Consider the following 288,358-nt stretch of genomic DNA (forward strand, 5'->3'; position numbering starts at 1 on the left):
GGCCATAAAGATTGTGATCAGTAGGCATGGGGACATTCATCATAAGTTTCAGGGTAATTTTCTAAAACAGAGAATTGGGTGGGACAGGGGCCATTCCGAGCTCCAGCTGCAGGGGGATGATCTGTCGTTCAGCAATAGGTAGGTCATGGAAAGGTGACCCAGGGATGATGCTGAGCCCTGTTTCATTGCTAAACAATGACGTGAAGCTGTGATTACTGTAGCAGAGATTTGATATGGAACTATGAGTTTTTAATAAAAATTGGTTGGTCATTTCCCTTGGAAAATCAGTGGAATTTGTGATTATGCTGTGTAGCCTGTTATTTATTGGCAACAGATAAAAAGGCAAGGGCCTAGGGCAAGAGAATTCCTATGACTTCGAAACTACTCTGGGATCCCTCCCAATTACTGAACCAACGGGCAACAGAAGCACCAAAGAACCAAAATGTCAACATCAAATTAAAACCTGCTAGGCCACCAGTACCTCCTGTGCTCCAGGGTGTGCGGAGTGAGTTCCCTTCTGATAATATCAGAAGAAATCATCCCTGTTAGAGGCAGGAAAAAGTAAAGGCCAGTTTCTATGAGAATCAGAGTGTTTCCTTGGTGTGAAATCTTGCTAAAGACACAATATTATTTATAGCAGCAAGTCATGAAAAAACCTGATACAGGTTGACATTCATGACCTTGTCAACACTGATGGGAACTTGTGTGGAAACCAACATTTGTCCTCTTTGAAGTCTGATGTTTTGAGCGGACTCTACCTCTTTGCTAGGGCCCTGACACTGATTTATTCTGATCTCTACCCTTTAAGATTTTCTTAGCAATTTGGCTGTTGTACAAGTGCTGCCGGGGGCATGTACTACTGTTTCTCACAAATATGGTAGAGTACTTGGCTTTACAGTTTCTGACACAGAAGGAAACAGTGCCAACTGAAGAGAAGCCTAGTACTTGTTGAAGTATAAACATACTTTAAGGGAATATGTTTTCTCCATCTACCTGATCTTACTGAATCATTCTGCCTCAGATGGATTCCACTTGTGAGACTTGGTCAGTCCCCAGACAGGAAGGGAGAAGCGGTTGTGTGTGAGCTTGAAGTCTAATTAGAGCAAAGATATCATTGGCTTTGGCACATTTCTCTGGACACTTTCTTGGGGATCAAAATAGAGTTACCCCCATCTAACCTCTAGAATAGTTGTTTAAATAATTGTTGCACACATTCACATTTTATTTTTTTAATCTAGAAGTTGAAGGCACTTTGTAACAGCCTTGTGTGTCTACCTTCTGCTACTGGTCTAAATTTTGCTATATTGATTCCTAAATTTACATAATTGGGATCATAGCTAAAGCTCCAACTTTAAAGATAGCTTTGTTCACTAGAGCATGAGAAGTGCAAGGCTTTTCTTTTAAATCAGGACTTTAAATCTCTGGTAACGTGACCTATAGCACATGTATGGCAACATTCCCACTGTACAAGGTCTGCAAGGCTCATTCTTAGGACATCACAGTTAATTTATGCATTCTAAATATTTTCTTCAAATGCCTATAAAAGCGTGATTGTGGTGTTTTTTCCATTTCTCTGAACTTGGAGAATTGGGTGAACTCATTAACATTTCATGTGGATTATTGCCCTCTACTGAGGCTTGGTGTCAGTGTCCCTGAATTTTAAAAAGGCTGGTGGTGGTGGTGGTGGTGGTGGTGGTGGTAGTGGGACCCATCTTGCTCTGATCCCTGTGAAGCTATAGAGATTAAAAACATTTTTGCTTTTTTGATACTCACAGATGTTTTTTTTTTTTTTTTTTTTTTTTTTTTTTTTTTTTTTTTAAAGTTGAGGAGTTTATTAGGGAAATGTGAGAGGCAAAGACACCCCAAGTGACAGAAAGAAAATTCTGAAAATGTCCCTTCAAGCCAAGTGGGGGCCTGGCCTTGACCTCCCCAAAAGGACAAAAAACTGGTGGGTTAGCAACCACATTCTCTGGCAGCCACCTTGCCAGGGCATGTGTGTCTCCGAGCCCCCAACAAAGGTGTTGAGGAGACAGAGACTGTGTGTAGATTCAATGCAGAGGCTAGGAGAGCTATGAGGAAAGTCTGAGAGAGAAAGAGAGGGGTGGGGAGGACCTTCACGAAGAGTCCCAGGCTTTTGGCTCTGAGTGCCTCAAACACATTGACAAGTAGTTCTACAAAATGTTACTGAAAAGGTAAAATGCCTAATGTTTTCAAGAGTTCCCCTGGAACTTCTCCCCACATGCCACATCACACTGCCAGATGTACATGGCAGAGCCCAAAGGCCACATTGTTGAAGAAAGAAAAACAAGAATAAGCCCCTTTGCTCTTTAAGAAGAGAGGAAGGAGCTGAAGGCTGCTGGGGCCTTTCCCACGTAGGCCTGTGTTCTGTAAAGCAACTTCCCAGCAGCAGCCTGGCACAGTTCTAGGTGAGGGTCTCACCTTTTGTCACCCGTGCTTCAATGTACTCTATTCTCCGTTCAAGAGCTGTCAATTTCTCATTTAATGTTGCGAGTCTTGAGCGACAAGACATACCGAAGGAGTTGAGAAAGTCCGCGATTTTCTTGATGCTGCTGGTGATGACCTCAATGTACTCCCGGTTCGCCCAGTCCTGGTGAATCTCCCGCTGCACTGGATCCTCTTGTCCCGCCATGGCTGCCGCTTAATGAAGCCTCACAGATGTTTTTAATTCAAATGACTATTTGCATTTAAGAGACAAACCTAAATGTCCTGTATGTATGGTACCTAAGGCAAACTCAGATGTGAAGCATCTGAACTTGGAACACTGTATATAAGAGTCATCATTACCTTATTTTCTCCCTAGACTGATGACTTAAGAAACTGACAAATTATTTACTACTTTAGAAAATACTATATTTCATTTGGATGGATAATCGTAATTCACCATTAAGAGAAAAACAGTAGACACGTGAAGCATGCTGGGACCTCAGAACACCAGCTGGCACGAAACAGGAGGAAGCTGGGATTGAGTTGAGAGAGAAATGGAAGTGTGCAGGTGGGAAGGCCATGCAACACAATGCTCTGGGCCTAGGGCCTACAGGGCTACCAATGTGAGCTTGTCAGGCAATTAGTGAATCAGGTACGTACACGTGTAGAAGAATGCTTCCGTGGGCTCCCATATGTGCTCTATTTAGTAGGTAAATCTAGAAGCAGGAGAATGTGGTGTATGCCAGTCCAGTGGTTCCTAGCAGGACCCCTGCAAGGGTATAAGAAACAGGATCCAGAGTCTATGACTAAATTAGGGCAACGAGGCAGGGAATCAGGATGAGAAATATTTTAGAAAGAGCCTGTGATTTGGAGCCAGACTGAAATGGTTATCCTGGCATTTCTTCTTCCTAGCTGTGTGACTTTAGCAAGTTACTTAACCTCTCTGAGTCTCAGTTTTCATAACTGTAAAATGGAATAATAATTACCACTTCATAGGCTGTCGTAAGGCTTGGAAATACTGTATGCAAAATACCCAGCAGAGTAGTAGGCCCATACTGTGGCATCTATACTTTAATTGATTGAGATATCAGTCCTAGTGAAGGACAAGAGCTCCAAACAGGTGAGCTCAGTCTTAAGGACTCGGAGTCCTTGGGCAGATTGAAGTCAGGTAGGAAATGCTATGACCTGGCTATGTGTAATTCCATCTCTAGCAAACTGTAGACCTTGTATAAAGTCTGGAGGCCCTGGGGCTGCGGGTAAGGAATGGCTCAGAATGGGCTGCAGCCAGCCCCTATAGAGGTCAGAGGACAAAAAGGGCAAGCAGAGAAGGCAGAAAATGTCAGTGTTTTCTGCTGGTAAAACTTATCCGTGACCTGGTGGAGTGGTCTTTGGTTTCTTCTCTAAAGAGACCAGATCTTTTGGTCTGGGAGAATACTTAGTACTCAAGAATTGTGTGTGTGTGTGTGTGTGTGTGTGAGTGTGTGTGTGTGTTGCAATTTTGCTGTTGTGGGAGGGAGACCATTGGCAATAAGAATGGTTATTTGTCGAATCCTTTCACTAACCTATATTATTGTATGCTATACTTACAGCAAGTGTAAATATTGTCATTGTTGCTTGATATATGAGGCAAATAAGGTATAGATAGAATGATCAAGTAAGAGACTTGTCCATATCATAGTTGAGACTAGAATCCAGGTAGCATTTCTTCTGGACCTGAGCTTTTCCCATTGTATAGATTTAAAAATTAAATATACTGAAGGGATTTTTACTGCTGGTAGTAGGACATATTTTCCTGTGACTTGTGGGATTTTTTTTAGCCATATAGTAACAACAATATCTGGGTAGCTTTTTTCTTTTTCTTTGTTATTTTATTTTTCATTTTTTATGGGTAACTTTTAACTGTATCTCTATGTAGATTATACATGGAGTAAAATTTATGGGACATTTTATGGCAGAATTTCAATTCCCAGTCCCAGGGAAACCTTGTCTGACAGTGTACATGTTGAGGCCACCAAGAGCTGAGTAGAGAACAGGATGGTTTTGGATTTGTCAGTAGCCAGCTTCGTGGCTTTCAGCAAGTCTCCCAGACTTAAAAATCCAGGAGACTGTTGTTCCATCCTTAGTGTCTTAAGTGATCCTTGAAAGTTTCTTTCAACTCTAAGTAATAATAGTGCTGTGCTCCAAGCACAGCGTTTACGGACAGTATCATTTGTAGGTATAATCACCTTCCTTTGAAAGAAGAGGAGGGCACTGAGGCTCAAAGAGGTGAAGAAGCGTGCCAAGGCAACATCGGCCATCTATAGAAGAGTTGTTTTTAGTGCAGGATTGGGGTCCTCAAAGTCCTTGTTTGTTCCGCTGTGCACAGTCATCAATCCGTTGGTTTCCCTCCCCTTTATTGATGAGAAATCAGAGAACTGTCAGGGGAACGGCCTGTAGAGTGGGGGGACTCACCTCAGCCACATACTCTATTGGGGAACAGAAGAGAATGTCTCCACTTTGATTTCTATTTATCGCATACTTTAAAATTTTCTATTTTTGAGCATATTTTATGATGTACATAAATAGTATAATAGTACGTGTGTATGATTCATAAATAAATTATTTTACATATATCATATAGAAAGAGTTGTGGGAGCTGCACTAAACTTTTTTTGTTTCCTGAAAGGAAAAATATTTGGAGAGCCTGGATTTCAACCAATTTTAATTTTTGACAAATAAAAAATAATTGTGAAAGTAAATAGGCCATAAAAATATTGTATTAAAAAAAACAGTTGTAAATGTTTTTATTAGGATTATTTGCTATTTTGGATTAATTATACTTTTAAATTATCTGAGACCACTGTTCTCCTGCATCAAAGCCGGTACTGGAAAAGTGATTCAAGAAGAGATGTCTGCTTCATGTGGGTTTGACTTTCGTAATCCTGCTTTTGCTGGTACACTGGTGGTAATAATAGCTGCTATCATATATTTATCTGCCAGATGCCGTGCTATGCATTTTACATTGCGTCTCACTTAATCCTCACAACGGCTCTGCACAGCAGTGTTAATAACTCCATTTTATTGACAAAGGAATTGAAATTGCCCAAGATTACCCAGCTAGAATTTGGGCTTTGAGCTTTCTGACTCTTAAATTCACTACTTTTTTGATTGGTAATGGTGTTAAACATGTCAAACGTATGTGCTAAAATATTAATTTCTTAAAAATCAAGGTTTTTTTCTCTCTTCTTTAAAGACATTAAAATGGATGCCACAATGCACATTTCATCTAAATCTTATCACAAAACTTCTAACGTGCTCATATAAGAGATTGTTCTAAAAAATTTTGTATGCCATACCTTTTTCCTCCTCTTTAGAGATAAAATTAAATGCTTGTAAGTTTCTCTAATTAGTGTATTTTATGTACAATTATATCACCCTCAAGACTTTAAAATGATTGAATGTTAAATTTTTATAAGTAACTTACCAGAAATTGGTGATTTTGCTATTTGATATAGAAAAATTAAGGGTATAAATTATACTAATTAGTTTTGCTACATTAATTCAATTTGTCCCATTAGTTTCTACTAGAAATTGAATACATTACTTTGTCAAATGAAAGATAAATTGCTTTTTAATGTTAGGTAAAAAATGCAAACAAATTGGATACCAAAATAAATCTATTAGTTATGTGTGAAACAAGAGTTACTAATTTAATCTAGCTTTATAAAATACAATTCATTTTTAGTGAACAAGTCATAGATTTAAATAATATTTTTAACTGAAAACAGATGAAGGGAAATTTTAGAAAATGATTAACCACACAGAAAAGAAATTTTAGTGAAAAAAAAAAAGGATTAAATTTGGCCACTGGGTGTCAATCTTGATCCATATTCACAAGTAGTTTCGGAAAGAACTCTTAAATGACTTCAGCTTTTCTTCATAATTCTCTCTCCAGAGAGTTAGGGGAGCAATTTTATTTAATAGCTAAAACAATAACACATTTTCTCTTTTGAAGTCTTTGTGATTTGTCTTTCACCACCATGAAGATTTTAATTTTGAGAAAGTCAGAGGAGAAAAAAATACTAAAAACAGCAGCAACTTTAACAAAAATAAACTGACATTTGTACTTTTAAAATCTTCTTGGGCTAAGCTTGACTAGCTGTGGAAGACATCATTGGGGGAATTTATTTCTGCATAGTACTCTGACTATGTAAAATTTCAAAGTCCCGTAGTTCAAATATTGGTCTGGAAAATATAGCTCTTTTAGTAAAATGGTGTGTTTTATTTTATGATTACCTTTTCAAACCAGGAAAAAGGTAAAACTACAAAATGTGTAAGTGTAAGGGCACATCTCAGCCCCAGTATCCCCTTATCTTTGCCTCTTTCTATGCATAGATACGCTATGCATACACAAGCATTTATATAGATGTATCTCCTCCCTTTTGCAATACACAAATGGCACGGTATATATGCCATTCTAAAACTTTCTTCTTTTTATATTTAGTAATGTATCTTGGTAGTTACTTCATATCAGTCAATATAGATCTGCCTCATTCTGGACTGAGACCATCCTTCTTAAAAGATCATAAATACTGCTCTGATGTTCTCATCTCTTAGGACTTTTAAAAGTGGTACCAAGGCAAGAATTTAGTCAGACATGCCAATCCAGATTAGAGGAAAAGGAACTCAGAAGATGGACGTCCTCATCTCTGATGGTCTGCAAGTCTTTGATGCCCCTTCTCCTCCTCCTTTCTTCCAAACCCTTCCAACAATTCTGAACATAACTCTAAGTTCTGTTTATCTTACATTCCCTGATAAGTCTCTTTAGAAGTTGGTGGTCCACTTAAGCCAAGCTACAGTCATATTACGGCCCCTAAGATACAGCATAGCATTATAAGGGCCCAAAAGAAAACATACCATAAAATCAGGCAAAGCTGGATATCTGCAAATAACAACGAAACAAAACAAAACCCCTCTCATTTGGGTTAAACAATACTGCTTGGTTTCATTCCTTTTTTGAGCCACTGAACTGGATTGAGCATATTTTCATTTTTTTCTAATTTAGCAGTTTGACTGAAATCTGTCATCCTATAAATAGGGCTGCACCAAATGAGTCTCTATAATTATTGTGGGTTGCTATGACCCCAAGTTTACCCTTCCATTATGTTGGACTGACATTGAGACCATTCTGGACCAAATGCCAGTAATCTTTCTAAAACCAATGCAATCAGCATGTGTTGAGATATAGCTTCAACAGGTAGCCAATGATTCCTAACTTTCTGGAGTTAATATATTCTGCTGTTGGGTTTCTACATCCTCCTCCATTGTAAGCACTGTGGGAGGCTACACCTAGGTTTTGAGCACTTTCGAGTATTGCTTCAGACCCCTTGGGATCATTAGAGATATGGGAGGATTAAGTGCTGGGGGATACCTGTTTTCAAGCTGTGTTCTCTTTGTCAGCACAGTATTTAGAGCCCTTGGTTAGTAAATGGCCCTTTGAAAAGCCTCTGGGCTTTAAAACAGGTCCCTCTGGAGTGACTCTGCAGTATTGCTTTCTAAGAGTTAGGAGACATGATCAGTGCTTGAGTCCACAGAGGAATGTTAGGTGTTTTATGCCCTGTTAGGATGTGCAGAAGCTGCCTTTGATTTGCAGCTGAAGTCCCTATTGGCCTTAGAAGCTTCAATAACACCTTGACTGGGAATGACTGTAAGTCTGGCAGGTGGCTCTGTAGGTCTTCCAGAGCAGTATTTTAATGTACCTTTAGAACCTTGTTTTTGTTTAACTTTTCAGAGCCTTGAAAGCATTAATGCAGCTTCTGAAAGGGTCCAGCCCAAAGGACGAGGGCCGGAGCTGCCAGAATCACAAAAAAGTGTGGCTCTGTTTCCTTGCCTTTCAGGCCTCTGCTACCAGTGATCCAGAAGAATGAGTTCCCTTCTTGGAACTGTTCTGGAGACTTTGGCCTCTAGTTTCTACTTTTGCCTCTGGCTGGTAACTGCTCCCCAATCCCGGGTCAGATTGGCCTTTCTGAAAGGCAAATATGGGATTTAGTGCCATTTTTTTGTTTGCCCTGAGGCTGGATGCTAACAGTTTCTTCATCAGTGACATAAACATGGTAATAATGGTATGACCTGGGGAAATAAATAGGATGATGTCTGTAAAGGGCTTGGCACAATGTTATCCAATTGTAAGAACTCACGAAATAGTGAGTGACCACTAATATTAGAAGAGAAGGTTGCTTTCGTGGTTACTGGGGGAGTAGAGTGATTTTAGTTGTTCCTTGTCCAAAAGAGGACATGCCCTACTTAACATTCTGTAACTAGAAATTCACTCCTTCAAATCAAAATGTCTTGATAAGTGTAAACACTTCTGTGAGAGAGAACGTTCAGGCAAGACATGATTTACATATTAATGAGAATAAACTAATCTTAACAACAGATTTTGATAAGGAGCAATGAGGACCCTGAACACTTTGGGGAAGAAAAAGAGTTCCACTGGGCAAAGGAACGGCAAAGATTAACTTCCTTTACTTTGGAATTCTATATAGAGCTCTTCTGTTTCCTTGAATTATGTGTCCCTTTGGAAAGAAATGTCACCTAATGACCCATATGTATTTAGTCCCACGGTTCTCTCTCTCCCTTATTAGTCACTTGTTAATTCCTTTGCTTCAGTTAGAGCAAGACTGGAAACTGTGTGAGGGCAGGAACCCCAGATATGGTCTTATTACCACATGTATAATGCCACAATGCTGTAATAAATATTTGTATTTGAGCACAGCTAAGTAGGCACAATACTTTATGAATCTTTCTCCCTCTTGTTATATATTATTATAAATTATATATATAATTGAATATATTTAACTGAGTATATATGAATATATATTTGTATATATAATTATATATATATATACTTGAAAGTGTTGTATAGTTAAAAGCATATACCATTAATATTTGCATTCTGAAGATTATATTTATTCAGAAGAGATCTTGTACTGTTGCTAATTAAATGTACTTATTTTAGAAAGAGGAATTTAATGGCCAAAATGGAGAAGTTACTCCCTCTAGATCACAATGAAATATGGTGGTGCAGGGACTAAATATGGTGATGCAGAGGTCTTTTGTTCCAAAATAGTATTTACTATTGTCAATGTAAGACACATCTAAACCTGTAGGAATTTTTATAAGAATTTATTTAAGCCAAATTGATGACATATGCCCCAAAACACGATCTCAAATGCTCTGGAGAACAGCAGTTCTGCAGCTTCTTTTATGCATTTGAAATTGAGGAGGGAATGTAAGGAAGATTACATAGAAGTGGGAGAAAGCAAGGCAGGGATTGGATTACAGGGTAGTTAACCAGATTATTTGCTCTCTTGAGGGTTAATACCCCCTTCATGGGTAACTACTGGCATTTCAAGGGTGTGTTAACCTAGATGTACAAGAACAAAAGACAGGGCTGGTTTAAAACCTTTCACTAAAGAAGATATAGGCCTGGGGCATGACTACCCACCTGCCCAGTTGGGAATTTATGGTCAGATCACCCTGTGAGGTTACTTTCCATAGAACCCCCTTTTTTGTCCACACTATGCAGAACTCAGTATAGCCAAGTAGTCAAGCAATGAATGCCTGGGACAGCTAGGCTTGTTCAATACATATCTTCAGATTTTATCTGGAGCCCAATACTCAAAAAGACACAATTCAATTGCATTAAATTATATTTCCTAAAATGAATCTGTGTGGTTAGAAGTCAGATTAATGGTTACTCTTTGGGGGAAAGCGTGTCATGACTGGAAAGGGTCATGAAGGGAGCTTCTGGAATGTTGGTAATGTCCTGTCTCTTCACCTAGTGCTGGCTACATGGATTACTTTGTAAAAATTAAAAAGTCATCCAACTGTATACTTACTGATTTGTGTATGTATTTTACTCTTTAATTTAAAAAGTTTACTTAGAAGGATATAGACTGGCTAGGTGCCATCTATACGTAAGACCTTGATGGCATGTGGGTATGTTTTACCCACATGAAAGTAAGAATTGAAAGGAATAATGGTAAGGCAGAGGTTCACATTTTAGAAAGGGCATGTTTAATCCTCCACTTTGTCCTTTTATTCTTTCTTGGAAATCAATTTTCTCCAAAATAAGCATATTTATTAATATTTAAGAAATATTATAGGTAAAAATCTACCCCATGGGCATCTTTTGCCCAAATTGCATGGAAAAACGCGTTAATAGGTTTAAAAAAATTTATTTTTATTAGTTTCAGGTGTACAAAACAATGTACCCCTCACAAAGTGATAACCCCCCAATCTACTTCCCCTCTGACATCGTTTATAGCTGTTACAATACCATTGACTGTATTCCCTATGCTGTACTTTACATCCCGTGAATATAGTATACCCTGTTTTCCCGAATATAAGACCTAGCCGGACAATCAGCTCTAATGCTTCTTTTGGAGCAAAAATTAATATAAGACTGGTATTATATTATATTATATTATATTACATAAGACCCGGTCTTATTTTACTATAAGACCTTATTTTACTATAAGACTTATTTTACTATAAGACTATAAGACTTATAGTAAAATAAGACCGGGTCTTATATTAATTTTTGCTCCAAAAGACGCATTAGAGCTGATTGTCTGGCTAGGTCTTATTTTCGGGGAAACATGGTATATGTATAATTATAGTCGACATCCAGTGTTATTCTACTTCACCTTCAGGTGTATAGCGCAGTGGTCAGGCGTCTACACAGTCTATGAAGTGATCCCTCCGATAAGTCCAGTGCCCATCTGGCGCCCTACGTAATCTTTGCAACATTATTGATTATATTCCCCGTACTGTATTTCATATCCCCTTGACTATATTGTGGCTGCCAATTTGTACTTTCTAATCCCTTCACCTTCTCCCCCATCCCCACCCCGCTCCCATCTAACAACCATCAGTTTTTTTCTGGTTATCATTATGAGCCTAGGGTTAGAAATGCTTCGGTCACTGTATAACCTTTTCCATGCCCTTATTAGATCTTTCCACCCCAGGCCTTAAAGGGGCTGATAATTCCTCCTCAGGACCTTGCAAGGTCATTGCATGTGGGTGGAGGAGGGGTGGAGGTGCCGGACACACAGCCATGAGTTGAGCAGAGCTATTTCAGATGTTCAGCATGTTTCTACACTTCTCCTCACAGTGTGAAAAGCAGATACAGGGCAGATCCAAACAAATATTTCTTGAAATGAATGTTAGCACAGAAGGGAGTGGGAATTAATAGGTTTTTATCAAGAAAAAGGAAGAGGAGGCGGCTGAATGCTGTTGATGTAGAACTAAGGCCTGCCACCTATTTCTCATTCTTTGATCTTTTGCCATGATTTCCACCTTTACAAGTTTTAGTATTTGTGCTGCTGAAGCGAGCACATACCTTTACAAGTTTTAATTAAGGCGTTGCCATGGAAATTATGGCATTCTTATAGGCCTACCAGAGTTAGTGCAGTTCTTGTATTTTTATAGATTTTTAAAAATCTAAATCAGTTATAGAAAACCTGGGCCATTTGATATTTAGAATAACTATCAGCTTTCTAGAAATATAGTGGTAGTTGTCTCAAGGTTTTGTATTCCCATTCATTAATTACTTTTTTTTAATGAAAACTCACCATATGAAGCTGCTTTTTTTCTTTGCATCCAGAGTTGTTCAATAATTCTTTTGAAGTGTAGTGGAAATTCTTTCAATTTCACTTTCCCTTTTTTGGTTGAAATAAGGAAAACATTAATTTAAAAATATACACATCATTTTAGCAATGAAAAATGCTGTCTGGACATAGTCTGAAGCATTCAGAAATGGCAAGACCCTTGACAACGTTTTAATTTAGTTGATATAATCATTCACTGTCTTTGACTCCCTATTTTTTTTCTGTTTTATTGAGGTACTATAGACAAATAAAAGTGTAAGACATGTAAACTGTATAATATGATGATTTGATATACGTATACATTGTGAAAAGATCCCCCACATCGAGTTAGTTAATACATCCGTCATCTCACATGTTTACTTTTGTGTTTTTTTTTTGGTGAGAACATTTAAGTTCTATTTTCTTAGCAAAATTCAGTTATACAATACAGTGTTATCAACTATTGTCACCATATTATATATTAGATTATTATATCCTGAAACCTTATTGGTCATATAACTGAAAGTTTGTACCTTTTCCTCAACCTCTCCCTATTTCCCCCACCCCACCCCAGCCCTTGGCAACCACTTTTCTACTCTGTTTCTATGAATTCGACTTTTTATGAGAGGAGAAAACTAAAAGAAGCGGACAAATGAGAATACTATAGTCATTAATGTGAATGGCTGGTAGAAATGAAAAGAGACCCAAGTATTGGCTCAGTACTTATTTTGAGTACTTATTTTGGGATTAAATATTGTTTTCCATTGAGTGAAATTGGGAAACTTCTTTAAAAAATGTGCGCTTAGAAGCACTTCCATTGAAAATATTCCGGTGCTACTACTCCCGTCTGCAAGCACATTCCAGTCCTATCTCTAGTTCAGAGATCTGAGAGTCAGAGTTGAGAGATTTTTAGAAAATAGGAATTTTTTTCCTTTTGCTGTAATTCAACCTGAGGGCTTTTCATTTAAGTTGTCATTCCTGGAGGAAAGCAAAAACCTACCTCCAAGCTTGATAATGCTTCCTTGGCTTGCTGCAGATAAGAGAACTTTTGCGATAAAGGATTGAGTTGACTTCTTTTTAGCTTAAAATTATTCCAGTGAATTTGTTGTCAATAGAAATATGCAGAAATTTCACATAATATTTATATTTTCGGTAATTAGTATACAACATTTTATATGTTTACCATTGTTGACAAGGAATAAAATCTTATTAAATATCACCAAAAGTTATTTCCATGGTATATGTATAAGTGAGACTCTGATTAATTAATGAGCTGACTGTTTTTCCTACCACAGACTTATGAGCATTACTCCTTTCTCTTATTGTGTTGTTTAAAAAGTCATTTACTTGTATCTAATGAAGTTAAAAGATAAAAATATTGGAGGAGTCTCCCTTCTCTCGCCAAACTGTGGCCCACATAGTTTAGCCTGCTCAGTGTTGTCCCATGTAGTGTCCTTCTAAAAACAAGCATGTAAATTTATTTTCAGCATTTGAAAATTGGGTGTTTCTCACAAGAATCCAAATTTCTGGCTTCTGTTACAAAATTAGGGACTGGTAATACCAAGGTTAACTTCTTTCAGGACAATAATTGGCTGAAGCTGAGCTGTAGCTAAGTTACATACTTTATTTTTTTTATTTTATTTTTTCCCTTTCTTCCGCCTCCCCTCCCACTCCGGTTCAAGCCATTGTTTCTCAGTCTAGTTGTGTAGGACACAGCTCCCTGGCCTATGCTGGTATTATGAGCCTTGCGGGGAGGTGGGGGAAGGGGGAAGTCCACTCCCCAGCTACTGAGGCAGTCAGTCGCTGCTAGGCAGCTCTCGGCAGCCCAGCTCCAGGGAGAGCTGTTGTTCACAACCTTAGCTGTAGAGGGCGCAGCTCACTGGCGCATGTGGGAATCGAACTGGCGACCTGGGCCCTGTAGGCCTCTGAGTTTGAGACTCTTGTTTGAGGAAGGAATTGGGTTGGATTTGATAAGATTTTAGCAAAAAATTTTTTTGGTGCTATTATCCAGAAGACTAGAATAACCCTAGAACTTCATAGTCAAGAGTCTAGACTTTGATTCAGACAGATAAGTGCTCCAATCTCTGCCCTGCCATTGCCTAGGTCTTGGAATTTGGGACAAATTGCTTAAATGTTCTTAAGATGTTTTCTCTTGTGTAAGTGGAGATAACATCCCCCTCATCGGGTTGTTTTGAGAAGTAGTAGAGAGTAATTATTCCCAGTACAAAAAGTTTTGCTAATCAAGAAGTCCCCTAATTATTTTTATTTATTTACTTTTTTTTTAATTTTAGTATCCTTAGTATATAATCTTATATTGGTTATATTAGTTGCAGGTGTACAATATAGTGATTCAACGTTTTTATACCTTACAATGTGATCACCTCATTAATTCTAGTAATCTTGTCACCATGCAACCTTATCACTGCATTATTGACTATATTCCCTTCCCCTTTTCACGCACCCCCACCCTCTCTCTTCTGGTAACCCTCCCTTTGATCTCTGTTTTGATTTGTTTTTAGAGTCCACATATAAGTGAAATCATATGGTATTTGCCTGTTTGCCTTTCTCTACCTGACTTATTTTACTTAGCATAATACCCTCTAGAATCAATCATGTTGTCACAAATGGCAAGATTTCATTCCTTTTTATTGCAGCATAATATTCCATTGTGTGTGTGTGTGTGTGTGTGTGTGTGTGCAGAAAAGGGTTAAATCAATTTCCCTGGACTGGAAAAATAGACTTGTCCTAGAAAATCCTTTCATAGTTATATATTTTACAAATGAAATTCATAACAAAGCCAATAGAAATCTTAAATTATTGACTGAAAATTCAACTACCTTCAAACCCTTCCTTTAGTTATCTTGTCTGCACAGGTCTATAACGTTATTAATATTGTTCAAACAATAGCATCCCTAAGGTCAGGGTTCTTCATCTGGCTGCACATTAGAATCACCTGGGAAATTTTAAAAATTAGCAATGCCCCGGCCCTACTCCCAGAGACTTTGATTTAATTGGGCTGAGGTGCAGCCTAGACATCAATTTGAGCTTCTGTCCTATGGCATTATGCTACTAGCACTTGGTGCTGGTGTGAAGAGGGACGATAACTCAAAAGAGCAGAGCCTGGCCATAGGTCTGTCTCTATTATACTAATGTATTCCTGACATTCATACCGTGTTTCCCCGAAAATAAGACCTAGCCGGACTATCAGCTCTAATGCATCTTTTGGAGCAAAAATTAATATAAGACCCCGTCTTAATATAAGACCAGGTATAATGTAATATAATATAATACCCAGTCATATAATATAATATAATATAATATAATATAATATAATATAATATAATATAATATAATATAATAATATAATACTGGGTCTTATATTAATTTTTGCTCCAAAAGACGCATTAGAGCTGATGGTCTGGCTAGGTCTTATTTTTGGGGAAACATGCTCTTGCTGGCTGCAGTGGACTGAGACTTAATTTATTTAAGTACAAAGGAGAGAGAAATGATGTTGGGGCAAATGGTTAGTCAACACTCCAGCAAGAGAAGGGAGGTCCATGCTAAACATGTCTAAACATGTCTATGACAGTGTGAGAAGCATTTCGAGTGTACTTTATACTTTACACAGTAGATCTCATTTGGTCATACCAAAAACCCCTGAGGTGGATATAATTATTATTATTCCTACTTTATAGGTGAGTAAGACAATCTATAATAGTTGTGAATTTTTCCATAACAACTTATCACATTGTTTTGATATTTGAAATTAAATTGAATATATTTCTGAATTCCTGATTGCCAAGATCAATAAACAATTCAATACAAACAACTCACCTGTCCTTGGCTTGCACCAGAAGCCTGGCTTTATGGACATGATGAGGAGGGCTGGGTTTTTTTTTTTTTTTTTTAAAGATGTTATTGGGGAAGGGGAATAGGACTTTATTGGGGAACAGTGTGTACACTTCCAGGCCTTTCTTCCAAGTCAAGTTGTTGTCCTTTCAATCTTAGTTATGGAGGGTGCCGTTCAGCTTCAAGTTGTTGTCCTTTCAGTCTTAGTTGTGGAGGGCACAGCTCAGCTCCCGGTCCAGTTGCCGTTTCTAGTTGCCGGGGGCACAGCCCACCATCCCTTGCGTAATTCGAGGAGTTGAACCAACAACTTTGTGGTTGAGAGCCCACTGGCCCATGTGGGAATCGAACTGGCAGCCTTTGGAGTTAGAAGCATGGACCTCCAACTGCCTGAGCCACCGGGCCAGCCCGAAGAGGGCTGGGTTTTTGAACTATAGCAGTCCTCATGATCAAGCCACTCCGCCCCCATTTGATGTCCCTGTTATGCCCCGATCCTTCATTGTTTGGCTCCAGATAGACCACAGAGAACTCCTTCACGGAGGTCATCTCACATTTCTGCAGGCTTGGCCATGGAGAGCCCCACTGCTGTTCCCAAGGCTGGTGAGCTCCACAGGCGTCTGTGTGCCCAGCCCTTCCTCAACATTCTGGGCACTGCAAGAAAGCTAGTGGAGGCTTCCCTGCCTCACAGAATCCCATCCCGCTCCTCTCTCAGTCTTGCAGGGATCCAATAAAACTTGGGAGTCCAGGTGAACCCTCCTTTTTTTGGAGGCATAGAAGCCTTAATATCATTTTCTTGCCTGGGCAGAGCCTTCTGCAAAAAAAGCTTAGGAAGCACACAAAACACTGTTATCTCTCCAGGAGCAAAGGAATGCAAAACTCAGAACACAAAGACCTGAATGTATTTGTTGAACGAGAAAAGGGAAAATAGCATTCTGTTTATTTTTGGTGATCAATTCACAGCAGCCCAAAAGAAACAAATTAATGATTCATAAGGTACTCTGGTGCTGTACTAGGAAGATTTCAAAGCAAGTGAGACTGCGTCTGGGAGCTTCTCTTTTCATCAGAATTAATCCATTGACCCAAATAGATCTTGATACTTCTTAAGTCCAAAAATAAAATCACATCTTCACTGAAGAGGCTTGAAATTAAACACCATATCAGATCTTTGATAAGTAAAGAAAACAATTTCAATCTTTAGTGAAGCCACTTTGAAACAGCTGACTTTTTCTGGATAATTCTTTAATAACATCCCCCTCACCCTATCCCCTTTCTTTTTAGATTTGTTTCTATGACACTTCTTGAGTACTAAAAGTTAGTGGCCTCTGTCATTGATTCCTATTCTAATAGTCACATACTTAGTTCTTGAGCCAGAGGAATATCTTTAGTCAACAGAGGCTTACAGATTTGGGGGAACCCTTGGAAGATCTAAGGGCGCCTATCGTGCACTCTCAGCTGTGGAAACCTCAGCTGTAAACATAATATGTTTTAGATGGTCTTTAACTTGATTTGACTATCAGAAATAGATAGATACCTCTAATCATAGAGCTCTAGCCTGTTCCTCCTTGAAAAGGAAAAGGGCAGGTCTTTGCTGAGGCTGAAGTTATTACACCTCATAAAGGACTATAGTGGGGTCTGATGAGTGGTGGTAAGAAAAGAAGGTGAACAGAAACAGAAGTTTATACTATATGATGGAAAATGTGGTGTCATTAATAGAATGGACTCTGGGAAAGCCTGAAGACTCCCTGACAGGAAGAGGAGAGTGGGTATCTTGGTTTTCTGGAGGACTTAAATATTAGAGCCATCAATAAGAATAACTGATACTTACTGAATACTGTTCCTCACAAAAACTGTATGGGATAAACACTAGTATTAGCCCCATTTTTTCAGATAAGGAGACTGAGTCACCAGGAGTTTACAAGCCAACGCCGTGTTGCCAAGGTTATATAGCTGGGGGAGTAGCGCTGGGATTTAAGCAATGTAGCTTTAATTGTGACAGAGCCTGTGTAGGCTCAATGTCATTATTACTGGGAGGATCTGGAGGAAAATTGCTGAAAATACTGTCTTTCTATACGACCAGCAAGGCTCGCCTGTGAAGCGCTGCTGGCCCCAGTGTTGGTGCCGGCCGCCTAGCCAAGCTTGCCCATGAAGCCCCTTATACTTTGAATGTGTACAAAAAGGCAGCAAGAGCTAAACATTTCCTTTTTTAACCTCCCCCATGGTTTATCAAGTAAAACAATTACCTTCACCATCTCAGGGTCCAAGGGTTGGAACTTTGCTGTTTCCTAAGAGATGACTGTCTGGGAAGGTTCTTAACTAAGAAAACACCTTGGAAAAAAAAAAAAAAAACACCTTGGCAAAGGGGTAAAAAATTGACTAGTTAGTGCCCCTCAGTGCAGGAGGCTCAGGACCTTTGGATTACTGACACAGTTCATCTACTCTGGCAAGTTGTAGGATTTCTGGAGACTGGCACATTTTTATTAACTGCCTTTTAAGCCACCAGACATGCGGGTGTAGACTTGACATATAAAAATACAGTTATAAAATGCTAGGGCATTTCTGAGTAGAGTGACACATCCACGAACACAACCATACAAGTTCATGTCCATTTTATTCAAATCACCACTAGTGTGGCTATTGACCAATCCTATTTCTCAGACTATCCCATTTCTTAATGCACTTTGCTCTCATCGGTTTTGCAATGCACTGAATTCCCGATGAGAGTGTAGAGAATTAAAGTGCTATTATATTTCACATTGGATGTTTGTGATTATTAATAATTGATAGCGTGTAATAAAGAGGGGACAACCACTGGGGTATTCATGTTCTTGGCTCCTAATAATTCCTTTTTATTGTAAAGTTGGGGTGTATCCCCAAAGCCCTTTCCAGCTTATACTTTTTCTTCCCCTTTCTTTGTGCAAACTCTTCCCATTATTTACATTCTTCTTTTCTGAATTGTCACTTATCGAAACCCTTGCAATCCTTCAAGGACCAGTTTGAAAGCTGCTTCCTTCATGATGCCTTCTCTGATTGCCCTGCCCTCCTTGCAATCTCCTGCACTCAGCACTGGGCGGGTGTCCGTCACAGGGTAGTTAGCCCATGCTGCTTGCACTTACTGTTATATCCATGTGCATTTCACTTCGCCGTCTAGATCAGGGGTTCACAAACTTTTTCTGTAAGTGGCCAGATAGTAACTATTTTAGGCTGTGTGCTCTATATGGTCTCTGTCATAGTACTCAGCTCTGCTGTTGTAGCGTGAAGGCAGCCATAGTCAGTAAGTCAGTACATACATGAACTGGTAGAGCTGTGTTCTAACAAAACTTGATTTGTGGTCACTGAAATTTGAATTTCACATAATGTTCACATGTCATGAAATACTATTCCATTTTTCAGTTTTTTCAACTATTTTAAATTGTAAGAAGTATCCTTAGCTTGTAGGCTGTACAAAAATAGGCAGCTGGTGCATTTGGCCTACAGTTTGCCACTCTCTAGTCAAGATTTTTAGTCCTGGGAAGGCAAGAAGCAGGCTAGACAACTTGGTGTCTATCTCATACAATACCTGCCACAAAAGCTTTCAGTAGTCCAGTCAATGTTATTTGTGGAATTAATGTGGAATAAAAAGAAGACATAGTTGCATGATTGAAAAAAATCAGAAAACGTGAATGGTTTATGACCATTACATTTATTCTCATAATTCTTTTAGCTATAAGGAAGTTTGGAGAAACAAAAAAAGTGATGGATTTGGTTGTACAACGTTACATAAGCAAAGTCAACCCATTGCAATACTTTTGCCATGAAAAATCCTAATGGATAATGTAGCAATCCCTTTATCTGGAGGTTTACAAACAAACAAACAGACAGACAAACAAAACCTCCTGAGTTCATTTGGAGTATAAGTGATTTTAATTACACATTTACTTTTGAAAAGCGCGTGTGTAGGGTTTGTATCAGTGTGCAGAAAAAGAGCAAGAAGTTGTGAAACTCCTAAGGAGTACAAAAACATGAGAAGGTCTGAAGAAACTTTCCAGTCTATGTTGATCACTTTTCAGTTTATGATGACCACCGGCTAGATTTTGTACAAGAAGAAATAGGGTAAAGCTGGCTCTCTATTGTTGTCTTCCACTTCTTTTTCTCTTATTGTTTGAATTTTTTTGATTGCGATAAAATATACTTAACATCAAATTTACCATTTAAATAATTTTTAAGTGTAAAATTCAGTGGCATTAAGTACAAACAATGTTGCATTACCATCGCAGAATTTTTCATCATCCCCAACAGAAACTCTGTATCCATAAGCAATAACTCCTCATTCCTTTCGCCCCAAAGTCCCTAGTAAGCACCACCCTATTTCTGTCTCTATGAATTTGACTACTGTAGGTACCTCATATAGGTAGAATCATATAGCATTTGTCCTTTTTGTCTGATTTATTTCACTAAGCATAGTGTTTTCAAGGCTCGTCCATGTTTTAGCATGTGTCAAAACTACATTCCTTTTTACAATGGAATGTAATATTGCATTGCATGTATATACCATATTTTGTTTATCCATTCATCTGTTGATGGACCCTCAGGTTATTTCTACCTTTTGTTATTGTGAATAATATTGAAGGAAACACTGGCATACCAACATTTGAGTCCCTGTTTTTAAATTTTTTGATTATGTACCCTGGAGTGGAATTACTGGGACATATCATAATTCTGTTTAACATTCTGAGAAAACACCGAGCAGTTTTCCACAGTGGCTGCATGATTTTATAGTCCCTCCATCAGTGTACTAAAATTTCAATTTCTCCACATTGTTATTTTCTTTTTTAGTTTGTTTAATTTACTATGATCATCCTAATGTGTGTGAAGTGGTATCTCATTGTGGTTTTGATTTGCATTCCCCTAATGACTAATGACATTAAGCATCTTTTCATGTGTTTCTTGGATATTTGCATATCTTCTTCGGAAGAGCTGCCTAGTCAAGCTCTTTGCCTATTTTAAACTAAGTTGTTAGTCTTTTTGTTGTTGAGTGTTTGTGCAGGGTGTGTGTGTGTGTGTGTGTGTGTGTGCACACACACACACATACAGAGGGTGCCAAAAAATGTATACACATTTAAAAAAAGGAAAACTATTAAAATTGTAGTATTCAATATATACCAATAACAAAAGAGAAATACAGGTCACATTTGACTTCTGCAATTACAAGAGGTGCTCAAAGTAGTTACCATCAGCATCCAGACACTTCTGATTATGGCAAACTACTGCTTGAGCATAGATAACATCTCTTAAAATGTGTATACCTTTTTTTGGCACCCCTGGTGTATATATATATACACACACACAAACTCACACACAGAGAAAAGTTGTTATATATATCTATATCTATATAGGGAATAATATCAATATTATTCCTCCAATATATATATAGGGATATATATATCCCTAGATACTAAACCTTTATCAGATATATGATTTGCAACTATTTTCTCCCATTCCGTGGGTTATCTGTTCACTCTGTGGATTGTGTTCTTTGATGCACAAAAGTTTTTCAATTTTGATGAAGTCCAGTTGATCTATTTTTTCTTTTGTTGCTTGTTCTTTAGTATCATAGTTTAGAAACCATTGCCAAATCCAGGGCCATTTGCCCCTGTTTTCTTCTCAGAGTTTTACAGTTTTATTTAAATCTTTGATCCATTTAGAGTTAATTTTTGTTTATGGTGTGAGATAGGGTTCCAACTTCATTCTGTTGCATGTAGATATACTGTTCTCCTAGCAACATTTTTTGACAAGACTGTTCTTTCCCCAGTAAATGGTTATGGCACCCTTGTCAAAAACCAATTGACCATAGATGTATGAGTTTATTTCTGGACTCTCAATTGATTTTTGTGGATCTGTATGTATCTACTTATGCCAGTAACACACCGTTTGATTCCTGTAGCTTGGTAATAAGTTTGGAAATCAGGAAGTTTGAGTTGCTTAACTTTGTTCTTTTTCAAGATTGTTAAGCCTATTTGCAATTCCATATGAATTTTAGGATTGACTTTTCTATTTCTGCAAAAAATGCCACTGGGAATTTGATAAGATTACATGGAATTTGAGGATCATTTTGGGGAGAATTGCCATCTTAACAATATTAAGTCAAATCCATAAACATCCATAAACATAGGATGTTTGTTTTTCCATTTATTCTTGTCTAATTTGTTTCAGCAATGTTTTGTAGTTTTCAATATACAAGTCTTTTGTCCCCTTGGTTAAATATATTCACATCTATATATTATTGTAAGTAGAGTTTTTCTTCTTATTTTCCTTTGTGGATTGTTTATTGCCAGTGTATAGAAATACAAGTGATTTTCTGTGTGCTAATTTTTTGTCCTGCAACTTTGCTGAATTCATTTATTAGCTCTAACAGTGTATGTGTGTGTGTGTGTGTGTGTGTGTGTGTGTGTGTGTATTCTTTAGGATTTTCTACATACAAGATCGCGTTATCTTTAAGCAGAGATAATTTTACTTCTTTCTAATCTGGAAGCTTCTTACTTCTTTTTCTCGTCTAATTGTTCTAGTTAGAACTTCCAGTACTGTGTAGAGTAGAAATGGTGAAAGTGCATATCCTTGTCTTGTTCCTGATCTTAGGGGAAAATCTTTCTTTTCTTTTTCTTTTTTAACCACTGAGTATAATATTAGCTGTGGTCTTTATCATATCTCTATTCCAAGTATAGTGAGTGTTTTTTTCTTGTTGTTGTTATCATGAAAAGTTGTTATATTTTGTCAAATGCTTTTTCTGCAACAAGTGAAATGATCATATGGTTTTTATTCTTTATTTTATTAATGTGATATATTACATTAGTTGATTTTTGTATGTTAAGCCACCCTGCATTCCAAAGATAAATCCTACTTGGTCATGGTGTATAATCCTTTTAATATGTTGTTAAATTCAGTTTGCTAGTATTTTGTTGAGGATTTTTACATCTATATTCATAAAGAATATTAATCTGTAATTTTCTTTCCTTGTAGTGTCTTTGTCTAGTTTTGATATCAGGGTAATGTTGGCTTCATAGAATGAGTTATGGAATATTTCTCCTATTCGATTTTCTTGGAAGAGTTTGGGAATGATTGGTGTTAATTCTTTAAATGTTTGGTAGAATTTGCAAGTGAGATCATCTGGTTCTGGGCTTTTCTTTATTGGGAGGTTTTGCATTAGTGATTCAATTTCTTTATTTATCATATGTCTATTCAGATTGTCTCTTTTTCCTTAGTCAATTTTGGTAGTTTATATGCTTTAGGAATTTGTCCATTTTATTCATTACATTTTGTTTTTTCTGGGTTTAGGCAAATCTACCAAATTTAGCTAGAAGTTAAAATGACCATGATATATAAAATCCCTGCTTTGGGAATCTTAAATTTGTCCAATAATGTTTTAATATCCCTTGAATAAGTAGATAGGTAGGTAAATTTTGTCTAAGTAATATGATTAGTGCATAAATATTTAAGATATTTCTATATTACCCTTTTTCAAAGCTACCAGTTTCTAAGACCCTTAACTTTTTAGGGTCTGTTAAATATCTAGTAACTACTTTTATCAATGAAAGAATTTTTATGAGGGAATTGATAATGTTGGTCTCCAAAAACATACCTAAAACAAGAACTTGGATATAAATAATACATGGTAAGATGATCTTGGGTAAACAAAAATACCTATCACATAAGGTTTTTCAGAACTATAGTATACTAAATAAAGGATTGATATTATATTCCTTTTTCCTCATTGGAATATTCAGCTTATAGATCATTTTATTCTCCAACCTTTATTTTTCCCTCCCAAAGGAGAGTTAGATGAACCTTCCTTTGTGCTTCCATAACATTCTGTGAACACATTGGTTATACTATTTATCAGGCTGTATGTATTGCTTAACTGGACCATAAATTCCTCAAAAAAGAGACCAAAGTTTTATTCATCTAGCTAATCTCAGTGCCTGACACATAGGTATTTGGTAAATCTGTACAAGCCAAATTGAGAGCATTACAACTTTAACCATCTGAGAAGTCCTTCATGGCTTGCCTTCAGGATTTATTTATATAGTCTGTGAAAAACTATGTTCCTGTGCCTTATAAAAGTTTTGTCAAGTTTTTTTTCTTAAAGAAATAAATTATACTATAAGAAGAATATATGAAATGCACACGTAGGTAGAAGGCGGGACAACACCTGAGCAAACTTATTAAAAACCTCACATTCTTTACTTATTCTGACATCACCAATGCAAACAGTCTTTGCTTTCCCACTTCGGATGTTTGAAGGGTCACAAGCCAGATCATGCTGGTGAGGGCCCTTGCTGATTATCATTTGCTATTGCTCTCAATTATGAAGTCAGGACACGAGGGCCTGCCACGTATTAGTCAGGGAAAAGGAATTCCAATGTCAAGATCAGTTGTAGCCTGCTGAGAACTAGATTGAGAACCCATATTTTCATCATTCACAGTTTTACATTTACTATTTCTGAAGACTAGTGCCAATCTGTTAGCCAATGAGAAAAATAATTAATAATCTCACCCCTTTCCTCCACTAAGGTGCCCTATTTTTCATCCTAAGATGGATTCAAATGAAGGGTCTTGTGGTTTACAGAAAATGACAAAAAATTGGCAAACTGAGGATATTATCTCAAGAAAAAAATGTCAACCCTATGGGTCTTTTAAGAGAAGATCTTGGGTGTCATAAAATGCCAAACCGGGGACTTTGGGGGAAGAGCTTATTTCAGCGTCCTTAAAGTCTTATTATTTCAACTTCCTAGCAAAGTCAATTTCAGCTGCATTTTCTGTTATGGTGCAAAACTCAAACCAAAAACCAAAAAGAAAGAAAGAAACAAAGAAACAAACAAAAACAGTAAGAATGTAGTAAGAACCCTAGTTTACTAGTCAGTATATCTGAATTTGGGTTCTGGCTGTGTCACTTGCTTGTTGGTGACTTTAGGAACATGTTCAAAGTATGTTCAAACATGTAAATAATTTTTATAATAGTTAATTTGAGCTCAACTGATGACATATGCTGGGGACCAAGATCTCGAATGCTCCAGAGAAATACAGTTTGTAGTTGTTTTTTTTTTTTTTTTATGAGTATATGCTCTCAAGTGTGGTCAATGATTGATTGATTGATCGATTGATTTGGTGGGTCAGAATTCTGGAAGCAGTTCATTTAAAAAAATTTTATTTTGTATTTTTATTACTACTTTTAAATATATATATTTTATTTTTTCAATTACAGTTGACATACAATATGATATTAGTTTCAGGTGTACAACAGAGTGATTAGACATTTATAAAACTCATGAAGTGATTACCCTGATAAATCTAGTACCCATCTGACACCATACATAGTTATTTCAATATTATTGACTATATTCCCTATGCTATATTTTACACCCCCATGGCTGTTCTGCAACTACTAATTTGTACTTATTAATCCCTTCCTCTTTTCCACCCACTCCCTAACTCCCCTTCCCTCTGGCAACCATCATCAGTTTGTTCTTTGTATCTATGAGTTTGTTTCTGTTGTGTATGTTGGTTTATCTTGTTTTTTAGATTCCACATATAATTGAAATCATGTAGTATTTGTATTTGTGCAGTATTTGTCTTTCTCTGATTTCTTTCACTTAGCATAATACCCTCTAGATCCATCCATGTTGTAGATGGTGAGATTTCATTCTTTTTTATTCCATTGTATATATGTACCATTTTTTATGCATTCTTCTATTGATGGACACTTAATTTGCTTCTATATCTTTGCTATTGTAAATAATGCTGCAATGAACATATGGATGCTATGTATTTTGAATTAGTGTTTTGGGTTTCTTCAGATAAATATCCAGAAGTAGAATTACTGGGTCCTTCTTTACCTCTTGCTATAGCCTTTGTTTTAAAGTCCATTTTCTCTGGTGTAAGTATTGCTATCCCAGATTTTTTATTTTTGTTTCTATTTTCATGAAATATCTTTTTCCATCCCTTTACTTTCAGTCTCTGTGTGTCTTTTGATCTGAAATGAGTCTCTTGAAGGCAGCATATGAAAGGCTCTTGTTTTCTTATCCATTTAGTCACCCTATGTTTTTTAATCCATTTATATTTAAAGTAATTGTTGATATGCAGTATGTCAATTTTTTTGTTGTATGTCATGTTGGTATGTAGTTATTGCCATTTTATTATTCATATTTTTCATCTTTTTTTTTTCTTCTTAAAGAAGTCATTTCTTGTAATACTGTTTTGGTGGTGACAAACTCCTCTAGCTTTTTCTTGCCTGGGAAGCTCTTTATTTGTCCTGCAATTCTAAATGATAGCTTTACTAGGTACGGTAATCTTGGTTGTAAGTTCTTACTTTTCATCACTTTGAATATTTTGTGCCAATCTCTTCACGCCTGCACAGTGTCTGTTGAGAAATTAGCAGGCAGTCTTATGGGTGCTCCCTTGTAGGTAACTCTCTGCTTTTCTCTTGCTACTTTTAAGATTCTCTCTTTGTCTTTAACCTTTAGCATTTTAATAATGATGTGTCTTGGTGTGGGCCTCTTTGGGTTCATCTTGTTTGGGACTCTCTGCTCTTCCTGAGTTCGTATATCTATTTCCTTTGCCAGGTTAGGGAAGTTTTCAGTAATTATTTCTTCAAACAGGCTTTCAATTCCTTGCTCTCTCTCTTCTCCTTCTGGTACCCATATGATGTGAATGTTGATGTTGTCCCAGAGGCCTCTTAAGCTATCCTCATTTTTTTGGATTCTTTTTACTTTTCATTGTTCTGAATGGGTGTTTTCTCTTACCTTATCTTCTAAATCACTGATTAGATCCTCCGCTTCATCTAATGTACTGTTGATTCACTCTAATATATTCTTCATTTCAGTTATTTTAGTCTTTATTTCTGACTGGTTCTTTTTTATGTTTTCTGTCTTCATTTTTATGTTTCCTGTCTCTTTGTTGAAGTCTCCCTGAGATCATTGAGCATCCTTATAACCAGTGTTTTGAACTCTGCATCTGGTAGATTGCTTATCTCCATTTTATTTAATTCTTTTTTTGGAGCTTTGTTCTGTTCTTTTATTTGGGAAATGTTTCTTTGTCTCCTCATTTTCGCTGCCTTCCTGTGTTTGTTTCTATGTATTAGGTAGAGCTGCTATATCTCCCAGTCTTGATAGAGTGGCCTTCCATAGTAGGTGTCCTGTGGGGCCCAATAGCACAATCTCCTGGTCACCTGAGCAGGGTGCTCCTTGTGTGTCCCTTATGTGGATTGTGTGTACCCTCCTGTTGTAGATGAGCCTTGGTTGCTCTTTTCATGTCAGTGGTAGGGATTGACCCTCAGGCTCATTTGTTGTGAGGACTGGCTGTAATGACAGTGGAGGAGCTTTTTGTGTGTGGGCTGACCCTATGGAACAAGATTCACTTTAGCAGAGCTCTGGTGCTTGCTGAGTCTGCCCTTTGGGTATGTCATTTGTGGAGGTGGTTGGGTGGTACTCTGGTGTGGTCTGAAACTGGCCACTGGGTGTGTTGGTTTTCGGCCCCTTGGGAGGGGTTCTTGTGGAGGCCAAGGTCAGCGGCTGCCTTTGCCCTGCCCAGGGCCATTTGGTATGAACTACAAAGTGATCTGCAGATGGTTGCCCCTTGTGCTGGGTTTAGAGGTGCCTGGGAGAGGCAAAACTGTGAAGTGAGGCTGGCTACTGCTAGTGGTAGGCTTGACGCTGCTTAGCAAGTAGTACAGGGCATAGAGAGGCCAGATGCTGCTTGTTTGGGTTTTGTGAACCTTTAAGAGAGTTTAGGAAAGTCCTCAGTATGAGCCAAGATGGGCCATTTATATGGAAAAGCCAGTGTGAGTGGCTTGGGTGGGTCTACTGTTTGGGTGGGTCGGGTCCTTAGGGAATAACTAGAGTGGGCCCACAGTATTAGCTAGGTTGATGGAGACTCGGATATAACACCAACTGTGAGTGTAGGCTGAGTGGTGGGAGGGCTCAATAAAGGAACAATGTCTTCTGCCAGCCCTTCTATCTGAGAGAAAGCTGCCCATCCAGCCCTTGCCCTGAAGCAAGACAATTCAGTTGCTCCCTGTATGCCCTTGATGCCTTTTAAGCTGCTGCCCCCGCACTGGAGCTCAGAGCAAATGAGTCCTTCAGCAAGTACATGTGTGTGTGGGCCCTTTAAGAGGAGTACCTGGAACTCCAGTCACCCACTGTCTCACTCAGTCATAGTCTCCATTGGTTTTCACAGCTAGAGTTATGAGTATTTCTCTTCTTGGCACTTGCCTTAGGGCTGGGGAGCCTGGTGTGGGGCTGAGACCCCTCGCTCCTCAGTGGTCCCTCCACAGCTGAGATAGCCTTCTCAGTTTTAATCACCACACGTTTGTGTAGGACCAGTCCGTTCCACGTCTCTATGTCTCAAAATGGTTTCTTTTGTATATCCTTATAGGACTTCTGTTTAGCTACACTACAGGCAGTTCTCAATGATGGTTGTTCTGTAGTTTAGTTATAATTTTGACGTGGTCATGGGAGGGAGCAAATACAGCATTTACCTACTCTGCCATCTTGACCCTGGGTTGGTTGAGGTTGGTTATAATCAGGTCTCCCTTCAAAAGGAGGGGTCTAAAAGGAACTATTTTAATGGTGCATTAGCCTAGATGCACAGAAACAATGAACAGGACTTTGCTTAAGGCAAAGATAAGCCTTTTACTATGGAAGTTATATGCCTGAGATATGACTACCCACCATGACATTCCCAGTTAGGAATTTATGATCAGATCACCCTGAGGTTACTTTCCAAAGAACCACTTTTGCGTTCACATTTCTTAAGCTATGAAGGGTAAGATAGGCAAGCAAATAAATTTCAAAAACTGTCCTATGGTCAAAAAATTAACTTAATTGTTTTTTTTCTCTTTTCATAAAGATAACATTGTTCATTGTAGATAATTTAAACAATATAGAAAAGCTAAAAGAACCATCCCAAATTCCACCACTTGGCACTAAATACTCTTACTGCTTTAGTGATTGTTCTTTCAAGTAGAGTTCATTCTTGGACTTGATTTTATGCATCTCTTCTTCTTTCACTCTCTTTCTATACACACACACACACACACACACACACACACACACAAATGCAGCTTGACAAGCAGCACAAATAATGCATGTTCGTCTGCAAACTGATGTATTGAACATTTTTATGAATATAAAAATAATGTTTAATGTTTTAATAAACTAATCCTTTAAATTTCTAGTAACTGAAGTGACATGGCAGTTGAGTTAGAGTCAATTTACATACAGAGGATTTTATGAAAGGCAAATAAAGTTGTTTTTAAATTTCAATTTGTAAGGTCCTAGTTCTAATACTCTTTCTCGTCTGTTATAACTGAGACAATTATTTAATCATTAGTTGAAGATACTATACAAACAAGAAGGGAAAATAGAGAAAAGCCTTCCCATGACTGATTAGTGAAGACACAAACTCAGACGGAAACCAGCCAACTCAGACGGAAACCAGTGGCAAAGACACTAAGGTACAGAAAATACTCTTTATCTGCCTACTGGAAGGGCTATGCTGGAAGAAAAGAATTTGCACATCTCTCTTCTAGCACCTCCAGTTTTCTAATGTGAGAAATAGTAAGGCCTTTGTCTGTAAAGAGTCACATAAGTAGTAAGTCAGTTTTAAAGAATGAACTTCGGAGTTACTTTGTTAAACAGTTTTCTGTCAACAATTACCATGGTCAATAAAGTCAGATGGCAGCAAGATTGATGTACCGCTGCTAATCACCCTCCCAAACACTGTTAATGACAGGTTGTATTTTTATTTGTATCCTAATTAGAAAAAAAAATTTCTATTTAGTCTAATTTGCCTTTCAGGTTGAGGTATTTCTGGACTTAAATATTATTTTTATAATATGTTGACAGAATGTACAAATTTTGAAGCATATTGGTACAATTTTATTTATACTGTTTATAATATATCATCCAAATATTGTCTCACAGTATGTTCAAATATAGTATGTTATTCTTTTTGTGACATATTTATTACTAAAGAAGTTCTTGTAACAGTAAGGTGCCCTGAAATCATTAGGCAGAACATGTTATGCTTTCAGCTGGAAAATTAGAAGTTTGGAAAACTTGTATCTGTGACTGGGAGCTTGATAGTTTAACAATACTTAAAGACTTTCTTTGGATGAGTTTTGTGGTGATGTTAGCCAAAGTGATTAAAAAAAATTCTTTAATGAAATATACCAGCTTTTAGAAAAACTTCAGAAGCGTGTACTGATATTTTCCAAGTGACCAGTGCATAATGTCACAAAATCTGTTCAAAGTGAAGGATAGAACAATGGATTTCAATATAACTGAGGATGAAAAACCATTGATATGGTTTCAGATTCCATATTGTAAATAACCTTTTAGAAACTATAACTTGTCGAGTTTTGGCATAGTATCAGAGAATAGTCAATTATTTTTCAATTATATGAAAAAAATTTAAAATATATACACTTCTTTTTTTTTAATTAAAGTTTATCGGGGTGACAATTGTTAGTAAAGTTACATAGATTTCAGGTGTACAATTCTGTATTATGTCATATATAAATCACATTTTGTGTTCACCACCCAGAGTCAGTTCTCCTTCCATCACCATATATTTGACCCCATTTACCCTCATCTACCACCCCCACCCCCTTACCCTCTGGTAACCACTAAACTATTGTCTGTGTCTATGAGTTTTTGTTTCTCATTTGTTTGTTTTGTTCTTTTGTTGTTTTTGGTTCATATACCACATGTCAGTGAAATCATATGGTTCTGTGATTTTTCTGTCTGACTTATTTTGCTTAGCATTATAATCTCCATAAGATCCATCCACGTGTCACAAATGGTCCTATATCATCTTTTCTTACTGTCGAATAGTATTCCATTGTGCATATATACCACAACTTCTTTATCCATTCATCTATCGAAGGACATTTTGGTTGTTTCCATGTCTTGGCCACTGTAAATAAAGCTGCAATGAACATTGGAACACACGTGTCTTTATGTATAAATGTTTTCAGATTTTTTGGGTAGATACCCAGGAGAGGGATTGCTGGGTCGTACGGTAATTCTATTCATATTTTTTTGAGGAGCCTCCACATTGCCTTCCATAGCGGCTGCACCAGTCTGCATTCCCACCCACAGTGTATGAGGGTTCCTTTTTCTCCACAGTCTCTCCAACAGTTGTTACTATTTGTCTTATTGATGATAGCCATTCTAACTGGGGTGAGGTGATATCTCATTATGGTTTTTATTTGCATTTCTCTGATGATTAGTTATGTTGAGCATTTTTTCATATGTCTATTTGCCATTTGTATGTCCTCTTTGGAGAAATGTCTCTTGAGGTCCTCTGCCCATTTTTCAATTGGGTTATTTGTTTTTTTGCTGTTGAGTTGCATGAGTTCCTTGTATATTTTGGATATTAGCCCCTTATTGGAGGCACTGTTTGCAAAAATCTTCTCCCATTCAGTTGGTTGCCTTTTTATTTTGTCGATGGTTTCTTTTGCTGTGCAGAAGCTTTTAAGTTTCATATAGTCCCATTCATTTATTTTAGCTTTTACTTCCCTTGCCTTTGGAGTCAAATTCATACAATGCTCTTTGAACGCAAGGTCCATAAGTTTAGTACCTATGTTTCCTTCTGTGCAGTTTATTGTTTCAGGTCTTATGCTTAAGTCTTTGATCCATTTTGAATTAATTTTGGTACATGGTGACAGAGAGCAGTCCAGTTTCATTCTTTTGCACGTGGCTTTCCAATTCTGCCAGCACCATTTATTGAAGAGGCTGTCTTTTCTCCATTGTATGTTTTTTGCTTCTTTGTCAAAAATTGTCTGTCCATATTTATGTGGTTTTATTTCTGGGTTCTCAATTCTATTCCATTGGTCTATGTGTCTGTTTTTCTGCCAATACCATGCTGTTTTGATTATTGTTGCCCTGTAGTACAAGCTAAAGTCAGGGAGTGTGATACCTCCAGTATTGTTCTTTTTTCTTAAGATTGCTTTGGCTATTCGGGGTCTTTTGTGGTTCCAAACAAATCTGATGATATTTTGTTCTGTTTCTTTAAAAAATGTTATTGGGATTTTGATCGGGATTGCATTAAATCTGTATATTGCTTTGGGTAATATAGCCATTTTAACTATGTTGATTCTTCCAATCCATGAGCACAGAATATCTTTCCATTTCTTTGTGTCTTCTTCAATTTCTTTTAAAAATGTCTGATAGTTTTCAGCATATAGGTCTCTCACATGCTTGGTTAAGTTTATTCCTAAGTATTTTATTCTTTTTGCTGCAATTGCAAAAGGAATTGTTTTGTTTTGTTATTTCTTTTTCTGAGATTTCATTGTTAGTATATAGGAATGCAAGGGACTTTTATACGTTGATTTTGTAGCCGGCAATTTGACTGTATTCGTTGATTGTTTCTAATAGCTTTTTGGTGGAGTCTTTAGGGTTTTCTATATATAGCATCATGTCATCTGCAAAGAGTGACAATAAAAAATTTAAAATACAAAACAACTGTTTATAGGCATTGGAGAGCAACAAGACATCTAGTTCTTGAGAGACCAAAATCCAAGAAAAGAAAGGGAAAACAATGAGGTAAGCCCGAAATTCTCTGCTACTTTTCTCCTTACGGCATTTCCAACTTGTAAACTGCATTGAACTAAGTAAGATGTCTCATATGAAGTGGATGTAAAGATCAATCAGAGCTTTTGGTAGTATCATGGTGCTGGTGAGATTAACACTGGAGTTCAGGCCTCCAAGGAGGAAGAGTGGTCCTGGAAAACATGGAGTGTTTTCCATCAAGATACACGAAGGGCGACACCCTAGTAACAGGAATATACAAGATGAGCCTGGAACATCTTTTAGTGCCAGAAAGTAAGGAAGTGTTCAAAACTAAAAACAAAATCCCCATAATGATAGGTGTATGGCAAAGGGACATAGAAGCCAACTGAAAGTGCTCCCGAAGACCAAAGCTAGAACTAGAGGAATAAAATGAATGATATTGAATTATAACCCAAACTATAAAGTAAATATCCATAATTCCATATTGATAGAAATAGATTATTGAATAAATAAATAAATAGGAGTGAATAGATGAATCTATTCAGGCAGAAGAGTTCCCTCACTTCATCCTCAGGGAGTACAAAACATCCTACTCCTTAAGTGTGGGCTGTGCCTAATAACTTCCTTGTAAAGAGCAAAGAATGAAAAGGGGGAAAAGGAGTGATTACTGTGGAGAAACCTGACAACACAGGTGATCAAGATGAACAACATGATAAGTCATGTTGATAGTACTTACTCTTGATATAATGTGAGGAGAATGGTCCTTTACCTCTGTAGTGTTGCTCCCAAAAGCCATAACCCCAGTCTAATTATGAGAAAAACATCAGACAAATCTCAATTGAGGGGCATTATACAAAATACCTAACCAGTACTCCTGAAAACTGTTAAAGTCACCACAAACAAAAACGTCTGAGAAACTGTCACAACCAAGGAGACTCGATGACTATATATCATGTGTATTCTGGAAGGGATCCGGGAACAGAAAGAGGACATTCGGTAAAACTAAGGAAATCTGAAAAAAAGTATGGACTTTAGTTCACAATAATGTATCAATATGGCTAATTAATTGTTGCCAATCTAGCATACTAATGTAAGTGGTTAATAATATGATAAAATGTGTGTGGGATATATGGGAGCTCTCCGTACTTTGAAATTTTTATGTAAATCTATTTTACAGTTAAAAAGTTTATTTAAAAAGATTTCAAAGAGAACAGTTTGTTGGAAGAGATATGAGTGTAATCAAAGAATTTATACTATGTGGCAAGAATCCGAATGACGGTAAGTGTTTGGTGGGGAGGAATTAGAAAAGAAAGAGGCCTCTGGGAAAGGTGGAGAGGATTTTACCACAAAAGAGAAAACATTTGACCTGAGGCTTGAGGGAAAAATAGCAGTTGGTCAACCAGAGAGAAGAGGGGAAAGAAGTACTCTTCTTGCTTAGTTTTCATTTGCTGAAACATCACTGAAGCATGCGAACTGATATGCAGCTTCTCCATTTTGAAATGTTTCTTGGCATACCCCATCTTCTTCTCTTGACTGAACTCTGATCTATGGAATTATAGTCCTTTGTCCACTGGATTGTCCAGTTATTAGGAAGATGAAATTAGCAGAAGTGGTTTTTAAACAAACTTTATTATTCCGTTCTTGATCTAACGGTCTAAAATCCAGTGTAAAGATTTTGTTGTCACAAACCATTTGATTGCGCTATATCAGGGTTTGCTGACCTTAAACTAGTGAAATTTGATGGCAGATAATTCTTTGTGGTGGGGGGTTGTCTTGTTCATTGTAGGATATTTACTAGCATCCCTGTTCTCTACCTAATGAGATGAACGTAGAACCCACCAGTTGCAACAACCAAAAAGGTCTCCAAATATTGCCAAATGTCCCCATGGAACATTAGAGAAATACTGATCCTTTAAAAACTCAGATTGCCAAGTTAATGGTAGGCCCTAAAAGCAAGTCCTACTGAGAAGTTAAAACTCTGAAATACCCTGAAGATGCTTCCCATAGCATATGAGATCTCAAGATCGCTTCAGAAGAAGCTGCATCTTGTAAGGTCTGATTTGGGTGAAATGCCAGTAACCAAATGCAGACTTTATGCGGTTTTATTTCATTAATCAATTAATTAATTAATCAATCAATTCACTGAACATTTATCGAGGGCCTGCCATGTATCAGGTTGTGTGCTAGGTTCTGGGGATTTGGTGGTGAACAGGACAGACTCAGCTCTTTTGATAGGGAGCTGGTTAAATGCTGGTGCAGGCCCCTCAGCCTTTGGACATTGAAGACTAGATTTACATGTAATGGTGATACTGAGATAGTGGTCTTAGTAGCTGATTTCACCTGAAGGATCATATATGGATTCTAACTTTATATAGGCTTTTTCTTCACTCATATTCTACTCCTCACATTTCTACAACCTTCAGCCCTTTCACAATTCCTGAAATAAGAGATGGACCGTGGGACTGATGGAATTGTATTGATCTTGCTCTCAAGAGCCATTATCAAGGCAGATGTTTTCACTACCTTTGCCTGTAGAAATTGCTGCTAAAAGAGAGGAATTTAAAAGCTGTGAGGCTAACCACTCTGACCCCTTCCTCACAACACACTGGGAAGTAACCCTGCACAGGTTCTTGGCTCCGGTGCTTGTGGTACTGACTTGATCGGAACGTTTGTGCCTCCCTTAGGCCCACCTGATTCTCAGGGCTTCCTGCAATCATGTCTTTACGTCCTAAAATTTTTTAGGAAAGTCCCAATTTTATTGAACTTTTTAAAAAATCAATGAAACTTGTGAGATTCCCTGTTGTTTCTTTAAACCTCTGCCAAGACTTTTCATGTGACTACATTTGTACGTGAGGAGGATTCTGTTGTCACATTATTCTCCATTTTTGGTTTGGACAACATGGCTGCTGCACTGGTTGTCCCTTTAGGTCTTGCTGGGGATTTTTTGGCCTGGGTTATGCACCAGGAATAGACAGCTGACTTCTGGCTCAGGACCTGGTGCCGAGACTGGCAAGTCAAAAGTTGTAAAAATAGGGGTGGGGGTGAGGGAGCGGGTGGGTCATAAATATAATGTTCTTCCCTTGTGAATTACTGTTATTATTACATCAGAAGCATACTGAGGCTGTCTGGGAGTGAGCTACCTTGATGTCTTTTGGCACTTTTTTGATAGTTTCAGTCTGGCTCTGTTTTGCAAGGGGCAGAGATCCACTCAAGCTTGCTCAAGCAAGGAGGATTACTATTAGGATATGCTAGGTTAGGAACTAGACCTAGAGCCTGGTCAGGAATTTAGGCAGCTCTATGAACTCAGTTTATCTCTCCTCTAATCTCATCCTCAAAGCTGGGCAAATAGTATGTGGAAGGAAGTGGAAGCCAGTATGGCCGGACTGTCATTTAATGTTCAAAAGATGGCCAGCGACCATAAGCAAGAGCTCGTAGACCATGCTAAAATGTTTGAATTTTATTCCAGGAATAATGGGAAAACTATTGGAGTGTTGTGACCAAGTGATTGATATGGTCAGCATGACTGCCCCCAAATTATTCTGGCTATAGAGGGAGAAGCTTTGCGGGGGCCATGGGAAAACAAGTGTGACCAGAGCTGGGCTGAGGGAAATAAAGAGAGCAATGAGGGAATATAGCAGGGCCCCCTGCTGGCCAGATTTCAGAGGAGCCCATCCAGCTAAACAAAACATTGCGGAACTGCTACCTAGTTCATAGCAGCTGTGAGTAAGAATGCTGATGAAGATCAGGTCAAAGATAGGCTGAAGCAGTTGAGATGTCACTTTACATAGGAGTTGCTAGTTGATGACTGAACTGCCTGATTTAGAAAGCAGGGTTTTCAATGAGATCGCGTTCCTACACATCAAATACAATGTGAGAATACACAACCTACTGGCCTACATGAAACACCTGAAAGGCCAGAATGAGGAAACCCTGGAGAGCTTGAAAGAAGCTGAAGACTTAATCCAAGAACATTCCAACCATTCGGATGGAGAAGGCTGGTTACCTGGGGGCAACTACCGTGTTTCCCCAAAAATCAGACCAGGTCTTATATTAATTTTTGCTCCAAAAGACGCATTAAGGCGTATGTTCAGGGGATGTCATCCTGAAATATCGTGCTAGGGCTTATTTTCCAGGTAGGTCTTATTTTCGGGGAAACACGGTATCCCTGGCTGTATTGCTATCTTGGAAGACTGGCAGAAGTCCAGATTTACCTGGACACGGTGGAGAACATTTGCAAGAAGTTTGCAGTCCCTCCTGCTAGAGAATGGAGTGTTCTGACGTGGACTGTGAGGAAGGATGGGCCCTGCTGAAATGTGGAGGGAAGAATTATGAATGGGCCAGGGCCTGCTTGGAAAATGTTCTGGAAGTGGACCCCGCGTACCCTGAATTCAGCCCTGGGTATGCAATCACCACCTATCACCTGGACAGCTTTAACAAAGCATCACAGATTAGTGAGACATTGTCTCGCACCCCCTAGGCATCCAGTGAAATCTGAAAGATGCACATATTAAGACTCTCCTCTCCTTGAAGCTTCTAGATGTAGGACAAGAAGCTGAAGGGCAAAAGTACATTGAAGAAGCACTGAACAACATGTCCTTGCAGACCTACGTCTTTCGATACGCAGCCAAGGTTTACCAAAGAAAAGGCTCTTTGAATAAAGCTCTTCAGCTCTTAAAAATGGCCTTGCAGGCAACACCCTCCTCTGCCTTCCTGCATCACCAGATACGGCTTTGCTTTAGAACACAAGTTTTTCAAATAAAGAAAGCTACAAATTGGCAATCTAAAGGACAGGATAGAGAAAAATGACAGAATGACAAGATTAGCCATATCTCATTTTGAATTTGCTCTGGAAAAAAAGCCCACATTTGACCTTGCTTACATAAGCCTGGCAGATATGTACATAGAAACAGGCAATTGCAGAAAATGTGAAGACGCTTATCAAAAAGTGTTATGCATGAAATCTCTTGAAGAAAAATTGTAAGAGCTATATTTCTACTATGGCCAATTTTAGGAATTTCAAAGGAAATAGGAAGTTGATGCAATTATCCATTATTTAAAAGCAGTAAAAATAGAAAAGGCATCACTTTTAAAGGATAAAAGTATAATTTCTTTAGAGAAATTGGCTTTAAAGAAACTTTGAAGAAATACTTTTTATATAGAAAGCTTGAACATCTTTGGGTTCGTATACAAATTGGATAAAGTCCTGCAGCATTATGAGTGGGCCCTGAGGCTGGCTGCTGACTGAGTGCTCGGTGGGACATGTTCCTTAGGCCCTGAAATATGGACCACTGTCATATTTCATTTGTTTTTAGGTTAACAGGTACTAACCATCTTTTCTGCTTGCTGCTTTCAGAAACATATTATGTAATAATGTAATTTTGAACAATTACTCAAATCTGATAAAACATTAGTGAAATAAAAAAATGTATCTGTAGGTGTGAGAAAGAGGGAAAGAGAGAGAAACCATTTCTCTGTGAATGCTATAGAGTAGAAATAACTGTTTGTTAAGTAGACTTGTAACAAATAAAACATTACAATTACATTAAAAGAAAAAAAAAAAGAAGACGTTCTTTCTAAGTCAGTATGGGGAGTTTACAGAAAGCTTCCTGGAAGAAGAGGAGATATTTTAGATGAGACTGGAAAATTAACCAGAGGAAGGGGAGGAATGGGAAGGAAAGAGTGTTCTAGACAGAGGGAATAATAGGAGCAAAGAAAGGAACAATCCATTGTGGAACTTACGAGTTAATGCAAAATTTCTCAAACTTAAAAAAAAAAATCATTTTATTTTAATTTAATTTCAAGCTCACGGAAAAGTTGCAAGAATAGTGCAAAAAACTCCCACATACTCTTGCCCATTTCCTTTCTCTCTTCCTAAAACACACACACACACACACACACACACACACACTTTTTTTTCTGAATTATTTGAGAGTAAGTTGCAAAATCATGAACCCCTAAGTACTTCACGGTATATTTCCTAAAACAAGGACATTCTCTTTTATAACCAGTATCAGACAATTTTAACGTGTATGATACTATTATCCAATCAGTCCATGTTGAAATGCCACTGACTTTCTCAATAATACCTTTAGAATTACTTATTCCCCAGTCCAAGTCCAACCCAATACCATGTGTTGCATTTAATTGTCTTATCTGTGAAAAGTTTCTGAGCCTTCCTTTGTCTTTCATGACCTGGTCATTTTTAGATGAATACAGGTTGGTTATTTAAAGAATGATCCTCAGTTTATGTTTGTCTAATGCATTCTCATGATTAGATTCAGGTTATACATTTTTGTCAGTAATACCATGGGGTATATGTTGTGTTTACCACATTCCTGAAATCTTGATGCCCTAACACCTGCCCTGCATGCTTATGCTGGACACACCTTGTTTTGGGCAAGCTGACAGTATGCCTTGTCACCTTGCCTTGACCTCCTGCCTCCCCTGTTGTCTCCCTTGGGAGTGCTTTTCAAATACTAACTAGCCAGTCCTAACCCTGCTTACCCTGCCTACCTGCTCCTTCCCTTGGAAACCACAGTAGAGGTGCTTGCCCATAGTTCCCCCCACCCCTACTGTCCCTCTCAGAGTGAAGACTTTGGTGGTTCCCTGGGTGGCCCCCAAAGGTATGATCTATATTCCCTCTCCTAGGATCTGTGAGTATAAGAAACTATCTTTTCATTGGCAGTCCTCTCCTGATCTGTTGACCTTACCATACCTAAATAATAATAAAACCTATTAAAACATGTCAGTTTTAAAACATGTCAGTTTCTCCACTTAAAATTACTGTTTACTTTTTTAAAATAAGTAATTTGTGGAGAGATACTTCAAAATATTTTCGACTGAGATGTATAATAAGAAACATATTTTACATGGTGCTACACTGTATATATATCTGAAAAAAGAGTTTAGTAAAACAATACATAGCCTTTCTATATGAAGGTTATTTTAGTTCCTATTCTGTTTTATTTCGTTTGAAAATTATTCTGTCTGACCTACTAAATTGATTTCAGAACCCTCTAATGGGTAATGACTTTAGTGTGAAAGCACTCATCTGTTGGAAATAGCACTTTGTATTGTCTGCTTGCAAAATGGAAAATAGATGGCTAGATGGGCCGGGGCAACATGGGCAAGCAGGCCTTTATAAGGCTCTTGCCATAATTCAGATGAGAGGTTTGTGGCTACTGGCGGTGAGGTTGAGAGAAGTGGGTGGGTTGGAGAAAGAGAAGTAGATCGAGGAACTTGAGTTAACAGAATTTCATGATTGATTGCATGTGGGGGTGGGGAAAAGAGGGCGGAGTCAAGAATGACTGGTTAAAGCCTTGGCCTCTGGGGCAGATGATGGTGCCTCTTACTGAGATAAGGAACACTGAAGGTTTTGAATTCAGGCTCCATCATGTTGAATTTGTGGTTTTAGGAACATTGGATTGGAGCCGTTCAGTGGGCAGTTGGCTCTCTGGCGCTCAGGAGGTCAATCTGGGTTGAATTAATAGCAACCTGAAGTTGGATTTTACTCAAGGAGATTTTACAACTTCTTGCCCTTTGCAAAAATCAGAAATTGGTTCAGGACAGGGAAAAAAAATGCTCACAATATTTCCAGTAATTTGGTGTTGAGACGCATCAGTAAAATAATACAGACAAGTCAAAAGTATACCAAGGAAGTTAATTGACATGAATTTACTAGGATAAATTTCATTTTTCTCACTTTCATCACCTCTTTTGGTTAACCACTCTGTAAAGTCTCATGTAAATATATGTATACAGCAATGTAGAAAAGAAAGATACTACACTTTTGCATGATATAGAAACAATGCTGACTTGAATCACAAATGCAATAACCTGGGCTTTCCCAGAGCCTGGTGCTTAGATTTAACCCTCCAAATCTAGCACTCTCCGGTCTAGATGCCGGAGATAAACACGTACATAGTGCGGGCTGCAAAAGCTGCACGAGTTTGGGTTGCATTGAGAAAGTTATGTTTTTTTTTTTTTTTTTTTTTTTTTTTTAGCGGAAGAGGGTATGAACGTGAGTTTACATACACAGTGTTGGAAATGATGGACCGTGCTGTTAGTCGTCCCTTATCCCCAATCTTTATCTGCTCTCCTCCCTCCCGTTCTCCCTCCATTTCCCCCCACCCCCCCTTCTCCGGCGTTATTCTGGGATTACCGGCGGGGTCGGCCTGTACACAAACGCAGCTGGCTCCTACGATCAGCCTGAGCCCTGCTGTGCAACCACGTCAGGAATTCCAGTAAGTTGGCAACACAGGAGCACAAAGACAACAATGAGGAAGAAAACCCTTTAGTGCAGAAAGGAATGTTTGGAGCCTCGGCTGCTCTAGTGAAAGGACACACACGCGTGCGCACACATACACTCACTTTCACCCTCTCGCGCCCACGCGTGTACTAGGAGCGACCCTCCTCCCGCGCATGCAGTCCCCCAGCCTGCCCGCGGGCCCCGGCGCGCGCCTCCCCAGCGCCCTCGGCTGTTCTTTGCAACGCGCGGGTGCGGGGACGCTCATTGACTACGCAGCGGCCCCGGCGGGCGTCGGATTGGCCTGACCTCCGCGCGGTCTCGTACCATCGCCCCGGCCGCCCGGAACCGGCATAAATCAGCCAAGACTAAAGCTCAGCTTCTTGCCCCCTCGCAGCTTCCCTCCTCCCACCGGGCTCATCCTCCTCATTTGCCGGCTCCCACCAACCCCTCAGGTCCCCAATCCTGCCTCATCCCCCGCGCGGCAGTAAGGCAAATAGCGTTCCGGTGACTGGCCAGAGCAGAGAACTCTGGATTTCCACATTCAGAAATCTCGAAAAGAAACCCACGAAATCTCTCCCGCCCTTTCTCACACCCTACTCCTTAAGGCTTAGTTTTCTCTTTCTGCGTCTATTTCTCCCTCTCTTTTTGTCTCAAAAGTAATACCTGTCACCCCCCACCCCCACTTCCGCAAAGTTTCATAAACCTCTAAGACCCACGGAGGGTACGCGATCCCGACTGCTGAGGATCAGCAGAGCCCCAGACGATCCGTGCTCTGGAGAGGAGGGGGTGGCATTAACTGGCAGGTTCTCGCCCCTGGGGAGGGCGAGGCGGAGGGACCCTGCGCCGGGGCTTCGCGGAAAGGGCTGCCGCCTGCATGGTTACCGCCTCTGGAAGACAGGGCTCCTGAGTCTGGACCCGGACTCGGAGCCTGGGGCCCCAATGCAAAGTTCGTCCTGGAACAGGGGCAGGAGATTTTGGGGGCGACCTCAGGTCTGGAAGCATCCCTTCCTCACACAGGGCTCCCAGGGCCAGGGAGTAGGTTGTGCACCAACCCCCCCTTTCTTTCTGTCAGCTCTGGTGTCACGGACCGGCTGAGGACGACGCTCTGGCGGGGAGTGTAAGGGTCACTTGCAGTGCTCTTGGGGGCTGGTCCCGGGTCAGCCAGACTTACCGCTGCACCAAAGAAGGGAGCGGCGGAGTTCTCTGAACCCCTTAACGTTTCTTCCTCGTTTAAAGGGGCACCCGCACGATCGAGAAGACGTTCATTCTTTGCAATTTTACTTCGAAATGAACAGAATTGTAAGAAGTGCGATCTGGCCGTGACACCTGCAGATATGGTGCTTAAGAAAAGCTAAACAAGGATCCAACCTCCTCCCCAACATGGAGTCAACCCCCTCCACAACGTAAAACCACAGGGCACTCCATCTCCGCGCCTCAACTCTCGGGGTGTCGGGGGGAGCCTAGGGATTGCAGACTGGAGAATGATCACAAATCTCTCCAGCAGGCTCTTAACTCCTTCCCTTTCCTCCTTCCTTCGCTTCCTTCTCTTATTTTTCTCCCTTTTAAAAGACTGTGTCGGTGGCACATTTCCCCGTGGACTGCCTACCCGACTTCTGTGCGGAGGCAAATCCTGCGGAGAGGCTAGGGCAGCTGCGTGTGTGCATCAGTGTACGTGTTCGCATGTGAGTGTGTGACTGTGAGGCGTGTGAGCGCGTCTGAATGAAGAGTATGTAGCTGTGAAGTCTGCGTGCACGTGTGTCAGTTTTTGAGTGTGGAGTGCGCGCACACGTGTGTGTGACAGAGGAGTGTATGTACGCGCGTGTGTGAACTGCGTGTGTCCGTTTGCGTGACAGTGAGAAGTGTGTGCGATTGTGTGAAGCTATGTATGAGTGAGTACGTGTGGAGTGTGCACGTGTGAGCGCGCGTTCGAGTCCCCACTCCTCTCAGCGGCAAAATGCAGGGGGCGGGCCGGGCGGCAGGGGGCCTTCCCCGCTGGATTCCCGCATGCTAGTTCCGGGGCGGTCGGGTCTAAAGGGCTTTATGCACTGTCTGGAGGGTGGGGACTGGCGCGGGTAGAAAAACGGGACGCCTCGGGCGGGCCAGCTTCCTGCTAGTAGGAGCCCGCCGAGGCGCGGGGCTAACTGAGCGCTCGCGAGCTGACGCGCTGCTGCTGCTGCTGCTCCTGCTGCTGCTGCTGTGTGCGGCGCGCGCCCACCTCCCAGGGAAGGAACGGCGAGGCCGGAGCCCTCGGCCGTCGGCGGGATGGAGCGCAGGGTGGTGGCAGTGGCGTGCACGCTGCTGCTGGCTTTCGCTGCCTGCCTGGCGCCGGCCAGTGGCCAAGGTAAGCTCCTTCCCGGCTGAGCTCCGCGCGGAGCGCGGGACTTCACCAGCGGTGACAGGGTCGAGTCCGCAGGCGGGCCGAGCAGAGCGAGGCCGGGCCTGGGCCAGGGCGGGCGGCGGCGCCGGAGCGGCTCCCCCGGGGGCGCTCAGGTTGCCCAGTGAGAGGCAAGCAGGAGCGCCCCTCCTTTGCCCGCCCGGGAACTGAGCAGCCGCAAACTTGAGAAAGCAGCCCCGCCGGTTTTGGTGACAGCGCACCCCACGGGGACCCCGTCTTTGTTACCACGCGAGTTTGTACCGACCCTTCTGGAAAGCACTTTGCGGTTGGAACCCTGAGAATGAAGGTCTCCCCTATGAGTGCGCAGCCTGTGCTCCCCCCTGCCCCTGTTTATGCTCTCCAGGGTTGAGCGGTCCTCCGCGCTGCTCCTTGCTCAGTTTTCCACCTGCAGCGCCCCGCGGGGGAGATCCCTTTGCTCGCCCAGGCTGCGGGCTAAAGCACCCCCGCCTCTTTCCACCAGCGAAACTTGGTCCCGCGGTGACCCCCAAGAGACCGCATCTTGATACAGATCACTTGCGAGCCAAGATAAGGCTGGGAAGTGGGATTGGCTGAGAGAGCGGCTGATATACTCTAGCATTTTCTTGAAAGGTTTTCCTTTCCATCCGGGTGGTGGGGGCTTTTGTGTTGATGAATGGGGCGCGTCTGCGCGGCCAGAGTTTTGAGCGCTCGAATGGAGAAAGTTTCTGGTATGAAACACTTCGAACTTCTCTCAGGTTGTTGGAGAGTTTACGTTTTTACAGAAACAGAGGCAGAGAAAGAGGGAGGAAGAAGTGGAGAGAATAAAAACTGTAAGGGGGAAGAGGACAGAATACAGCAAGTAGAGAGGGTAAGGAAGAAAAGGAGGGGAGAGAGAGCTTGAGGACCGAGAGCGCAGCGGGGAGGGAGGGAGAGGGAGAAGGAGAGCGAGGGAGGGAACGGGAGGGGGAGAGAGAGTGAGAGGAGCAGGGGGGGGAGGAGGAGGAGGAGGAAGAGGAAGGAGAGAAGGAGGGAGAGAGAGAGGGAGAGGGAGAGGGAGAGGGAGAGGGAGAAGGAGAGAGAGAAAGAGAGAAAGAGAAAGAGAGAGAAAGAAAGGAAGAAACACTAGGGATGAATGGGAAGTGTGAAGAGGAGGAGGCAGGGGAACCCGCGAGGTCTCTCCCCGGCTTTGCGTTGCTAGGTAGCAGCCGGGAGCCGCGTGTGACCCACCACCAGACAGACAGAGAACGCTACTGCCTCCACGGGGACTAATCTGTCTGTGGGGATGGGAGAGTACTACCCTCCCTCCTGTTCCTTACGTCGGACAACTTAATTGCCCTACAATAAAACGAAACCCCTATTGTTGTAGGATTAGTCAAAGCAATACATTGATTTTCCTGGATCACATATTGGGGTTGACGGGTGAGGACTGTAGAAACCCCCATTTATGGCGGAGAGAGGGGAGGGCTTGTGCATGGGCCGCGGCATGTATTCAAATGGTTAATCTGCTTTCTTTCCTCAATTCTTAGCGTAAGCTCCTTAGAGGGAATCAACTAAGTAATTATACAGCAACTCCTAGCAGTACCCATTTCAGACTTCCTGGGAAGAAGTTTGGAAACGCCAACAAATCCCACTGGTCTTGTAAAAATCTTTGGAAAGGGAGGAGAAGCAGGGGGAGCTGTTAATAATTCTTACTTTGAACACCTTTTCTCAGTGTTGGTTACACAGAAAGAGGATTTATTATTATTGTGGAGGGTTTGCCTCAGCGTTTAGGGTTATATATATCTCATGTCCTAAATATAGGGATAGGATTTACTATATGTTCCTGTTATTGCCTGGCAAAAGGAAATCTTATCCGGATTCATCTGGGATACATCTGGGTTGTCCCCATACAACTAAAACAGATGTTCTCTCCCCTAGATTGGTGGTTTAGCCGCCAAATAACCTATACTTACTCTTCTTGGTAGTTTAAATCCATCCGTCTTTTATTCTATAATAATAATAATATATAACATAATAATATGTATAGTAATAGTAACATATACACTTATATGTGTGGCAGGTCTTGTTCTAAGTATTATACTTATTGACTCATCTAATCTTCCTAAGACTCCTTTAAAGTAGGTACTTTTACTCTCTCTATTTTATAGAGGGGAAATGGAGGCACAGAGCAATTAAGTAACTTGCCCAAGGTCACACTGCTAGGAAATGGCAGAGCTGTGAGGCAATCCAAGAAATTCTGACTCCGGAGGCTATAATTTAACTACTAAAGTATGTGGCTCTCTCTGTTTTTCTGTTTCTTTTGTTTTGTATGAAAAATATTATGCTCCTTAAGTTACTACCCATGTGTGAGGTTATTAAAGAAGCTGAGGGGCATTTTGCAAGTCTTTGCCACATGAGGTAAAATCCACCTGCTGCTCCCTAACTGTAGACATTTTTTTTTCAGAAATTCTTTTCACATTTCTATGACCTAAACCCAAGTATCGTCACTCCCAGTCTTCCTTCTTTACCATTTTTACGTACTTGTTCTCTGAATGTCCTCAGCCTGGAAGGTTAAGATTTTTAGATTCTTGTTTTTGATTCTGACTTATCTGATAAAGAAAAGTAGGATGACTTTGTAAATGCCCTTATTTTAGCACCACATTTTAGGTAAGATCTTATTGCAAACTTTGTATCATTAGAAAAGAACTCTGAGTGCTTTATGCTTTGTCTTTTTAAATAATCATAGCACATCTGTAGATAAAAATTATTTGCATTTTCCTCATATTTTGTATAACGCCTTTTTAAGAAAAGTTTTGCAAAGCCTGAACCCAGCAATGGCTTTGCCACTTTCTAGCTGTGTGATTTTGGGGAAGTCATTTCACTTTGCATTGATCAGGTTGCTTCTCTGCAAAATTGATATGATAATAAGATAATTGATTCTGTGGTGTTTTTATCAACATACAGAGATAAAAGTGCTTAACATGGTGTAAGGCATATAGACAATGATCATAAACTAACAAATATTTATTTATTCTATTGAACAACACTTAAAGTAACATTCTTTTGCTCACTATTCATATTTCCAGTTTCCAAATGCACATAGGAAAGTCTTTAAGCATTTTTCACTAATATTTCATTTGAGGAATTCCCAAATCCAAGGATGTGATTTGAAGTTTTTTGAGAAAATGGTATTGATCTTTAACAAAGTTATATCCTTTCATCTAATAAAAGGTTGGTTATGCCCTTTATAGTAAATATCAGCTTTTATGACAATTCCAGCTTCCAGCGAAGTTTATGTTTAAAAGAATGTGAGACCGATAACAAACATGCAACATTTTGGTTTTATCACATCTCTGATACCTCACTGCTGCTTTTATTTCACAGCAATTGGCTTCTCTTTCTCTGCTTGAAGTTCTTCCTTGCCTGTCTTTATAGGGTTTCTATAAAGGCTTAAACTCCCTTCAATCATGTGGCTGTCCTGTTTTAATAGAAACTTACACTTTTATAGCTGGAGGAAACCTTACATATCAACTGGTCTAATTGCATTATTTTATAGGGAAGCAACTAAACCCCAGAGGGAAGGGAGGGGACTGAAGGGAGTGAAAGGGAATGTGAGTTAAGTGTCTTGCCTAAGGGCTTATGGTTTTCACTAGAGCTAAAATCAACCCAAGCCTCCTTATTTTCCACTTAACCATGTTTGTATACCTGTCCCTTGAATGTCCCCAGCCTGGCTGGTGAGGAATTTTCTAGAGTCCTTTTCTGTTGATCCTGACTTATCAGATGAGGCAAAATATGTTGAAAATATAATCTTGGTGAAGCTTAAAAAGTTGGATGGGTCACCTATCCCAGGCCTAAGAGGAATCATATGATAGAGTAATGCGACCGTTCACCATATGCTAACTTGGTCTAGAACTTATGTCATTACAGTGCTCCAACTCCCAAAGACCATACCCTCAGGTCCATTTGTCAAAATCTTGGCCCATCAAAGCAAATTCCTGAAGATCTCTGGGTTTCATAGTGTAGGCTGCTACGTGACTAGGTTTTTAATCTTATTCAAGGTAATTATTAGGTCATGGTGAATCAGTGTCCATGTTCTCTAAGCAGGCATTCTAAAAACATTGTCCACTTTTAAATAATGTTTAATTACATTTTTAAATCAGTTTTAATAATGATATCGGGAGCCTAGGTCTGTTTCCTGTGTGACTCGAAGCACAGTGGTACCTCAGTTTTCGAATGTCTCTGTTGACGAACATTTCGGTTTACGAATGCCATGAATTTTATGGATCTATCATTAGATAGTAAAATTCATGCTAAATTTGCAGTTTTAGGGGTTGATTTTAAAGGTCTGGATGGATTAATCCATTTTGCATTACTTTCTATGGGGAAAACATGCCACGGTTTTTGAACATTTCAGAACGCGAATGGTCTTCCAGAACGGATTATGTTCAAAAACTGAGGTACCGCTGTATTGGCTTTGGGGTTTCTGTTAAGTTCTGGTAGTTAGAACAAGGTATGTAGAAAGTCGAGGGTGCTTACAAAAGTTGGTTGAATTCAAAGGAAAGGGATTCTCACAGTTGACTGTATGATATAGAACAACTGAAAAGGTACTAATTTTGAAGCCCTGTTCTACCATGGTGGAAATGAGTCTGATGGAGCCTTTGTTAGCATAATTCAAATGGTTATATCATACACTATTAACTTTGTGATCTTAAGGAGTTTTTAAACATTGTCAGCATTGTGGTGTTCCACAAAAGCATTTATGAAGTGTTTCCAGTGTGTCAGTGAGTCGGTAGTACCAATACTACAGAGGTTAAGGAGGACGAGAAATGAAAAGAGGGGTCTAGGTTACAGTTATATTAGACAGCAACTTTGCATTTAAGCTTCTTAGGTAATCATTTACTAGTTTCTAATAACCCTGGTCAGGATCTTACCAACATTAGAAAGATTTGACATGTTTCAGCCTCAGTTTTGGGCTGCTTCTTTAAAATGATCAAATTGGTAGTTGTTTTGAAATGTTAGAGACATTTTGATGCTTCATGTGTTCCCTAGGGGTCTGGGCAAATGTTTCCTAAGCAATTTTTCAATAATCTCAGCATTGTGAGATGAAGTGGGAAGAGTGAGATTTTGGGGTTAGAAGACCTCAGTTTCAATCCCAAGTCTGCCATTTACTACCTGGGAAATTCAGTACAACGTACTCAATTGTTCTGGATCAGTTTTCTTATATGCAAAGTGGGCACATTAGGTAGTTATGCTGATTAAGTGAGACAGTGAGTGTGAAAAGTTTTTCAAACTGTGAAGTCGCCTATGTATTTCTATCCATCATTATTACCCTCGTCAAGCATTTAACTTTTATATTTATTCCATTTTTTATTTTTAATAAGTAGTCCTTTGAATGATATACTTGTGCATGTTGACATAAAGTTGCTACAACAACTTTACATATTAGTCTGGTCTCTTATGTTTGTAAATGTCAGAAACCTAAGTTAAACTGCTTTGAAGCCGAAAAAGAAGTTTGTTGAAGTATGTAATTAAAAAGATACAGCTATTGGGTTGAACCTTATGGGATTACTGTGTTTCTAGGTTATAAATAATGAAATATTGGCGATTTCATTTGGCTCAACCTATTATAAAATGGGGGCTCAGCCTATGTCATGCTGATCTGGTTTCTCTCTCAATCTCCTGGCTCTGAGATGACTGTTCTCAAACTTGTTCTCCTCTGGTGTCATAAGATGGCTGTTTGTGACTCCTGGAGCCATATCCTTTCATGTCATGTCCACCAGTTAAGAGCAAGAGTGTTTGTTTTAATTGTTCTCAGCAGAAGTCTCAGGTGCATCTTAGGGGCTCTGCTTAGGTCAGATGCTCATTTGAGAACCAATCAGTCTATCCAGGGGCATGAAGTATGCCCATGACTTAGGCTTGGGTCACATGCATGGTCCTTGAAGTCATGGACTAAGGATGGACCCCAGAGGGAAACTGAGGTAAAACTACCAGGAGGATGGTGACTAGATGTTGGTGTACAAAAACAACAGGTTACACCTTATTAGATAAAACCAAATGATGTTATATTTTCATTTTATATATGAAGACAGAGTTGAAAAGGCTGTAGAAATTTCTCAAGAGCAGGCAGTCCTGGGATAGATAACTCAATGAATTGAAGGAGGGAAAGTATTGGGAACATTAGAACAAAAGACATGGGACTCTGTGTTCATGTGATCAGCTTGCAGCTTTAAGTTTAGAAGGAGAACAGGAGAAAGAAGGAATTCGAGAAGGTTTATTTGTAGCCTAAAGAATTCTTATTTGGAGAAGGCCTTTGTGATGGACAGGAACGTTCTGGAAAATGAGCTGAAAGACTAGAGTACAGGAGCTCTTGAGTTCATTGGATGATATCATTTTCCAGTGAATCTTAGGCCCATGCTCCTTTCCTAACTTGCTCTGCTCCCTTGTTTATATTCCTAATACTTCTTATTTGGAGAAGGCCTTTGTGATGGACAGGAACGTTCTGGAAAATGAGCTGAAAGATTAGAGTACAGGAGCTCTTGAGTTCATTGGATGATATCATTTTCCAGTGAATCTTAGGCCCATGCTCCTTTCCTAACTTGCTCTGCTCCCTTGTTTATATTCCTAATACTGTGCCCCTTTTCCAGACACTAGACCTCAGCTATGAGAATGGGGTAGAGAGAAAGAAGAGAGAAGACTGGTTTGGAGACATGTTAAGATGCTTCTATGGAGACAGAATACATGTTGGTGCAAATCCAAGAGTCTGTAGCATTTACCCTAGGGACTTCTTCCATATACTCGTATAGTATAACGGGTATCTTTCACACATCCCTGGATTAAATCAGAAATACTAAATATATGCATTCTATGCTGATTGTTTTTTTGCTTGTCTTTAAGTCTTACTTCTAATAGCATATACTGAGAAATTAGAAACATTATCATTCTAAAAGTAAGATGGTTAACTTTCATATTCGGATATTTCTGACTTAGGGCAGTGCCAAAGCAAGGAAATATAAGTCTCTTAGAAAAAAATGACAGGTTAGACAATGTGAAGTTTCTTGTTGAAATCCCTATGCTTTTGGTCATTAACCCTCAGGTCATGCCTGACCCCCAAGGTTATTGGAAACAGTGAGAAATGAATGCAAGGAGGAAATGTAATTACCATTCTGTTCATTGAAAAGTTAAGCCACTGTTACCATGGATACAATGGCTTGTTTATTGTCCAGATCTTGAGATCCAAGTTTGTAAGCAATACCAGAGGTCTCTTTTAAGTTTATGTACTATCAGCCAATAGTACATGAAGATTCTTAGTAACTTTGAAAATAAGCTTTACTCACTGATCTACTGAGTCACACTAACAACTTAATCTACTTTTGAGGGTTCAGCAGGTATTGAGGAAATCTGAAAAAGGGGAAGAAGACAGTAGCTATAGTTCTGAATTCTGTTATGTTAGACTTTCTTGGATTCCCATACGAAAACATCCTGTCTGATAGTGTTAGAGATTGGTTTTGTCACTTTGGGCCCAAGTTTTTGGAACAAGGAGAAACTTCCGAGTAAAGGCTAAAAAATAAAAAAAATCATTTATTTCATGGGGAAATCCTCAGATAAAGTTAACTTTAGGTTAAATTTAATTTCAACTTTTATTTGAAATATGTCAATCTTACTTACATTTTACTCTTACTGAAAAGGAGGAGAAAATCCTGCATGTACTTCCACGCTGGTTTAATTTTGATCTTGGGAAGGGTGTGGAGGATCAAGAAATAGAAAACCCATTGCAAACTGGCTTAAACAATAAAGGGTATTTATTGGCTCTTGTAAGTAAAAACTTCTGAGGCAGAGAGGAGTTCAGGTGAGGTGCAGTCAGGGCTCCAGTTCTCTTTCTTTGTGTTTTTCTTGACTCTACTCCCCTCTAGGTTTCAGCTTGGTTTTCAGTCTGGCTTCCTATATTGTTATATTATAGCTGCCAGGGCAAATGGGGCTACATGTTGTCTTGATCGAGGGGCAATTCAACTTTGAGAAGATTTCAGTTATATTCTCAAAACATGCTGTCATTGCAACTTACAGTATGTTATAATTGCTAAGGGCCCGAGATAGTAGAAGTTAGTTAACTCCCCAACCTTGGCATATCATCAAAATCACCTAGGGAGCTTTAAAAGGTATATAGATTCTTAGGCCAGAACCTACACTTATAAATCAGGAGTATAGGAATCTGTTTTTTCTGAGTTTCCAGGTGATTCTGAGGGTCAGACAGCTTGGGAACTACTGATCTAGGTAACCTCTTTTATTTTTATTTTTGTAAACTGAAACTCAGAGAGGAACTAACGCCATGGCAAATTATTTCCAGTGGCAGTGAAGTAGACACTGTTAAATCTATTATTTCTTTTGGATGGGGAAATTGCAAGGTAGTTACAGTGACAAGGAAAACTATTCTTTCACATCTGAAGGTGATAGGAAGTACTGCCCCCATCACTGGACATCTTTCCTGGCCAACGTGACAATCTCTCCCTTTAGCCATTGTTTGTGTCTTAATTGTATTCTTTGTTCTTTCCCTGGGCACTCTTAAAGCCCTTCCTCCCATCTAAGAACCTTAGATTCTTTGAGTTGAACACTGTTGGTCTTCTAATCTTTTCTAACCCAAGTCACGGATTCATCTCAGAGCATCCCTGACAGAGCCCACTGGCATCTAAAGCTGCTCTCTGTCTGCTTTAAGCCACCTCTATTCCACGGTTGGAATGGAGTATTGGGAAACCTTATAGGATTTTCTTTATATCCTAAACCCAACTCTTTGTTGACCCCACTGGGACTTATAGTCTATTGATCCTACCATCTCTTCACTGTCCTTCGAATCCCTCATTTATTTACTTCCTCAGCAATATTTTGTGGCCCATCCTTAACATTACTTCCTTGACTATGTCCTCAGCAGCCTAGACCTTTATCTTGCTCTGTTGTGCTCTGCAAAACCGTAGTCCTGGTTGAATCTAATTCTCCACATCTACATTGCTGTCGCTGAATGTGACAGGAGAAAAACACAAGACTATGCTGACTCGTCGCACTTTAAATTCATCTCAACTTTAAGACCTGCTGCCTTGCTAGGCCACTCACTTTCCTACTTCCTTGCATCCTCTCTTTCTTTAAACCTCCATTACCAGCTGTTCAAATGATGTTGCTTCTTGTAAATCTGAAAACAGAAGCAATCAGAAGAGAACTCTACAAATGCCCATAACTCAGCCATCATCACCTGTACTTCAACCTACAGCAATTGTCACCTGTCTTATAAAATCCTCTTTGCCCCACATTCTCTTCTGGTTGTCACCCTATTTTCTCTGTTCGTCTTTGTAGCAAAATTCCTTGGTATATTTGTCTATATCCACTGTGATTTCTCTGCTCGAATTTGCCTCAAATTCATGCCATGTAGGCTACCTTCCTTCTGACAGATATTTGTCTTGCCAAGATCACTGATGAATTCCATGTTGTTAACTGCAACCATCCATTCTCAGCTCTGGACTTATTTAACTGTTCAGCAGTGCCTTCCTCCCTGAAATACCTATTTTGGCTTCCTAGAAACCACATTCTCCTGGTTTCCTGCCTTCCTTGCTGGCTTCTCTTTAGTATTTCCCTGGCATTTCATGCTTGTTCCTGTTCATTTCCCTGACTACTTTTCATCTCTATCGTCTTCTTCTCTATCTACTACTTCTTTGGTAGCCTCATCTTGTCTTATGGCTTTAAATACCGTCTGTATGCTGACAACTTCCAAATTTATGAATCTAATCCAGACCACTACCCTAAACTTCAGAACCATATATCCAACTGCTTATTTGACATATCCACCTGACTGTCCAATAGTCATCTCAGACTTATGTCCAAAACTGAGCTCCTGATCTTCACTAATGCCCCAAACCTGCTTTCCACATAAACTTCCACACATAGTATATGGCTGCTCCATCCTTGTTCAGACTCCAAACCTTGGACTCTGCTTTGACACCTCTTTTTCTTTTATACCTCACATCCAAATCCATCAGAAAATCCCATTATTTCAATCTTTAAAATATATCTAGAGTCCAATCACTTTTCACCATCTTCACTTGTTGTGCACTGATTCAAGTCACCTCTTACCTGGAATATTGCAATAGCTTCCTTACTGAGCATCCTGCTTCCTTCGGTTTCCCTTCTGTCTATGCTCGACACCTTTTTAGAACATCAGTCAGATCATGTCACTCCTCTGCTCAAAAACTCAGTTGGTTTCCGTCACATACAAGTTGGGTTGTCCAGAAATAGATACTGAGCTGGAGTTTGAAGTGCAAGGTGTTAATTAAGATTAATGTTCGTGAAGGAAAGAGAGAACACAGAGATGGGCAGAAGAAGGTGAACTATGACAAGGCCTCAGTCAATCTAAGGGGGGTCTCTGGGGCAAGAATTGACTATGCATGTTCTGTGTCAGGCCGAAATGGCCTTCCTTAGTTACTAGATGTGGTCTGTCCTTGGAGGGGCATGATCTTGAGAAGGTGCCTTTCTATAGCTGAGGTGGACCCCAAATGAGCTGACTGCATGCAGAGAGTCTTTGAAGGGGACTCTGCGTGGGTCCACTATCGCTTTCCATCTCATAAAGAGTCAGAGTCCAAGTCCTTACAATGGTCCATAGGACCCTAACCAACTGGCCTCCATATTACCTCTCTGACCTTATCTCCTCCCTTCCCCCACTCTCAGGGCTCTAGCGCAGTAATAGCTTTGCTTTTCCCCAAGGTGGTGAGCACCTTTGAGGCCTTTGTACTTGCTTGCTCTCAGATTGTGCATTACTCGCTCCTTGCCTCTTACAGCTCATAGGTCACCTTCTCAGTGTGGCCTTCTCTGATTCTTTCCCGATTGCCTTTTCTCCATTGTACTTTGTTTATTTATTTACTTTTGTCTTTCCCTCCTTAAGATGTAAATTCCACCAGGGCTAGGGATTTTAATCTTTTTTTATTCATTGCTTTATCCCCGGATAGATGCTGCATGAGGGATGGTAAAGCTAAGAAAGGGCATTTCAGCCCATTACCCTGTCCCTGGTGTTGCCCCAAGCTCCTGGAGGCCCCAGCAAGACCTGATGGAGAAAAAAGAAAAGTGCTGTCGCTATGAAAACAAGTGGCTTAGCAACGCTGTTTCTCTCCATCTGACTCTCCCCTTTCCTCCGCCATGCTGCCCCCAACTGCTGCCGATTCCCAGCATGTTTGACAGTAGCTGATTCTGCATGAGTCTTTCTTACTTGCATCCCAGATCCTTCATTATCCTGTGAGAATCCCCCGTACATACAGAAGTGGGCATTTTGCTATTTTTAGGACAGATTTGATACAATAGATTTTACAAAGAGATAAGCCAAAGTTTTAGACCGTTATGTTAGTGGACTGTCGTTCTGTGTTTAAACAGAACACACACACACACACACACACACACACACACACACACACACACACAACTGTCTGAGACCACAGCACAGTGAAAACAGCCTTGGTCAGATAAAAGGCCCTCTTTGAAGAGGGTAGTGGTTCCCCTACTCAAGAAGGTGGCTTGGACTGTGGTGAAAAGAACATTGCACATCTAGTCAGGACGTTCATGGATCTTGTTCCTGACGAATGAAGGAAAAATGGGCCCAACCAAAGCGAGCCCCAAACTGCTGAAAAATGCCCATGGCTGTTTGTCCCCTGGGCACAATCTTTCTCATTTCAGACCCCATTCTTTTGAGGACTCCATTTCAACCATGACCAAATAGGTTAGAGGCAGAGGAATGACTCAGTTACATTCATGTATGGGTAGAGATGTGGGAGATAATTATGGCCAAATGTTTTGGAGTGCTTTCTATGTGCTTAACACTGTCCTAAGTGTTTTACAAGTATTAGTTTACCTGCTTCTTCATTAACAGTCCAAATTTTATGGATAAAAGACCAAGCAAAAACAGGTGAGATAATTTGCGCAAAGCCATCCAGTTACTAAGTGGTGGAACCAAGATTTGAACCTAGAGTCCTTCTTCTTCCATGTTATTACTGTGGATAAGTAAGAGCAATTGGAAGATAGTGCCTCTATGCGATCAAACAAAGCCTCATTTAATGAGGCTCATATTATGAGAAGGTGACCTCGTTTTAGAGGTTAACACCTTTGCAACCCAACTCTTAGACATTTTTGTGCTACTTTTGGCAGTTATTCATTCATTCAATACATGTTTATCTAGACCTTATCATGTTCCAGACATGATGTAACTAGGTACAACAAAGGATAGAGAGATTCCTGCGATATAGGCCTGTCCAAAACAGCTTACTTTTGAGAAGAGTACATTTCTACTTTAACCTAGTTTTGTCTACATACTCTTTAGGTACCGACCCATCCCTGTCTGCTGCCTTTCTCATATACTAGCATTCCATTATCTGGCAATGTCCTTGTCTCTATAATTACATGTCTTTTAGTTCAAAAGACGCTTACCCATGCATAGAGTTCTATTCCAATTTTCCATTAGGGATGACAGTGATTTTTAAAGGTTGTTGTTGTTTAATACTGATGGAAAAATTTCTATCAAGTTCTGTTATTCAAAGTTCTAGCAGAAAGTGATCAATAACCATTTGAGGAATGAGTCTCTTTACATCTGAGAAGGCGGCTCTTACAGAGATTGGGAAGGCCTTTGTCTGTGGACTGGATGTGCTGAAAGGTCTCTTGAGTCCACAGCATCTCTTAGCCCAGCCAAAGATGTGTGCTCTGTCACCATTACAGCCAGTTCTTTAGAATAAGACCATGTTTCCCCTTGAAACTCTGGTTAAAGTACAAAAATATTTATCCCTGTAAGGTAAAGTAGTTAGTTGAGACAGTAAAGCACAGTAAATGTTTGCCACAGCAGTTTCAGAGAAAATGAGACCCAATGCAGTTATATTTTGGTGGGAGATGAAAGAAGGGAAGAAGGTGAGAGGTAGTCTTGAAAGGGAGCCAACTAACGCTTTTTCGTTGTTTTGCCTCAGTCAGCTTTTCTGGGGCAAAATGTATCATTGCATGTGTTTTTTCTTAGGATGGCTCTATGGAGAGTTTCTGCTGTGAATCTATCAAATGGACCTCAAAGACAGAACTTACCTTCTAGCCTGGCTTTCCTCCCTCTAGTTAGCTCAGTTGAAATAGGATTGTTAGAACAAAAGGAGTGGTTGACCCTAAAACAATAAAGATGCAAGATTCTATCAATCATTCCTTGGGGATTCATCAGTGCCAGTAAGACTGAGAGGAGGGTCTTGGATTTAATATACCTGGAAGTTACAATTTTTCTAGACCATAATGATGACTATTGATGGGAAATCATACCTTTTTTCTAGTTAGTATGCAACAAAAAATAATTTGCAAATGAATAAAGTAAAATACACACATTTCCCAAGTAAATTGCGAAATAGTTAATTTTTATGTACCGAACTCTGAATTGTTTTTTGTCCAGTTCACTCTGACGTAAAAATTTACTTCTTCCCCAATATTTGGTGCAGTGAGGTGTGGAAAGAATTTGCTAAGTAATCATTGGAAACTGAGATTCTAGTGAAAAACAAAATGCGTGGTTTAAAAATTGAACGTACTAACTGGAAGACAGCAAGTTAGATGCTTCTTGCTGTAAATAATTAACCCCCACAGCTCAGACAGGAGAAAACATGGGTCTTGAGCTAAGCAGGACTTGAGCTAAGAAGAACGCGTATTGTATTTAACACTTTCATTTCCCTGTAAGGGAAATCAAAGAGGTCTTTAATAGTTGTGCTGACTGTGAAATGTGCAACAAAATCCCACTGTAATCCAGATTTATTTTTCAAGTATTTTGCTGTGATTGAAGGACTGAGAAAGTGAAGGGAAGAATGGTGTTTTATTAAGGCCCTAGCACTCTTTCCCTTTGGGAGGCCTAAGCATGATTTGTCACAGTGACCTGGGACTTTGCTTCCCTCCACATCTTTCTTGCGGTGGGTACATTAGTAGATCAAACACAACTGGCTCTGTTTTTTCTGCAGAGAAGCGGTGGATCTACTCATTGAGAACTGGATTGACAGAAGACGCATAGCATGTATTCTTTCTGATTCTCTGTAACAGTGCTGGTTTTCTTAGGGACCACCCCCCACCTTTATTAGGTGGGGAGCAAAGGGTTGGCCTTAATTTTTCTCAGTCAAGAAGGGAATAAAATTTTGCAATTCTCATAGGGGTGGGCTTTGAGTATTAGCATGAATGAAGTGCTTTATTTTATTTTAAAGATTAATATAGACTAAATTTGACTTTATGTATGTGTATAGTTCTATACATTTTAATACCTGTATATATTTGTGTAACTACCACCACAGTCAGGATTAGAACAGTTCAATCACCTCCCCCAAGTTCCCTTAGGCTATTCCTTTGTAGACACATCCTACAAACAGTAGGTTTTAAATTCTTTTTTTGAAAACTCACTTTCCCATATGAAAGTCTCAATTTCCTTTCTTTTGTTCATTTTTATTCAAGACGTGTTCCTAGCTCATTTTTGAAGTAATTCAAAGTGACATGGACAGCTTGCAAGGCTGTGTTTTTTTTCCTTTATTATAATGGAGGAAAAAACTGGAAAGATGGCAACTCTTTCAGTATAACTATATAAGAAAAAAGTTTCCTTGCACTTGTCTTTTAGCTAGATTGGAATCTGCAAAGAAAACATACTCAAGAAATCTCCCTTGGAGCAGAGGACAGAGGTTTATTTTTTAATTTAACGATTTACCCCTTGACACCTGGGAAATGATTAGTTGATGTTTTCAAAGAAGATTAAGTCAATGTGGTTACTTAACTGGTAATCAGGTGACTTAAATCAATTAACTCCTTGTTAACAATTTCCATCAATTTTGTAAATAAATGACTAAATCAGTAAATTCTACTCTTAAGATTAAAGGTTATTTCCTGATTTATTTTATTGATGACAAATTAGAGATTTTCTTCTCATCTCCTTCCCTCCCTGCCAGCTTTGCTCTTACAAATGAGAACTCTTAAGCTAGTTATAGGTTTAGAGAAACACACCAGGGTGACTTTTAATATATAGTTTTAAGGAAAAGAAGGCTGAAGGACACCTTTGCTCTTTCATCTCAGCACAATTTGAAAGAATGATTTAGGGAAATGAAACTTACTAAGTAAGTGTATACATAATATTAAAAGAGAATGGGGGTAGCAAGTAATGAAACTCACTCTAGGATAAGCTTTTACTATTAAGTTTTCAAATGTTTTATGTTTCTAAGTTAAAACCGAATGAAGATATAATAAAATGAAACAGAACTTGGCTTTTATCTAGAAGTGAACTTGAATGGATACTTTGGGTGCTCCATTTAGAGGGAATTTATAAAAAATGTTGGGGTATATTGATTGCATTAGTCTGTAAAGCTTGATTGCAGCTTTAAAATACCATAAAAATATACAACTAATGTGTTGTTACTTTTTAGAATCCTTATAATTGAAAATTTTCTTGCTGCTTATATGATTTTATTATGTCTTGGTCTCCAATGAAGCGTGTAAGCAAGAACATTACAAAATTATCTCCCTTCACCTCAAATCTGCCATTGCGTTTTCTGAAAGGCATTGAACACTTGGGGGTCTGCACTGCAGGAAGGATGATATGAGTTTGTTTAGGATTGCTTCAAGAAGGAACATTTGGCATTTTGAATAACTTTTGAAGAGTTAGTACGTATTTACAGACATTCTATGCTAAAATCATTCACATTTTATAGAGAGAAAATTCTTAGTTTCCTTGAAGGTGTAGAAGGTAGGCTGAACTGTGGGAATGAGCCTGCAATGTAAATTTAAGGCTAATTAAATGTAATTCAATCTAATTAATTGTAAATTTATTTTGCAAATCTAATTAAATGTAAATTAATTGTAAATATAATTAAGTGTAAATTTAAATCTCTGGCTGCCAAGCAAAACTGCGGGTCCTTCCTGCTATTGTAGAAACTCTGGCCATGCTCCTTCATCTGCCCAAGGATCCTCATTCTCAGGGATCTACCCTGGACGTAGTTAACCTGTGGCTGAACCCTTTCTGGTGCTAGACACTGCCTGGTGTTGGAGCTTGGAGATTTAGCTGCATCACTTCCCAGATGTGTACCCTTGGGCCACTTGACCTCTCTGAGCTTGTTTCCTGGACTATGCAATGGGCGTTAGTAATTTCTACCCCAGAGGTTCCTGGGAATATTTAAAGGACATTTAAAGAACTTGTAAAGTCCTGGCACTTGGTGAGCATTCAGTAAACATTTGGCCCCATAGGGAACCTGGTGCTAAATCATTCATAGTTGACCCGCTTTGGGTTAGGTCAGTGTATCAGAGCAGCCACCATGCTGTGGTCTTTTGAAATAAAGGAACCACTTGTCAAATCCTCTATCCATAGAAATTGCAGGGGAAAACCCAGCTATTTTAAGGAGATGAAACTATCAGACAGGGGGCATTGGGAGACAGGGCTTGTCATCTGCTTTTATACTCTCAGAATATTTGGTCCTTCCCCTGTCAGGTCCTGAAAGCGCAGATCCAAAGTGTCGTGTTACAGAGAATGGCAACCTTCTCCATGGAGCCAGTGTTTCCATTTCCTGTGTCCTGTACATGCTTCCTGTAAGCTTGGTCCTGGGCAGAGTTGACTGATGATGTCTCTATGACTCTGAGAATAAAAATGATGGGGAAGCAGGGGTCTAAGTAGAACTCAGTGTGCTCTCTGGTCAAGGAGAAGCATTTCCAGAAGAAAGAGTATATTTGAAGATGAACACTTGGCTTTGTGGGAAGTTTCAAGCAGAACATGTAAGAATCACAGTCAATGATGTTTTTTTTTTAAGGAGGGCGTAGCTCATAGTGGCCCATACGGGGATTGAACCGGCCACCTTGGTGTTGTTAGCACCATGCTCTAACCAACTGAGCTAACCGGCCACCCCGTGTTTCTTTTCTTTTACAGCAGTTTCTTATTGTTCCATGAAACTAGAGAAATGTCAGTGAGAAGTTCAACAGGTGAGAAAGCTATAAAGCTAGTCTTGGTGAATAATTACAGTGACTTTGATCATGAATATGTTTATTCCACAAACATTTACTGAGAGCCTGTGGTACCCAGAACTGGAGACTCAGAGATGAGTAAGACATGTAAATAAACAATTATGCTACAAGGTGAGAGGTGTTATAGTAGAGGTTTGGGAACGCAGGAACGGGAGTTATGAAGTCGTGTAGGCCTGAGCAAGCCAAGGGAGAGTGCACAGATTCAGCATTTGCACCTAGTGTCGAGGGACGTGTGTCAGCAGGAGATGGAGTTGGGAACGTGGTTAGGCTGCGGAGGACTTTGTACGTCAAGGTAACGTTGATGACTTTGAAGAAATATAAGCTGGGAAGTGCAATGATCATATTTCCATTTTCTAAAGATAATGCTTGTTACAATGAGGAAAAGCAGATCAGCCAGATATGTTAAAGAATTACTGTAATTATCTGAATGACAGATGATGAAGGTTGAACTGAACTTCCTAGTTGGTACAGCTTCCTTAGGTAGCTGGAAATGTGGAGGGGCTTTTTTTGTTGTTGTCGTCACGATGCCTGAATGTTACTGCGAGCATTTAGAGGGCAGAGGACAGGGACGCTAAAGCAGCTGCGATATACTGGACAGTTCCACACTGCAAGGAACTGGCCAATCCCAAATGCCAATAGTTTCTCTGTGAGGCCCCATCTGGGTTGATAGGGAGTAAACAAAGATGCGGGAAGGAATAATACTGGTAATAAGAGCTGACATTTCCTGAAACTTACTGCATGCCTCAGGTACAGCCACCGTAACTATTGTTTAGTGCTTGTGACAGTCCAGGGAGAGAAATACCATTACTATTCCCATTTTACAAATGATTAAACCTGAGGCAAGGTAGGTTTGTCTCTGAATCTTGCATGCTTAACTCTAATGCTCTGTTATTTCCACATACTTACTCTCTTGATTCTGTAACTTTTATTGAACACATCCTCCATTTAATAAAACAAATTGATCCATTATAAGAGGAAAAAGAGAAATACATTTGCATTGTGTACTATGAGTTTATCAAATTGCAGAATATACCTCTTGGAAACATTTCTTCCAGTCAAGTTAGAATATTGGTAAAGTATCTCCTCCAAGTGTTTTTTAAAATACGGAAAATGTTCGAGACATTTGTTTAAAATGAGAATGGCTTTATGGATTGAGAGAAACTCTTCTTTTGTGATAAAACAATTGATGCTCCATGAATGTCTGGTGAATTGAATTGACTCCATGGAGGCACTTAGTGGTTTTAGACGGTGCCACGATCTTGCAGATTTGTTTTTTACTTCATATAAAAGATAATCTGCCTCAAGCAGGATCTTTGTAATTTGTAGGCGTGTGTCAGTAACACTGGATGAAGAATGTGGCTCTTTCTTGGACATGCCTTACACTTTCTTGCCTCTGTGCCAGTTCTAGTTTGTTCCTCTGCCAGGCATGGCCTCCCTTCAGACCCACATATTGTAGCATAAATGCACCTTCATCCACAGGCCCTTTCTTGATCTCCACTGAATGTTATCTGAACCTCTCACAGCACTTATCATCATACCATGAATTATAATTATTTATGTATGTATTTTATCTCTTCCTCTAGAAAAGGACCACTCACGCTAAGAGTTATACCCGCCTCCTCTGGTATCCTGTGCCTGGCACAGAGCCATGCATAAGCTAGAACTGAAGAAATCTTTGTTTCATGGAAAGTTAAAAGAACGACATATTAATAAGTTGTAGTAAAGCAACTTCGTCACCTAGGGGAGGTGATATGCAGGCTTTACTCCAAACTGCTGTTGCAGAACAAGATAAACATATGTTTCTCTCTTATATAACCAGCAGTAGAAGGCTGGTTTGGCATTTCCATGGTGTAATCGGGGAACCAGGAACCTATCTTCCTGCTCCACAATTCTCTGCTGGTGGCTTCCATCCCTACCTTTGCCTCCTTGTCCAAAATAACTGTTATAGCCATAACCATCTCTGTTCCAGGCTAGGGAGTGAGAATAGAGAAGGAAAAAGAAGGGTGTCCCTTCTCTCTTTAAAAAAGACTTTCTGGGAGTCCAATGCAACACTGCTTCTTGCATTTCATGTTATTGATCAAGACTTAGTCTTATGACAACACTTAGCGGAAGTCTGAGAAATGTAGCCTTTTAGCTGAACACATTGTTCTTCTGAGTGAAAATGGGATTCAGTGTCTGAAGAGGAAGGGGGAATGAATATTGAGGTAGGCTGCTGTGGTCCTGACCATAGATGACACTGGGCATTTGTGCAGCTTTGAGGACCACTTTTTGGGAGAAATATAGACAATTTGAACTGCATTTGTGGGAGAGAAACAAGGATGATGAGAGAACTGCACACCATGTTATGGGAGGAATGATGGAAAAACCAGGGCTGTTTCTTTTGGAGAAGATTCTGGGGAACAATAGCTGGCTTTCTCTTCAAATATTCTATCCTATGGAAGAAGATAAAGCCTATTATTAATGATTCTAAAAGATAGGAAGTTGTAGACATACAGCATGCACCAAAAGAATGTTGGAATTAGACGTTAAGGTCTCTTTTAACCGCATATAGTACAGACCTTATATAGTAGAGATGTGTACCATATATATGCATGTGTGAGTCTCTTATTTTGAGGTTAGAAATACTGCTTATTCTCTGGGTTCGTTACCTCAGAACCACCTTTTCTTAATGGTTGCTATAGTGGCGATTCTGTTAGCAGTTTACATTCTGAAAAACTCAGGACTTTTCCTTTTGTGAAATATAGCCTCTGTTTCCTTCATGATTAGCCTTTTTCAAAAGGTCATTGAGTCAGAAACAATTTCCACACTTAGAGTGAAGTGAGGAGAATTCGTAGATTGTAGATACTAAGATCAAACTTGAGTAATTCCATGTTGTCTAACTCAGTAATTCAATCAATATTGTCACTATCAACTTTTTTGGACTAAGATCGGTGTCTAGGCAACTGGTTAATATTATTTAGTTAAACATTTTGATTACTATTGTTATTATTATATATTTTATTACTATTATTATATTATTACTAAACATTTTAAACACTCCTGAAATGTAATTATTGAAAATGTCTGAAAAATAGGTACTATTAATCAGAGAAATAAACTAGGAAAGAATTAACTTATTATACCAAGGAGTGATGTATTTTTGAAAGTGCGAGAAAACTTGCCTATCTTTGTGAATTGAGTTCTATTTTTCTAGTTCAGTTTTATTTGGAATATATATGTATGTATGTGTGTGTGTGTGTGTGCGCGTGCGCGCTTCTCTTGTGAACTTGGGATATAAGAAATAATTTATTTAAGGAGAGAGTATAATTTAAAATAGTGGTAATGTAATAAAATAATATGAAATTTCTGTGTTGAATCAGCTGTTTTGGGAATCAACTATCATTTTTTTTAACCTTTTTTATTTTATTTTATTGGGGAATATTGGGGAACTGTGTTTTTCCAGGACCCATCAGCTCCAAGTCAAGTTGTGGTCTTCAATCTAGTTGTGGAGGGCATAGCTCACTGGCCAATGTGGGAATGGAACTGGCAACCTTGGTGTTATGAGCACTGCGCTCTAACCACTGAGCCAACTGGCCGACCTCAACTGTCATTTTAATTAGGGTAATTTAAAAAGATTCTCATACTGCGTTGCAGATTATGAATATAGAAGTGCTAGAGTATAAGCAAAAATATATGAAACGAAAAAAACTGACAAATTCAAAGGGAGACAATATATATAGTGTTTAAAGTATCAGAAAACACTTGGCTAAAAATAGTGACAGTAGCTCACCTTTGTTGAACATTTACTATGTGCCAGGTCCATAGTCCTTTTTCTATCTTCATATTAACCTTATGAGTTGGAGCCCTTATTATTCTCATTTTTAGATGAGGAAACGGAAGCATGGAAATTAAATTACATGCCTGCCATGGTGTTAGTAAGAGGTAGGTAGAGTTGGGGTTTCAGCCCAGGCTGTCTGACTCTAAGGACTTACCTCTGGAGAGTTACTGGGCTTCTAAGCAGCCTGCCCTTCCTCCCTCCCCTTCCTCCCCGAATCCCCTCCCCCAATTTGAGAGTAGTGTATCAAGCATATAGCCTCCTGGTCATTGAGACTCTGTGGAAAAGCTGTTGACTTTTAGACATGCTGGGCTGAATGGAAGAAGGGAAATACAGACTCTTTGACGTAATGTGCATTCCCAAAGTGCACCTTCAGGAATGCATGTCAAGGCCATTCCTGGATCCGCAAGCTTTCTAACCGTGGCCGTGTGTGTGTGTGTGTGTGTGTGTGTACATGCATGAATACACATGTGCATTGGATGGAATTGGTGAATCTTGTGTTTCCAGTGGAAGGAATTCTTTGAGTTACAAATAGTAGAGTAAGGGGTTTCATTTTACAAAAGAACCAAAACTAGTGTTTCAATAAATCATGTTCATTTGTTACTTGATTCTCTAGGTCTTTGAAGTCATTACTTTGGCAATATTTCCTTGGGGCCTTTTCCTTTAGCCCAGATTAATCTAAGACATTGATCTAGAGATGTCACCAAATCCTCCTGGAAAGGCTTCAACTGGCCTGTGCTTGTGTGGAAAAATGCTATCTCCCTGCTGACAGGTTTCTGGTATCAGCAAAGATGGCCCTAGTACACATCCCACAACCAACGTGGTTTGATATCAGGAGCCCTGATAAGATACTCTATCTGCCTAAAATCTGCCCCATCAGGCTGGTGAGGAAGATATTCGTGCATTAGAGAATGTCTAAAATGCCACAATTAGAAAATTCATTCCTTTGAGGGCTTCCTATTTTCTGCTGAAAGTGCAAATACCCATGGAAGTGTTTTAAAAATCACTTAAATGTTGCTGTAAGTTCTTTTGGGAGCAGGTTTTGGGGGTCATTCATTGTCTAATTTAGGACAGGTTGAGAGTCATGAAAACTCTAGCCACAGTATGGGGATCAAAGGGAGAGAGAAGAAAAGGATTTTTAGACAAGGGTGGGGGGAATGAAGCCGAGGTAGAACCATTTAACTAGATAAGGCCCTAATCGCCTCATTCCTGGGCTATCAGAAGAGCCTTTTAAGTTTAAGTTGCTTTTCCCTCTTTGTAACTTTTTAGCCATGAAACAGTGAAGTGTTGAGTGGTCTTAGTAAACAGTGAACATAACCCTTCTCAGGGAAGAACTGGCCTCACTTAGTTTCTGGCAGGAAATGAAATGGTTGTGTTCGTTTGCTTTAGAAGAGCCAAATTGCTGTGGGCTTGTTCTCTTTCCAGTAGTGTCCCGACAGCTGTTATTCTGCCTCCTTAAGGGCACGCAGACAAATGGTGTGCCAGAGCTTCAGTATATGTTTGTTGGATTGTACTGAGTGTGGAGCATCTGCTCTGTGAGCTGGAGAATACTTAGGAGGGTGGTAAGGTCTCTCTCTTTCCTCACCAGGGACGCCCAGGGCTGGGGTCATGCCAGTGGGATATTTTATTTCTCCTTTTGGATATCTAGGTTTACATAAATCCATTCTCATTCAAGCAGAAAGAAGGTAATAACTTAAGATGATAAAGTTTTCCTTTGAATGTATTAGAAAGGCATGATCACAAATGATTGTATTTGAAGAATATGTTTGCACTTGTAGCGTTTTTCTCTAAGAGGAAGTTTAGAGAACTAGGATAATGAGTATCTTACCACTTTTAGGGAGAACTTGAAATTTCATTCTTTTGAACCTAGGGCCTGGAGAATTTCTGAACTTTCTAAATGGAAAGCTTTTTAGCTTAGTTTCAGTTGGTTAAAATCCTGGATTTCTTTATGTCCCCAGTTCTATGCCATATGTTGAGGCCTGAGTTGAGAGGTCAACAGGAATCCTTTTGTGACTATAAAAAGGTAACCATGTCCAAGTTTAATGTGCAGTGTAATGATTTAAGGTCTACTCTGGGAAAACCTTTGTATTTATCATTATTTTTGGGTCTTGAAATTATTCATTTACAGTATTCCACATAAAAACTCCAGAGGATCACCTGGGATATAGAGTGATGTAAAATAGACAAAAATATAAAAATACTTACTGTAGGAAAATAGAAAGATGAATGAAGAAGAAAAAGGAAACCAGTGGCAAGCTTGATTTTGGCTCTAGCTGGACCTTTGTTTCCTGGAATCAGTCTTGATTTTGAGTCTTGCCCTTGACCCCAGACTGGGCCAGTAGATACTTTGTTCGTCCTCCATCCATCCTTGTTTTCAATGCTGAGCCTCCTATGAGCAAGGAGGCTCCTACAGGCAAGATTTTGGAAGTTTTGTCAGTTAGATATTAATGGAATAAACAGGTCTTATTTGGTAAAGGCGTCAATCCCTGAGTATTTTATTTCCTAGACTGTTAGAATGTTAGAGTTGGGGGAGGGGTGGGAGTGCCCAGGAGGACATTTCCCCTTCATGGAGGGGCTGCTGAATTCAGGCAATTGTGCCAATGGTTTACAGAGATCTCTTTAATCCTCACCAGAACCTGATTTTGTAGGTCAGAAATTTTGCAGTTCAGGCCACTGCTTATGGGAGACTCTAAATCCAAGTTCACTCAAGCTAAGTCAGTTAAGCAACAAATATTTGTTGAATAAAGGTTCAATGGTAAATAAGAGAAGCAGTTCCTGCCCTCATGGAACTTCGAGTTTAGACTCATCTGGGGACAGTCAGTGCTGTTGCAGGGGTTGGAACCGATGTATCTCTTGGCTCTTAGTCTAGTCTAGTATTTTCTCCATTAACATTTTATTTTAGCCCTTATTGAAAAGTCTGAATTTCTTACTGAATGTAGTTAAGATTTTATTCAATTATTACAATGCCATTGTCTAATTCAGGACTGTCAAGAGACAGCCAATTTCCAGAATTGAGACGGCCACTGAAAACTCTATTTTTGACCAAATCCTTAATGTCAGTTTATTTTCTTGTGATTGCCATTTTAAAAAGTGTAACACTAGCAAAACTTCAGTAAGCAATGATTTTAATTATTTGTGTGTCAGTAGATATTTTATTGTATGTACTTTCTAGTATAGTTTATTCCCAAAACAATTACCGTTTTCCAGTATTAAAATTCTAAGTTTCTATTTTAATGCATGGTTAAAAATGTATGTTAATAATAGTGACATTAGGTTTTTACTGCCATTACTTATGATAGTTAAAATACGGATTAGGCAATGTGTTAGGAAATACACTCTACCTTTCTTCTTTTTGCTTCTGACAATCATTGCAGTTGAACTGGTAATTCCATTTAAGCTACTTTTAATATTGGGACATTATAATTTCACCATATGTAGTCAGAAGCCCAAACACCATTTCAGTACACATGGGTACCAGTTGGTAATAATATAATGTTGTTGATTCTGTATCAACAAACTATTGAGTTGTTTCAAGTCATCACAGTCACATTATAACATGACGTGATGACATTTATAGAGCCTGGAAGTGATTTGGAGACCTATAAATGCTGTTTGCACCTAGGCAGAATAAACTGGGGCCATAGAACTTCTGATGTAACCAATAACCTGCAGGAGAGGCATGTTCTGAAGTTCTTTTTTGCTCAGTCTGTTAAAATCAGACTGATTTTAGTAGAGGATGCACAAGAGATTTAGTGTCATTCTACTATGAAAGTCTTTGCAAATATAACAGATTCTGTTTTATAGATTTTCAAGTTAACAAAATCAGCTTTACCTTTGATTCCATATAGGGAAACTAAAACCATGATTATATTATGTTATCAAACTGTGTATAATACAAATTACAAATTTTGATTTGTAGAATCAGATGTTCTCTTGCAGTCGTTTTTGGGTGGGGCAGGGTGTAGAGTACTCTTCACTTCAGAGTAATGGTGGATATAAATGTAATGTTTTACAATATGGGGTGGGGAGTCCCCTCCTTTACTGAATTAGCAGAGAATGACCCGAACATATGAATAGGCTCCCAAGGATTTGGGGTTGACTTCTGAGAGTCTTTATGGCCTCTCATGGAGGTCAACCTGCACAATGACTGTTGAAATGCTGAATTGTTAATTAAATTGGAAGAAACAGTGACTCTAAACAGCAGTGTCCCTTATAAAAGTCCGCAAATCATCAGGAGCTCCAGACTTTATCTTTTGGAAATCATCTTGACTTCACCCATATATTCTAATGCATCACACATTGTTTATTTACTGAGAGTCATCTGGACTGTGCCAGGCACTGGGATTACAGAAGTGTTTATTCCTGCCCTTAGGAGCTTAGGGTTTGGAATAATGTTCTGTTCATCGTAGAATCATAATAAATTACTGCCACCTTGCTATCATCCTTGTTTTGGCCCTTCATCTCATCTACTTCTTCCATTCATTGTGTATCATATATCAGATCATAGTAGGAGAATTCTGAGTTTCTACATATAAAATCCTTCCCGAGATATAACCCGTCACTAGAAGGGGAAAGCAAAAATACAAAAACACTGTGTAAAACATCAGCAAAACCAGTTTTTTAAAAAAGGAATGACATACTATATTGTTATTAAAAATGTTGACTTCAGTTTACCAGATGATTATCAATACTTGCCCAAGAACAGGCTTTTAAACGTATTGGTGGAAATCTTTCCACATTCTTGCTGCACAGTATTTCTTAAGAGTTTAAAACAATTTTTTGTTGACAGAGACCATACATGCCCCTAAGCTAAATATTCAAGGTTGAGTCATGCATGTGTGTGCACCTCAGCTCATCTAACAAGTGAACGATTGGTAAAGGTCAGTGCTTGTGTAAATAATGTAATGAGTCCTGCCATAGGCATGAGCATTCTTAATCCGAGTTGTCATCAGACTTGCTTACTGATGTAGAAGCATTGCTTGCTTCTGAGTAAATTATATATATGTATATATACACATATACACAAATGTTATATTTATATTGTATATACTATAGTACCTATTATGTATAACATAGGTAAAAAATACCCAATCTATACTTTCTGAAAACGTACACATTTATAATGAGATCCTATAACGTCATCCTAGCATGACATTTGTGACCTATATGCCCACTTTACAATTGCATACTGATCCCATATGGATTTGGGAGATGACTAAATAAAAGTAACTTACCATTTTGTAGCAAATTGAGGTTAGGGTGCAAGATGCTAGGTCTCATTAAATTTAGCGTCTGGACACTGATTGTTAAACCTTGACATCTCTTCTCACCTCCCCCTCTTTCGTCGTCTCTCTTTTTCCCTTTCTTCCTCTCTATCTCTTCCTCTTCTCTCCCTGCTCAAGTCTTTAGAGCTTGGTGTAACTATTGTGATAGTCAAGAATTAAGTAACATGGCAAAAGAGAGAAGGAATGCAGCAAGCTGTTTGTGGGATTCCGTCAAGAAGTAGTTATAAATGATGTAGCCAACGATTATAAAGAATCACCAAATCTACCAGCTGGGATTCATTTTCTTCTTTTGCTGCTATTGTCATAGTTTCCAGTGTTAAGCCATTGCTCATTTGATACCCTGATCATAACTACTTGTTAAGATGACCAAAATAGCAGGGATGCTTGCAGCTTTAACACATCTGTATTAATTTGATTTATGGTTCAACACTGGGGTCTAATTAATCAGAATCACCCTGGTTTGATGCTGCCTATAAAGTCTGTGCTTGGATTGAGAGTGCGTCTGTCACACCATTTATAAGCCTTAAGCAGGAAAGTTGCCTGCCCAGACACGTGGATAGTTGCTTATTTCTCACAAATCTCTCTTTTCTTTTTTAGTGTTTGATTCCATTGAACCATTTTCCAATAATTTATATGGCTAATTAAGAAGCCATAGAGGAAAACTTTGGGATATTGGGGCTGGAAATCAGCCCTTTAAAGGGGCATGATTTATAGTTTTTGTACAAGGTGTGTTAAATCGTTAAGTGCTGAAGGGCATTTACTCTTAAGTCGTTTGATTCATTGGGTCCTTATTTACTGAGCAGGCAGACTATCCGAAGTTTTCTTCTGTTTAGATAGTGTTCTTTTCAACACCCTAAGGGTAGCTGTTTGGCCGTTTAAGAAGTAAATAACCAGTTAGTGCCTTCGGGGGAGTAGGGATGAAGGTTTTGGGCTTTGTTTTATTCCACATGGAAGAGTTCATCTATAGGAACTTCATCAAACTCAGCTGATAGAGAAAGCCCTGCGTGAATTATTCGGGGAAGTACTACTCAGAAGACTAATACAAATACATTTCAGTGTTTTGGTACTGGCTGGCAGGAAGTTTTCATTGCTGAGTGTTCTTGGTAAAAACTTGGAGATTTTTTTGAATGTTTTATGCACTTAAATGATTGTCAGTTTACATATATAGTGAGTGTATGTGGCGGGGGTGGGGAGAGGGCATTTGAAGAACTTATTTTGTTCTGGTAATTATACAGTTGGGAAAAGGTTTCCCTATAAAGCAGGTGTGTTTAGGACTTTGTGTTTCATAGCAACAACCCTTTACATTATTGAAGAACTGCTTGAGGATTTTAGATCTTCAGCTTATGTTTTGTCTGGTGTGACTCCCCCCACCTCCCCCCGCACCCCCCAGTGGGGAAGCCTGTGGGTGCACGGTGGAGCATTCCAGGGTGAAGCAGGCCTCCCTGGAACTTAGATTCTTTATCACACTCCCAGGGGAGTTCATTTCACGTTGCTGGTACTAGCAGCTGCAGCCTGATATTGCCCAATCCCAGGCCCTCTTATTAATGGGAGGGAGTGGATTGCTGTTTAAGAAATTTTATTATCTTTAGAAGGGAAGAATTTATTATAGGGGTTTTCTTAGATGATCTCTTTCATGTGGGTTAAGACGTTTTGAGCTCTGAAGGTCCAAGCTGCTTAGAGGTTCTAAGTTGTTCTCAACTGGGAGTGGTACCACCACTCTCAAGGGGTGTTTGGACCTGTATGGGGGTGTTTGTTGTCACAGTGACAGGGGGATGGGCACTACTGGTATTCTTCATGTCAGGGCCTGCTTTGCCAAGGGCAACGGAGGAATTGTTTCACCCTAAATGCCAATCACATCCTCTTGAGAACCCCAGAGAAGTGTGATTTTATATATAATGTTCCGCAATGTTGATTGACGCTGGTTGTGGGGTAGGATGTACTCAATGAAAAAGAAGTAGCATGTGAGAGACTAAAGAGAAGGGAAGAAAGGCAGGTAGGTAGTGAGTGTTTACATGAAAGGGAGAAGAATAGCTCGAGTAGAAAAGGTGGAAACTTAATTTCCCAATTCTCAGAAGCGAGAGGCTATTTTCATAGTGCATCACATTATTCTGCTGGCTTTTGACCACTGAAAAGATACCTTAAAAATGATTAAGCAATCATTTAAGCAATTTTTGAGATCAACTGGCTGTCTTGGGTTGACTGAATTCTGTAGGTTGGATGCTCAGACACATTCAGCTTGGAGAGGAGAGTGGAGAAAGGACACTAGGATAATTTCGGTGGCACCTATAGAAGCTGTTGGCCATTTACCATGCGAGTGAAACTGCTTTGGGTCAGGCCTGGTGAAACTGGAGGGGCTGCGAGGTGAGGCCCATCTCTGCTGGCAGCCTGTTGGCAAACCCCTCACAAGCCTGCTCACTGAGCTCATGCTCCAGGCCACGTTCCGGGGAATGAGATGGAGCCTCATGCCCTTCTCATGACCAGCGTCTCTGTCCTAGTTCAGGCTGGCATCTACCCACAGCAGCCTTTAGTTTTAACACAGTTACTGACTAGTGATCTCTAAGTTTGCTCACTCTCAGCCCACTTAATCGTGTCATTCTTTTGCTTGGTATTCAAGGCCTTTTATTATCCATCTCCCCAACCTTGGTGGCCACTGCGCTACAAGAGGTTCCCTGCGCTTTGCCCATGGAGACTGCTCATTAGGCCTTCACCCATGGGAGGTTTGTCTCTAGTTGTTTGGGCCCTGCGCAATGCCCGGTCCCTCCTGCTCACGCACACAGGCCCAGTGCAGTCTTGTTCTCCGTCAGAAGGCTTGCAGTGAGGCTAGTTGGTTCTTACTTATCCCTGCTGCTTATTTGGAACCAAATCATCTACTGCCATACGGCACAGCTTTGGAGTCAGACTACATAATGTGAATCCCTGATCCTCTGTTCACTAGCTGTGAGATTTCGTTGAGCCTGTTTCCTCATCTATGAACTTGGGCTATCACTATTGTCTCATAGGTTTGTTGTGAGGACTAGTGAGCTAATCTATGGAAAACACTTAAAATACTTGTGGCACATAGTAAATTCTGGGTAAATGAAAGCTATCGTTTGTTTTGTGGGAAGTGGAATGGAAAAGAGCATAGACTCTGGAATCAGACAGGTCCTGGGTCTGAATCAGATCCTGGTTTTCTACCTCTGTTATCCTGGGGGAAGTTTATTAATATACCTGAGGTTCAATTTCCCCTTCTATGAAATAAGTAGAAGTCCCACTTTATAACATTTCTAAGAGGATCCAATGGATGTGTATAAAGCTTTTCATATGGTCCAATACATAGCAGTTTCTCAATATACAGCAGCTATTTTTGCATGTCTATTTAATTTATAATGTATAAATAAATCTGTAAGTTCTATAACAAGGAACATTTAGCTTTCTTTGTTTCTTCCACAAACCCTAGAACAATGTTTTGCACACAGTAGGTGTGACTTTTTTGTGACTTTAGTGAATCTGACATCGTATTCTTTTGGCCCTTTTGATTTTTTAATTGCACTTAAATGATGTGTGTACATGATCACTCACCAACTGGCTTTGTAGTTTTTGCCCAAAGTCTTTGACTTCTTGAAATGTTCTCTTACTATTGTTTTGCTCTATCAAACCACCTGGGTTCTGAAACAGTAATTTAGAAAAAGCAGTCAACTGAGGGGTTTGTAAACTGGGCTAAAAAGAAAAAAATAAAAAGAATTCTGGCCACCTATTTGGTGATCTAGCTGTGTTATAAAACCAGGCAGATAACATATTGCGCAGAAAGAGAGTAGTAGGTTCGTTTGCTGTGTGTGTCTTGTTTCAGTTCACTCAGTTGTGTCCTTGCCTGTTCCACCAGTTGACATTATGCAGAGCAGGGTCTTCCCCACAATCTGTTACCCTTGGCTGTCAGGGCTGCAGTGTAAAGTTTTGGAAATAAGTCAGCGATTGAATCTTCAAAAGGGGACTGGTCCTGCTTGTGTGGATAAGGTGTGAGAATTGCAGTGAATCATCACCCAACTTATAAACATTGGAAGTATGTATATCAATACAAAGGGAATAAAAATAAAGGACAGAAAAAAAATGAAGTAAAATGATAGAGGAATTAAGGAATTGCCCCTGATATTTGTTTCTTTGAGTTCGGTGAAGTAGGACTATTGGTCATGTAGTGTTTCATGTTTTCAGAAAGAGCACATGTATCTCTTCAGGCAGACCAAGTGTCTGGAAGGACCAGCGCATGTTAAGAGGATCTAGCAGGAAAATAGGATTTGCCATAGATATTACCTTCCTCTGTTAACTTTGGACAACAATCTATTGACTATGACTTGCCTTTCTCTTCTAAGAAGACAATTCATGAGCTGGAAAAGAAACTTACAAGAAAAGGGCAAAAGAATGAGACGGTTATTAATATGACTCAATATTTATCTCATAATATTTAAAAAACTTCTGGATATTCCTCTTATTTTAAATTATTCCAGATTTCATTTTTCTTTGTTTGGATTTAAGATGGTAAACTCCAATTTAAAGTCTCATTATTTTCCTTGATGGTTTTTTATATCTCTGATATATAATGATCCCAACAAAACGAATCTCACAAAGAGGAATCTTCATTACCTGTTGAATATGCATTGACTATCTCATGTGTGCCTAATGCTGTGCTAGAGACAGTAAAGGATACAGAAGTGGTGTTCTCAATCCAGTGTTATTCCCTGTTCAAGAAAAACAAATGGCTTATTCCCTCCTAGACATTACCTGTTATTCTAATATCTTAACACATTCTTAGTCCAACACTTAGACTGGAAAGCTTGGGATGTGACTATTTATGAAGAAAGGATTACTCTTGTTTTTTCTCCAGCTTGGGGCTCTATTAGGTTGGAAACTAAGTTTATCCTTAGGTCTTCTACAATTTTTTTTGAAGAGATTGAAACTCTGACTTTCCTCTGTTGCTTTTGATTGTTATGAATTTTCCCATGGCCAAGAGTTTTTATGTGCAATGTTTGTTGCCAAGTGGACTACTAGTTTCTAGTTGAATTATATGAGCATATAGTATGGATGCCACACCAGTCCAATTAATGAATTCAGTTAATGTTGATAGCAACTTCGGAAAAAAAATCAAATTTTTACGTCTTCATTCTTGAGTTTGGTGGAATAATCTCCCCCGCCCCCTTTTTTTTTTTTGCTGCAAGGGAACATACAACAATGGCCAGTATAGCAATGACCAGTATAACATGACCAAATAGACATGGATGCTGCAACTAGAACTGCCAGGTCGAAATCCTGGCTTTACATACATTTGATATTTGAGCTTAGGCAGTTACTGAACTGCTCTGGGCCTAATTTCTTCATTTATGAAATGTTCGTAATAATGGCATTTGTTCCATAGGGTTGTTATGAGGATTAAATGACTTAAAGCTGGCAAAGTGCTTAGAACAATGCATGCCATGTAAGCACCACATGTTTATTTTTTTCATCTTTGCACCATTTATTTTGATTCTTGGGAAAGGCTAGTGCTGGGGATGTAAGTTGTCCATTTGGTTCCAGTAACTCTTTGTCAAATAAAAACCTGGTTCCTAACAAAAGGTTTTTATTTCAGCACGTGTTATGATGTTTTCTTCCATGGTTTTTACTAGAGGAAAATATTTTAAAGTTATAAAAGTTATTGTTTACAAAACTACCTCTTGGTTAAAATCTGGAGTGGTTGATTATGGATGTTTAGACACTGTTTGTTGAAAAAAGTCTTAAGTTTTTCTCTACTTAGATTTTTTTCTGCCATAAACTCAGTGTTTGGCTCCAGTATATGAAATCCATTCTCCCCCCTTCCCACATTTTTTTGGACTTCAAATTATTAAACAATAAAATATAGATACTATCTAGTAACTTTTAGGGGGGTTGTGAGTAAAGGCTACTTACTTAAAACAAAACATTCAGAAAATAAGGTGAATACAGACCAATTGAAATGAGGGGCACCTGCAATTGTTATCAGACCAGACCTTGACTAGTCACCAGCAGTTTGTTTTGAAACAGCACTATTTGCTTTATAATAGAATGAATGACAGGCTTCTGACACCAGTGGAGCATTTTGGTTGATTGCTAAGAGGCCACCCAGCAACGATAAGAGTATCAGTTTGTTTTTTCTGGATAGATATTTCCAAACAATAGTCATTTGGGAGTTATAACAAGCATGTAAGTTAATATTGAAAAGGTGAATTTGACAAATGTATTATCAGGGATATATTGATAAATTGAGTAAATTGGGTTTGATATATTGCTTTAGATAACTGAGTATTTGGGAGATCAAATGTGAAAAACACTAACCATAAAGAGTTACTTAATTGCAAAATTTCCCCTACCAGTTAAGTTTTTTATGTAAGTGATTTTAAATAACTGACTTCAAAGTGCTTAAAAAAATGACTTGGGTGTCTATTTTGTGTTCTTTTCATGATGTGTTTAACTTCGTGTTTTAGCAAAAATAACAAACCTCAAAATTTGACTTGGAAGAAAAGTTGCTTAAGGAATACTACTAAATAATATATGTGTTTTCAAAACAGGCAATATATTGTTTTGAGAATTTAATTCTGTATATTTAGTTTCTAAGTTTACGCTTTTCTTTTTCCCATAGCAGTGTGAAGGAAGCTCTTTGTAAGTGGACAGATCTTTAGATTGTTATAATTTTTGAACCAGAAGTTATTAGATACTAAGGGAAACAAATGTACTGAACTTTCAAATGTAATACCTTGGATTATAACAATAGACCTAATTGATAAAAGTGATTTAATATATGTTGTGTTAATAGCTAAACCTCCAAAGCCCCTAATCTCCCATGGAAATATTGCTTTGTAGAACAAAATCCAATGAGAAGTTCTGGGATTCCAGAGTGAATTTGTACATTCCTTAGGGGCATTTTTGCAAGGGAGGTTGTTGTGTTTTAAAGGTAGTTGATAAGAGACCTGCACCACCAACCCCAGACCTGCACCACCAACCACCATCATGCATTAGTCTATAGAAGGTATTTGGGTGTACGTATTCCTGTACCACTCGGTACCACCATTTAGCCAAGGGAAGTTTCTGACCATTTGCAGCATACATTATAAATCAGGATTGTCTGTCACTACCAGACAATCAGATTTGAACATTCCATGAACAAAGTAGCCTGTATCCCCTAGGAATAGATCACTTAGCTATGTTTATGTCATGCTGTTGATATGCCTGCATTTACACAAGTCAGGATAGCACATTGTTTATTTATTTTAGGAGTAGGTAATTGGTCTGTATATTTACCTAATTTGGGGTTAATTAGCCACAAACTGAAATGAGTAATTTAGCATGATTGCTTAAATACGTGAGGAAAATACAATTATTCTTCTACCCCCCAAATTACTTCTCTACCGTCTTGGGTTTTTGAAAATAATTTTGAGTCTTCTCCAAGTTGGGCTGGTGTTGGCTGCTCTCTTTAAAAAATTTCCTCCTTGGCACATAATGCATGAGGAGATCACTGGTCAGATATTTGGGGGAAACTCAGAGGATTTCCAACTGCCAAATTAGTCTCCTGGGGAGAACCAGGAAAATTGAAGGATATATTGGTTAAATGAAATGAACTTGTTTAAGTTATATTCTCTTTCTGGCATCACTAGGGGATAATCACTGCCACTTGGGAATGTGGCAACTTTTAGAGCCAAGTTTATGCACTCTGGTTGTCTGCAGAGATTTTTTTGTTTTTTGTCTTTTTAATTTTTAAATATTTGTTTGCAGAGATGAGCTTACAGACCTTGCATCTTACAAATTCGTTAAAAAACAAAAGCCAAAATATGGGTCTGAATCTAAGAATGAGAGACCATCAATTGCCATCTATGATTTAGTAACAAGAAGGCACTTTAAGAAAACTATAGGGTGGGGAACTGAAAATAGCACCGTCAAGCAAATGAAAAGTTACTCGTGATGTTATCAGTCAGAGATAACCACTGTGAACATTCTGATCTTTTCCTACGCTTTCCCCCGCTCCACATGTGACTGTTGTTATAGGTAAAATTTGTCTTTGTTACATTATATTTTAAATATTTCTTTTAATCATTTAGCAGGTCTTCATAATGATTTTATGAGTTCTTAATATGTCAACATATAGATATAAGAAAATTTAATCCTTTTCCTATTCCCTTTTGGATATCTAGGAGGTTTGCAATTTCCTTTATTATAAATAACAAAGTGATCAAAATCTCTAGTTCCTTAGAAGAAAATACCTAGAAGTAAAAGTACTAAGAGTAAGCACTTTAAAAAAAGAAGATGCAGTCAAATTGCTTTCCAGATTGGTTATATCAGGGTACACTCTAGTCATCAACTGTGTATGAAAACAACCTTCCTGTAGACCCCAAAACAGAGATTCTAATCATGATACAAATATTGCCCTAATTTTATAAAACAATATACATTCCTTTCATTACTACTACGTTGAATAATTTTTCATTTTCATTAAAAATTTGTATTTCTTCTGTGAAATATCTGTGTGGCAGTTTTTTTTTTTCCTTTTAACTGGTTTTCTGTTGCTTGTGGGATTGCAGATTGTGACAGTGAGCATTTTCGCTGTGAAGATGGGCACTGTATTCCTGCATCCTGGAGGTGTGATGGGACCAAAGACTGTTTGGATGACTCTGATGAAATTGGCTGCCGTAAGTGGGGAGGGGCCAGGCTAAGCTCTGTTTTTACTAATGTAAGTGCTTCAGAGTGACTTCAGTTGTCACAAAAAGAGTTGTGTCTTTAGTGATAGATTCAGGACTGGGCACAAGTCTTTTGAGACTTGTGTGGTTGAATAGAGGACTGATGGTATTGTTTCACTCCCCTGTGAGGAAGGGTTCAGTTCACATCAGTTTCTATTTTACCCTTAATCCTATGACCTTGATAAGGAAACAAATTTGTGAGTGGTTTTCTGAAATCTATAAGTAACTATTTCAGATTATTCTCTCTGGAAATTTTGTGAACCAATAAGAACAAACAAAAATAATGTTATCTGACAATAGCCAAGACATGGAAAAAACCGAAATGCCCATCGGTAGATGACTGGATTAAGAAACTGTGGTACATTTATACAATGGACTATTACGCAGCCATAAAGAAAAAAGAAATCTTACCATTTGCAACAACATGGATGGACCTAGAGAACATTATGTTAAGTGAAATAAGTCAGACAGAGAAAGACAAATACCATATGATCTCACTTATATGTGGAATCTAAAGAAAAGAATAAATGAATGAATTAATCAGAAACAGTTTTGGAGACAGAGGAAAAACTGAGGGTTGCTAGATGGGAGGGGGGTGGAGACAAGGGGGAAGGTGAGGGGATGAGAAAACAGTCAGTAACCACAAGATGGCCACGGGGTTTTGAAAAGTAATTTGGGGAATGTAATCAATAATGTTGTAAAGATTTTGTAGGGTATCTGATGGACACTTGTCTCATTAGGGAGATCGTCTCAGGGAAGATGTAGATGCCTGATCACTGCACTGTACACCTGAAGCTGAACAATAATGAATGCCAACTATAATTTTATGTATATATATATATGTATATATATGTATGTATATACTTACAAGAAGCGTAGTACAGCATTAGGAACAGAGACAGTGGAAATGTCATGGCTCTGTGCGATGTCAGAGGGTTAGTGGATGGGGGAAGGGGGTTCACACAGTGTGAGGGATATAAATGATAAACGTCTAAGTATTAAAAAAAGAAAGGTTAGGCTGTTTGTATTGATAGTATTAAAAGAGTCACAGGGATGTAATATGTACAGCATAGGGAATATAGTTAATAATATTGTAATAACTAGGTATGGTGACAAGTGATTACTAGACTTATTACGGTGATCACTTCCTAAAGTATATGAATGTTGAATCACTATGTTGTATACCTGAAACTAATTTAATGTTGTATGTATTCAAAATAAATTAGAAAATAAAAAATAAAAAGAAAGGTATTTTGTTTGTTTAAAAAAAATAATGTTATCTGAACTACTGTGATTTGCAACTCTAGGGTCTGTTTTAATACAAAGGATGTAATATAATTTGTGTGAATTACCACACAGAGATCACAGAAGTGGCTAGTGTGGTTTTATGTTTTAAAAATTATAGTTAAAAACATGGTAATATGGTAAACCGCCAAATTAACTAATTATAAAACCACTTTTACATGTGTTTCTTCATTTAGTTTTTCTCAACAATATTCAGGTTCGGAAAGTGAGGCTTAGAGAAGTTAAGTCACGTATTAAAAGTCCCCCGTTTGGTGCACCCATCTCAACCCTAATGTCCATTGCTTTCCCATCATGTGCATTTGCCATAGATGGCCAGTCACACTCCTGCCATTTCATTCATGATGATAGGTGAACAGACAAGGGTTACCATCCAAAAATCAGGAAAGCAGGTGAAAAAGTAATTTTTTTTTAATCGTTGGTCATATTATGGCACAACAGAACAGCCAAACTTTGGTGTAATGTTTGGATGATAAAGCATTTGAAAAGGGGAGGGTAGAGAGTAGATCCTATGTAGTTTCTCACATTATCGTGCCCAAATGGGTCACCTGCAGTTTGTTAAAGTATAGATTTGGATTCCATGTGTTTTAGATGGTTTCTGAGATGCTGCATTTCTGAAAACTCCCATGTTACGTTGATGCTTCTAGTCTCTGAACCACAGTTTGAGCAAGAAAGTGGTTCTATTTGTAGAGACATAATCATGTGCCATCTGTTCGACTTCTCTGGGCTTACTGAGTTCATTTTAGGTTAAACAGTAGGAGCAAAAAGGCAAGAACAGTATATTTTGGGATAAAGGAATAAATGAACAGTTATACCAACAACTCTTCAGAAATTGTTAACATATTTCTGTATCCTATAACAATGATCATAAAAAGTGATAGCAACTAACATTACATGGTACTTTCATGTATATTATCTAACTTATTTTTTAATAGCAAACCATGAAATAAGTATAGTCTCCATTTTATGATGCAAACATTGAGGCGCAGAGAACATGCCAAAGATTCTAAAGCAAGGAAATTGTAGAAATAATAATTATTTGACTCTGGGTCTTGTTTTTCAAATCTCCTAGATTTTCCAATTCATCACAGTGCTTTACTATTAGTTAGTACAAACCATTTCAAATAATTTAATAATAATTCATAGTTAACTTTTACTTGACTTAAAAATTTTAGTCTAATACTTTTTGTTATAAGTATGGGTGTGTGTTTGGGCTGTTCTCTGTATTTTTGTATTGATTTCAATCATTAGTTTGTTGTGATGCCATTGCTGAGATTACTTGACAGTGAACTCTGATTAGGGTCCACAGGCTCTAGTATAGCGTTGTTTCCTATTTGCCATCAAATATATTGAGCAGAGTTGACATACATTCTTTCGAGATAAGCATTGCTTGTTGTTATAATAGAGTAGATGTTTGACTTCATGAGTCCTTTTCTGGTTTGTTTTAGCTCCCGCTTCTTGCCAGTCAGGCTATTTCCAGTGTCAGAGCAAAGAGCTATGCATCCCTGACTCTTGGGTGTGTGATGACGAGCAGGACTGTGAGGATGGCTCAGACGAACACCAGCACTGCCGTAAGTGTTTATGGAGGAATCTCGCTTTGGTCCTTTGGACACCTGAAATTGAACCGGGACCAAATACAAAACACCATGGGGTGATTCTCTATAAATGCTGAGTTGGGCCTTAAACAACAATGGAACCCGTGCCAGGAATCTCACTCAGGTTGGATGGTATTGAACGTAGGAACATGCTGAAGAATTATAAATATACTTCAGCAATTTGGAAATGGGATAGGTTCCCCGTCTTTAATTTGGATTATGTTACTCAAGAAAGAAGCAAAGCATTTAACGGTATCTATGGGGGGGGGGGGTCTTTGTTTGTGTGGTTGGCATTTGGATGAGTCCTTTTGTTCCTGCGGTATGCACTCTGCTTTCACACCTTCCACCCGTTCTGCCTCGGTATTAAACTCTCTTCATTTTGACTGAGTGGAACAAGTAGGCAGGTTTGTTGGAGGCGTTGGTGGTGGTTGCTTCAGTGACTGCTGCTACAGCCACCATAGGACGAGCGGCCACAAGAAAGAAAATAATAGTAATGAAGACGACCATAGCAAGTGCTGCATTCCTGGACATTGAGAGGGTTCGGGGCAGTGACCTGGAAGAAACCCTTAGATTCTAATTTCTTTGGGGTCAGACTGAAAAAGAGTTTTATTGGGCTTGAAAATAATTTTGGGTGGGAGAATAATCTTGGGTTAATATAAGATGGCAACATGTGAGAAATATGTCCATCACCCGTATCATTTCTTTGCTTTATTTAGGACATTTGTATAATTTAGAATCATTTTTATGTCAGTGGGGATGTTTTTAGCTGCAAAGAATGAAAAATGGAACTTAAAAAAAGTAAAGCGAAAGGGAATTTATTATCTCACATAACAAGTCTAAATGCAGGGTTGTTCCTGGGTTCATTAATTCTCGGCTCAATAACATTATTCGGTTTTCTCCTACTTTTTTGCTTTGCCATCTTTAGCCTATCAGCTTTTTGTGATTACATAGAAGTGGCAGAGGTCCCAAAACTTACATCCCCTCAATTCAAACGTGTAGAAGAAAGAACACCAACATACTTTCCCTGTTGTTGTTGTTTTTTTTTTTTTTTTTTTTAAATAAGCCAACTTCACTCCCTCCATCCCCAAGAAACAAACCTCACCAGTCTGGGTTGACCAAGGTGGAAGTTGGAGAAAAGATATCAGGCTATAGAGAATCAGGGTCAGGTTCTTGACCCTGATTTTCCTCTATGGGAGGAAAAGTGATCAGTGTCCAGTTCCAATCACTGTGTGACATTCACCTTTGAGTCTCACCAGATTCTGCTTCATTAAATGCACATCCCATGAATCACGGACATGTATCATCTCTTTGTTCTGGCTTTAAGATGTCAGCTAAGATCCTGTTGGCTTTTTCACATACTCGTTGTCTACAAAAATCAAAGAAGAAGCAGATGTTTTTGATGGCTACTTCATGTGGGAACTTGTTTAATCGTTAGTAGACTAGCGATGGAGATTTCATGGCCTTCCGTAGGTCCTGGATGCGTTTATAAAAGATTGGAAATTAGCCCAGGACTTTTGAATCCAGCATTGAATTCTTTTCAATCAGGCCACTAGATGCTAAGGGTCTTTTGAGGAAGAGAATAGAAATTCTTAAAATACCCCTGAGTTCGACTTTGGTTTAAACCTAAAAGGAAGACTGTATAATGAAATAGCCTGTTAGGGCTTGTCAGTATTGATCGTGGGGTCTGCCCGCAACAAAGGGATGGTGTTCCTTGGGACAAAGTGGTTCAGGGGAAACCAGCAAACTATGTAAGGCTGTGGAGGTTGGTGGTGGTGACACATGGCAGTCCTGAGGGAGGCATGGTCGGGAGCTAATCAAGGCTAAATGGGCATATCCAGATCAGGTTGTTATGTGTCAGCATTTGAGGTGGAGTGGCCAAAGGATCTGAATGAGAGAGAAAGGAGATCAGAAGTACTGAAGGAAGGAAGGAAGGAAGGGAAATTGCCAGATGTAGTAGGAAGCAGGAAAAAATCTTTGTTTCCAGGAAGTTAGTCTGGGCTAGCCTCTCAAAGGTCCTAGGGGAAAGTTGGGGTGACCTACAGATAGCAGGTACTTGGTGGGAACAGGTTGGGGCTAGATTGTGAATCTCTGAAGAGCAGTGACTATGCTTTATTCAACTTGCATCCCTAAAACCTGACATTTTGTCTGGGAGACAGTAGGTTCTTGATAAATGGATTCTGAATGAAAGAATGGTGGTTTATTTTTCTTTTGGTTGGATATGCCATTTTGGTTCTATTTTCCCTTGCTCCCCACACAGAGTGGGAAGAAAACTGAGCTGTAGATTGTGATACAAAGTGTGGCGGATGACCTCTTGCTAATAATAATACTTTATAGAGAGGATGGGAACTGCTAAGGGCCACTGCTTAGGGAAAGAGACTGGAGGTAACTTTACAGCAGTAATTTATAAGCAATGCTACATACCATTTTAAATGAGTATGGATTTCCTAAGGTAATTCTTGCTTTTTAAAAATGATATAAAAGTCTTTATTAGACATCCTTTAACTACAGACAGCATATGCCAATACTATGTTCACTAAGGTCACCAGAGAATTCTGATTGTCAAATAGAGTGGGCACTTTTCTTCCTCATCATACTGCATGGGCTTTTCTGTTGTACTTGACTCTGGTCTCCCATGATTTCCCACTGTCCTGGCTTTCTTCTTAACTGCTTTGATCATTCCATTTTGTTATTTTCTTCTATCCAGCCCTGGCGTATTGATGTTGCTCAGTCTGACCTCTCACTCTATATGCTCTTCTGGGATAATGTCAACCATTGTCATGATTTCAATATCCCTCAATGGGCTGATGACACACAACTCTATGCTTAGGACCCAGGTTTCTTGCCCACACTTCAGTCTTGTATATTCAACTGCCCGTCGGCATCTGCAATATGCCCTAAACTCAAGGTGTCCCAACTAGAATCAATCATCTCCCTCCCTGAACTGTTTTTTTCTTTCTATACTTACTGGTCTACATGTATTATCTTTATTATAGAAATAAAATTAACCACTATACAGTACTAGCAGAAAATGCAAAATTGGTTCAAACTACCCAAAATAAGCAGATTGAGGCTGTTTTCCTTGTTAGTCTAAAATTTCATGAGACATGTTATTAGACAAAAAAGAAAGATGATTGTAGGTGAATATTAAGGATGCAATCAGTAAGCGTGAAAAAGATATCACAATTCCCTAGGCACCCACGCCAGAAACTTGGAAGTTATTCTTGATTCTTTTCTCTCTTTCCCTGTCCACATTTAATCATCCCTGTCTAATTCGCCTTATAAACATTTCTGAAGGTCATGTCTTTCCCATTTATGCCACCACTGCCACCATCTCTTATCTGGGTGACCGCAGCAGCCTCTGGACCAGTCTCCCTGCCTCCAGTTCTGTGCTTCCTCGGGTTCTCGCTGACACCGATGTTGGAAAGATCTAACAAACCCTTTGGTAGCCCTCCATCACCTCAAGGAGAAAACTCCAACTCTTTAACATGGTTTACAGTGGCCTCTGAGACCTGGTCTGTTCTTATTTTTCCATGCCTATCACTCGCCATTCCTGCCTTGAAATGGCCATTTGGGGCCATAGCAGTGCTTGTAGTTCCCTTGGGCATATCATGCAGAGTCCCCGGCTTTCGCCTCTGTTCATGCTGCCTGAGTGCTCTTTGCTAGACGGACCTTTCTTCCGTTTGGCCTAGTTAATTGCTACTTCTCCTAAAGACCCATGTGAGATGTTCCTCCTCAAGGAAGCTGTGTCCCTGTTCTTGCTCCCAGCCCAGAGTGAATTAAGCACCCCGTCCTGATGCTTTTATAATTCTGTGTGCCTATAATTCAATGTCGTAATTTTTTCTAATTACTTCTGAAGTCTCCCCCAGAAACCTATGGGCTCCTGGAGGGTAGGGATTGTGCCTTATTCATCTTTATATTCCCATTGCTGGTGTACTTTGTGGCATATAATTGGCCCTCAGTAGATGTTTGTGTCATGATGAATAAGTGAATCCAGGCATTAGATTGGTTGATGGAACTATATAATTTTAATTTGTCATTTCTCTATGTTTGAACAAATTTTTAACTGCTCCCATGTAAATCTTTTGAAATCTGAAACACAAAATATAGAATGATTTGGGTTTAAGTTTAAGAAGAAAGCAAACTGAAGCTGACATCAGATCTCTGAAGGACTCTGAACTCTGGGAAACAATATGTTTTTGCAAGTTAAAGAAAATCAGGATCTGAATTATTTTGCTAAAAACTTGGAGGGTGAGAGAACAAATAAATGAATTCTTTATTGTGTATCATAAAATAAAAAAAGAAAGCCAAGATAATTAAAATAATATTGGCAATTGGTATAATTTCTGTTCATATTTTGTTTAAGACTACTTGCCTTTTTAGGAAAAAAGGAAGCTCTTTAATTTCATGTGGAAATTGACAATATGTACTTCAATAAGTTATATGGGAATTTAATAAATACTACCTCTTAGGAAATATTAATCTTTTAAATCTTATTCACATCTCTGTCATGGGCAGAATTCAGACATTTAAATGACTTCTAGAAAATTTGATCTATTCTACTTTTATTAATAGAAGTAAAATTTAACCCACAGATATCAAGTTCCAGGAGAAGATATGAAATCATTCTGCCCAAGTGTCAGAAATAGGCTGAGTAGGAAAATTTTATTTGCTATCTAGGAATTACATGACACATTCATAATGAAACCATTATATTAAACAGAAAGAAGGAATAAGATGACAAGAAAGATATAATCGGTTAAGGGTAGTAATAATTGTTAATTTTTTTAGATCTTATTTATCACATGGTATTCCTGATATATTTGAATTTTCAAGTACTCACTCTAAAGCTGTCATTGTTCATTTGTTTTTTTAGAAAGTATTTTTTTGGTTAAGTTTTGATGGCACATCCCTTAAAAGATATAATTTTATTGAAAAACCCAAATTTTGCTGAACTTAAGTATCTTTACTATACAGAAATGTAACAAACTAAAAATTCAGGGGAATTTTTATATTATTTTGATTATATTGTGTGTTTAGCAGATCACATTTTCCCCAAATGCTTTTCTTTTTCTGTGGACAATTAAAAAAAAAAATCTCATGATAATTCCTACCTTAGACTTATAGAATAGTTTTCACATGATGCTTGAGGCATCAAGTAATTTGATTTTATATGTTTTATCCCCAGGCAAATTCAATAAACTGATGGCCTGCTTTCTGGTAGTCTCATCAACATAGGATAAAATTAAGCTAGCTTAAATTTTTTCCTTCTGTCTATAAAATTGACACATGTTCAATGTAGAGAGTTTATATAATAGACAAAACTCTAGAGAAAAAAATATGATCACCCATATTCCTACCACTCACAATTAACGACTGTTAACCCTTTGGTGTATTTCGTTTTTGTTTAAACAGGATTTCAATGATGGGGCCCTTACTGATCCTTGATTAATGCCTATAACTGCAAAATTCTTATTTCATTTGTCCTCTTTATCAAATAGATTTTTATTCTACTTTGTGTTCTCAACATATGTTGATAAGACAATTGTATACACTAATATGTTTGAATATTGATATGATTCTATGGGCGTTTTGGTAGTATCCTGATAATAAAACCTTTGCTTTTCCATTGTAAGCTCTCCCTTGGGGTGGCTGGGAGCTTTACCTTGTGACCCTATGAACTTTATGTTCTGTGTACACTCTGCTTGGCTTTCAAATGTCCTCATTCATATTTGGTAAATGTCAGTGGATCGGTCTGTGTTTAGCAGTAATGATAAAGTAATATTTTTCCCTCTTCCCAGCTGGGAGAACATGCTCAAGCCACCAGATGACATGCTCCAGTGGTGAATGCATCCCAAATGAATACAGGTGTGACCACGTCAGAGACTGCTCAGATGGAACTGACGAGAGAGACTGCCGTGAGTCCCTTTCAGTCTTTGTACTCTATTTGGTTTCACCTTTGTCCCTTTGGCATTTTAATCAATTTGTTAGATTTGTTGATGGACAGAAATACCTACAATATGCCTCTTGTTATTGAAATCTCGTGGCAGATTCTTTTGTGGATTAGAGGTGATGTTCTGATATGAGTCTATTTTTACCAAGACGTTCTAAGTGTGCCCTGCTTGAGCACATCAGTTTTCTGTATTTTTTTGGAGTAAGAAACTTCTATCATTAACACAGAATCCTGAAAGGTCACTGACTACATTGAGTACAAAATGCAGTTTGGTCACTTTTAACTGTCATTACATTACTATGGTAAATTACTAGGTCAAATGTCTCATTAGCTTTTGTGCTGTTACGGGCTAAATTTTTTTTTTCCAGATTACTTCTGGAAAAGTGTTATATTTTGAAAATTGCTTTCCCTGTAAAGGCGGCATACCTTATCAGTTTGTAACTGAGAACCACAAGATCAGGCATATCACAGTATTCCGTGTATAATGTTTAAATATCATCATAACTAAAATGAGTCATGCAGTCATGGTGCATATGGACATTTTACAAATAAGTAAAGAGTAATCTGTCTCTCTTGAGGTTTATATAGAATTGTTAGAATATAAGAATATAGGTATTATTCTACCTTGTCAGTCCTACAGTCCATTCAACTCTGACTTAAGTCTCAGACATACCCAGTTCCTCTTAAAAGCCCTTATAAGTTTATCATTTATGAATTTATCCAGAACTTCCTTGAGTTTTTATACATTTTTTCCTGACACTCCTTTTGGTATACTGCATTTTATAGGTTTACTATGTGCTTCCGTTTTTTTTTTCTTACTAAGATACTTCCTTTCTTTTGCTCTTAAATTTATATTTCAAACTTTAAAAAGTTACTTTAATATTCCAGTGTTCCAATAATCAGTGGACAGATTTTGTGTACCTTAGGAACCTTGATCATAAACTTCTTAGTTATCAGGTCTCCATCTAAATATTTAACTTTTAGTCTATTTTCATGGGCTATTGTTTGATCATTTTGATATAATTTTAGTTCTCTGGACGGTCCCTAAATTCCTTCCTTTGGTCCACATGGTATATTTTATGCTTTTGGATGAAAGAACCATCTTCTGTATATTTTGCTACACTTCCCACTATGGTACCATACCTAGGGGAGGAGCTAACGTAAACTAGTCATGAAAAAATTGTTCCAACTCACTGTATTGTTCAAATGTTCTCTTAATGGAAGAAATACTTGTGTACGTGACCAAACAGGCCCAGATTCATGCTGCATCCATACCATCGTCTCATGGCATATTTTTTAAAAACTACACTTTATTTACCTCCAATGCTTTCTTCCCTTGTATGTCCTTTTTCTTTGAGAGGACTCTCTCCTATTTGTCTTTGTATCTCTGTTTCCTAGCAGAGTTTCTGGTACAGTTCTGTTGTGGTATAATTTCCAAGTTAAATGTTCTCTTTTGAAAGAGATGAGATTGCCTCTTATTTGGATATCCCTTCACTTTGGACATGTTGCCGAGAATTTAGACTCCGCACTGGCAATTTTAGTGATGGTAGTTTATGTATGGATGTCACAAAATAACAAGTCCATGAGTCAAGGACTCTCTTTCTCTTTCTGCCAAGTATTGAGGCAAGTAAAGAAGATATTTTTGATTAATAATAGTGGTAAATCATATATAGTCAGGTGCTGCTTAATGGCAGGGATGCGTTCTGAGAAATGCGTCCTTAGGTGATTTCATCATTGTACGAACATCATAGAGCACACTTACACAAACCTAGATGGTAGAGCCCACTACACACCGAGCCTGCATGGCATAGCCTATCATTGGTCCCAGGCTACAAGCCTATACAGCATGTCACTGTACAAATAACACAAAATTAATTCAAGCACAAGAGAAAATGATGCAATCAAGAGAAATCAAGAGATGTGATAAACATGAGATGTATGAGGCTGTTGTCAGCGTAACACAGCATACTGTTTACAGCAACCTTTTTTATAAGTAGAAAGAGTACTCTAAAATAATGATAAAATATATAGTATAATAAATACGTAAATCAGTAACAGTTTATTATCATTATCAATATCATGTAATGTCCATAATTGTATTTGCTATACTTTTATACGACTGGCAGTGCAGTCAGTTTGTTGACACCAGCATCACCACAAACACGTAAGACATTGTGCTATGACCTGAGGATGACTATGATGTCACTAGGCTATAGGAATTTTTCAGCTCCATTGTAATCTTATGGGACCAACATCATATATGTGGTCTGTTGTTGACCAAAATTTCCTTATGTGGCACAAGACTGTATTATATTTTGCAGTATTTTATAAACTTCAAAATGTTATATAAATTCCAGTTGTTATCATCATTAAGTTTCTCAATGAGGACAATAGGACAGGTATACATTTATTTATTTATTACACTTATTGGGGGTGACATTGGTCAGTAAAATTACATTGGTTTCAAGTATACATTTATATAAAACATCATCTATATATTGCATTGTGTCTTCACCCAGAGTCAGTTTTCCTTCCATCACCATATATTTGATCCCCTTTTCCTTTTCCACCGTTCCCCCTCCTCTCCTTATCCTCTGGTAACTACTAAACTGTTGTCTGTGTCTATGAGTTTTTGTTTCTTTGTTTTGTTCCTTTGTTGCTTTTAGTTTTATATTCCCACTAAAGAGTGAAATCATGTGGTTCTATACTTTTTCTGTGTGACTTATTTTGCTTGGCATGATAATCTCAAGATCCATCCATGCTGTTGCAAATGGCAGTACTTCATCTTTTCTTATGGCCAAGTAATATTCCATTGTATATATATACCATATCTTCTTTATCCAATCATCTATCAAAGGACACTTAGGTTGTTTGCATGTCATGGCTACTGTGAATAATGCTGCAGTGAACATAAAGGTACATATATCTTTATGGACAAATGTTTTCCGATTTTTTGGGTAGATGCCCAGAAGAGGGATTGCTGGGTCATATGATAATTCTATTCTCAATTTTTTGAGGGACCTCCATACTGTTTTCCATAGTGGCTGTACCAATTTACATTCCCACCAGGAGTGTATGAGGGTTCCTTTTTCTCCACAGTCTTTCTGACATTTATTATTTGTCTTGATGATAGCCATTCTGGCAGGTGTAAGGTGGTATCTCACTATGGTTTTGATTTGCATTTCCCTAATAGCTAAAGAAGTTGAGCATCTTTTTATATATCTGTTGGCCGTTTGTATAGCTTCTTTGGAGAAGTGTCTGTTCAGGTCCTCTGCCCATTTTTTCATTGGATTGTTTGTTTTTATTGTTGAGTTATATGTGTTTTTTATATATTTTGGGTATTAGACCCTTATTGGAGACGTTGTTTGCAAATATCTTCTGATACTCATTTGGTTGCCACTTTGTTTTGCTGATGGTTTCTTTTGCTGTGCAGAAGCTCTTTAGTGTGATACAGTACCGTTCATTTATTTTAGCTTTTACTTCTCTTGCCTTTGGAGTCAAATTCATAGAATGCTCTTTGAACCCAAGATCGATAAGTTTAGGACTTATGCTTTCTTTTGTGCAATTTATTGTTTCAAATCTTATGTTTAAGTCTTTGATCCATTTTGAATCAATTTTAGTATATGGTGACAGATACCAGTCTAGTTTCATTCTTTTGCCTGTGGCTTTGCAATTCTCCCAGCACTGTTTATCGAAGAGGCTTCCTTTTCTATACTTATACTCTCTTATGAATAAAGAAACTGAAACTAGAAAGGGTAGAGTGTCTTGTTCAAGGTTGTATGATGTGTGGTAGAGCTATTGTTCCACCCTTCTTATGGTTCCAAGTCTGGTGATGATTCTTCATGAAGGACTTGATCTACAGAAAGAGAAAGTCCTACCTTGTGCAAGTTTAAGAGGGAACCAGAGGCATGTGCCACAAGCCAACCGCCTGTGTCTTTATCCCTTATTTACAAGTGGATAAGAATGAGTGCCTTATTGTAAATGCAATGGGACCGAAGGAAATGCTACTTCAGGGAAAATAAAAGGCAGCTGAATCAGACTGTTTGGATTTATTGCATTTGAACACCCTGTAGCCAAGTCTAAAGTCAGTCCAACCACCCGACAACTTTGCCAATGTACCTTCCCGAGAAAAGCTGGCAGTGTACGTGAATGCAAGCAACTGTTATAGAGAAGAAGGAAGGAAAGGAAGTGAGCTTTATACAACATTTAGGCAGGAGTTTTTAATCAAGTTTTTGTGTGTTTTTTAAGTACAAGTAATTGGTGAAACAAGGCTGCGTTAAGGAAAGAACCAGATTTCTAGCTCATTGTTTCTGAATTATACAAGTTATGAACCCATCAGGGTTCATGGCCCTAAAATGAATCTCACACATGTTAAGGGGGTTTTACAATGAGGTGCTCTTTCTTATTTCTCTTCACTTTGTTTATTTATTGCTATGTGTGATTTATGGAAGAGTAGGAAAAAATCTATCAGAGGAAATTAAGAAAAGAATCTTTGTACTTCCTTGTTGGTGCTTTGATCTATTGGCCACTGCCAGATCCATACAGGCAGAAAATGAATGGCCTGGATCAAAGTCTTTAGAGAGTGCCAGTACAGGGGGCAGGATTGGCCTCATTTTGTTTTCCCTCTTTGTTCGGAGCGCTTGTGGGAAGTGGGAGAAGGAAGTCCCATTCACCAAGCACCGGTCACTATCTTACTCAGTTTTTACATTAGTCCCACAAGGTGTGTGACGACCATCTCCAATTTACAGAGACAGTAAAGATTGTCAAGAAACAAGGGCAGAGGAGCCAGGCTTTTCAGCTAGGTCTAAACCCTATGCCTGTGCTCTCAGAATGCTTTGCTTTAGCGAGAGAAGTTTACAGAGTATTTTTGCCTGAAGGTTACTTAGCTATTTTTTTTATTTTGAAAAAATTATTGTTTAAAGCTTTTTATTATGGGAAGTTTTAAACCTAATCAAAAGCAGAGTGAACTGAATGATAAACCTCTTTGTACTCATCCTTATTATTTTAATTATCTACTCATAGTTAATTTTGTCTTACCCATATCTCTTTATTCTTCTCCCCATTATTTTGAAGCCGCTTTCAGACATCATATAAATTCACCACTTATCTCTAAGATACAAGGACTAAAACAAAACCACAATATCATGATCACATCTAAAGTAAACTATTCTTTAAAATAATCAGATTTCAATCAATTTTTTAAATTCCTCAATTGTCCTGTTATTATTTTTTGCAGTGTGATTATTTAAATCCAAATCCAAATTAAATCTCCACGTTAGACTTAGTTGCCATCTTTCAGTTTGTAGGCTTGCCTTCCGTTTCTGTTTTTTACTCCTTGCAATTTATTTATTGAAAAAAACCAAGTCAGTTATCCTGGAGTTTCCAGTCTCGGTTATGCTCATTGCATCCCCTGATGTCCTTTAACATGTTCTTCTATCCCCTGTGTTTCCTGGAAATTGATAGCTAGATCTGGCGCAAGGGTCCTCAACTTTGCCACTAATGACATTTGGGGCCAGATAATTCTTTATTGTGTGAAGCCGTCTTGTGCATTATAGATTGTCTAACAGTATCCTTGGCGTCTATCTACTGGAAAAGCGAGCAGCACTTCCCAGTTGTAACAACCAAACATGTGTCCAGACAATGTGAAATGTCATCCAGGAGCAAAATGTTCTCCCTTTCCTTGTGCCAGTTCAGAATAGCACTAGTATAGAGGCTTGAACAAATGATGCAAGGATTTATTTTTTCTTTGTGTGTGTTGGGGGGCGACATACGTCGTATATAGGTATATATTTGTAGTAGGAGGCACATAATGTCTAACTCGCTCTTTTTGTGATGTTAGCAGCCATTGATGATCTTTGTTGATCCATTTAGTCATAGAAGTACTTAGCTGTTTTAAACGTAATTTCATATCTATAGCAGCTGTTTATTAGTTGTTTTAAAGTAGAATGTTCCCCCATGATCAAGGATTAAGTGAGGCATAACGTTTTATTATATTCTGCAGTCATGATGCGTAGTAATTGCTACTTGTGGACAAACTTAGAAGCAGCCTATGAATATGACTTTTATTTTTCTATTTCTCAGAAGTCACCTTTTCTATAGGAACCGGTCTTAGTACATTAAGCACCTAGAAACCACTTCAATATAGTAATGGCTATGGGCAAAGCTCCAAAGAAGGACTAATTCCTTTTCCTAAATACTTGAAAAGTTCAGGAAGCTTGCCTCTGTAGTTCAGTCTTGCCATCAGACCAGATCCCTAGGTCATAGTCCCACCCTGTCAAGCTTAGAAGATCAAGACATAGAGTTCTCAGACAGAACACCTTGTGTCCATTCCAGGCATTCCTTTTACAGAACAAAGAACAGTGTGTAAGAGTTCTTTCAGGGAGGAAGGGAGAGGGGAGGTAAGAGCACGGGTGAGATGGTGAGGAAGGCAAGGGCGTTATGCGCCCCCTAAAAAGATTATCCTTGAGATAAATTTGGTGTAGTATGAAAGTTTCTGATTGTGTTTGGTCTTTTGTTTGCTGTATTTCTTTATGCATAAGGTATTTTTGGTTATTCTACTGTTTGAGAACTATTTCTGAACATATAGGTTAAAAGCTGTGAAACATGTTGCCTAAGTTATTTTACTCTTCAATCTGGCCATCTGTAAAATGGCACCTGCTATTAAACAAATTCTCAATTAATTTTTTTTTTTTAAAGGAACAGAGAGATTCAAAACTGCAGTCCATTTTCCTTCTAATGGGATTAGCCTCAAGGAAAACCACTCATGCAGTCTAAGATAAACATCAGAACAATGCAGCAATTATGGGTCATTCAATTAATATACTGAGGTGGCTTTCAGTTGCTCAAAAATAGTACCTTTTCCCCTCAGTTAAATAAACAGATTATTTTGTTTTTATCAAGTACCATATTAGAATGATTTTGGTGTGAGTAAAGCTATCGCTAATTATCATTGGTTTGCAGCACTTTTCTTTTGTTACTTAGGAATGCCAAAGAAAGGGTAAAATCCCTGTCACAATGAAGGCTTTCTTGCAAGTAATCAGCAGTATTTGTTCTGCCTTCGACTGGGGCTGCTTTGTCCCTGAAGTTTTATTTCTATTGACTTTCTGTTCCTTAGAATTTAAACATTTTCCGTATCTAACTACTGGAACTCTTCCCTGGGGAACAGTTGGAGGGGAATAGAGAGGATGGTTAAAGTCACTCTGTGGAGTGTGATGACTCGTGAAAAACGTGCACCTCAAACTTGGTTCCATATGCAAGCTGCCCAATCAGTCTTGCCCTTACTCTCCCTTCTCAAGGTGAGAAAGCAGAAGCAGAGAGACCGACCCCATCTTACATATAACATCACAGATGCATCTTTTTAGCATTCTTACATTTGAGATAAGATCCAGAGCCCTGAAACCTTGAAAAGAGAGAAAAATTTCTTATTTAGTCTCCATCATTCAAGCACATTATAAATATCTCCCACCTAAGATCCCTTTTAGCTGTTACCCAATTTCTCTGCTCCCTTTCACAACAGTTACTTAGAGTTGTCTTTAATCACTATTTCTATTTCCTCTCCTCCTTTCCTTCTCGAACTTACTGAAAACAGTCCTTTATCTTCACCAGTCTCCTGAAAACATTGTCAATACCACCAATGACCTCCATTTTGCTAAACTTAATGGTTCTTTTTCAAATATCACCTTATCAGAGAGCTCCTCCTCCATGTGTCGCTCTTTGCTAGTCTACCCTGCTATATCTCCATACTGTTTTTTTCTACGCGATATTTATTTTAATGTTTGTCCTTTCACTCTCCCAAATAAAAATGTAAGTTCCACGAGAGTAGGGAGGAACCTTACGAAGTTCATCACTTTATCTCTAGTGCCTAGCACTCCTATAGTGTGCAATAATTATTCATTTAATGAAATGTTAAAAAAAAATTCTGTGGGGGTTCCGACTTCACTTGTAATTTTGTTTATTTCTTTATTCAATTCTTAGCACAGTATCTAGGGAGGTGGTTTCAAGACATGTATGTTGGGTAGGATAAAATTGTAACTAAGAGGCAGGTAGCAGTCTGTAGGGTCATTGGCTTCTAGCATACGGATATTTACTTAGTAATGATTTGCTAACAAATGCTCAGTTATCTGGGGCCAGATTCCCAGCAGACAGACTGAGCCACCCCATTTTCAGTTGTGATTTGAAAGTGGCCACTCTCATAATTCTGGGGTGCAGCTAGTCTTCCAATCTCTTTGGTTAGACTTTGCCTGTTCTACCCAAATGAGTCACTGGGGTTAATCGTAAGGAAGAGAAAGGAATGGGACCCAGGTGCTGTGAGGCCCTGAACGAGAACATATAGCCCTATGAGTCCTTCTAGATAGAGCCAGTACCACTAAATCTGGTGCATATCACAAGTATTTGATCACTCAGGAGAAGCCATTTTACTTCGCACTATTTCTTGGAGCATTTGATACACAATTTTCTATCTTGTTTCTCAGTCACTCCTATATTAAGGCTAATGTGAGATTTTTATTATTTTTTAAGAAGGTAGATTTATGTGAGTCTTTACTTTCTATGCAGATTTTGGTGATTGTTCTGTGCCTGGTACTGTGTATCCAAAATCCTTGCAGTCGGCCTCTCAGGCACATTTCTAATTTAGGTCTATGATCAGGTCAGCATGGATAGAGACCAGACAGGGATTTGGGACTTAAGATCCAGTAGTTCAAAGAGAGCAGGGTAAGGAAAACTAGATAACTGAAAGCGTTTCCCTTTTTGGCTTCAGTTTCCTGAAAGCTGCTCAGATTAAACTTGACGTCTGTCCAATTCTACCAGCCCTTGCGATGGCTAGATTTGCTTTCCCTTTCCAAGGTGCTGAATTGCTATTTCTGTTTTATAAATCGTATTCGTATATGCTTTTTAATGAGAGTAACTTCAAATTATTTTTGGAAGGATGCAGGAAATACCCTTCTGTTCTCTTGTTATTACTGTACTCCCCAGATGCTAGTCTGTGATGGCAGTCACTTTAGGGACATGAGTTTGACTGAGGCAGAGGTGAGGGGTGGGGAGCGAGGGTAAAGGGGGTCTCCTGCTACTTTGTGGTCTGCTTTTTTTTGGGTGGTGGGAGTTATTGACTTTTTTTTTTTGTCCTGGTACTCCAGGAAAACTGTTTCCTAGCGTAGGATTTCCTGGAATCCCTAGATTACACCAGACTGAAGTGTTTAGTAGAATATTCCATAAATTGCCAAAATCTAGAGTTGGCCTCATTTCTCCAGATTTCCCATAGTGGAATAGGAAACAGAATGGAAGAAAGAAAACCTTTTCTCCACTTGGTTACTTCTTCTCTTTCTTTTTATTCTACCTTTTTAAAGATTTTCTATTTCCTTTCATTCATTTTCATTCTTCTATAATTTTTTTGCTTCTTCCTGAAGCTTTTGAACAGTAGCTATAACTATGGTAGTGGTTAGGAACATGCACTGTGGAGCCAGATTGCCTGAACTTGAGTTCTGGCTCTCCAACTTGCCACTTGTATGACTGTTTTCAAATTACTTAATGTCGCTGTGTCTCAGAGAGGTACATATTTATACAATATAAATCTATAAAATGGGAGTAATAGTATAATAGTATCTACCTCATAGGGTTGTTATAAGGATGAATTGGATTCATATGTATTGAGTACTTAGACAGAGTGTTTTTTTTTTTTAAAGATTTTATTGGGGGAGGGGAACAGGACTTTATTGGGGAACAGTGTGTACTTCCAGGACTTTTTTCCAAGTCAGGTTGTTATCCTTTCAGTCTTAGTTGTGGAGGGCGCAGCTCAGCTCCAGGTCCAGTTGCCGTTGCTAGTTGCAGGGGGCGCAGCCCACCATCCCGCTGTGGGAGTCGAACCGGCAACCTTGTGGTTTAGAGGACACGCTCCAACTCACTAAGCCATCCGGAAGCTCAGCAGCAGCTCAGCTCAAGGTGCCCTGTTCAATCTTAGTTGCAGGGGGTGCAGTCCACCATCCCTTGCAGGACTGGAGGAATTGAACTGGCAACCTTGTGGTTGAGGAGAGCCCAATGGCCCATGTGGGAATCGAACCGGCAGCCTTCAGAGTTAGGAGCATGGAGCTCTAACCGCCTGAGCCACCAGGTCGACCCCATAGTTTTCAATATATGTTATTGATGCTTATTATTGTTACTGCTTATTTAACTTTGTACATAGTGCTTGCAACTAGGTGCTGGTGGCCAAACTAGTAAGCTTTTTCCGGCAAATCATTACTTTAACTGGATTGACTTCTTTGGAACCAGAGTAATACAAGCATTACTTATAAAGGAGGACTCTAGGAACTTGAAAAGTTCCAGGTGTCTGGGCAGGACTTGTATCAGTAACTTCTTGTTTTTCTTTAAATCTTGGCTTATGATACCTTCTCTTTCTTTATAACCAATTTATCATTTTTTTGGGCCATTAAAAAAATTCTGAGAGTGGAGTGTATTTACAGCTTTCCTGTTTAGATAATAAAGTGTCTAATATTTGTGTCTTACTGTGCTGTGAATGATTTCTATTCTTGGAGGTCTGTGAGGTCCTCACCACATTTGCCTCCTTGGTAACGTAAATAGAACTGTAGCATGGAACTCTCTTGCTCCAAATCAAATCATTCACAAAGGAAAAAAAAGTTTAAATCTTCAAGCACTAATCTTATATGTATATTTAGGGGTAGCTCCCAGATCTTGGGGGACAAACCTGAACATGTATCATTTGGAATTTGGAGAAAGGAAGGAAGGGAGAGGGAAGAAGTGGAGTGAGCAAGGGTGATCTTGCATTTTTGTGTCAGGTAAACTTTAGAGGTCTAAGGCTTTTAGTGAGTAGTTGTCAATCTTGCCGTTGAGACAGAACTTAGGATGAGTTTCTCTGTTTCTGTATATTCCTGTCTTATTATACTTTCTCTTAAAGTCCTGCAACTAACATGATGTCTTTGCTCCATGGAAAAATGTTTCCAAGGCTAGACTCAGACGTGCCAAGCAAATAAACCCCAAAATAAGATTTTAGATATCCCCCGATCCCAAAGTGTTGTGACTTCTTATTTCCAGGGGTAGATTGAAACTCATTCATTAACATCTTTAGCAACAGAAGTCATTAAGGGAAATAGAATATGTTCATTTGTTACTTTGCTCAGTGTGAACAACTTGGACCTGTTCCCTCTGTGTGTGTCTCCAAAGGGGGAAAATCTTCTGGAAGTGTTTTCCAAATATCTTCAGTATTTAATGGAGTCAGGTAGCTCTGTGCCGTCTTTTCTTTGGGCGTGCACCTATGGTTAACTACTCACAGAAGGGACCAGAAAGTGTGCAGGGCTTGAGACAGGTCCTCAGCTGCCTGAGATTCATTATCACGATCGATGGAGACAAGAAAGCTGTTCATTCCTCATTCCTAGTGTCAAGCTGTTGACCTCTGACTATTCCCATACGCTCCCTGACGACATCAAGCTGGCCTTGTTGTTTGTAGGGGGAGATGAGCCATGTCAATAAACTTTTTATCACGTCAGTGGGGACTGGTTTAGTTCTTCCCTTTCCAGTTTTATGGCACTGGCTCCCAAAGAGCAGGATAGGGAGAACAAGACATCCATCTAGCATATTTGTCCCAGATCCTTCGTATCTACAATAATCACCTTAAATGAGGTAGTCACAGCCCAAGCCCAAATAAATTTTCCTCCTGACAGATATCTTATCTACTACGAAGAGCTGGGTTTTCTAAGATTGCTCTCCTGCTTGCTCCTGCTCTTAAAAGGTTAGATAACATACTTACTCTAGGAGTTAGCCAGGACACAAGAGGAAAGGAATCGCTTCCCTGACTCAGCTGGCCTCTTGCATCTCGTGAAGGGAGAATTAGTAAACAGAGTTGTGTGACTCTTTGAAGGCACACCAGCGATGCATACCATCTCAGTGATGAAAAGACAGCAGTAACACTGAGCCCTGGCTGATTCTTGGACTAGTAAGAAATTAAATAAAATTCAGAAAAAAATTTAAATTTTAATCAGCTATTTTAAAATGCCTTCCATTTTAATATATGATTGACTACATGTAACTTTAGCAATTTAGGTATTTAAAGACACTTAATAGACTAGTTTTGGACTTCCAGAGATGAGAATATTTGGGTTTATTCTTTCACTATACAAAAACAGGTCACTTGCGAGTTCATCTTTTTTAAAAGTACGAGTCGTTAACATGGGACAAGTTTAATATAGTTTCAGCACAGAATTTTGTGCACTGCTTCTGCTTGAAGGATACTTTGGGACTATCCAAGGAATTACCTGAAGTATCTGTCCATGTGTACGAAACCTCACGTTGGGTTCTTGACTGCAAAATTGAGCCTCAAAGTGGAACTGCACTGTCTGGTCTTTGAGATCCGAAGTAAGAAATACCTTTAACTTAGTTAAGAAGAAATTTGAAGACAATCAGAATCATTAAACCAATTTTTAATGAAAAAAAGTAGTCAAACCAAGATATCATACTCGTGAGGAGTACATTAAAAGACCACAAATGGGAGAAGTTCAAAATAGTTTTCAAAGCTTTTTAACGAAAACATTCACCTGTGATGACTCAATAGCAATAGCGAGCATTTCTTGAGCACGTTCATTATTGACCAGTCCTTCGGGATTCTAACGTGAGTGAGATAGGACCCTCGATCTCAGAGGGTTTCCGTATGTCATTCTGGGAAACAGACAAACAATGAACGGAATGAAGCCTACAGTTAGGGATCATGAGAAATGTGTATTTCAAGTTTGGGGAAGCACAGGGAAGGACTGACAGCGTGTTATTCCTGCAAGGGACGTCCTGATTTTTCCACTGAGACCTAGAAAACCTGGGGTAAGCCTCTGGTTAATGGCAGTGAGGTGACCATAGGTGCATAATGTGCTAATAGTTAGTTATTTGTGCTTTGCAGAGCACGTTACCCTTTTCAAAGTGCTTTACTACACATTGTTTTTTGAGGTCCCTCTACCCTGTGAATTATCCAAATAAATGGATAAGGAAGTGGTGACATAGAGAGGATAAGCAGCTCTGAGTAAGAGTAAATAGCTACTGAGCAGTAGTCCATGTTCCCGCTCTCCTGATTTCTAGGCCTGGACCCTCCAGCGAAAGAAATGGCCTTTCATTTCCCAAGCCATGTGTGGTGGTACATTAGTTTCCTGGGATGTTATTTGGATTATGTAAAAGAAGGTTCCATTTTGAAATGTTAGATTGGTTCTCATTCTTTAGCTCTGAGCTGACAAGTCACTTCTTCAGGGGAGACTTCCTTGGGCTCCCAGACCCCCCTACGATGCACTCTCACAGCTTTCTGTACTTCCCATGGTAGCACATAATCCAGTTTGTAATTTGTTACCTGTGTCATTATTCCATTAATGTCTTTTTCCCCTATCCAGCTATAATCTCCATGTCTCTTGTTTCCCAGTATATGCTCAGCATTTAATGTCTAGCATGTAGTAGTCACTCAAGAAGTATTTGCTATAGGAATGTCTTAATTTAAGATTTGTGTGCTGTTTCCATTCCTTTAGGCTACCCAGTATGTGCGCAGCTTACTTGTGCCAATGGAGCCTGCTATAACACCAGTCAAAGGTGTGATCAGAAAGCCGACTGCAGAGACCACTCTGATGAAGTCAACTGCAGTAAGTAACGTGCATGAGATGTACAGTGGTGTGCTGAAGCTCGTTTCTACTGGCCAATTATTCACATCTCTTCTCAAGTCAGCCATGATGGGCGCATTTACACCAGGGGAACTGGCAAACACTGCAAGTCAGCGCCTTTCTGTTCCTGGAGAACTGGTTGTTAAACATTCACCAGCGTACCACTGCATAATAAGAATCCCTTTTTAAACTTGAAACAGACTCTTTCTGTGAGATTAAATGACTACAGTGGAATTGAAATTCTCTCTTTTCTTTCCCTTCTTAACCTTGTGTTCCAGCTGAGCTATGCTCCCACAACCAGTTTCAGTGTGACAGTGGGGAGTGCCTCCCTCATGACTATGTCTGTGACCGTATCCCTGACTGTGAAGACGGCAGTGATGAACACTCTTGCAGTACGGTGATTTCCTTAGGCTGGGTCGTGTTGTTAGGAGTGTGTGGGGTTTTTTTTTTCCCCTACCATTGTATCACTCTTTGCAAACAAAAGGGTCACTATGTCTGATGGCAGATAGAGCCAGAAGATTATTTAAGACTCATGGCATGAGCCTCCACAGTGTTACTGGACCTGGGCTCCTTATCTTCCAAGGATCTGTATAGAGTTGAAGGGTTGCTGATGGACAGTTTGCATTCTTCCCTTAGGCTACAAGGGTGCAGGGTGTATTGTATCACTGGACTCTCAAATTACCCATACCTCAGGAATGGGTCTGATAAGCTTGATAGTAGAGTGAGAGAAGGGCTTGAAAGGGAGAGGAAGGTCCCTGATAGCAGTGTTCCTAACTTTCCTCTTTACTTTGAAATTCTTACCACCTAAAAGGTGGAGGGTCGGGGAAGTTTCAGTATGGCGCAGGTGGCTTTCGCTGCTTCCTACTGTTCCTTTCATGCTGTTGCCTGCAGTGCAAACCATCTCTCTCATTGTTGCCACCTCTGGACTCATTTTATTCATATATGAAATCTCCGTGGGAGTGTTTTACTAATTCTAATAAGTTGTCAGCTTTTTGTGGTCAGTTATTTACTAGAATGTATGATTTTTCCATACAGTTTTGATGGGTTGGTGCCCATGCCTTAGGGGTGGTTCAATATTTTCAATATCACTCAAATTTTCTATGAGCGATGACCAATTTTTTTTTGGGGGGTATCTGGGCTTATTTTAGTAACTACATGTAAAAGAATGTGACATTATGAAATGGGTGACTCAGAATCATTCAGTCTTAAATAGCAATTACAGTGCTTGTGGTAAAGTAGGGGAACGGTGGACATTGGCCTGTCTGTAGCATCTTTACCAGTCTCTGTTCTGTGTCAGTCTGTATAGCTTGTTGTCCTATTTTTGATCTTGAGAAACACAGACTGGGTCCTGAGTTCATTTCCCGGACCCAAAGCTGCGATCTTCTCCTCTTTCTTCTCTTCCTCTTCTTTCTTCTTCCTTCTCTTCCTCCTTTTTTCACTTTTGTCAAGATACTTAGAGGACTAAATAGAGAAATTTCAGTTTCTAGGAGCTCAGTGTAAGCAGTGAGGTGAGCACTTTGAGTTTTTCCAAGTGATTTTTGTTTTGGGAGTGCAGCTGTCGCTGTTTTCCAGACTACGGGACCTGCAAAGGCAATCAGTTCACTTGCCCCAATGGCCACTGCATCAATCAGAACTGGGTCTGTGATGGAGATGATGACTGCACAGATAATGGAGACGAAGATGGATGTGGTAAGGAGGGGAGAGATGCTGATTGAAAAGCATTGTCTTAAAGTGTCTTTCCGAACTTGTGTTTCCTACTTTCCTTGTGAGAAATTATCTGTGTGACAACCAAGTTGCAGGGTTGTCCGAGTTTTAAGGGACTTAGTGGATGGGGAAGAAGGTGACTCTGGTAGCTTTTCCTAAAAACAACCAGAAGCAAATATAGCATAAATTATAACTCTCTCCCTCCTGTTATGAAGGCAACAGAGACAGGGCAGTCTCTCCCTCTTCTATAGCGCATTCTGTTACCCTTTAAAACTGCTTTTTTAAAATTGGACTTATGCATAGAAAAGAGGTAGGATGGGGAAGGTGGGAAAATCGGATAAAATATGAGTTGTCTTAGACCTTCTAACCTTTAAAAATGACTTTTAACCTCAGGGAAAGTTCAGTTCAGTTTTGCTTTGTTTTCAAATTCTGGTTTCCAAATAATGAGTAACTTGCAGTGGTGGGGGAGAGGCCACAGAGGTAACTGAAGAGATGGAGCTAGGGATTGCTATTTGCAGGAGGGGCTGCTCTCCAAGGAAGCATGTAAAGATGCGATGGGAAGGAAATTGCCAATACTATGTGCCCTCTTCACCTCCAACAGTTCAGAAGTGACTAACACCCACATCTTAGAGCAAGTTACCCATACTGTTCCAGCCCCAGATACAGAGGGTACCAAAAAATGTATATACGTTTTCAGAAAGGAAAAACTATTAAAATTGTAATACTCAATATATACCGATAACAAAAGATGAATACAAGTCACATTTGACTTCCGGAATTACAAAAGGTGTTCAGTGTGGTTACCATCAGCGTAGTTTTAAAATAGTTTTTTCCGTTCTTAAAACGTGTTTACGTTTTTTTTGGCACCCTCTGTATAATAAGAGCGATGCTTGATTTGGGAACATCCACTGGTTTTATATTTTGGTGTTCCAAGAAGTAATCTTCCTACATTTGGGTTATAGTTTTTCTTTCACTGTTGACATTTCACTAAAGAAACAAAGCAAATGAAACAACTGAAAAAGACAAAAACAAAAAAATAAAAACTCAGGAACCCTGGTGTTACCTTGATAGCCCTAGTTCTATAATTCGTGATGTAAGTAACTGATCTTCTTCTTGGGGTTATTTATTTAATTTGTTGATAATTCAGGCCCATATCTGCATCTTACTCTTATAACCTGGCTGGAGACTGCCTCCTCTAGAAAGAGTGGAACTTAAATAATTCCATTTTGCCACTCGTTAGAATCTAAATAAAAGTCTACTGGTAGAGTTAGAAACTACGGGTTTATTATAAAAAATTCGTAGACTTCTCTAGTCTTCCTGATCTATATGCTCTCTTAACCATGGATTAAAAAGAGCTGGCTCCACTTATCATGTGACCTGTAAATTTCTTTTTCCTTCTCCACAGAAAGCAGTCCTCATCATTTTCATAAATGTTACCCAGGTGAATGGGCCTGTCCAGAGTCTGGGAAATGCATTCCAATTTCAAAAGTTTGTGATGGAATCTTAGATTGTCCATCAGGAAGAGACGAAGCCAATGTCACTGTACGTCGACATTGTGGTGAGTATGGAAATTGGTCTGGGTGGCTTTCAGATAAAGATGTTTCTGTTTTCCTATAACACATCCCCAGGTATAGAGAACATCAGTTGTCGTTTGCATAGCAAACTATCCCAAGACTTCATGGCTTAAACCAACAAATATTTATTATTTCTCACAGTTCTGTGGGTTGGCTTGGTAGTTCTTCTGACCTAGGCCAGCTCACTCCCTTGTCCGCATGTGGCGATAAAAACTTGGGCTAGTCCAGGCTTATTTACATAGTGGTAGAAAGGGCAAACTCTAGTGCATGAGCTTTTTTAAGCCTCTGCTTATGTCATGTTGCTCAATGTCTTATTGGCCAAAGCAAGTCACTCAGCCAAGCACAGATTCAATGGATTGAAGAAATAGATTCCATCTCTTGATGGGAGGAGCTTCAAATATTTGTGGCTTTTTTCTTTCACCCAGGCAGAATGGTTTTAATGGCCATTTTGATGACTCTAAAGATGTTCTACAGATTTTATTCCCTGGCTTGTATTTGTGGAAAAAGAAGTTTTTGGTTCCTGGGACATATACTTTGAGTTAGTTTTTTTTTCCCCTTCTTTATCTGTACTCTAGAATATTCACCCCACCATCAACCCGTGAGCTCCGTGGACAGCTGACTGTCCTGTAAGAGAATAACGATTTATGACCTTGATTTCGTCAGTGGTATATTCTCTAAATTATCTAGTACTTGCCTAGAAGTGGCCATGTACCTGTAACCATAAGGTCATTTTCTGTGTTTTTTTTTGAAAAAAACCTGTAATATTTACATCTGCAGAGACTATATGGCATTCTGTTTTCCCCCTGTTTCATTTAGGAACCCTTTAGAAAAAGTGTTAAAAATGAACAAGATATATATATACTTAGGGTATAAAATAAAAACAAATAGTACAAAATACAATACAAAACAGAAAATAAAATTAACAGAAAAAAATATAGTCACCTGAAATCCCACCACTTAGCCACGGTTAATGTTTTTGGTGTTATTTTCAATCCAGTCACTTGGTAATTCTTGGCCTCTTCTACTACGTAGATACAAAGGTAGACTTATGACCCAATTTTTCCATAAACAGCCCTTACATTAATGATGACTTACGTTAATTCTTGCAAATAGTTATAACTTTAAAAAGGACTCTTTTAAAAAAAAATTTGAATTGAGCTTTTGTATTGTAATTATGTAACATTGCAGTAAGGCTTGAATGGTGACAGATTTTCTGTGCCTCGACTACATGCTTACTTAGCTTTTAGTTTTGAAAAAAGAAGCTCTTAGGTAAAAGTCTTGTCCAGAGGTCACCATTCATTTAACAAAGTGTTTTTTCTCTATTTAGATGTGACTTTGTGTCCTTTCTTGGGCTGTGAGTATCAATGCCACATGGCGCCATTTGGAGGGGCGTGTTACTGTCCCCCAGGTTACGTCGTCGACCAAAATAACACCCGTAAATGTATCGGTAAGTGACAGGTGGCAGAGTCTGTGCTTTCATCACAGTGCTTGCCACCCTGATGGGTTCTAGGATCTTCGACAAGAAGAAGTTTATACTTGTGCACAGGAGTGATGGTCTGTATGGTAAAGGGCAACAGAGTCCTCACAGAAAATGTGGATGATGTGAAACTTTAATTCTAAGAAGTTTCTATGAGGTGCACAAGGCAAAACAGTGGTTCTGTGATGAGTGAGTTGATAGCTACATGGATACCTTTTACTACCTGAAGACGGAGATAGTCTTTTTGTGTTTTCTTTTTGAGTATTTGGAAGCAGGTTTGGTATGGCCATACTGGGTGTTAAATACGGAAATACTGCCATGTGGTTGGTAAACAGCGGCTGCCTTGAATCCATCAAGTCACACCCCCCCCCCCCCCACCCCGCTTCTCTGGCCTCTTCTCCAGTATGCTCAGACCGTTCCAGGATCCAGCAACTAAAGCGGGGTTCATAGCAGAAGAGCATCAGGCCACTGCTCCGCTGACCACACTGATACACTGAGCCGTGCTGGTGGTTAATCCCACTGGTTTTTTTTTTTTAACCTCTCCTGGAAGCTAACATTCAAGAAGGACAAACTTTACCCTGTTGCTTCCAGCTGGTGGCTGGCATTGAACTAGGCACCAGCGCACCAAATATTCCCCACACCTCTCCTACCCAAATCATAAGAATGACTTCTCTCACTGGGAAGTTTTGAATTCAATATGAGCTAGATTTGTATCCCACTGAGGTTAGGACGGGGTCTCATGAAGGGAGAATTAGACATGGCCAAGTATCATTGATTGGCAGTCAGTTTTTTAGAATTTGAACAATGAATTTTTAATGCTCCGATTTCTTTTTTCTTCTTTCTAATTTTTGATACGTGAACGACAAATGTAGTAGCAGAAAATGACCACAGAGGTTTAAAAAAAAAACTTTGTTTTTGCTGGTGTTTGGAGCGGGCATCTAGAAGGCAACTGAAAGATTCATTAAAATTAAGTTTGGTAGTCGTCTATAGATCTCCAAAAGATAGATGATTCAGAATTTTCCCTGGATATTTGTGTTCTTTGATATTCCATAGAAATTTGAGATTCTTCAGGGCTTTCTGGATAAAAACAAAACATGGCATACATAAGAAGTACTTTTATAAAAGTGTTTCTTATGAAATAACATCTAAAATATTAACATCATTTGGCCAAAAAGATTGACTTTAGAAAAAACCTAATGAACTTATTCAGTCTTTAGTCTCAGCTCATGGTTTCCAATTTAAATATACTTTCACAGTTATGGTTGATCTTCATAGCCACTCTAGCCAGAAAAACTTTTAATGCCAGAAATAAACTCTGCTTTACAAATTAAACTTGGAACTGTTGAGAAAGGCTATTCCTCAATGTTAATGAGAACTATAAAAATGGGGCTGATTTCCCTGTCATATGCCAAGAAAAACAGGATTTTTATATCTGGTAAAGCAATCCAGTTGAAGTTGTCCTTTTGTTCAAAGTGGGTAATTTTAGGTTTCTAATGTCAGGGACTGTATCTCAAAGTTTGCCCAAAGATTGCTCCTTTTAAGTAACTATATTCGACAAGACATTTTAAGATCACGTGCTTTATGCAAGTCAGCCCTAGAGAAGCCGAAGACTCACAGCTGAATTATTTGAGAAAACCACAAATTTCTAATCATTTCAAAACATTTTGTAAATAAAACATTATGATTTGCAACCGGCATTAAATGAGAACACTTTCTGTGTTTTCTTATCATTCTCATTACATTGGGGATGCATTTAAGACATTTAAAAATGCTTTTCACACGAATGCCCTTCTTTGTTCGGCGGCTTTCTGACTTTGGCACCCCTGCGTGTGCTCCCTGGCATCGCTGTGAGGGCAGCACCCCTTTTCTCTCTGTGTGGTGCTCATCTGTGGGTGTGAGGCTGTTCTTTGTCTTTGGCGAATGTCAGGCTTCTCCACCCCCCTTTACTGCCACCCAGCTGCCAATCCGATTTCCAGTGTTTTAGTTCTCCAGGCTCTCCCCCTTTCTTTTAGTAGAAAAGGAATTCCAATAGAAATACCAGAAGCCACATTCTCAGTATTACATCAGCTTTTCCTCTTTCAGCCCCCAAAGAGGAGTTGGGGCTGGCTTGTCTTGCAGTTGAAACTTGACAGGCCTTATGTCTTTTCCGTAAAAATGATTTACTCTTTCAGAATCCCTAGTTCAGTCTTGTGATTCCCCACAACCTGTTTGTTCTCAGTGTTTTCTTTTTTCTTTTTTTTTTTTTTTTACCCTGAAGTCCAGATAGCACATTTTCCAACATCTTTCCCGAATGTCTAAGTCAGTTATAATCTTTGGGTTATATATCCAAGGGTCTAGGGCTTCTCATATGTCAGAGGTCTGGGCCACTTCCATATTTTTGTAGCCATTAAGAAATGAAAAACTGTCATAACAGGGTTTTTACCTTGAACCTATTAGTGAATGTAATATAAAAAGTTGCAATATTATGCACAAGATAATTTCAGGATTTACAGAAAACATTCAATTCAGAACATACTGGAAGTAGTAGTGTGATCTGCTACTGGGCTCTCGTTTCACGTTCCGTGACGAACATCTTTCAGTTCCTTGAGTATGTGCCTGGGATTTTAGTCCAGATACCCTTGTTTGGACATCAGCTCAAAAGCTTACATTTGAAGGCCTTAGCATCTTACCACCTGCAGAGACCTTTTCTGTGACCTTCTCTGTCCTTCCAGAACGTGTTCTTTGACCCCTGAGTTTTGAGGCTGGGTTAACATTTATGTCAAAGAAGGCGATGTTTTGCTCTCTTTGTGAAGAGAACTCATTAGTTTCAATACATGACATTATGAAACCAGTTACACTTGTTTCAGCTGACTTTTTAAGAAAATTGTTTTGGTTTGCTCTCTGAAGCATTTCAATTCAACAAATACTCTGTAGGGCTGTAATCCTCTGCCCGGCTGACTCATTACAGGGCTTCAGGTGTTGGAAATCTACACAACATTTATCATCGTAGACCTGGCTCCGCAGTGAATGCCTCAGTGGTAATCAAGAGTAAAATTGAATAATCCTGACATGAAATCTTATGTCTTTCTACCATTCATCTGCTGCTGGTAGTCTTGACCTGGTGGCATGCTGAAGCAGTTTACTGGGGTTGTTGTTTCTGATTGACAGGACATGCTGTTTGTTGATGGAATGACGTTGTGGTGCAGAGTTAGGGCAGGAAGTTCATTCAGCATGGTGGTATTTCACACAGCCAGATGGATCAGAGGATGTCCAGGGGCGTCTAAGCTAAAAAGGGCTTTTGGAATTATTTTCAAAGCAGTATTTTTTGGCAGGAGGGGACAAAGAATATAAAGGAAATACAAATAATAGGGTGGAAGGTGGGTATTGAAATGCATTATTTTAGTGTTTTAGATAGTTTCCACTACCTTTCCTGTGCTCATGAAAATCCTCAAGACTACTTTCATTTTTCTTGTCTTCAGTTTAATTGACTATGAATATTAATTAGCCTTTATTTTTTCCCAAATGCAGAATATAATTTTATTTAGTCATTAAAAGTGACAGTGATTTTATAAGCTCATTCAAACCTTTCAAGTACTTGTAGTCCAGGTGATAGGAAGGGCATTTGCACCCACAAATTCCTAGTTTTGGCTTCTCCACCTTTGGTTTTCTTCTGTTTGCTCCCAGGTGACTCCAGGCTCTTAAGCGTAGTCTCATCAGTCTTGCATTCAAAATGAGGTCATGACATTCTGGGAGTTGGAGGGCGAATGTCCTGTACTTTCATTCCTGCTGAGGCGAAGCCTCAGGTGGTATTTTCTCACGGCCGAGATGAGGGCACAGAAGAGATTGATCCATGAGGGCTTTTTGTTTATACCTACATGTCCTTTCATCTTGTCATGTCCAAATTGGATTAATTTTTTTTCTTTGGTTAGTAACAGTCCTTGAAAAGAAAGATATGCTGGCTCATGTTGTTATGTTTGGGAAAACTAGAACCATTAGCTCATTTCTAGGATCTTCTTGGGCTTTCTAGGTAATGAGATAGTGAGCCATCTCTAGCAGGTGTGGTAGAACCCAATTTGCAACGCTTACATTTACTGCAAATGTAATCAGATCCTAGAAATCTGGAGAATTCTAGGCCTGAGGGTACAATGGTTTCAGGAATTATAATTTACTTGAGAATTTTCTGAAGCTCAAGGGCCTGGGAACCCTGTTTATAATATGCTGTGGAAGAGAGCAGGGTGAAGAATGGATGTGATCTTGGAGGGTCAAACAAAACATTTGGCATTGATCTATCAAGAAGAGGACGACTTCTGTACCTTTTAAGCTTTACAATCTTTAAGAAACTCTCTTTAGATCGTGTTGTTCTCCCCCCCATATTGTATTGCTTATAGGTCAATTATATTGAATCACTTTTTACATGGTAGAACTGGGACTACTGTGGCTTTGAACAGGCTTCTGTCATGTAATGGGCTTTCAATAAACATTTATTAAATGAATGAATAATAAGTTAATGAAGATATTTTTCATGTCTTCAAAATAATTTCAACTTAACTTGGTTATGATTTTCTTTTGACATCGGAGGAAAGGCAGCTGGGTAAATACACCTTTCCAAATACTTTATTGCAGTCACCGATTTGTGTCTTCTTAAAGGTCTGGATATAAGGCAGGTCTTACTTTCTTCTGAAGTAGCAATGTCCTATAGATCTTTCTTCAATGATGGAAATGTTCTATATCTACACCTTCCAGTATGGTAACCACTAATCATATGTGGCTATTGAGCACTTGAAATGTGGCAGGTGTGACTGAGAAAGTGAACTATTAATTTTATTTCATTTTAATTCATTTAAATCTACATTTAAGAAGCCACAGAGGGCTATTGGCTACTGTATTGGAAAGCACAGTTTTAAAGTATTTACATCAAAATTCAGATATTTTGTAAGCCAACATTAATAAATGAAATGAGATATCACAAGGCTATGAATCCAAGCAGCATTGTGCATCTTCTGTAAAGTTATCCTTTATGTAGATTTTTATAAACCTGTTTAAATGTTCTTGGTTTATCCCTAGGGGGAAGAAGCCAGTTCTGAGTTCCTATTGTATGCTTAGAATCTGTGCTACTCTCAGACAGTGTTTATTTAGACAGGATCATCACCATATTCCCGTACAGTTGTCCAAGTTTTTTTTTAAGAGGGTGATAAAGAAATGCTGGCAAACATGATTGCAAATGTTCATTTCTCATGTGTCAGATTTTGACGATTGCCAGATATGGGGAGTTTGTGACCAGATGTGTGAAGACCGAATTGGCCACCACCAGTGCCATTGTGCGGAAGGGTATATCTTGGAGCATGAGCAGCATTGCAAAGCTAATACTTCCTGTGAGTAAATTAGAGCACTTGTATCTCTGTACAGTAAATTCCTGACTAATATCCTCCTTCTACAGCAGATGATGAAAGAAATTCACAAATCAGTAGTGTCTCCTGCTGTTGGAAGAATGGCTCCACATTAATTTTACACTTTGATTATTAAGGACCAATTTGTGGATTAATGATGATCATTATTAATAGTGTTTTTTTTTAATTGGTTGCTTGTTCACTTTGGGCCTGGGCTGTTATGTCATCCACCACAGTTAATCATGGAATAAATTTTATGCCTACGTTTGACCTACTTGGGCGTTTAACTTTTAATTTACCTATCACAAATGTAGGTGATAAGGCATCTGTAGAAATAATTTTGGCATTGTTTATGCAAAATTTAAGGGTGTTTCAAAATGTAACTGCTAAATCTGGATTACAGTTTGTAATCCAAATGCCCTCCTCATTCTGGATGTTTTGTTGGAGTCAATCTAAGAGTATTGTAATACAGAAGTTATGGAGAAAATCTGTTAAAAAAGATGCTTCTTCCCTTCCCCTCCCTGCTGAAGTGTTTTTGTTACCATGAATTTCTGGATAAGAAGATCTCAACTTTACTCCTTTTTTCCGTTTATTTTTAATTTTTTTTTTATTTTACACTTGATTTTAAAGTACCTTTGGTGGCCTTCTGTAACTTATCTGCGCACATGATTGATGAATGGCCCATTTTCTAGTTGCTTTTGTGTAGAAATACCTGTTTTACTGTGTGTTAACTTTTAGGGACAACTAATTTTTAACAATTAAATTTATTTATTTTTGAATAGATAATCATATATTCAAATTTTAAATTATAAGAAGTAAATAGTAAATGTCTCCTCCATTTGTTCCCCTCTGCCCAGTTTTCAGTTCCCCTCTCCCATGGATAATTGCTGTCAATTTCAATTTTCGGGATTGTTAAATGCATAAATAAGGATATACAAACATAGCTATTTAATCCTATTTTTACATGTATGGTAGTAAGCTACCCACACAGGTCTGTATCTTGCCAATGTTACATCATATATTTTCAAGAGGTTTCCATATCAACACAGAGAGGTCTTTCTCATTCTTTTTTTCTAGTGGCATAATGTTCTATTCTTTAGATGTGCATAATTTATTTAACTAGTGCCCTACTGATAGACTTCTATGTCATAAAGGCTATGCGTTTACTATTGCAAACAGGACTGTGATGGATAACCTTATTCATTTTGCATACTTGTGAGTATAAAGGTAGAGGTGATTTGGATCCACCTTTGAAATGTTTTTCAGAGAATGATTTCCTAGTGATCCTTAAAATGAGTTCTGTGTTTTACACAACCTAAAGTGCCATTTTATCAAGGATTCTTGAAAATATGTGATATATTCCCCTCCGTGTCATTGAAAGTGCATTAGACTAGCGGTCGGGACACTTGAATTCTTGGCAGACTGTGTTCTTAATTTACTGTGACTTTGAGTACTTCATTAAGCATCTTTTTGCCTTGGTTTGCCCATTGGCAAAATGGGTGGAATGGCACCTCTGTGTCTGGGTCAGAAGTTTATTTTAAAATCAAATAAGAGGACAGAGAAGAAAGTATTTGAAAAAGCAGAAAGCATATCAGTTGTAAGTTACTTCATTATCTTTGCTCACTGGAAAGAGTGATAATGCCTTCCTTTACCTTTAGCTGGCGAGGCCTCCATTATCTTCTCCCATGGTCGGGATTTGCTAATTGGTGATATTCATGGAAGATCCTTTGCGGTCCTGGTAGAGTCTCAAAATCGTGGAGCGGCGGTGGGTGTGGATTTTCACTATCACCTACAAAGAGTCTTTTGGACTGACACCGTGCAAGATAAGGTAAATAGAAATTTCAGGAGCGTAGCTTGGAGCTGATAGAACCCCAAGCACAAAGTGTTGATAGCTTTTCACTTTGGGGGGAGTTGAGGGGAAAGTTCCTTTGTTTTCTAACAAAAAAGGCCCTTGAGATATTTTATGTTAATCAGCACCTTTTCCATGCTATACTATTACATGGGACCTATTAAACAAAGCAGTCTATTATATGGATTAGCCTTGAGCAACTTTTAATTTTATTCGAAATGGAGTCCAAAAGCCTAATTAAAAGAAATAGTAGACATTCTTTCAAAACTGGATAGATATTTGGTAGTAATTTTTGAAACTTGATCATTTAAAATGTAAAAAGTACTCTGCTTTCCCGAATGATAAAAATCAGATTTTACCTGCATCTTCTAAATGGAACCATAATTGAGGATTGGGTAACAAATATTGACAGTATTTTGTCTAACAGCCAAATTTTCATTGTACTGTCTTATTTGGAAAGTGTGATGGATTTAACTGCAACTTTGAGCAATACAATGGAGATTTTTAAAACAAATTTTAAAGACTCCTGAGGAATTATGAAACTTTATTTATTTCTCTTATATTTCCTTGTGCCATTAATAAAATTCTAGTTCCATTAAGTGATAATTTGCATACAATTTTTAAGAATTGAGAATTTGGATTATTAGCCTTTCTGATCTGATTAAAATCGAAACAAACTACCACTACTGTTTCTACCCAAAACATCCACATTCTTTAATTAAACTTTTGATATATTTACCTCATATGTTCTTTAAAAGAAGTTCTTCCCCCCGCAGTATCCCATGTTGTAAAATAGCAAATCACCAGTGAAATTAATTTTTTAGTCTATGACTGATGTGTACAACATAGATACACTGAATGAAGGATAGGAAAGCAGTGCCCAGTTAGTTATGCTTAAGAAGTATAGTAATTTGGGTTTTTCTTTCAGGTTTTTTCAGTTGACATTAATGGCTCAGATATCCAAGAAATTCTGAATGTTTCTATTGATGATCCAGAGAACCTGGCTGTCGACTGGGTTAATAATAAACTTTATATGGTGGAGACCAGGGTCAACCGCATAGATATGGCTAATTTGGATGGAAGCCACCGGGTTATCCTTATCACTGAAAACTTGGGGCATCCTAGAGGAATTGCCCTGGACCCCACTGTTGGGTAAGTGATGTGAAAACACACTGATTCCAGTATTCTTGGAGTTTTATGTCTTCTCCTATGCATAAAACATCCATTGGATTAATTAAAAGTTAATTCTGATTTCTTTTAGGCTCTGTGTTCTAGAACCTATTTTACTTTATGTCTCTGTTCAGAGAAGCTTTAAAGGAGTTGGCTAAGTATCATCTCATTTGAGGATATGTAATGCAAACACACTTACCGGTATACTAAAACTATGTGATGTTTCTGGGGTATGAACTTTGTCCTTAGTGTTGGCCATATTTGCCTGGCTGAGAGATTGAACTCTGTGTTCTGACTCAATCCAGTAATCTTGTTGCAACTAAACTTTCGTTTCACTATTATAAAGATGATCACTCTATCATAAATTAGCTGTAAAGTTTTTTAAATTGGGACAATAAGATTGAAACTATCCCTTTTAGTGCTCTCCTGTGGTGGAGATGTCAGTGCTAATCCTGTATCACCAGTTGTTCAGTGTGAATCAATGCAGCAAGATTGATAATGCTTACTTTTCTTCAGGTATAAATCCAAATTTTCCTGATCTCCACATTTGAGAACAGTTATCGGAGACTTAGCTTTCTCTTAGGTTTTCACAGTTGATTCTTAGGATGCTTGTATAAACTTTGGGCTCCTTAAGTGTTGGTTAGTAGTGATTATTCATTTCTACCGCATGATATCAGCCGTCCTTCCTTGAAAACGATGGATATGTTCTCTAGACTATGCGTTAGAACGGGAAATTAAGGAGGGAAATGGCTTGTTAGCTTATTTTAAAATGTATTTGCAAAAGAGAAATGAATGAGCCAGGGAACGGGGAGAAAGTTAAGAGGGTAAATATGAATTTTTAGACTGCCGTATTAGTGCATTTTTTTTGTTGATTCTTTTTATTGGGGAACAGTGTGTTTCTCCAGGGCCCATCAGCTCCAAGTTGTTATCCTTCAGTCTAGTTGTGGAGGGTGCACCTCAGCTCCAAGTCCAGTCGCTGTTTTCAATCTTTAGTAGCAGGGGCACAGCCCATGTGGGTTCAATCCCATGTGGGAATTGAACCAGAAACCTTGTTGTTGAGAGCTCGAGCTCTAACCAACTGAGGTACCTGGCTGCCCCTTAATGCGTTTTAAAAGTTGCTATCTGGGGTTGTTGCCTCTCCTGATTGGCCTTCATAGTCTCTGCTTTTTAATACTTTTTAATTTCTTGTTGTTTTATACCCCCATAGTTCTCTAATCAGCTGGATGAAATTTCCATGGATCTAAACACGATCTAAAAATACATTTTCCAGCTAAACTTGTAAAATAACTGACTCTTTCATCTTTTGTTTTTCTTTTGTAGTTATTTATTTTTCTCAGATTTGGAGAGCCTTTCTGGGGGACCTACCGTAGAAAGGGCTTTCATGGATGGCACTAACCGTAAAGATTTGGTAAAAACAAAGCTGGGATGGCCTGCTGGAATAACTCTGGATATTGTATCAAAGCGTGTTTATTGGGTTGATTCCCGGTTTGATTACATTGAGACTGTAACTTATGATGGAATTCAAAGGTAAGAAGTGTATATATATATATATATATATATATATATATATATATATATTTATAACTTTATGAGTTTTGGAGAAAGTACATAAAATTTATGGAGAGGAATATCAATGGACCAGAATTAAAATATTGCTTTTTTGGTTGAAATTATGGTTTGAATGACCTTTGTGTTGACATTTGCTTGAAGTGACCTGCTTTGAGTTTTGTTAACTTTTCTTGTGTTCTATAATAATAATCATTAAATATTGCCTAGAAATTTGTTCTTTGATTTCTCCTCCCAGCCCCTCTTCCGCTCCCAGATAAAGCACATTTTTTTTTTCATTAACTCCTGAGTCTATTTATACCCAAGCACATTATACTCTGAGTCCCTTATGGTTTGTTTCTAAAGATCATTTTATCTTTTAGTGTTCTAACTTCCCCCCCAATAAATAAGTGCTTTATTTTTCATTTAACATTTTCTGGTAGAAATTAATTGGATTTTTCTCTGGCCTTATATATATTTAAAATTTCAAAGAGAAATTCTGACTCGTATTTTCACCTGGTATACTTCAAAGATACTTAGAATATTTGAATGTAGAATGTGGCATATTTTTTCTTCATTTTCTTTTTCTGATTAAAACTAACTGTAAATTAGTTAAATTGTTAACTATTTTCTCCTTTTGGTGTTTTCAAAAATTGGTTTAAAAATGGTCTTCAAATTTTGACCAAGAAAAATTATTCTGTGCATCCAGCAAACAAACTGGCCGGTTAAACTTTTCTAAATGACTTGATTTTATTATTTTCTCAATGAAAAGAATACTATCGTTTTGTTTTCTCTTTTAGCTATTTTGTAAGGATGGTATCACAGTTTGTCACTGGATTTTATATTCTTGGAACAGTCTCTACTTGTTTAAATAAAGTGATTGGGTATTAAGACTATGGCTTCTTGTCACTGAAACTGGTTCCTATAGAATATGAATTAATTTATTGAAAAAATATTAGTTAATCCGTTAAGTCATATAAAAATAATTGAGAAATTGCTTAATTTTTCTCTCTTTCACAGCATATATTATATAGTCCAAATATTTTTACGCTGAGGTTAAAGTAAAACATAAAAGATAAAATATTAATAGAGTTTCAGAAAAATCAGTGGTTTGCTGGCTGTGAAGAAACATCAAAGTGATGTTAAAGCTCATGAGTATAGCTGAAACCATAGGCATTGCCTCTTGCTTTGGTGTCATTCAGGGTTCTAGAATTTGCTAACTGAAAAAACCATTCTCCAATCCTTTTTTTTTTTTTGTGTGTGTGGATGTATCAATAATTCTGCCCCCCCTTTTCAAGTTAAATTTATTGGGGTGACATTGGTTAATAAAATTACATAGGTTTCAAGTGTACAATTCTGTAATACATCATCTGTATATTGCATTATGTGTTCACCACCCAAAGTCAAATCGCCTTCCTTCACCATGTATTTGACCCTCTTTACCCTTCCCTCCCCTCTTACTCTCTAGTAACCACTAAACTGTTGTCTGTGTCTATAAGTTTTTGGTTGTTTGTCTTATTTTTTTGTTCCTTTCAGTTCTGTGTCCCACGTATGAGTAAAATCATATGATTCTTACCTTTTCTGTCTGACTTATTTCGCTTAGCATGATAATCTCAAGATCCATCCACGTTGTCACAAATGGCAGTATTTCATCTTTTCTTATGGCTGAGGAATATTCCATTGTATATAGTATATAACATATCTTCTTTATCCAATCATCTATTGAAGGACACTTTGGTTGTTTCCATGTCTTGGCTACTGTGAATAATGCTGCAGTGAACATAGGGATACATGTACCTTTACGGATAAATGTTTTCAGATTTTTTGGTAGATACCCAGAGGAGGGATTGCTGGGTCATATGGTAATTCTATTCTCAATTTTTCTGAGGAACCTCCATACTGTTTTCCATAGTAGCTGTAGCAACTTACATTCCCCCCAGCAGTGTATGAGAGTTCCCTTTTCTCCACAACCTTTCAAACACTTATTATTATTAGTCTTGTCGATTATAGACATTTTAACAGATGTGAGGTGGTATCTCATTGTGGTTTTGATTTGCATTTCCCTAATATCTAGTGAAGTTGAACATCTTTTCATATATATGTTGGCCATTTATATGTCTTCTTAAGAGAGGTGTCTGTTCAGGTTCTCTGCCCATTTTTAAATTGGATTGCTTTTTGTTGTTGTTGTTGTTGTTGAGTTGTGTGAGTTCTTTATATATTTTGGATATTAGCCCCTTATTGGAGGTGTTATTTGCAAATATTTTGTCCCATTTGGTTTGTTGCGTCTTTGTTTTGTTGACATTTTCTTTTGCTCTGTGGAAGCTTTTTCGTTTGATATAGTCCCATTCATTTATTTTTGCATTTACTTCCCTTCCCTTTGAGGTCAAATTCATAAAATCCTCTCTAAGACCAAGATAAGTTTAGTACCTATGTTTTCTTCTATGTAATTTCTTGTTTCAGGTCTCATATTTAGGTCTTTGATCCATTTTGAGTTAATGTTTCTGTATGGTGACAGATGGCAGTCTAGTTTCTTTCTTTTGCATGTGACTTTTTAATTTTCCCAGCACCATTCTCCAATCTTAATGTATCATGTCATTATTGAGTATTTCAAAGTGTGCAGTAACTTGTCACCTTAGTTTCTTTTTTCTCCTTTAGTATGTTTCTAGTGTTAGTATCTTTGAGTTTTCCTGGAGCGCTATTGTGCTTTTTAGTTTTGAGAGGCTGCTAAGATTTTTCTTGAGGTCTATTATGCCAAAAGGAAAAAAAAAGGTTTTCTTCATCAGCCATCTTCCGTCTCACTTTTAATATGGCCTAACTGAATGATCATTTATGCAGATGTAGTCATAGTGGGCACTGTTGATTTCTTCCCCTTAGCACGTTTCACTTCTGTTTTCTTCCTATTTAAGTAGCTCTGGGCACGCTATGCCTCCACTGTGTATGGTCGGTTGATGGCTTCATTGAGAGGAACCCTATAAAACAGTGATAGCACTGTTTTTTTCTCTCCCTAGAGTGACATCAGGAACAGGTCTGTGTGTTTGTGTGGGTTGAATTCAACTACTCACTGTCCTGCACCCTAATTGCTGAGAAATGGTCAGTGGTTCAGTGTGAAGTACGTGTGGAAGGCATGCTCTCGCAGACTGCCATTCCCTTGTACACTCTCTCACTTACGGATTTCAAAATGATATGTCACATCTTTGTCCTTTGATATATGGGGCAACCTTGAAAGAATGAAGAGCAGATAAGAAAACAGTAATTTCTTAAAAAATCTAGAACAAGCTAGGACTGAGACTAGACTTGAAGTTTCAAAGGTCTTGTCTGAGGGATATATGAAAATCCTTCCATCAAATATAGGTGGGAATACACCTGTATCTTAAAATGTGTATTATTTATGTCTTCTATATTTGTAAGAAGAAATTTAGCTTTTTAAGCATTTGCTTGAAGTAATTCCACCTTCAATCAAAGTAAAACAAAAACAAACAAAAAATTGTATGATATATATCTTCTCCAACAGGAAAACAGTGCTTCATGGAGGCTCACGCATTCCTCATCCCTTTGGAATAAGCTTGTTTGAAGAGAGTGTATTCTTTACTGATTGGACAAAGATGGCTGTAATGAAGGCAAACAAGTTCACGGAGACCAACCCGCAAGTGTACTACCAGTCTTCCCTGAGGCCCTTTGGAGTGACTGTTTACCATTCCCTCAGGCAGCCCCATGGTAAGCTCCAGAACAATGGAAATCTTGTTTGGTACTGGCCTTGGTAGAAAGGTTTTCTCAAAGCTATGGAAGTTAATGATGAGTCGGTTCTCGTGAGATTTGGATGGTGTTCTCAAATATATGAAGAGTTATCTAGAGAGTTAAACCTTCTGAAATTGGCTCTGCAGATCCTGGGCATTCTTGAGAAGTTGACATATTTCAGAGTTAAAATGTCAAAGCTACAGGAAACTTAGAGATTAATTTAACAGATTTTTGTCACCTGCAATGTGCCAGATCGTGTCTAAATATTACTGATATAGCAAGAAAGAAACCAAACTCATTCTACTGGGAGAAATCTTGTAATTCAATCCTCTAGTATTACAGCTGAGGAAACTGAGGCCCAGAAGAAGACAATGACATGCCTAAGTGCTCATTTTAGGTACTGTCAGAGCCATTTATTTTTCTTCTTCTCTGTGGTATATGTCAGACACCTGTTCTTTGGTTTCCATTAGATCTGTCATAGGCTGACTGGGTTTGGTGACCCTGGATGGTCACTTATCCAAAAAAAGTAATATTTGTATTCAGACACTGTTTAGTTTTCTTTTATTTTATAGTAAGCTTTGTTTGTGTTTCAAGGTTTTAAATTGACATGTCTGTCTAGACTATATATGGCTCTTTTCTGTATTTACTTGTGCAGCAAAGAAATGAAATATAAACAACTAGACTATTGGTAGAATGCTTATTAGTGAACAGTAATTCAGAGAATGATAGATTTCACTCCATAACTCTCATGTTAAGTGGTGGGTCTCTGACCTTTCCTGGGCCACCACTCTTGCCACTTGGAGTCAGATAATCACATTTTGATCCAACCTGGCTGATGGAAAAAGACTATAATTAGGTTGATTTTTTTTTTCCCCCAAAGAAACCATTCAGATGAATATCCTTTAATGTAGTCATCCTGGGAAAACATACTTTATCCGGAAACATATTGTATCTGTAAACATTTTGGAAATCTCTCTTTGGAATAGTCAGTTCATGAACTATTTAAATCTGCCCATGACCAAAAATATTACCCAGTTTTATCATCTAAATTATTTCTGTTATTTGCCTCAGAATGATGTCTGGCTGTTGTAAACTCCAAATCAATCCATCTGAGATGGTAAAGAGTCTATTTTAAAGAATAAGTCAAGGTCAAGAAGACAATTTGAAAAGCACATATGACATTTTTAGCTGTGGCAGCATTGTACAGTGAACTTTCTGAGGTCACTGTGTTTGAGGATGGTTTTTGGAAGTACAAACTGGTTTGTGTTGCAGACATGTAGGGTTTTGGAGTGAGATCTGGATTTCAACCTAGTGTCACTGTTTAGCCACTGAATAATCTTGGGCAAGTTGTTTCATCTTTTGAAGACTTGGTTTCCTTTTCTGCAAAATTGGGGTACTGCTGCTTATGTCTTAGAGTCGTTGATTGTAAGTTGGCTTTCTTATAGAGTAAGCATCCAGTGAGTTATAGTTATTTATTATATCTTATGAATGGTAAAAGAACGCCAAAGTCTTTTTGGGAAGCAGTTATTTTCTAGTCACTGAGACTAGCAGACACAATTACTGGGGGGAGAGAACCCCCAGAATGATCCAGTTGTAGGAATCTTGCTTTTTTTTTTTTGTAGGAATCTTGCTTTTTGCCACCACCTGTTTGAGTAGATGGGAGAGTAGCGATGAGATTGGGAGGGCTAGTGCATCTAGATGCGGATGTAGCAACCAGTAGTGATGTCTCCGAATTTTAAACCCATTATTTACTTTTACCTACAGGGCTCAAAGTGGCTTTCCATGTTGGGGATAATTATACGTTTCTAACTGAGATTTAACCTTGTGCATTTTCCCCCCTCCAGCTACCAATCCATGTGGCAGTAACAATGGGGGCTGTGAACAGATCTGCGTTCTCAGTCACAGAACAGATAATGGTGGTTTGGGTTACCGCTGCAAGTGCACTTTTGGCTTCAACCTGGATGTAGATGGCCACCTCTGTGTTGGTAAGAAATCCGTTTTGGACTGTCTTTTTGGCAGACACCACAGGGGTACATGCTGCTCTTGGACTGGGCGAGCTCCCTGTGACACTTTTTCACTGAGAATAAGTGTTCTGTAGCCCATGGGGCATCGTCATCAGTGGGTACCACTCCCCTTATACTCAGAGCTGTGTACCTTTCTGTCCCTTGGGACTCTCCTTTAATTTCACAGGTTGGATTTCCTGGGGCTCCCTTTCCCCTTTGTCTCCTTCCTGAAATCTTTGTCTCCTTTATAAACTATGCTCTTGAAATTCCATAGGATTTAATTTTGAGTTCTTTTTTCTATTATGTATTCCTCTTCCACTTTAGATGTTAGCACTTCCCATCACTTTTATTGACCTGTCCTAGACTGCTACTTATGCCACTTTGAGTCAGGTAATCACATCTTGATCCCACCTGGCTTAATTGCTATCTTCCAACGCAAACTCATAAGTGTTGGGGTGGCTCCTTTCCTCATCTATTTTTCTCTTTTCAGTTCAAATTTTCCCTTTATATCTGCCTTTATGCTCTGGGATCCATTCTTACCTTAAAGACTTCCTTTTTCCCTCTTTGATTACTTACATATCTACTCATAATCCAGCCATTGCCTTGGCCTCTGCTGCTGATGAAATAAACTTCTACAGTATTTGTTTCTCTTATTCTGACTTTGACAGTGCTCCTTTTTATGCTTTTGACAAATTCTTGCTCCTCAGATGGTGCTTCTTCTGGCTTAGTATGTAAGTTCTCTTATTCCAATTCAGATAAATTTGTTAGCTTTGTAAATAATCCCAGATTTAGATAAAAATCACCCTCATTTAAAAATTCATATTTCTCAATTTTAGATAGAAATGACTCCAGAGACCTGCAGAACATGCCAGCACAACATATGTATTTTCATGAAAATTTTCTTTCAGTCAATCCAACTCTTGTCTTTAAAATGCAATTTTACCATCCAAATATCACGTATTCTAGATGTTTTCTTGCCATTCGCCATTATCCACCAAAATCTCTTTTAGTATCTGGTCTTAGTCAAAGATAACATGCTAGCAAGAGCTGTCTTGACAATTGTGATTAAACTAAAATCTGCATGCTACAGATTTCATGCAAAGCAAACGTGATTTCAAAAAAAAAATCATGTTTCTAACTATTATATCAATACTATGTTGTCTAATAATTTTGATTTTAAACTCCTTCTGCAATTTTTATATCTTTGTCTTGGATATACATCTTTTATCTCTCTGATTTCCTGACATACTGTTACTGTCTCCTTTGATTTTAAACAACACTCATTTCCCATTTCTTCTGTTTCTCCCCTCCCCTCCCTTCTTTCACACCTTTGATTTCTTCTCAATAATTGACCTGGTTGCTGTTACTTCTTCTCTTACTGGTCTTGACATCTGAAAAACTGCAGTAGGATTCTTGGTAATGATCTCTATACAAAAGTACATTCTCGAGAATGTTGATGGAATTACTAGGCAGTTCAGTTTATGCGGCTTTAAAAATAAAGCATAGAGGCACCATCTTTTATATAAATGCATCATAAGAGCAAGTTTCTCAGGAAGATATAAGATGGTAATACTTGTGTGCCTTCATTATCTCCAAGTATGTTTTCCACAGATTTATTTTTTATGTTTACTTCAGAATTACGTTTCAGAATTATAAAGTCTGTTTTACTGATGTGTAAGTAATTTCTCTGGAATTCAGAGAGGGCAGGAACCATCCGGTGGCTGACTGCTCTCTGTCCTTCTCCTTATAGCTGTTAAGCAGTTCTTGATTTTCTCATCTGAAGTGGCTGTTCGTGGGATCCCATTCACCATCTCTACCCAGGAAGACGTCATAGTTCCCGTGACAGGAAATCCTTCTTTCTTTGTTGGAATTGACTTTGATGCCCAGGAGAACACCATCTTTTTTTCAGATACATCAGTAGACATGATTTATAAACAGAAGGTCGATGGCACAGGTGAGAGAGGGTTTAAAAAATTTTTTTTTGCATGTTTTGTCTGTTTTTAATAATCATGCTAATAATTTGCTTTGTATTAGAAAACTTTGCATTCACTTCTTAAGCAGAGTCTTTTACTAAGCTTGCTACATACTTTTAGGTCAGGGAAAGAAATCAATTGCTTTTCTTACAAATTAAATTAAAATGAACACTTTTCCTTTATTTTCAAAATAAGTTATAAATGAGGGTGCATTTTAACAGTGACAAAATCAGTGTAAACGGAGCTGACACTCCATAAGAGTGTCAAGGGCATGAAAACAGTTAACGGGTTACGTGGCTAGAGGCTGTTCCTCATATGCAAAAGCCAGATTGATCCAATGGGACCACCTCTCCTTAGGAATGCTGCGCTCCCTGAATGCTGGGCTTGGAATAGTCACATTTTTAAAAAGACGTGAATTATATGCGAGTATGGGTTTACTGTACATTTTTAATTGATTGGAATTGTGTTAAAATCTTCATATTCATCACAGAAAGATAAATTAAGGTCAGTCTCATCTTACGTTTGGGTGCTTTATTAGATGATGGTACGATCCAGAACTTGGATTTTGCAACCCTGCAGTTTGAAAAAAGTTAGCCAGTATAACATAACAACGAAGAGGGGTAGTTCAGGAGCTAGACTGCCGAGTTTTGATTTGTGCCTTCTCCCGTTTCCTAGTTTTGTAATCTTGGGGAAGTTACTTAATTTCTTTCTACCTCACTCTCCTAAATATAGGAATAATAATAATACGGCTATTACATAGCTTGTAAGGTTATTGAGAAAATGTTAGGCTAATACATGTAAAACACCTAAAATAATGCCTGGAAAATAGTAAGTATTCAGGAAATATTAGCTATTATTATAGTTGTTACTAATGAAAAACCGTATCACCCTGTTCCATCCTTCCCCCAACCCAGACTTGCTCTTCAGCAGTAATTGCTTTCCATTTTTTCAGCACTTCTATCATTTGTCCCCATGTTTGTAATACTTTGCTTATACTATTATTTCTTGTCATTTTAGACTATTTACTTCCTTGTCACAAATGAGGATTTCACTCTTACATTCCCGCTCCTCCAACTTCCCTCTCTGCCCAGGCTCTTTAAAAAGCTAGATTGTAATTTTTGATTAAATTTATAGTAGCTGTTTATATTATTGAAATGATATAAATATTAGTATTATTCACTACTAAGCCAAGTAGTATTCTGTGATGGTATTTCTTGAACATTTTTTGATTTTGTTTTTCTGGAGTTATCAATTGCCCCACCTTCTTTTGCTTAGTTTCCTATATAATTATCATATATTTTTCCCCCAAATGCTCCAACAGATATATCAAATGTCTATCTATCTATCTATCTATCTATCTATCTATCTATCTATCTATCTATCTATCTATCATCTATCTATCATCTATCTATCTATAAAATGAAAATGATTAAATTTTTTCCGCCTCTGGAGACTTCTGTTCTCTGTTCCATTGAGACTCATTTCTCTCTGAATCTGGTGCATAGCTCTTGTCTTTCGACTTCCCTTTGTCCCGTTCCTGTGCAGTATCTCCTGTTTTGGACAGGACATTTATTTCTCTTTACAGATTTTTTTTCCCCTCATTTTGCTGAAACACAGGACACAGTAGCTTCTTAAGAAAAATGAGCAGAGTGTATAGTTTTTGAGTTTTTGTATGCCTGGAAGTGTTTTTATCTTGCCTTCTACCTTGACTATTTGGCTGGGTATAGAGTTATAGGGTGAAAATAATTTTACCTTGTAAATTTGAAGACATTGCTTCACTGTCTTCTAGTATCCAGTGTTGAGAATCCTATATCATGTCAAGTACCATTTCAATGTATTTGACCTTTTGGGCTTGTTATCATTATTGTTTTGTTTTCATTCCTTTCCAGAAGCTTTTAGAATCTTTTTGTTATCCCTTTTATTTGAAGATTTATGTCCTATTCTGGAAGAGTTTCTTGCCTCTGTTTTTTTTCTAATCTCTCTGTAATTCTTAATAGTAAAATGTTAAATTAACCATCTATTTGTTTTTTTATTTACTCTCCTAGTTCTAATTTCTATCATTTTGTTTTCCTTTCTATTAGATTTTATTTTTCTTTTTGGAATTTTAGTTTTCAGCCCTTTTATTGAATTTTTCAATTTTATTTACAATGTTTTCAATTTTGAAGAGCTACTTTATGTTCTTGGATTATTCCTTTTTTCCCATAAAACTTGTTCCAGAAATTCAATATCTTATTTCTCTGAAGATATTAATTACACTAAAAAGTGAATGTTTCTCTTTTAGTTTCCTTTTTCCTTTTGATTTGTTTTCAACTTGCTTTTCCATGATGGAGGCTTTCTTTCAATTTCTGTACCCTTGTTTGATATTAAGAGCAAGGTTGATGGATGGGCCTCACCAGCTGGCGAACTTCAGGTGATGAGGCAGCCTTTTGGTCGGGAGCTCACAGATGTCAGTACTAGTAAATCTTTTTCTGGAGACAGGCAGTTTTTCCTTAGTAGATGTCTCTGTTGCCCTCAGGGTGGAGAGTAAGAGGAGGTGTTGGAGCTGACTGGCAATAGTCTGGAGCAGTACAGAGGACAGGGAGCCGCGGACCTGTCAGTTCAGTATCCCCCTGACTCTCCTCTGTGCACTGTGTCCTGAACCCATAGCCTCTCTACTTCAGGTCCTCTGGAAAAGAAAATCTCTGTTCTGTTAGAGGAGGTGGATGGAAGGGAGTGGAATAGATGCTTAGGGTCTGGGAGGGACCTGGGGTCTAATTGCTCCTGATACTAACTTTTAACTAAGCCTTTAGTTGTTTGCCTCTGCCCTTCACAGAGCCTGGTGTCTCTGAGTGCACATATGCTGAGGTTTCTGCATGTATGTGGGTGTGGGTCTCCCTTCTGCTGGCACTTCGTCTGCAGCTTTCTCCCTCCACTTAGTGAGTTACTCCTCCTCCAATCTCTTTCTTTTCTATACTGGGGAAATCTCTCCTCTGCTCTTCTTTTACTGTCATTTTGATAGAGTTTGGAAGGAAGAAGAGGTAAATATGTGTGGTTAATTTGCTCTTTTGAAGCAGAATCCGTCTTTTCTGGAGACTAGAATTAGGTCCGCTGAGCCACAAGGCAGTATTGGGTTTCCTGCAGGTACCTCCAAAGGTTAGCTAGCTTTCTTCTGCTTTGTCAAACTGCAATTCTCATCATGCTTTTTGTCAATTTCAAGTTCACATGCTGAGCAAGTTAAATTATCCTAATGGTCAGTGGATAAACTCTCTATGTTTCAGTGAAGAAGGTATTACACTGCTCTGTTTTTCCTGGGAGAAGATTAAGTGTCAGTGAGTTGTCAGAAATCAAATTAAAGTCAGGAATGGCTGAATGAAGCCCTCGTGGAATTTGCTGCAGCAATTATCCCTTCTCTTCTCCAGCTTCTCTTTTTCTGCTGATTTTCTCCCATCAATATGCTCAAGTCTGTCTCATCCCCAAAACAAAAATCAACCCACCCACCGCTCCATGAGCCTCTCTAGTTACAGCCCTATCTCTACTTAATTTCATGGACAAGCTTCTGAAAAGATTGGTCTACACATCCCCTGTCCCCAATTCCACATTTCTCACTTATTCCTCACCTCATCGCAATCTGCCCACTATGTCACTTGAAATCCTTCTCATTTTGGTCACTTCCAGTCTCTTTGTTAGAACCTTTCGGTTCTTAAATTTGGCACTTTGGTCATCTTCTTAAAATGTTTTATTCCATGACAGTCCAGTCCAACACCACTCTGGATTTCCTTCTATTGCTTGGTCATTCTTCCTAGTGTTTCTTAGAGGTCTTTTCTTTGCCTGTCCTATAAACAACTGTGATCTCTAGTGTTCAATATCAGTCCTTTTCTTATTCTGCATCTTCTTCAGCCTAATTTTGCACCTTCCGTGTCTTTGCTTGCCATCTGTGTAGCAATTATAAATCAGTGTGGGGACACTTAGGACAGGGCACTCACTGAGGGTTTTTCCTCCTAACCCGGGGAACGAGGCAAAGGTCAGGGAAGGCTTCTTGGAGGTGGTGATCAGAATCTCCATCCAAATCTCTTAGACTTACAGTGCCAACTGCCTTTTGGGTATCTCACCTGGACATCCCACAGCCACCTCAAAAGTAATATGCCTAATTGGACACTTTTATCCCATTTCTCACAGACCTCCTGCATACAGGGAAGAGCACGACCACTTCCCCTGCCCCCTCTATCCCCCTCCCATATTCCTCCCAGAAATCTGGTGTTACCTAAACTTCTCCCAACCCTTTTTTTTTTTTACCTATCATTAAGTCATTAACTTCCAACCATGCTCCAAACATGTGGAATTCTCAATCTCTCTCTTTCTCTCCCAAGTCTTTGCTTTTCTACAGCCCCTAATTCACCACTTTCTTTGGGAAACCTCTCCATCCCTCCACCTCGCCATATGCTCCATTCAGAGTCTGTGCTCTTATGCCATCCTGTGCAGACGTCCAGCACAGCACCTATTACTCTTTTTTTTGCCTCTCGGAGTAATTACCTCCTTCTCTCTCCCCCATTCATTATAAATACCTTGAAGGCAGTGTCTACATTTCTCTTAAGAGGCTTCACTTTTCCTCATCTGTAAAATAGGGTTACTAATAATACCTTCTTGACTGAGCTGATGAATCCATGTAATGTACGTGGGCCAGTTCCTGGCTTAAAGAAGGTGGTAAATATAAGCTATTGTTATTAATAAATACTATTAGCAGTATTACGTTTCCTAAATATCTAGTATGGAGGAATTTTTTATTTTTTATTTTTACAATTTTCTGAACACACCTGGAAAAAGCACAAAGATTGCTTTTCTTACTTCAAAAGAAAGAAGTGTGATTTTTCACTCTGATTCAGATTTCCTTTGGTGAAAAAAGGAAAAATAGGGGAAAAGGCATAAATTTTCACAAAGAGGAAAGTGGCCTTTTTCTCTTGTACCCCGTTTTAACTTCCTTTCTGGTATCAAACTTGGTCTTTTCCAAACTTGGCAACTTTGTGGCTATAAAAGACTGTCAATGAGAGGGTTGGGCAGTCATACCTCCGAGATATCCCCCAGGCGTACCTGGCAGTGTCAGTTTATCAGAGCTGTCTGTGGGCGGTGTTTGTGAGTATGTGAACTCAGGTATCTCTTCTTCAGATGTTCTGCAGTGAGAAATTTTTTTCTGGAAGCTTGAACAAGGGAGTAAATCTAGGCCTACCCCTCCTGATTCTATTTATCAGAATCATATCTATTCGTTGAGATCTAAACTTTTGCGTATGGATAGATTCTACGTTTATCTCATGTTGTTGCTCAGTAGTTTACAAATTTTTAAAAAAGAATTTTACGTGTTACTGAAATATGCTCTAACTGTGATATATTGCACAAAATTTAAATGCACAGTAGTATGAAAATGTATCTTACAAAATATGCTTAGTTTAAACCATGTCCATATTTTAACTTATAGGAAGAGAAATTCTCACAGCTAACAGGGTGGAAAGTGTTGAAAGTTTGACTTTTGACTGGATTTCAAAGAATCTCTATTGGACAGACATTTCGTATAGGAGTGTCAGTGTCATGAGGCTAGCTGATAAATCGAGACGTGAAATAGTCAAGAATTTAAATAATCCACGAGCAATCGTAGTTCATCCTATTGCTGGGTAAGTGTGTTCATGTTTTCCTGAGAGCTCGAAACTATGTCTTTTAAAGTTATTGAAAAATGATATAATAGGGATTTGGCAAGTTCAACAAATATAAGATTGAACTATATAAATTGAAATCACCTTAAATTTTATCCCTGTAGCATAAGCTTAAGTAATCACTTTATCTCCTTCAAAAAACTTTCTCTTTAGTTTCAGCTTTCCCAGTTTTCACCGATGTGTGTGTGTGTGTGTTTTTCACAATTGCAGAGGACTACATAATGTGATACAGATTCATTAGGGAAGAAATGAATATGCAACAGAATTATCAGGAAAGGCTCAAATTCTTTCCCTGCTTTAATGTATTGATAGAAAGCTTAGTAAAACTTGCTTAATCATTCGGTAGTTTTCAGAATAAAATCTTTCAGAGCACAGATAAAGTTTCATGTTTAACCGTTCCATAATTGGTGGTATCAGACAAGAAAAGACAGACCACTTTACACTATTTCTTTTAGGTTCTTACCTTTCTTATTTAAATATGTTTAATAGCTAATATGTTTGTTTAGAACAAGTCTGAAGTAGGTAGTTATATTTGAATGGAATAATTAAAAAAAAAAAAAGATGACTGATAATTTACTAAAGCCTGATTCACTGCAGGCACATAGTAAGCACTTTACATATACAGAGGGTGCCAAGAAAATGTATACACATTTTAAGAAAGGAAAACTGTATTAAAATTTTAATATTCAATATATACTAATAACAAGAGATGAATACAAGTCACGTTTGACTTCTGCAATTGCAGGAGGTGCTCAAAGTGGTTACTATCAGCGTCCAGACACTTCTGATTACCACAAATTACTGCTTGAGCAACATTGACAAAAGTGTCCACTTGTATACATTTTTTTGGCACCCCCGTTATAATCTTGTCTAATACAAAAGCTAGTTTGTGAGCAAGGTATGTATAATACCTGTTTTTGAAATAATAAATCTGAGGTTCAGAGAGATAAAATAACTCGTTCAAGGACCCAAAGCTTTTATGCAACAATTAGTATTCAAATTCCAATCCTGTTTGACTAGAAAGCCTGTATGTCTAACAACTCTGTATGTTATCTCTAGAATGTTTATTTTATATTTTAATTTTCTCCTTATGAAATAAATGAAATACATTTTAAAACTTATAATAATTGGCAAGAAATTTTATTGCCCTACAGAGAGTTGATTTTCTAATGAATTTATTTAAATCTTTGGCGTTTGGTTTTGAAAAGCTGTTAAATTCCTTTCCTAATGGCTCCTGCATTAAAAATAATATGAAATCACACTTTAGAAAGTTACATTTTGGAAAAGACTTATTTTTGTTCCTGAGGTTCATATGAAAGAGAAAAGTTTTTTTCGCCCCCAGACTTACCTTTTTTGCCACTCCTCAGAATAAAAAGAGATGCCTTGGGTAAGATGTTGTTGATTTGGATGCATTCTTCATCAGGGATGAAATGCTTTCCTGCAAATTTATCAATTCCATGTGGAAGATGACCAAAGAGAGATTTCGTGGATCTTGGATGTTTAATCCAGAGAAAAGGAGAGAGATTCAAATATGTTTTCTTTATCATCGTTTATTATTTCATTTGAATAACATTGGAGTATTTAAAATGTAACCTGAATTGTATTTAAAATGTAACTTGAATTTTAAAGACTCTACTTGGTGACAATAGTTTTGGGTCCTAGGTATAGCACAGTGGTTTTTTGCTCTAGATGTCCATTTCAATGCCATTTGTATTTGTGACTGGTTATATGTTGAAAACTAAACTTTTAATTAAGAATTAGAGAAGTTATACACACAATCTGTTTAATAAACAGATTCTGCTCTCCTCCCTCCTCGTCATTTAAGCCCGATAACATACACCAAAAATGAAATTACTTGCAGCAAGTATCTATCTGGAGAACCGGTGTTTGTGCTATATCTCACTAAGCCATATAATTTGCCCAGTGTTAACATCTTTGATTTATTACCTCTTTTTCTAGGTATATATTCTTCACCGATTGGTTCCGTCCTGCTAAAATTATGAGAGCATGGGGTGATGGATCTAACCTTTTACCTATAGTAAATACTACTCTTGGATGGCCAAATGGGTTGGCCATTGATTGGGGGTAAGTAGAAACCATCCCAAATACTGAGTTCTCACTTACTGAGGAACACGAATGAGGCAATATGTGGAAATATGATGGAGTGAGGACACTGGTATTACATGCCCTTAGGTATTTTTACATCATTGGTTGGTGATGAGAGAAAGATATAGAATGATATAAGAACATAAAAACACAAACACAGTTAGCCAGCTTTTGCTGGGATGAAAACTAATGCAGTCATGAATATTCAGAATGATAGAGGAAGCAGAATGATAAAACCTTGTGGGAGATCAATGTGGAAGAGACAAGACCCAAGCCTTATTAGCAGTAGGATAGGGATTTGATGAAGTGGAGGCCATGTTTAATTGTTATAGGAGGCATCTCGACGCTTGGAAATCTTTGGTGTCAATTAACAACTGTATATTTGTTTATATTCACTTTGGGAGAATATTTGAATTATAAGATATGCTCTCAAAAACTTGATCTATTTAGGAATATAGGTAAAAAGTAACAGGGTAAATAAGGTTACAGCCATGAAATGCCAAAATAGTTTACAGGAGGAAAAAAGGAAGAAATGTATGTAACCTTTTAAACGTAGGTTTACTATCAATGTTTTTCTTATTGATTTAACAAGGAGAAAAGTAAAATTCCTAACTCAAAGATTTAATTGAAAATCACTTCATGAAAGTAGTTGTATGTTTCTTGGTGGGGGAGGGGTGTGTGCAGGGATGGACATGAAACAATTAAAGTTTTAATGAGTATAATTTAAGTTTTAAAAACTTTAATAAATGTGTCAGCTGAATATACTGTTTTTGAATGCCCTCATTGAAAAGGGTGCTTTGCTAGTTTCTGATAACAAATAACGAATTATTTTATTATTTTAGCGCTTTACGATTGTACTGGGTAGATGCCTTATTTGATAAAATTGAGCACAGCACCTTTGATGGTTTAGATAGAAGAGTCCTGGGCCATATACAGCAGATGACACATCCATTTGGACTTACCATCTTTCAAGGTAAATTTTGAAGTAAGAAACATTTGTGTTGTTTTTGTACATTTCAAGTTGTAACAGTAAGCTCATCCTCATTTGGCAATTTCATAATCCTGCTAAATCTCATTTTAGAGTACAAAAGTTAAAATGGTGCTATTGTGTATAGACAAAATATTTGATTTGTTGACTGAATATTTCACTTTTAGAGTGTATTTTTTGTTTTAGACACTTTTATATAATATTGACAACTTATATTGGTATAGCTCAATGTAGATTTCATGTGTTATATAATTTAACATACCAAGTTCTCTGTTATATAAATATCACACGAAGAAATAGTAAATTACTGCCTTCATCATTTTCAAGAATAAACAGCAAGAGCTGTTTGTGGTAACTATTGTAGCATTTCATTGTTCTCTGATATTTGCAAGATCCTCTTTAGCATAATTGTGGAAAAACTATTAACACATACTTATCAACTGTATACTCACTGAATAACTGAAGCTTTTTAATCACAGTGTTGGGTAACTGACTTTGTTAAACAGCAATGTTAGGCTATGGCTTATGAAGACAGTTGTTTTTTTTCATCAACCTTTCCAAATAATTTAATGTTACTAGTAAAGACTGCTGGGAGCATGGAATTCTGGGAAACTACAGCAACAATATTAACACCAATGTATCTATTTTCCTCATCTTTCCTCTTGAGTGTAGACACGCTGTTGTGAGTTTAGTTGCTGGGAATAAGAATGTAGCTTGGCACCATCAAACAGGTGGTTTGTTTAGTCTTGAAAACAGGGTTTCTGTGAGCGATTGTATGGCTTCAGTGCCTGACCAAGAGGGTGAGGAGAGACTAAAATCTGTTTTTAAATATCAGGCACTTAAAATCTACCCGGCTTTTGCTTGATAAACTGTAATTCGTCCAGTTAAAGGGGGTGCCATTTTGTGATCCACCAACGGCCCTACCCAACGGCTGGTTGTGTCCCTGGTTGAAACGTCCTACTCTGAGTAGTTAGTACAGTGATTTAAAAAAAAAAAACCTAGTCACTGACTATAAAGACTTTTTCACACCCATGTAGTGTGGAAGGAATAGTTAGTAAACATATTGCATATTCCATCCTGCTGTCTGTTTATCTGTGGAGGAGTGCATGATATTTAAAAATATTTTAAAAATGCTTTGATGAGATTTTTGATGAGTCAGTTATACTCAGCTCCCTGCCCCCATGCATTCACTCCCTTTTTACTAATGATATCAGACATGTGCTATTTGCTGTCACATAGAAACTTTATAAGAATGTTAAATTTCCTCTGCTCTTTGTTGGAATGTTTTGGGATTGAATAAAAAGGCAGTTTAGTACCTTTTGGTTTTACCAGTATGAAAAAATGTGAGTGCATACCCAGAGGAACAATACAACATTCCCAAAATAATAATAATAATAATAATAATAATAATAATAATAATAATAATAATAATTTCTTCCAACACTGTCTTTCATTATGAATTTTTTAATGGAAATCTCTTTTATTGTGCAACACCATGGAAATTATGCCTTTTTTTAAAAACAAAGCCTAGATTTGCTTGACTGTCACACCACACAGGACTAAAATGTTTATTGAACTCCTTTCTATTTAAGAATAAGATACCTTCATGAGTGATGGGACTGAGATTGCCAGTCAGTCTAGGTATTTAGTGAGTCCAATGACTGACTAGTCATTGATTAGACCATGCCTAAGGAAAACTGGTCTAATGATAATGTTTGTCACATCTTAGTCATTTTCTGGTTAGTTGGAATTTTCAGTTAGTTAAGCTATTGTTAAAGAGAATTTTAACTCCTTTTTTTTTTTTTTTTTTTTAGAAACTGTTGAAATGTATACATTTATTTCCCTGCTTCAGTTGCTAGTGTAAAGTGAACATGATTAAATTTTTGATGTTTAGAATCTTACATTATCTTACTGTAATGAGTTTCATGAAACATTAATGTGGTTATAGGTATAGGCGCACTTCTATGGATAATGTTTTTGACCTCTAAACATATACTTAAGTTTCCTTTTTGGACTAGATCTGTACTTTTCCTTCTCAATAGCTTCTTATTAGAACTGAGTGAAAAATTTAAAAACAATTTTCCCATGAAGACATGGGATATGGAATGTTTGACCTGGAAGGAAGCTTAGAGACGATTTAGTCTATTACCTTAATTTTCCAAGACAAATGAGCCCTCACACAGTTAAGTGTTTGCCCTAGAGCACTCATCAGGTTAGTACTTTGTCTGGCATATAAACTCAGTCTTTTGGGGCTCCATTTGATGCTCTGTAGAAGAATTCTGAGGCATTTTAATTTTACCCATAGAAGTCTGAGCCTAATTGCTATTAAATGCCATCACAATGCTCCATACATGCTTACCTTAACATAAACCGTAGTATTATTAAATATATAGGCTCTTTAACAGTCATTTCTTGAGAGTAATAACTCATGGAAAATGACTACAGAAACATTTTACAGATATTAATGGGAGAAGCTTCTCACATTTGCGACAAGCATTACAAAACTATTGCATTTTTTCAAGTTATTTGTAGGTGAGCTGTGATAAACATATTAATCACCCATGTTTCTTCTTAGACTATGTATTTTTTACTGATTGGAGATTGGGTGCTATTGTTCGAGTCAGGAAAACGGATGGTGGAGACATGACAGTTATCCGAAGTGGCATCAGTAATATAATGCATGTGAAATCATACGATGACAGTATTCAAATTGGTGAGTGAGATTGCCGGGCTCTTTTATATGGGTGGATTTATTTAATATGGTGGCTCCTTTTTTTCTTTCAGTAATTGTTATTTAATATAGTTCCTGATAGTTTTATATTCCTGTCACCCAAATAGTTTAATATTGTAAAAGACTTAAAACTCTCTGCTCTGCTCTATTAACTCTAAAAGTATTGCTAGAAAAAAACCACATTTTAGCACTTCTCTGTATTTATATTGAATGTTATATGTGGCATGTTGATTTCCCAGAGGAAGGTCCTTTTTAGTATTGGGTATGAAAAATGTTCCTTCTCATTTGTTTTCCTGCACAAACCACACATGTGATCACCCAAATGGAAATATGCTTAACTCACTATTTCAGGGCATTGTTTTTTCAGGTTCTAACTATTGTAATCGACCCACGCATCCGAATGGCGACTGTAGCCACTTCTGCTTCCCAGTGCCAAATTTCCAGCGGGTGTGTGGTTGCCCCTATGGAATGAGCCTGACTTCCAATCACTTAACGTGCCTGGAAGACCCGTCCCATGAACCACCTTTGGCGCAGTGTGGCTCCTTTTCCTTCCCCTGTAACAACGGCAGATGTGTACCCAGTTACTACCGCTGTGATGGAATTGATGACTGTCATGATAACAGTGATGAGCATCTGTGTGGCACATTTAGTAAGTAGCTTACACGCTGGAGATGCTTCCTGGGATGAACAGAGAGAGGTGGGGGAAAAAAAGAAAAAAAAAAGAATCTTGGGTTATCTCTGTGGGAAAAAAAGTATCTTTTAAAATTTCAGTTTTTAAACATGTACTCCAAATGCTTTTAGGAAGCTAGACAATAAATATCATGCATAGATAATATTACAAATGATTTCTAGCATTGATTTGGATGATCTTCAATAAAATTTCTTTTTGCCATTGGCTGTTTGGACCAATGAAGTCATTACTCAAAAAGTCAAATCAAAATAAGCTGGATATAATCTTTAGTATCTGAGAGAATAAGTATCACAGAATAAGTACTTGCAATAATAGCTTTTGAAAATCTTTCCCCCCGCTTCTTCCGTCATCCCCTTCCTCCCTGCCACCTTCCACGCTGGTTCAAGCCGTTGTTTCTCAGTCTGGTTGTGTAGGACACAGCTCCCTGGCCCGTGCTGGTGTTATGAGCCTTGCGCTCCTCAGCGAGAGGAGCTCGGCGTTCCAACCACCTGAGCCATTGGGCCAGCCACAGCTTTAGAAAATCTAATGGCTTATGTTCCTCTCCCCCTGGTATAAAATGAATTAGGGGTGACATGGTGGTCTTAGCCTTTATATTCTTTTGTTGATAGTAATCCACTCTATAAATTTTGGAGCATAATAAATGCTATTGCAGAAGACGAAAGTATTCCATAAAAAAAAAAAAGACGGAGAACAGTTGAAATCTCAGAAATCTCTATCAAGGTGAGATTAATAGTAATCATAATCATAATAAGCTGCCTTTTTAGAGAAAAAGAAGAATGACAGATTTGAAAATACAAGTGCCCACTTGTACATTTTTCTGAAATTTCTGAAGTTTTTTCCTTTTGTGTATTATCTCCCTCTTTCTCAAAGTGCAGATTGTTACCCCAATATTTTATTTATTTGCATTTTTCAAATGACACATTATTGAGGTTTCTGTAGACTGAATTTGCAATTGTTATTGGAGGAAGTATAAGCTTAAAAGTAAAGGATGGGCCTTAGAGTCACAACAACTAGAGCTTGAATCCTGGACAGATTCCTCAACCTCTCAAAGCCTTAGATTCCTCATCCGTAAATGCAGATAATTACATGTACCTCACAGTATTCTTGTGAGGATTAAGAGAGAAGAAAACATATAAATCACATAGGAAAGTGCCTGGTATATGATCATTGCTAAATAAATGCCAGACAGTGATGACGGTAATGATGGTTTGAATGACTTGCACATTTTTTCATATTTTATATAATGCTCCTGTTGAAAAAGGAGAATTGGGTCTGTACAAGGTGAGAACTCATTTACAGGTCTTCATGACCCCTTCGTTTCTGTTGTAGACAATTCCTGTGCACCATCAGCATTCACCTGTAGCCACGGAGGAGAGTGCATCCCTGCCCACTGGCGCTGTGACAAGCACAATGATTGTGTGGATGGCAGTGATGAGCAGAACTGCCCCGCCCACACGCCCACTTCCTGCCCTGCGTCTTTCTTTACTTGTGATAATAACCTGTGTATCTCAAGGAACTGGGTCTGTGACACAGATAATGACTGTGGGGATGGATCTGATGAAAAGGACTGCAGTAAGTTTTGCACTGATTTCTCTTGGTTGGTCAGCTGAGTAAATAAATTTGAACAATCAGTAGGCCATGTACACGTTCCTCTCAGGCTCACACAATTTTCAGTCTCTTAGCCACTTTTACCTGTCAATCCTCATGTCAAACTGGCCGTAAGAACAAAGACATGGGAAGTAGAGAGTCCTAAATATTGAGTTCTATGAAAGCGAAACGAGGACTGCCTCTGAAATCTAACACCCAAATAGAAATTGAAAAAAAAGAAATCCCTCAACTAACTGTTCAGATATTTAGAATATTTTTTTATTCTAAATCATATAAACGTATCCAGACCGTTGGCTATTGGTTTTTCTTTTGATACAGGAAAAAAATGCAATAAAATAAAGAGGCACAGCACATTTAACTTTCCATTAATCTTACCCACCTGCTTTTCACCTTGCCAGTTCTAATTTCCCTTAGGTTGTTTTCATGTCTGCAAAGTTCCCTGGACTAAGGTCTAGTCTTGGTTATGTGACTAGGCCAGTCACTTTCCTTCTGGCATAGATAAGCTTTAAGATCCTTTCCAGCATTCACATTCTATGCATATACTTAATACAACTGCATGTTGTGGATGGGGCAGCCAGCATATCTAATTCTAGGGCTGTGTTGTGTCTCTTCAGCAAAGGAGCACCCTGGTTTCAGAATTGTTCTGCTTCAAGTTTGGATTAAATTTAGTTATCCTGATCTGTCTGTACTCTGTTGCTACTAGGTCTATGGGTCGTGCGGACCATGCTGCTGAGTCAGGCTCCATTGCTTAGCTGTGGTGTAGAGTCATGGGCTTAACCGCATTCATGGGGTGTAGTCCAGCCCAACCCCTTCACGCTCACTTTCTAAGTGTGGCCTCTTTTTAAAAGTGTAATCACAGTTTCTGACTTGGCCCATTATCTTTTTATTCCTGGTTCTAAAAACCGTCCTAACTTTGAGTGCTGTTGCTGGGCTGACTTTGGCAATGTGGCTGATTTGAAGGAATTTGGAACACATAGACAATTGAGATAACGATCTCCTTAGCATTTTTGAGAGTGGCGCTGGCACACATCGAACAAGCAATAAACTGTTACTTGGTTTTGTTTTTGGATGACATTAGATTTTACAGCTACGTGTCTACCGAGTCAGTTTCACTGCACTGACCATCGGTGTATTGACATATTTTACGTCTGCGACGGCGACAAAGACTGTGTTGATGGATCCGATGAGAATGGTTGTGGTAAGTGGAGCGCTTGATTTTTATTCATGATGTTTAGAAAAATGTCAAGGTTGAGTCATTTTTCTCCTTGAGCTCATTTCTAACGCTTTTCTCTTTTATTCTTAGTAATTAATTGCACTTCTTCTCAATTCAAATGTGCCAGTGAGGATAAGTGTATTAGCAACACGTATCATTGTGATGGTGTTTTTGACTGCAATGACCACTCTGATGAGAAAGACTGCCGTAAGTACCATATACCCAGCATGTTTCAGGTGAAGGAATAATTTTATTTTACCAGCATTGATATTACCATAAATTTTCTCTAACTCAAACATATTGGAGGGAAGACGGCTAGAAGTACAAAGTATTATCAAAGAAATGCTGTATTGAATATATAATAAAGTTGATGAGGCATTACCAAGTAATGTTTCATAATTTGTGAACCAAGTGGTTGTATAAATGGGCACTTTCAAATAGTTTCTTAAGTAGGTTAAATATTTCTTAGAGGTGTATTTGTTCTGACTAGGGCATCCCAAATTAGTGTGTTTCAAATTTTTGAGACTTAGCATATATTTTATGGTATTTTAATGGTTTCTTTTCAATCTCAATAGGGAGGTCAAATCATGGTATGGATGTGGTATGGAGCAGTATTAGATATTGACTCTAATAAATTCATTCTTTCAGCTGTTACTTGTTGAATATCTGCTAAGATATAAATGGCCTTTGTCCTTAGAGTCTGGTAAGAGAAATTATAGAAAGTAAGAGACAAAGCTAGGTGGACAGTTACAAGGGCCTTAGAAATGATACAGATAAAATCCTATGAAGGCTCAGAGAAAAGAAATTCCTCCTAGTCAGAGGATTCCAGGAGGACTTTGTGGAATAGAAGTCTGTTAGACCTATAATCTCCACAGGCCAGAATCCTATAATGGCCAGGAGTTATTATTGTCTACTTCTTGTGTTAAATGGATTTTAGACTTGTAAAAAATTGTCAGTGAGGGGGTCATTTGTTTGAATAATAATATTTTGTACCATAAAAAGTAGGTTTCTATCAATTCTTCTCCCCAATCAGAAAAGAAGTGCTTAAGTCTGTGGATAAAATGAAAAGTTGAATAAAATGTTTGCATACTTTAAAGGTGTGTACCACACCCAGAAGTTCTTAATCACTGATTTTTCTGTTTCACACTGAAAACACAGACTTCTGTGATGATATGAGGTTGAACTTCCAGTTGCCAGTGACTTGCTGTTGCCCTACCTGGTCCCTGGGAAGGAGTTTGGTGTCACCCTTGTGAAACAGGGATACAAGTTTAATCTATCTCTCAAGGATAGCTTGATGAGAAGTAGAAAGTTTGCAAAGAATTAAGGACTTCTGTCACCTTTTGTTTACTTAATGTGTGATGATATCTTTGGATACAGCTCATTTGAGGAACAATTATAATAACATCCAAATGTATGATATTAAACACATGAGATTCAAAGTGACCATAGCTATTTAAGTTCTATTGAAATGCTCTGATGATTCTTTAATAAAGAGATAGATACATTGTGTTATTTAATCTATAATTGAACATTAGAAATGCAGAAAACAGAATGTTCTTTTTTAAAAAAATATTTTATAGTCGTTTTTTAAAAAATATTTTATAATTGTTTCTTGCCCCCTTTTTCTCCCCCCTCCCCGAACCGCCCCCAAGTCCCCCCCTTCCAGTTCAAGCTATTGTTTCTCAGTCTAGTGGTGTAGGACACAGCTCCCTGGCCCATGCTGGTATTTTGAGTCTTGTGCTCCCCCTACCCGGCTGAGTCAGTCAGTCACCTGCCACGTACGGCAGCACACAGCAGCTCATGCCAACCTCCGGCTGCTCACAGCAGCCCAGCTCCAGGGAGAGCCGTTGTTCTCAATCTTAGTTGTAGAGGGCACAGTTCACTGGCCCATGTGGGAATTGAACCGGCAACCTCGGCAGTAGGAGCACGGCGCTCCAACCACCTGAGCCACCAGGCCGGCCCCAGGATGTTCTTTTGACTCAGGGATTTATCTTCTATTTGAGTTGTGCATCCTGTTCTTAGTTTACTGTCAGATCCACTAATCAGACACATATAAAGATTTCTATCTACAACAATGTTGGAGAAGACCCTCTATGTATCATTTTAGATTTTAAGATTAATTTTGTCATAGTTAGTATAAACCTATCATTGATCTAAAATCATTTCCTCTGAGTCTAGGAATTGCATAAAAGAGATTGTACATTACACTCACAAGCCCATTTTCCCCATGCTTTTCTCTTAGAAACCAGGCCTCCTGGTATGTGCCACCCAGATGAATTTCAGTGCCAAGCAGATGGCCTCTGCATCCCAGGGAGCTGGGAATGTGATGGGCACCCAGACTGCATCCAGGGTTCGGATGAGCACCATGGCTGTGTGCTCAAGACCTGCCCTCCTTCTCATTTCCTTTGTGACAACGGAAACTGCATCCACAGAGAGTGGCTCTGTGATGGGGACAATGACTGCAGGGATATGAGTGACGAGAAGGACTGCCCCACCCAGGCCTTTTTCTGTCCCAGTTGGCAATGGCATTGCCCCGGCCATAACATCTGTGTGAATCTGAGTGCAGTATGTGATGGCGTCCCTGACTGCCCCAATGGCACAGATGAGTCCCCACTTTGCAGTAAGTTTCTTGACCACAGTTTACTGGACTTAAATTTATTTTGACCAGTGGCCTGCGGTGCATCATCATTGCCATTATCACCATGTAGCTTTTGAGGAAGGGATTTCAGTTCCTCTCTGAGTTCAAATCTGTGTAGGGATAACCATCATGATTCAAATAAATCACTGGATAATATCTCTCATTAAATCTTTTGCACTTGGTTCTGTGTTTTTCCTTCTTTTTATATCATTTTGTTTTAATAAAATAAGACTAAATGAGGCCATTAGATTGTCAAATTAAATTTGGTTCTGTGGATAATGTGCTCATAAGTTTTTCTAACTTGAATGTTTTCTAATTTCAATCAGAACTTGCCACAAAACAAATGAGGTCTGGGGATTTGTGTTTGCTGTGATTAAAAGTCTGTGATTGGCATGTAATCCTAATTACTGTCCTTTCTTTCTTTCTTCTTTAATCAATGCTCACTCTCAGATGAATCCCAGCCAGGTATGATTGCAAAGTATTTTCGATTCTTATGATTTTATATGCGTTGTGTTTGTTCTGAAAATGTCCTAATCATTTTGACTTACTTCCCCTTCTAGTGCATGTTGCATATCCTGACTCTTATAACTAAGTTAAAGTACACATGGAAATAGAGGGCATTTGCATCCCCGGGCATATGAACTGTCTTTGGGTGACTTCATGCATTGCCGTTTGGGCCCAGAAAGTAAAGAATAATGAACGGCATGTTGTGGATCTGTGCCTTCTAATGTTCCAACTGCCTTTTCCCTTCCATGTATTCATTTTCATAGAACTTCCAGCCCTTGCTCTTCAATGTCAAAGTCTTATTGTCCATTTCTGTGTAGGTAGAAGAATAACAAGAAGCAAGTGGGAAGTAATTGAAGTCTCTTTGCATGCTTTATCCATAACAATTGTGTTTCTTGCTGTCAACAGTATTTCCCCAAGTTTCCCTCATTGCACTAAATGGAGTTTTAATAGGGAGTTGTAGTGAAGAAAGTGGTCCAGGCCCAATGGAAGTGAAGGATGGTAAATCCTCAGGCAAATCAGAGCAGACACTGAATAAATAGCCTGTAGAGTTCATCCAGGTGAATGCTGCTCTTACCTCTTACCGGAGTATTATGCTGAAAATGGCCCGAGACTATATGACAAATACTACAACAGAGTGAACCAAAAAGCAAAAATTCCTAACTTTTGCCCATTCTGATTCTTTTTCTTTATTCTAGACCAGGAGAGCTGCTCAAATTTAAATGCTGGTTGTACTCACCAGTGTGTTCAAGGGCCCTTTGGGGCTCAGTGCCTGTGTCCATTGGGATACCTGCTTGCCAATGATTCTAAGACCTGTGAAGACATAGATGAATGTGATATTCCAGGCTTTTGTAGCCAGCACTGTTACAATACAAGAGGTTCTTTCCGCTGCTGGTGTGATAAAGAATACATGTTAGACACTGATGGAAAGACTTGCAAAGTTACAGGTAATGACTGAACTTGAAAGTGAACTAACTTCCGCCTGTTAACAACACACCCCAGAGCTTAAGATCAAATGTTGCATGTAGAGATTTGACTGTTGATTCGGACTCAAGTGGACTTGAATCCTGGATAGGTTATATAACCTCCTTAAACCTCAGTTTCTTGTGAGGATTAAATGAGCTATTATGCATAAAGATCTTGGTGTATTTTGGAAAATAGACATTAAAACATATACAGATAGACTTTTTTTATTATTTAGGGTAAATAAAAATGGTTTTTATATTATTTAAAAATGATTTCTATATTTAATCATCTTTATATAATGCTTAATGAATTCAATTCACCCAATATTAATTTCAGTTTCTACTATGTGAAAGTGATTATACTATGTATTAGGATATTAATTTGGGTACATTAAAAGTGGCCAAATAAAAGAGGCCAAAAAAAAAAAAAATAAGACAATTTCTTTCTTTTTCAAGTAGGAGCCTAGATGGTAGAGAATCCAGGGGGTAAAGCTGGTCTGTTATCCTCATTGTGTGGCTTCCATCTAGGGATCCAGTGCTACTGCCTCAGTCTTTGCTCTCTCTCAGAAAATAGGAAAGGACAAGAGAAAATGGAGAGAAAGTAGCTTCCTTTTAAGGATGTGACCTGAAATTTGATACATCATTTCTACTCACATCTTATTGGTCAGAACTTAGTCATATGGTCACTCTACACTGAAATGGAGGCAGAGAAGTATCTCTAGCTGCGTGGCTGTGTGCCAATCTAAAACTTGGCATGATTTATTACTAACAAGGAAGAAGAGGAGGGAGGATACTGGGAGATAATTAGAAGTCTCTGCCACAGCTGAACACCTTGGGGAAAACAAAAGTATTTAAGACATGATTCTTGCTATCAAGATGCCTACAATCTAGGAAGGAAGATAAGCAAAGTCCACAAGTAATTATAGTAATAGGAAGAATGCAAGTATAGTTCACTCCAGATTGATATTTAGTCAAACGTTGAAGTTAATTCAAGGAAGAAAAATATTACAGAAAAAGCTTATTTTAGATACTCATGAAAATCAGCTATTTAGGTGAGGAATGAAATGATTAAAAAATCATTCTTATGGGGATTTTTGTTTGTTTTTCTCATTACTGTAGTTTGGAATTACATCTTCCTCTGTTACCAAAAGTATTACATCAAATATTTGAGACACTTTAGTTTTGTTTTCTCCCAGAATTACTGACATTTTTGCATTTTCATCTTGGACAGCATCTGAAAACCTTTTGTTACTCGTGGCAAGTCAGAACCAAATTATTGTTGACAATATCACCTCCAGTGTCCACAATATCTATGCACTTATTGAGGATGGTTCTCACATTGTGGCCATTGATTTTGATTCAATTAGTGGTCGTGTCTTTTGGTCTGATAGAACTGATGGTAAAATCTGGAGTGTGTTACAAAATGGAACAGATAGAAAAGTGGTAAGTAGATTTTTACTGACGTTTGGCCTAATTATCCTGTCTTGAGTCTATTTGCTATTACTCTTGAGTGAAAGAAAGCCCTACCTCATCTTGGGTTACTCATATTCCCCTCTGGGCCACATCGTACCCAAGAAACCTGGGTGTAAAACACCCAAGACTAATTTATGGGTGTTTTAGATAAGTATGTAGCCTCTAAAGACAGATCCATTACTCTGAATTCCAGGTTACGCAATGCAGAGACTTCACAAAATCTATGAGGTCCCCTTTGCAAAGTTTTTCTAGTGGATGAGAGCAGAGGAAAATGCAGGGGAGTTAAGGGGTTGATTTTCTTAGTTTGAATTTAGTTATGTTTCTCAGTCCATCTCCCAATTTCAATTTCTTGGCCAATTTGATGGTCATGTTTCCTCTGCCCCTTAGAACTTTATTTCATAATTGTTGGTACTTAATAAAGATGTTACTTTTGGCATCTAGACATTATAAAGTTCCATTGGGTTGCCAATTTAGTGAATGGATAGAGCTCTTTTAATTGCAAACACTTTGAAACCAAAATGAAACTAGTTACTTATCCAACTGTAGAGATATCTTAGAGTAGTCAATTCTTCAAAATCTTGTATGTTTTTCCTACAAAGACTTACTGTTGATTTCGTGGTTATCTACATGGGAAGACAAAATTTTCTAATGCTCACAAGCAATCCTAGGACAAGTTAGATGCCTTATTCCAGATCTTCATATAATTTCCATGTTAGCATTCATTTATTCCTCTTAGAATTCATTCTTTATTCACTTTTGTCTTTAGGTGCTTGATAGTGGTGGCACCATGACTGAAAGTATGGTGGTAGATTGGGTAGGTCGCAATCTTTACTGGACGAACTATGTTCTGCAAACAATTGAAGTCTCTAAACTGGATGGGAGCCATCGGACTGTGCTGATTAGTGACAATGTGACAATGCCAAGGGGACTAGCATTAGATCCCAGAATTAGGTAATACTTTCTTTAGTGTTTTTAAATGATGTTGCCTTGACATGGTTATAATGAGGGAAAAACAACAGTAAAACAACAGGCTGATATGCATATCATAAAATTTAAAATGATCCCTTGTTTAAACATCTCTATAGAAATGGTAGGCATCCAACTGGTTGTTGCTATCTTTCCTTTATCTGAAAGTTTTCTTCATGAAGTACACAAGAGCAAGTGGTTGCTCACTTTGAGACCACATTGATTTATTAGCCGGGCAATACAATTACTGAAATGATTGCTGTAGAATTATATAATTAACTTTCTAATGAATGCATACAGTAATATTCCACAGATGGACCAGTTTGTTATAGCTTTGATACCTCGTGGTTGTATAACAAAAAAGCCAGTTTTTCCTGCTTTGGTTTCAAGTTGTTTACTAGCACTTCCTTTTACATCATATAAAGAAGAACATTTTTGTTTGTTGGTCCTAAAGGGAAGAAGGATCAATTTTCCCATTTGCTTAGACACCTCCGAGGGCTTCCTTCCTTGAATTTACTTCGATTCTTCACTTTGATTCTTTTCTGCACGATGGTTATTTGGGAAAATTATGTTCAATGTGACACAGACTTCTTGATATTGTAGAGTATTACACAACACTGAAACTTAGATGAATCTCTGATGATGAATAAATTGATTCTCTTATCTCAACCATAACAGGGTAGATAATCAAGGATAGATGGATTTTTCCAAATCAAATATTTGTGGATTGGATCAAATATTTGTGGATTGTACAGAAACATGAATTGTCATTGAGACATTGCAGTGTCATAATGTACTGCACATTTTATGAACATTATAAAAACACCCAGATGGCTTTTGATGACATTATGATTACAGTTTTACTTTGTGCCACTCAGAGGAAATAATAAGCTCTGTGCGTATATTCTGAACTGGAGATGATTTCTTTTAAGCAGAGCATAAATGTGATGTTCTATTACTTTAGGTGACACTTATTTTCCATATTGAAATATGTCCCCACCGATTGGTAATTGGTTTCTTTTTACAGTGACCATCTGATATTCTGGTCTGACTGGGGCCATCACCCTCGTATTGAGCGAGCCAGCATGGATGGCAGTTTCCGCACTGTCATTGTCCAGGACAAGGTTTTGTGGCCCAATGGCTTGACTATTGATTACCCCAACAGACTGCTCTACTTCTTGGATGCCTATCTGGATTACTTAGACTTTTGTGATTATGATGGATACCATCGGAGGCAGGTGATAGCCAGTGATTTGGTAAGTTGGTAGTGAGGAAAACTAAACTAAAATCATAGTGGCTTCATGGAAAGCAATAGAGTAACAAAACTAAGAATTTCATTTTTGTGTCATAGACATTACATGGTCAATCCAGGAAATATCAACAGGAATAAGGGCCAGTTCATCTTTTATCAGTAACATCACACATATTTTTAAAATTCAGTTCATGTCAGATTATGCTATGTTCAGGAAGGATCAATTACTCGTGTGATGTAGTGGATCGATAGCTATTAATCTGTTGCTCCTGTGCCTTTAATAATTGTTAAACAAAAATTAATAATCATATTTACCGTCTCAGTAAAATGATAGCTTGTTTTTTTTTTTTTTTGTATTTCCATTCAGGAAATTATGTTGAATTTATTTTCACAAGTTATGAGAATATACAGAAAATATGTACTTTACCAAAAGAACTGTTATTGATTTCTATTTAAGATTGTCATTGTTCACAGTTCTGTGACTTGAAGACACCCTGGGGGGGCCTCCCCACCTTCAGGAAATATGCGTCTAAGCTCTATCAGATTTATGTGCATGTGTGAGTGGCAGAACAAGACTGGAAATAGCGCTGGATAAGGAGTGTGGATAACGGGGTGGCCGCTAGGGCTTGGGAGTAAGGGATCCAGATAAGTCACTTTACTTTCTGCACTCTGGTTTTGCTTTCGTGTGTAAAGAGGACGCCCAGTGTGATTCTCACAGTAAAAATGAAGACTAAATGACACGTGTGTGAAAGGATTTTGAGTGGTATAGTGGGAGGTAGGTCAAGCGGTATATTTTTTGTCTGTCTCTTGAACAGTGACTTCCCTATGTTTTTCTTAAATAATTAAATGCTAAAGGAAACCATCTCCTTGGGCATCCTTTTCTACTTTGTTCACCTTGGTTTTTATTTCTGGGTGAGATCGCATTGCTCTCTTCTGCTTCACAGATACTGCGGCATCCCTATGCCCTAACTCTCTTTGAAGATTCCGTGTACTGGACTGACCGCATTACTCAACAGGTTACTCAAGCTGACAAGTGGCATGGAGGGAACCAGTCGGTCGTAATTTACAATGTCCACCAGCCCTTTGGGATTGTTGCGGTTCATCCTGCGAAACAGCCAAATGGTAAATGAGATAAAATTGAGAGAGAGAGAGAAAGAGAGAGAGAGAGAGACATCTTGCCTGGGAGTGGCTTGGAAATCACTTATTCTGGGAATGCAAAATACGTAATGTTGCAGACCCCTTTTGTTTGGGCAATACATCTTCCTTTACTTACCACCCCGGGCCTAACATTTCCATTACTTTTATTTGCCATGGAAAACTCAAATCTTGTATGTAACAACAGCAGATCTAATGTGTCATTTTATTCAGCAATTGGCTATTGCCTGTGTGTCTGTTCTCTGAGTCTCAGTTTCCTTGGCTGAGGAATATAGCATAGACCAGACACCTAGTCCCTTAGATCCTTTTATTGCTACCACTTTGCGGTGTAAAGCAACTTATATTTAGGACTGATTTATTGTGGCACCATTGCCCTGTAGGTGTCTTCTTGCAGCCACATCAAATCATCCTTAAGTGCATGGTGTGGGTGGTTAGGTGATTTAAAAATTTGGCTTTGGTAGTGTTCTTTCTGGTGGGAGGAGGGAATACGTCACTCAATCTTCTCTCCTTATAATTCTACAATGGTTTCTCTTCACACTTGAGAATCTGGTCCCTGTTATCTACCTGGTCTCTTCTCCCACTCACTCTTGCCACCTCGGACTTCATTTGGCCCCAGAAGCATACCAAACTACTTCCCATCTCTGTACTTGTGCACTAGCTCTTCCGTCTGCTTGGAACTTCTCTCCTCCAGATCTCGCATGAGTTGCTCCTTCATGTCACGTAGGAGTCTACCAAACACTCCTTGGTGGCCCTTGGCCACCCTATCTAAAATAGCCTTCCCTTCTCACAGTTATTTTGCTCTTTATTCTCACATTCTGAAATCACACAATGTATGAGTTTAGTTCTGTGTGTCCCGTGTTTATAGTATTCCCAGTGCTGGGAATGGTATTTGGGACATAGTGATGGCTTACCATTTTTCTGAGTGATTGAATGGATTAATGAATCGAACAAGATATTTGTAATAAGAACATGTAAGATCTAGAGAACATCCTGTGAGCTTGGGATGCACACAGGACCCTTTTGTCAAGGAGGAGAGACACACAACGATGTTGTCAGTAAAAAATTAAAAGATTGTTATCTAACCAAAATTTGGACAGCAGTAGGTAAATGTCAAGGTCACAGAGGGAGCACATGCCTTGGTTTCATTTAATATAAAAAGATCTCTTTTATGTCAGGCAAGGAGACACATAATATTTAGCATCATATTTTTATACTAAGCCCTGGATTACTCAGTGGCTGTTTGTTCATAATCCAGTTAGAGACTGGATTTATCTGTAACCTTGGGCAAGTCACTACTCCCTCTTAGCCTGTTATGAATTTTATATTGAAAACATGATGTTAGGGAAGGGTAAAACAGTTTCGGAAGAAGAACCAAACCAACAGAGGTAACTTTGTGTACTCCAAATACCTGGGACCTCTGGGAGGACAATAACAGCATGACTTTGTGCACGTCTAAAAATTTATTTAAATGGAGACATATTGACACGTAACTGTGTTAATTTTAGGTGTACAATATGATTTGATATATGCATATATTGTGAAATGATCACTACAATGTTTAGTGAATATCCATCACCACACATAGATAAAAATTTTGTGTGTGTCTGATGGAACTTTTAAGATCTGCTCTCAGCAACTTTCAAATGTGTAATACAGTATTGTTAACTATAGTCATCACGCTGTACATTTACATCCACAGGACTAATTTATCTTATAACTGGAAGTTTGTACCTTTTGACCACCTTCATCCATTTTGCCCCACCTGCCACTACTTGATTCTGTCAACTACCAATTTGTTCTATGAGTTCTGTTTTTTTTTTAGAATTCACATGTAAGTATTTGTCTTTCTCTGTCTGATTTATTTCATTTCGCATAATGCACCTCAAGGTCCATCCATGTTGTTGCAAATGGTAGGATTTCCTTCTTCTTTTAATGGCTCGATAATATTCCATTGTGTGTGTGTGTGTGTGTTTGTATATATGTCACATTTTCTTTATCCATTCGTTCTGTGCACTTTAGTGTGTGTGTGGGGTTTCCATTCAGCAACGTTTACTTCTTTCTTTTTATTGCAGGCATAAATTCATGTGCCTCTGCCCCCTGCAGCCATCTATGCCTGCTCTCCTCACAGAAACCACAGCTTTACTCCTGTGTTTGTGCTTCGGGATGGAGTCTCGCACATGATTCTGTGACCTGCTTGAGAGGTACCGTATGCCCCTGAAGTGTGTCCTGAAGGTGGAGCTTGCCAAAGTTTGTGCAAAGCAATGTAAACTCTAAACCACTTGCTGACGGAGTGTGTGCTGTGTATGTACCCTTTGATTCGGCAGGTATCTGTGGAGTGTGTGCTATCTGGAGTGATGCGATTGAACACCTCAGTTGTAATATAGTTTCTGTATATGGAGCTAATATTACGTGTGTATGTGATTCACCAATCTTTAATTTCATTTTCTGTCTTACGTGGTTACAGTTAGACAAGCTATGATAGTGGAAAGTTCCAAATTCTGCATCTAAGAAGCAAAACTTCTCTACATTAGTGTGTGGCCTCATTTTTCAGGTTTCGTATCTCATTTTTATTCTCAAAGCCAATAGTCAGTGATGAGTATTGTAGCCTAGGTCTTCTGACTCTAATTTCAATAACTTTCCTATTATTATCTGATACTTGAAGTTCTCTTTGTATGAAATATTTTAAGTGATTAGTTGAGCAATTTAATCTTTATCTCATCCTAGGTATTTTGCTGGGTTGATAGATGAGTATGTGAAGAAGGGTTATACTCAGTACTTTAGGAAGTAAGAAAGGAAAAGATGCAATCAACCCACAAAAGAGATTTCTTCTGGAGTATGCACTTGATGTATAATAAACTCTTTTAAAAAAGCATTTTGCCTTTGCTTAAAAATCTAACGAGGTATTCTAATCTTAAGTTTCCTTCATTTCTCAGTGAAGGGGAGTGAATGTGTTTTGATACTCATAAAAATGGCTGTAGATAAGAAAATTAAATGTTTAATGATAAAAAATTTCTACATTAAGAAAAAATAGAATCCTAATCTACCAGGAATTTAATTTTCAAATGGAAAATATATGCTGAATCCAGGAAATTTATGGTGTTTACAAATTATGCAGATGCAGGCTTAAACCAACAGCATGTAATATTTTGCAATGATATGTCCATGATGAAAGATTTTAATTATTGGTGATACTTACAAAGGGATTGGCATTTGCCATTTTTCTTCAGAGATTTATTATGCATCTAATCCTTGTTGACATTGTTTAATTTAGTGTGTCCTCAGAGTCTTTCAGCAGAAGATTAAACTGGGCTATAGACATTTAGGATACAAAGCATTCTTTCACCACACAAAGATTGTTGAATTGTGCATTGGGGATTGGTGTCATCAATATTACTATCTGATGGTGATTGATAAATATTAATTCTAAACAGTACCCTTTGTTGTTTCACAAATAATTCCACTAGTGGCTTTTCCATGGGCCGACTTGACTGAAGTGGAACTTTTCTGCTATTTCCCCGCTGGTTTCTGAGTACAAGTTAGGTAACTGAGTGTCACTATATGTTGACTACAAAAAGGTCACACTTTTTTTTCAACAAGAAGCTTGGAAGTCTTGTTAACATTTATAGATGAAAACATTTGACTTAACGTACATGTTCAATAGCCTTTAAAATAGTGTTTACTAAATGAAATGTCTTTGGAAATGCTTATGTGATAAGGTTAAGTGAAAAAGCAGGTGCTTTCTAGGAACAGACACATAAAAACACGCATTCAAAAAGCCTGGAAGACTTAACCACACATGCCAAATAGTGGTTAAAGTTGGGTAAGGAATTTGGGGATGTTTCTGTTTTTTTCCTAGTTTTATGTTATAGATATTTTAAAGTGAGAGCTTTCTTCGTATGAAATAGTTTTTCTTTTGAAAATATTTTCCCTATAATGCCAAAAACAAATCAACAAATCTCAAACCAAAACATTTCCCTAGCACCTCCTAAAATAACCTCAAATCCAAAATAGTTTTCTGACTCAGTCTGAGGGGCACGAGACAATTGCTTCAGTGATTATGTGCAAAAAAAGATGCAAACACTCCTTGCCCATACTCTAGTCAGGGTTGCAGTGCTGGTCAGTTTCTGCAAGGTTCTGAGTTAAGGGGGACCTAGATTTGGGAGTCACAAATCTCACCCTTTAATTACAACATAAATTTCCCATTCCTGACTGTCGTCTCTTTACTTCTCTGCTAACACTAATCTAAATGGAATCATGACATGAAACGTAAAAATGAACAGATGCTCTTTCATTTCAAAAGTCTGAGACATACTGACCTTAGAAAGCTTAAATATCACGTCCTCCTGAACTCCTTTCCATCTAACCCTAGGTTCTTCTGTGCCTACTCCTTCCTGGCTATTGACATTGGGGATCGTAAGGGCCAATGTCTTGACTTTGTCTTGACCTCTAGACTTGAAGTTCTTTGAGGGGAAAGCCTCCACATGATTCACTGGTGTACATTATTGCCTGTGACACATAGTGGCACTCAGTAAATGCTGAGTGAGTGACAGATCCTCCATTATTATTATTTTTTCCTGTTCATTCTGCAGTCCTGTGTTTTTCACCCATTTGCTCCTTTATACGTGTGCAGTGTCATAAAATCCCTCCTCCTTTTTTCTTTCCTACAGAGCACTTTTCATGCACCCTCCTATGCCACGGGTCTTAGTGGTCACTTCCTTTCTAGTGTTTCTCTGACATCATCCACCTTGGATCTCACGCTTTCTGCCAGTCCATTGCCCACAAATGTTTGTTGGTGGTGAGCCCTCTCAGTACCCCAGCAGCAATCAGATAAAGGCCCTGAGACACATCCCCAGGAAGGGGTCATGGACCCAGGAGGAGTAGAGCTGGGGAGTGCTTGAGAGAAGAGTGCGTCAGAGGAATCAGGAAGGCCCATGTCTGATGAGAAATTCAAAGTTTTTTAGGTCTTAAAACAGTGTTTTGGTTGAGAATTGCTCCAGTTAATTACCCATTAAAAGGGCAGGATTAGGTTTTGAGTAAGTCAAATTTAAACTGTCCTCTGTGAAATTGGGAAATATTTCTTGTTTTTACTGAATCGATAGCATTTATAACATATAAGCAATAAATAAGTAAATATCATCTCAATGTAATTTCAAGGTATATCTGAACTCATAGCTTTCATTTTTTGTTACTGCTATTAAGTCAAATGGATTGAGTGGTAATGGATATGCAGCAAGTAGCATCCAACCTGCACTTTTTTCAAATTAATGATTAAGAACGTAGTTTTTGGAGTCCAAGAGACCTTCTTGGAGTCCACAGACACACTTCTGTGGCTAAATTGGTAATTTCTTTGTGCCTCATTTGAAAGTTGTGTGTGGATGTATGGGGGTGGTAACTATCAACAGAGTTATGAGGCTTCCAGGAGATAAGTTAAATGAAATAATATTTGCCTGGAACATACTGTGTGACATATATTCTCAGTAAATGGGGGTGATTATTATGGCTATTGCAGTTGTTTGGAAGAGGGGCAAGGCGCAGTAGCCAAGAGAGGACGGACCTGTGATTTACTCCGTGTTGCATTGTTTCCTGTACAGGTCACATAACCCCTGCAAGTCTCATTGGCCTCAGTTAAAAACAACTTTGCAGGCTTGTTGTAAAAGACAAAAGGCTATATATTATAGAACTTTGTAAAGCAGAAAGCATTAGTAGTTGCAAAATTTACTTTAAATTTGTATTAGGTTGATAAATGCTGAGTTATTTCTCAGTAATAAAAATATCAGGAATGAGGAAAAGCTAATGAGATGTGAAAATTAATGAAAAAAGTGTCAAAATAATCCCGCTGAAGATATAAAGCTTCCCAGATTATCAAAATAATAAAACATCATTTTTAGACAATGAAAATTATGCAACGATTAATCATTTTACATTGTGTCTTAATATGTGATATATCTTATTATGTGTCTTAACACAAAACTCACATTCCAAAGTTTTCCTTTTCTCAGAGAGGAATTATAAAGTAAAACCCCACTTTTGAATTTTATTAATTTATGTTCCTTTTTTTTGAAAATGGGACTACAGCTAGGATAAAGATTATCTTTGAAAAAGGACCTTTAATTATCTGTTAAGGAGGCTAAGTGAACTGATAGTTTGAATAACATATTATGAGGCTGTTTAAGTTGCAATGTACAGATACTTTTGAAAACTTTAGCAGACACTATTTACATATTCACTTATGCATCCATCCATTTATTTCTTTACATGGTCATTCATTTAGTCAGCAGTTATTTATTAGGCATCTATAATATGCCAGGCTTTGGGACCATAGTAGTGAGTAAATTAGACATAGTCACTGCCTTTTGAGAGTCAGAATCTAGTGTGGAAGACACTCCATTAGTCAAACAATTGGTGGGATTATAAATTGGACTTATTTTGTAATTAAAGTCTCTAATAAACACCAGGCAATGCTTTGCAGAGTTGTTTTATTTTCTGAACCTACTTAAAACTAATAAACTGCCATTCACCAAGAATCGTTTCTAAGTTTTCTCACGTTTTTTTTTTTTTTTTTTTTGCAAAATTCAACTGTCCTTTCCCTAAGTTATTCAGTATTAGCGAGGTTTGTCTGTGGGTAGAAATGGAAGAACTTCCTGAATGTGATGCTTAGCGAAGTTGTATGGTTTATCAGTGTAAGTTGGGAATTGATGAAGAGTAAGGTAAATACTGATCTGCCTTGGGAAAACCCAGAAGCACTGTGTGTGGAGTTAGAGGTCTAGTGACCCAGTGACCCACTGAAATCCAATGGAAGGCTCTGGATTGCCTGATGGAACAGCTTCCATGCGTTTTATTTATTGCTGCAGTGCTGCAGAGGTATTTCATCCTGTAAAACGGTAACAATCCAGGCCGGCCCGGTGGCTCAGGCGGTTAGAGCTCCATGCTCCTAACTCCGAAGGCTGCCGGTTTGATTCCCACATAGGCCAGTGGGCTCTCAACCACAAGGTTGCCAGGTTCGATTTCCCTCAAGGGATGGTGGGCAGCGCCCCCTGCAACTAATGCTTGAACACGGCACCTTGAGCTGAGCTGCCGCTGAGCTCCCGGATGGCTCAGTTGGTTGGAGCGTGGGCCCTTTGACTGCCCCAAGGGATGGTGGGCTACGCCCCCTACAACTAAGACTGAAAGGACAACAACTTGAAGCTGAACGGCACCCTCCACAACTAAGATTGAAAGGACAACAACTTGGAAATCCTGGAAAAATACACACTGTTCCCCAATAAAGTCGTGGTCCCCTGCCCCAATAAAATCTTTAAAAAAAACAAGATGGTAACAATCCACTGTGTTCCATTACTCTAAATGTCTGAGAATAGTGGGATATAATGTTGACTGATATTTTGCTATTTTTACAGATGATCAACCTTTCTTAATAACTGTAAGACGCAGTGTAATTTTTGGAATCTCCCTTAACCCTGAGGTGAAGAGCAACAATGCTATGGTTCCCATATCAGGGATACAGAATGGTTATGATGTTGAATTTGATGACTCAGAGGAATTCATCTATTGGGTTGAGAATCCAGTAAGTTTTGAATAACATTCCAAGTATATAACTTGTTCTCAAAGAACCTGCACTGATGCCTTCTTATAAGCAAACTTTGGCTGGGTGGATAAAAGGAAAATGGTCCAGAGATAAGTTAATTTACCACTGAGTTTTTATTTTTTTCCTTTTTTTTTTTTTTGACTCTAAGGAATGTAAATCGGAGGTTGGCCTCGAGAAAAGATTGGAGAACTCTTTAGCTTTCGAATAATAAACACATTGAATCTATTGGGTATTCTTTATTCATTCAGCAAGTGTTTATTAAGTGCTTACTGTTTGCTCTGCACTGAACTAGCTGCTTTCAACTGCAGAATATATGCTTAGAAGCAGCAGCCACAGAGATTGTCCTTAAGGAGCTTTAAGCTCGTAGAAGATATTAGACTAACATAAAAATGATCATAACTCAAGACGAAAAGCAGTGGTTCCCTAAGGGAATTCCAGGAAAGCATTTGATGTAGCTGCGAGGGCCTTCATTTAGAATCTTTGCCTCCAGGATAAAAAGAGCATTTTTCCAATTCCTTTCCCATTCCCTTGGGCCCCTTCCTCAGCCTTTAGGAATGAAAACTGTGAGAATGGGGAAGGGGCAAAGAGAATACAAATGAGGAAGAAACGAAAGATCTTTGTGTTTGATACTTGTCGCCACTATGCAGAATATACTCCTGGCCTGATTCACACCTGTGACTTGGGTTATTTTTATGACTCGGGCCTATGGTAGCTAAGAAATAACGCTCTGTAGCCAATAGCAGAGATAGTCTGAATGGTAAGCCTTGTGTATCCTGTGACACACTTAAAACTCAGTGTTTTCAGTGTTGCTGGCGTTAGCATGATACACAATGAGGCCACCCAATGGTGCTGAACCCGTGCCTTTTCTCCAAATCTGAGGAGTGTTAAACTCCTCAGTAGTTGGCAGTAGCCACCGTGAAGAAAGTGTTTCCACGTAGAAGCGGTGGCCTTGAGACAGCTCTCTTCTTGTCCTTATTTTCAGGGTGAAATTCACAGAGTGAAGACCGATGGCACCAACAGGACAGTGTTTGTTCCTCTATCTAGTTTGGGCTCTTCCATGAGCCTGGCCTTAGACTGGATATCGAGAAACCTTTATTACACCAATCCTGGAACTCAGTCAATTGAGGTAATGATTCCATAATACGACTTATACAAGCACTGGTTTCTGATTCATGTAAAATCTATTATCAGGAAATGCTCTCATGGATTTTGAAATTATTTTTAAGCAGAAGCAAAAGCAAAGAGAGTGTTAGTCTCTGATGCTAAGGAGGAAAGCCAACTTAAAAATAAATTATTGGAACTTTCTACTGCTCGATTTTGTCTCCTCCTAAACATCAATACTAACTTGTTCTTATAAAAGGATTTTAGATAATTTATAAAAATATATAAAAAGGTAAATAAAACATTACATAAGGAATTCAGCATAAAGGGAAGATTATAGTAGGCAGGGAATTTTCACTATCTTTCCTCATCAAATCTTCAATGCTATTTCAGTCCCACACGAAATTTATAAGTTACCTCTGTTCTAAGATGGAAATCTTTCTATGGCTCCAATACGGTTTTTCTAACAGTGAAACAGAAAGTAGAAACTTGATTCTAATTCCTTTGATACTCTCCTCTTTGCGATAACTGTTCTTTTTTACTCCAATTCCCAGAAGAAATTCTAGATGAGGTGCAGGTATGAAACCACACGAACTAAATCAGAAGTAACTTGACTGGTGTTGGTTTTCTCCGCTCTGGGACAAGGTTAAAACATGTGAGGGATTATTAATTCATAATAATTTTGACAGTGAAAATTCCTAAAGCAAAGTGAGGGACTTGGAGAGGGACCATTAGCAGTGCCGTGGAGAGTGACAATCCACCGTTCTGGGTTACGCCCCAGCTACAATGTCAGTTGCTCTTTAGGGCATTCAGAAAGAGAGATACTGAAGATGAGGAGGGCACACAGCAGCCAAGTGGCTAATTTAGAGCAGATTTGCGAGGAGCAGCTCATGTCAGACAGTGCTTTACAATTTTACAAAGGTCTTCCATAAACATCATCTCATTTAATTGTCACAGTATTCCCAAGGGCAGGCAAGTGTAGCAATCATTCACAATGAGAGGAACATTTGTGATATGCACAAATGCTAACCCCCAGAAGATATAAAACTGGGTAGAATCAACTCCTTTAACAGGGAAACTTGGAGGCTCATCTGGTTCAAGCCCTTTGTTTTTTAGTAAAGAACCTGAAGTCCACAGAAGTTAAGAATTTGGCTTCAACATTCAGCTTCAACGCCTGATTCCCGGGCAATGTTCTAACTTTGCCTTGTTGTAACCACAACTCTAGCAATCCAGCCTAGTGTAACCCCTTCTGACAGTGACGGAAGGTATTTTTCATAATCTCAACTAAAATATCTTCTCCCATCAAAATGTAGGCAAAATTTATAGCCTAAGACCCTGAATACCGAACTCATATCTCTCCAGACTCCACTCAGTACAAAGCTGCCTTAATTTCTAACGACAATTAATATGCTTCTATTCTATCTCTTGATCTCTTGCTTTGTAAATGGAGGTCTTGCCTTTTAGACTGATAGTTTTCTCCAAACAGGGGACATGTCTCATGCATTAGTATTAGGTGGAATGGAAAGGTGCCAGTTGAAAAATAACTGAGCACGTGTGTGTGTGTATGCATGTGCGTGTACATGTCTATGTGTCCGTATAACCCTAAAGTTTGTAATTGTGCCCCAATGCAGTGAGCTATGGAGGAAAGATAATTTGCTTTTGGAGTCCAAAGACCTGGCATTGAGTCTAGCTTTCTGGCTCTTTTATTCATTCATTCAGCAAACACTAGTAAATGCTTTCTATGGATCAGTCTCATGGTTAATCCTGGGCATTCCAAGATGAATAAAACAGTTTTTCTTTCTGATTTTTAAGTAGCTCACACATCTGAGAACTAGACACATAGATACCTTTGCTGCAGTGGGATAAGTGTGGTAGAAGCAGTGAATATAAAGTGCTGTGCAGTTGGGGGCAGAGGTAAAAGTGTGGGAGAGAGAATGGGAGCCTTTTCATAAGTGGTTATTTGTCAGCTGAGTCTGGAAAGATGACCAATATTTATTTCTGCCAAATGTAGAAGTAGGGAGAAGGCAGCCAAGGCAGAGAAAAATACTTTATTGAAAACTTTGGGATATGAAGATGTATTTTGTGACTGGGAACACTACTATGTTTCCTCTACTCATCGGCTGTTTGACCTTGGAAAAATTACTAAACTTCTCTGAGCCTCTTTTTCCTTATTGGTAAAATGGGGTTAATTGTTCAATAAGTGAAAGTACTTCATGACACTCAGGCCCTGTTTCCCTCAAATCACCAATATATTTAGAATATCTGTAAAGAACCTATTAGAATAATGATCCAAAGGTAAATTGCTCTTTTAGTGCTTTTATTGATTTTCCCCTTTGGTGCTATCAATTGTGACTCTTCCAGGAGAATGTTAGATTGCTTACGAAAACAAGAATAGTGTTCACTTACTGTTTACCTGTACAAAATCCTTTCCAGCATAAGAGTAATTCATATTTAATTCCAACTTGAAAATAAAAGAGAAACATTTAAGAAATAGTTTTCCACTAGGGGTAGCTGTGTGCCCATTCACTAAATTTTGTAACTAAAACGTGAAGCCTACAGAATGGGTGTATGAGAGAGAGCTTGAAGTATTCCAAAAAACAAGGAAGGAACTTTCCTTTGATCTAAAGAGATCCTTAGGCCTAGGAAAAGCAGAAAAATGGTAGCAGAAAGAAGCAAACAGAAAAGAGAAAAATCATGTTAGTCCAAGTAGGAGGAGAGAAAGAAAGATACCAGACAGGAGAGAGAAAGGTTTAGAGAGAAGAGTGAGGGAGAGAAGAAGGGTGTGTGTGTGTGTGTGTGCGCGCACAGAGAGAGAGAGACATAGAGACAGAGAGAGGGGCAGAGAGAGAAACAAACACAGACACACAAGTAACTATTTGCATTGAAAAGCAATTTTATAGAAAAACCTTCATGCAAATCAACAAGCATTTTCTAATTTCTTACTAGTTGTTTCTCCTCTCAGACCGTCTCAGGTGCGTATTAAAATAGCTTTGCTCCTATAAGAGATTGCCTCTAGTCCAATAATCCATATCTCTCTGTGATTTGTCAGGGTTCTGTTAACATTGTGATTATAATAATAATAGCAATAATAATTCAAAAAAGATAACATTGGGAACGTTAATAAACCTTTCAGGCTTCTTTTTCATCATCTGTTATATGGGCATAATACAATTATGGGCATAATATAATTCCGTGGTATTTATCTCACAGAATTGTTGTAAAGATTGAATTCAGTAATGCTTAGTAGAACTCCTGGGCACATCAGTTATTGCACACATAGTAAGTGCCCAATAAATGGACAAATAAAAAATTAGGAAACATTTATTAAACAAAATTTTGCTAGGTTCTGTGTTGAGTGCTTTACATGAGAAATGGTAATCCTGTGAGCTCTAAGCAGAAGGTACCATTATCATCCACATTGTAATGATAAAGAAACTAAGTTCAGAGCGGTGATATTACTTGTTTCAGTCAGATGTGGCAGGGCGGGGATTTGAACTCTTGGGTTTTAAGTCAGGCTGTTAACTTAGAACAGAATTCACTTGAACTCTGAGTAAATTCGCACTGTTTGATCAACTGTGTTGTAGTGATGGGCCACGGGGTGCTATGGCCCAGGCACTGGGGTGCAGGAGAGCTGTGGGGTTCCCATTTGTCTTCCAGAGTCTTATCTTTTTCTGATGGCATTTTCCTAGTTTCTCTCCAGCAGTGATTTTTCTATGTTCGCCCATTTGAATCTTTTATTTCATACACATTTCCTCTTCTGAAATTTTAGGTGAATTAAAACTAGGAATTTGAGAGGTGATTTTGCTTTTCTTACTTTCATTTTCTATTGAGCTGATTTCCTCATAGCCCTGAAATGCAATTAGGAATTATCTAAACCTCACCAAACCCTCCCATTCATCTCTAATCATGCTTTGGAATTTGTTGTATGTGTTAAGTTCTCCTTCCTCTTAGTTTTCTTTGTTTTCCTCTTATGAAACTCAGTTCTAATAAGTAATTTTATGTCTTAGGTTTTGACACTCCGGGGGGATGTCAGATATGGAAAAACACTTATTACCAATGATGGAACAGCCCTTGGAGTTGGTTTTCCGGTTGGCATCACTATCGATCCCACTAACGGGTGAGTGTTCAGAGATGGCTCACACCTATACAGCACTGTGTTCGTAAGTGTTATGGTCTGATTAAATGGAAGATTTCAAACGTAGGACATTTTCTGATTTCATATGCCAACATTTGAAAAAGATAGATCGATGAGGAAAAGAAATAGCTCTGTGTTATATTTAATGTGAAAGATATGTGTTTTTTTCTGTGTTCTTAAAATTATGACATTAGATTGAAAATTAATTCCAAACAAGCAAGAATTTCAGGTGGTAAAGTAGAATTATACGAATGAATTATACATTCTGACTTTGAGTGTATGTGGAAAGCTTTAAGAGGGTTGATAACATTTGAAATAGATCTTGTAAGAGGAGAAGGCTTCCAGTAGATGGAGACTGTCTTGCCGCTGGGTAGTTGTACTCGAAGCCAAATGAGTGCTGAAGGTGTAGAAACATTGTGGTATTTAGCATGATTGTGTACAGGTCTGGAACCAGAGGCTTAGGGTAGGATGCAATTGACCAGATGGGAAATACAGTAGCTAAAGATATTGGGGGACAAATCATGGAGAGACTTTAATGTCATGCTGGGGAGCTGGATTTTAGTGTTTTTTTGAGAAATTAGGAGCCACCATGGAATTTGGAGGAAGGGAATGATAGAACTAAATTTGTATTTCAGAAAGATTGCTTAGGATTGGAATGGAAGAGGCCAGGGGCAGGGAGAACAGTTAGGAGAAAGTGGAATTAATGGACAGAGGTTAGAGTCCTCTGATTTGTTTGATCAGTTATTCAATTTGTTGCTCTACGATACTGAATTATAAACCAGAATAATAAATTATAAAATATGAGCATTGATTTTTTTTTTTTTAAAGAACTAACTATGACATTCCAAGTGGATTTTGACCTTTTGTTTGAAAGTGAGCAGATTCTTAGTCCTGGAAGGGAGCTGAAGAACTAATTTGTATTAGCTCCCTACTTCAAATAAAGGTGATGCACAAATCAAACCCATTCTTAAAGGGTACTAAAAGCCAAAGTTCTATTCCATGATTGCTTGATTGTCCTGGTTTTCAGTTATCCTTTCCAGAAGAAGGACTATCTTAGATTTAAAGTCCCACTTTTGAGACTCAAACTCATTCATTATTCATTTTTCATTCATCAGACACTTCTTTATTGTACTCCTGTCATTGGCTGGTCTATTAGTTTGGATCAGTTAATTATTGCAATGAACTCCAAAATGTATAATGGCTCAAAGGAAGTTTATTTGTCTTTCATTTGGGCAGAGGGTGTGAGGCAGTTTTACTCTACACAGTCATTCAGGAACCCAGGCTCAGGCTGATGGCATCTTCAGTAGGAGACTTTCAGGATCACCCTGGGTGTTGACATCTTTGGGCTGTAAAGGAAAGAGCATTCAGGAATGTGCTGGGTAGTTTTTATGGACCAGGCCTACAAGTAGTGCATACCACCTCCGCTGACATTCCTTCAGCGAGAATTCAATCACATGGCCACAACTAACTGCAAAGAAGGCAGAACATATAGTCCAGCTTTTTACTAAGAAAGAAGAGGGAGACATTGATTTTGGCCAGCAAAAGCAGTCTCTGCCAAGGTCGGGTGTATGTGGGGTAGATACAAAGATTATTAAAGACATAACCTGTAACTTTGTCACCTCAAGAATTTGTAATTTAGTAAGGAGGATAAAGCCTATGCATAGACACCAATTAACCAGGTCTATATATGATTAAGAGCCATAAGAGAGGCTAAAAAAATTGGTTTGAGAGTTCTGCAGAGAGACATTTTCAGGTTGATGGAGGTGATGCCATTTAGACTGGATCTTAAAAGACACCTAGAATTTCACTAGGCAGAGCTAGCTTTGAAGATACCTCCCATTTTATGAGGGAAGGAGGTCAAGAACAGTGACAGAAGCGTGAGGACATGTTCAGGTAACTAAGAGCAGGCCAGTTGGATTAGGAGGCAGAGAGGAGCTTAGAATTTTGTTCGAGGAAGTGGGAAGGGAAACGGGACAGAGACTCATGGATGTAATGTCTTGTATATTCAGTAAAAGAAACTCTTGAGAAAGTTATGGTTAATGTTATTGAATCAATTGCTGCAAAAAGTACTTCTGTGGATGATCACTAATAAAGGGCTGAGGCAATTATAGAATTGCTGGTGACATTTGAGACAAGATATTCATTAGAGATACAGAAGAGTTAAAGAGGGAAAGGAAGGTGAGGAAGTGTGACTATTTTTAGGAGTTTGGTACTGAAAAATTAGAAAAAGATAAAATGTAGCAGAAAAAGTTATTTTAGAATAGGGAAACCTGAGCATATTTTTAAAAGCAGATGAAAGATCAATGATGGAGAAATAATTGACTGAGAGTGAAAATCATGGGCCAGGGATTAGAAATTTATGAAGAATAGGAACGACCTTGAAAGAACCTATGTGAAGAATATGATATGAAGTCAGCTAAGGGTGAACATTCTCAGCTAGGGTTGGGTAGCTAAAATTTTTAATGAACTCCGAATTCACAAGAGTTTTGTGACTTTGTCCAGCACAGTTTTGTAGCCTAGAATGGGAGAGGAAAAAGACAATAATGGCAAGAATGCAGGGTTAGCAATTAGAAAGGTAGGCACAATGAGAGATAAAGAGAATAAATGAGAATATTGTTAAAATTGTTACACATGAGGTCTAGGCATGGAAGGACTGGAGGTTTGGGAGCTCAGGCAAGTTTTAAGGGCAAAGAAGATTCAACAGGAGAAATAAAATAGAAGCAGGGAAAAGATGGGAGAGTTTGGTCAAAGAGAATTTCAGAGTTTGAGAACTTAAGAGGGAGAGAAGTTTCGAGATGAAGATGAGGTTCCTGGGATGTGTATATTGGATTGGTGGTGGAAGAGACCACCAATAAAGATGGTTGGGATTAAGGAGTTTGAGGACTTGTGAGAAAAGGGTATGAAAGGATTGTCTATTGGCTATAACAGGAGAAGAGATAGAAAGGAGTTGAAACTTGGATTCAAGTCTAGAAGTTATGTCCTCAGTGGAAATAGAAAGAACCCTTCATATATTTTGATGACCTTTCATATATCACAGGTTTGGTAATTCTGTATGGCGATTAGGGTTCAGGTGTGCATATTGAGTCTAGTTAATTCATTGATCTCACTGTGAAATGGAAACGTAAGAAAAAGTTGCACGTACTTCCTGATATTAGCATGCTAATGGGATTCCACTCAGAAAAATATTTCTCGTACTTTCTCCTATTTTTTGTGTTAAATTTCAAACTTTATTTTTCACCACTGAAATCATATTAGATAAGAAAGTAGCGGGTCTTGTGGTAGATGATGATTTGGAGAGTTAAATACAAAGCCTGAGAAGTGAGCAGGGAGACACCTGACAACATTTACATTAGGCTTTGCCCTTCCCAGGGTACTGGGCAATATGTGAGTCTTTGAGAGGAATTGACTACTGATGTAGGTTTCTTCTTAGTCATAAGCTTTCCATCTGACTGACCAACCTAAAGGGTCACCCACCAGTGGAAGATGCTAACCTCCTAGTTATACCATTTAAAATGGCGTCTCCCCCAATAAGAACTAGGAAGTATACAGACATTGATAGAACACTGGTTAAGCGCTCCTCCACATCGTATATAACAAGATAGTGATGTGTCAGACATTGTCTATTGAATTGTATGCATCTTGAGGACAAAGAAACCCACACCTTTTCATTTAAAGATTTGAATTAGAAACGCCATTCACTCTAATCCGCCTTCTGTCTCATTAAATGTTGGTGTTTTTCATGGTTGTAGGAAACTGTACTGGTCAGACCAAGGAACTGACAGTGGCGTTCCTGCCAAGATTGCAAGTGCTAACATGGATGGCACATCTCCAAAGACTCTCTTCACTGGGAACCTTGAACACCTAGAGTTTCTCACCCTTGATATGGAGGAGCAGAAACTCTACTGGGCGGTCACCAGCAGGGGCGTGGTATGAGCACCCTTTTTGTCTGTTGGTCGTCATTGCTGAGCTTGCGCAGCTGACGCTGATTGTTCTGTGTTGTGTGGCAGTGGGTCTTGAACAATCTCACGTGGCAACTTGTACCAGTGTTTTATTGCCTTTTCTCCCAATAACTTCTTTCTCTTGAGCAAATCTTGCTCTAGTTGAAGTCCAATTTTTTATAGTATGTGTGCATAGTTTCTTATAGAATAATGTTTACATTTCGAGATAAAATAATTCCATTTCTTATTTCTTATTTGTCCATGAAAAGCCATTTCTTTCATGTGCTAGTGACTTCAGTGCTTTTCTTTGAAAGTTCTCCAGGCTCTCCCGTTGTAGAGACTAAGAAAAAAAGTATATAGCAAACTTCTGCACTCAGCCTCCCCTCCTAGCTACATATTACTTTATAATATCATAACATGGTTGAATATATGTGAAAACTCCCTTTATTGGTAATTTTAAACTTTAAGGTTGAGTTTATTATATTCTGCAATAAGAAGCAGAAACTATATAATTTAATTCAAAGAAATAATATTTGATTTTCACTGCTATGCTTAAGCAGCTGAGCTGGGACTAGGCAAAAAGACGGTAGTCAATAATAATTACTGATCAATTAAAATATTGCCTTGGATATGGAATTGAATGTGTGCTAGTCTCTTCCTTGCTTTTTAAATGGCAGTGATTTCAGATCTGTCTTTGACAGATTTCAGATCTGTCCATAATATTATGCAGTAGATTTGGTTTTCAGTTCATTGATTAATCTTTCTTCTAAAATGTACTTGAAAAAAAAATTTAAAAAAATGAAATGTACTTGTAATGGTGATTAACGTTGGGGATTAAAAACAAGTAGTGAGTATGTGAAAGTACTTTATTGACTTTGATGCATGTGTGCAATAATGAGGAAGCTCTTGTCACGGGGTATGATTTCTGCATACAACTTAGCATGACCTACACAGTACTCACCACCTCCCTCCCTTTCTATTTCTATTTCTCATTTGCTCTCCTGAATCTGTGAGCTTGTTAATGGTGTGAGTCTCCAACCTTTCTCCGAGGCTAGAATCCTCATATTTTTCCTTCACTTTAGTAACCATGTCCTTTTTTAATCATTATAAAATCCTGGTAATTTGTCCTTTGCCTCTTTCCTCAGGACCAACCTTTTTGTGCCATCTCCACCATTCTGAGCCACTCCTCTCTAGCCTTGACTAGACCATGGCCCTCATTACTGGACCTGCTTTCATGATGGAGGCATGTTGTCTTCATTAAACCACAGCAAATAGGTTAGATTACTGCTCAGCCTAGTACCCTGGCTTAGAGGAGTAGCTCCAAATACTTCAGTCACGCTTGGTCAGCTGATCTGGTCCAGATTACTCCCTCAGCAACTCCTCTACAAGCTTATTTCCTCTGTGCTCTAGCCTTCTGGAACTTCTGTCACTTTCCCGGGCACAACCTGCTCTTGTACTTGCTGGGCTCCCTTGTCCAGTGAGGAAGTACATGAGACCTTGTTTGCCTCTCTTGCCAGTGCTCAGCTCACATCCTGGCACAGAGGAGGTACTTGAGACACGTTTTTGGAATGAAATCAAATGGGCTATGTCTATAGTTTGTTTTTCTTCTAGAAGTAGTCAATTTGTCATTTTCCATTGGGACGTCCATTCTTGTGTGTTCTTTTCCAGTTTACCAAATCATTTTGACTAAGGCTTGTTACCTGTTCTGCTGTAACAGCATTACTCTTTGCCCCATCCAGTCTTGCTGTCTTCTGTGATTGTATGGAGCTCGTTTCCTATCCCCGTTGCAGAAATTGTTGGTGGAGATGTTAAATGCGGGGTCAGTCAACTGTGTAATAGCCCACAGTTAGACATTAAGTGTGTGTCCTTGACCAGAATATCACATGCAGGGATGAAAGAAGTTAGGTCCGTTTTCTTCACCATGTGATCTGAGAAAAGTTTTCTGACTTACTTGACTCCAGCTTCATTATCCGTGAAATGGGCACAATGATATTTGCCTGACCTCCTGCTCTGTGCAGTTGTGACTATCAAATCAGAAAACAGATATGAAAAATGTCTGTAAAGGACAGAGTGCTGTATAAATGTGAGGTATTATTAAGAGAATATTAGTTTTAAATGTGTGTCTCATTTCGCCATGAATCAGTCTGTAATGAAAACTCTGATCTTTTAGATTGAAAGGGGAAACGTGGATGGTACAGATCGAATGGTCCTGGTAAACCATCTTTCCCATCCCTGGGGAATTGCTGTCTATGGGCCTTTCCTTTATTATACTGACGAACATTATGAGGTCATTGAAAGAGTTGACAAGGCCACTGGGTCCAACAAAGTGGTCTTTCGAGATAATACTCCAGATCTGAGGGGCCTTCGAGTTTATCACCGACACAGTAAGTATTTGTTACTGAAACATATACATTCATGGATGAACAATATATTTACATCCATACACTTACACATATAAACACATGCCCGTACACAGACCCATGTACATACACATGCATGCAAATGGATATTACCCAAAATATTTAAAAAATGATAATGTCTTAAGCATGGCTAAGTGTCAAAGACTAATTTGGTATCTGAAAGGCCAGATTGATTTCAGTGTAAGTTTATTTCCATTCTTTCCCCATCATTTTAAACTCCTTATTTTGCTTTTGCTTCATAGCACTTGCTGATATATTATCCTATCTGTTTATTTCCTGTGCTTCGTGTTAGAATGTGACCTCCATAAGGGCAGTCATTTTGTCTGTCTTATTTCTTGCTCTCTACCCAGTGACTAGAATAGTAATGGCACATTGAAGTGCTCAGTAAATATTAGTTGAATTACTGCTGGGAAAGTGTTAACCAGATAGAATTTTTAATCTTAAAAGGAATACTCTTAGATGTTGCCTGTGTCAACATATTTTTTCCGAAATAATCTAACTTTTGATTTGACCCTTTAAATTAGCATTATCATCTAGAGATTTTTTTTTTTATTATTTAGACATATTTTATAGCTTTTACTCTCTAACCAAAGATTATGAGTTTGGTAGCTGTCCTGTAACTAGTTTGCCACTTGAGGTTTATATTTATTGCAAGGGTTTTTTAAAAAAACCCTTTAAATACTCTTATTAATATACTTTATAAAAACTGCACATCACAGTGTTGATCATATAATTAAACTGATATAATTTTAAATGCCAGCACATAGGCCAAGAGTGGGAAAAAATTAGAATTTGTATACTGGCTGCCTTAATTCTTACAAGATTTGTGGAAGAAATACAATTGATGCTCCATTCTCTCACTATTATATAATAGTTGTGGTCCTGCTTTCATACCTTTAGGTGTTAGTTGCATAAATTCTAGTTTCTCTAATATTGTTTTGAGTTTGTTAACTCAGATATCATATTTTCTTATTCATTTTTATAGTGCATTATTTGGTGCCTTAATGTTAAATGTTTGAGATGGAGAGGCAAGTATGTAGGCTCAAAACTTATAAAGTAAGTTTGATTTCATTTAGATTCTGCCCAATCCTCCAATGGCTGTAGCAACAATGTGAATGCCTGTCAGCAGATTTGCCTGCCCGTACCAGGAGGACGCTTCTCATGCGCCTGTGCCACTGGCTTTAAACTCAATCCTGATCATCAGACCTGCTCTCCATACAGTTCCTTCATTGTTGTTTCGATGCTGTCTGCAATCAGAGGCTTTAGCTTGGACTTGTCAGATCACTCAGAAGCCATGGTGCCAGTGGCGGGCCAAGGTATGCCAACTCCAATATAAGTAACATTTGATTCCATCTGGTGCCACATTGAAATCCTTGGTGCCATAAATCATGTCTCCGTGTTTAGATTCAGCACATAATGAAGCTCGTCTTTCCCCTTCAACTGTCTCAGCCTCGTGGTTCTCAAATTAGAGTGTGCAGCAGAATTGGACGGCTTGTTGAAACCAGATCTGGGCCCCATCCCCAGAATTTCTGAGTTAGTAGTCTGGGGTAGGGCTAGAGAATCTGCATTCCTTACAAGTTCCCAGGGCATGCCGATGTTGCCGGTTCCTGGACCCCACTGAGAATGACAGGCCTAGAGCAATACAGAATGTAGCATGAGGTCACAAGAAGTATTACAGAGTTGGTGATCAGAAGAACTGTACCCTGTTTCTGACTATTAATGGAGGTTTAGGTAAACGTATACTACTATTTAGAATAGTAATGAAATAGTCCCCAATCTGATTTATCAATATATATTTGATGAGTTGAGTATTAGTCTCTCCTTAATAATTAATATTTTTGCAGCACTTTAGGCTTGCGTACCATGAACATATAAAAGGATCACTTGCTTCCTAGATGAGCCAAGAGGTTTCTAGGTGTATGTTACCACAAGAAGAACTAAGTGTTTAGTAGCATCGTAAGCAGTATGTCACAGGCTAATGATAGAAACAAAAAGCAGAAAGGGAAGAAGAAAGGATGAAGAGAATGAAGGGGTGAGAGAAATGGTCAGAAGAGACAGAAAACCTATGGTGAAAGCTGTCAGTGTTCTGGCACCGCACATGCTCCTGCTTGATTCACATGTACTCATGACTCATCTTTGTTTTTCTGTAGCTAAAAAGTTATGCATCTGAGTTAACATCTTGTAAAGATATTATAAAATCAATCATTTTTTCCTCCCAACTTTTCAGTTTGAAAAATTTTAAATGCAGAAAAGTTGAAAGGTACAGTAAATATCCTTAAACTCTTACCTACCATGGTTCCCTGAAAATAAGACCTAGCCAGATCATCAGCTCTAATGCATCTTCTAGAGCAAAAATTAATGTAAGACCCGGTATTATATTATATCATTTTATATTATAAATTATATTATAATAGACCCGGTCTTATATTATAGTAAACTAAGACTGGGTCCAATATTAATTTTTGCTCCAAAAGACGCATTAGACCTGATTGTCCGGCTAGATCTTATTTTCGGGGAAACACGGTAGGTTCAATAGTTGTTAACATTTCACATTTGAGCTCTCAATTTCTGTGTGGTTGTTTGTGGGTGTGTATGCACGCATATATATACATTTTTAATGAACTTTTTGAAAACAAATCACAGATATCATGATACTTCACCCCTACATACTTTAGCATGCAGCTCCTAAGGGCGTTATCATCTAATATTCATATTTATATTTCTCCAGTTGGCCTCAGAATATTATTATAGCTATTGTTTTGTTCCAGCCAAGATCTAATCAAGATTCATACCTGCCCATACCATTGTATTTGGAATGTTTCCTGGTGTCATTTAACCTTTTTTTCAATTTACAGCTTGTACTTCCCATGAAATGAAAATTAAGTCTAATTGTTTGATTAAATTGGGGTTGAACACATTTGGCAAGAATACATCATAGGTGATGCTGTGTACTTGATACAGAATCTTATTAAGAACATAATGTCACTTGTCCCTCTCTTTGTGATACTAAAACTTGATCAGTTGTTTAAGGTGGTCACCATGAAATCCCAGCCTTTTAACGGTATACGCGTCTTTTTCCCTTTGTAACTTGTGTGAAATCTTTGGGGTCATACTTTGGCACCCAATGAATATCTTGTTCCCCAAGTGCCTTTTACCCATTGGTTTTAGCAGCTATTGATGATTCTTATCTGAAACGATTAATTAGGATTGCAAAATGGTAATTTTTTTATTCTATCATTTCTTCTACATTTACTAGGTAATATTCTTCTAGGAAAGCTGTCCTTTTTACCCAGTTAATCTTAAAAAAATATTTATTATCACTATGAACTCAAGATTTTACTTTTTTAACTCAATGTGTTATCAATCATTTAACATATTTTCTCTTCTAATGCTCCAGTTGGTCCATTTTGGCTAGGGGGCTCCTCTCAAAGTGGCTGTCTGTGTTCTTTTGACATGGTCTCGTTCATGTTTGAGTGCTTCCTTGCTTCCTGGTACAATGAGATGTTCCAGGCTCACCTCAGACTTCCCTACATCAAGCCATCATCATCCATTTCTCCCAGGAGCCAGTGCTCCTTACTGTGGGAAATGTGAGAAACCAAGATCTGGGTGGTAGGTGTGCTTGTTTCACCTGGGAAACAAATAGTTGTATTTTGTAACGGGGGCATAGTCAGAGCAGGCAGTTGGGAATGAGGGTTTGAGAGGAAGGGTAGGCATTGAAAAGTTCTAGTTCCAGCAAGAGCCTTGTTTCATGATCTTTTTTAAACGTTCCAGGACGAAATGCACTGCATGTGGACGTGGATATATCTTCCGGCTTTATTTATTGGTGTGATTTTAGCATCTCTGAGAAATCGTATAATGCAATCCGTAGAGTCAAACCAGATGGATCTGGTTTTACAAACATCATTACCCAAGGAATAGGAGAAAATGGAGTTCGGGGTATTGCAGTGGATTGGGTAGCAGGTAGGTAAGCTGTATAGGGATTTCATTGAAAGGTCTTTTGTGTTTGTATTTCTATCATCTTATTTTATGCCAGAAAGTTTAGTCTAACATTATATATGCATCAGATCTGTTTCTCTGATAGTAAAATATAATATAAACCATGAAATGGAAATCGTTTATTTTAAAGCTGAGCAGTTTTAGTTGCCAAATTCTTAATTGCTTCCTCTTGTTAATGTATAAAATTTCTTTTGATCATTAGGCACTTTATTGTAGTTCTGTTGAAATGCTGGGCCCAATATTACATTAACTTAGTTATATTGATTCATGTACTTAATTTTGAATTACCATTCATTTTTAATTCCACACTGAGAAACAAATGTATTATAATTTTTAGAATATAATGCCATTCTATAAAAATAGGTATCATTGAGTGTTAATCAATCTTGGTAAGTAGACATCACATAGAAATTCTAAAATGTATTATAAAAGTCTAGGTACTATAATAAGTGTTTATTGCAAATAGTGAATATGGTAATATGGTCAAATAAGGCTTTAATTGAGTTCCTAAATCCCATTCCTGATTACAGATTTACTGTGTTGTTTCTGAGGGTGAGTGATCTGTGGCTTATGGGCTAAATGCTGCACACTTGCCTATTGTAAATTAAGTTTTACTGGAACACAACTATGTCCATTTGTTTGTGTATCGTCTTTGGCTGCTTTCATGCTACAATGGCAGAGTTGAGTACCTGTGAAAGAAATCATATGGTCTGCAAAGCCTAAAATAAAATGTTTATGATCTGCCCCTTTATAGAAAAACTTTGCCAACCCTGGATTAAAGTGTTGGAGTATACATATAGTGCAATTAGAGATAGGTAATGAAAAGAGTAGATCAGTAATATTGCATATTGGCCTGATCACTCTAGAGCCATTTTGAGTTAGATAAAGAACAAAGTAGATGTGCCTTGGTAGATAGTTTAACGACAGACTTTCAACTACATGGAATCAATTTGGGATCACCATTCATTATACTGTCTTCACACCATGGTCTTTTTGTTCTAGCATCTTCACTGTTCTGTAATACTCAAAGGCAAATGCACTTTTGTTTTGGTGGCTTTGGAAGGTACATGTGATGAGAACACCTATACTACCATGTTTCCCCTGATATAAGACCTAGCCGGATCATCAGCTCTAATGCATCTTCTGGAGCAAAAATTAATGTAGGACCCGGTCTTATTTTAATATACTATAAGACCAGGTCTTTAATATAATGTAATATAATGTAATATAATGTAATATAATATAATATAATATAATATAATATAATATAATATAATACCTGGTATAATATAATATAATATAATATAATATAATATAATATAATACCAGGTCTTACATCAAGTTTTGCTCCAGAAGATGCAGTAGAGCTGATGGTCCGGGTAGGTCTTATTTTCGGGGAAACACGGTAGTTAGAAAGACTAGGAAAAGAACCCATGTTAATAATGCTAAGCACAAAGATGATGTGATGACATTGATCCACAACCTGAGATCCTGCTGGGTCTCTCTCTTTGCTCCTTTCTTCATGTTGGAGTAGAAGTTATGCTATGATAATGTATACTTAGAGTCTTTGAAGATTCAGGTGTTAAACATTCAGGTAAAAGAGGAAAGACATTCTGGAAAATACACGTTTCAATAGAAAGTAGGTTATGACATTTGCTATGAATTCTAATGTGCTTTAGAAGCTGAAGATGGACACATTCTCTTTTAAATTTGAAGAAACAATCTCTTTAGATCCTAAGAGTTAATATTTATTTTTCTAAGTCTATTTTTATTTTTTTTATTATTATTTTTTTAAATTAGTTTCAGGTACACAAGACAAAGTAATACTTAGACATTTATCTTTTATATCCCTCACACTGTGGACCCCGCTCCCCCCATCCACTATCTCTCTGACATCGCACTATTTTTCTAAGTCTAAATGGAGACATTTATCATCTTGGAAAAGACAATATATACTGAGCCAAACCTCAAGGTTACATATTTTGTTCTGAATTTGAAGAAGTATCCTTTTATTTTTTTTTCTTGGCTTTCCATTCATCAGCATGCTCTTTTATTTTCCTGCAGAAAATCTTTATTTCATCAATGCTTTTGAATCTGAAGCACTGATAGAAGTTCTGCGGATCAATACCACCTACCGCCGTGTTCTCCTTAGAGTCACAGTGGATATGCCCAGGGATATTGTTGTAGACCCCAAGAACAGATACCTCTTCTGGGCTGACTATGGGCAAAACCCAAAGATTGAACGTTCTTTTCTTGACTGTACCAATCGAACTGTGCTTGTATCAGAGGGCATTGTCACACCACGGGGCTTGGCAGTGGACCATAGCAGTGGCTACATTTATTGGGTTGATGATACTTTAGATGTAATTTCAAGGATCAGTATTGAGGGGAAGGAATTGAAAGTGATTCGTTATGGCAGTCGTTACCCAACTCCTTATGCCATCACTGTTTTTGGAGATTCTATCATATGGGTAGACAGAAATTTAAAAAAAATCTTCCAAGCTAGCAAAGAGCCAGGGAACACAGAGCCGCCAGCAGTGATAAGGGACAATATCAACTGGCTAAGAGATGTGACCATCTTTGACCAGAGCGTCCAGCCCCATTCACCAGCAGAGGTCAACAACAATCCTTGCTTGGAAAATAATGGTGGATGCTCCCATCTCTGCTTTGCTCTTCCTGGATCACACACCCCAAAATGTGGCTGTGTTTTTGGGACTCTGAACAGTGATGGCAAGAGTTGTGCCATTCCAAAAGAAAATTTCCTCATCTTTGCCTTGGAGAATTCCTTGGGAAGCTTACACTTGGATCCTGAAGACCATAGCCCACCTTTCCAAGCAATAAGTGTGGGAAGATATGCCATGGCTCTGGATTATGACAGCATAAATAACAGAATTTACTTCACACAAAATTTAGAAGCTAGACATGGCCAGATTTCCTATGTCAACATGAATGCAGGGATCAGTTCTCCCATTGTCATTGTTTCAGGTAAGTGCTCTCCAGGTGCAGCTTATCTTGGAAGTTGACACAAGGGGATCAACACACATGGATGACCCAGTAATTCTAAAATGCGTATTGAGACTTTAATGTCTTTGTGTATGTGTGTTTGTTGGTATGTGTCCAGATATAGGGACTACTGACGGCATTGCTTTTGACTGGGTCAATAGAAGAATTTATTACAGTGACTATACCAACCAGACGATTAACTCCATGGCTGAGGATGGGTCTAAGCGCACTGTGATAGCCCACGTTACAAAGCCAAGAGCAATTGTGTTAGATCCTTGCGGAGGGTATGCCATCGTCTTCTTTACCATATTTCTGTCTACTTATTTCTGTAGGGAGGGGGACCTGAAATTATTTTATATTCATAGAGGGCCAACATTTTATGGGCTTGTAACAGTGTAGCTACAGACTCAAGGGTGAAAGGTCATGTGTGACTTTACCTGGGAAGGAAATCATAGTTATGCTAGAAAGGTTGGCAGCATACTAGGGAGTAATGCTCTGACTCAGTAGATCCCCTTTGGGCAAGTTATGTGGGTGGGAATGGTGTAGGGTTACATTTGTCAAGTTAATGTCAATTTACAGTTAAAGAATGCTGCCATTCTTTTTTAACTAAAAAAGATTATGAATTTCCTTGTGATGAGTTAATTATGACTCCTTTTGGATGACTAGGTACATCTACTGGAGTTCCTGGGGTACTACTGCCAAAATCGAGAGAGCCACACTGGGAGGAAATTTTCGGGAACCCGTTGTGAACAGCAGCCTGGTCTGGCCCAGTGGGCTCACTGTGGACCATGAGGAAGACCTTCTGTACTGGACAGATGCTAGTCTGTATGTGTCGTTGGTTAATCATACAGGTGTTGATAAGAAGAGTTTTCCTCCTGTTTCCAAAGGAGAGAGATTTGCATAATGTGATGAAAACAAAATATGCCAAAGAGACATGGCCAAATAGTAGAATCACAGTTTTATGAACGATATTCTAGCCTGGTGAATATACCTGTGAAAAGTGATCTATGTCATGAGATTGAATAATTATGAATAAGAGGCATCTCAAGATGCTTTACTAGAGTTATTTTCAGCTATAATTACAAATGTAATCACTCAGTTTATAATCTACAGACCCCATGTAACTACCATAAAATATGAATGACTTAAATGCACACGACTATTTTCTCTGGGCTTTAGCGTTCAGTGTCTTATAAAAACGTTTTCCTTTAGTCTTGACTTTTGGTCATCTTCTCAAACAGATTCTTGTTGAGCCAGCTTCTTCTCAGCCAATTTCATGTTTTCCTTAGAAACTTTTGTCAACTCTAATTTTATATTTTATATTCTTCTCCAAGAAACCCTTGAAATTGTTCACATTCCAATCATCCTAATGGAATAGTTGAAGAGATGAGATGATTTTGTTTATTATGGCTAGTGTCTACATGTCAGAAATCTTAATTTTTCTTGCTTATATTATTACCGTGTTTCCCCGAAAATAAGACCTAGCCGGACAATCAGCTCTAATGTGTCTTTTGGAGCAAAAATTAGTATCAGACCCAGTCTTATTTTACTATACTATAAGACCGGGAATATAGCATAACATAATATAATAAATATAATATAATATAATATAATATAATATAATATAATATAATATAATATAATATAATATAATATAATAATATATAATACCAGGTCTTCTTATATTAATTGTTGCTCCAAAAATGCGTTAGAGCTAATTGTCTGGCTAGGTCTTATTTTCAGGGAAACAGGGTATGTTTTGGGTCTTGTGACACTGAGCACCTAACAACCTGATCTTTTCTTCATTTTCTCATTTGAAACAAAGCAATGATGTTTTGTGTGTAAATTTGGATTATTCCAGGTAAATACCTCAAGGTACTTAGTAAATGACAAATTGAAAAAGTCATTAAAGGAGTGGGAAGGGAAAAGTAATTAACATTTTGAGTGACTTTTATGTGCTAAACACCAAGTTCCACAGATTACATGTATTATTTCAGAATATTCTCTTATTACTAATATGAGTCTGGTTCTATTTATAGGATTACTTGTAGGTTATATTGATATTTGGAAATCAATGATTTATATAGACCATTGTTTGATAAGCAAACCACCAGAAGAAACATTTCTTGTTGGCACATGCTCTACTTGAAAAGAAAGTTGAGGGATGTATAAAGCAATGATTAGGCTCTGGCATTGGGATGTCAATTATTCTTTCTGGATTACAGCATTTTTGTTTTTTAAAACTTTGTTTTAGGCGCAAGATTGAACGCAGCACTTTAAAGGGCATGGAGCGGGAGGTCGTTGTCAGCACAACCTTTCGTCCTTTTGGCTTGACTATCAGTGGCCAGTATATTTACTGGACTGACTGGTCCACAAGAAAAATTTACCGAGCTAACAAATATGATGGGTCAGGACAGACTGCAATGACCCCAAGTTTTCCCTCCCGGCTTACGGGTATTCGCTTTGTTGCAAAGGACCACCCACAGCAGTGCAGCAATCCTTGCGACCAGTTTAATGGGGGCTGCAGCCATATTTGTGCACCAGGTAAGACATTGCCCATGGATATAGAATCAAGGAGAGTAATAATAATGAGGACAACTGGTAGGGAAAGCTGAAGGAATATTAAGCGTTAACAGGAGAACAAATTTTCCTTGATTTCAGGGTAATTACAAAGTAGAGTTGGGGGGTTGTATGTTGAGAGGAAGATTTTGACAGGATTTTTTCCTATGAGATATGGAGCCCTCTTACGAAAGCATTTTTAAGTCAAGCTTGATGGAAATAGAAAGAAAGATGAGGGTTTGGCTGCCACACTTTATGACTTGAATAGAAATTCCATCATTGAGCTTATCTTTCTTATGACAGGATTTAATTCATTCACTTAGGAAGTACTATTTATAGTTTGCAATATTTCTGATGATATGATGTGTGATATGTGCTTTATAGTGTGTTTTATACAGAACAACAAATTCATAGGAAAGTGTGGCTTTTGATACCTTTGCTTTGCAGACTTTGCTGAGGAGGCAGAATCATTGCAATTGTTTCAATGTAGACCAGACGTAGTTTAAAGGTCAGGGTGAATTAGCTACATTTATTAATTGATGGTTGTTCTGGATGGAAAAATGACTCAGAATGTAGTTGAAAGTTTGATAGGAGCAGTTTCCATGGCTTGTCTTATAGCACATTTAACATAGAAGCTGTTACCAGTGCTATTCTGGAGGAGAATAAAATATGAATGTTTGCTACACAAATCGTTTGCTTTTTCTGGACCTACTTTTCTTCAGGTCCAAATGGTGCTGAGTGCCAGTGTCCACAGGGGCACCACTGGTATCTGGCCAACAACAATAAGCATTGCATTGTGGACAATGGTATACGGTGTGATGGTTCCAATTTCACCTGCCTCAACGGGCACTGCATCTTGGAGCAGTGGAAATGTGACAACAGCAACGACTGTGGGGACGGCAGTGATGAGCTGGAGAGTGTCTGTGGTGAGTTGGACTGTTGGAACATTTGTTAGGAGCTCACGATGCCTTTACGTCAAGGATTTGGTACAGTATCCTGCGGTGTGTGAATAGCTTTGAGCTTTGTGCCTCAGTATCCTGTTAGAATGGAAAAATATTTACTCTGAGTATCCAGACTGCATTTCTGCTAAATCGCATATAAGCTGATATACTGGGGGTGCCAAAAAAATGTATACGCATGACTTGCATTCATCTTTGGTATCTGTATGTATCAAGTATTATCATTTTAATGCAGTTTTTTCCTTTCTTAAAATGTGTATACATTTTTTTGACTCCCTCTGTATATGCTGTGGAGTAGTGTTTGATGCTTTATTAGGAAGCCCTTCTGTAGTGTTTAAGAGCAAAGGTACTGAATAAAAATCCTGACTTGCCATTTACACAATCTGAATAGCCCTGGGAAAGTGACTTAACCTCTTTGAGCCTCAGACATCTCATATGTAAAATGGAGCTATTACTAGGATTCTTGTGAGACGTAAGAGAAACAATATATAAAAAGAAAGTATGAGACTTGAGGCCTGTTAAGCATAACAGCATGGAACTAAGAGCTCCAATAGGTGGTTATTATCATTTTTGTTAATTTTCATAGAAGAAGAATCATTAATTCAATAATTTTACCAAAATCTTTCCGAATGTTCAGCTTCCATCTGAATGGGGTGAGCAAAACGCAGTGGACTTTCTTAAGATTTTTCTGAGATTGGTTAGTGACCTTTTTCTAGTAGATTATATAATGGCGAAGAGGTTTTTTTTCCCCCCAAAGATACTCTATTTCATGCTTTTCTATGATTGAGATAAACTTTGAAATTGAGATGATAGAGAAATGGAGTGACTTTGCCATTTGCTTAAGAAAAGCACGCAACATATTTTGCTCTGTCTAACTAAATTAAGGTGTTGTCTCACTTTGCATGCAGTCCATTTTGCAGCCGTTTTTGCCTTGGAAGGTAAACTCAAAGTGTCCATTTTATTTGATTACATCTTTTTAGAAATTAGGATGATGCTTTAATCAAGAGGTTACTTCACTGTGTTTTCTTTCTTTTAGCGTTTCACACTTGCCATTCGACGGCCTTCACCTGTGACAACGGGCGATGCATCCAGTATCGCTATCGCTGTGACCACTACAACGACTGTGGTGACAACAGTGATGAGGAAGGGTGCCTGTTCAGTGACTGTAATGCCACCACGGAATTTACTTGTAATAATAAAAGGTGCATACCTCTTGCGTTTGTCTGCAATGGTGTAAACAACTGCCATGATAATGATACTTCAGACGAGAAAAATTGCCGTAAGTTCATCTTAAGTACTTATTGTGCTTTGGGGTCTGAAGTCTTAGATCATAAAAGATGAAATTTTTATATAAAAACAAAGTCTTTCTGAAGAAACAAAGAATTAAATATTCATGTAAAACATAAATTTCATTTAAATATATCTACTAAATGATTTTTTAAAAAGAACTCTACGTAATATTTGAATTATTTACCTAAATTTATGGTCCCATACAACTATTGATTACTTAAATCACCTTAAATATTTTATCCTTGGTTTATATATCTGTCAGTTAAAAATTTCATTTTCGACAAAATTTTTGATTGTTTTAAAACTACCAACATATTTCCTGACAAATTATTGCACAAATGTTTTGTGGTGAATGTTGTGCAAAAAGCTATACAGTACAGTGTTGACGGAAATGATGTTTTCTTTTCTTTTTTTATTCTTTTAATTTTTTTTTTTTTTGGGGGAGATTGCTTTTTCATTAATTGATTTTATTCAAAATTTCTGGGGTTTGCCCTTCAGCATCTTGGGAAAACAAAAAAGCAGAGTGTAAGTTCAAATGTATTTTTAGTTTAGATACATCTACATGCATTGCTGCTTTTGTAGGGAGTTACCACAATATTTATGTGAGTATGCGTCTAAAAGAACTTTTTCTTACAGAAACTTTTAACCATACACCAAAGCAAAAAGAATAATATGATATATCCATCATCCAGGTTCAACATGGCCCATCTGTTTCATCTATCTCCCTCCACTTTTCTTCTGAGTATTTTAAAGCAGCGTCCAGTAGACATGCGTATCAGTGATAAAGACATTTTGAAAAACAACTGCTACGCCATTATAATGCCTAGTAAAGTCACAATACTTAATTAATATCCTCTAGTACTCAGTACATGTTGAAAGTTTATCACTTATCCCCAAAATGTCTTTTTCCAGTTGCTCTATTCAAATTAAGATTCCAAAGTCTACACATGGATTTTGATTGTTATAACTCTTTAATATCTGTTATGCCACAACTGTTTCCATTGTTTTAAAATGCCATTGAATTGTCTTGTGGAATGTTCCACATTCTGGATGTGACTAATTGCATAATTGAGCCATTTAATATGTTACTTTATCCCCCTCTTATTTCTTACTAACTGGTATGTTAGTAAATATGTTAGTAAAATGATATGACGAAATGATATGACAGAAGTCTCTCATCCTGTCCTCTCCATCCACCCTGATCCCTCCTTACTAGTATTCTGTCTATCCATAGGGGTGACAATTAAATTCGTTTATTTTTTCATTGTTGTTTTTAATACAAGCATCTCTCTCTCTCTGTCTCTCTCTCTCTGTGTCCCCTCCCCTCCCTGCAGTATAGATCTGCTGGAAATATCTTTCTATGGTGTGACATAAGTGTCATGGATCATGCCTCTGTGATAGCTTTCAAAATGCTTCCCTTCCGATGGTTTGAATTCTGCAATAGATCTGTTAGTATGAACATTCTTTATGGGTATTTATATGTGGTGGACATATACCAAATGTTTATCTGGTTGTCTTTTTCAAGCTGATCGCACTTGCCAGCCTGGATTCACGAAATGTCACAGTACAAATATTTGTATTCCTCGTACTTACTTGTGTGACGGAGACAATGACTGTGGAGACATGAGTGACGAAAGCCCAACCTTTTGCGGTAATATAAGCCTGCTTCTCTTTCTGTGATTCCAAGGATGCATGCCTTCAGCTAATACAAAGATGTATGGCCTGGGTGTTTGGGATAGTTTCATTTGTCATCTCAAATTGACCTTGTAAGTAGATGCAATAGGCAGTTGCTTTAGGAATAAGAAGCCCCTCTCTGTTCCCTGGTTGGAGGCCCAACTCCATATATTTCCCCAGAGACCTGCTGTGATACCTAACCTTCTACAATTGCAGAGCCATTTTTCTGAAAGTTGAAGGCCTTTTGCCTTCGGGAACTTCAGGCATAATTTGCATGTTAAGCCGTTATATTTACTCATAATATAGGTATAGTGGCCATTCATAACTTAAAGGATTTTTCTATTTTTAAATACGTTTGATTTTCAGAAACCTTTATTTTGTATTTAGCAATTTGGTTCAATCACAGTTTCCTGTATTTGTAGCTCAAATTAAAAGGCCTTTCTTAAACTTGATAACTTTGAGACTATTAGTGTAAATAGATGCATAATTTAAGAACTCAGTAATTGTCACCAGGCTAGGCTATAGTCCAAGAACAGGAGTCCGTTATAGTAACAGCAGCAAGAAGAAACAGAATTCAGGATGTAGCCGTCAGATAAGGACATACAGATAGGAGCTAGTACTGTTCTTTTTGGAACCTCTGCTTTATTATTAGTTTTTTCCTGGCAAAATCGTGGGCCAAAGCAAGGGAGCCTTGTAGATCAAAAGAATTATAAGGTTTGATTCTGGTTTGTATCTACATAACAATTTGGAAAATATTTTTGGCCTGAGCTACCTAAAGTTCCTGGAGAAAAGAACCAATGTTCAAGCACAGGCAGAGTCATTTACTCAAACAAAAGCCCATATAACAAGGATGGATAAGACCAGAACTTTGCTAATTCTCTAGAATCATGGTTTGACATGCTAAAAGTTGTGTGTGTATGGTGAGCTCAGATATGGTTATGTTGTTGTTTTGCTTTTAATCATTATTTCCATAGAATTTATTTAATTTTATGTGATGGCAGAAGCATGTCTTCTCTTACATTAATGTGTGATTTCCCATATCAAAAAGATAGTACTTTGTTATTTCTGATAAATACAATTTATTTTGGTATTTTTGGAAAAAAATATTCCGGAAAATTGGGGCAGTATTGCCTGCCCTCTCTCCCTTCCGTGCTGCTCCCTCTTCATGGAAAGCATATACAAAAGCTCATTTCCTAAGCCTCCATCTTCCTTTTTGGGCAACTATTTATTCAGTTCAGAGATATAGGCAGATTGTTAAGACTGATGGGAACAAGCTTGTGTTTTGCTCCTGGGTTTATATCTTCTTTCCCTCCTCTCGCAGCCTCTCACACATGTAGCCACAATGAGTTCCACTGCACGTCTGGACGCTGTATTCCTAGCCACTGGTACTGTGATCAAGAAAGAGATTGTCTTGATGGTTCTGATGAACCTACCACTTGTGGTAAGAGAGCAAGCAAACATGAAATGCGTTATGATGCAGCTAGAGAACCTCTTCCAACTACTTCAAATATAGACCGCGGGGTCATGACTAAATGATTGCACGCCCTGCTCCTATTTTCAGCTGAGATGCTGAAACCACTCAGCAGACATTCGTTAAAAATGTATTAGTTGTGCAGGGCATGGTGTGGGTTGCTGGTCAGGATATGGAGGTTGCTGATTGATGCTGATAAAATGAGACTGATGGTGTTGTACCTAACGTGGTGCCTGGCTTGTAGAACTCAATTAATTTTAATTGACTCTGAAATGGAATTTCTGATTTTGGCTGAGTTCTGACCCATAAGGCTGTGGGAGGATCCCAAAGGGATTGGAATCATCATATACACAAGGAAGGGACATACATCCTCTTCCTGTTCTGTCTATGTACTAGTTTATGAGGTAAGGTCCACGCCATCTGAAATTCCTGAGTTCCAGGGACCTTTTGGTATATTCTTGGAGGAAGTTGTGCTTGTTTATATTTGCAGGCTGCTACCTTTCCAGATTGTAATCTAGATCCATGAACTTTTTTTTTTTTGCATAATATGAAAATATAAAGATACAATCTTTTACATTGATTTTTTTTTACCTGTTAATAAATCATATTGCTGTATACGGGTCAGTGAACTATGGCCATGGGCCAACTTCCTATCTTTATAAAAAAAATTTTTTTATTAGAAGGTGGTCACATATTGTCTGCTTTTGTGCTACAATGATAGTGTCAAGTACAGAGAACATATGGCCTGTAAGCCTACAAGTTTTACTATCTGGTTAAGAGAAAGTTTTCTGACCCTTATTATATTGTCTTTATATCCCTTTTTAAACGACAGTATGATATTCCATTGAGTGATTCCATTGTCATTGAGTTAACTGCCTCTATTTTAAACACTTAGATTGCTTATAGTTTTCCTCTATTATAAATGTCACTGCAGCAAATACCATCATATATAAAACTTTTTATTTGGGAGATGTTTTCTTAGAATCGTTAGCATAGTTTTGCCGCTGAATTCTATGAGGATCTTCTATGCCTATTTTCTCTTAGGTTCAAATTCTGGGACTGATAGTTGGAGAGTGGTATTTGAATCTCTGCCAAGTTCTTTTTCCTACAAAACACTAAAAGTTTTGTAGAAAACAAAGGGCACATATAGTTTTAAGAAGCCATAAAGGAAATAATGTGAGTAGAATAGTATGAGAGATTGCTTTAAATATATGAATTAGTGGTTCAACTATATGAAAAATAAATACAGTTTCCAGATTTTTCCATGAGAACCAAAGTCATAGTGATAGCAATTAGTACCAACTACTTGACATATTTAAATAAAAATAAGCAAAGAATCTATATATATTAATACATTCTTATAATATGCAGAGGAATTATTTTAAAGAAGTAATAAGATGTATACAAAAACAGGAAAATTCCCATTTCTTCACTCTTGTTCAATCCCCTCATTCCCCAGAGATAATCACTATTGTCTGGTGGATGTCTTCTCACCTTTATCCGTATATCCTGATAGGTAGCTTTTAAAACACAAATGGGATCTTACTATATATATTTTTCTGCAATTTTCCCCCACTTTTTTTTTTAAATTAGCTTAGCAACATCTTGTCAGCCTGTTAGCAAATATAGATCTATCTCATTACTTTGCACTGCTGCATATTACTCTGACGTATGGATGTTCCATGTGATTTTATCCCTTTCCTAACTTATGGGCATTTAGGAAGTTTCCATTTTTTCACTATGAAAAATAATGCTAGAATGAACATTGTGAGGGAAGAAGAAATTTTCCTCTACTCTTCTAGATTCTTTCAGCTTGTCTAATCAAATTGACATGAGACAGATTAATAATACAAAGTAACCAAATTTAATTACATACGTACATATGGAAACCCCACATACATGAGAGAGTCAAAGGCCCCACATATGAAGCTCTGTCTGTGAGCTTCAGAGACAGAAAGTTAGAAGGATGAGGTATGATTCCTTGGGCTTTAGGGGGGAGGAAGGTCATTCACAAGATTGTAAGGAGAGCAGATGTTCAGTAATTAGAAGTTTTCCCTGCCCTATAGATAGGTCATAAAAATTTATTTGTGGTGATATTCTTATTATGATCAGGGTTTCCCAGTGTAAATTCTTTAAGGGAGAGGTAAAGGTTTCTCTTGAGCCCACAGGGTCTCTATTGCCTTCAGCTCAAAATAACCTACATGTCAAAAACGTAGCACATCTTGGCTAGGAGGCCTATTCTGATTCCCTTCAATATCCTATTATAAATTTCTTTTTGCGCATATGGGAACATTCTTATAGGCTAGATTTCTAGAAGTGGTGTTGCTTTGTCAAAGGGGATGTGTGACGATCTATACTCTTTTCTTATCTGTTTATGAAAGGTCGTATTTCTCCTTACTGTTATCCTTGTGCTGTGATTTTAATAGTTAAAATTAAATTTTCTGTTGCTCTAGGGCAAAATTTTGAGGGGTCCCTGAATTTATGGGTCTTTGACAACTTGCTTAGTTGAATAGGCACATGTGGGGATATGATTAAAGAATTTGTATCAGCTTTATAGACAGCCTATGCTGTATCAGACTTAACAAGATTTCTGGACTACAAACTATTCTTTTCACCAAAAGTGCTTTTTATTTATTTTTTCAGTGTACCATGAGTCGACATGCCTAAGTGATGAGTTCAAGTGTGACAGTGGAAGGTGCATCCAAAGAGAATGGATCTGTGATGGTGATAATGACTGTGGGGACATGAGTGACGAGGATGAAAGACATCACTGTGGTAAGTGAAGCCAGTGAATTCCTTGGCAAAGTCACATTCCAGAGAAACTCAGTAGATTTATTTTTCTGTCTTTGGAGATATGATTGTCCGGCAGATTCCTCTTTAATCGAATGCACACTGATAGAAAGTTACCTTTATTTTTCCATTCTGGAATTGTTTGATATCAAGTACTTAAATGGTTTTAGATGATGAAAAATGATTTTAATGTTTATTTTTTTCTCTTTCATTTAGCTAAGAGAAATAATCTCCTGTATTTCTAGAGGAGATAAAGACAACTAAGTAGGCCACTCTTAATATTATTAGTAGCTTTAACAGTGTAGCATTAATTGTGCCTCCAATTTCATCTCTTACTGTAGAGCTGTTATTTGGGGGAGGGCTATGGAACAGACTGTGGAACACCATTTGCCATTACCAACAGGGCATGGAAGTCTTAGCCAAGGTGTATTAGAAAAGTGTCTTTCCGTGGTAGAACAATAAAAATGATGGTTCCTTGATGGTTAGCGTTTGATCGTAACTTCATATGTCAGTAACTTTGGTGATTGGTCCACAGCTCTCCAACCACTGAAATGGGTGGTAGGCAGGTGCACAAACATGGATTGCAGCATATACTTTCCCTTCACCAAGAGTCCCTTCTTTTTGTCTCATATTCACCCACAATGAGATTAAATAAAATACCTGTTCTTTTATTCTGGGACATTAATGATTATATATATATTACTATCTCATCTCTTTCCTAACGTGGTTTCTGACAATTCTTGTTGATATATGTTTCTCCTATATACCCCAATTCTACTTGGGGTGGTATCTATAATGCACTTTAAAAAGCACTAAATTTGGAGGAAAAAAAGACCTAGGTTTGAAGCCCTAGCTCTTTAGAAAGTGTTATGACTTTGAGCCATCTAGTAAACCATTTTGAGTTTCAATTTTATCATCTGTAGAGTTGGCATTAAAATACCTATCTCACATTGTGTTTGTGTGGTTACACTTTGTAAACTAAAAGATATTACCAAACGTAAGGCATTTTTGGTATCCAGTTAACAAAATGGGAGTAGTTTATTGAAGCCTTAAGGGAAAAATATGATCTCACATTAATTTTATGGAAAACGAAGTGAGGTATTTTATTATGTTTATTCCTTACTTTTGAAAAAATCCAAGGTCCAAAGCAATTAAAATTATTGGCGGTATTTTTATTATGATCTATTGTTACCATAGCAATCTGATGTGTCAACTTGTTTTCCCCTCATTTCCTTTTGTCTCTCAGGCTGTTAAGTAACATAAAGCAAGAGAAATAGTGGCTCAAAATGAATTTGCCTGCTGACAGGAGCGCTCCTGTGGTTTCTGATTCTCATGTGCTTTGGTTTCAGAGAGCCACAGCTGCTCAAGTTCTGAGTTTCTCTGTGTAAATAATGTGCCTCCATCCAGGAGGTGCATTCCCCAGTCTTGGGTGTGCGATGGAGACGCAGACTGTACTGATGGCTACGACGAGCGGCAGAACTGCACCAGAGGATCTTGCTCTGAAAACGATTTCACCTGCAGTAATGGACAGTGTGTCCCGGACTCATACAGGTGAATTGGGGATTAAAATATTTCCTGATAAACTTCCTGCACCCATGGGAGTAGAGCTGCCTTCTTCTCCATTAGGCAGGTGGTCACAGTGCCTCAGGCCCGTGGTATTTTTTGTGGCCAATGAAAATGTTTAGCTTTCTTTTAAAATCAAAAGGAAAATGAGGAGAAATTTTAGGTCAAAGAAAGTATTTTATTTAATATATAATATGAATGTACGTCTTCCTTTATATAAATGCTGTCATTAAATATAATTTTAATTATTTTTATGGAGGAAGGGGCCCGTGAAGTTGAACGTGCTTAGGGCTCATAAAAGGCATAATGTAACCCTGCACAGAGGGCCAGGGAGATGAATAAAGGGGGCTTGAAATAAGAAAGTTTTTCTCTTGAAGCAGGTGACCCTTTTAGTTTTCCATTTGGAGAGCAGGCATGGGGATAAGAAATGTTTCGCTTTCTTCTCTCTGCTATGAGAAAAATAGCAGTGCCAGCATGATGATCAATGGAGCCTGGCACTTAGGCTCAGAGTCAATGAGACAACAGGGCAAAGCTGGTGAGGTGAGGAGAGCGCAGGCTCTGTTTAGCATCATGCAGGAGTCGCAGGAAAGCCACACCTTTTAGCTCTTTTGTAATGAGACATCGGAAATCTGTATTTTCTTATGAAATATTTTGATTTTTAAATGCTTAAAACAGATTTGAAACTTCTAACACTGTGTCAGTCAAACAGATTCAGCTGATAGCCTGCCAGTTTTGGGGACCTCTTCTGTCGTATTTTGGTGTTTGATTTTTTATCATTTTTTTCCAAAATAGGACATTCCAAAGGTTTATATATTTTTAGTGCCCCAACCGCTCACTATTCCCAATTAAAAACTTTTCGGATATAAAGGGAAATAGAGAAGAAAAATGACGTGTAGGTTTCCATCCTGATAGACTGGCAGAATAGTAAGAGCATTAACAAAAGGTAGGGGAGTGCAGAAGGGAGTTTGCCTAAGGTGGGAGGTGAGTTTGATGTAGTAGGACTTCCTGAAGTGAAAATATGTACTAGGCATTTAGACACCTGGAGCTGGAACTAAGAAGAGATATGCATATTACGTGTACTAAGGACATACATGCATACTGAGACAAGAACTGTCAGCTTACAGCCTGCTAGGGAAGGAGATGGAAAAGATATACGAAACAGGCACAAGATCAGAGCAGCAGAGCTTCCGGGGTCATTGGCTTAGGGGCAGGCAGCCTCTCAACAGGCCCTGAGGTACTGCTGGAATACAGCATGGTGCAGAACCGTGTGTTCGTGAAGGTGATCCTAAGGAAGCCAGAGAAGGTTAGGTTACCTTCTGTGAAGGAATCAGAAAGCACAGGGACTTGGCATTCTGCCCCCCAAAATGGTAGTGATTAAAGAGATAGATAAATGTCGTCTAGGAAATGTACTCTATGTACTCCCGTGCAATGACTCATCTCCCATGAAGCCCACACAGACATTGCTGAGAGGTGGTCATCTGAGTACTGACAACCTGAAGACATTCAGGAGACAGAACTCTTTTGTAGTGAACTTGCATTTAAATATGCTTTGTTTATACTTATCTGATATGGATGTGATCTGTAGGTTTTTAGTCCTTGTAAGTGGAAAGGAATCAATCTTTATATTTTCTCCCTACTTGCTCAACAGTTCTATTATTTGTACTGAGATCTGGTCCTTTTGACATTAGTAAATATTTAATACCATCTGTCTTAGAAAAACCTAGTCACAGGATCTAAGGAATAGAATTATATCAGGTCTTAATTTTGATCTAGATTATTTCACTGCCTTTCTGCGCTCTCTGAGCTCTGCCTTTAGTGTTACTGTGATCTCACAGCTGACTTACTTGCCCTACCAGACTTTTACTGACTTCATTCATCTTCTCTTCCCTTCCCTCACCCCACTTCCCCTTGTCTGAGCTTTCTGAATTGCTTTTGCAAACGGCTATGGCAGAAGAGAAGAAATACTGTTTGTCTGGAAACCTGAGCTGTAGGGTCTAAAATAACTCTCAATTCTGTTTGCCTGGAGTGCCAGTGGCCCCCACTAAGTGCATCCTTAACGTGCGCCCTCTCGCTTGCTTGGCAGAATGGTGCTCCCGCACTTGGTGCAGTGGTACAAGGGATCATATTTCCTATCGACTTTTTTTCTCTTGGCTCATTACTGATGTTGCTGAAGAACTTGGATAAGACAGAGTTGTAAGCAGCTCGCTGGAATACTTACATGCAATTGTCTCTAAAAACTGGTGGTTTGCTTACCTAACTGACTTTTTTTTCTCTCTTGAGTTGCATCTAAGCTGGAGGAAAGAAAGCATTGGTATCTTAAATCATTTGGAAATGGGTTAAATAGCCCCTAAGAGACCAAATGGGGCTGAGCCAGCTTGCTTTGATCGAAGCTTTCTTTACAGTTACATGCACACATTTTGATATAAATCACATTGGCAATACCCTAGGTTTGTGGAGGGATGTGCTGATTAGAAGTCCTGACCATAAAGGAGTTGTAAAATTGACCACATTCAGCTTTGATACCTTAGCATCTTTTAATTCTCTGCCTCCAACTTGCACGCCCTCCATAGTAAATTCTTAAAGTTTTTTTTTTAATTTTTTAATTACAGCGGGCATTCAATATTATATTAATTTCAGGTGTACAGCATAGTGGTTAGACATTTATATAACTTACAAAGTGAACCTGATAGGTCTTGCACCAACCTAACACCATATATAGTTATTACAATATTATACTCATATTATATCATAATATTATAATATTGACTATATTCCCTATGTTATACTTGTGATTATTTTGTAATTGCCAATTTGTACTTAATCTCTTCACCTTTTTCACCTAGCCCCCAAACGCCCCTCTCATCTGGCAATCATCAGTTTGTTCTCTGTATCTATGAGTTTGTTTCTATTTATTCATTTATTTTGTTTTTTAGATTCCACATGTAAGTGAAATTATATGGTATTTGTCTTTCTCTCTCTGACTTATCTCCCTTAGCGTAATACTCTCTAGGTCCATCCATGTTGTCACAAATGGTAAGATTTCATTCTTTTTATGGCTGAGTAATATTCCATTGTATTTTTGCATTACATTGTCTTTATCCATTTGTCTTTTGATTGCAGCATTTAATCCATTTACATTAAAAGTAATTATTAATAGGTATGTAGTATTGCCATTTTATTGTTTTCTGATTATTTTTGTAATTCTTCTCTGTTCCTTTCTTATTCTCTTGCTCTCTTGTATGTTGATGACTTTCTGTAGTGTTATGTTTAGATTCCGTTCTCTTTATTTCTTGTATATCTCTTATAGATTTTAAATTTCTGGTTACCATGTGCTTCATATATACCAAACTATGTTTATAGTGGTCTATTTTAATTTGATGGTTGCTTAAGTTTAAACACATTCTAAAATCACTAGTATTTTTACTCACTCTCTCCATATTTATTTTTTTGTCATTAGTTTTTACTTTGTGTGTGTCCCTTAATTTACTGTTGTAATTACACTTTATCATTCTACTTTTGCCTTTTAACTTTTGTAGCTTTAGTGTTGATCCACTGCTTTTGTTATGTGTTTGCCTTTGTCAGTGAATTTTTTTCTGTGCAATATTTTCTTAATATTTTTTATTTATTTTCTCCTTAAAGAAGTCCTTTTAACATTCTTGTAATACTGGTTTGGTGATGATGGACTCCTTTAGCTTTTTCTTGTCTGGAAAAGTAAATTCTTTTATGAATTGCCAAACATTAGTTTTGCCAATAATTATTCAAGGTCCCTTTACATTTATGAGGAGTTTTGTTACTGTTACCAGGACACCCTTCAGTAATCATGACTTTGATGGGATTTTGGAATAATGTAGACAAGAAAGACTAATCAGGCTTACAGAACTTCAGGAAATTACATTGTCCTCGAGACTCCTAGAAATGTTAGGTCCCAAAATAGCTTCTAGAAGTATGAAATGCCTTTTTCCTTTGACAGTGATCCATGCTAACCTACTAGTTTTCCCTCCTTCCTATCACCATAACCACTCATATCTCACGGTAAGTGGCAGGAATATTGTAATGAAAGATGGAAGGAACAGGACTGCTAGTGCAAGTGTTACTTCTATTAGGAGATATGTGTTCTTCAAGGACACATTTAATAATCTCATCATTTATAATATATAGCACTTATCCTTTGAGTATCTACTTGGGTGTAGGCACTTCTAACACATGGCTACCAGGATATTGCCTGTGCCCATTAGCTGTCTCATTATCTGATGATTATATCCGATGAACACCAGATTTATAAAAGTTGTATTTAGTCAGTCAACTGGGGAAAAAAAATGAATGCAATTATTTTTAGTAGTTCGAGACCCACATTTCCAGTGGTGGCAACTATCCCCTGGGGATGTTGTATGAAATGCTAAATGTTAGATTCTTATGGAGCTGGAGACTGGTGGTGTAGATGAAGATTTGAGGGGACTAAGGACATGGGTGATCTTGTTAATGGTGGACCTGACATTCAGGTAGAGGACATCGTTGAGTCTCGTCAACCTCTCTAAGAGTTGTACTGGGTCTCATCACACAGGTGTGACCGGCACAATGACTGTGGTGATTACAGTGACGAGAGGGATTGTTCATACCCCACCTGCAATGAGAATCAGTTTACCTGTCAGAACGGGCTCTGCATTTATAAGGGCTACGCCTGTGATGGGGAAAATGACTGTGGAGATGATTCTGATGAGCTGGAGCACCTGTGCCATACCCCGGAAGCCACCTGCCCCCCTCATCAGTTCAAGTGTGATAATGGGAACTGCATTGAAATGGTGAAAGTCTGCAACCACCTAGATGACTGTTTAGACAACAGTGATGAGAAAGGATGTGGTGAGTGTGACGTAAGATTTGGGAAAAGGAAAATGAGGAGACTGAATATGGATTCTCAACCCTTTATGACTTGTTAGAACTTTCCAATCTGTCCTCTAAGTAAAAAATTACCAGAAAATTACTATTCCTTATCTATCAAAAGCAAAGATTTCTTGGTATATAAGTTCAGTACACAAACATTTTTAGACTTTTTGTCAGTTAGATAGTTCATTCCAGAGAGCAGAAGATGAGCAAAGTCAGGCCACCAGTGCCCAATAGTATTGTTATACAAGGCAAACAGTGTTGATTCTCTTTGAATTCTTCGAATAACTTGTTGCCTGAACTGCCCCTCTGCTAGAATTTCTTAGCCTGTTTTTCATCTTCATACTCAGATGATTGAAGGGAAGAGTTTTATCCTCTTCCTCATCCCAACCTCCAGGAGTAAACCACGCTACAATGTATAAAATATAGAATTAATAAGAACGTGTTCTCCTCCCTGTGTTTTTGCATGAGTTTGGCCATGTGTCACAGGACCAGCCAGAGGTATACCCAGTGGAGTGCTGGGTGGCTCTTCCCATCTGTGAGAGCCAAATGTGTGCATCTCTTCCCAGTGTTCAGTGATGTCACACTGGTAGCCTGAAAGTGGCCATGGTGTAAGTAGTCACACCACCAAAATGGAAGATGCTACATATCGGGGCATTCCCAATGCCCGCACCCCAGCCTGGAGGCCTGTTTGACCAGAACACAACTGGCCAGGCTCTTTTCTTTTGCTCGCCTTTCTCCTTTCTCTTGCCATTTTACTTAGTACATTATTGGTTAAAAGAAGTTTGCTGTGTATAGGACTCAAAGTCAAACTTAAGCTTGTTAGTTGTTTTAGTTGTTAAAACCACTGGTGAAGGATTAAATTGGAGACTTTTGAATAGCATATGGCCTTGAGAAATCCCTTATTGTTTGTTTACTTTTAGCCTGATTCATTAAGAATTGGTGCTGTACAGTGGAGTGGAAATGTTAACTTGGGACCATTATGGTGGATCCATTGCTGACATTTAGCTTCTCTAATAACTTTCTTTTACCTACAGGCATTAACGAGTGCAATGACCCTTCACTCAGTGGCTGTGACCAAAACTGCACAAATACCTTAACCAGTTTCTATTGTTCCTGTCGTCCTGGTTACAAGCTTATGTCTGACAAGCGGACTTGTAGTGATATTGATGAATGCAAGGAGACGCCCTTTGTCTGTAGCCAGAGGTGTGAGAATGTAATGGGCTCCTACATCTGTAAGTGTGCCCCAGGCTACATCCGAGAACCAGATGGAAAGAGCTGCCGGCAGAACAGTAACATCGAGCCCTATCTCATTTTTAGCAACCGTTACTATTTGAGAAATCTAACTATAGATGGCTCTTTTTACTCCCTCATTTTGCAAGGACTGGGCAATGCTGTGGCATTGGATTTTGACCGAGTGGAAAAGAGGTTATACTGGATTGATATAGAGAAAAAAGTCATTGAGAGAATGTTTCTGAATAAGACAAACAGGGAGATAATCATGAAGCACAAACTACCAGCTGCAGAAAGTCTGGCTATAGACTGGGTTGCCAGGTAAGAAAACACTGAGGAGCCTTTTAAAAGTTAAATTAAAAAAAAAAAAATTCTGTTTTCATCTTAACAGAGAATTGATCTTTCCAACGTGGGTTAATATGTGGATACATTTAATGCTTCCACATTTTTTTTTACCTGCTGTGTACCTAATACTCAAGTGGAATACCACAGAACCTAAAATCTAGTGATTTTAAGAATTTATGTATCGTTTTTGGGGGGAGGGGCATCACAAATGAGGAAAGAACTCTGTTCTTATTGGCCATTCGGTTAACTGGAAATGCTGTTAAGGGACGATTCATGCATTCACTGGTACATTCAGTCATTTCCAACTGCTTCATGGCGGGTGCTCTGCCAGGCACTAGGGGTTTAGAGCAGCCGCCGCTTTCCTGGAGTTCACAGGCTTGCTTGCAACGCTAGTCATTCCCAGCGTTGGGCTGGTCATAAAATAGAGAATGGTTAACCCGAAACTTTTGATTTGAGGTAGCCCTTCAAGAAAAAGAGGGTCTTTAAGGTAGGCAAGGGATATTTTAATTAAACTTTATCAAATCAACCACACTTCTTAACATCTCTATTGACTATTCCATCTGTCAGAGACCTGGCAGCATGAAGTAGTTGGCTTTGTGGTTAACAGACATGAAGCTGGAGGCGCGCGTATATTGCCAATGTTATTGCTGCAGTCAGTCCAGACCTGCAGAGTACTCTTCTGCATCTTTTCTATTTGACTGTGTTAAGGGTAAAGATGTAAAATGGGGAGTGGGGAGTTTGCTCCCTAGTTCTATCTGGCCTACCATAGGTGCTTAATAAGTGCCTGCTGAATAATGAATACAATGCTGAATATGAATATTTTATGTATAGGGGCTTTACGAGGTGTCAAAAAGAACAGTGATATTCAAGAAGAAGCACAACCAGGCTAAACATTCCTTAAAACACAAAGGAAGCCTAGAACGTAATTACATTTAAGTTTTTAGGGGACAGTTGTAAGATAGGAACTGCACTGAAGTTAGAAATGGTTTCCCCAATATCAATAAAGATGCCCACTGCTAACACGAGGGTGCTTAGTTTCCAAAGCCCTTAACCTTGACCTATTCGTTTTTAAAAGCACCACTGTGCACATTGGAAGATTTTGCTGGCTCTCAGTCCTCTTAATTTTTCCAGCAGTGGGGATGGAGTGTCTTCTCCACATTTTCTTGAAAAGAGTGCTCACAGGGTCAGTCTTTTGACAGTGGAATGAAGAGAAATTAATGAATTGGCAGGAAGCTTAACAGAGTGGAGTGCAATATGGTGTAGCCAGTCTTGAATTCCTGCTCTACCCTTACTAGTTATACAACCCCGGGGTCTCAGCAGCCTCATCGGGGAACAGGGGTAATAATAAATAGTACCTACTCCTAGGGTTGTTGTGATCTTAAATAAAATAATGTTTTAAAGGGTTTTTTAGCCTAGGGCCTGGCATTTAGTAAGTACTCAAGGCATTCCCTGTTTCCCCGAAAACAAGACCTAGCCGGCCATCAGCTCTAATGCGTCCTTTGGAGCACAAATTAATATATAAGACCCGGTCTTATTTTACTATAATATAAGACCGGGTCTTATATAGTATAATATAAGACCCGGTCTTATATAGTATAATATAATATAAGACCGGGTCTTATATTAATTTGTGCTCCAAAGGACGCATTAGAGCTGATGGCCGGCTAGGTCTTGTTTTCGGGGAGACACGGTAGCTGCTGTTATCGCTATTCTTAGCCTCTGTGATGATGGAATCCAACACTGTGGAATCCAAATCTCATTCCTCAGGATTCACCTAACTAAATGGCAAGGCTTGCGCTTTTACACATACCCATTCCTTCATCCTGAAGCCTAAAAGGATGCTGCTGTCCTAACAGTTAAATATTATCACACCCAGCATGGTTAGATCAGGGCTTACTTCTTGCAAGGAGACATCCGGGAAGGAAAACCATTCTTCCAGTTGGAATTGACTGTTGGACTCTAATGACACTCAAATTCTAGGGGCATTGAACCCTGTGGAAGGTTATATATACTTAAGGCTCTGGTGAACGTCATGGACCCTTTTCTGGATAAAAGCACGTAACACATTTATGCTCACACAATTTTGTATCAATTTTAGAGGGTACATAGGCTCCCTAAAGGCCAGGCTACCCTGATGTCTGGTTAAGGACCCCAGATTAAGAACCCCTGCCTTATAGAAAATAAATGGACTTTTTTGAATAGAAATATTTAGAACTGAAATATCCTTGAGATAGGAGTTTCTAACAGATTCTAATAAGTTTTCAAAACTTTTTAAATTTGATTAAGTAAAACTTGGCACAGGGTAAGAAACTCATTTTGCCAACAGTCTGACAGAGCCAGGGTGGCGTAAGGTTTCTCTTTATTTTAAGGATGCCGTAATTCAGCGTTCCTTTGTGCCGACTCAATGATACACTTAGACAAGTCTGTTTCCTCAGCTCAACCATTTAAATTGTAGTTCATGACACTCATTGTTCTTGCTTTTGCTCCCCTGCTCCTCTAAGCCTTTGCATTGCCTGGGAAGGATGGCTTACATTACATGAAGAAAGTAAAGCCAGAATCCCTGTGTGAGGTGTGGCCCCAGAATTTCCTATGTGACATCATCTTAAAGTGGGACTTGTAGCACACGTTCTTGCATCTCCTGTTGCCTCATTGCAGGAAGGCCAACTGTTTCCCCTTGTCCTTGTTTGTCTGGGGAAAGTGCCTTCAAACAGCTGTCTGTGTGATTCCAAGGTAGCTTGGGTAGGAAGTTGGGTGGCTAAATACGCAGTTTCACAAGCAAATTGGATGGATTGGTAACTCCTGGCTCTGCATTTCAGAAAGCTCTATTGGGTGGATGCCCACCTGAATTGCCTCTCCGTTTCTGACCTTGATGGTCGATACCGCCGCAAGCTGGCCGAGCACTGTTTGGATGCCAACAACACCTTCTGCTTTGATAACCCCAGAGGAATTGCCCTTCACCCTCAATATGGGTATTGTCTTCCCTGTAACCCTGGACTCTTGTTTCATGCCCTTATTCTGCCTCTGTTGCCAGAAAGGCTGTTCATGTAGTTATCTCAAGGCCAATATCTTGCTGGGATTTGTCTTCTGCTTTTCTTACCTGGTAAATGGTTTAGTATAATGGATAGAAGCATGGCTTATTCCAATGATATTCATGAGCTATTCTGTTTTCTTTGCCTTGACTCATCATTTCACTTTTCAAGTCACATGCTTTGGCTGCATGAAAAGAAAATTATGGTTAAAAAAACAAAACAACTGACCTTTACTTTCCACCTCAAGTCCAGTGAAATCCCCTAGTTAATCATGTTCATTCTTGAACATTCCCTGTATATCATCCCCATTTAGATTGTTTTCTGTTAGTTCTCGTTGCTGTCTGAGAAGCTCTGTAGAATGTACACTTTATGTCTCTCATCGGAGAAGAGCTATGTCTTTTGGCTACTGACTTCTTTTGGCTTCAGGAACTGACCCTTTGTGTTGGCTCCAACAGGTATGTGTACTGGGCAGACTGGGCTCACCGAGCGTACATTGGGAGAGTTGGCATGGATGGAATCAATAAGTCTGTGATTATCTCTACCAAGTTAGAGTGGCCCAATGGCATCACCATTGATTACACCAACGATCTCCTCTACTGGGCCGATGCTCACCTGGGTTACATTGAGTACGTATACAGAAAAGAATAAAGTCACCTGGGGAACTGTATTCCAAACACCAGGGCTTGTGTTGCCAATGTATCATGCTCAGGCAGCTTCTACCTGGCCTGTGAATTGGGAGTCACTCTGAGGTCACTTCTCTCTCAAACAGCCTACAGGCAATTCACTGAGCTCTGTGGTATGATACACTAGAAAGACAGTGAACCTTGAAGTTATACAGATCAGGTTTTTGTCTTGGTGCTTTCACTTCTTATTTTTGTCATCTAAAAAAAATGGAGCTAGTAATCTCTCTCCTGTGGTAGTCAGCTTAGTGCTCAACTCATCTTAATTTCCTTTTCCTTGTACTTGGGCTATAACTGAAATGGTCAGTGTACACATGGATAGTATTTTAAGGAGTGTTAGAGGCAGAAAGTAATGTTCTAGCTACTCAATGTTCTGTTCGCTTTTTGATCAAATTTGTGTAGCTGTATTTTAAAATCCAGGCACTAGGTTACTGTCTAAAAGTCAAATCATAATATCAGTCTGGGGACAGAGCCCCAAAAAGCAGTTTCCAGGCTCTGGGCCTCACATAGAAAAGTGCTGGCTCAGGTAGTAAATGGCCATCGACTGTGATCAAATGGCCATCAGCTGTGGCTAGTTGGCCGTCAGCTGTAACCAGTGAGCCATTGGGCACTAATATAACTGCCGTGGCTAGGCTAGCAGAAAAGGGGGAGCTAGCAAGAAGATGGTGGCTGAGCCTGCAAGCGGCGCAGTGAGGGTTGAGAATTGTGTTGCTCCTGTTTCCTGTGTCTCCAACCCAGCCGCCAGTGAGAGTATAGTGGTGTGACTCCCCCACCTATGGCTCCGTGGGTATTCCTTTTTGGCCTCACCATGTCCTGCGTTCTTATGTGGGGAGTGGGACCAGAGACCCCGCCTGACACCCCGCACGACAATCAGGCATTCTGATCTTGGAATGAATGAACCAACTGCACCAGCCCATTCAGTGGTCATGCTGACTTGATCAGCTCTTGAAGGGGTGGCAATGCCTGTGTTCAGAAAGAGATTTCATAGACTGTGTAAATCAATAGATTTCCATAGAGCATCCAGTCCATTTCTTGTACATATTGGGATGTGCCAACACATCTTTGTAGGTGTGCCTGTGGGTCTACACTGGACAAAACATACTCATCATGGTGTGTTGAGATCTCCATGTAAAGATCTTGCAAGAACTGAAAAGGAAGATCTCAAAACTACTTTCTGGGCTATGATTTTTTTTTTTTTTTTTTTTTAAGAAATGGATAGTGACTAAGTTCTGGTCATTTATCTGCAGTCTTATCAACAGAGGCCAAGAAGGTCTTCAGGTTTTCCTTTCAAGGCTTCTATAAGTGACTATCAATTATGATATTTTGAAAAATATTTCTAACATCACATGGGTAACATCAAGCTTCTTAGCTGCTAGATCATTCTACCTCCTGTTTGAGTTTTAGGATCTGCTCCTAAATTTTCAAATATCGATATTCTGACATAGACTCAGAAATGAACGAGCCATTGGAAGTAGGACGGCCTAAATGTTTGGCTGTGGATGCTCTCTCCTGAAATGTTCACGAGAAGGCAGAATTCCAGCTTTATGTTGCTATCCTCTGATTTTTTATGATGACTTAGGAAACAAGACCGCTCGCTGTTCATCCTAGGATATCAAAATGATGCTTAATGGAGAAAATCAATGTAAGAGGTTGTTAACCTACAACAACTGAACTAGCTGCATGTGCTGGAAGGAATTTATGATTATTTAAACTCCTGGATATTCCTATTTTTAAGGCATTGCTTTTTCAACTTTTCCATCTTTTGTTCAGTCAAAATATCCTTTAGTTTATTTTTGTTTTAAATAAAGATTAGGTCTTTAGGGAGGATCTGAACTTCAGTTACTTCTAGAAGGTAGAACTTTATTAATTAATTAATCAATTCCTCTATCCTTAAAGGCATTATAGGAGAGGAGTTATCTTCACTGAGTGACTTTCTTCCTCCTACCCCAGGTACTCTGATTTGGAGGGCCACCATCGACACGCAGTGTATGATGGGACACTGTCTCACCCTTTTGCTCTTGCCATTTTTGAAGACACTATTTATTGGACAGATTGGAATACAAGGACAGTTGAAAAGGGAAACAAATATGATGGATCAGATAGGATGATGCTGGTGAACACAACACATAAGCCATATGACATCCATGTGTATCATCCATATAGGCAGCCAATTGGTGAGTAGGTGATCCAGAAGGTTGGCACAGTTGCTTTCGGTTCTTGAGCATGTCTGTCTTGTTTCTTTAAACATACACATCAGGATTTATAAAGGGAATGGTGTTACTTGTTAATGTTTTCTACAAGGCAGATGCTGAGAGTTGAGGGTATGGAAATATCTGTAGAGTTTATTCCCCTACTCTTGGAAAGGCTGTGTAAAACTCTCTCTCTTTTTTGTTTTTTAACAGTGGCTGTATTCTTAATGATCAGTCTGGGTTTTTGTTTTTGATGAGAACTAACAGTTGTTATATTGCTATGTTTACTTCATCTCTTTTGGTGGGAGGACTGAAGTATGTTAAAGCAAGTTAAAAACCTTGTGACATTTCAGCTTTAAATATTTAAGAAAGCCCTTTTGCAAAATAAGGACATTTCCTATATAACTACAATAAATTATAATACCTAAGAGATGTCTTATAATTATTTATATGTAATTATAACATTCCTTAATACCAAGATCAATCTATTGAAGTAATTGAGTTAAAAGAAATGTTTAAAAGAAAATAATACTAATTATAAAACATCATTTATTAAATGCCTATTTGCATATGACATTGTGTATTGAATGTATGTTTTTCAAGAAAGTATTAATGTCGAGAACAAACATTTCAGTAAATCATAAGTTAGGGAATTTTTTAAAATTTGTTTGTGAACTTATATTCCTCTTCATACAATGAAAGCCATTTTTATAATTTAGAGATAGTCTAGCAAATGTCTGGTATATTTTGAGAGTAGAATGGATTTTATGGGCCTGCTTCGTTGTGATGTCTTGCTAAAACATACAATAAACTTGGAAGTAAGGAAAAATGAGAATTGGCAAAATAAGCTCAGTATTTTTTTTCTGTAAGTTAATATTCTGAATATTATTTTAGCTGAAGTTCCAATTACTCTTCATTTCCGAGCGGCAGCCCAGAAAATTAGTGGATATGCTCCTCAGTTGGTCCATGCACCTCATGCTTGGCCACACCTCTGTTGCCTGTATCCCTAGTATGAGAGAATATAGCATCTGCTGGAAGTTAAAACATTAACTTAGGTTCAGGACACATGAATGCAAGCTAACTTTCCCACGTACTCTCCAAAGACTTGGAGAAACACATCTTTTGTAGCCCCAAACACCCTGGATATGCCTTCCTTCTGGTAGCACATACATCAGTTTTCTCAAAGCACAGGGTTGCTTATTCAGCTTTCTCATTCATCCTATTTATGAACTTTAGGAAAAAGCATGAAACTAGGATAATGATTTTTGTTACTAAGAAGTGATGAGTTTAATCAGGTGGGTAATCACCTCATCTGTGCTTGATGTTCTCTTTAAGTGAATGAACATCTGTTTTCTTTCCGCTTTCACCAGTGAATAATCCCTGTGGTACCAACAATGGTGGCTGTTCTCATCTCTGCCTCATCGAAGCAGGAGGAAAAGGATTCACCTGCGAATGTCCAGATGACTTCAAGACCATCCGCCTCGCTGGCAGTACCCACTGCTTGCCTATGTGCTCTAGCACCCAATTCCTGTGTGCTGACAATGAAAAGTAAGGCTCTCTTTTCCTTCTCCCCACTGTTTCTCCATTCCTTGGATACACACTGAACTTCAAGGCTCCAGGGTATGGAAGTTTTCAAATGAACCAAGATTTTGGCTAATTAAAATGGTTCGTTTAGAATGTACCAAGACTCTCAGTCTCCAACTTCAGATAATTTCTTAGATAAGTAGAAGGAATTTGTTAACCACGTGGTTATACCTACGTATGCAAGTTTTTATGTCTGTAGAGAGGATGCAAACTATGTGTTTTTCATTTCTAATAAATCGTCCTAAGTGTCAGGGCCAGAGTATACATATACACTGAAAAATGGTGTTCAAGAGTGATAGACTTTCTTTTTTTTCTTTGTAAGATTTATTTTATTTTATTATTTTTTTATAAGCCAAACATTTATTTTTATTGTATTTACTTAGCTACTACAGAAGAGTGATAGACTTTTTCTTGTCTTTTTAACACATATACTGGCCTAACTCCTTAGTTAACTATGGCAGAGGATGTAGGGTTACACATTCAAATCCATTTTTGATCATTCGTGTCTGCTGTGAAACATAACTATAGGTTATTTTCCTAACAATGGTTACAAGCCATTGATGATTAGGGTGACTGAGTCAGGCAGTGTGTGTGTGTGGGGAGGTGTTAATATAAATCATAGCGTCTAAGATTCAATGGCAGATTATTTTGATGACTAAATAAGATATCTTAGATGAAGAATCTCGCATACACTGATCATGACATAAGCTCTCAAGAAATGTTAGTGCCCTCCAGCTTCCCAACCAATACCCAAATGTCTCTTATATCACCCTGGCAGACAATCCTAGTCAATTCCCACTACCTGAACCATAGCTCCAAACACACACGCCACTGTTTGTTTTGGCAGGATTTTAATCATCATACTCAAAGCATTGTTTTCAGCATGTATCTAAGTCTTAACAAACCTGTTCTATCTCATCTAGTTGTTTTCTCTGAAAATACACACAGTAACCAAGGTTTACTTTATCCTCCTCTGGGGCCATGCGAGAACTCTTGCGTGTCATGACTTGGAATTCAGTTTTGCCTTCTCTTCAGATAGTCATTGCCCGCTCCTTTATCACCCCCACTCGATGCTTTGCTATGAGGTATATTTTCTCCCTGCAGGTGTATTCCTATCTGGTGGAAATGTGACGGACAGAGAGACTGCTCAGATGGTTCCGATGAACCCCCCATTTGCCCGCCGCGCTATTGCCGGTTAGGACGGTTCCAGTGCAAGGATGGCAACTGCACCAGCCCATACTTCCTATGCGATGCCCACCAAGATTGCCCTGATGGGTCCGATGAAGACCTTATTCTTTGCGGTGTGTTGAATTGCCTTATGCCTTCTTTGCCCATTTCTATAGTTCATTGTGTACAGTCAGGATTCTGTGAGGATTTTCTGAGTGTCATAAACCAAAAACCAGTCCAAAGACCTAGGAGAAAACTCCATTCTAGATCTGTTTTTACAAAGGTTTTTAGAATTCCTAAGGTCTCTATAAAGCAAATGGTTGAGGTAGGTAGTAAGTTGACTATATTGGTTCTTTACCATGTGCTATGCATAGAATCCTCCTTGAGAGCTAACACTGAGGGCAAAATGAGGGTTTCCCACCCTCATTTCAATCAAGGACTCTCAGGTGTAATGTTTATGTTTCCATTGTTAAAAAGCCAGAAAAACCTAAAACAACAAAAACCCTCCAACCTAAAACAATACATCAACAATAGCAACAAACACAATGTTTGAAACACATTGTTCATTAGGGTAACAGGGACTGGAGAAGGTGCGTTTAGTAGGCCGTCAGTGATTCAGTCCTTAGCCCCTAATTTTGCGTGTATTAAGTTGGTGCAAAAGTAATTGCAGTTTTTGCAATTATTTATTTTTGTTAAAGATTTTGTTGGGGAAGGGGAACAGGACTTTACTGGGGAACAGTGTGTACTTTCAGGATTTTTTCCAAGTCAAGTTGTTGTCCTTTCAGTCTTAGTTGTGGAGGACGCAGCTCAGCTCCAGGTCCTGTTGCCGTTGTTAGTTGCAGGGGACGCAGCCCACCATCCCTTGCGGGAGTCGAACTGGCAACCTTGTGGTTGAAAGCCGGTGCTCCAACCAACTGAGCCATCTGGCACTAGCCCATGTGGGAATTGAACCAGCAGCCTTTGGGGTTAGGAGCATGGAGCTCCAACCTCCTGAGCCATCTGTCCGGCCCCTGCAATTATTTTTAACCCTTTAAACTGCAATTACTTTTGCGCCCAAGCTAATAGAAAGATATTTAAGAATTTAGGAGACAGTAATAGGCCAGGGGATAACTGTTTATGTAGTCGTACTGGTTGATAATAAGTGCATGAGGACACAATTCCTCTAAAAGGAAATGAAGATTGAGTTCTCCAGGATCCATCAGTGTACATTAATAGCTTCTGTTCCTGACGCTGCAAGCTGATAACCAAATGCCCCTGCTTGTAGAGCACCACCAGTGTGAGTCCAATGAATGGCAGTGTGCCAACAAACGTTGCATCCCAGAAGCCTGGCAATGTGACTCGATAAATGACTGCGGGGATAACTCCGATGAAGACAGTTCGCACTGTGCCAGCAGGATCTGCCAGCCGGGCTATTTTAAGTGTGCCAATGGCCACTGCATCCCTCAGTCCTGGAAGTGTGACGTGGACAATGATTGTGGAGATTACTCGGACGAGCCCCTCCAAGAGTGCAGTACGTGCCTATGGGGGGGGGGGGCCGGGAGGGGAGCATGGCCTGACCAGGAGCAGGACACCAGGAGAAGCTCTGTGAGGCCTGAGCGAGGATGTGGAGCGCCCTGCGTCAGCCCATGGGTCACCCCTTGGCTCTCTCTGCTGACTCGAGCACTGCAAGACGAAGTGCCGCTATATGGCCAGCAGGTTGAACCAGACCCCTGTATCTGAAGTGGCTGGTTTCTCCTCTCTGAATGTCTATCTGTCCAGAATATGATGACAAGAACTTACATTTTTTGTATCTAGCTCTTTCTCCTTTGAGCCTCAGAGAAACACTGTGAGGTAGGAAAGGTGGTTGTTACCAATTCCCATTTTATAAATGAGGAAACGGGTTCACGTTCAGGGGATGGGCATCTTTCTATTTAGTGGCAGAGCTGACCCTTCAACCCCAGTTTTTTATTTCAAACCCAGTCCATTTTCCTCCCACAAAGTTACACCACAACACAAATGAGTGGTACTGAGGTAGTGAGAAAACAGGATTCTTTCTACTCTTGGTGAACAGATCACGCCGAAAATAGACACATGGCCCGAGTCAATTTAATTGACATGGGGACATGGTAATTGTTACCCATCAGTATCACTTCCTAAACCTGACAACGGAAAGGTGTGTGTTGGTGCTGTTTCCTGGCATGTCTGAGAGTTCTGACTTCGCTACTTTCTCTCTTTTCAGTGGGCCCTGCCTATCGCTGTGACAACCACACGGAATTCAGTTGTAAGACGAATTACCGCTGTGTACCACAGTGGGCTGTGTGCAATGGTGCTGATGATTGCAGGGACAACAGTGATGAGCAAGGCTGCGGTAGGAGGCGCTGCAGGGAGTGGGAGGGGACAAGAAAATTGAAGTGGCCAGTGCCATTATTAGGAGATGAGTGGATTTCCCATGTCGTCTTTTCCTTGTTTCCTTCTGAAAACGGGCCATCTATTGATTCTTCCAATAACGTGTTACATTTTGGTAGCATTTTACAGAGTTATTGGGGGCGTTCATAGCATCTTAAATGAAATCCCATCCCAAAGGATGCTATAATTGGGGAAGACGTTATTAAGATATTAAGAACTTGTAAAATTTCTCCCTAATGTAGTATTCTTATTTATACTTGATAAGTTTCAATTACTTGTCTACTCTTGTAGATTGATTGAAATTGATGGGGTGGGTAGAGAAAAGATTTGGTATCTACCACCAAACAGGATATTTCACAATTAATATTTCATAATGGGAGAATTTTATATTGTGAATGTTTTTCTGACTTTCCATGTCATCTATTGGTCAGCTGTTGTCACTCTGGCAACCTGGGAAGAACTTAGGGACAAGAGGCCAAAAGAATTAATGGAATTTGTCAAGGTTAGGCGTATACTCTAACTTGAAACCAAAATGTTTATGCATGGGTGTGTGTGTATGTGTCTCTGTGTGTGTGTGTGTGTTAGGGTTAGTTGGAAGAGAGATAGGGAAATAATAGGTTATTTTAATAATGACACTGAATCTAATCAATGTGATGGAAATGCTTTATTTGCTGGTAGCATCACTTAATCTTCCTTTTCAGGCCTTTGTTGCAAATGATAAGCCAGATTCCAATTCATTCTTAGAACAGTTTCTACAAAAGAGAATGGATCTAATTTCAAGGACAGGTCAGATTAGCCAAAGGAGGAATATTGATAATGAATGTTGCTGGCATTCCTCCTTCTGGGAGCTTTGAGCATACGGTAGCATGATTCTCAGGCTGTCTCACAAGAAAGTCAGCACTATTTTGGCATTTCTTGACCATTCATTGGCTTCTGAATTCTTTGCAATGACTGCTTTGCAGAGGAGATGACATGCAAACCTGTGGGGGTTTTCCGCTGTAATAATCACCAGTGCATCCCTCTTCGTTGGAGATGTGATGGGCACGATGACTGTGGAGATCACTCTGATGAGGAAAACTGTGGTGAGTGTCAGGAGTCTGTCATCCTTACGCCGCACCACAGCTGTGATGTCTGCTGTTTGTTCATAATTCCACTGTCTGTGCCATTCGTCCTCAAGGGCTAGATTTGATTCTAGAAAAGAGATACCTGCTCTTCTTTTCTGCTGACTGGTGCATTTCTACTTTTTCTTTAACTAAAAGCATACTCATCTCCTTCTGAGATGCTTATAATCAAACTTTGGGATGAGGATGTTTACCTAAGTATATATCTTTTGTCTGTCAAATTTATTTACACCCAACTTTTTTTTTCCCAAAAGGAACTTGAGGTGACTTACAATAAAGGACAAATATAATAAGATAAATAGAATAGAAATAGAAAATCAGGACCAAGAGAAATATAGGAATTCAAAGATCCTGCTTCTAAAGATCTTGCCCCCAAATGGCTTTAATAGCAAAAGAAAGAGAACTTGTATTTTAGATTTTCAAACTTCCTGGAATAGCTGACTATGTTAGGAGGTCTAATGGTTAGAAAACAGGTCAGGTTTTAGTTCCTTGCTCTCAGTGAAGGTGCTGACTGTAAGAAATTGGACAGGAAGGATGAGGAAAGGAAGCCAAAGATCTAGATCCCACCAAACTAGAGAGTCCTGAATAATTAGATGTGTTTTTGAAGGTGGCTTTAATGAGGCCCTTCCCTGGACAGATACCTTTGACTCATGATATATGTCAATTTCAGTTTGACTAATACGAAATACATTCTAATTGGAGTCACCTTTGAGAAGGTGATCATTTTCCATAGGCAATTGAGAAAATCAGAATGCTGATTACACTTGCAAATATCAATCGAATGAAAAACTTACACAAAAGGGCAATCCAGCTGGAATTTTATTGTTTATAAGAAAGTTCGTGTTGAATCCTGTAGGAGGTTAACTTCGAGTTAAGTGAAATCCAAATTTATCTTAAGATTAAATCACCACTTACAGATTTGAAATTGAGGAGGAAGGTCTGTTTTTGGAGGATGGACAGTCCCCCCAAGCAGACCTCTGTGACCTGGAACACCGGAGGCCGTTGGGCGCTGAGGGCACGGCCGCCCCCTCACTAACCTGCCCCGCACGTGACTCCTGGTACCCACTGATGGCCACCTGCTTTTCCCTTTCAGTCCCTCGGGAGTGCACAGAGAGTGAATTCCGGTGTGACGATCAGAGCTGCATTCCCTCGCGATGGATTTGTGATTTTAACAATGACTGTGGCGACAACTCAGACGAGCGGGACTGTGGTAACTGTCTTCTTTTGAAGGGCGTTCCTGTAGCGTCTCGTCCTAGTGTCTGCACATTTGACAGAAGCAGGGACTTCCAAGGAGTGTTTATGAGGTTTTAGAGTGAAATGATGTCTGTATAATTTATCTCTTACATAAACCTTAGTGTTACACTGTACCTTCTGCTGTATATTTTCTACGCTTTATTTTTTAACTTCAGCAGTCGAGATCAATAGGGGAACATAGCAAGAGGTTTTCTTTCTGTCTTTTTAAAATCTCATTATAACTTAAACATTTCCTAGGAGCAGATTTTAATCTGCATCAGCCTTGTAAACAAATAGAAACATTGGTCTTACTGTTCTCCAGAAAGTGGCCCTAAGGGTTATAGCACTGTAGTTCCCTGGTGTAGAGAATAGGAGTCAAACCCCAAGTAATTTTTATAGCCCTTTAATGGGTAAGGGTTGGGTCTGAGAAAAATCAGCAAACATTAAAAGTTGGGGAATTCAGATTTCCAAGGAAAACCTTAAGAGATAGAAATTATTTAATAGAGGAGAGATAGTACTTCCATCTCCCTATCTTGTCAGGAGAAGGTGTGAGTTTTGTCAGTTTATTCATTCGCGAACCACAAGTTGTGGGTTTGCTGTGAGCCAGTGACAGGGTATAGCCAGGAATGTGATGGAGTGCTTGTGACACTCCATGGAGCTCGTACCTGTCTGAGAATACCAAAGCATTCTGGGAATGACCGTCTTTTCTCTTCAGAGATGAGGACCTGCCATCCCGAATATTTTCAGTGTAAGAGTGGACACTGCGTGCCTGATGACTTGAAATGTGATGGAATGATCGACTGTTTGGATGCCTCTGATGAAACTGCTTGTCGTAAGTGCCTAGACACCTGTGGCATTGTTTATCTGAACTGTATGGGTGTGGCAGCTTAATCCCCACCTCTTACGTCAGCCACCACTTCTTAGATTAAAAGGCCATAGTATTTTCTATTCAGCGTTCATTGATAATTATCAGTTCACCCAGGGTCTGAGTCACCATATCCATATATTTCACAGTAGTCTTTCAAGGGCATTTAATTAATAATATTTTAAATAGAGAATACATTAAGTATCTGTGCTATCAAAAGTATTTACATCGTGTCAGCTACTATACAAATCGTTGATTGGATAAAAACATTGTAAGTAAAAGAAGACTATTTGAGCGATAAATTAATGGGTATAAAGAACGTGGATTGGGTATTAGCATATAATGAATTGACAGCGTTGAAAATTTTTCTGAATTGTATAATGGCATATAAAAATTATTTTTAAATGCAATGTCAATATGATTATTCATATTTTAGTCTTTATGAATCACTGAATAAACGATAACTGTTGGTGATACTCCCTGGTAGATATTGTTGATAATGAGGCTGCCACTTCCTAAAAGCTGCTTTCAACCAGACTGTATACATGGATCATGGGTAAAGCCAGTGCTGACAGAGCTGAACAGTTGCACATGCCTATAAAGAAAAGTCCAGTGCTGTCCACAGAATGACTCATGTCCTTGAACACTGGGCTTGGACAACTCTCCTTAAGAAGCATTCCATCAGAATTTCCGTTTAAGGCCATGGTACTTCTGCATGAGTAAGAAAGAGCAGGCGATAATGCAAAGAGCAAAAGGAGAAATAGCAGGTTGACTTGTCAAAACCGGTAGCTTCTTCTAATAATTTGAATATGTGTCTTCCCCACCAACAGCCACTCGCTTTCCCAATGGTACCTACTGCCCAGCTGTTATGTTCGAATGTAAAAATCATGTTTGTGTCCAGTCGTCTTGGATATGTGATGGCGATAACGACTGTGGCGATGGTTCCGATGAAGAACTTCATCTGTGCTGTAAGAGGGAGAGAAACGGAGTGAATGGGAGTGCGTGTTAGCAAAATCTCAATGTCTCTTACGTGGAGCATGTGACCTTAAAGACAGTTGTGCAGTTTTTGAGTTCCAGACACATGATCTGCTTTACTGTAATTTCACTTGGACTTCTTGCTTAGTCCTCTATTTGGAACATGAGAAAGTTGGCAAACATCCATGGCTTTAAACATTTAATGGCCTTAGAACACAATTTCTTCAAAAGAAGTCTTAGTTGGAAACCTAATATACATAAATAGAGGCAGGTCTGTGGTGGTTGAAGTCTGAATACATGTTGTATCTCTCCTGCTTCACCCTACTTTCGGAGCCCCTCAAAAGCCTCTCTTCCAAACCCCAAAGTCACTTTCCTTTACGTCATAATTCAAGGCCATCTACTACCTTTCTGTCATATGATGTAAATTTGTTTTTTAAACAAGTGAATCTCAACTGGGGTCCACGTCAGAATCACTTGGGGAGAAGTGTTCTAAAATCACCGGCCCTGGGCCGACGCCAGGCTCAGACCTAATGAACTAGAATCTCCAAGGAGAGGGCTGGGCAAATGTACATTTAAAAAACTCCTTAGCTTTTAATTTAGTCCCGTGGTTGAAAACTACTGATTTTAACAAAGTGATTTGAAATAGAGTTTGTTTTGATTATTTTCCTACATGCTTGAAGTAGTTGGAGAGACTCCAGGGCAGTAGTTCTCAAAGTGCCTTCCTTGTGTTAGGAGAGTTGGTATCACTTGGGAACATGTTACAAATGCAAATTCGTGGGCCCAGCCCAGCCGTACCTTATCCAAATCCCTGGCAGTGAGGCCCACCAATCTCTGCACTTAATATCCCTCCAGATCATTCTAATACAAGCTAAAGGTTAAGAATTTTGTGTTAGTAAAACCCTCAACACAGGAGAAGGCACCCCCAGAAACATTCCTGCTGGAACTCTTGATTAGCTCCTACTCTGACTCCACTGCAATTTGCGTCTCAAGTTCACATCGCCTCTTCTGGTTTCCCAGACTCATCACTATTCATTTTTTTTATTTTTATTTTTTTAATTTGTTTGTTTGTTTGTTTGTTTTATTTTTTATTAGTTTAAAGTGCACAAGACAAAGTAATACTTAGACGTTTATCTTTTATATCCCTCACACTGTGTGAACCCCCTCCCCCCATCCGCCATCCCTCTGACATCACACACAGCCATTACATTTCCACTGTCTCTATTCCTAATGCTGTACTGAGCTTCTTGTAAGTATATATACATACAAACTTGTAGTTGACATTCATTGTTGTTCAGCTTCAGCTTCAGGTGTACAGTGCAGTGATCAGGCATCTACATCTTCCCTGAGATGGTCTCCCTAATGAGACAAGTATCCATCGGATACCCTACAAAATCTTTACAACATTATTGATTACATTCCCCAAATTAATTTTCAAAACCCCGTGGCCATCTTGTGGTCACTATTCATTTTAACCCAGGGATTTGATTCTAGAAAATGATATATCAGAATATTTCCTTCCCTTCAGAGAACTGTAATTGGCATACATTATATTTTCACAGTGGCATCCCACCATCTTTCTTGCCACCTTTGTTTTTGTTAGGAACGATCTATCCACGTTTCGTTTTGTTTTTAACTTGATGAATCTTGAAAAATATCTTAAGCATATTTAATTTTCAAAGACGTCTTTAGGAAGTTACTTTCCTCTGTAGGATAAAGTGCTTGTAGCTAGTAGAATTAAACTTTTGAGAGGCAGAGACCCAGCCACATTAAAAAGTGACCAACACTGTTTTATAATGTTGCACTTGCCTTTCATAGCAAATAATTCTTGCAATAATTCTATTAACCATACTTCCAAGAACCAGCTCTTGATCCTGATCTTTCCCCCAACCAATATCACTATAAGTCTTTCCTCTTACTCCATGTGTGGTACAAAGGCAGAAGGAAATCAAACAGCCCAAGTCCTCCATGTGAAAAAAGAACACACGTGTGTTGAGGTCACTGAATTCCTGGACCTTGCCCCTGTACCAAACAAGTAAGGTACCTGGGGTCTACCTTTGAGTTCCTCATAGGTGCACAAGGCATCAGTTAGAGGTCTAACTCTGGGTAACAAAATGAGTCCGGGTTTGATTGTGAGATAGCAACTTTAAATGTAATAGGTGAGGGAATAAAGGAAGGAAAGGCCATCATGGTGTAAGATTTTCATGAAAAGACTTCATGTTCCGGAGACTCAATGACAACTGCAGTGAGAGGGACAAACAGTGGCCGCCTGGCTATTAGACTAAGAGCTCATGTATAGTCCTGCTGGCCCTCTGGCCTCACAGCCACCGTTGTCCTCACTCTGTGCTCCAGCCACAGAGTCTTTTTATTCATGTCCAAAAGCCTGCCATGCGCCTTCCTGACTCAGAACCTTTCCACATGAAACCTCTTCTAACCCCTCTCCCCCAGAGAGATCTGTATCAGGTACCCCAGTAGATCCTTTCATAGCGCGTCTCCTTTGTGGCTCTTATCACTATTGTAGTTGAATGGTTAATGTGTAAAGTCCAGTTCTCTGCTAGGATGAGGACTCCATGAGGACAATGCCTTCCTTAAGAGTTCCATGCCTTCCTTGCTCCCCATTGGATCTGATGCCTAGCACAGTGCTATGCCATGTGCTAGATACTCAGGAGGTATGTTTCCATTGCTTAATCGAATGAGCGAATGAATGGATGCATCGAGCAAGCCTGGTGCTGGCATAGGAGTGTTTAAATATTGACACGTGTTTTACTCTTAACCTGTACTTTTGGTTTTCATCTTTTGTTTTAGTGAGTGTGCCCTGTGAGTCACCATACCGTTTCCGGTGTGACAACAATCGCTGTATTTACAGTCATGAGGTGTGCAACCATGTGGACGATTGTGGAGATGGAAGTGATGAGAAAGAGGAAAACTGTAAGCAAAAGTCAAAAGGGAAAAGGAAAATCTAAGGGCTCTAAAGTGTCTGCAGTTTGCAAAACGTACCTCTGGGATTTCAGTTTGTTCTGTAGAGGCTTGAGCTATACCTGTGACGGTAGATCGCTGCTGACAATTGTTTCCCCGACCCTAAAAACACATGTATCACTCAGATGCAACCCTTCTCCACTTATTCCTATCTCTTTTGAGGGAGAGATTGGCAAGTGAAGGCCCCCACCATGGGGAATGGGGAGTGAAGGACAGTCATTGCAGAGTCCATGGCTCTGCTCGGGAAGGAACACCTGTGTCCATTGTTCCGCACTGACTCTGCCTCCTTGTCTAGTGTCCTCTTCAAGTGAAGAAGAAACGGGAATATGACCAGCTTTCTCAGCCCACTTCCTGCTTGTAAAGGGTGGGGGTCCAAGAGCTTTTGAAAAGTCTCAGTCACAGTGCTTTGGTTTATTTGGTCATATATTTTTCTTAGAAACAGCAGGCTTTGGATCTATTTGTTTCTAGTCACTTATAAAAGTCAATAACCTCACTCAGTGCTCCTTTTGAGACATAGTTCTTGAATCTGCTTTATTTCTTTGTTTTGTTTCCCTCATGCACCTTTGTGTCAGCTGTTTGTCAGTTACATTCAGGCCATCTAGAAAAGTAGACGGGCAGTCATTTCATCCAACTAAGAGGTTTTACTGGGCCTTTGTGTCTCAAAGCCTTTTAAACTTTAGACTCTCACTGTTTGGGATCTAAATGCAGTCAGCTTTTCCCACACTGCAAATTTCGAGACTTGACTTTCTTTCATTTCTGCTTGTAAATCAGCCAGTTCTTCTCTGAGCTTATCTCTTTCTTATACTACCTTGCCAAACTCAGGTAATGGCAAGCAATGCGTATCATTAACCCTTTGTTTTCTGCCCTGTTTGCTGAGACTGACAAGTTTAGTCAGCCTGGCCTGCCTTTCAACTTTTCCAAGGTGACAGCTTTACCAAATGCTTTACCATTGCATCACCCAAGTCTCCATCTTTCCTGCCTCCAGCATCTATTTCCTCATCGTTTGCTTCCTAACTGTGAAGACAATGCCAAATATTTTAGGTTTTTGTTATGAAAGTACCCTGCATCTGTATTATTCAGGGTAATTAATATTAGCTGTCCCAACCAACAAATCCCAAACTCTCAGTGGTGTGACAACAATGATTTCTCTCTCACTCACGTAAATGCTAGTGCAGGTTAAACAGCCCTCCTCCGTCTTGTAGCGAGGCCACCTGATACACGTGGCCAAAGCAGGGGGTGGCACATGAGCTTTTAATAGCTTCAGGCCAGAAGTACACATGTCACTTCCAACTTATAGTCCGTTGGCCAGAACTAGTCACATGATCCCAACATCGTTGCCAGGGAGACTGGGAAATGTCAGGAAGCAATATTTGTGAGCAATAACTGTCTCTGCCACAGAGGGAGGCATCTTGTATCACAGAAGAAAAAGTTTTGACTTTTACTTGTTCTTAAATTACAGGTGTAGGTTCAACCCCTAGACCTTGTAGAGAAGATGAATTTAAATGTAGCAACAAGCATTGCATTTCACAGCACCTTGCATGCGATGACATTGATGACTGTGGTGACCAGTCTGATGAAATGGGTTGCAGTAAGTAAATGCTTATTTTTGTACTTTATTGTGGTAACGCAGGCTTATGGAAGGAAAGCATGCAATGCCATAAAAGTAGATGATAATCATCTATTTCTCTTTAATGTACACTGTGCTTTGAACTGTAGTCCAGCCCACAGCTGCCTGTTATCGAACACTTACTTTATACCACACATTGTGCTAAACGCTTCAGGGATTACTTCATGTAATCCCTGTAACAATCCCGAGTTAGGTCTCTCTCTCTCTCTCTCTTTCTCCCTCCATCTCTCCCTTTTTATAATACAAATGAGAAAACCAGCTTAGAGGTGAAATTGGCCATGTCTTTCAGCCATTAAGAGATGGAGTCAGGGCTTGAACTCTGATCTGTCTAATTGCAGGACACTAGGTGTTCTCTTGCCAGTTCACTAGGTGCCTCATGGCTACGTCTTTTGTTTATCAGTCTGCATATTTTTTCACCTTAAGCCAAATGCAGTATCGTTGGCACTTAGGGAAAAAACTTCTAAGGGTAGTTGGTAAAGACGGGAATATCACAGTGGACCTTGGAAGGAACATTTATTTTTATTTTTAAAGTAGAGGGAGGAGTGTGTGTGGGAAAAGGATAATGAACACAACCAAGAGACATGTTAATAATTTGCACCTTTGCAGTCCTTTATAGCTTTTATGAAAGGCTTTCACACACATCATTTAATTTGTCATTCAAGTTAGCCCCATTGGGGCGCTGCTATAATGACTATATAATGAAGCTCAGGGAGCTTAAGTAACTTGCGTGAAATTACATAGAGTGGGAGAGGCAGAATTGGAGCAGTCCCGTGACTCCAGGCTAGGAGAGCTGGCCTCTAGTTCCTCTGCCACTAGCTGTGCCCCTTTGGCACCTACTGACGTCTCCAGGTCTCTGTTTCTTCACAGGAAAAAGGAGGGATTTCTTCAAACTCTAGGAGCCTCTGACTTAGTCACATTAGTCAGCTCCGTGTGTTTTCAACTTCTTCGGCTTTAATCACTTTTTTTCCTGAGGCATCCCAAACATTTCTACTGCATGGATTGCAAAGGGGGACGAATAACCAGCCCTACAGACTTGATGTCATACACTTTCTCGGTGGGGTTTTAGAGTTTTTGACATAATGCAGTACTTGATTAAATATTTTTAAAAAGCATGAATGTGACAGGATTTGCAAAATTGGATGGTAGATTTGGGTTTGATGTTCAAAGACTGCTATGTGAGCAGTTCTAGGAGTTGGGAGTATTTCCAAGTTGGGCTTGGGTCAAACATTGGTTTCTGTTTTAGTTGCCTGTGCCAACTAAAAGGCTTAAAATTGACTACGGCACTTTGCATTCAAATGATGTTTAATTGAAAGCAAGGTTTATTTAAAGGAAATAAGTAGCATACATTAATTTAGGTATAAAAGCAGCATTTCTGTTTAGATATTAAGTGGATATGTGACATGGAACTCAGTCGTACTGTTATGGGCTAATAATTTGACAAAGACTTAATCTAATCTACTTGACTTTCTTTTCCCTTTCTCCTCTTCTATCTCCTATTCCTCTTCTTTTTTTATTTTTCTTTTAAACAGGATCACTAAGGTGTTCAGGACATATATTTGCTTTTAAAAAAATATTTTAAATCAGGAAAGACATTAATATTTTTTCTAGTACCATTGAGGTATAAAGGAAAGAAGTTAACCTTAGGTTGCAAATATTATTTATGTGATTATAAAGGTAGATTATATGTCTCAGTGAGTTCTTATTCCTTCTTCATAAAATGGAAAATAGAGTGTCTATTTTAAAAATAAATTGTCCTATGTCTGGACTTGGAGAAATCTGTTATGTGGATTAAAATGGTGACTGTTTTCAAATGAAAGAAGTTATCAGAAGGCCTTCAAATTTGAGGAACAATCTCATAATGTTACGTGGTTTCTGCTCTTGTTAAGGACTCTTGTTTCACATGAGTATACTCACTCAAGAGAGCAGTTGGTCCAGAAATTGTTACCTCCTGGGACCCCTAATCACATTATAGATTTTAGAGCTGGGAGGAGATTAGAGTCTAGGCACATGAGACTCAGAGAGGTTTTGTGACAGGCTGAAGGCTATCCAAGTTAATAAAAATAGGTCACATTTAGTTAGCAATGTAGAGGAGACATCGCTACCAATCTTACATAAATTTAAAATGTAATAAGGAAATACTGTGAGAAACTTTATGCCAATCAATTAGACAACTTATGTGAAATGGATGAATTCTTAGAAAGACAGAAAACACTGAAAGTCACTCCAGAAGAAATAGAAAATATGAATAGACTTATTCAGCAATGTGTAGTTGTTAAGAGCTCAGACTAAACCTTTATTATAAGGCTTTCATGTGTAGAGCTCTGAAGTCTGAACTCCAAGGGAAGCATTCCATTGAGTGCTATTGTGTTTTATTTTGTAGTTATTTTTCTTTTTTGAAAGTCAATGTTTTTAGTTTATTTAAACCACATATACTTATATAGTCACTGTTCCCTAGGGGTCCCTGAGAAGTGGTTAAGGTCACCTCATGCCTACTGTAGAAGATAGGTAGATGTAAATCTATTTGTATTTGAAAGAATTGAGTCAGGAGATACCACAGTCTCTTTGACTAAAATATTCAGAAGGCTGTGACCATATGAGAAGTAGATGAAGCTCCAATCCTTTGTGGAGGCCACTACCCTTCTCAGCCCCCGTCATCCCATCATCACTCACTATCTATGTTTATCTTTGTCAGCTTCCCTGTAAGATCTGGGTCTGGAGGTAGATGAGGACTCAGGATAAAAGAAGCAAACTGATAAGAATGAAAGCCAGATAGCTTGGACAGAAATTGGCAGAGACAAGAACTGGGGGCAGTGATGAGCAAGTAGTGTCTGAGTGGAGTCTGAGCTATTAAAAGTCTATCCTGGAGGAGCTGGACCACAGAACAGCAGGGATAACAAGGGCCATTCACATGGGCCCTACAAAGATAAACTATCAGTTGAATATTTTTATTATGAAAGTTATAAAATCTAGAAAATATATTAACAATTAAAAGTAAAAATTGCTTGAATCCCATTGTTAAGAGAAAACTACTCTAAGTTTGATGTACTTTTGTTGTCTTCTTTTGCACATATATGTGCAAAAAATCATTCTTAATATTTAAAAAAATTTAAAGAAATGTTTTATGTTGTTACAATGTTTTTCTCCATTTTTATTATAGATATTTTCTATGTCAAATATCTATTCATTTGAAACCATGAATTTTAATGGTCGCGTAGCAATCTATCATGTAGATAATCATAACTCATTGATTTTAAGATGCATATTTATTTTCACTCTTAATATCTCTGAAACCAGGATGTATCTTACAATTCATAACATGCCATAGTGTAAGTCCCAGATCTTTTCTATTTTAGTGTTACATAAAATAAGTGTGGTGTCTTAGATTTGATAAAATACAGTACACCGTAATTTATTCCCTATTGTTGAATGTACATTCAAGTTGTTTTCAAATTTTTCTCATTATAAATAATATTATAACCCTTAAACATAAATCATACTGCATATTATTATTCCTTGTGGGAAAATTTATTAATGTGGAATAACTGGGTAAAAGAGTATGAATATTTTTGAAGTCCTTGATATATACTTATTGCAAAATTCCTTTCCATGTGTACCGATTTATGGTTCTAATAACAGTAGTATGAATTATGACTAATTACATGCATTTTATTCATGCTGTCCAAAACTTATTTAGCAATGAGTAGTTGTGACTGATCTAGTTTATACCTTCCATTTGTAATGCTGGTATTTTGTTTTACAGATAAAGGGAAAGAAAGATCATGTACTGAAAATCTATGCGAACAAAATTGCACCCAATTAAGTGAAGGAGGATTTATCTGCTCCTGTAGACCTGGGTTCAAAGCCAATATTTTGGACAGAAACTCCTGTGATGGTAGAGTGTATTTCCTCCCAATTCCTATTAGGACAAACGTGTACATTTTATGTTCTTCATTCTTTCCCTTTTGTTAAACCACTGTTTAATTCCCTTAATGGGGCTAACCTCATGGTTCTAGCTCATTAAAATAACTCAGGTGCACAGTGATTTTACTGTTAGATAGTAATGATCAGTTCTGAATGAGGTAGTGAGCTCTACATTCATGATGTATATAACCAATGGTGACAAATGTCAAGATCTATTTTCCTCATTGAATTGTTGGGCTGTGAAAAAAAACCCAAAGCTCAGGGAATGCCAATCGCTTTTTTTTTTTTTTTTCTTTTGCCACTTGCTTTTTTCCATCCTAAATTACCGTGCCTGACAGAACACTGGGCAGATAGCTCATCTGCAGTAAAATCTGTGAAATTGATATGATTTATGAAAGCCTCAATGATGATGGCTGTTTATTGTATCACTGTATGAGACCATTTTTTTTAACAAACACAAGCCTTACTTTTTTCATCTTAAGTCAAACAACATATTTATTACACGCCTACTTATGTGAGACATAAATGAGTTCTAAGGTATAGAGTCGGAAGGTAACTTACGAAGATGGCAAGGGATGAGTGTGATTTTAAGTGTCCTTTATTATTTGAATTTACTGTTTCTAATTCATGATGTGCCATTCTCAGATGATTGGAACAGTTCTTTTGGAAGCTGAAGCTTAAGCACTTTATTGAAAAACCAAATCAATGACTTACATTCCTGAAGCTAGTTAGCAGAAGGGGAAGTGGTACCAAACAACAACAAAAGAACATCTGCTTCCTGAAAGGGAAAATCATGTTCTGCTATTGTACAGAGTCAAACTGCTTCAGTTTAAAACCTGTCTTCATTGCTTACCAGCTTTGGGACTTTGGGTTTAACAATAGTTCATACCTCATAGAGTCTTTCTGGAAGATTAAACAAGGGAAAAAAACATGAAAGCATGTGAAACAGTATCTGAAACGTAGTAAGTGTTCTATAGATGTTGGTATCTGCTTGTTTTCATCTGCAGTCTTGTCAGTCCTCATTGCTTGTGAACATGGATTTAAACAAAAACAGGGTTTCTAAAGAATGGATGGGAACAGATGTGTATTTGGTTTTATTTTGCCAACAGACATCAACGAATGTGAGCAATTTGGGACCTGTCCCCAGAACTGCCAAAATTCCAAAGGAAGTTATGAGTGTTACTGTGCCGAAGGCTTCAGATCCTTGAGTAGCATCTATGGAAAACGGTGCGAAGCTGATGGTACGATGGGTTCATGTCGGGATTAATTGACTCTCGGTGAAGTAAATGCTGATGAGTATGATATACCAGAAAATAAACTGTAGACTCTCAGTCTTATTTTTAATTCTTCAGTTACTTCTCTTCCAAAACCCATCCAGTCTCTTCTCCACTCTCCTCCCTTGCCAGATTTAAACAATAACTACAGTCTCCCAACAAATATATACCGTGTTTCCCCGAAAATAAGACCTAGCCGGACAATCAGCTCTAATGCGTCTTTTGGAACAAAAATTAATATAAGACCCAGTATTATATTATATTATATTACATTATACCTGGTATTATATTATATTATATTATATTATATTATATTATATTATATTATATTATATTATATTATATTATATAAGACCCGGTCTTATAGTAAAATAAGACTGGGTCTTATATTAATTTTTGCTCCAAAAGACGCATTAGAGCTGGTTGTCCAGCTAGGTCTTATTTTCAGGGAAACACGGTAGGAATCAGAGGAATCAGGTGCTACTTATTATTCTGGACTTAGCCTCTTGTCCACCTTGATAAAACCTTCAGAAGGTGGACAAGATATCACCCTCCAGGAGATTCAAACAACAAAAGCTTGCTCATAGAATGATCATCGACAGAATGAAATTAATGAAGCTCTAGCTCTACAGGTTCCGCTCCACTGACATCAAAGTCCGAGGCCCTCTAATCCAAGATGGATCATAAGGACAATCACATTCAATTGGTGCAAATCAAACACATCTGGTTGACATGTCCCTTTTTTATGGTCCATGGACTACTGATCACAAATAGAAAGAATGTGCCAGAAAGCCTGGCACATTCATAATTTCAATCATCAGTTCTACATTTTAGGTTAAGGCCAGTATCTGAGAATCAGGCCTGATAGATAGAAAGTAGTAACAAATACTAGGTAGAAATGAAAAAAAAAAAAAAAGAGAATGACTAATTCAGAAGTATTAGAGTCCAAATTTCCAGAGATCTGATTTAAATCAGCATATTCCAGATAAGAGGTATAGGTCTTGATCATCTTACAGATTTGAATCTGAAGTTTGTAGTAGAGTTTATGGAACTTGATAAGAAAAGAGCATTTTATTTTGCAAATTATGGGTAAATAGCTGTTTAATTTCTTCATACAAATTGCGCTTTTAATGCATATATTTGACTAGCATACTTAAATATTTTACCCTCCAAACATTTTTGACACTGAATGAAAACTAGGGTAAAGGCATTTGAACAGTTGGTTTGGTAATTAAGCAGCAAATTAAAAAGCATTTAAATCTTTTAACTAAGGAGATGACTGAAATAAAATAGAATATTCATAGAAAACAATGTCAAGATAGGAAATTTATAAAATGAACTTTCAAATGTTACTTAAATTAGATTCAACTGACAGTAGGCAAGTAAATTAAATTAAAAAAACTAGACAATACATCTCAGGATGCGTCACCATTAGAATAGCTGCTGTAGGTAAAAAAAAATTTTTTTTTAAATCAAGAACAAGCTGTTCTTTGTCATTAGCTAGAAGCTAAATTGGGTCATAGAGCTGATTATCCATTAAAAGAATCACAAAATCTGTCAGTAAAGAGTGAGGAATGAGGACTTACTGGCAAACTTTTAGTGAGAATATCTATACATAATGTATTTATTCTGTGAGGCTGAATGTCTAAGATCTTGTCTGTTTGATCGTCAGTGAATAAAGAAAAAAGTTCAGGGGAGAAGAAGATGTTTTCTAAGGGTCTCAGTCTTGCCTTCCTCCAAACTGTTGCCCACTGAGGACAAAGAATAAAGAACTGATAATATCCCTAACAGAAATGTGAGCTTCCCACCTGAAATGGAAATGAACCCACGGTGCTAGACTTTGCAACCCAGTTGGGTAGTCAACTCTATTGATTAGCAGAGAGAGTCAGATTCCTATAAAAACTCACATTATTTTTTTTAAGGGGGGTAGGATACGTACTAGTTTATATAAAATATATTTTATATACTTTATATTTAGAAAGTTCAGGGAGAATTCAAACAGATGAAGCAGCCTTTCATTTATTTACAGGTAACCCTCCTTTGTTGCTACTTCCTGAAAATGTGCGAATTCGAAAATATAATCTCTCATCTGAGAAGTACGCGGATTATCTGGAAGAACAGGAACATATTCAGGCCGTTGATTATGATTGGGATCCCGAGGGCATAGCGCTTAGTGAGTATCAGCTTTGGTATATGTCCTTGACATGAACTGGATTGACTTACAAGGTGTTGAGCTTGGAGAATTAATCTTTTGAGTGAATTTTGTTGCATGAGCAGAAGAGAAAGCTCCTCCAATCCAGCATGCTCCAGACACCTTAGCATGGCTGTGGGTCCCAGCCAACCTTTCCCAACTTCTCACCAAACCTTTTGCCATCTCTGGAGATTAATACTTTCAGGACCACTTCATATCCCTTTGTTTAGTATCTCCTTGTCTTTGCTTATGCGGATCTTGTTCTTCCCCGCCATTGTACACTTAGAAAATTTCTACTCAAACTTCAAAGACCCAGTTCAGGTGTCCCCTTGTCAGTAACATCTTCTGGAATTCCTCCTGGCATGGTTCCATGACTGCTCACCCATGAGCCTGTAGCACTTTATCCATGCTTTTACAGAAACACCTGTTACATTGAGTTACAGCTACTTGATCACATATGTTTCTCCCTACCCCTTAACCATGTGCTCTTTGGAACCAGAGACTGAATCTAATTCACGTCCACATGCCTAGCACCTGACCCAACATCTAGTGCAATATATGTGGTGGGAGCTCAAAAAATTTAGTTCAATTAACGAAAAAATGAAGAATGCTTATTGCTGAGTCTGTCATGGCTCTGGCCAGTGTGTGGGAGACGGTAACGGGGAAGGAGTTAGAAAACTTCTATTCCTGTCTCCGTTATCTACTAGCTATATTATGACCTTCCATAATTGTAACAATTGTCTGGCTCTCCTTTTCTTATTTATAAAATAAGAACAGTAATCTTGTTCTTCCTACCTAACTCCGAGTTGTTTTGAAGATCAAATGAGATCGTAGATGGGAAAATGTTTTGCAAATTCTCAGTAACTATGCAATGTATGATTTATTATGATTGTGTTTTCATACTTAGTTATGCAATACAATAAGCTTTTTAAGACTAGTACATAGCTAGGAAAGTTTATGCCTTAAAAGTCACAATCTTCCTATGCTTTTTAAAATGTCTGCTGTCCACTATCCTTTAGTCTGTACATCAAATAGGACTTACCTACATGGCTCCTTTATTGTCACTGTTATCAAGTATGATTTCAAACTCTGAACAGTCTGCCCCTGGTTTATCTATGATTCTATTTTGGAAACTAGAACTTGATCCTAATGAGAGTAAATAAGCTCGGCTGAAATATATTTTAATGCATTATCTTCAAATAGAGAAGACGAAGTATATATTAGTGCTATCAATTAAAGCATTCGTTGCTAATAGCTCTTCAAGTATGATAGTTTTTGAGGTTTGATCGTATTGATGTCATTGAATTTTTAGTATAATTGGAACAATGGGGAGATAGAGATGTCAGTGATTGAACAGTAGTTCACTTAATTAGACCCCAGTTCCTCCCTTACCTGATGTTCTTAACAGGAAACTGACGTGTGTCTTGCCTCTGCAGGTGTCCTATATTACACTGTGTTAGGGCATGGCTCTGATTTTGGTGCTATTAAACGTGCCTACATCCCCAACTTTGAGTCTGGCAGCAATAATCATGTGCAGGTAATTAACCTGGGCCTGAAGTACATAATGCAGCCTGATGGATTAGCAGTGGACTGGATAGGAAGGTAAGTTTAGCACACATTCCCTTCTTGCCTGTTCTATTTTCCTGGCCAGAGCTGGTTCCTGCACAGCTGGGCTCATGAGTTAAGCTGGACCAGATATGGGTATGCTCAGCCGCTGGAACAGCTGGGTGATGCCTGGGCTTGCTCTCGCCCCAGCGACCACCTCTGCTTACCCCGCTGTGTCCTAGAAACATTATCATTTCCTGTATCCTATGTGCACCATGACAAAGTTTGGGAAAGCAAAAGGTCAAGATTCTATATTTATATCTGTGAGAACATTCTTGCCAACAGAGTTCTAGATTCCAAAATTAACTTCTCAGCACTGTTTATTTTGTGAAGAAATGGGACAGCTTCACAATTCTCCCAGCAGAGCAGTTGAGATGAAACATTTTTCTCTGTGGTAATCATTTCAGGGAGGAACAATCTACATGTGTTTTTAACAGGCTGTGTCGTCTGAACAAATTGGAAATTTGACTCTCCTGTTTAATCTTTGGGTTTTTTTTGATAATAGAGGTAGTGTAAGCTCCATTCTGCTCTTTTAGGTTTTCTAGAACCCCAGGAACGAGAGCCACACATTTTGGATGATCCCTAAGTAAGAACCTTAAGTAGGTTTATCATCAGGTGGATGTATGAGACACAAACTGATGTGGAAAAGTCAGTAAGCTCCTTCTTTATCAAAGAGTCTTGCACTGGAGTGATGTTTGTGGAAAAGTGGTATCGTTAGAATCAGCTCAAGCATTCATAGAATCCCCTATGTCCTTGAAAATGAACTAATAATGGAAAAAGATTTGAGAGAGAAGGCTCAGGGACTTGCTGCCCTCTGGGAGAATGGAGAGTCATTTGCCATATTTATTAATTTTAACCTTTAAATAAACTTGTCTGGTATTTCTGGAAGACTTGAACATCTCTGAAGAAGTTAATTAAGTCCCCACTGTGACTGCAGGCTAACAGGAGACTCATTTCAGCGTTTTCTGTCAGGAAACAAGGCCTCAGAGATTCAGGAACTTGAAACTCTAGACTTGAACACTTCCTTCTGAAAACCAAGCCGGCAGTAGCAGACCTGTCTTCTTGTTTGAAGTTATTACCTCTTTCTCAGCCTAATGAGTGAGTGAATTAAGAAGCAGAAGGAACGCTTTCTGCCTGTGAGAGACTGAGACCTGAGTTTTAGGGATGGAAGAAGACAGGATGGCCTGGCTGAGGTTATTTTGAAAGCCTATTTCCCATCCTTGGAACTGAAGCCATATTCCTGTTGATTCCAGTGGGGCTCTTGGCTGATTCAGCCGACTCACAGCCAGTGAGGATTAGCGGGGCAGCCCAACCGTGTTTAAGACTTCTCCCTAGAAGTACATGTCTCATACTAATGCCAGATGTGAGGTCCATCTTCATGCCGGACCTTGGCTGGTTCAGCTTTTTGGCTGGCCAGGCAGGAGTCCCCTCCTTGCCTCCTTTTTCTACTTCCAAATGTCCCCTTGGCTGCAGAGATTGGGGCATTCCCGAGAGAGGAATACTGTGCTGGGATCACAGTATCTGAGTAGCTGTCTCACCAGCAAGAACTTCCAAATTAAATGCTCTCATCTTCAAACCTCCTCCCCAGAAGTGACCAGTCTATACTTTTCGGGTGTTTAACTTTGTCGCTCTAAATTCAGGCATATTTACTGGTCAGATGCCAGGAGTCAACGGATTGAGGTGGCTAAACTTGATGGAAGGTATAGAAAGTGGCTGATTTCCACCCAACTGGATCAACCAGCTGCAGTGGTTGTGAATCCTAAACTAGGGTAAGTACTTGAAAGAGTCTTTAACATTCTAGATATTTTCTACTGGATTCTCAAAAAATTGCACATTTAATTATTTTTTTCCTAATTGTACTGAAAATTTCTTGGATTTTTTTTTGTGGTGGCATCTATGACTGTTTTTAAAAATTATAATGTGCCCTAAAGATCATTTAGGACCAAGTAGGCTTTAGACTGACGCTGTGTAAGGGGGAGCATCAGTGGAATGTAAGTGGAATGAGCACCTCAATGGAATGTAAGGATTGGCCTATGCCTGATGATTGATTTAGACTGGAGATTGCAAAGTGGTGGCTGGTGGGCTAAATATGGCCCGTACGCATATTTGATTTGAACTAACAGAGCTTTAAGTTTTTTGTTTGTTTACTTATTTGCTAACACGTAAAAAAAAATTTTTTAATGTGTATTTTGGGCTTGAAAAATCAGAAGGACTCATAACACTAGGTATGTATGTTTTCCTTGATTCAGTGTTGCCTGGAACCTTTAGACAGGGTCTTGCTTTCCTCTTCACTCAACATGTAACTGCTCTGCTCCACTCATTTATTTATCTTGCCTGCCTGGTCCTTTTTAGGTATTCGAAGTCGTGCAATCCCTGGTCTGTGAAATTCTTCTCTAATTAAGTATTCATTGGGTGGAAAATAATACATTTTAAAAGAGTTAGGACGTAAGCTCCATGAGGGTAGGAATCCTTGTTTGTTCTCTGATACATCTCAAACACAGAATTGTGCCTCTCACACAGTAATCATCAATAAATATTTTTCTTGAAGAAGGAACAGGTTTTGTAATTACTTATGTATTTTAAAGGGTCTGAAGGTATATCCTCAGGCAGGGCTGGGCAGTTTCTATGGAGGAAGTGCAGTGTTCCAGAAGGATAAACCCCAGATGCACTGGCTGCCCCCTTTCTCTCCCTATCTTCTAAAGTAAAGTAGATAAATAGGGTCACTTAGCACCCAGGAAAATATTTGATTTGTCTTTTGGAAGTCCATGCTTCCTTTCAGGGAAGATGCCTCACTAGATGAAATGTTATAATGAAGAAACCTTCTGTTACAGGCTTATGTACTGGACCGACTGGGGCAAAGAACCTAAAATCGAGTCTGCCTGGATGGATGGGCAGCATCGGAACACCCTGGTTCATGAGGACCTTGGTTGGCCAACCGGCCTTTCTATTGATTATTTGAACAATGATCGGATCTATTGGAGTGACTTCAAGGAGAAAACTATTGAAACCATAAAATATGATGGGACTGATAGGAGAATCATTGCCAGTGCAGGTTAGAAATGAGTTAGAATTTAATGTATTAAAAAATCATCTATTTCCAGTCTCTCTGCTCATTTTCTCAAAATGGAACCCTGCTTTTAATAAATGGTTTATATAGTTTCCTAGATACCACTTCCCTCCAGCTCCCAGTTGCTGATTTAAATGCAGATGAAACTATTAGCAATAATTAAGTCCTTTTTGTTCTTTTTACATAATTTTAAAGAAATGCTCTCAGCAGCACGTATCAAAATAACTGAGTTTCCTGTTAGGTTGTCTTGATAGAGGTAGCACTCATGTGTACCAGTGGTCGTCCATGTCTAGCCACTTCTAGACACATTTGTTATTAATGTGCTAGATTATTTATTATGTACAACTGGAAACATCTAGGAGAAAAGAAGCATTTTGTTTTCTTATGCAGACTCAGCATAACTGCAACAATCCAGCACATATCAGGTTTACCTGATAAGTGGTGTCTTATAGTCAAAGAAAACAGAAAAAATCTCTGCCGGACAGAACATTTCCCAAAAATAAAATCAAATCAGCAACTTAAAAGTGAGCAAGTGTCCTATAATTTGTGTTAGTCGGTAGGCATTAATCTAGTTTAATATCGATTATCTTGATTTCCCAGCCCGGCACACTTTTGCAGTCTCATACACGGAAAGTCTGCCTGAATGTTCCTGGAATTTCAAGGCGCGGTTTTAGGAATAATGTCAAGCAGAATGTTGTCTGACGTAGAAGTGGGGTTAAGGTATTTTCCTTTCAGTAACCTTGTTCTGTTTTGTTTTGACCCTGTGGGTAAGCAGCAATGAACCCTTACAGTGTGGACATCTTTGAAGGCCGGTTATACTGGGTATCTAAGGATAAGGGAGAAGTATGGACTCAAGATAAATTTGGGCAAGACGAGAAAGAGAAAATGCTGACAGTGAGCCCTTGGCTCACTCAAGTTCGAGTCTTTCATCAACACAGATATAATCAGTCAGGTAATCATCAACCTTGGAATGTGATGTTCATTATTTTTTCAAATTAATGGCTATATTGTTGGAAAATGGTAGGAAAATTATAATAGGCTGATCTCTTGGTGCGTGGAGAGAATGAGAGAGAGAGAGAGAGAGAGAGAGAGAGAGAGAGAGAGAGAGTATTTTAATTATTTTGACCAAAGAAAGAACATTAGAGGTCAAATGAAATTATGTACACCACCAGCAGAATGAAGTAAAAATATTTCAGCCCTCATTGTTTGGAGTTATGGATCTGTATTTCCAGGTCACAGAATCCAGCAGGCATCAGGTCCCTGCTAAGTGTGAGTTGGGTCAATAAGTCACAAAATGCGTTTCCTGGACATCATTAGTCTTACTCGCTCTTGCAATTGTAAGACCAGACTAGTCAAGTTATCCCTGAACTATGGGAGACTTACTCTAAAATTGTCCATCAGATACATTTCTACCCCCTTCCCTCTTTCTCATTTTCTTAGTTCTTGGTTCCACTTCATCAGGTCACCTGTGTTCTAATTCATCGTAAGGAGTAAGATGAAAGGGAAGGGAAATTTTTCAAGTGAGGAAAGGAACTGAACTTTTAAGTTCTATATGTCAGATTCTCTCTTCAGTGCTAACCCAGACATCTGTTACGTTAATTAATATTCTCCAAAACTGTATAATGAGGTTTTATTCTCATGTCACCTATAAGGAAACTGAGGATAGGAGAGATGTAGTAACTCATGTGCCCAAGTTACACAACCAACGGATGGGTTTTGAACAGAAATGATCTTTAAATTTAATTCCATTCAACCCAAAGCTCAGCATCTTTCTGTTCTGGTCCAGTGATCAGTATACCTAGCTCCAGGTTGATCTCTACAGCTATGTAACCTTTGACAAGTCTCCTCCCTTCCCATCCCTGTATGTGAAACAAAGGTGGAACCTGACTGAGGTCTCCTTGAATTCACTGATAATCTGAGACGCTGAATCAGCCTGGCAAATTGGAACTCAGAGCTGAGCCTCCCAGGAAGTGACACTGGTGGCAAATGCCCTTTCTAGGGACTAACTGCTTTGTGTTGGTAGCGATTGCTGATACTCCAAAACACTCCAGCTCTCATGTCCTGAAAGCTCCTGTGGCTCTCCCACTCAGCAGTTTTAAAGGCAGGAGGGGAGAGCACAGTATACCTGGTGAGCCCCTCTGGCCCCTGCAGAGAAGACTGCCTAGGATTCAGACAGAGCCAAGTCTGGAGACTTCCTCTGAAGGGGAAGCATCACCATCAGCCCATGCTCTGAGCCCCCAAAGGCCAGTGCTGAGTGCTGTGTAGACCAGACACCCCACCCAGCTGTGCCCAGTTAGCATTCACTCTGGACCAATAGTTCTCACATTTTAGCATGTATCAGAATCACCTAGAGAGCTTGTTGAACACAGATTGTTGGGCTACACCTGAGGGGTTTCTGATTTAATATGCCTGAGGCGGCCTAATTTGCGCTTCTAGCAAGTTCCCAACTGATGCTAATTTACTGGTTCAGGGACCACATTTGGGGAATCCCTGCTCAACGTGGGAGTCATAGACCAGTAGCATTGGCATCATGTGGGAGCTGGTCAGAAATGCAGATGGTCACCCCATCCTAGCAGTTTTGAATCAGATTCCCCCGTTGTTTCATATTACAGTAAAGTTTGAAAACCTCTGCTCTAGAGAGCTGAAGAAATGGAAATGGGACAGATTCTGAGTGAGGCGTTCGGGACTTGCCTTATTTTCTCACCATGCCTTGTCAATGGTTACATTTTGGAGGATAGAGACTCAGGATCACAGAATGGTAGTCTGAGAAGGAATTTAGAGATCATCTCATCCTTGGATAGATCATAATATATGTTAAGGTAGAATTCAGAAGACTCTAGAATTACCTGCAGAACTTTTATTGGTAATACTGGACGTCTACCTCAGGCCAATTTAAATACGAGTTTCTGTGACTGGGCATCCGTCATTGTGAATAGCTCCCCGTTGATCCTGATAATCATGTATCTAAATATCTTTGTCTTACAAATAAGGAAGTTCTCCTTGGAGGCTGAGTGTGGAAATTACATCCAATATAGGCTTTGGAGGGAGCACACATTATGACCTGTCCAAATTTGGGTACTGACAAATCTTGATATAATAATGGGGTCTTACCGGCGTTTTGAACTATCTCAAATTGCTTAGCACTGATTAGTTTGTGAGGTTGTGCAGTGACCAGACTGCCTTCCAGACCTGCCAAGGCAATAGAGGAGACAAGCGATGTCAGTAGAAAATGTGAGTAGTGCAGAAGTGGGAGGGACTGTGCCACTTTGGTGGGGTGGCAGGTGACACATGGCCTAGAGGTGTTAGGATGCTGCCTGGGCTTTCATATCACCTGGCAGGGCCATAACTCAGTGGAATGGCATATCTTTGGATGGGGTATTCATTTCCTCCTCAGAACCTAACTGCTGTTCTCATCTGCTTTCCAGTGCCCAACCGCTGTAAAAATATCTGCAGCCATCTCTGCCTCCTGAGACCTGGAGGATACAGCTGCGCCTGTCCCCAAGGGTCTACCTTTGTAGAGGGGAGCATCACCGAGTGTAATGCCGGTAAGGGCACTGCCGGGGCAGCCACGGGGGCCTGGTAGAGCTGCTCTGCCTTCTTCAGTAGTTTTCTACCCATGCTTCACCTTCTTCAGGAGCTTGAAGACTCTGTGGACTGGGTCCTTTGCAGAATGGTATGGGGACAGAGTCCCAGAGAGCAGTTTCCAGGCTCTCGGCCTCACGTGGAAAGGTGCTGGCTCCGGTAGTAGATGGCCATCAATCATGGCTAATTGGACGTCAGCTGTAACAAGTTAGCCAATTAGCCACTGATATAACTGTTGTGGCTGCATTGGTTGGTTAGTCAGTTGGTTGGCAGGCAGAGAAGCAGACAGCAGGTTGCAGATCATGTGGATCCAGCCTCCAGTGAGACTGTAGTGCCGCCAGTGAGACTATAGTGGTATGACTCCTCCATCTATGGCTCCATTAGTGTTCCTTTTTGGCCTGTCCATATCCTGCGTTCTTATGTGGGGAGTGGGAGCTGAGACCCCGCAGGTTGCCTCTCATGACAGATGGCTAGAAGGAGGGAGGAGAGATGGAGCAAATATGAACAGAACTGAATGGGACTTAAGGGGCCAAACAGAACTTGTGTTCCAATGATTTCCGAGAATTACTTGCTAAGATCAGCAGAGATATAGATCCAGTGCCTCTAAACCTACTGTTGTGTTGTTTTGCAAAGACATTTTGAAATGTGATTTTCTGTAAGGCCTCTTCCTCCTTTCTCCACCCCATACTGGATGACTGTCACCCCACAATACATTCAACCTTAGCTGGATTCCTCAAGGTGGAAGACCAGATTCCTGCAGTAGGGGGCCTTATACAGTACAGAGAGGAGGGCTAGAGGAGGTTCATTGTTTTCCTCACATGCTCATTTCAAGTGCAGAAGGGCCACATTTTAAAAGGTACGTTATGTTGTTGGGGGAGGGGGGCTAGAGTAAGAAAGCAGTGGTTGAACTCTCATACCAAATGCTATGGATGATCTGTGCTTGGCAAGACCTTTTCTCAATGACTAAAATTGAGGAGCTAATAAGCCACGGGGAATAACTAGTGTCCCTAATTATTCAATGTGCTTGGTAAGCACATTAAAAAATCATCCTGCAGTTCACTAGCAGCCCATTTTATGGCTCACCGTCTTCCAGTGTTAGCCAATGGGGAAATGAAGAGGCTTAACCACCACTTTCTACTACCAGGGGGAGCAAGCAGGTACACAAGACACGACCTGTAGACTCTTTACAGACAGGCTGAAAAGTTGGCAGGTTTAGATAATGAACTCAGGGAATAAAAATGGCTTCCCTCTGCCTCCCTTCCCCTACTCCTACTCTTATTCCAGGGCTACTGGGGAAATACTGGCAAGATTACAATATTTAGCAACGTTGTGAACAAAATGACAATTTAAAGCTTTTGAGATTTGTGCGGTAGATGGATTGTTCTTACACTGATTGCAATTTCACTTTGAAGGAGAGGTGTTGTCCAGGTTGTCATGTCATTTACTACTTTCCTCATTTACAGTTTTTGCCAAATAGATTATATTAAGATTCTCGTTGAAAAGAACTTTAACCAAAGTAAGCATGTTAGTGATGGTAGTCATTGCATATGGGGTCTTGTTTTGGTATATTAATTAATCAATTAATTTAATAAGTGTTTTGTGAGTGTCTACTATGTACTAGGTACTGTGATAAGTGCTGGAGATAACAGAAGTGAACAAAACAAACAAATCCCCTGCTCTCGTTGAACTTATATTCTAATAGGACCATAAGTAGAGAACCCAATAAATATATGTCAGGTGGCAAAAGTAAAAGGAGCAAGCTAAAGCCAAAGAGGGATGAGAGTGGAGTTGCCTTTTTAGATAGATTCCAATAAAGGGAATTTTAAGCCGAGACTCAAATTGAGGGACTGAGCCAAAAGGGTATCCGAACTCCTTAAATAAACACACAGGTGATAAATACTTATTGAGCATCTTCTACGCACAAGACATGGAAACTCTAATGACCTATCATGAATAGCCAAAGAGTACATGGGGTCTGAGCTGGAGCAGGGACCCAGAGCAAAGGCAGTTTTGGAGGACAAAAAAGGGAAGAGCTCTCTCACCAGCTGTCTCTCAAGCATCCACGTATCTGTATCTATGTGTCTGTCTATTATTGGTTGATGGTTTGCTGATGCTTTGGAGCTTTTAGTTGAAGTTTGGAGGGGTGCCTACCATGAACTCTCGATTTTGACTGGGTTCATGGAGGAGAATTCTGAACACTTCAAATGAGAAGGTGAATGTCCTAAGAGATTCCTTTAACACAAGTTTCTGTTGACTATTAATGTGTGTTCAGGAGTCTAGCATCTCTCCACTGTTTTGTGGGTGGGGAGAAATGCTATAAACTGCCCTTTTCTTTCCATCAAATGTATGTTACTCCCCAAGACCTTATTATTGATAAGGAAATTCATCTGACTTAAGGGGAAGGTAATGTTTTTAAAGGGAGACTAAGCTCCCTGCTTTCATCACACCCCCATCCCCAGACCCTGGGCTGGAAGCAGGTTTGCATGACATTGGTGCTGTGCTGAGTATGGCTCACTGACACCTGCATGGCTTTCCCTTTCTGCAGCCATCGAAAATCCCATCACCATGCCCGCCCCATGCAGGTGTATGCACGGAGGAAACTGCTATTTTGATGAGAATGACTTCCCCAAATGCAAGTAAGTCTGAATGTTGAGTTCTGAGCTGTAGGGCTTTCCTCTTGTGAGGGAATTCAAGACCTTAAAGTAGCCAGAAAAACAGGAACAGGAACCTTGCCAGTTCACTAATTGTCACACCTTACCCAGCTGGCCCTCCCTTGGGGGGATCCACAGAGAACAAAGGCAGTGCTTCTCAAACTGTAACATGCAGAAGAACCAGCTGGGGTCTGGCTCAAAAGCTCATGTCATTCACAGCGAATTTCCAACAAGCTACCGGGAGACCACAGAAGTGTGGGCCACACTTTGGGGAGCAAGGAGTTAGAGACATGACTTCGACCCCATTTTCTTACTCACCTGGTGTTGTCAGTTACAATTGGATTGTGGGAGAGCAGCTGTCAGCAGAGGTGCTTCAGGACCAGGCACGCATGACAAGCAGAGTCTGAGCTAGAGACATGGAAAGAAGAGAATTATCGAGAAAGCTCTAACACAGAACAAGATAAATGGAGGTCTTTAAAAAGCATTTAATGAAAGCACATCAGAGGAAAGGATATAATCGTGGTTTCCATTTTCACTCTCTCAGGAAACATTCCATAGATTAGAGAAGACGCCAGTTAAGTTTATTTGATAAGGCTGACCTAGTAGATGCCACAGCTATTCTATTGAAAGTGATTTTCCAAAGTCAGATTGCTATTCTTTCTGCCTCTCATCTCTTGGCAGAATAAACGAAAGTCATACGGGATACACTGTCTGTTCAACATGTTAATTTACTCAGTCAAACCTCTCTCTACCTCAAGATGGGCTTATAAAATTGCAACAGACACCTAAGAAGGCAACCCCTTGTGAACGATTCTTTTACTTTCAGGTGTCCTAGTGGCTACATGGGAAATTACTGTGAAATAGGGCTTTCAAAAGGAGTTTCTCCAGGAACAAGTGAGTTTTAAGAATGTGAACAACTTGGAAATACTTCACAGTACCTAAACTGAATGCTGTTTATATTCTTTTTAACCCAGTCTTTGAAGACTGAATGGTTCCTCTGCTCTGCATATTCATATGTTCTCTTCTTCCCTCCTGGACGGCAGCAATGGCTGTGCTGTTGACAGTCATTCTGATCATCATTATCGGAGCTCTGGCGACATTGGGATTTTTTCACTATAGGAAAACTGGCTCCCTTTTGCCTTCTCTGCCCAAGCTGCCAAGGTCAGTTTCATTGTGTGGAGTATTGATTTTAGAAGCCTGTGCGATATGACTATGTGAATAATTACTTAGTATTTTTTTTTTTTAAGTCAAGAAAGCACAATGTGCAATTCACCTATTCTGCAGGAAGAAAAAGTAGTGAACTTAAAGAAGTCACTTCAAATCACAACTTCTTAATCAAGTGCTTCTTTAAAGCTCGAATGCTAATCCCATTTTATAGGCCAAATGATTGTGCCCCCTGGTGGGCACGCTGGAGAACGTAGTTGGCTGTGTGATGGGCCAGGCTTTATCTCTGCGAGTACCAAAGCTTTAATATTTCCAGGTAGCTAAGGGCGTTGACTACCATATTTGTGTATACATTCAAAGAGAAGGGATTGAACATTTCATTTAAGTAAGATTTAGCAGTATGATGGAGGAAAGGGTACTATTGCAAAAGGTTGTGACAAAAAAATAGGAACAAAAAAATAGGAACTGTTTCGATTACTTCTTTTCAGCTTAAGCAGTCTTGTCAAATCTTCTGAAAATGGAAATGGGGTGACCTTCCGATCAGGGGCGGATGTTAACATGGATATTGGAGTATCTGGTTTTGGGCCTGAGTCTGCTATTGACAGAGCAATGGTGATGGTGAGTATGGTTTCAGAATAATTGAAGGTTGTCCTTTTTACTGTTTTACTTTAAAAAAGAAAAAGACACTTTTTATAAAGAATAAAATTAACCTAGAAAACAAAAAAGACTTTATATTTCTCAGAATAAAGTGTTTACTACACAAAGTTAGGGAACATTAGGTCTGTTGCAGAAATGTGTGTAAAAATAGTAATAAAATTGAATTTTACCGCTGCTCTAAGCTGCTGAATTGGAATCATAAATAAGTAGAATTGGAATATTTCATTGGAATCTTGAACAGTTTTATGATTATTGGAAGAGGGGAGAGAGGGCATGATATTCTCTTTTTACTTGATGACTTTTTGTATGTTTAAAGGAAGGAGTAGGGAAATATATGTTTCTTAGTCTCGTATATTTTCCCACCAATGTATAGTGATGGAATAAATCATGATTTTTTTAGAGCCAATGGTTGGTTCAAATCACAACTCTGCCATCTTCTAAGTGTGTAATAATTGGCATGGAGCTTGATCTCTCTGACCCTCACTGCCCCCATCTGTAAAATGGGTATAATAATACCTCCTGTGAGAACCCAATGGATATTTCATGAGTGGACTAGTACAGTATAATCAATGCAATCATAATAAGTATTGGGAAATCATTTTCATTTCCCAACAGCTTTCATTTTTATCTCTGTCTAAAAACACAATATTATCCATTCTTTCTTCTTTCTCCCCTCCCTCTTCTCTTCTTTGCTCTGCTTCTACCACCCACCCTTTTCTCTGTTGTCCAAATCCAATCCCTAAGTGAGTATTTGTACTAAGGAGCCGTAGATATAGGAAGAGTGTTTCTATTTTCTTGAGCTGATGAGTTAGTACATTTTTGTTACTTTACATGATGGTTTGCCATATGGAGGCCTTGTGTCTCTCTCTGCTGGTTTCTCCTTCTCCTTCTCCTCTTTCCCTTCCCCTCCTCTTTTTATTTTTTCACTTTCTTCTTGGGCTTTCAAAAGGAGCTTCTCCATGGTACCTAGCATGCCTCCAGGTGAGAGAGGGACACCTTCCTCTATGTGTGACCCAAATCAGTATTTTTTTTTTCTTTATCAGAGTGATCACTTTGCCATGGAGATGGGGAAGCAGCCCATAATATTTGAAAACCCAATGTATGCAACCAGGGACAGTGCTATCAAAGTGGCTCAGCCTCCGCAGGTGAGAAGTCGCATCGTCCTTTCTCTCCGGTGCCACTGCTGCTGGCTCTGGCGCTGTCACATAATGAATGCCCTCAAGGGGCCGGGCTACCTCACCTTCCCTCACGTGGAAGGAGACACAGCAGTCCAGTCCTCAGCTTCACTCTCTGACTGTCTGCAGTGGGAGGACTCATCCAAGGGCATGAGACCTGAAAACAATCAGAATCCTGTTCTGTGGCACAGTTGTTGAGGTTTGACAACCATTCTGGGGGTGCAGACCTAAGAGCCCTTTCATTCTAAGTGGTCAGAGCAAGAGCTATGAGTCTTTTCAGAGGTTTGGCAAACAGTGCCTGACACATACAGACTCTCCATAAATATCTGTGAAATGAATGAGTGGATGATTGTCACGTCCTTGTGCAGAGATGTGGGGACTGGCTGTACCCTTCTGGGTTCTTGTTGGTATCATGAGGGTGAGATTTTAGGTGACCTCCCTGAGCTTGCCTTTCTCATACTTTTCTGAAAAGCACAACATGTATACGAAAGTCTCCACCGTTGAAAGACAGATATCTAAATTCCCTTTGGTGCAGCCCTATTACTCACTCACCTTCAAGAGGACGAGGGAGATGAGATAGGAGTCTGGATGAAGGGAATGACTTTTCATTAGGTTGGAATCCATGGCCCCAGTCTCACTCCCACTGTCTGTCAACTGTTAGCCTGCTCTTTCTTTGTCAAAACAGCGGCAGCCTCAGCGAAATACAGTTTTATTGTTAACACCTGCACTTCTTTTGAACTTACAAGATATGGTACATTTTAATACAAGATAGAAATGTTTATTTTATGAATAGCTTTCTTAAGATCAGAAATAGTTGACTCTTGAAAGCATTTTGTCTAATCCTTTCATATCCAGGTAGGAAAACTTGAATCACATGGTGAAATAGTTATAACATTTTTATTTGGCATTTTTCCTTGAAGCAAAATGAGGACATGTTTACAAACATATATCCAAGTTTGAGAAGAAATGAAGCAAATGTAAAAATACAGGAAAAAGAGTGAATTTCTACCTGTAATGTATGAATTAGATATCCACGGTAATTTGGGCTTAAGAAGGAATGTCTAGAGGAGTATTAATTCCATCATGCCTCTTGTTTCAAACATTCAACCCCCTTTAGCAGTCCTCTGGAATTATTAATTTTATTTTAAACATCCAAAGATAAGATTCTCAGTTCACCGATGACTTTGGGAATGATTTATGCTATTCTTCTAGAATATCGGGTGCCAATATAGAACCAGAGTATCTTTTATCCAAAAATATGGTCAACAGTGGGAATAAGAGGGTCCAGAGAACACAGTAGAAATTGCTGTTACTAAGTGAGAGCGTGACCAGTGGTGGGTATATTTGCCTCCCAGGATTAAGACATGAGATAAATGACTGAGTGGTTCCGATTCTGGGGAGATGGGAGAGGTAGTTATTCCTGGGTCCTGGGGTCAGTCGCATATAATAAAAATGGTGCCTGAGTAGATCTGTGGGAGAGCAAATAGAACCAAAGACTTGGTAAGAAACTTTACAGCAAAACTTCTTTCCAAACTGGTTAATGGCCTCTAATATTTGCACAGGTGACTGCATCTGAAAATGTGGATAATAAGAACTATGAAAGTCCCATGAACCCTTCTGAGGTAGCTCCAGACACCAAGCCAACTTCCCCAAGTGCTGATGGAACTCAGGTAACAGAGGCTGAGGAGTGAGATAATATGGGATTTGTAAAGGACTTTGCAATTGCTAGGGTTGTTAATCCTACGCAAACGAGGGAGACCCTGATAGGCTCATAGGCCCCAAGATGTGTAGGCAGTTAATAAAAATAATTTTGAAAGGTTATAAATTGAAAAACTTTCTACCAAAATAAATCTACATTGTAACATTGAGGTGAGCGTGATGTTCTGAAAAGAAGGGCAACAGACTTCTGGATGCAGCTCCTTCAGACTAGAGGCGTTTAATTTGAGAGAATGACTTACTATCACTAAAGAGTTCACTGTGTCAAGGATACATAGGGAAGACCCTTTCCTTTTCTGAATAATGCAGTTTTTCTACAGTGGACATCTTTGTTCCCTTAATAACGGATATTGTTCTTAGCTCTACTGCCGTCACCTATGTTCACCACTAGATGGCACTAATTTATACCCTCTTTGTTCATCTAATTGCCCAACCAACATCATTGCCTTCACTGTGCCAAGCACAGCGTTTAATAGTGGAGCTTAAAAGGAAAAAAGACCACTAGCCAGAGCTTCCCTACCATGTCTGCAGGCCACTTGAAATTTGTAGAGTATTTGGTCTACACAGAGAAATTCAATAATAAAATTGATATAAAGCTGTATATGAATGGATAATATATTATTGGTTTTAATGGACACACATGACGCTATCGAAGAGCTAGCTGTTTGGTTCTGGGCAAACTATTTTACCTTAATATTTCTCATTGAGGGCACTATTGGCATATTGGTGGGATGGTTCTTTGTGGTATAAAACGATACGCATTGCAGGGAATTTTAGTAATCCTGGCCTCAGTCCACTCAGTACCAGGAGTGTCTCCCCCAGTGCATTGTGAGCCCAGAAATCCTCTCCCCACCTTCGCAGTTGAGAACAATAGGATCTGGAATGTCGCAGTTCTAAGGTTCTATGACTTCTATGAAATAATATAAACACAAGTCTAAGGGTAGTTAGAAATCTTACCATTTTATACGATCCTTATTGCTCAAACTACATAATCTATCCACAGAGCTGGTATTTGCAAAGTTAACTTGGAGGTCATTTTGGATTTTCAAGTACTTCAGAGATTGGTTCCTGTTATGCTTGTTCAGGTCACAAGAAAAGTTGCACTAAATGATGCAAATGAGAAGAGCTCATAACAAAGGGCCCTGTGTCCCCCTTTTCACATTGGATTTACTGATATATTCTTCTGAGACACACACACACTCACACACACACGAATGTTGCCTTAGAAAGGAATTTGCAGTTTTACATTTTTCAAGAGACTGAAGTTTTTCTTCAAGCTACATTAAAAAGTAAACTTTGAAGATTAATTTTCCACAGACGCCAGAATACTTGAACGTCACCTATTTGGTTCCCCAAGTGTGACTGAAGCCCGAGGCAGTGGGCCATTTTATTGTCAGGCCATTGTAGTCCAGTGATCCCCCTCCCTACACAGAGCCGGAAGGGGAGCGTGGTGGGGCCGCTGCAGCCTCTGAGACCCTTTAAGGTCTGTATTGGTTGCCTCCTGGGCACTGAGATGACAGCCAGTGTGACGGAAAACAATAGAGGCCCTGGTTCAGGTCACCCTAGGTTGACATTAATGTGCCAACGAGGCTCACAAATGTATTTCTCATGGATAGATCTGCTCAAAGAACTTCAAAGTTAAGAACAAGAACTCCTGTGACTCAGTCCTATGATTTTCCAAAAGTCATGTTGACAAGCGTTGAATTTGCCAAGGAGATAAAAATGAAAACCACCACCATCTCCCTTGTTAATAATTGCTTAATTCCAAATAACCATTCCATACTGAAGCAATGATGTTTTAGTTTTTGGCCTTCCCGTTTAAGTGTAAGCTTCCAGAGACCGGGCTCTGACCTGAATGCCTTCATCTTCCCCTTGGTGGAGACCATATATAGAGTAGGAGCTCACTTAAATGCCGGTTAAAGGGAATGGTCTCTTCTCCTGTAGTCATGTGCTCCCCACTCCTTCATGCTGGCCCCCTATTTTCACAGAGCAAGAGATACTCTGTAGAACATATAGGCTACCCTAGCTACCTGCTGGAGTAGGTGATCTGTTCCCCGTCTCCTGGTCCCTTCTCTCCCTTCATCAGGAAGCCAGAAGCGTGCCCACTGCCACCACAGCCAGCTTTTCAGCAAGACGGGGCATCCACCATAATCTGGGATGATTTCTCTTTGGTTCTTCAGTTTATGGGCCTCTAAGTCCTGTAGTCGTTGTCTACTCTTATACCTACAGTTAGTTATTTGATCTTGCTGTGACTCCATTTTCTCATCTGTAGAACAGAGATAGTAAGAGCACCTAGCTCACAGAGTAGTTGGGAAGATTAAATCAGGAACTTGTAAAACTCAGAAAAGTCCCTGACATAGAAAGTTCCCCATAAAAGTATTCAGTTGGTGCAAAAGTAATTGCGGTTTTTGCAATTTTTTTTTTTTAACCTTTTAAACCGCAATTACTTTTGCACCAACCTAATACGATTACAGGAAGAAATGATGAACGGAGAAGGGATATGTGCTTGAGTTGACCAAGGAGCAAGAACATTTTAGGAAATGAGAGTACAATCTGGCATTTTCCTTAAAATTTCAGGCAGCCCCTGAAAAAAATCTCTTGCCTGTCTCTGTCAAAGCTTCTAGACACTATGGGCACAGATTCCGTAAACGATAAATTTCTAACTTAGGAAGTGTTTTAAAATTATTAAACGAAAAGAGCCCAGAGAGTTTCCGTTAATGTTCAGGAACCCTCCGGGGAAGAATTGAACAGTTGACCACATGGGCCAGGTCACATGGTCCCAGGTCTCAAATTGCTTTTTCCTTCATGAAAAGAAAATTTAAAAACCTAGATATGGGAGAAGAAACTCACAAAAATTACCATTACTGAAGGTTTTCTGTTTCCCGCTTTTCATTTAGGCAACAAAATGGAATATCTTCAAACGAAAACTGAAACAAACTACCAACTTTGAAAATCCAATATATGCAGAGGTAATTATTAACAATTTTTCTTAGCACAGGCATTCTTCCTTAGCAATGACTTGTTGGCTAAATTGGACATACACTCAATATTCTGAACAAGCTGGTAAAAATTCGTCTTCTTTATGCAAAACTGTTTCCAGTCATGTTGGGGGAATAAATAGCTAATTCATGTTTCCTTGTGGCCTTAGATGGAGAATGAGCCAAAGGAAAGTGCTGCTGTGGCCCCACCTCCATCACCTTCTCTCCCTGCTAAAATTCGTCCGAAAAAAACCCCAGCTCCAGCCTACACTGCAACAGAAGACACTTTTAAAGACACAGCAAACCTTGTTAAAGAAGACTCTGACATGTAGCTACGCTACAATTATTTAGGGAATAATTAGAAACACACTTTTGCACATATATTTTTTACAAACAGATGAAATAAATCTTAACATTCAGTACTTTATTAAAAAAATATATTTTTCCCCCTGTTCACCTGTAGTTGGAAGTTTCTGGAAACTATGCCTTGTGTGTCTGTTTTTTTGTTTTTTTTTTTACTTAAGGCCATCTCATATTTTTACAAATAATTATCACAATGTACTATATGTATATCTTTGCACTGAAGCTATCTAAAGGTAATGTTATAAATATATTGTACATTTGTAAATTTTGGAAAGATTATCACATCATTAAATTTGCTAATAAAACTACCTGCTGAATTGGTTGGTGGTCATTACAGTAAATGATCCAATGAAGAAAGGAATTGACTTGGGGCCTTGAGCCATGTCTAAATAAGAGGCACCACTCAGATTCCCTAGAGTTATCCAGGAAAGAATCCAGGCCCCACTCTTGGGTTCATTTTTACATGTCAGCACTTAATGTTAAATATTACAGTTAACCTGATTAATAGATATATTGATAGAGGGCACTGTGTATTGTATAGACATCTGGATTTGACTGAAGATATCACAGATAATGCAGAAGGTAGAAAAAGAGATTCAGTCTCATCCTTCCTCATGTTTGCATTGTCTAATCAGAACACTGTTTCGTATGTTATTTCTCTAGTTGACAAGGCAACATTTTTATTTTGTAATATCTGTGGGGAAAAAAATCACATGTCATTAAGTGCAAGTTAGTTTGCAAAGCGTTTGTATCTAATTAAATGAACTGCTTCACTTGATGGACCATAGGGCGATTTACGTCCTTGCCTGGACTCTCAGGTGGTCCTGGAGCCCAGTAGCTGAATTACTAAAACCCAATCTGTGTTTTCATAAAGTAAGGTACAAAGCAAATCCTGGTTAAGCAAAGCCTCAAGTGGGTTTTTGTTTCCGTGTATGCAAATACCATTATAATAACTATTTATTTCCTAAGTTGAACTGAATAGAAAGGGAAACCGTTCTTATTGAGCCTTCTTTAGGTCCTTTGGCTAAATCATACATTTATATGAGAATGTAGAGTTCAGCTTCTCTTGAATAGTGGGTATAGTCTCTACAACCGGAACCATGGCAGGAATAGTCAGTTTTCATACTAAGTAGAGTTCCTGGCTCTCTGTGCTAATATTGCACATTTTGAAAAATGAATGAATGGTTGTGTGGATGATTGGATGGATGGATGGATGGACGGATGGGTGGATGGATGAAACATGTACTACTGATTATTTTATTCCTGAGTTCTCAAAATACTTGTTGCTCATATTTTGAGTGCTCATTGTAATTACTTTGAAATGTATTTTGATTAGAAAAGCAAATGGAAATGATGCTGCTGAAAAATTTCTAATAAATGTGTATTTTATCAGACTTCTTTTGTGTGCTTCTTAAGCCCAGGTCATGAATCTGGTATTTTGCTGTGCAGAGAGCTTGGGATTTTGAGTGCTGGAGAACCCGGGAAACTGGGATGCCCAGAGTTCGGGTAGGGACAGAGGAATTTCCAGAGCCCTCAGCCCTGACAGGCCTGGCAGCGTGATCTCAGAAAGAAGTGTCAGCCTCCTTTAGGTCCTCACCTGAACTCTGCGTGGGCAGCCCCTTTAATTGCCTTTCAGAGTCAATTTCCACCTCCCCTTTTCCATCCTTGTACCTTGGTCTTGGGCTAGGTTCTGGTTTAGGATGTAATTGTGTTCCAGAGCTAAGGAGAAGTACCCCCTTTTGAGGGTTCCTGGAGCAGCTCATGCTGAGACCAAAGAGCCACGAGGATGGTCACAGCTGGAGAGGGTTTGGTTCAGAACTGGAATTCAAGCTTCAGCGGGTGTATTTTGATGTCTTAACTCTGGGATGTGAGTTCTGTATCAGAAACTGGATACCAAGAGTAAAAGGGAGGCAAGGAAACCTTGGAAATGGTTGTAATTTCCAGCTTTGATACTTGTCTTGGGCTTTAAGCTCAATAAGAAATTATTCTGGGGAATTTCTTCTATGAGAATGAATTTCCTGCTTAGCTTCCTTTCTGGGTCTGTCGTAGAAGGGAACCCGAAAGCCTGCTGCTGCGGGCTCCTCCTCTGGGACTTACATGGACATTGGCGTGGGAGAGTCATGTGTTAACCTCCTGGTAGGCTCTCCCAGCAAGGGTTGTGCCACCTCCTTGCTCTTTCCAGGTGGAGCAGCTTCTCAGAAGTTCTGCCAGGTGGAAGACAGGGCAGGGCGCTGCTTAGGGGACTGAAAAGCTCATGTTGCTCACCATTTCATCACATGAAGCAGGAACAATTTTACCAGCAGACATGTATTGTACTACACAATAGAAAATTTCAGCAGATGTGTCCACAGAAAGCTGTCAAACACACTGTTTCCAGCGTTTCCTATTGATTTTTTCTTTTTGCTATTCATTCATTCATTCACACACTTACTCAGTGTTCTACCAGCACTCAGTTGCAGACAAATGGAAGCAAAGACCATGAGTTTAAGAAAATATGTGAGGAGAATTTTCAATTCAGAATTCATTCATTAACTTGTTTTTTTTCACTGAATTGGGAAAAACACCACTATTACTTGATTTTTAAGGTGGAATAGCTCAGGCTGGCTCAAAGATAATTAAGAACTAGTTAGGCCTGGAGTGAGGGAGGATTCTAAGGAAGCTGGTTGGAGATACATAGGCTTTCCCAGGTGTCCTGGAAAGACCCCTGGACTTGCAGCCTGGAGCCATTGGCTGCTCTTGCCTCAGCCTCTCTTCAGCCTTCCCCTCTGCACTCATCTAGGTCACAGGACACAAATCCCAATGAGGATAATATTATTATGTGTTTCATTTTTGAAAGCTCTTTTAAAAGCATAAAGAATAAAATTGCTTTCTTCACATCTATCACTTGCTTTGAAATAATCCAGGGTTTGCTTTGGGGAGAGGGCGAGGAGCAGATTGTAGATACAAAAAGATCGGCCATGAGTCAGTGATTGTTGAGGCAGGGCATGGAGTACACGGTTCAGCATATTATTCTCTTTATTCTTGTGTGTTTGCCATTTTCCTGAATAAGTTAGATACTCACATCCTTTCATTGTATTTGCCCAATCATCACACATGTACCTCTTCCCTCAGGATCCAAATCATACACATTTGCAAATTGCCACCATGGCACCCAGTTCAATAGTCACAGTCCCTTGTGTTCTAGGCACTAGGGATACAAATAATAGCTAGTGGTGCTTTACCATGTGCCAGGTTCAGTTCCGAGCACTTAATGTGTTTTATCTCAGTTTCATAACAATCTTGTAAGTACTGTTACCCCCAATTTACAGATGAGGCACAGAGTGATTAAATACCTTTCCCAAAGACACAGAGTTAGGAAGCAGTAGGGCTAGGATTTAAACCCAGCTCTCTCTCCAGAGCTTGTTCTCTTCAACCCAGACCTATGGCACCTTCTCCAAGGGAACTCACAGTCCAGTGGAGGAAACGAATCCCAATAATGTGGTATGTGGGAGCACAGAAGAGCAGGCAGGGCTCATCACGCATCTTCAAGTTGGACCTTGAAAGATGAAGTTGGCCAGCAAAGGAGTTGAAGGATAATACTCTTATCAGAAAATATACCATGAGCAAAAACAGAGAGGTAGGAAGATACACAAGGTGCTTGAGAATAGTAAGCAGTCCATGTTGATAGATCGAATACAGTTTAGCTAGGAGCATGGAGGAGACAAGTGGGGGCCACGAATGGAACTTCAAAGGAGGTTAGACGGGCCTATATTGTGAAAGGTCTGACGCCCTGGAAAGGAAGGCCAGTCGCTGGGGGTGGCGTGGCAGGGGAGACAGTGCATTGTCTCACACCACCAGTGGTCCTACCCACTACCACTGCAGACGGTGCACCCCAAAAAATCACCTGGGTGTGTCAACTCTGGAAAGTTACCAGTCTTGCTGACCCCTTGCCACTTCAAAAGTTTTCAGTCACTCCAATTCTGTGCTGCTCCTTCCTGGAAGTGAATCCAGAGCATTTTGTTTGGAAATCAACAAGCGTCTGCATTCACTTTGTTTGTGTCCATGATAGTCTGAAATAAATGATAGGAAACAAAACATAATGGCTCTAGAAGCTATTAGATGTCATTGAGTCCCACTTAGCGACAGTATTTCCAGTCACTGAATGCCGTCCTCAGCTTATGTGGACTAGAGAGGAAAGGTGAATATTCCTGTTCTTCTGATAACTAGTGTCCCCAAATGATAGTCATTTGCCAAGAGGACAACTGCCCAACCAATTATTTTCATCAGAGGAGCCAGGCGATCCTCCCGCCATTAATTTCTCTGAGCCCCAGCGACTTACTCTAAAACTGGGAGGTTGGCTGTGAGAATCCAGTGCAAAAACACATGTGAAGAGTGTACAGCCTCATGCCTGGTACAAAGGAAGCCCTCAATCCAGAGTAGCCATGATTGTTATCATGTACTAAGTGGAGGCGAATGGAAGAGGTTTTTTTAAAAAAAGTAAATTATTTATAAAAGCTCCTTGGGTGATTTTAATGTGCAGGTGGGTTAGAACTACTAATCTAAATGAAAGTGGCTAATCTATATTGTGTGTGTGTTTCTATTTTGTTTGTTTATTTTGTTTTTTAGATTCCACATACATGTGAAATCACATTGCATCTGTCTTTCTCTGTCTGACACTCCACTCAGCACAATACCCTCCAGGTCCATCCATGCTGCCACAGATGGCAAGAACCCACTCCCTTCCATGGCCGCGCAATATTCCATTGTATATATGTATCACCTCCTCTTTATCCATTCATCCATTGGACAGACATCCATCAATGGACAGACATTCAGGCTGCCTCCACATTTTGGCCATTCTAAACAATGCTGCAAAGAACATAGGGAAGCACATGTCCCCTTGAAGTAGTGTTTTGGGTTTCTTCAGATAAATACCCTCTGAAGTGGGATTACTAGATCCTTCTTTGTCTTTTGTTATAACCTTTATTTCAAAGTCTATTTTGTGTAATATAATTATTGCTACTCCAGCTTTTTCCCCCATTTTCATGAAATAACTTTTCCATCTTTCACTTTTAGTCTGTATGTCTTTTAATCTGAAGTGAGTCTCTTCATATGTAGGCAGCATATGTAAGGGTTTTGTTTTTTTATCCATTCAGCTACTCTGTGCTTTTGATTGAAGCATTTAATCTATTTACATTTAAAGTAATTGTTGATAGATATGTAGTTATTGCCATTTTATTATTCACAATTTTGATCTTTTTTTTTTTTTTTTTTTTTTTTCCTGTCTTAAAGAGGTCCCTCTAACATTCCTTGTAATGCTGGTTTGGTGGTGATGAACTCCTTTAGCTTTTTCTTGTCTGGGAAACTCCTTATCTGTCCTTTGATTTTAAATAATAGCCTTGCTGGGTAGAGTAGTCTTGTTTGTAGATCCTATCTTTTCATCACTTTAAATATTTTCTGCCCATCCCTTCTGGCCTGCAAAGTTTCTGTTGGAAAATCAGCTGGCAGTCTTATGGGAGCTCCTTTACAAGTTACTAGTTGCCTTCCTCTTGCTGTGTTTAGGATTCTCTCTCTGTCTTTAACCTTTGCCATTTTAACTATAAAATGTCTTGGTGTGGGCCTGGTAGGGTTCATCTTGTTGGGGACTCTGCACTTCCTGGGCTTGTATGTTTATTTCCTTCACCAGGTTAGAAAAGTTTTCAGTCATTATTTCTTCAAATAGGTTCTCAATCCCATGCTTTCTCTTTTCTTCTTCTTGTACCCTTACGGTGCGAATGTTGCTACGCTTGATGTTGTCCCAGAGGTCTTTTAAAATTCTGTTTTCCTTTTGGTGTTTTCTTTTACCTTGTCTTCCAAATTGTTGGCTCGATCCTTTGCTTCATCTAGTCTGCTGCTGATTCCTTCTAGTGTAGTCTTCATTTCAGTTAGTGTATTCTTCACTTCTGACTGGTTCTTTTTTATGGTTTCTATGTCCTTTTTTATGTTTGCTATGTCTTTGTTGAAGTTCTCATCACGTTCTTTGAGCATCATTATAACCATTGTTTTGAACTCTGTCTCTGTAGGCTGCTTGCCTCCGTTTCAGTTAGTTCTTTTTCTGGCGTTTTCTCCTGTTCTTACATATGGGATGCATTTCTTTGTTTCCTCATCTTGGTGGTCTCTCTGTGTTTGTTTCTATGAATTAGGTAGATCTGCTATGTCTCCCAGTCTTAGCTGGGTGGCTGTATGTAGTAGGTGCACTGTGAACCCCAATGGCATAGTCTCCCTGGTCACCTATGCTGGGTGTTCCAGGAGTGTCCCTTGGATGGGTTATGTATGTCATCCTGTTATATTTGAGCCTTGATTGCTATTGGCACATCAGTGGGTGGATTTGACCCTCAGGCTGACTGGCTGTGGGGTTTGGCCATGTCCACAGCTTATGGGCTGCTGTGCAGGGGGCTTACCCCACCCCCACCCCATGTGCTCTGGTGTCTGTTGAGATCACCCTTTGAATGTACCACTTGTGGGGCTAATTGGATGGTGCTGTGCTGTGGTCTGAAGCCAGCCTCCAAGTATGTTGGTTCTGAGCCCTCTTGGGAGGTGCTCCAGGGCAGGCCCAGGTCAGCCACTGCCTGTGACTGGTCGAGGACTACCTGGTAGGTGCTGCAAAGCAATCCACAGTTGGTCACTATGCTAGACCTAGAGATGTGTGGGAGAGGCCATGCTGCACTGAGGATGGCTGCCACCAGTACAGGGTCTGGGGTTGTTCCGCAAAATGTCAGGACACCCAGTGGCTTGCCTCCACCTGCTGGGTCCTGTAAGGTTCAGGCACTGATAACGCCTCATGTGGTATGGAGCTGGATGAGGCAGGATCTCAGTGAGTCAGCAGAATGGAGCGAACGGAGCTCACCAGGCCAATCAGATTCAGATTTGGCCATGGTGGGGGCGGGCTCAACACAGGAAAGATGGTAGCTGCTGGCTGCTCGGGAGAAAGACCTCAAACAGGGAAAATGGTGATTATGTTCCAGGCCTCATCTGAAGCCACAACCTCAGTCTGCACCCGGCCCCCACATGTCTCCGACACTCCCCGCCTTCCCCAGTCACTGTTTCTTCGCTGGAACCCAAGGTGAGTGCCTGCGAGCGAGCGAGTCTGTTTGGGGGTTAAGAGGATTTCCTGGGTTTCCCAAAGCCTTCTGTCCCCCCTAGATGGTTAGAATCTCCACTGGTTACTCATATTATGGTGGTAGTACCTAGGCTTTGGGTGGGGGGAGTCCATGTATCTGTCATTGGCCCTTTCCAAGGGCCTCATATCAACAGCTGACACAGACTGCAGTCATACTGGCAGGTAGGTCTTCAGGAGAGAGTGAAGCTCTGACTAACTGGTCTTGTGACTTTGGGTAAGTCTTTTCACCTCCCCACAGATTAATAGCTTTATCTGGGAAATGAAGGGGTTGGACAAGTTATCTCTAAGTTCTCCTCTAGCTTTCAAGCGCTACGGTTCAATGATTTATTTCTACTTCACTCTTCATTTGAAATTTAGTTCATTTTAAACTCACTGCAGCTGCTTCAGTAAGTTCTAAGCTTCTTACAGCAACTTTAAAGAAGGCAGATTAAATGATAGTATCTTAATTTTTATCCTCAAACACTGTATCTCTCTAGGTGAGCTATCAGAAATGCATTTTAGTAAATTCTTTTTTGAAGTGTCTGAGAGCCTGCCTGTCAATTGCAGGGCTGAGAGTTGCCATTCAGGGTTCCTTTTTTCAGGAAACTCCTGCAAACATCATTTATAGATCCAAAGCTGCAGGGGCCTTTCATGGCACCTGAGCCCACACGAAATTTCTCAAGGCACATGAAGGGGATTTAGAGAATGAGGATGGCCTGAGGGACAAGAGCCACCTGTGAAGAATGAAGGACATCCTGCTGACTTCCGATGAGTTACAAGGCCAATGAATGGCCTCTAGATTAAAGAACAAATGAATCTAGAAGTAAAATAAATTAATCATGATTTTCCATTCTTTGATAGTTAAACTCGAATTTATTTTTTAGTTGTAGTAAAATACATATCACATAAAATTTTAAACTTGAATTCTTTTTTTTTTTTTTAAATTTTATTGGGGAATATTGGAAGATAGTGTGTTTCTCCAGGGCCCGTCAGCTCCAAGTCATTGTCCTTCAATCTAGTTGTGGAGGGCGCAGCTCACAGATTGCCCATGTGGGAATCGAACTAGCGACTCTGTTGCTAAGAGCTCACGCTCCAGCCAACTGAGCCATCCGGCCGCCCTAAACTTGAATTCTTAACGATCAATCTGGTACAAGTTGTATCTGGGGCCTTTTTCATTTTTGTTTTTGCTTTTCAAGATGCCCTTAGAAGGCTTTGATAATCACTGTGGCTTGGTATTTCCTTTTAATATTCTAATATTCTGACTGTCAGAGTCCATGAAAAGATGTCAGGAAACACTGCTCAGCCCAGCCCAACCCAGCAGGAAATGCCATAGTCAGCTATGATGGCCATGTGAATTACTTCTCAGAATGGGTCTAGGCTCTGATGTTTAGAGTGTAAAGCCACCAGTGTTAATACCTTAAGCACATGGCCACCAAGTCCTGGTTGAGGAGTTAGTTTTGGTATCTTGGAAAGTGAACTACAGTTGGAGCCACAACTCTTTCCCTAACTAGCTGGCTGACTTTGTGCAAGCTGTTGAACTTCTCTGATTTTTACCTAAAAAAAAATTGACGATAATAAACTTCATACAGCTCTCATGAGAATATTTATTCATTCACTCAACAAACATTGCATCTGCTAGGTACCAAGGAATAGTATCGAATAGAAACAGCTAACATTTATTGAACACTTTATGTGAAGTATCTCATTTAATCCCTTCTGGAAGCCTTCTGTGAGATGTACTATTTTCACCATTTTACAGATCAGAAAATGGAGATGACATATGGGAAGATGCTTTGTAAATTATAAAGCACACTACAACATCCTTTAAGACAAAATCATGACCTAGGAAAAATTTTCCTTTATTTCCTCCATTTTAGTTCTGTGGATTCTTAGTGACCTATACTATCTAGCAACAGAATAATAATGGCAGGTATTTACTGAATGTTTCTTCTGTGCCAAGAACTCTTCCAAGCTCTTTCCAAGTATTAACTGATTTAATACTCGCAACAATCTTATGAAGTCGATTATTATTATCATTCCCATTTTACAGATGAAGAAACTGAGGCAAGAGAGGTTAAATATACCTTGCATAAGGTCTTATAGCTATTCAGCATTGGATGCAGGACCATAACTTAGACAGTCTTTCTGGCCCCTGGGTGTGCACCATCATGCCACACTGAGTTCTAACATAGGACAGCAAGGAAATATCCCTCCCTAACCCACACACACCCGACTCCTTCTCCATCCCTGTTCATTCTGCTCTTATTGCCCAACAGCTTCTTAGTCTTAACACCTTTCTTAACTCCTGTCAAAACTTCCTGCCCAAAGGAATCCTTGAGTGACTTGTGTTCTACTGACGACAGAGAAGCCAATTCTGGCTCACGTGTGTTACTATCTTGCCTTCAGTTGACACTAATGCAATTTAATAAGAGCCTTTGGAGGAGAGGACTTCAGTCACGTGAGGGACCTCCTTGTGCTGGACTGGCTTTGGGGTGCTCCTTCCCCTGCTGGGTGCTGACTTCTCCCACAATGAAGAGCCCAGACAGCCCTGACTAGCTGTGCCACCAGCATTAACCTTTTCTTCACACGAGTCATTAGCATTTAAATATATAATGAACCAATGCCTTGATTTATTCTGTGGGGAAATAAATCTGCCAGGACAGGCTGAATATTAGTGGTGGGCCTCCTGCTGTGTCCGACCACGCAAAGCGCTTGTTCCTGGGAAACAATGAGGCAGAAAAATGTGAAAGGGTGCTCCAGTGACTTTTCTGAGCTCTACCTCCAAACAGATGGTGGAGTCAAACAGCTTAGACAGCTAACCCTATCCTAATTTCTGTTTGTAATTTCCTGGGCAGGTCTCTCTTTAACCAAGTGGAATGCATGCCCTTTTTCTGAACTCTCACTGACCTTCTCAGCTCACCTCCATACTAGTCTTGTCTCACCTTATAATCCTCCTCCTTCTTGTATGTCTCCCCCACCCTGTGTGAGTGTCTCCAGGGTAACGGTTAACTTCCACTCCTATACCCATAGCTCCTAACATTGAACTTGGCACTTTATAGATGCTGAGTAAACATTAGCTAAGTAAGTAAATACAGTCCTGCATTATTTAACAATAGGGATATACACACAACATGATATATAGATGATGCATTACAGATGTACACTTGAAATCGATGTAACTTTACTAACCATTGTCACCCCAATCAACGTCAATTGAAAAAAAAAAAAGAAAGAGAAAAAACCAATGGGGATATGTTGTGAGAAATGCATCGTCAGGTGATTTTGTCTTTGTGCGAACATCATCGAGCGCACTTACACACACCTGGATGGTAGAGCCCACTACACACCTAGGCTGAATGATACATATAGCCTATTGCGCCCAGGCCACAAACATGAGATTAAGTCAGCACAAGATAAAATGATGTAATCAAGAAATGCAGTAGACACGCGATGTATGAGGCTGGTGCTGGAGTATCACAGCATGCTGTTTTACAGAAAAACGTATTTTTTTCATAAGTAGAAAGAGTACACTCTAAAATAATGATAAAACGTGTAGTATAGTAAATACCCAAACCAGTAACATTGTCGTTTAATATTCTTATCAAGTGGTATGTACTGTCCATAATTGTATGTGCTCTCCTTTTATACGACTGGCAGCGCAGTAGGTTTTGACAAGCCTGTTCACTTATGCTATTAAAGGGTAAACACCATTTCAACTGGGCTTTTAAAAATACTGAAAATAACTCAAAGAGTTACGTTTCTGCTCTTTCAAAGTCCGTCGCCCCGCACCTTCTCGCTTTTCATTGCCCTCTCCTCTGTTACTGATGCTCTCCAGCCAAGCAGTCAGAGGCAGCGTTTGAGCAGTGTGAGGTTGGTCTTTTGCAAAGCCTTGCCCTGGAGAAGGAGGCTGAGGGGGCAGGGTGGGAAGGGGCATACACCTCCATATGGGCAAGTGCAGTCTGAGAGGGGTGGAAGGATGGTGGAGGGAGTCAGGGAGTCCTCTTTCTGGGTCAGAATCCTTTTGCTGACTAGAACTACACATGTGACAGCTGTTCCAAACGGAAGGAGGTGGCTAGCAGTCTCCTGAGAATCCAGAACTTGCAACTGAACTAGGTGGCCCCTAAAGCTCTGTATTACAGAAGAGAAGCCTTCCGATCTTGCAAATGGAAAGGGCATTTCTCTGAGATCAAAGGTTAGCAGAGGAGGCATGTCCCCAGTTGTTTCTCTTCGTCTCTGAAAAACAACAGGTCACCCTGAAGACCTAAACAGGTATTCAGTTCTAGAAAGGTCAGGGGCGGTTGAGACGGTGCGAACCTTGACGAAACGTACCCACTTTCAGATCTCAGGGGAACCTTGGCCCCTTTTTCCATGTCGCTACTTGCTTCTTCAACTCAGTGACTAGTGAGTGTGCGTGTCTTACACTAGATTGCAAAGGGAATTTATATTTTCTAATTGTTTTGGTAGGAGATACACCAATTATTCAGATTCCAGGTAATAGCTTTTGAACGATTTTGTTATGCTAAATGTTTTATTTCGAGATGGAACTATCTATACAGTGACTCTCCCCTTGGACACTTACGGGCTCAGAGGCTTCAAGGAGAAAACCTCTAATGAGATGCATAGGAGGACACAGTGCCAAAGACAGCCTGCAGCTCACATATAATCCACAGTTCCCAACCTTCCTGGCCCTTCTTCCCTCCCCTGAGCTTGCGGGAAATTTGGGGTCTCCAGAGAGTCTGTGAGTTAAGAAGACAAGAAAGGGAAGAGGCTGACAAAAGCAGAAACAGCCTGTTGAGCCCAGGCTTTTTATCCCATTTGTGGTGGGGGTGGGGAGTTGGGGAGCGCTGGCTTCCAGATGACCAGACCTGATGGTGAAGACCTGGGCTCAGGCATCACAGAGAGCCTAGCTTGGAGTCTTAGTTTCATTCCTTAAGCCGCATACTCTTGAGGTGTGTTTTAATCGCTAGGCACTTCAAGTTTTCAATGAGTAAAATGGGAACGTGACAGTAGTAGGCGTCTAGGTGTTGATGGAAACAAATTGAGATAATGCACGAGAATGTAAGCAAGCTCCATGAGGACAGGAACATGTTTCCTTTGCACTATAATCTTAGTGCTCGTTGTTCTTGCTACTCAAATATCGCTGAGTAAATAATGTAAGTAAACCACTTAGCACAGGGCCTGGAACTCCACCGATGCTCATAACAACATAACTGATGTTATTCCAACCGGGGCGCTCCCCTGCGCCCCACTGCTTACCCACCTGAACGTCCTCCAGGGGTTCTTGCACACACATCTGGAAGGACCAACATGCAGTCCACCCTCATGCTTGATCAGTAGGTCGTTTTGCTGCCTTCCTTCTACAACCCAGGGAGAGGGCAGACCTATGCAGAGTGACTGTGGGATGGGGTGGCAGCCCGAATGGTGGTGCCTAAAGCCTGCTCAGAGGTAGGCCAGCCTGAGGCGGTGCCTAGCTGAGGGATTTCAAACAGCAAGAGTCCTGCAAGACTTGGTGGGGTGGGCATTTGGTCCTGGGGAAAGGATGCATGGAGGAGATGGCAGAAAGCCAAAGATGCAACATGCTTCATTTGTTTTAGGAACTTTCCCAGGGCTGGCCCTGTACCCAGAAAAGGAGAAAGACGTTTGCTTTTCTTTTTATTATATTCCCCTCCCCCCTGATTGTGTAACCTCTGTTGTCAAATCAGACAACAGAACTGAGTCTACTACAGTTAATTCTACAGCTGAGCCACATTTGGTTCAATGGGCTCTTGCTAACTGGAGAGGGACCGGAACAAGCAGTTGATACACTGTTTCCATGAGATTTATTCTCAATTGCAAACATGATTAATGGCATTGGTCTCAGAAGGAAACCCATTCTGGACACTGTCCTGGATTTGTCCAGACAAATCAGGGCTTGTTTTTGGTGGGGGACATTAGGGAGTTCTATTCGCATTATAAAGACCTGGCAGGCCCCCAGGGAGAGTGAAGGCAGACCCGGGGCTGACAGCCCCACAGCAGGAAATTCTTGAATAAATTGGAGGGGTGCAAACTGAAGGCCAGAGATGCATTTGCTCCTTAACATTCTAGGCTAGCTGAGTTTCAGCAGCAAGGACCATCTTGAGTGTGGCCATCTAAGTGTTCATATTCTCTTCCTGCCAGGCTCCTAAGGGGGCCTGGGGCACATACCTGGGGAAAGACATTTATTAAATGGGCAGAGAGGGCCAAGGGAAGATATACACCACTAGGGGTGTTAAAGAAACCCAGAGAGGAAAGTCCACTTTTAGGTATCCCATCAAAGGTTTGTCATGCTGGTGGGAAGTGTCCTCTCACCTGGGAGAGCTGCAACTGGAGCCATGTCAGGGGAAGTGGGGAGAATGACCGGATTACTCTTCAGCTGCCGAGGACTGACCTGCTCACCCTAAGGGATGTGGGGTGCTGGGAAATGGGCCCATGGGTAGTTGGTAGGACTATTGATGCCCGCAGCTGGGCTTTCAGAAGGACCCAGCTCAACCCCACCCTGCCTGAATGTAATCTTTTTGGCTCCTATCAGAACTAGTGCTAGTCTTATAAAAAGACTCCCGGAATTCACAACTTTTGAAATGTGGGGATTTACCCGTAGATTTCAGCTTGGGGATCTCCTCCCACCTTCCCTCTAACAAGGAAGAGAGAGGAGGAAGATGAGGAGCATGCCAGATGGGTATAAATGTTAATGGATCAAACAGGTTACAATGCAGTACGATTGTGTCCATTTGGTGCCCTGCCTCCCCTTGTTAGCTACTGGCAAACTGATATGACAGTTTCACGTAAAGGGCAGCCAGACAGCTTCCCACTGTCTCCTTCCCCTCTCCCTGCCCTCAGTAAGAATGCTAGGAATTGTTGCCAAAGGATTGGGGGAAAAAAAGAAATGGAACATTGGGAGTTGCCTCAGTGCAGCAGAGCTCCGAATGTGCTATCTGGACATTGTGTTTCTCTAGAACATTGCAATTTCTTTCACAGATTATCACATATTAGGTTATCTTAAAAAATTATGCCCACATGTCCCAATTTATCTCAATAATGAAGGCTGAAGGGAAAAAACTGCATAAGAGAAGCTGGAAGGCAAATCCTAAACCTAACCCTAAGAGGTGGTTCCAACCCTACCCACACCCTTGCCTCTGCTCATAAAGGACAGTTGCTAGAATAAAGCCACTTTGTGTCTACTGCCCAGTGGAGACTCTAAGGCCCTGAGGTGACTCAACCGATCTTCAGGGGGAGACAAAGGCCAAGGATGGTAAACACGCGGGCACACTCCCTCCAGCCGCCGTCCCCAGCGGGCTGGCAGAAGTTGGTCTGGACGCTTCATTGTGGCTGCGATCCTCTGTGCCTGAGAAGGTCATTTGTGGTCCCTGGGTTCACTATTTCCATCTAAAAAATGTGACTCCTAATGCCTGTCCAGATATCAATAAAGAGATAAAGTTGAAGAAACATTAAAAGGTGTTGAAGGCTCAGAGAAGGTTTCTGTGAAGGTTGGTGCATAAGAAGCTCCAGGTGCATAGCGTTTGTGTTTCATACCAAAAGCAAGGTCAGTTATCAACAAACGGGAGGACAATTAGGGCCAGGAGCTGGGGAATGCTGTTAGGAGGGTGTGTGTGGGTTGGGGACACAGTGGTAATCTACCAGCCTGCAAGAGTGGGACCTGGGAGGGTCTCTTTTTTATGCATGATGGTATGTTAGCCATGTTCCATTTGACAATAAGGCCACCTCTTCCTGGTTCTGCTCTAGCAGAAAAACATAATCTTTGCCCCATTTCCCGCCCTGCATCTTATGACTCTATCCTTATGGCAAAAGCTTGAAATCCCCTGCTCACTAATGATATCAAGGCAGAGAAATGTCCACAATGCTGATTCCTCTTAAAGAGTGCCAGGAATTTTGAACATGGGAGTAATTCATCTTCTGAACATGTTTCATGTTGTTGTTTCTTCAGCATTCAGCTGTTTGTATTAGGTTTGGTTTGACAGTTGATTCAGGCTTTATTTAAATTTGTCCCTTCCCCCACAGGCAGGGTGGGTCAGTTAGTCAATCCCTGCTGTGTGCCGGCCCCAGTCCTGAGAGTGGTAGGACCAGGGGAGCCTTACCACTCATTTGTGCCTCCGAAAAGCAATGGACAATGATGCAAAGTTCTTTTTTATAATTATGTTTAGCGAGCGAATTCCCCAAACTCATTGTCACATCTTGTTATAGAGACGTGCCTGCTTCTGAGGTACCTCCCTCCAGGCCCATCTCCGGGGAGCAGGCAAACAAAGAAAGAAGTATGGAAGCCAAAGTGATTATTGGGACCAGAGTGACAGGATGGAGAGACTGTAAGGAAATGATACGCACAATTAGCGTCCTGGCAAGTTTACAGACATTACTCATTAAGCCTCCCCATGATTTCCCTGAATACATTGATGAGGGCTTTGTAGCAAACTTTAGCTTTTTATGCATCTTAACAGCAATGAAAATAGAGCAATGGAGGTTGATTGACAGAACTTGAGTAGTGCCCATTTATCCATTCCAAAGCTTTTGTTAGAGAAGGGAGGTGGAAATATCTTTAGCACTTAGTGGTCCCAGCTCCTCGTTGAGACCCCAGCCATCTTTCTCTCTCATCTGAAAAGTGCTTTGGCTCTACCACAAGAAGGTCAGTGAGAGAAACTAAGTGAAGGTCAGACCACTTTTTCTTTCTCCTTTATTTTTTGTTAGTCATGGTTAGTGGCTGAATTTTTTAAAAAGAACCAAAAGCATGGAGTGGGAGACTTGAGTATTCTTATTTGCATATTCATGTCAAACCTGTGTTGCCAGCTCTTGGTTGTTTCAAAGGCTGTTGCCAAGAGCCCAGCTTTGAAAGGCCTCAGCGTGTAGGGGAGAACCTGGGGCCTATGCATAGGACTTCACAAGATGAGAACACCCTGCCACTCCCCTTCTTTCTGTGGCTCTCTGCGCTTCCCTGCGTAGAATGAACAATAGCTTCTCCAAGTGTCTGACTTCCTCCATCTTCACTTCTTTCTCCATGAAGACATGTAAGCACAGTGAGCCCTGGGCGCAGGAGATGGGCAGGATTGGGAGATGGGGGGCATTTTTCTTTTATACTTTGGAGTATTTTTGATCACCTTTTTAAAAGAAAGATTATTATGAAAATATAGCTAACATACAATATTATATTAGTTTCAGGTGTATGTAATAGTTATTCAACATTTATATACCTAAAGGAGTAATCACCATGGTAAGTCCAGGAACCATCTGACACCGTACCACGCTATCACAATATTATTAACTATATTCCCATGCTGTACAGTACATCCCCACGGCTTATCTGTTCTATATCTGAAAATTTGAGCCTCTTGTCTCCCTTCACCTTTTTCCACCCTTTAAAAATGTTTCAATTAGAGTTGACATTCAGTATTATTTTATATTAATTTCAGGTATACAGTATAGTGGTTAGACATTTATATAACTTAAAAAGTGATCCCCCTGACTAGTCTAGTACCCACCTGGCACTATACATAGTTATTACCATATCATTGACTATATTCCCTATGCTTTAATTTACATCCCCATGACTGTTTTATAACTACCAATTTGTACTTAATGCCTTCACCTTTTTCACCCATTCCCAACCTTCCCCCTCTCTGGTAACCACCAAAATATTGTCTGTGTCTATTAGTTTGTTTTAATTTTGTTTATTTTGTTCTTCAGATTGCATATATAAGCACAATCACATGTGTGTCTTTTGATCTGAAGTGAGTCTCTTGTAGACAGCCTATATAAGGGTCTTGTTTTCTTTTCTTATCCATTCAGCCACCGTATCTTTTGATTGGAGCATTCAATCCATTTACATTAAAAGTAATTGTTGATAGATATGTGTTTACTGCCATTTTATTATTCATATTTTTCATCTTTTTTTTTTTCTGTCTTAAGGAAGTTCCTCAAACAGTCCTTATAATACTGGTTGGGTGATGATCTCCTTTAGCTTTCTCTTTTCTGGGAAGCTCTTTATCTGTCCTTCAATTCTAAATGATAGCTTTGCTGGGTAGAGTAATATTGGTTGTAGATCCTTGCTTTCTATCACTTTGAATATTTCCTGCCAATCCCTTCTGGCCTGCAAAATTTCTGTTGAAAAAAATCATCTAATAGTCTTATGGGAGCTCCCTTGTAGGTAACTCACTGCTTTTGTCTTGCTACTTTTAAGATTCTGTCTTTGTCTAAACCTGTGGCATTTTAATTATGATGTGTCTTGGTGTTGGCCTTTTTGTGTTCATCTTGTTTGGGACTTTCTGTTTCCTGAGTTTGTATATCTATTTACTTTGCCAGGTGAGGGAAGTTTTCCATCATCATTATTTCTTCAAATGGGTTTTCAAGTCCTTGCTCTCTCTCTTCTCTTTCTGGTGCCACTCTAATGTGAATACTGGTGTACTTCATGTTGTCCTAGAGGCCCCTTAAACTCTCCTCATTTTTTGGGGTTCTTTTTCTGTTTTGCTATTCCTATTGGGTATTTTCTGCTATCTTGCCTTCTACATTGCTGGTTGGGTCCTCTGCTTCTTCTAATCTACTGTTGATTCCCTCTCATGTATTCTTCATTTCACTCCTAACTGGTTCTTTTTTATGTTTTTTATTTCCATTTTTATGTTTCCTATCTCTTTGTTGAAGTTCTCCCTGAGATCATTGAGCATCCTAATAACCAGTGTTTGGAACTCTGTGTCTGATAGATTGCTTGTCTCCACTTTGTTTAGTTCTTTCTCTGGAGCTTTGTTCTGTGCTTTTATTTGGGAAATGTTTCTTTGTCTCCCCACTTTGTCTGCCTCACTGTGTTTGTTTCTATGTTGGGCTATCATGCCTCCCAGTCTCAGTAGAGAGGCATTATGTAGTAGGTGTTCAGTGGGACACAGTGGTGCAGTCTCCCTGGTCACCAGAGTTGGGTGCTCCAAGTGTGTCCTTTGTGTGGGCCCTCCTGTTGTAGTTGAGACTTGATTGCCTTTTGCATGTCAGTGGGAGGGATTGACCCACAGGTTGATTGGTTGGGAGGACTGGCTGTGACTACAGTGGAGGAGCTGTTGTGCAGGGGCTGACCCTGCAGAGCACGAGTTGCTTTAGTGGGGCTCTGGTGCCTACCCAGCCTGTCTTTGAATGTGTTGTCCTTGGAGGTGGCCGGGTGATGTTCTGCCCAAGTCTGAAGCTGTTCATTGGGCCTGTCAGTTCTGGGGTCTCCTGGGAGGGGACCTGCTGCAGGCCAAGTTCAGCCTCAGTCTGTACCCTGCCAGAGGCCACCTGGCATGAGCCACAAAGCAATCCAGAGCTGGCTGTCATCCATGCTGTGCTTAGAGCTGCCTTGAGAGGCCAAGCTGCGAACCAAGGCCGGCTGTCAATAGTGTCGGGCTTAGGGCTGCTCAGGCAGAGGTATGGGAGAAACTGAAGCTAGATGCTGCTTGTTTGGGGTTTGGGACCTTTGAGAGATTTTAGGAATGTCTGCAGCATGAGCCAAGGCATGCCATTTATATGGAAAAGCCACTGGAAGCAGCTTGGGTGTGCCCGAAAATTGGATGGGCATTGTCTCAGGGAATCACAAAAAGTGGCAGCCAGTTTGTTGGTGACTCAGATACAGCATCTGCCTGCATCTGCACACAGGTAGAGGAGGGACCAACAAGAAAACATGGCTTCCCCCAACTCTTCCAACCAGAAGAAGGTTGCCCCTCCAGCCCTTGCCCTGAATCTAGCCTATTTAGTTCCTCCCTATATATCCTTGGTGCCTTTCAAGCTGCTGCCCCAGGGCTGGAACTCAGAGCAAGTGAGTCTGTCAGCAAGTAAGTCCATGCACAGTCCCTTTAAAGTAGCACCTGGGAGTGCAGCTGCCCTCCATCTCACTCAACCACAATCTGCTGGTTTTCGCAGCCAGAAATTATGGGGACTTCCCTCCCCAGCTCTGAAACCCTGGGCTGGGGCCTCTTGGGGAGGGGGAACCTTCACAGCTGAGATATCTAAGTTTTGATGGTCACACATGGTTGTGAGACCAGCCCATTCCATCCTGCATCTCTGCCCTCCTACCAGTTTTGTGGTGGCTTCTTCTGTATGTCTGTAGTTGTAGGACTTTGGTTCAGCTAGACTTTAGGTGATTCTCAATAATTGTCCTGTGGCTTAGTTGTAATTGATGTGGTCCTGAGAGGAGGTGAGCGCAGTGTTTTCCTACTCTGTCATCTTGACTGAAAAGCCCACCTTTATTTTTATTATTACATGTATCATTGTTCCTTGTGTTCTGGGTTATTCTGGGTTATCCTAAGGACTAGGAATAGCAGGGTCTAGGAGGAGGATGATTTTCCATAAGATGAAACAGACCGTTCTTTCGTTGTGTTTTCATAGCACTAAACTGGAGGGATATCAGATTTAGATGGTCTAAAAGGAAGAATTCTCCAGTAGGAAAAGCCCATTAAACAAAAAAAAGTGAGTTTGTTGCAAAACATGGTATGTTTTGATCCATAAGCAGAGATACTCCTTAGGCGTACAGGGATAGATTATGTCCCATGCCAACAACATCAAAGAGGAACTGCAGGCCCCTTCCTGGGAATGCCAGGGATTTTGTGAGCATTAGGCGCCCCCTCGTGTCCAGTTGGCAGCACTGGGCTAGCATACTTTAATTCAGACCCAAACTGAGCACAGATGCGGAAAGTAAGGAGGGGTTCTCACTTCATTTCATTTGTTCCCTGGGGCTAGGGGTGTTGGGGGGAGAAAGAGAGGTAGGGAGTGGTCCAGCTTCAGGAAGTGGTCCTCGAAGCGGCTGTGTCCTGCACCCACACCACTTGGAGAAAGGACAGACCACGTCCACAGCTTCTTTACTCACCGAGTGTCACCACCAGGAGACCAGGTCCAAACAGAGGAAAGAGGTTGAATTTGGGAATTAAAACTACAGCTCAACCCCTAACTTAGCCACCAACCAACAGTGTGACTTTGTATTAAGCACTTAATCTTTTTGATGTTGGCACCTTCACAAAGGTGGCAGGAATCAGTGTATTTTCAGGTTACTATGAGAATGAAACAACATGTGAAGTATCTCTCAGTAAATCACAGTCCCTTTTGCCTCTTTCCTGTCCCTCATCCCAATTTGAAACAGCTTCCCAGGTCCAATTCACTTGATACAGCTTCCTGGGCTGGCTTCATGAATATGCTATTTTCCATCTATAAAAATATTATAAGGGTTTGTGGGTTTTTGTTTTGCTGTTTTAATTGATTTTAAAAAGTAAATCGCCCTCAAACGTGAATATAAAATAGCTCATGCCACCATTTCCAGTTGAGATGTGGCCATTTGCTCTTTGAAAATTGTATTAAACTGCTGAGCTTTCAAGCCTAGTCTCTCGGTGGCTGAATGAGGTGATCCCCTGCCTAATGGCCTGCCCTGGAGTTGCCAGCAGAGAACCTCCAGACAGTGACAACTTTTATCTTGCTGATGTACTGCTTCAGGCTTCACTAAAAGTCATGCTTAGATTTTCCTAGTGACGCACTCCAATGTAATATCAAAATATTTTTCTAACAATATTTGATTAACAATATTTGAAAAATAACAATATTTTTCTGATATTTTAAAAAATCTTTTTGGCTTCTCATTTTCCCTTATCTTTATTTGGGGCAGCTTTTCTATCACAGGATTGATTAGAAAATACTCTCCTGCCTTCCATTTTCACTATGGAGGGAGAAAAGAGAAATTGTTGGTAGCCTCGGTGGTATAGGTATGGGTTGGAATATTTTACAGGCTCGCCTCTCTTAGTATAGCCTTAACTACTTAAAGGAAAGGGGAGTAAATTAAAACACAGGTCATTTTGAAAGCTTGCCTTGTCTGTGGGGGAAGGAGCAGCAGGGCACCCATGTGTGTCTGATGCCCAAGGACTGAGTTCCAGTCAGGAGTGTGTGTGAGTGTTTGTGTCCTTGCGCGTGTCCCTCCTCCTCTCCCAAATCTCTAGTTTTCTCATCTGTAAAATGAGGCATCATAATAGCACCTGTCGTAAGGTTGTTGAGAAGATTATGTCAGCTAATGTATCATAACACACACTCACATAAAGAGTGTTCAATAAATGCTATGTCTACAACTATTCATTCACACTTTCCTTCTGCACTAACTTATTTTGGGTTCATAATGTACCTTTTGCAAGCTTCTTTGGCAATTTACAGAAGTAAAGGTGGTCTTACTTCACTTCCTGCTGAAATGGAAGAGCAATTGCTATTTTAACCATCTAAGGATGAGATGGAGAGGAAGAGCTTATGTAATCCTGCAACGGGACATTCTGCTAGTCCTCTTCTTGGCTCTGAAAACAGAAGGTGCTCAGGAAATGCTTGTCATTTAACTTAAGCTAAATACAATGCTGCTAGGAAAAATGCCAGGACTTACACATGCAGTCATCCTTCCATGTTCCCTCTTGCCAGCACACTTCTTCTCGGAGGTGAGGGTGTGTCCCAAATGGGGTCCCCCTGGTTTGCCCTCAGTTTGGATTTGAATGGAGACATTTGTAACAAGAGCCATAAGTCAGGTCCCCCAAGTGATGTTTCTCTTTCCATCTCCAGGCTGCTTTGTCACCTAAAGAAGGACTAAGACCTTCCACTTATGTCAGCCCTTTTATTTATTCCACAGAACTCTTGTCACAGTGTTTATGTCCACATGATGGCTTAAGTTCAAAACCTGACCACAGTATTTCCTGTGGTTTTCACTACATTTCATTATGTCGTACTAGAAAAGCACAAGGGGAACTACTGCTATGTCATTACTTAAGCGAAAAGCAATGATTTCAGCAAGTCTATGGTAGCACAAAAGCAATCAATACTAGACCCAAATGTCACCAAAGATTTTGTATGAGAACCTGTCTTTACACCAAGATGATTGCAGTGGTTATTTTTGATAACGATAGTTTTCAGTTCAAAACTCTATATGGAAGACCAAGTGAATCTACTTCGCCGATAAAAGACATAACTTCTCATTGCTGTGTCTTGAATGTTGTGAAAATATGTACTCACAGTGCGAGAAGGGCCCTTAGCAGCCTCTGTTGCTTGTGGCTGCCTCTAAGTGGCTGTCCAAAGTAGACGCTGATGGTCCTAACTGCTACCCCCTAGCTCTAGGTGCTGGGTAAGTGGAGTATCCTATCTGAGCTCTAATATTCTTTGTAACCACTTTGCATGGTTGTTTTGTGAGAAGTAAATGGGGAATCATGTATGTACAACAAGTAGCATCGTGCTGTACATGTAGTCCTGGCCCAGTATTTGACAATATCATCATCCTCTTATTCCACAGCTCCTCAGGCCTGATGAGGTGGGAGCTCTCCGATTTCTATTTAGTCCCTCTCTGGGATCAGTTTTCCTTCTACATAACAGAACTCTCTTATCTTTCTTACAACAGAGGAAGCCCATTTCCTCGGTCTCTTGTGAATCTGACATAATTTTGTTCAGATTTCCCCACCTTTCAGGGCCTCTATTTCCTGTTCTTTGAAATTAGAAAATGGGTCAAAAGATCTGAAGGTCTTGAAACACTACCACTCTCGATTCTAACGCCTTTCTAATAACTGCAGCCCTTGTCAGGCCAGCCCTCCATCTTTGGGCTCTGTCCTCTGTAGTGACAGCACCTCAGGTAGGACTCTCCACAGAGTGGGTGATAAGAAAATGGTGACCAGCAGATGTTTTGTGTGGCTGTTTTTTCCCCCCACAGGTCTCGGTTCTTCTCCCTTTCATCATTCTGTGTGCTCTGTGATAGATCCAATCCCTTCTCATCACACTTACCTTATAAAATTAAGAATAACAGTTGCTCTTGTCCTTATCTTAGGCCAGTCCCTTCAAACACCAGGCTAAGAAGGCGCTGACCTACAGCTAAGTTCTGCCATGAACCTGAGATAATCTGAGAGGGTGCCAAAAAAATGAACGATAACAGTAGCTAACATTTATTGAGCACTAAGCTTTGACCTGAATTCACTAATTTAATTGTTATAACTGTCTGATGTAGGTACTCTTATGATCCCTAGTCTACACATGAGTAAACTAAGGTTTACAGAAATGAAGTAACCTGCCAATGGTGAAGCCAATGCGAAGGGCAGAGCTGGGTTTTGACTCCAGCAGCTTGATCAAAGAGGTATTGTTCTTCACCACTCGTGAAGCCATTTTAGGCAGCCTTATCACAATTTTTTAAAGGCAGTGATCTGGGGAAGATGCTTAGAGGCAGATTGGTGGACTAGTGAGCTCCTAAGGATTGTTTTTACTGCATGATTCTGCCAAAACAATTAATACCATTACATAGCTCTGTAATAAAGTACCACAGACCAGGTGGCTTAAACAACACAAATTTATTGTTCCCTAGTTCTGGAGGCCAGCAGTCAGAGATCAAGGTATCAGCAGGGTTGACTCCTCTCAAAGGCTGTGGGGGAAGGATCTGTTCCAGGCTTCGCTCTGTGGCCAGTAGATGGTCATCCTCTCTCTGTGTCTCTTCCCTCTCGGAGTATTTGTCTCTGTGTCCAAATTTCCCTTTTTGTAAGGACACCAGTCATATTGGATTAGGGCCCACTTGATGTCCTCATTTTAACTTGTTTGCCTCTGAAAGGCCCTGTCTCCAAGTAAAGGCACATTCTGAGGTGTGAGAGTTAGGACTCCAACATACCTTTTTGTGCAGGGGACAAAATTCAACCCATAATATCTCCCTTCTGTCGTGTAAAAATAATAATCACCATGGTGACACCATATCCCCTCAGCTGAGAAGTGGTTTACTTAACAGGGAACTGTCCAAGAGGTTTAGCTTTTGGAATCAAACAGAGCAACTTTGTTAATGCCTCCTTTGCTACTTTTGGCCAATAGTCAAGTAAGCAGATCTCTGGGTTTCATCTACAATAACAGAAAAAACAGGTTTAAGGAATAAAGAGTGAATAGGAAGGTTTGAGTCAGTGTCTAACTCCTAGAAGCCCTTTACTGTTGATAACATGTAATGGACTCAGTGAATCAAACACTGTTCCGGGATTAGATATCCCAAAAAGAGAACGGAGCGTTTTCTAATCGGTTTCTTAAGAGCGTTAACTATCCTCTCATAGAGGAACAACTTATATTCAGAATCAATTATTAATGCATTGGTGATTCCAGTTGTAACCGCTAGTGTGGTGTATTGATAAATAGCATTACACTCTTACGAACGACTTACAATCAACCCATTTATCTCCTTTATTATTTTGTCCAGGGTAAGGATCATTGCTGCACTAAATTAGAGAGGAAGTCAGGGTGTACGAATACGAACTTTAAGATGTATTTAATGAAAGAATAACAGCACCATTACTTAATGACTTTGCATGTTGGTTTAAGTCAGGCACTGAAGAAGTAAAATGATGGACTGACAGCCATCTATTGCCTATAGCTGGGTCAGATTTAAAAAGGAAACTGTCAGGATTTGTTTTAAAGGTTTCTACTCTTGTGTTCACTAAATTTAAACATGTTATAGAGAAAAGTGTGTAGAGTCTAGCACTGGTACCATTGTGTAAAAATGGGTGCAAGGAGGACATACATCAATATTTATCTACACATCTCAACAAGGACACTGAGGACGCTCCTATCTAAGGAATAGAGGTATGATGGGAGGAAAACTAGGTTTTCACTGTATACTCTTTGCACAGTTGTATTTGTTTGAACCATATCCATCTTAAAAAGTAAGCATATGTTTTCGATAACTGCATGCACACACACACACACACACACACACACACGCACAACTACACTAGTAAAGGACAGGCGGGTTGCAAGCGTCTTGGAGGCTTGAAGAATACTTCCAGCCTCCCCTCCCCGGTGTTGACTTTCAGGCTGCCTCTGAGCATGAACTGAAGTTTAGCTTAAGTCCATCTGGATGTCTGGTAGCTCCCCTTTGAGCACTCTCCTCGTCAGAGGCTAAGGCCACCTTTCAAAGCTTCAAGAAATAAACTTTCAGGCCTTGTGAGAAGTGGGGTGAGAGATATTTGGCTTCTTTCTTTCTCAGGCTTTAGAGGCTGGAAATTCTTAGCTGTCTACCTGTTGGTATGTGCCATATTTGAGGAAAGCCCCTCACGCCAATCATAGAATGCTAGGTTTGTGAGAGTCTTGAAACGTCACCCAAGTCAGCCACCCCCACCACGTATCACTTGAACCTCTTCTCAGCATCTCCACCCGGAGAGCTCTCCTTTTTGTGCTTGCCCTCCAGCTGTGCTTGCCATTCAGTCCAATTCTTACTGGCAAAGCTCCTCCTTAAGTGGCGCTAAACTTGAACTCTATGTAACTTCCATCCATGACCCCAGCCCTACCATTCTACGTCACCTGGAATGAGATGAGTTGTGTAAATGTTGTAACAACTACATGAGAAAATGCATGGACAGTTCTCTGGGTGGAGCCTGGCTCATTTTAAAGGCTCAATGAACAGAAACTATTATTATCATGATGTTTGCAGAAACAGTAGCCTTTTCTCCCCTCTGTGTTCTCCACTGATAGATTCTGGTTCAAAAATAATTAAAGAACATTCTATTAACTAGAGATAATCAATACGGTAATTAGAAGGTGGTGACCTTCCCATCCTTCGGTGGTACTGGAGCAGCAAGTTATCATACTGGGAATGTTGTTAGTGGAAACATCTCTGTGAGACATACTAGGCTATATGTCCTCTTTCAGCCAAATCAGAATGTCTGGCTCTCTACTAGCACTACTTTAGTCTGTAACATTAGCGCTAGGAGGCCCTGACCTAGGTCCTCCTAAGATTCCCTCAGTTCCCTCATTAATATTTCCAGGGCTAGCGGTAGCCATCGTCACTGGGACAGTCCCCCATTAACTCCCAGGGTACCTCCTGCATCATTTCTCTACATTAAAAAAGATACAGCTATAGGGAAACAGTCTGTGGTATAGCCCAGTCTTAGGTCCTTTTCTCTTTTTCTGATCTTAAAAGCTAAAAGATTCAGAGTTGGGTTTTAGTCATGACAGATGACCTAAAGCCTTTATTGAGATTAGCAAAACATGATTACATATAAATTCCTGAAACAACCAACAACAATATTAACAACAACAAAAAAAACAATTAACAACAACAAAAAAAAAAAGGAAAAAAAGATAGAAGAAAAATCTAGAAATCTAGTTAGAAAACTTCAAGGACCTGAGAGATAATCTTTAAGTACTTTTGTTGTTTTATCTTAAGTGAGAAAAACTTTTAAATAGAAGTTAGGAAAACAATAAGGGTATGTATTTATATATGCTCAAAATTATGCATCATTCTTATGCATAAAAATTATCGCCTAGGCAAGGCTCCTTTTAGATTCATTTAATAAAGGTTTTGTTTGTATAGACCCAGTATGGAGGTTTAGAAAAGTGTGTAAGACTCAGGTTCTCTATAGTACAGCACAGTTGTCTGAGTGCTCTGGCATCAGATTGCCTGGGTTTGAAGTCTGGCCCATACTTACTAGCAGTATGAACTTGGGAAAATTATTCACCTCTCTGTGACTTTATTTCCAGATCTCTGAGAAACATACCTAATATCCAAAATATATGAGGAACTTCTTCAACTCAATAGCAAAAAAACCCCCAAATAAACCAATTAAAAATGGGCAGAGGACTTGAATACACATTTCTTCAAAGAAGACATACAAAGTCCAACAGGCATATGAAAAGGTCCTCAACATCACTAATTACTAATCATCAGATAATGCAAATCAAAACCACAGTCAGGTATCACCTTACTCCTGTTAAAATGGCTATTATCAAGAATACAAAAGATAAGCCTTGGTGAGGACATGAAGAAACTGGAACCCTGTGAACGGTTAGTGGGAATGTAAAATGGTGCAGCTGCTATAGAAAACATGGAGGTTCCTCAGAAAGTTAAAAAATGGAAATATATGATCCAGCAATCCCATTTCTGGGTATTTACCCAAAAAAATTGAAACCAGGATCTCAAAGAGATGTTTGCACTCCCATGTTCTGTGCAGCACTGTTCACCATAGCCAAGATATGGAAACAATCTAAATGTCCATCAACAGATGGATGGATAAAGACAATGTGGTATATACATACAATGGGATATTATTCAGCCTTAAAAAAGAAGAAAATGCTTCCATATGTGACAACAGGGATGAACCGGAAGACATTATGCTAGGTTATATAAGCCAGTCACAGAAAGACAAATACCGCATGATACCACTTTTGTGAGGTATACAAAATAGTCAAACTCATAAAAGAGAGAATAGAATGGTGGTTGCTAAGGACCACCTTAGGGGAAGGAGGACCACCCTTAAGGGAAGGAAGAAATGGAGAGTTGCTGTTCAACTGGTATAAAATTTAATTTATGCAAGATGATTAAGTTCTAGAGATCTGTTATACAACATTGTGCCTATAATTTATAACACTGTATGGTACACTTGTTAAGAGGGTGAATTGCATCTTAACTGTTCTTACCACATTAAAAACAAACAAAAACACATACCTTAGATATGGTTAGGTTTAGGTGGAATCATTCATGTAATGTGCAAATGCATTAAGAACCTGATGTTCTAATGTGTACTAATTATTAAATACCATTATTATTTTTCTTATACCTGGTGGGAAGCCAGGTTGCTTTGATTACCTGATCCACAACCCAGGCACCCCCATTCATTGGATGGCATCTTACTCAAGTTCTAGTTGCCATATCTAGGTGGAAAAAACAGACCTAGAGGGCAGAGAGTAAATATTTTACCTAGGCCTAGGACTGAATGGTTTTTGCCCAGCACTTATAGTATGTATCTAAAGCAGAATTCTTTCTATCTCCAATTTCTCAAAAGGAACTGAAATGGAACTGTTCAGGGCAGTTGTTGGTTGTAGAATGCTATGTTGCCTTGCCTGACCTATTTCAGGCTGGAGTGCTATTTATTTCTAGGGACTAATCAGGGAAAAGCTGTAATCTGGTTCTATCTTGGGCAGGCGCTGTGTGAAAAAAGAATTTGGAAACTCTGCTAAACCAGAATCTGTGTTATAGCCCTGGCTATTTTAGTGCTTTATATACTAGGAGAGAAATTACTCATTAAAAAAAAAAATGAATCATAGAGTTGAGGAAAGATGTCACTAATATCAACAATATTGTCTCATTTTTCAACATGTAAAAATTCATGAAACTGTTCGCCAGTATTATTCTTATAAGCTATGTTTTATTTTAAGTTGTCACAAATGATTTCTAAATATTAAAAAGCTTTTCATTTTGAGAATGTTTATCTATTTCCTCCACTGATGGGACTGTATCTCTCATGTTCTTGAGAATTATTGGGATTAATGGTATGGAGAAGAGCTAAAATTCATCATTTTTCTTAGAAGCTCCTAGAAGTTTTCCTCATTAAATATTGGGCTGGGTTACCCACAGAAGTTATGGAATTTCTGCAGAGATTGTAAGTTGAAGAGATTCTCTTCAGCCTGGATGGCTTGGACATGTCCTGTCTATAGGCAGAGAAATGAATGAAATGATTCGTGACGTTCTTTGTTCTGTGACCACCGGGTCCCACATGGCTCAACATGGAGGGAGGCTCCTTCACAATGTTTCTGGACCAACAGATCATGAGAAATCACTATGTCTTTTAGGGGAAGCTGACAACAGAACCAGAGGAAGGAGCCCTTGTGGAAGTGTCAAGGGCTTACGGAAGTTACAGGGTTTAAATTGAACTGACACATTGATGGCACAACTAATCGAGTCGGCAAACTTGATCTTAAGTGATAGATTGCCCCTTAGTCAGAAAGGCTAATATAGACTTGATTTCTGAATTCATTCAACAAATTTTTTTTTAACACTGGCCTATCTGCCAGCAGTGTGCGAGGCCAGAGAACATAAAGATAAGCAAAGCATAATGGTTCCTGATTTCATGGAACTTAAAATCAGATAGGGAAGACCAATATTAACTAACAGACCATAAAAATATATAATTACAGACTATGATGAGTGCCCTGATGTAAATTATAGGGCACGGCAAGATTGTATAAGATGGGAACCTAGTTGGGATGAAAAGGTGGTGGTCAGAATTTGGAATTGTAGGGTCTTCCCTGAGGGTGGGGCTCAGATCTGTAGGATGAGCAAACTAGACAAGCAGGTAAAACGGGAACTTTCCAAGGAGGGGCCTGGGCAAAGCCCCTGAGGTGGCAACATGAGAAGGATAGTAGCCTAACGTGAGGCTAGTGAGCAGTGCCGGGGCAATGTAGTTTATGTTATGCATGTTAGTCTTCAGGCAATGTGCAGTGGGAACACACTGAAGGGGTTAAGAAAGTGGTGGTGGGGAGAGGAGTAGAATGATCAGATTTTAATGTTGAACAATTGTGACTGCAGTGAGGGCCAATCATTGAAGGTCCACAAGGGTGAATATGCTATCGCTGAGATAAGAGATGATGGAAGCTTTAACAAATAATTGCCCTGGAGATGAAGACAAGTAGAGGGACTTGAGATCTCCTTAGGAGATAAAATTAACAGTAGTTAGTGCTGGACTGGGAAAGGGTAGGTAAGGAGAGGGACACAGAAACTCTAGATTTGAAAATATTGTAGATGTCCAGATAGAGCTATAGAGCACACAGTTAGATTTTCAGATCAGATCAGAGGGAAAATCTGGGAGATCCTCCTGATCCCTCCAAACTAAGTGAGGAAGGATTCCCCAAGCTAGAGGGTAGCAGACAACATCTCAGTTTATCTTGGCCATGGATTCCTGGAGAAGCTCCTCTAAGGCATCCTGAGTAGGGCCCTCAGCCTTTGGATTATCTTAAGCTCTGTGAAGGAAGAGCCCATATTCATTTTGTTCCATACTACAGGCCAGTACTCATTAGAATTCCTAGCACATGTGTTCCCCAACACATTATAGATAAAGATAATTTTCCCAAGAGCACAGAGACCACAAGTGACGGTGAGATGGAGAGAAGTCTAGGAACCCGTACCTCAGACTCCTGGTGCAGTGGTGCGATGTCCCTGCCTCCCTCCCTCCTTCTCGCCATTCCCCCCAGGCCTAGTGCTTTTGTTGACACTTATACCTTTATACTCCAAACACCCCAACTTTTCATTTAGTCTTAGCAGCTTTAGAAGTTGTTTAATTAAATATATTTGATTTTATTTTGAGGTGCTACCATATTTGGGAGCTTCCATTTAAGTAGAGCTTTTTTGGGTTGGATGAAACAGGGAGTTCCCAATGGTAGCTACGCGGAGAAATGAGCGAAGAACTCAGGTCTAGGCAAAACAAAGGAAACAATACCATCAGGTCAGCCCAACAACAGGACTGAAATGCTTCAAGCCAGCAAAGGACTTTCCTGCAGATTCTAAAAGTCTTGGCAGCCCTAGAGACCTGGAATATCAGGGAGCAGCAGGCCTGATATTTTTAAAGCAGTGAAATGAAGCCAAGATCTGGGAATTCGAGGTGAGGAGAAGGAGGAGCCCCAGCAAACAATATTGAGGAACTTCAGCTCTAAGGACAAGTTGAGTAGGTGGTTAACTATAACGAGAAGAAATCAGAGGTGTATAGATGAAATGTCTCTAGGGCCAGGAAATGACTTCACAGAGAGTTAATGACAATAGTTTAGTTAACTTTGCCTGAGAATTCTTTTACCTGATTCTTGCTGTGATTTTCTGCATTTTGAGCCAAAAAGGACAGGTATATCTCCCCTCAGAATAATGAAATACGTGTCCGGGTGGACTGACACCATTGATAATTTGATTTTTCAAAGTCATCAATCTGCTGTACATGTGAAAGAAGGAAATTACCTCATAAACAGATGTTCCCATAAAAGTGAATGAAAATGAAAAGAAGTACTGATAACTTTAAATGGACGTAGTTTCAAGCAGCAGACCTTCAGAATAAGTGTGTGTTGTGTGCATGTGTTTGCACATGCCCATAGATAATTTCTCTGGCTCTTTTACCCTCTATGACTCTGCAACAAATGTTGAATTCTGACGCTTCAGGCTTTTCCATGTAATTATTCCACACCCCTTTGTGAGTGATGCTGTGTACTGGAACCTGGGGAAGCATCCGTTTAGAGAACTGTTCTCTCGGATGGGGTGTGGCCCCAGGGGCAATCCAGTGTAGAACCATGAATATGAGCAAGGAGCAGAGCTGCTCTCACTGTAACGGTAGGCTAAAGAGAGTCTTTTATTTAGCTCTGTCTTCAGGGGACTTCAGAGACACCTCAAATACAGGATTTGCAGCCATTCTCAGTTGGATAGTCTTAGTCTTGTCATATTTGCAATCCCCAGAAGACACATTAATATTCTCTACTTTTTTCTTCTTTTGGAATTGTTAGTCACTCTGGTGTTCTCATCTTTCCACCAGAGTGGTGTCTGCACCAGTGTTCACAGTGGCCTTGAATGGGCTGTTCATCCTCCATAGCTCCCTGTAGAATAGGCAGCTTGTTTTGAGTCTCTTTGCCTCCACTTTTATACCTGTTTCTTTTTTTCAGTCCTCTATTCCTTTTCCTTCCCTCCTACTGCTGCCCATTAGCTCACACCAGTCACATTATACTTCATTACCTTTTTTTCCCCCACCCCCATCAAAGTGTACGGAGTTGCAGTCCTCCAGGGTTTTATTCTCAGCAAGATAATAGAACATCTCTAATCCACTTAGGAAAGTATTCTATTTATCTCTGAACTTTTCGATAAGAAACAAATGTTTAACATTCAGGAGTTACTCTAAGTGGTGGGGTCCCAAAGCATGGGGCAAGCTGTGACAGAGAGCATTTTGGATGAGAAAGTCTTTCACTTTCTCGTATGTCATACCAAGCAGGCAAAGCCTAAATATTGGGCAACTACAATGCCTGCCCTTCTAAGTGATGTGCCACCTCTGCCCTTCTTTGCAAAGAACGCTTGAGAAGGGACCCTGAGGCATCATCAGTGATGGTGGGATCCCTTCATTTATCAAAGAAACATGACCTTAAAGAGTCCACGTTGGATTAGGTAAGGAATGAGTTCAAAAAGGAGATGTGTCCTTGAAACCAGCAGAACTCATATCCTGGGGCAGGCATTTGTGGTCAGCTGAGTCACACTGCTTTGGGATTAGCCAGTTCTACTTTCTGTTTCAACAATAAAAAGTCTTGCAAAACTGCTGGCATGTGAGACAGAGGTATCCAGAGAGTCTTGGCATCGTTTCCAACGGCGTAATGGGTCTTAGGGAAGAGACTTGTCAGAGCATGGTCCATGCTCTCCACCACGAGGGAGAGATCCGTGTTCACAGAGGATGTAGCGCCTTTCAGTTTGTCTAGGCCTATAATAAGAGAAAAAAAGTATGTTTACTCTTTGGCAAAAAGGGAAAAGGAGTATGTGTGGTTAGGGTGCCAAGGGGAAGATGCATATGTGGAAACTCTGAATCTGCCATAATAAACGCGGCCCATTGTGACAGGTTTCTGTCTGTTTCTCATAAAAGGAAGCAGCAATGCTTCTTTATTTTTATTTTATTTATTTATTTATTTATTTATTTATTTATTTTTCATTAGTTTCAGGTGTACAAAACAATGTAATGTAATAGACATTTATCATTTCTATCCCTCACACAGTGATAACTCCCCTCCCCCATCTACTACCCCTCTGACATCACCTCACCCCCAGTCAAAATATGGATGGACCTGGCAGTGCTTTCTTTAGACCACTGGCTCTAACTTGAGTGAGCAGCAGCATCTCCTAGAGGGCTTGTTAAAACTCAGATTGCTGGGTCCCACCTCCAGCAGATGTAAAGTGGGGCCCAAGAATTTGCGTTTCTATCAAGTTCCCAGGTGCTGCTGACAGCGCTGGTCTAGAGACCTAACTTTGAGAAGCACTACTTTACAGCAATGAGGTGAAGATACTTCAAAAAGTCTATGAGCCTCCTGAGCCCAGAAGGTTATGGGTTTGATTCTGAATTTGTTTTCAGGGAGTACTATGTTTATAGGAAATGTGGGTATACACGTGGGTACCTGTGCATGTGTGTATGTGTGTACTCATATACCACATGCCTCTATAATCCAGTGAATAAAGAGACAATCATCTCCCAAAGGTCTTGACTCAGGAAGCTAAACATATCCTGGTTCTCAGGCAAATGAAGTGTTTGAGCAATGAGCTAAGACAATTTTGAAGAGGCAGTTATTTTATCAAGGGATTGGTAGTGGCTTGGAGCATTCGTCCTGCGCTCTTAAGACATACCTGAGTTGTGTCTTCTCAAGGGAAATCTATTGTTTTAAATTTTCCTTTCAACTTCAGGCCCTGGATTGTTCAAAGAGCTTAGCTGAGGTTACCTAACAAATCTCAGTGGCTATTTTAAACTACTACTACTCCAGTCTGGGAAAAGAAGAAAGGTGAGCTTAAATTTGTGGTCTACTTCAGAACTGTGAGTCTGGCTGATCTCCAAGTCCTGACTTGGAAAACTCCAATAAGAACAACAAGTGTAAAATTGGGCTCAAAGCCAGTTGGTTCTTCTGAGACGGGACATTTGAACCCGGGGCCAATGCGAAAATAATTTTGAGATGGAAGTTGATGATGTATTCATAGGCATTTAGAAAGTATCAATGTCAATATCAAATGAAAATTTTTTTAAGTGAGGGTTTTGTTTCTGAATCTACTTAGAGCCTTCAGAGTTGGTAAGTGAGTGAGAAGCAGCATTTAATAGCGATGGTTTTAAACCTATAATGACATGTCAGCGCTAGGAGGTTTGTCAAACCAGATGTTCTAGCTGATATATACACGTGTGTATCTCTCTCTCTCTCTCTCTCTCTCTCTCTCTCTCTCTCTCTCTCTCTCTGTCTCTCTCTCTCATGGGTGGGGTGGTTGAGGGAGTCAGTCATTCTAAAAACATACCTAGGTGGATCCCACTTGGTCTTGGCTCCACCTTGCAAACTCCTAGCCTTGAACTTTACTACAGTTGGCTGTCTTACCAAGCCACCTGATGAAGAGGCAGGATCACAGTTTGGAGGGAGAGAGTGACACATAGTTAGGTGGGGCCCTGTTCAGCTGAAAGCAGCAGCTCAGTAAGTATGTGAAGAACATGAAGTAAATTTTACCAGCCAGGGAGTTTGAGGTGGAGGTGGAGCCCTGACACAGGAAATTCGACCAGCTCTTTAATGCCTTGTTGACATTTTAGTGTGGTGCAAAGTCAGGGTACCTGGTTCAAATTTAGCTCTTCCACTTACCAGCTGTGCAACTTGAGGCAAGTTACTTCCCTGTCTCTCTGTTTCTATGAAATTAAGGTGGTATCTACTTCATAGGGTTTTGTGGGCATTTTAAAAGAAAGGGTGCAGATGAAGCTCTTATAATAGTGACAAGCACGTGGTAAATGTTCACTGTATGTTATCATAGTCTAATCTTTATTATTATTCCTTCATTCCTGACTGAATCTCTGGACTTGTGTTACTTCTCCTTCCATATCCACTCCCATGCATTCCTGCTCCAGAAAGCTTCTACCCAAAGAATTCCTTTCTGTCCTTCAGGCTTTACTTAAGCCTGGCCTGTCCCATAAAGACAATCATTTTTTTTTTTTCTTGCTGTGAGTTCCTTGGGTAATTAGAGACCACACCATCTAACACTCTTCTGAGCTGGTTGGGTTATGTCTAAGAAGTAAAGGACCAATTTTCTTGCATGCTGTGCAGTCTCATTGGTTACTTTGTGTTGTCAACTAGCTTGTAAACTAGTCAAGGGTCAGAGTCTGAGTCTTTATATTTGGTAACCTTCATAAGTCCTGGAGCAATCTTGAGTGAGTGGTTGATGGTTCCCAAAAAGAGGAGTTTTGTGTAAAGGTGAAGCCCGTGGGCTCCAGTACGGGCATGATCGGGAGGAGATGTTTTTTTTTGAGAAGTGAATGATATTCGTAATTTATCAGGTGCTTAGTACAGAACTCGGTACTTAGTAAATGTTCAGTAAATGTTTGTAAACACGCGAAGAAGGAAGAGATGACACTGGAATTAATAGGAATACCTGATCTAGGTTTAAAATCTCTGTTGGTGTATTACTATGAGAACCTTATTTTTTAATTTATGTTTGAGTCTCCTTCATGGTACCTAGGACAATGAATCCCAGAGGACCCTGGGGTCACCCAGAAACTCACTTTTTTCAATGTACCCTTCTCCGTATTGTTGTTTGATGTCTGGAGACAGATGCTTCCAAATGGCGAGTTTTTTTTCAGCCGTCTTTACTGGATCTGACAATTCTGTTTTGAACAATCCTGGTTCAATGCATGAGACGTGCACACCAAAAGCCTTCATGTCCCTTCTGTGAAAAGAACCCATTGCAGATGTTTAATGGAGGCTTATTTGGAGAATGTTTGCTATTTGGGTGATTATTTTCTTGTGAATCCTTTCGTGGGACCACAGAATTGGGTGCATTGGAAAGGAGCATCTTGTTCTACCCACTTAGTTTGCAGATGAGGAAACTGAAGTTCAGGGTGGTGAAGTGACGGTTGATGTAGTGACAGAACAGGAAAGGGATCTGGGTGGACCCTCTCCCAGTGCGGTGTTTCCCCTAAGCTGTACTCTGTCATTAAATTGAGAAGCATTTAGTCTAAGGACAGGTTTCTGTTCAGTACTTGGGGTACTTTATGGTGACATTGACCAATGACTTGCTTGGATAGACAAGTTCACCTCCATTCTAGGAATCTGAGGACATTGCAGCACAAATGAGGATATGCTGAGGGACACAGTGTGACAGTTCTGACTTGAATAACCTGCTCCCTATGCTGCTCAGCAAGCTCTTTCATCATGTCGCTGGAGAAACTCAAAAGTGTATGCATTTACTGGGCAACAGGGTTTCAGGGGAATCATGGGGCCCCTTTCTTTAAAGCAGACCAATGAATGGCAAACGACTATATGAATAATGTTTTCCTACATTAAATTTAGATTTCCTCTAGGAATACCTAGGGAAACAATTATTCATTTTACAGAAGACTTTACCATAAGACTTTTTAAGAACTCTACCAGTGAACTTAAAATATGATTTATCTTAGGTCTTACAATCTAGCAACACACCTGTTGTTTAGTTTGAAGTATATTTTATAAAAATGCAAGTTAGTTTGACCCTTGAAATGTTTTGAAAGGTATGTTGCTTGAAGTAAAATAAAAAAGGTTATTTTCAGCGTAATTGTATTTTACTCACTTGTCTTCTGATCTCCTTTGGGTTTTGGAAAGTAACAGTGCCAAAAGGGTATTTGGGAAGACTTTTCTCCCCACCTACTCATGAAAGTAACGTATACTCCAGGGACAGTGGCTTTAAGTCACACAATTAACGTTACCAGGTGAGTAAAGCAAGTATGAAACCAGTATGCTTGCTGGGCAAATACAGCTTTAAAGAGCTCCAACCCTCTTCCAACTGGACTGCTGCCCGTAACCCTCCTCCATATAGAAACTCTGGAGCTCCTACTGGACTGTGGCCTAAATGCACAGTACTATTTCCAATACCGGTTCCATGACTGAGAAAGAAATAAACACTTCCTATCGGTTAATTTCAGGCATGGCATACCTGCATTGCAATCCCACAAACCTTTCAGTTGAAATCTCTTTTTAAAAGTGAGTAAATCTCTAAAAGGAGACTAATGGAGGTTCTCCATGACCTTGCTACTCAAAGTGTGATCCCTGAACCATGAGCAGCATTTGGGTGCTTGTTATAAATGCAGAAACTCAGGACCACCCCCCAGACTCATTGAATCAGAATCTGCATTTTGAAAAGATTAAGGTGATTCATATGCGCATTAAGGTTTAAGAAACATTGTTCTCCTTCATCTATTTTCCCCTTTAAAATTTTTTTTACAATTACAGTTGACATTCAATATTATTTTGTATTAGTTTCAGGGATACAGCATAGTATCCTTGAATATAATTTATGAAGTAATTTCCCTGGCTAGTACATCCCTAGCACTATACATAGTTATTACGATAAGTGGTTCAAATTTCCAGGTATAAAACAAATAAGTCATCGGGATGTAATGCACAGCGTGGGGAATATAGTCAATATTATTGTGATAGAATAGGATGGTGTCAGATGGTTGCTGGACCTAGCATGGTGATCACTTCTTTAGGTATATTAATGTTGAATAACTATGGTGTGTACCTTAAACTAACATAACATTGTATGTTAGCTATATTCAGTACAAAATCTTTTTTTCTTTTAAAGAAACATTCTGACATTGTTTTTATTTCCTGGGAGAATCAAACCTGGCACCCTCATCAAATGGCAAAATAGAGTTGCTCTAGCTCTATTAATTTCAGTTGAATAATCTAACCTTTTATTAGTAAGCTAAAATTAGATCCATGGTATAGTTTATAACTCTAAAATGTGTGTTCAACAAACACTAGTTGAATAAATAAGTGGATGAATTGAAGAAAAGACTATATTTGTGTCTTTTCTCTTGCCTATCACGGCACACTCAGCTAGATACCTTCCATTTGTTTCTCTAATCTCCTCCACCCTTCTGCCGGTACTATATTCTGGGAAGCTTACCTGTATTAACTATATTTTGGCTTCTGTCAGGTACAGTCAGTTGGGAGTACCAGAGGGAGATCAGAGGAAGAGGTTGGGACAGTTATTCCTACTGTGATATTGCAACTGGTTAATTTCATCCCTCAGCTGAAGGTGATAGCCTCTGTGTATCCAGGTTCTGGAAACTGCGCTGTCTCCTCTTTCCAGTCCTTTGGATAGAGATGACCCTGCTGTCATTATTCCCTAGATACTACACCATCCTTTGGGGTTACTCTACACAACTCCCATGTTTGCCAATAGTTCTTAAAGTAAACTCTGCTCCATTTACCCAATTTTAATGTGCCTCCATTTCTTACCAGAACCTTGACTGGTACAACCTTTTGCAATTTAGGGACTTTGAACTGACAGTGATTAGTTCTGGTTCCAGGCAAGATAGATTAAGCACTGCCCCTTTCCCCTGTCTCTCCCACTGAATGAAGCTATAAAACCTGCATAGAGCAGCTATTTAAGAACTCAAAAATGAAAATGTTAGTAGATAAGGTATGGAAGACCAGATTTTGAAGTACCACTTGAAAAAATACAATAATGAAAATAAAATATGTATTGGTTGGACTCAATAGCAGAATGGAAATGAAGGGAAGTCAATGCATTTGAAGATAGATTATTAGAAATTATCCAGTCTGAACAGCAGAGAGATAAATGGTTGAAAAGTGAAAAGAACCCAATGGATCTGTGGGAGAAAACCAAAAGTTCTACCATTTGCATTATAGTGTCTCAGAAGGAGAAGAGAGAGTGGATTGTAGAAAAAAAATGTTTGAAGTGATGATGGCTGAAAACTCCCCAATTCTGGCAAAAGACACAAACCTACAGATTCAAGCAGCCCAGTGAAACTCAAACATTATAAACCCAGAGAAATCCATGCTTGGGGGCACTAAGTAGGAGCGTTTATTTGCTACCTTGGTCCTTTGTTTTGAGCTCTGGTGTTCTTTGATAGCACACAGCAAAAAGATGTGGTCAATGGCTTTCTCTGCAAAATCTTCACCTCTGATTAGTAAACTCCTGCTCTGAGTTTTATTTCAAAATGGTAGCATCAGAAGAAAGCTGTCTGTCTTGTCTTTGGTATTGGGGTGGAGAGATTATCATCCGTTTAGCTATTGTGTATGAAATGTATGGAGATTTACGTCCAGAACTTATGCAACAGGGTAAAAAAAAAAGCTGCATAGCTGAGTCTTTACTTTGTGATAATTACATTTACTTTACCAGATTATTTTCTACTGAGGGTTTAAATAAGATGATACTGTTGTGTCTACCACTGACAGTTACACCAATGGAGAGACCGACCCTGACTCAGCCTCTGTATATGATTCCCAAACTGTTTAACAAATTGACCTTTTGAATACAAATTCACTACCTCTATCAGCATCATGCATTAAAGCAAAAAGTAAAAAAGACTGACATCCAAATTTCAGTTCTATAAACATAGTCTTAGGTTAAGATCATAGCTGGATGATCTTGGAATGACCTTCTTAGTTTCAGTGGGATCACCCATAAATTGGGAATAATTTAAAGCACTAACAATAGTGTCTGGTACATAATAAACATTCAATAAATGTTAACAGTTATTATTTCCTAATATGTCAGTGTTTGCTGTACCTTAAGCTGTCATTGAAGCCTTCTACTGCATATTTGGATGGAACATAGCCCCCTCCGCTAAATGCAAGCCGGCCCCCAATGCTGGAGACATTGATAACCCTCCCTTGAGCTTTTTTGACCAAGGGAAGCATATTTAATGTCACATTGATGAGTCCAAACAGGTTCACTTCTACAGGTTCTCTGTAGTCCTCCACTGTCAGCCAGTCAGTGGGAGCCAACACGCCGAGAATTCCAGCATTGTTGATCAGACCCCAGAGACCTAGAACAGAGAGAAAGGAAAGGAGGTGTGGTAGAAGCATCCTTAATGAAAATACAGCCCCTGATTTACACAATGGTGCCATTTCCTCCTCTAGTCATACTACTGCTTTGAAATACTTAGCAGTTTTGGGAAGTGATTGCAGAAAAAAAGGTAGGAGGCTAAACTGAAATAGCTGAAGTTCTGTTATCAGAAGCTAATCTCACAGTTACTCCACTTCTGGTTCTGAATTGCAAATACTGATACTGTCTCAGTGAGACTTTTTGCTTTTTAATCTCAGATGTAGAATAAATGGTCTATTTTTCTTCCTTGCTAGATGGCAAAGCCAGAGAATATTTACAAACTGTTCTATATGGACAAAGAGCAATATCAATCTACTTCATGTTTATTTTTGGTAAAAAAAAGTCCATCATTTACTTAGCCTAATTATGATGGGAAATATTTTGTATGTGCAAAGGTGTTTGGAATTCAAGCTTTAAAACTTATCTGGAGCCTTATCCAACTATTGGTTCTAAGGATCAGACTCTCAATTATTAATCTATTATGAAGATGTGCTAGAGAAAAACATTTGTTTTTTTCTTTGTGGACCCAAATATCTTGGAATATTTCAAACTTCATTCAAGCCAATAAAAGTCTTCTAGCTCAGAATGTTGCCGTCTAATGCAGAACGAAGCCCAATGGCTTACTATGTTACCATGACTATCTCAGGCTCCTCTACTCAGGTTCTTGGCCACTTTCTACTTTTCCCATTAAAAATGTATAAATTCTGGAAGCATTTTGTAGTGAGAAGAAGGGTCTGGGTATCTAGATGACAATTTGGGGATTGTTCCCATATTCTCCTTTAGATTTTAGCCTCAAGTTCCTTTGCTGTGTTTGTGGCTAGAGTAGCACTTCATGGGAGAAGTCCAGGAGAAGTCAATACCTCTGTTTCAGTTTTAAATTCACCCACTGGATTTAAGACTGAGGATAACTTGGGCTGTGTCTCTCATGCACACGGAGAGCTTGCAACTTGGAGCTACTCAGGGGCTATCGTAAGATTATTTGAAGCTTCTCCAGTGTACAGCTGGTATTTAGAAGACTTTTCTTGAAAGGCCATTGAAAATCTGAACACATTTTATTTAGCCCTAGTTACTTTGCAACACCCCCTCCCCTTCTCCCCGTCATCACATCACTCACCTTTTTCCCCAACTTGGTTTTTTACCCACTGGGCAGTCCTCTTGACGTTCTCTGGGTCAGTTACATCCAGAAGCACAGTGTGAAGCCTTTCGGAGGTGTTTGCCTTTAAAGCTGTTGATCCTGATTCAGTCAGACAGGCAGCAAAGACATGAAATCCCTTCTTATCAAAAGTTCTGGCCGCCAAGTTTCCAAAGCCCGTGTCACACCCAGTAATGAAAATATACTTATCAGTGATGTCTGAAATCTTTAGTTGTCCTTTATAATTCCATAGAAAAGCGCAGAGGATTAGGAGGGCTAACACACAAAAGAACATTTTTCCCTCTTTATATGACAGCGACACTTCGTTCTTGAACAATAAAAGAAGATGTCCTGAGTATGCAAAATTAGAAAGAAAATTCAAATTAGAACCATCGAGGCATTATAATCCAGGATTGATGAACTTGAGATATTTGAATGCAGATAAATAAATAGTAGATAGATAGTTTAAAAAATAACTCTTATTTGTTTGGGAAGATGACCATTTAAGTGCTAAACCACTTCTCTAAAGTAATGCAAAAACTAACCAAGTAATAGTCAGAAAAAGTAAATGGAAGAGGGAGGGAGGGAGGGTCCTGGAAAAACACACTTAAAATAAATAAAATAAAACTTAAACAAAACAAAACTGTGAGGATTGTAAAACACAAAGCTTAGAATTAAAAAAAAAATGTCTTGTGCTCATGGTAAAAAAAAAATTTTAGCAAATATAGAAAAAATTTAAAAAGGAAGTAATTATTATCCCATTCGACTCTTAATATTTTAGTACATTTTTTCCAGTTCTTTCCCTGTGCATACCAATATCTTCCCCCTAATAAGTAATATAAACATACATACAGATAGAATTACACATGTATATATATATATATATATATATATATATATATATATATATACACACACACACAATTTTATTTCTACTGCTTTATAAGGAACATATTATTTCAGGTAAAAAATAGCTCAATGTAATATATCTTCTTCATTTCTCAAGTAAATTTTGGGCTCTACTTTCACATTTCCCCCCCCCCCAAAAAAAGATCTATAGTTAAAGAAAGGGTAAAAGAATGATCAATTGATAAAAATAAGTCAAAGGTAAATATTAAAATATGGTAGGTTTGGGTAAACTAATTGATTCTTGTGGTATGGCTATGACTATTTCTAAAACAGTCAAGTTTTTAGACTATCAGGGCTTAATAATTTGGTATAGTTTATCTAAACTTTCCTGTGTTTTCAGAGTTACTGATTTGTTGCAAATCAATGCCCACGTAGCAGGATTCCCCCTTCTCAAATATATAAATACATGAAGAATGTATAGATTTTTTGGGTGGGTGTAGCTAGCTCTTGCAAAATTACATAATTAGACATTTTAAGGCAATTTTATATGTATAAATTCAACTAGTGTAATGTTTTGCTCAAGTCTGGCCTTGATAAATAATTATTGAATAACTAAATGTTGGGTAAATTCCCTGAATGGATTCCTGGTAGCCTTCATTGCCATTCAAACTCCCACAAGAATTATTTGAAGAAGGCAAATACCCCTGGGGTTTAATGTGTCCTAGAGCAGAGAGTAGGGACTTTCTGCATTGTCTTGTTCGCCTGGGGCAAGCATAGGGGAGTAACAGTAAAACAATGGCTTCTATTTGTGAAGTCTTATACACTGCACTTTTACGTATAAGTTTCATTTGATCCTCTCAACAGCCTTTTGAGTTAGAGAGGACGCATTATTTGCCTCATTTTATAGAAGAACTAACATTCTAACTAATAAATGTAAAAGAAATGATGGAATTAGAAAACCACCATTTGGCAACTGCCATGGTAACAATATTTTAGGCAAGAATGATCAATGGATGTAAAACCAGTGGTTGAAATTCTAACGAGAAACAATAATTATAGAATCTCTCCATAAGCTATATACTAATTTAAAAAAGAAAAATAGTAATTTCACAGTGGAAAAATCTGACAGATGCCACCTGAACCAAGTGATAAAAATTAATACCACTAGTTATGGGGCAAACCAAGGTCATGTACATAGTCTTTAAAAATGTCAAAGTTAAAAATGTCAAAGATATGAAGGAAGAAAAGACTGAGGACTGTTAAAGATTAATGGGTACTACAAAGATGTGATAACCCGATGCAACATGGAGCCTGGGTCAGAAAATCTTTTTTTTTTAGTTTTGCCAGGAAGAACCAACTCGTGAAATTTGAGTGACATCTGTGGATCTGATAAATAATACTGCATTAATATTAATTTTTCAATTTTGATAACTATGATTATGTTGAAATTGTCCTGCTTTTTAGGAAATAAACACTGAAAAATTTAAAGATTAAGTAGCACTATATCTTCAACTTACTCTCAAACAGTTCAGGAAATAATAAGAATATGTATATAAATAATTAAACATTAAACACACACATACATATATATGTATAAAGAGAGAATGAGAATATGAATGTGGTAAAGTGTTAATATTTGGGAAATCTGGGTTGTACTATTCTCTCAACTTTTCCGTAAGTTCTAAATTATTTCAAACTAAAAAGTTGGAGATTTGACATGACAGGGGAAAGAAAAACTTTCCCCCAGCCCCCTGAAAAATGGCTTCATTGGATTGCTCTGGTCTCATGCACAAAATAGGTAAGAATCCTAGGCCTTCAGAGTCTACTGACTTTCGAACTAAGTATTCTGCCTTCTATTTTTTTGTAAGTTCACCTCCACAACTATTGGAGAAAAATAAAAACTCAAACCAAAGCAGGCAGACTCTCTCTTTTCTCCTCATCCTTTCCATCTCCCCCTCAATCTCTTTTGCTAGCGAAACCCAATTTTACCTGATGACAACTAAAGAGAGAGGAGCTTTTTAGGTGTTAAGGACGGGCTCCCATTAAATTGTATTGTCCTGCTGAGGTACACCTCTGGGCTGAGCGTCATTTCAGATGCTGGTGTCCCAGCCTTCAGCCTGAATTCAAGGGACTGCCAACCTTGACCTAGAGTTTTTGCAAAGCCATTGCCCCAAATGCTATTGTCCAAAAATACTGGTTCTTCCTCAGTCCCTAAGGTTCACATTCCTCTAGGTCATTGGACCAAGTCAGCCACAAACCAACAGATACCTTTGATCTCTAATAGTATTTTAGCCAAGATGCTACCTCTGAGAAATATCCCTTGGTCAGTCATTGGGAACATGACCTGTACACAGAAGCTGATTGATGACTAATTGGTTCATTGACCACTGAGAGGTAAATGAATAACTGCAACTAACAAGGCTGCCTCAACCATACTCTGCCCTGTGGTCACCTCCACACGGCTCCCTGATCCCCACAATTCAGAGACTCGGGACACTGACCTTAGTTGCTTGAATTGTTTGCTTATCTGTTGTGTCTTCCAGTTTATCTCACAACAAACTGCTTAGCAGAGGCACAGATCTCTTGGCTCAAGGTGAGAAGTGCCTCGGTCTGTAACAGTCCTTTTAGCATCCAGTGTCTGTGAGCCAAGTGCTCCTCAAGGATGAGCATGGAGCAAGGAAAGCAGATCTGCAGCCCCCAAGCCGCAGGGCATGAGGACAGGTGCAGTTCTAAATACACAGCCACTGTGCTGGCCATGAGATTTTTCTTAAGCCAAAATAAACACTAGCCACTTTGCTATTAAAAATCTAGGCAGCAAGCATTATGACAACACACGTGTACATGCGTGCGCGTGTCCACACATGCACTAGAGCAGGGTTAGGAGTTCAGGCCTCAGAATCAGGCAGACAGAGGTCTAGTCCATGTACCTCTATCCTCAGAAGGCCTTTGGGCAAATTATTTTTCATTTCTGAGACTATTTTCCTATCTGTAAAATAGAGATAATATCTACTGTGGAGAATACCTGGTAAGATAAAATGACTAAATGCCTGCTCATGGGAAAAACCTTATCATGATGGCAAGATCAATAGCTTTTACTTTGTGAGGGGTCTGCTGTATGTACTGCTCATATCTAGGCATGGCTTTCTCGACCTCAGTACTTTTGATATTTTGGCCAGGATAATTATTTGACAGTGTATCGCAGGATGTTTAGCAACACCCCTAGCCACTACCCCTTAGATGCCAGTAGCTTCCCTCCCCAGTTGTGACAATGAAAAATATCTCCAGACAATGCCAACTGTCCCCTGTGGGTCAAAAATGCCCCTAATTGAGAACCACTGGTCTAGAGCTTCCTTGTCTTAGGGATCCAGAACTTCATAGCAACCAGAACTATTTTTCTGGAAACTTAGTCATTGATTTCTTGGTGATGACATATTGATGAGCGTTATTTTTTATGGCCTTACTAGAAAAGTTTTATTACGTATAAACGGTACTCATATCCTGTTGCTACAAGCATTAATATCTATGATTTAAAAAGAAAGACTTTTTGTCACCAGCAGGGTAGGAGGCAGTGAACAAAGCTAAACTAATGTGTGACACCATTTGTGAATTTAGAAATTGCTAAATCAGCACTTATAGCATTTGTGAGGCCTAAATTTCAGCTAAGACTTTTGAGTTTGCACCACTATAGACTCCTTTGGGGGTTCCCTGCAGATGGGTGGGCAGGTTACTCTATAGAATTCAGAATATGCTCCTAAGCAACCCATGGTTCTTGGGATTTTCAGATGACCAAGTCAGGTAGGAATGATGGTAATGGCTGTGGTTTATTGAGTGCTTACCATGGTTTAGGCCCTCTGCTAGGATCTATAAATATTTATCTAACTTAAACGTTAGGATAAAATTATCTCCATTTTATATATGAAGAAACAAATTTAGAAATGCAGGTTAATTGGCTCAAGACACCTAGGTCACTGTATTCCACCATCATGCTTTAATCCTCTGCTCTCCTGCTACCTGGATTCCTGTTAACGCTGGGAGTCTGGGCTATGTGTACCCTTCTCCACACCACCAATGCTTTTGTAATACTTGGTATTAAGTAAATACATGATATGGAAGGAAAGGAGAAAGAGAGGAAGAGATGAAAGAGGTTTTTACTCTAACCCCAGGGTTCTGGTGATAATTGGATTAGTCTTTGGGTCCTCACAATCATCAGGTCAAAAATCACCATCATCATCATCATTGTCACCACACTTCCAATCAGATAACTTCAACACTTTTTGAAAAGTGTTCAGGCAATATTTATCTCATTTAAGTTTCAAAATATTTTTGTCAGCTAAGTAGGGTAGATATCATACATAAAGTCATTAGATTAGCCAGAGAATGGTTAGAACTAAAACTTTGATCTCTGAACTCTTAAACAGTGTAAAACGAGAACTGCAAAGAGATGCACACATTATCAGTCAATGAGAGAAACAAAAATATTTTACCAAAATGCTCTACCATCTCACAAAGATTCAAAAGGAACTAAGAAAGAACTAATTTTTCTTTCATGAGAAAGAGTAACCACCTGACTGCAGCTACAGGAAAACATTGTAACTCGATTGCTGTCCTTGCTCACTTACGCTCCTTTTAACTTTCTCTTCTTGGGTTTCTTTTCCTAGTAAAAAGTCTAACGTCAGATCCCGTAATTTCGGTTCTCTAATTCACATCCTTCTGCCCTTTAAAAGTAAATGGCAGTTTAAAAAAAAAAAGAGCAGAAAACAATGTCTCAATGTCACTGTGAGTTATATTTTTTGTACAAAATAGAGTTCTTTCTAGATACTTCCTCCCACACCACTTGATTTCATTTTCACATTAACTCCATGAAGATCTTTGTTTTAGAAAGCCATACTAAGACTAATCAACCACACTGATCGGAATTTATAGAATCTTTATTTACTTTTAATTTGTCGCAATCATGGCCTAAGTTGAAACAACTAAGTTGCCTATCTGCATTAAATAGAGAGCATTTAGCAATAGCTTTCTAAAATATTATCTCTTTGAGGTTTTCTTTCACAAGCTTCCTAAAACTGACAGCGGTCTGACATGTAATATAATACTGACATGTAAGTCCTTTGTACATTTAAATATTGTAAACCTGGTTAACTGACACCGAATTCATATTTATTTTGACCTTTTCATTGGAGTAAGAAATTCTTTTTTTAAAAAAACCCAAGTGGCCTTTCATAGATTTCTGCTGTACTTTAAGAAAAACAAACGTTTGAGCCTTATGAGACAAACTTAATTATGACTAATGAAATATGTTTCTGTGAAAAAAATGTTTAAGTTGGGCATCCAGAAATACAAAGAAAACATTTAAGATGGAGCCAACATGGAATGTGCTTACATTAAGCAAAACATGCTCCATTGAGGGTCTGGTTAAAATAGCTAATCATGATTCTGATGCTGCTTATGATATAGTTGAGGTGGTATTCGTCATCATGGAATGTAGGTTGCCTCAGTCAATGGGATAAAGAAGCTCCTCCATCAGGTACATTTCCCTTGACTCCTGCGTCCTGCAGGAGAGAGACTGCTCACAGTACCCCGAGGGCCCTTTGGGTGGCAGGACAAGAAGACATGGAGAAATGCATACTTTCTCTGCAGACGCATTCAGACAGTCACCTAGCAGAGGTGCGCCGGTTGCTCTTAATGTAGGGAAGGTGATGGATTTACGTTTGGCATTTTTAGTTGTAAGGATAAAAACATTTCCGATTTTCTTTTGCCTTCTCTCCAAACTTTTAATTATAATTTACATAACATTCATAATTATTAATTAATTAATTATTCCCAGTCCCTCCTAGGTTTATCATTTTGCCAATATGCCTCTGGACAGTATTGGCAGGTTAAGAATTATTGTTACAGCCGTGGTTACTCTATTTATGGTCACTGAATAAATATTGCTCACTGGGAGAGAATATATATTGTATATGATTATGGCTTATAGTTACAAGGCTTCAAAGAAAGCTTAGAATGTAGAGAGAATTTTCTCTATAGATGCAGAAAGTGTGTTCAAATCTTCAGTATATTACTTTCGATTGCATTATCTTTGAGCACAAGAAAAGATCTGAGCTATTAAAGATGGTACCTTAAGAAAGTGACATTTGTTACAAGAGTTTTAAGACCAATTCCCATTTTTCTCATTTGAAATATATGTGACAATTTTTTCTGGTATTTAAACAGTGAAGTTTGTTCTAAAAATTGGGCACACTTTTCAAATCTCAAAAATACAATACAAAGATGATAATTTCAATTTCATTTTATGCAGTAACTAGCCAAGAATATTTTTTAGAGCACCTAATAATATGCTAAGAGATAATAAGATAAATAAAGTACAATCCTTACCGTTGAGCAAATAGTATAGCAGGACATTTCAGAACTATTTGTACAACCCTAAATTGATTTTTTAATTTAAAAACATGTTTTATTTAAGCTTTTTCACCAACCGCTAAAAATCAACGCATTGAGAGAGAACATCACAGAGAGCACTATTTAGATCCTAAAGCCTTGAACAAAGGCTGCCAGGATTAAGTGGCAGCAAAGCTCTAAACTGACTTTCTCCCTTTCCCATTGTAAATTGAGGGTCAAAGTGAAAGCAGACTTTGATTAGGCCCTCGGCCCAATGCACTTCAAGGAAAATACCAACCACAGGGTCATAAAATGGAAACTAAATATCAAAAACAGGTCTATTGCTATCATCCCAGTATCCAGGAAACAAATATTCACTGTGACGAATTTTTCCATGTCTTTCTCACCTAGCAGGCATTTTTTTGTCATTCAGTTTGGTGTGTATGTGTGTGTGTGTGTGTCTGTGTGTGTCTGTGTGTGTGCGCATTTACCTAAATTGACATCTGATAATATTGGTAGAGCAGGTAGACAAGATCAGCCCTACATCTGGAAGCAAATCTGTTGTTCCAGAAAGAAACTCATCTAAAATTCCTACTCTTTTTTGGAGCACCTCCTCACTCCCGTTTCCAATTAATTATGAGATTTACAGATGGTGTTGAATAGTCACAGATAGAATAACTAGATGTAAATTTAATTGTAACTCTAAGGTGCTAAAGAGCATTCAAAGAGAGGCCTGAGGGAGTTCAAGGCAAGGTCCCAGTGACACGGACCTCACTTCTGTGGTGAGATGAAACCAGTGCCCATCACTGCCTTCCAACATGTTACTTTCTTTAAATAGCAACAGTTGACCACAGCATGAAACAGAACTTGATTCATTCTGTAAGAGGGAAGAAAATCTGACAGTTTGAAGACTGGCATGAGAAAGGAAGGACTAAATAACAAAACTCCATCATTGGTTACCTTTCTGAGGACAAGTCGGGATGCAGAAGCTGTTGTGGACCTACTGGGCTGATTGAGATCTGTCCGTGGTGCTGGGAGGGAAGAGTGGTGTCACCCTGACCTCGCTGAGCCTCTTGAGGTGGAGGTGCCTGGGCTTCCGTCAAGGAATGAGTACCTATATGTGTGAGGTGCCCTCAAGTTCCCTTCTCACTCTGTGAGTCACCCTCATTGTGACACGGGGTGATGACTAAATCAACTCTTCTATGGAAGCCAAGAAGCTGTGGGTCATGTGTTTCCAAAGGACTCTGCAGTATCTTTAGTAAATTAAATTTAGCAACTTTCAGAAGGGACTTAAAAATGATCAGTAATATTCCTTTAACTGTGAGTATAATCCCTTGGCCAAATTCAGCAGCTGAAATACTGTAACATGGAAGCATTTTGTAAGCTGCCTGGTGCATTGTTTTGGTCATTTAATGTTTGAATTATGATTATTGTTCATGATCTCTGTGGTTTTTTCCTCCTGTTAATGTGCCTTTACTGATTTAGTGCCCTTTCCTCCTAGGAGAGTAGGTATGGGAAATGAGTCTCTGATGATTATTTTTACCACTTTTCTTTCTTTCTTTTTTAAACCCATTAGTGAACAAGGAGATCAAGACAAGACTGAAACAAGATTTGGGCCTTCTTTATGAGCCTTAGTTTGTGTTTTATGGTAGGACGAAAATCTTACTGAAGTGGTCTCTGGCACTGAGATCACTGAGAATAGGCAAGGATGCCCCCATCCCTTCCCAGAGTTGGTCGGTTTCAGAGTTTAGCACAATTGACCTGGCATATCCTGGGCTGTGATGGAAAGTGTTAAGGCTCAGGTGATGAGAAGACATGGTGTTAATATGCATCCTTCCCCTCCAACCGACCACCTCCCCCACAGACAGACAGGCTGACAGACCGGTACAAAGTCCACTGGTTGTGTAGTTTCAGTTTCTAATATACACCAAATTATTGCTGTTACATCTCAGATTCCCCTCCTTTTACAAATGCAGTTTATTATGGTTTAGCTGGGATGAGTGGATGAACAGACATATCTGTCTAGTGAGAGTCTAGACACTGCTGTCACCCTATAAATTAAATGGGGGTCTTTTTTCTCCAAAAGGAAAAAAAAAAAAGGAAGACTGCAATTTCCTCAGGTAAAGATTTAGAGTACCAAAAATATGCCAAATATACTTCTTCCCCTTTAACACCCTGCAAGTCAATGTAAGACTTAAATAGAAAACCTGTTAGAGAAATAATATGTTGACTCAAATCCACATGAAGAAAGGGGTAAATGATTAATATTAGACCCTTTCTGTGAGCAACTTATGTCACTAAGAGGTGGAGAGATCCGCAGGCACCTGGGTGGTCATGGAATAGAGAAGGGAAAATGGCAAAGAAAAGACCAGTTCTTAGTACGTTTTGCTGATTCAATACTTTTGTCTAGTGCAACCCTGTTTTAAAAACTTCCCAATGTGGACAAAAAAGAGGCCACATTCTAAACCTGACAAGCTCAGGGGAGGCCAGCCTGGCAGGGCTTGCAAACTCAGAAACCAAAAGTAACCACATAGGATGGTCCGAACATACAAATTCCTAAACAAAAGTGGGTCATAGTGAATAGTCACATCCTGGGCCTGTAGCTTCCTTGACAAAAGTCAATCTTTACCTTAAGTGAGCCTGTCTGTTGTCTTTTTGCATCTAAGATAACATATCTGTGTAATGTCACAGTAATCTTTTCCAGACCCCTCAGGGCACAACAGCTGCACCAGAAC

At 39.2% G+C, this 288,358-nt stretch overlaps 3 protein-coding genes, 1 non-coding gene and 1 pseudogene across 5 annotated transcripts in view; 2 read left to right on the forward strand and 3 right to left on the reverse strand.

Annotated features, from left to right (window-relative positions):
- Positions 1–1,823: 1,823 nt before the first annotated feature.
- On the reverse strand, positions 1,824–2,662 carry LOC117025934 (probable protein BRICK1). Its single transcript, XM_033112293.1, has one exon. It carries the CDS (start codon positions 2,648–2,650, stop codon positions 2,423–2,425), a length of 228 nt encoding a protein of 75 aa, XP_032968184.1. The 5' UTR covers positions 2,651–2,662; the 3' UTR covers positions 1,824–2,422.
- A 31,077-nt stretch (positions 2,663–33,739) lies between these two features.
- Positions 33,740–37,712, forward strand: LOC117025556 (interferon-induced protein with tetratricopeptide repeats 1-like; annotated as a pseudogene).
- A 4,148-nt stretch (positions 37,713–41,860) lies between these two features.
- LRP2 (LDL receptor related protein 2) lies at positions 41,861–239,153 on the forward strand. Its single transcript, XM_033112329.1, has 79 exons — positions 41,861–43,056; positions 77,703–77,810; positions 80,609–80,731; positions 86,554–86,670; positions 100,205–100,315; positions 100,612–100,725; positions 101,906–102,022; positions 103,443–103,595; positions 104,939–105,058; positions 110,311–110,439; positions 112,113–112,282; positions 113,232–113,455; positions 114,794–115,000; positions 118,530–118,732; positions 120,598–120,738; positions 122,507–122,710; positions 128,176–128,368; positions 130,367–130,492; positions 131,356–131,486; positions 134,077–134,214; positions 134,600–134,881; positions 136,253–136,495; positions 137,610–137,729; positions 137,835–137,951; positions 139,987–140,364; positions 141,585–141,833; positions 143,083–143,294; positions 144,091–144,275; positions 145,318–145,546; positions 146,487–146,664; positions 148,770–148,898; positions 154,092–154,258; positions 155,262–155,405; positions 159,388–159,497; positions 163,265–163,442; positions 165,624–165,837; positions 166,950–167,189; positions 169,645–169,833; positions 171,934–172,854; positions 172,991–173,156; positions 173,539–173,697; positions 175,127–175,416; positions 176,154–176,357; positions 177,427–177,669; positions 179,206–179,331; positions 180,676–180,795; positions 183,469–183,600; positions 184,965–185,166; positions 189,740–190,035; positions 191,094–191,610; positions 194,451–194,603; positions 195,119–195,289; positions 197,294–197,517; positions 198,903–199,080; positions 200,221–200,417; positions 201,548–201,793; positions 202,502–202,630; positions 203,631–203,750; positions 204,883–204,999; positions 205,738–205,854; positions 206,718–206,855; positions 209,665–209,787; positions 211,295–211,423; positions 215,223–215,354; positions 216,493–216,624; positions 218,687–218,830; positions 220,285–220,450; positions 222,094–222,222; positions 223,285–223,505; positions 224,296–224,472; positions 226,946–227,065; positions 229,648–229,738; positions 230,580–230,647; positions 230,797–230,914; positions 231,406–231,535; positions 232,618–232,719; positions 234,312–234,419; positions 237,363–237,434; positions 237,614–239,153. The coding sequence occupies exons 1-79, from the start codon at positions 42,978–42,980 to the stop codon at positions 237,773–237,775; spliced, it is 13,962 nt and encodes a 4,653-aa protein (XP_032968220.1). The 5' UTR covers positions 41,861–42,977; the 3' UTR covers positions 237,776–239,153.
- TRNAV-AAC (transfer RNA valine (anticodon AAC)) lies at positions 59,858–59,931 on the reverse strand. The gene has a single exon. It is a non-coding gene; the product is annotated as a tRNA-Val (tRNA).
- Positions 239,154–268,356: 29,203 nt separating the features above from the next.
- Positions 268,357–288,358, reverse strand: part of DHRS9 (dehydrogenase/reductase 9) — a 21,207-nt gene continuing 1,205 nt past the window's right edge. Inside the window, exons 1-5 of one of the 2 annotated variants that reach the window (XM_033111430.1) lie at positions 286,584–286,740; positions 278,376–278,744; positions 276,944–277,202; positions 272,928–273,091; positions 268,357–270,122 (exon numbers count right to left, since the gene is read on the reverse strand). In XM_033111430.1, the coding sequence (XP_032967321.1) occupies positions 269,899–270,122; positions 272,928–273,091; positions 276,944–277,202; positions 278,376–278,688 (960 nt within the window). In that variant the 5' untranslated portion in view covers positions 278,689–278,744; positions 286,584–286,740 and the 3' untranslated portion in view covers positions 268,357–269,898. Of the gene's footprint in view, positions 270,123–272,927; positions 273,092–276,943; positions 277,203–278,375; positions 278,745–286,583; positions 286,741–288,358 lie in introns of those variants that run through there. The other variant, XM_033111431.1, reaches the window with a different exon arrangement.

The sequence above is a fragment of the Rhinolophus ferrumequinum genome, chromosome 8 (genome assembly GCF_004115265.2).
Source record: "Rhinolophus ferrumequinum isolate MPI-CBG mRhiFer1 chromosome 8, mRhiFer1_v1.p, whole genome shotgun sequence".
Lineage (NCBI taxonomy): Eukaryota > Metazoa > Chordata > Mammalia > Chiroptera > Rhinolophidae > Rhinolophus > Rhinolophus ferrumequinum.

Bases quoted from the DNA above. Each gene is read 5' to 3' on its own strand.
- LOC117025934 (XM_033112293.1), bottom strand. From the start codon at position 2,650: ATGGCGGGACAAGAGGATCCAGTGCAGCGGGAGATTCACCAGGACTGG.
- LRP2 (XM_033112329.1), top strand. From the start codon at position 42,978: ATGGAGCGCAGGGTGGTGGCAGTGGCGTGCACGCTGCTGCTGGCTTTC. The intron at 209,788-211,294 runs GTAAGCAAAAGT...CTTAAATTACAG, and splicing joins TGATGAGAAAGAGGAAAACT to GTGTAGGTTCAACCCCTAGA. The intron at 220,451-222,093 runs GTAAGTTTAGCA...CTCTAAATTCAG, and splicing joins GCAGTGGACTGGATAGGAAG to GCATATTTACTGGTCAGATG.